The following is a 288,358-nucleotide window of genomic DNA, read 5'->3' on the forward strand; positions in this document are numbered from 1 at the left end:
ACGCACATGGGGAAGGATTACCTCTGTACAGTAGCGTGCACCGGTTACAGTACCGCCTTCCAGTATCTGGAGTTATGCACGTCCATCCAAGATAACGCCTCCCCAGACAAGAACACCTCGACCTCCATATCGATCCCTTTCAGTGATATTTGCGGGGTGATACCGTGTGCCAACCTCTCGCCAGATTAGCTGACGTCGAGAATCGCTGCTGAGACTGAATCTACTCTCATCAATAAAGAGTACCTAAGTAAAGATTTTGTGGTTGTAACTTTTAGAAATAGTGTTGGTCCGTAAGTTTTGCACACCAATTCAGGATAAATGGAATCGTTTGGAAATCTGAAATTAGCTTGCGATCTTACAAGGTCACATGCCAATTTTTAGTCTCTACGATCTGGGAATTTTTTTTTTTTTTTTTTGTTGAGGGTATTTATATATTTGTTTATTGTTATTATTTTTTTAACCATGTGCTCTATATGCCATATCATAGCGCTTCTGCTGCTGGTGCTTTTTCGCACGATGTAGCCATCAGCGTCATGAATTGAGTTGTGTTTGATATGGTAGTCGTTTTATAAAGCCTTGCTTAATGCTTGTGATCTGGTTGCCTAATGCTTCTGAACAAGCCAATTTCCTGATGGAAATTGGCCTGAATGTGTCGTGAAGTTGAGATACCTCCGGCTAGCAATTATAAGTAATTATCAGCCTGAAAAGACTGGAATGTTTAAATTTTTAAAAAATAAACTCGGCGTAAGATGCTGATAAACTTACAAAAAAAGTCAAACTTCTAATTTAAATAATGCTCTTTCACGTGTGTGATTCTGCATTCTAATTTCTTATATTTAAAAGGACGTTTTCCGTATTCCAGTCACGTGTCGCATGTTTCGTAACACAGACACACATCCAGAAGCCATGCCCATGTTTACTTGTGACTGGCCGCGGTGAATGTACGGGGTAGTCATTTCTGTGCATATATTTAGACTGCACTTCAAGTCGCCTGGAGTAACCCCATCCAGACCTTCGGGAAAGTTGTGAACCGCCCTTGGCACTTCCGGTAGTCTTATTTTTAAACAGTGTCACGTGTAAGAATACAACAGGAGGTCACTCGAAGAGGTCCATTAATTAAACAATAGTTTGCAAATGATCTAAATATAGCATGCATATCACGTGTCCCATTGGTTGCTGAATCGTTACTTCTTGAGTGCTTACAATTTTCCGCTATATAATTTTGAACGATTCTTGAAACCACATGATCAAGGTAGAATATATGTTTTCTAAGAAAACATACATTCTACTTCTTTTTTTCTTTTAAAGTTTTAATCGAATTGGAAACATACTCATGGAAACAAAATGAATTTGACATTAAAATTTGAGGTTATCAGTGTGAAGCATGGAAAAGAAAAATCTTCAATCATGGCAGAGAGGATATACGTTAACTCTCACAATTGTCGAAATCTGTGGTGTATCATTTTTTTGTTTCTTGCCCGTCCGCACGTAATAATACGACTCTCAATGGATGTAATTTTATATTTGGCTCTTTTCGAACGATTTGTCGAGCCTTCCCAAATTGTATTAAAATTGGACCAATGGAAATCTAGAAATTATTATTTTTTTAAATACACATTATATGACTATCCATATGCTGTACTATTGTAGCTGAAGCACTGTTTGTTGCTGTGTGCTGATTGCGGGGAATGAATGGGCAATATGGCGGATGCACAGAAACGAAATGGCCTTGGTCACAAATAAGTCTTGCTCGTTTCTTTCTTTTATTCATTTTTCTTTATATATATATATATATATATATATATATATATATATATATATATACTGAATTATTACTATTTCTTAACATTGAATAAATAAATTTTGTTTATACTTCGGGATAATCAAACGGTGTCAGAGGAGTTCAGAAAACACTTTGATCTTAGCCAAAAGCCGAGAAGCGATGAGTTAGAATACAAAAAACAGCACCGTATTTAGCAGTCGCGCTAGCTTGGCTTTGAGAAGGTTTTCGATAATCCCGCTTTTTTGTTGGTAACTCATGAGATAACTGACAGAGCCGACGCAAGGGACTAGAGGAGGAAGCCACTTGTCCCACTCATGATTACTTCCGGAATATTCTGATAGGCGTATATTGCCACGCTTTGCACCTGGCACGTTTCCTATTATTCTCGGCTTGTTTCTTCGTCTACTGTAGATGAGGGACTAACACGCTACTTAAATTGGATCACTGGTTGCTTTGCATGCTGCTGAAAGCATACTTCGCACAAGGTATCTAAGGAATTGACTGAGGCATAACTATTTTTTTTTATAGATTTCTCATCCATCTAGCTTTCTTCAAAGCTTCCGTGGTTTAGAAACTACCTTCCGGAATTTTTTTCTTAGTGCTGACAAAGTTGTTTTTAGGAAACTTCTTTTTTTTTTTTTTTCCGATTTCAAACTGACGTATAGAACAAAAGTGGTTTATAGGAAGCTTCTTCGTGGCTCCAAGTTGCACTGTCCAGATCTAAACATCTCAACCTCCGGAAAATTCCGAGTTTGTATAACGCTTAGCTAAGCAATTGTCTCTTTCCACGAACTCATTTTCCCCCCTCCAGTTAAATATAGAACAGAGCTCTCAACGACTGACATGCACCAGTAGTCGATCTGGTGGGGAGGAGGGGGAGAGAGATTCATTGAATCTATTGTCACCTGAGCCTTTCTATAGACCTACTCTACTCTATACATATAAATTTACAGCAGATTATTTAGTAATGGTCTTATTATTATTTTAATGTTTCTACACGAAGACATAGCCCCAGAAGACATCGTAGCAGTAAAGTGAGCTCAAACCATGGTCAGCTAGTGACTATTTTGTATTGATTCTCTGTAACTCTCAGCGTTCTCATCATTATCTAGGGTCCCCGTGCCCTGTAGGTGAGAAGTTTGTAAATAAATAAACCCAAATGCGTGTGAATTTTTAGGGAGTGAATCAAGGCCCGGCGGACCTTGATTCACTCCCTAAAAATAAAATATACAAATGCAGTATTATCATTAGAATAAAATTCTATGTTACAAATAGTAAACTGAAAAAAATATTCACTATGATGCAAAATTCAATATCAAAATTCATTTTTAATCGGTGTCTCGATGTGTGAATAACAGACTGTCGAATACGGACCGTCGAATAAAGGTGAGTTGCTCTCTTAACGCAGTTGAAGATCACCCCGTTTTGCTGACTCCGCCATGTTTGCAATGTTGTAATTTAATAATGTCCGCGATGGGCCGTCTAATGCAAACTGGCGCGAACTTAGTTGGCGCCATGATAGAAACCAGCCACTTACTGGCAAGCGCCAATAAGGCTCTTCCAGCTCTTCTGCAAGAGGTACTTGAGTCTCTGATCAAAATTGTGAATTTCATCAAATCTGGAGCCCTCAACACCCGTCTGTTTAAAGAATTCTGTAAAAACATGAATTCTGATCATGAGGTTCTTCTTTTCTACACTGTTGTACGCCGGTTGTCGAAAGGAAGTGTTGTCAATCGTGTCTTTGAGTTGAAAGATGAAATCAAGTTGTTCCTGGAAGTGCAAGGGAAATATGACCTTGTTGCTTACTTTAATGGTGAAGCTTGTAAGAAAAGAGTTGCTTACTTAGTAGACATTTTATACCAGCTAAATAAGCTGAACCTGAAACTTCAGGGAAAGGAAACACATTATCCAATTTCAAGACAATCTTCAGGCATTTGTATCCAAGCTGCAAAACTGGTTCATATAGTAAATCTTGGAAACATTGCCATGTTTGAAAATCTCTGCAGTGTGGTAGAGGAATCTGAAGGTGAGCTGGATGAGAATCTGAAGGAGGAGATTACTGGACACCTTGAATCCCTTGAAAAAGAATTTCAGCGGTACTTTCCTGAGCTTACAGAAGAAGCTGCATTGGTACGAAACCCATTCTCTGCTTCCCTGAATGTAGCCAGCATTCCCGATGAAGTACAGGATGAATTCTTAGATCTGCGGAACGATTCCTCGGCACGTAATTTGTTTTATGAAAAATTGCTGATTCCTTTCTGGTGTGCATGTATCCAACTGTCACCATGCTTCCCTTTCGAGTTTTACTTCTATTTGCCTCTACATAACTCTGCGAGAGTGGATTTTCACCACTTCTTCATATCAAAACAAAGGCAAGAAACAGACTGAACGTTGAGGATGACATGAGATTGGCCTTAACAAACATTCAGCCACGAATTTTAAAGCTGGTTGCCCAGATGCAAGTACTCTACAACCATCGCATTAAATATTAGATTAGAATTATATTCTGAAAAATCTATTTTTAATGTGGGTTCTTTACCATATTAAAAATGCCTTTTTATGCAAATATGGCGGGGGTCGCAGGTTACTTGGCTATTATAAAAGGGGGTCGCAACTCGAAAAAGGTTGGAAAACACTGCTCTATATATTAAAAAGTTTTTCTGGTAGTGATATTTATTTGAGCCAGTGGGAGAAGAGGGAGGAGAAATTACGTCACGTATTCGAGCTAACTCTCTAATGGGAGAAGAGGGCAGGGTAATTACGTCACTACAAATGCGGAGGTAAATAATTGCATAGGTCATTTCCTGATTAGATTTCGATCAGTGCATTATATTAGTATAATGTTGTTATTATTAAACAAATAACAACAAAACTATACAATACAGTATTTACAAAAACTAAACTATTTATAATCATACCTCTATTATATTGGGATGATGGGTCCCTTCATCAGCTGACATTAATATACAAAAAATGTTAAATAGAAGGAACACAAATGGGTTACTTGACAGAATCACACTTGTTGTTGACAATATAGAGCACGTACATGGTACGCATGCCAACTTTCGTCGCATTGCAAGAAAACTGCCTCCATAACGTTCACTAACCTCGTGCTTCACTGTCTAATACATGACCACGCCGGGCATCATTTGATGTTCCATTGTAACGCTTTTTGTATATTAATATCAGCTGATGAAGGGACCCATCGTCCTGATATAGTTTGTATATTTGTAAATAGCTTAGTATTTTGTAAATATTTTAAATATTTGTATAGTTTGTAAATATTTTAGTCCTGCTCTTTCGGATTCAACAATATTCCTCATGCATTATGGAACCCAAAGCAAAAGGCCTTTTCCTAAATGACCTAAGTAAACGCAGGTAAATAATTACATAGCGATATTTATTCGACCTTGAGAATGCTGCGTGGTGGGGTAGGTAGAGAAATGCGGGTCACGTGGTACAAGTGGGGGGAAAATCACTACACATGCACATCACTACAAATGCACAGGTAAATAATTACATAGGTCATTTCCTGATTAGATATCGATCAGTGCGTTTCGACAGGTGTCTTTTATGTATAAAAGATTTGACTTACTCCATCATACCTCTACATTTTATGTAGAAAAGCGTGCGCCGGGGTTGGCGAGCAGAGGTTGAAGCTCCCTAGTTATTGTTATTATTACAATGGCATTTTCTTTAATTACTAAAAGTGTTTTTGTTTTTTAACAACGGGAGTTTTATAATACCGACTGTAATCTAGTGACGTGCTGGAGGTCTGACTGAAACATGAAATATTCTCTGAAGTAATTTATTATTAAAATTAAATATAATTTCAGGTAAGAGAAGCATCTAGCTGTAGCAACATGTTTCCGTTCAAGAGAAGTGTTTTTCATTTTTCCATATACATACACAAAAGATCAGACGATTATATTTCATGCTGATGATGTCACGCAACTGTTTTATGATACAGCAAAGCAGTTCTTTGAAAGTACGCATATACGAAGTCAAGTAATAGACAATGGGCGCCTTTATTTTTTTACCTTTGGCAATTTTCACAGCAGAGATTTGATTAATGTCTTTGCTGCGGTTAGAAGGTCGTTTGAAAATAGCACATTGTTTTTTTTTAACTATTTTTTTATACAGAACAGAAGCCAGTGGAAGCTAAATGTGTATGTTGAGTTACAGTAATAAGAGTACAAACATTAGTATGTGATAAAGCTAAAATCATCATCCTTCAACCAGAACTAGTTCTTTAGAGAGCCGATCATTTTAACACTTAAAAAAAAAAATATATATATATATATATGTATATATATTTATTTATTTTTATTATTTTTTTTTTTAAAGGAGGTGACGTCTTGTCATTAGGAGATTTCTGGATATTTTGTGAAATTCGGTTTAAATTTGACTTTTGTCAAATTTCAATGGAATGGCATGTCATTTATTAATGTATGGAAATAAACTTAGGTGTGGATAGACCTTCATAGCTTCGGTGTTACTATTAATGCTCTGGCGTCTCCGTAGCCAGGTGGGAAGGAGCAGCAGTGCGTACCACACGCTTCTTGATTAGACCGGGGTTCGAGCCCGTCACCACCAAATATGGAGGATGCGGAAAGGTCAGGGAATGACCACCGCATATTCCAGAGCAATATGGCCTTAGTTGCTAATGCTCCTAAAAAAACCAAAACAACAACAACAACAACTATTAATGCTCTACTGTGGAAAGCTAATTAATATCAGGGCGGTATGATAGTCAATACCTGTGCAGCAAAGATCCTTAAGGGTAAAGCGCAGGTGACATGTACTTGTGTACACTGTCAAGAAGCAATAATCAGTGACTATTGACACTTTACGATAGAGATCGAATACTTCTCTTCTGTGATATAATAAAAAGTGTAAAGGCCATACGTAAAATCACAGAAGCCTTTAGCTCAAGACGGGAGGTATCTACACCAATTGGAATAGAGGGGACATATTTAACAATATTGGTTTAATGTTCAAAACTTTCGATTCATCGAACAAATAAGTAGTCCAGGCATCAGATTTTCAATAAGATAACGCCATGGAAACGGTAGTGTTTATCCAGCTTTCAGAGGTTACCATCCAGATTAAGATAATTTATAATCTGAAAGGTGTAATTTGGAAGCAACGTCATTCTAATTCCGCCCCATTGGGATTGGGGATTGTAGGATAACTATGCGTATATCGGTATGGACAAGCAGTGAATCTTCTAGTAATGTCAATTCACGGTATTACTGGACTCGTAGGCTTCATACTCGTATAACAGATAGATCAAGAATACGTACGTACATTTTCGACTCAGATGAATGATGGGCATTCCATCTTATCTTACATATTTTTAGGATGATCTTGGGAACGTTTTTATCAGAACAGTAGTATTTTTCTCACTTACTGGTGTGCAAGGTCTTCCAGAACCGGTGGCGTATCATCACGAGCTAGGATCTGGTGCAAAGTTTCTTTACCGTCAAGGTCATTTTTCTCTTTTCCTTTTGGCCACCCCTTCCCCCACCCTGCTCTGGGCCCTGTTGGGACTGCACTACAGGTTAATATGCCATTGTCCAAGATGTTAATTGTGTATATTTTGTATTGCATGATATAATCAGGTTCAACCTTATCAAGAATTTTCGTGACTGTTAGCACTGCTCTTTTCATACGTTCTCAGATTTCCAATACCACTTCAAAATCAACTTAACCTTGTTTTAAGGTCAAGAAAATTTGTGCCAACTTACGTTAAGCACCGTGTCATAAATAATAGCTACCTAACGATGCCCGATCATTTCATTACACAATAATAGTACACGTATAAAGCAGGTGACATAATAAGCATCGCACTTCTCAGAATTGGGCATTATGGGTTTCTTTTTTTTTTTTGGCTTATTAAGGTGTGTGTGTGTTTTGAGACAAACAATGTTTATAAAGGTTAATGGCACAGTAGTACGACTGACATAAAACAGTAGACAAGGGCCTAATTGAGAGGAAGTGAATAATATTGAGAACTCTAAGACAGAATTATACTTGCCATAATAACAATATAATAATAAAAAGAAAAGAAAAAAATGGCTGTGACCAAACATTATTGCCTGCATGAATAAAACTAATTCAGCAGTAGTAATATGTGGAACTAAATATCCATATTTGGTATGTCCGAAAAGGAAGTCTCCAGAAGTAAAAAATGGAAAGATGTTGAAATATGAGTGGCTGAAAAATGAGAAATAGATAGCTCCTTTTCTGAACCAGATCCTGTCTTTTTGCTTATTCATCTTTACTATAGCCCATCGGAAAATACAATACTACAGGAATACCTCTCCAACCGCGGTTGGCAAGTCGAAGGTTCCATAGAAAAAACAGTAAATATGCTAATAAAATATATGAAAAATAAAACACAGTAAACTTCATATTCAATTTATGCAACATAAAAACGAAGTCTATCAAGTACTTTTATCTTCTGTTCCAATGTCTTTACTTTCCTTGTTGTTTTTTGCACATACACTTTCAGCACTTATTTGATCACGCAGACGCTATAATAAAGGATAATAATTTGCAACAAACACGATTATCTTCAAACATTATGAAAATAAATTCAAAATACTTCCGGAAAAAATAAATATTAGTTAAAAACACGAAAATCTACAAAAAGGAGGACACGTTCCGCACAACACCCTCTGAACTCTCATTGACTCATTTGACAATGACTGGGTAAACTGTAAACAAATTCAGGATGTCTGCAATACCTACTAGACCTTCTCCCTTCTATGATCTACGGAGGCGAGAGCAATAAATTTCTTGTTCTTTTGTCTGAAGAGTGACTGGACTGATCACGCATGAGTTAAACAAAGTGTGGATTGAAAAATTCTGATATACAAATACAAAACCGCGTTATCCCAAATCCTCTGTTGGCGAAGGATTACTGTAATGTTCAACGCATGAGCGAATCTCCTTTTCAATGGTTAGCATCTTTCGATTTGTTCTGGACATCGATAGCGCTTAGACTTTGTGGGGCTTGTAGTATAGTGTTTCGTCTTGAGCCTCATTTCCAGTATTCTTTGGGTCAATAATATACGGGTAAAAATCTAGCAGGCCGAGTAGAAATTCCAGAATTCTCTCACTGTTTAATGCCATTAAGTCCATACCAAATCAGATTTCAACGCATTCTCCTGATTAGTCGGGCGCATGTGCAATTCGAAGGTATACAGTACACAGAATTCTACACGAACTGCACTATTATTGCCTAAAGCTAGCGATGGGCTTAATCGAGAGATCATAATCGATTATTTCGATTGCAGCATATCATTCGGTTATACTGATATTATTCGAATGAGTCATTCGATTGTGAAAAACCATTCGATTATGTCATTCGAATGATATAATAATCGAATGGTTATTTCGATTATTGAAATCTCTCGATAACTAATCATTCGATTATTCCCATCATTAAGATACCTAAAACAGTAAGATCCCCCCTCCCCACTTCATTAAGAGTCTAGGTTTTGTAAACCTTTTTTAAGTCATAGCAGGGTATTAGATCTAGATTCAGCAGACCATTTAATTGGTCCATGCCCTTCTAACCCCTTTCCGAAAGAGCGATTATGCAGCCACTCGCATGGACGGTTAGTGAGAAATTTGGAGGAGGACCGTCTTGCATGAACATCACTTATTTAAAGTTTTTCGAGGGGTGGACTGGCCCAGGCGGACGGACGGCAATCATTGCCAGAGACAACAGCAAATTTGGGTCCTAATAGTCATGACATAATGAGTACATGAGTGCAAAAATTCATGCATCTATCAATCTTCTGAAAACTTCTTGGATGTAATCAGATTTCCATACTTGATAGTGCCGTCCTTTTTCTAATGGTGTTAACGTGCTGTTCCACTTTCTCTTCCAACGTGTAATACGAATTTTTTTTTTTTTTTTTTTTGATTACGAGTAAACATGATGGTTTGAACAGTGCAACATTTAATGCTTTCTGCAGTAGTCAAACAATGACTCTTTTTATCTTTGACTTAGCCCGTGGACAGGAATGAGGCTAAGGAAAAAGAAAAAAAATTGACGCCGGGAGAAATATTTCAATAGCCTGTTGATGATATAATGATAAAATAAAAACTTTTTTTAAAATTGTTGCCATCAACGGTTGTTGCTTGCTTTATAATACAAAAGTTGCAATTAAGTTCCAGGAATTAGTCTATTCCACGCGTACGAAAGCACATCGAACCATGATGCCGCATATCATGGCAGCCAACCTACTTGACTTCCCTCTACAAGGTCATTTGCATTTTATAAGTCGTTCACACGCAGTCGTATAAGAGATGTTGTTGTTTACGGCGTTGTCATTATGCTAATGGCACAAAGAACAAACAATAAATTTTGCGTAAAGTTGGGTGGGAAAGAAGTGCCGGTGATATCTATAACTTAGTAAAACAAGTGTATGGTAACGATTTTTTACTCATTCGCCTGTTTTTTATTAGTTTATAAGATTTCAGGATGGTCATCAGCATCTGGAAGACGACAAACGCCATGGACGTTTATTAGCGTTTCGAACCCCAGAAATGGTCGGAAAAAAATCACACACTGCATCTGAATGACAGAACAGCTTCGCATTTAGCAGAGACAGAATCATTGCAATTTTTACGGAATATTTGAACAAATAGTTCCTCCATAATACCCCCCCCCCCGGGGTATTATGGAGGAACTATTATGTTTTATGCTGTCAGGGTTCGCGGCCACGGGATGTTCCGGAGAATCACTGGTACAACTGTTGGTATGATTGCAGTGGAGGATCCAGTAAGGAAAGATTGACCATCACCCAGTCTGAGTAAGCGAGAATTAATTCTGCGTATTATATGATTTTAATTCTGTTACTGTCAATGCATATATCGTTATATTGGCCCTCTCCCCCCTTAGAAAAAAACTGTATCCGACCCAGTATGATTGTTAAGGAGAGCAGAGGAGGGATTCAGAAATCTGTGGAGACAGAACAGGTTGCAGTTCGCTTGTGATATTTAATCTTTTGGAAAATTTCAGCGCAGTTTGCTTCCATCATATACAATAGGCCTATATTTTATTTATTCATTTGTAAAATCAATGCTAAACGGCATGCGATATTCCATCCTCTTGTGCGGCTTGCAACCTTGATGAGATTTAAGTTAATTAAAAAAAAAAGTAAAAATAGCGCAGGAAAAGAAAATTTTTTACTGTTTTATTCGTTTTAATTATATGCACGCCCAGATAATTAAAAAAATAATAATTGCTTCTCAGTACGTTAGGGCATAAGTAAGGTGTCTTATATATGTTCCTGGTGAACAAGGCAAAGTTCTTCAAAAGACAAAATTAAATGTATTATACAAAAGACATTCCAATACTGATCACTTCTCCATTTCCACTTTTGGAAGCCATTTGACAGTTACTGTGTGGATGAGTCAAATGAAAACAAGATTTTTTTTTTTTTTTTTTTAATTAAATAATTGATGATTTATTTTTCAAAAAGATCTCCCTTCTATACACCCAAAATTTTTTTTTCTTTGTTCATAAATGAGTTTTGGTTGTTATTAGGACTATTGTTTGGCAACTTCCTTCACTTCGTTATTTGTGTGGAATCAACTGTAACCAGCTCATTTTTCCGTCTTCCGAAAACATGCAAACAGCAATGTTATTTACATGTTTTGGTGAAAGAAGTGAAGCCAAAGTGAAAAGAGGATGGTCGATCGTTTCGTAGTGTAGTTTTTGAATGGTTTTCATAATTGGTTGGTTGGTTAGTTGCTGTTTTATGGCGCATTGGCAACTAAGGCCATAATGTGCCAAGTCAGAATGGTTATCATAGTTTGTTGATGTGTGTGTGGTCGGGCATTGTCGTGCAACAAAATGACACAATTTGACCATCGGCTTCATCAAACGTCACAATGCACTCACAGATTAACTTTGTGGATCTGTGTGTAATTTTGTGAGTTGACTGTTTCTCTGCTATACATGAAATGAATAACAACGGCTGACTCGAGCTGTTCATCGACTCAATGATTGCCACAGTGCTTTCGAAAGTCTTGAATAAAAATAATTCGTTATCACTTCTGACATGATAACTGATATTATGAAATGCCAAACTGTGAATGTGTTACAGTTGTTCATTCGCCTATTTTTTTTTTTTTTTTTTTTCTGGAGGGATGCCCTTCGCTCTAAGAACCTGAATGACATTGCGTTGCAATAGCTTGGCCGCCCCCATCCCTGTGAATGCTACGTTGTCTCTGCTGCTGCGCATCGCTCACTGCTTATACAGGAGAGCTGATGTGTGCAATTGTTCAGTTCAAACATTAATACGAATCATTAAATTTATACCCATGGAGGCACAAAATTTAAATTTGGACAATCGAAATCTCGTTTTCATTTGACTATTCGAATCACCCTCATAGTATAGTTAATGAAACAACACAAATCCTTATAAATTACTGTAGGCAATCCTTATAAATTACTGTATGACAAACACTTTCAGACTTGCAAAGTAGCCTTGAGTAATTTACTAGAAAAACTAGTCACTACAACTTCCAACTGATAACTCGGAACCTCCCTTTTGATAACTTCAGAAGGGAGGTTCTTTAGTGCTCACGGTCTTTATACAATAGCTCATCTTCTGACTTATTCATTGTAAAGTCGCTTTCTTATGCTTTATTATTATTCGTATAGATTCCACTTAAACTTAATTTTGAAATTCCCCCTTGTTTGTTGGGAATATATCTTTTAATCTTCTAACGTTGTAGAGCTTGTATCTATCTGAGCGTCACAGTTGGCCTTCCTTCCTTGTCATTTCTGATATTTGAATAGGAAACTAGTATGGTTATCCGGTGTATCCATATGGGATGTAAGAAGTCTCAAGTGACAGTCGGGGTTGGCATATAAAGTTGCCCTAAAGATTGTTGGGAGGATCCCAAGCACCTTGTTTAATTATTTTAACATCCACTGTTCTTTAAGTGCATATATATCTTAAGGTTGGTGGATTATTTAATGGAGGCAGACGACAAAATATGGTTGGTATAAAGTACTTTGGGATTTTGCCTCTCAAGGTGTATTCCTTTATCAGTTTGCCTTCCCTAATTCCAGGTCTTGTTTCGCGATCCAAATTGCAACCAACTTTCTTCCTTGCAATCAGGAAGAGTTTGGAGAAGATGGGATGAAAATTTCAACTAATCCCTGGTAGAGGTGGATACAGATTATTCTTCTTGGGAAGGGGGCGGTGTAATGATTAGGATATACTTGGCCAACAGTTTTATTGAAAATCAAGCTACAATTTCAACCCATTGTATTGTATGTGTTGCAATTCGAATAGTTATACAGCTTAATACTGTATAATGAAATATACAACATTTACTCCAATTTATTCAAACTGTTGGGGAGGATCTCCTCCATCGCTCTACGTTGAATTTACCATCGATCTCTAGGTATTTATAGAACTTCACCTTTGACGAGGCTATTTAAGTTTACATTAGACTGATACTTCTGCTTCTTGTTATAAATTATAAACCTTGTTGGTTGGCATTGAGGGTAAGACCAAAATACCGAAGATAAGAAGTTAGCTAGGCCAAGTACTGGGAAGTACGCTGACCCTGGGAGCCCTCCTTGGGGTTGGTGGAACATCATCCATATGGGAGATTAGATTCCACGTACTGCTAAGAACATTTCTATCTGGTTGTATTTATTGAAGTATGGTTAAACTTATTGCAACTTGTCCTGTAATATAAATAAGTACATGTACTTATTTTCACTGTACTTTCATGATACGAGTCTCCTTTTTCGCCCCTTTTTTTAAAATAAAGTACCGAAACATTTCTAGTTAATTACAAGTGATAACTAAATCTATTTAATCTCAAATCATCTTCCTGCTGCTATTCATAATCGCCTCCTGGAAAATTCAAACGGTTAACTTATACTGAACGCAGTAAAAACCCTGGGAAATGACACGGACTCAACAGACTCGAACTCTTAAATTGCCTGTTCTGACATACATCACGTTTAAAATATGCTAACCAACTTGTTTTGAGCTTCCACTATTGTCGGCACTGTTTAACTTACATTTGAAGGCTCATTAGATAAACAGGAAGGAAGGAAATTCCTAAGATTCAAGTAATAAATTAGGCACTTAAAGAGCCAAGGTTATTGGTTTATCAGCTTGGAATTCTTAAAAACGAATCACATGCGTCGTTGCTCAAAGAAGAGAATAAAAAAAACTTCAGCAACAATAGTTTAGAAATGCCGTTTAATCTAAAATTGATTTTTATATGCAAAAAAAAAAAAAAAAAAAATCAACAAAACTAATTCCTATAATTAGTTATAGAATGTTAATTCTTCAAATATTAATGCGTCGAAACGAATTGATTTTCAGCCTCTTTACTCTTCACGGAAAAAAAAAACAAAACAAAACATTATTTATTTAGAAAAGATAAAATAGGCAATGCATGAAGCTGCTGCATATGATTCTTTTTTAATGCTTCTCTGATCATGCTACAGCACGTGCTGTTTAGCGGCTGTTTTTGCTCGTTCTCGGGACTGCAGACGCAGAGGCGCGTTCCTTGTCACGAAATGTGATTGGTCACCAAACGATAAGTACGTCTACAGCTGAGCCAGCTAGCATAAAGCGCTAAGCCTAATCTTTTCCGGTTGTCTCCATGATGTAAAATTCAAACTGTAAATATTTACTACTGCCGATTTTGTAGTCGGCGTCGGAAAGTACTGGGGAAGTCGTTGCTAACGGTACAGCTTTTACGGCATATGAGAAGTGCATTCAGAAGCTAGCATCTAACGTTACACCGATACGGTAAGTGTAGCTTTAATCGTTTCGATACCGATAAAATTAAAATGGGTTATTTGCGATACGCGCCTGCTTCTTTACGATAAGATGAGATGGAAGAATATTGTTTTAAATACTGGAAAACAAACTTGTTTCTCAATTTTCTCACAATATGCCTTTCCTGAATATATATATATATATTTTTTTTTTATTTATTTTTTTTTTTTTTTGCGATGAAGAGAAAATTAATTTAAATATTCTTCTCTCGTACAAAGATACGCCATATGCTTAGTATCCATAATTTTTGAACGAGTGTTAAATCCATAAATTTAAATATGCATAAGAAACCCAACAAACTGTATTTAAATAATATGACGTAAATTTGTTTTATGAACTGAGAAGTTGTAATTTTTCTGTTTGGACTTCGAATAGGAATTTACGGTAACTAATATTAGAGAAGTTTTGAAAAAAATTATTTATTTATTATTTTTTTTTTTTTCGTGCCCATTCTTAAAAATTTAACTACATTGAATGAAAAATGTTTTGATTTTTTGTTCTTATTCTTGGATTTTTAAAAGTTGGCTGCACGCCATTTTCGGTCTTAACGTTTCTGATACAGGAGTTTTGTGAGGCAATGGTATTTACACTTTTCCGACCTTTACATTTCCAATTTTAAGTTTTTCTTTTTCTTTTTTTTTGGAAATAAACAAATCAATTAAAGAAAAGCAGTTAACATTTTGTGCGCTATCTTCCAGTTGTTCCTTGTGTTTTTAACAACAGTTGTATTTTCGGCCAAACTTTTGACAGCAGGGTCAAAAGTTTGATAATATATAATTACATCAAGATATTTATACCTTCAGTAAAAAAATCTTTTTATGTATTTTAGCATCATTATCAACATGTCAGTATTCATAATTTCTGTATGCTCGAATATGGCATATTTTTTTTTTTTTCTTGTTTATACTCTAGTTTTATTCCCCCATGACCTAGTGAAGGAACATGATGCTTATTTTGGTGAGTACATCCGTTCACTTCGATTTCCAATATTTTGTCCGTCTGTCTGTCATCATTTTCCCCCGTTTCCGGTTAGATCGATTTCACAGAAAAATATTATTAATCCACGTAATATTGTGGACAAACTCCTCGAACTTTCTCACTGAAATCATTGTTACCCTATCACGTGCTATTAATGTCATTCGTCCGGCGTGTTGCCAGTCTAATAGCAGCTGGTACCAATCACATTGATAGCGCGCGATATATCGTTGTATCACTACATCGTGTGAATCAACCACAAATTTCAAAGTTTATGTTCTTTGTAATTTTGCAACCTTATTCATTAAAGCAATCTAATTTAAATAGATAAGTTAGGTCGCTTTAGGTCTGTAAGTCTAAAAATGGATTGAAAACAGTGACGAATTTTGTGTATAAAGTAAATCCTACAGTATTTATTTGCTAGGATATTCTGTTTTCGATATTATTTAGTTGTCGTTTACTGCAGTGTCATAATGATTGATTTAAAGGTTCATTCAGCCGATTAAAGAACACCATTAGCTTAGGCAGTTCATAAAATTACCGAATGATCGCTTCGAGACCGTGTCATTGTCCTGACACGGTCTCGAAGCGAGTTTACAGTATATTAAAATATTTGCTGGAACATTTAAAGGAAAACTTGGGCAATCCTCGAGGAACACCCTTTTTTTTTTTTTTTTGGTAATTGTTGGCGCATAGGCTTCTGTGGCCATAATGCACCTCCCAAGGTTTTTGCAGTACTGTACTTTGATCCAAGCCCGAGGCGGGAATCGAACCCGCGACCTTTGGTTTACCAGGCAGGCACTTTACCCACCTGGCTAGCCCTGTCGGCGAACAGTGGTTGAAAAACACTGGTTTAGATAGACTTCTACGTTCATTAAGAGTCTATAAAATCATTTTCTTGTTGTAATATCTTTCTTTATTTTTAGAATTTGCCTCTATTTGAAATATACGCTGCAAATCATTCCACCACATTTTAATCTTTTGAGGTTGGAAATTGAAAACTCACACGAAACAGTAGTTTTCGCGCACATACCATGTAAGTTTGTTCATTTGTTGTTTTGATATCTTTACAACCAGTGTTGGTCACGCGTTAACCATGAACTTTTCATGCTTGGACGAACCGTTCTTAGAGTCCAAGCTGCATATAAGGAAGTTGGGAAGCATTTTCAACAACATTTGACGGAATCTTACAGAATAATTTCAAAGGCTGCAGACTTCTTGGAGACTGTATGAAAATATAGAAAAAGTATAGAAATAAAAATATTAATTCTCTACACATCTGAAGGTAGTCGTATTTAATTAAATAAATAAATTTTCTGTTTAAATTTAGGGACGGCTACGTAGGATCAGAGGAGTTTTCGAATTGACTTAATAACTGAATCCCAAAGCGGGGTCAGAAACATCGTCTTAAAAAATAAATAATGCCAGATATAGTCAATAAAATAATTTTTTTGCGTTCAAAATATGGAGTTGTTTTTTTTACAACAATGAAGGAATTTTTCTTAAGATTCTGAAAGTCAAGATTATACTAAAAGCCAATTTACAATTAATACGCGATTGTTAAAAGCCAAGAAATGATAACAAAAAATGTTACAATTAGGTATTACGTTACTTCTGCGTTAATAGCCTGTTTACAATAATCGCTAAATGATATACGTTAAACGCAAGGGACAGCAAAGAATTTTTAAAATATATGGGCTCTCAGTACTTCGCCGGCATTCTTGCCTTCGATGTCCTCCCTTTTTGACCTCTCATATCTGGCAACTCTCGGTGGACAGAGCTACTACTAAGATTGAGAAACGCTGCTACAGACAGTGCATTGCCAGGAAGTTTAAGCTTAGGGAAAGGTCTCATTCCAGCAGCCACTATTCATGCACATTTGACAAGCACTTTATGTATAAATATACGTTATTTATTATTACTGTATTACTATCAGTTTATTAATCCATTAGGATTTGATCCCCGAACAACCATAGGCTAGGAAGGTTGTTCGGGGATCAAATCCCCGAACAACCTCGGTTAACTACAAACCGAGGTGCGCTCTGTACATGCACCTGGGGTTACATGTGGACTCCACCTGCTGAAATATTTATTTATTTATTTATGAGTCTTATTTGCAACTGCTTATGTTACTCAGTACATCTTGAAATTTACAAATGAATGAGTTTTGATTTAAATACGAAACAAATCTTGGGTGTAATGCGTGCGGGATCAACTCGATTACGATGCTTTTATTTGTAAGTGTTCCACATTACACTATATTATCATTGCTCTTATATTATTTCTCCATGATTGGGGGTTCCACCTCGTGACGGGAATTGCTACCAAGTACACAGGGCGGTTGTTGTTATGTCTGGTGTTACTGTTGGTCGAGGAACTCTTTGACTACCAGATACCGTGTTGCGCCACCGTTCACACGGATAACAGCTGCTGTTCGTTTAGACACTGACTCCACTAGATGTGTGAAGACGTCCGTAGGTATCTGCGGCTATGTTGCCTGCAAGGCTTTCCACAATGTCGGAATAGATGACGGTTGCGTGTCCATTCGCCTCACTTCCCGTTTTTAAACCATTCCACAGGTGTTCAATTGGATTGAGGTCAGACGAATTTGGAGGCCAATCAAGATGGGTAATATCTTCGCTGTGTTCCTCGAACCACTCGTGCACAGTGCGAGCCCGATGACCTTATTGTCTTAGAAGATGCAGTTTCTGTCCGGGAAGAAATGCAACAAGGCAGTGTGCACATGGTCTCCCGAGAGCTGCCGGTAGACATATATAGTAGCTTATGTACTGCAGCACTAGAACGTTCACAGTGATGAATACAGAACTGTGTAAAAGGCCTGAAATGTGTGTAATGTTATGTTATGTTTTTGCAGTGTGTGCGCTGGTTAGTTTGCTACTAGGAAGGCGATCACCTGGAAAGCCTGCTAGTGCCTGTCTAAAGCACGAGGCAGTGGGCCAGAACTAGGTGTGAATTGTGGTTAACCTCGAAATATCCCGTACAGAATGCCCAAAGCGAGTTCGGGGTCATTCATTAAAAAAAAAAAAAAAAAAAAGTTCCGCACCCACTGGTGGAAAGACCAGCGAATGTGTGTGTGGGGGGGGGGAAAGAAGTTCTTATTTTATATATACATATGTCTTTACTCTTCTTTAAATTTTATTTTGAATATGTATAATAATAATAATTCTTTATTAAATATTCCTTATTTGTTCTGTTCCCTTATAACTATATAGACCTCTATTCCTTACACCCCCACGTACACATCTGACTTTGCTTCACAGGAGAATTCCAGATTCGAGGGAACTTCTCAATTATGTATAATTCCCTTCGGAAAGGCTGAGTGTTCAGGAATAACAAACTCACTAATTAATAAACAACAAAGTTTATTTACATATATATATACAACATAATATACAATTGAATAAAAAAAACAGGTAATATGCATACAAAGTTAAATCGAGGATACCTTGCAAATATTATTCTTATATTAACAATCAACATGCTACTTTCATCATTATACTCTGTGTTCTCACCTTCTGTTACAATACACTGAAGACCAATCTTAACTTTCCTAAAGTCTCTATTTGTTATTAGTCTTTCAGTTGGACCAACAATTCTTCATCAATACAAACACTATATTCAATTATCTATCCTCAAAACATAATCAAAGATTCTCATAGGATTCAATTATCTGTCCTTAAAACATTCAAAGATTCTCATATAGTCCTTGCCACCCTTCTAACATATTATAATCATTTGAACAACAATTTAATCTATTGCTCATCCTTTATTTTTCTTGCATTTTACAATAACTTTTTTTTACATAATAACTCTGTTAGTATATATATAATTTACTTCAGAGATAATTTATCTATTAATTTACTTCTAGTGCTACCCCTTTTTTTTTATTAATTAAACTCTATACTGTTTCGCTAGCAGTCCTTGTTAACTTACAGTACTTACTATTATCCTTTTTCTTTCCTTTCTGGGGAGGTTTGAACCTTCCATTTTAGGCTCTCAGGCTACCTTCTGGGGATCTCCTTCATCTGTTACACCTGAATTTGCTACAGATAATTTTTAGGAACTCTTTGCTGCACTGGGACTGGCGTTCTTTTTCCACCTTATTCGGGCTACCATCCATTCGCTGCTTTCTTCCTTCTCATCGAGCTACTAATTCCGCATTTTCGCTCCTTCTCTCGAGCTACTAATTCTGCGGATTTCGCTCCCTTTTTCTCCACCTTATTAAAACCTATCACAAGGAAAACTCATAGGGCATCTCACACTAACTCCTTCTCCACTCCACTTTATTAAAACTTATCACAAGGAAAACTCATAGGGCATCTCACACTAACTCCTTCTCCACTCCACTTTATTAAAACTTATCACAAGGAAAAACTCATAGGGTGCTACCCTCGGTTTTCCGCTCCACCTATTAAGAACTCTTTCAAGAAGAAAACTTCCCAGGGCGCTACCCTTCTCTTTTCCCACCACGACCAAACACTCCACTGTTAACTGACACATATTTCCTACCACAACAGAATCCTCAACTGTCCATGTTACTAACTCATTTTTCCAAAACGCCGACGAGAATCTAAACTTTGGTTCTCTGTTTTCTCACATTTTCTAACACGAAAAAAACTTCGACTGTGTCTCCCCTAACTCATTTCCATAAACACCCACATAACTCAACTCGGGGTTCTGACTTTTCTCACATTTTCTAACATGAAAAAATAAAACTTCAACTGTGTCTCCCCTAACTCATTTCCATCGACACCCACATGAATCTCAACTCTTGGTTCTGTGTCTTCTCTCTCCCTGTTCACTCGCTTTTTTTTCATCTCAACTACGTGCCGCCCCTTTCTGTCAGGTCCGCCCTTGTTCTGAGTCTTAACCAATCTTTCTCATTTTATCAACTTCCACTCTCTTCTTATTTGCCCGTTTTATTTTCTCAAGCTGATTCCTTATTGCTCGATCTAACTTCTTATTTTAATTTTTTTTTTTTTTTTTTTGATTTGGTAGTTGTTGGCGCATCGGCTTCTGTGGCCATATTGCACCTCCCAAGGTTTTTGCAGTACTTTGATCCAAGCCCGAGGCGAGAATCGAACCCGCGACCGTTGGGTTGCCGGGCAGGTACTTTACCCACTCGGCTAGCCCGGTCGGCTCTTATTTTAAGAAGTTTGTAAAATTTCTCAGGCTGTCTGTACCTTTGAAGTCAGCCGCTTATAGTTATACTTTAGCAGACTAATTTCCCACGATCTATAAAACTTGCCATCACTGCCAGCCAGACTTAAATCTAATTCCCAGCATTTGTTCCGTTGTTACTACCTGTCTCTTCTCCAGGTGTCACCGATTAAAGAAATGCCCTGACAGTACTATGGTCCACCGCGCCATTGTTTTCCAGAGTTAACACCTTTTACTAATAGCAGTTGCTACTCGTTTCTATTGTTTAGTTGCTGTGTGAGCTGGGAGTCGAGTGTACCTAGGTTGCTAATAGCTTTTCACTTACCGCTCCCCCTGTATAGACGTTGTCCAATTCAATCCCTTGCGAGTGACCTTAGTAATATTCTTGACTTGTAAGGTTCGCTCCCCCATATTGCCATATTATAAGTTTTACTTTAAATAAATCTCACTTTTCTATAAAATAATATATTTGTAAGATTTTACATCTTACAAATGCCAGCAATTCCTACCCAGGAAGCCCAAAGCTAGGCACCAGCAAAATCCCTCCTCTAGCAAAGACCAGCAAAAAATAAGCAAGCTGAAAGCCTTTTGTCAAAAGGGCTATCGTAAAAAAAAATAAATAAAATAATAAAAAAACTTGAGAGGTTAGCAGAAAAAAGAAAAATGTAAAGAAGAAATATAAATCCGGCCTCGAGAGCCAGCATAACGCGCAATGCAGAAGACAGATGCCATGTGAACTCTAGTCCCAAAAACAAACACGTCAGTATCAGCATGAAGACAGGAAAGTAGAAAATGAAGAAAGAGAATTAAAAGGATAGAGTTAGAATACGTTATACTGGCTATTCAGTGTGAACAGTTCTGATATTAAGATGCAGTGGAGGACCACATGCCGCAGAGGTGAGCCGCTTCCAGGCACAGAGGCAACAGAAAACACCAGTAGTGCACGTCGTCTAGAAAAGGCCTTGCCAGCAAAGGTTTGTAATTTGCGTCCTTTGGATTGTAGAAGTTCAGCTTCGTAGCAGAAAGGAGAGATTGCTGGAAGCAGCGAGGGGATGACGATCTTGGTAGTAGGGACAGTGATACAGGACATGTTCCCAGTCTTCAAGTTGTCCTCCACAGAGACAGAGCGAAGTGTCAGAAAGGTGGAAGAAGGCAAGCTTGGCCCTCATGGAGACATGTCCGGTGAGAATAAAAATGCGCGTGTGTACCCTGTACGCACGAAAAATGTTTTATGTGTAAACATCTTTGACGAAAATCAGAACGTTTTAAAATCGAACAGCTAGAACCAAAGTTATGAACGATGTAACATTTTATGCTCACGCCCGCTACTTACCCTACCGAATCAACGTTAGTGTAATTTAGAAATTGACGTAATTTGTGTCATTTCCGTTTCACATTTTTGCAACCGGCCGAACAGTGACTGTCGGACCGAAATTTAGTAGGTGCCGCCAAATATGTTTTCACATCAAAAATTAACGTTAGTGACTGCATTAGCGTCATTTATGAAGCGACGTAATTTGCATCACTTCCGCTTCACATTTTCGTGACCAATTGGTTTTACTTTAGTACGGAATTTAGTAAGTACCACCAAAGATGCTCTCACATCAAAAAGAGTGTAGAGACAAGGTGAAAACCATTTTTCATCTTGAGCGCTGAATGAGGTGAAAACCATTGAACGCTGAATTCACAAAAGAAACGCGAGAAATTAATTTAGAGATAACAACGCCTTAGATGTTACAGACCAACGATCCTGTCATTGTTGAAGTATTAAGTCCCAGCAGCGTTTTTTCCCAGTCTTAATATTATTTTGTAATTGAATAGTAATGCCAGAATAACTAACTCTGCTTCTACATCCGTTTCATGACGGATGTAAAAGCAGAGTTCCTTGTAAAAACTATTTATTAGGTCACCCGGAAACTTATTTCATCTACCCACATATATATATATATATATATATATATATATATATATATATATATATATCATATACCCCAGATTCCCCTGGAAAAAACCTTGCTATCTACGCCTGAGCCCGACTACTCAGCCACGGAGTGAAAAAGGCGCATAAGTTCCCGCGTCATCGATGGGATTCCAACACGGGCCTTTTCCACCCGGTGTGAGGGGAGAACTGTGCTATCCGCGCAGACAGATTTCCCTGTAAGCAAGGTAGAGGTCAAGAGGCAAGAGCTGTCGGTAGACCTCACCAGTAAAATGTTGGTCCATACGCACCAGGTTCTAGTTCTTGCAAAGCAAAATATTCCCCATGTTACGCAACCACCGCAACCTGCCTGCACGGACTCACCATGCACGGCGGGTTCATGGACTCGCGTTTCTTGCACCACACGTCTCCCGGCGTGTTGCACCAGGTATTATTTGGACTCATCCGACTAGCATACTCGTTTCCAGTCCTCATTTGTCTAACCATCTGTGGTGTTGTTGACACCACAGCATTTGCCGTCGACGATAATCAGCGAAGAGGAGAGGATATCTCTTGGGCAGTCTATTGTGGAACTCCATATATGTCAGAGTGTGCGGCGCATCGCCATTTGGGATATAGTTATAGCAGCCTCCGTAGCCGAGTGGTCAGGAGAGGGAGTGCAGTACCGCACGCTCTTTGAGTAGACCGGGGTTCAAGTCTCTGACTGCTAAATACGGTCGATATGCCAACCCGCACTGGACCAGTGGCAGATTATGGTCCATTTCCCTCAGCATGAATTGTTGAGGAGGCTTCCATCCTGCAGTGGGTTGATAATGGCTGCAGTTTACGTTTTACCTTTATTGCATTCCGCATACTTGTCGCACAGTTACCTGCCGTTGAGCCCGCACAAGGCGCTGCACCCTTCGCTCACCACGAACCCTTTGCTCATCCACCTTGCGTAATCCTTTACAGTTCTGTCGGCGGGGATGGTTTGACCTGTTCGGCACCATTTACATCTTACATACATCTTAACTATAGTGGGCCATGAACAAACGACAAGATGTGCGGTTTCCGATATAGAAGCACCCGATGCACGAGCTCCCAAAATCACACGCTTTTGAAACTCAGTGATATCTTTACTGCCTCCCATGACTGCTACTTTATCACTTTGACTTGCACAACGAGATGAAAATTACTACTTCTTTAGGGCCTGTTCGGCTGTTTATATTGCGAGCTATGCGGCATAGTCCGTTACGGATGGGGTGGTCATAATTCAGTGATCACTGAGGGTATATATAAATACTAATAAATAATTTAAAATTGAGCTTAATTCTTTATGAACAACCACGCAATGTCTTTCTCTCGAAACGTCTTTTTTCCCCCGAAACAAACTAAGGAAATCTGAGCTTTACTTCTTGCAATTTTGAGTTTGAATGAATGCCGCTACACTTTTCCTATTCCGTGAATATCCTTGTGCGTGGCCTTGCTAAAATTCAGCTGTGTCAATTTTCAGTCACTGTTGGCTTTTCAGCATTTTTACTTTGTGTGTTCCTTCTGTTTAGTTGCTGATTGAACCGATTATTGTATTCAAAGACACCAGATTTTAAAAAATAAAAAACGGAAAACATTTGTCAAACCGGCAGTTTGCGAACACGTCACTTTCACGTTAGTTGTTTTACAAACTCGATGAACTATGACAATATTTTCCAGTGTCTTTTCAAATACAGAGCACTTTTATATTTGAGGTAGAGGCCGCAGATCACAAAATATATTAATAACTATATATATATATTTAAATACAAGTACATAAACTCATACTTAACATATGTTGTATACTTTAGGTTGTTATAGGCATATCTAAATTTCCCATCACTGTTAATGGGAGTGTAGTCAAAAAACTTGTCTTATTGTCAAGGCCCTACAGATTGCCCGCGGACGCGGAAGTTCTATGCTTTCAATTGAGTTGTCGTTGTCCGTTACAAACTTCGCTGTTGGGAGCAGATGGTGAACCAGTAAACATTAATTTATTCCGATTATTTCATTAAATACTTTTAACCTGAGCCGCAATCCACATTATATGACTTTTAAAATGTGATGCAACTTCTAAATAAAATGGCACTGTTGGGCTGTTTGATGTCTCATTTCATCTTTGTCTAGAGTCTAGACAACTAAGCCGCCCTTAAAAAACGGGATATCTCATCGCCATAAATGATGGCCCGTCTTGTAATATTTTGTACTCTTATTTTATGAACCTATTTTTTTGGACAGCATGGTAGTGCTCTGCTAATGGATATGTTGATACCATTAAATATTTTCTTATTTTATAATTTATTTATTTATATAGATTAAATTTTTTTTTTTTTTATAAAGGACTTCACAGCTGTTCTGCAGTTGATCGTATATTGTGTATCTAAACTGGGGGGAAAATATATATATAAATAATAATAAACGAACCATTCACTAGCCTTATGCGCTCTGACCACTCAGTTACGTCAAGCCTTAGGCTTGACGTAATCGAGAGATCAGAGCGCGAGTGCAGTAGCACACGCTCTTTGAGTGGACCAGGGTTCAAGCCCGTGACTACTAAATACGATTAACATTTGTACTGATTGATTTATTGTAAACTGCACTGACTTGGTGGTCGTGCCGGAGTATAAACAAGAACGTTTAATTTCTTTTCTCAGAGGTAGGTTTTTGCCGCGTGCAGGATACACGATCGTTTAAAGACATGATTTACGGTCGAATGCTCTTTCTGACATCAACTTCTTTAGTCGTCCCCGTTTTTTTTTTTTTTTTTTTAATTTTCAGTTTTTCAAGTAAATGCAGTGAAAATTCTTTACTTGTAAAGTGTTCTTAAGCAGTATTTAATTCGGAAGCAAAAACAGTTTTAGTGCTTAACACCACATATCTTCCCTCTCCCTCTCCCTCTCTCTCTAACTCTTGTTTACATGATATTAGTCCGAAACAAAGGAAGTTGCGTATCGTTTCATTTACTATCAAATTAAAAACAATGAACAGAAATGGTTGCGGTTTCGAATAATTAAGAAGTATTAGGTGAGATGTTGAATTATTTTTGGCAAGTATACAGTGTGTTTGCATCAAAGAAGTTTGGAACGCACTAGGATATTGTTGTCGTGCCCTTATTGGAGGAATGCATGGGTAATATGGTGGTTGCACAGAAAGTAATAAGTTATCGGTTTTAAACACTTCGCATGATGAAATTTTTTTTTTTTTTTTAAGAGCTCGCTTTTTGTTATAATTTACTAAATATTATAAATAGTGATTTTTGTTATTTTTTATTATTATTTTTTTATATACAGTATATATACACCGATGAGCCGACACATTGTGACTAGCGAGTCGTTATGCAAATCGAAGCAACTGCAGGGGAACTACGGCGCGTGCGCGGGTCGGAACAAGGTATAAAAAACATCTGATACTTAGTTTGTTATTTTGGTTTTTAGGAGCATTAGCAACTAAGGCCATATTGCTCCGGGGATATGCGGTGGTCATTCCCTGACCTTACCGCATCCTCCGTATTTGGTGGTCACGGGCTCGAACCCCGGTCTAATCAAGAAGCGTGTGCTACGCACTGTTGCTCCTGCCCACCTGGCTCTTGCCCACCTGCCTGATACTTAGCTCCATTAATTAGTGTTACTCTTGTTCTTCAGGTGGGAAAGGCAGCGAACTTAAGCGAGTTTGACAAAGGCCAAATAGTAATGGCCAGTCGACTGGGTCAGACCATATCCGAAACGGCACGGCTGGTGGGATGCTCACGGTCAGCCGTGGTTAGTATCTACCGAAAGTGGTCCAAGGCTGAGTGTTGGACAACCACGGTTCATCGATGCTCGAAGTGAGCGAAGCCTCTCCCGGATAGTACATGGCGACTATGGCGCAATTTGCCGGTAATTGGAATGCTGGTGAAGGAAGTAATGTGTCACAACACACAGCACAGTACATCGAACCCTGCTGAAAATAGGGTGACTATGGCGCAATTTGCCGGTAATTGGAATGCTGGTGAAGGAAGTAATGTGTCACAACACACAGCACAGTACCTCGAACCCTGCTGAAAATAGGCTGCGTAGCCGCCTATTTTCAGCAGTGAAAATAGTGCCCATGATAACCACGATTCACTGGCGATAGCGCCTACAAATTGCTCATATCCAGTCTGGAAATTTGCTCATATCCAGCCAGTTCCTAAAAAGGGTGACAAATCTCTCCCATCCAATTATTTTTATTTTTTTATTTATTAAATCTGTTTATTGCTCTGCCGAAGAGCCACCCCCGGGACAGCAGGAAGCTAAGGGGGTGATATTTACATACAAAGGTTAAGACAGGGACATGTGTCCGGCGGTTACATGGGGCCCATTGCAATTACTTCTACTCGTTCTAAAGTAATGGAGAAATAAATTAACTGCGAATTCTTAAACTACCTAGAAATCTTCCGTCTGATCAACGATCGCCAGTATGAATTCCGTCATTGTCGATCCACTGGTGATATTCTGGCTTATGTTACCCATTTATGGACAAATTCAATAGAAAAGTTCGATGAAACACAAGCAGTTGCTCTTGACATTTCAAAGGCTTTCGATCGTGTTGACATAAAGGTCTTCTAAACAAGCTTCCATCTTATGGTTTGCCAACTGTTTTTTGTAATTGGTTATCCAGATTTCTCTCTGATTGCTCACTGAGAGTGATGGTAGATGGCTCTCTGTCTTTTAACTTCTCCACTAAAACTGGTGTTCCCCAAGGTTCAGTTCTTTCCCCCACTCTTTTTCACTTTTATATTAATGACTTTCTTCCATTCACTGCAAATCCTATCCATAGTTTTGCCAATGATAGCACATTGCATTCCACTTTCCATTTCGAGAAACCTTGCCCTGCTCAACCAGCTTCAACTTCTCGAATATCCGCTACTAATTCCCTAAATGCTGATCTCCAGGTAATTCTCCAGTGCGGCAAAGACAACTTAGTTGGACAGTAATCCTTCTAAAACTAAGTCTTGTCTTGTATCTCTCAAAAAGGATTCTTCTGCTCCTATGCTTATCTGTGGTGACAACCCGATTTATAGGCGAGTTGATATATCTCTTTTGGGGCAAGCACATTACAAGTATTGCTTCCTCTGCATCTAAAAAACTTGGTTTTCTCTTTCGCTCTCGGCGTTACTTTTCCAAACAGCTGTTCACTCTGTACAAATCGCAAATCTGCCCTACCATGGAATATTGTTCCCACATCTGGGGCGGTGCTCCCCAAACCTCTCTCAGGCTTCTAGATTCTATTCAGAAGAGGGCAGTTAGGTTAATTAATGACTCATCTGTGACAGAGTCTCTCCACTCGCTGTCTCATAGACGTACTGTTTCTGCTGCATGCCTTTTCCACAGATACTTCCATGGGCACTGTTCTTTTGAATTGGCTTCTATAATTTCTGCTCTCTCTTTCAAAACAGACCGAACACGTGCCGCCACTAGCCAACATCCATTTACTGTCCAACTTCAAACTCACAGAACCAACTTTTCATCTTCCTCGTTTATTCATTCAGCTGCTGTTTTCTGGAACAACCTTCCTTCATATGTATTTCCTGAAAATTAGTCTGCAGAAGTTCAAGTCTAATGTCAATAAATATCTTCTTTCGTCTTCTCAACCTCCACCCCAAGCACGGTACTAAGTACTATAGGTTCTAATACCTCTCGTGTTTGGGGTTTTCATAAAAAAAAAAAAAAAAAAAATCGCGTCTGAAGTGTAACGTATTTTTAATCCACGAGGAAATAAGTATAATACAAAATGTTGATTGAATACAGTATTATGATCAGAGGTACGTGTTGCATTTCAGCTTGTATTAATATTTCGGATGAAATTAGTGAAGTATTACAAAAATTTTGGTTTATATTGTATTGAGGTATGTGCATACAAGTGTATTTGTAAGTTATTGGCAGTGAAAATAATTACTTATATATATATATATATTAATTAATTAGTATTAGTTTTAGAATAGCTGAATGGTTCAAGGAAGCTGACTATTTCGCCATTTGTTAAAAGGAGGGGGAGAAAAAAGATTTCTCGATCACTCATACCTTCACCATCGCTAAAATCAAACAAGAAAAAATGTAATTAAATAAAGCAAAAGAAATATGGAACGCGTCTGAAATGTAACGTATTTTCAGTGGGAGATGGAGAAAGGGACAACCCCCCAAAGCCCAAGTAAATGAATAAATACTGTGTGATATTAAATTGTATGGTGTCGTATGGATTTTATATAAAGACTAATTAAAAATTTGAGTTTAATGTTCATTTACTGTCAGTCATATAGCAGCATCGTTACTCCCCCTAGAAATAAATTGTCTTCATTATGTCAATCCCCCCTTCGCCCCAGGTAAAACAGCTTGGCTGCCTCTGCGCACTTACATTACCTAATTTAGTTTTAAAATACAGTGAAATCCTGTTATAACTATTACCATTTTAATGACGTTTTCATTATAACGAAAATATTTCTTGGTCCTGACCGACTCTTAAGGTTGCCAATTCTTTCGTAGACTTGGGTCGGATATTTACGGGCTGGGGTTTGTCTTTTGGAATTTGAAAGTAATATTTTATATACAGACATAAATAAATTTAATAAAATTTTAAAACTTTATTTCATAAGGCTTCATAAATTTAACAAAGTTACAAAAAAAGTTTTTTTTTTTTTTTTTTTTAAATTATACTTTTTTTGATCCTGTGCAGTCTTTAAGGATCGGATATGTTCAGGTTGTTTAAGGAATTCAATAAATTCCTGGCATCCCATATTAAAATTTGGACAAGTACATAGCTCTGCCTTCACTAATTCGACCCGCATGCGGTTTCGATCTTCATGCCATACCGATTCCACAATCGAAAGTATTCTTTCCACAAATGCACTTGCTTATAGGAATACTCATGGCCTTCTCAACAATCATTTTAACTGCTACTACTTCCATTGATTTGAATATATTTACCTATAGTGCCTCATTCGTCATAGTGTCACTTTTTAAATTTGGCAAACTCTAATTTATACTGTGAATCTCATCGTACACAGTCTCCATTAACATTTAAATTTAAAAGTTCAGCTACTTTTAAAACAGATTCATAATTTAAATTTCATAAGAAAGGCACCTGGGGTGGATGGGATCTATCCAGTTATATTAAAGGAGGCGGCAAAGGAACTAATCAAACCCTTGGCCATAATTATGAGAGCATCCTTGGCCTCATGGGAGGGCCCCACGGACTGGAGATGTTCAAATGTATTCCCAATTCACAAAGGGGATCGAAGGGTGATCGAGTAATTACAGACCAGTTAGTTTAACTTCTGTTCCAGGTAAAATGATGGAGTCACTGGTTAAAGATGCATTGCAGGATCAACTAGACAAGACTGCAGCAATAATTTAGACACAGCATGGGTTTGTTAAGAGAAAGTTTTGTCTGACAAATTTGATTGTATATTATGATGTGGTTACAAAGGAACTGGATCCAAAAATAATTTTGATATCATATACTTTGATTTCAGGAAAGCTTTTGACACTGTTGCGCATGGAAGACTATTGTACAAATTGGAGCAGAATGGTATTAAGGGTAAGTTGCTACAATGGATAAAAGGGTGGTTCAGTGGGAGAAGAAAGAAGGTGGTAATCAATGGGTGCTGCTCTTCGTGGACTAATGTTATTGTCCACTAATGTTACTAATATTAGTGGAGTCCCACAGGGTTCGGTGTTGGGTCCACTGTTGTTTTGTATATTTATCAATGATATTGATGAAGTTATATCAGGCTTAGTATTAGTAATGGCTGCATGGTGCAAGAAAGCCTATGGCTTATACTGCACCAGCCAAAAAAAAAAAAAAAAAAAAACCAATAAAACAATGATAAAAAATAAATAAAAGAAAAGGAAATTAAACCTATCATCCTATGCTCTTCCCTCACACGAAGACCTTCGAATTTCCCCAAACTCTCAGCCTCTACTACCCATGTAGGCAACTTATTCCAGTAATTTATAACTCGCTGGCTAAAATAAAACTTCCTGCAGTCCAACCTAAACATTTTCCCCCGTAACTTGAATTTATGTCTCCTAGTTCTAGCATCATTTATATTCTTGAAATTTTCGTCTTCATTCATTTTACTGATGCCCCTCAGAGCCTTAAACACCTCAATGAAATCTCCTCTAAGGTGTCTAGTTTCCAAACTCTGCAACCCACATATTCGAAGTCTTTCTTTATAAGGACGCCCTTTTGCCGATCTCACCAGGCGAGTTACCCGTCTTTGCACCCTTTCAAGAAGCTCGATGTCTTTCTTTAGGTGCGGTCTCCATACTTGAACACAGTATTCCAAGTGTGGTGTAACAAAAGCCTTATATAATGGGATTATCACGTCCCTATCTCTACTTGCAAAAGTTCGATAGATCATCGATAGGACACCATGGGCCTTCCTTGCAACCTGTTTACAATGCTCAGAGAATTTCATGTCTGACCGTATCATAACACCCAAGTCCGTTTCCACCAGTACTGGGTTTAGTTGAACTTCAAGTGAATAAGTTATTTTGGGATTACTGTGTCCCAGATGTAATACCTTACACTTTATTGGATTAAAGCATAGCTGCCATTTTTCTGAACATTCCTGAATTCTATCTAGATCTCTCTGAAGAAGCTCAGCTTGACAGTGATCATTAACTACTCTACCAATTTTAACATCATCTGCAAATTTAGACATCACTCCCTGTATCCCTTCATCGATGTCGTTTATGAAAATTAAAAACAACAGTGGTCATAATACTGATCCTTGGGGAACTGCACTTCTTACATCAACCCAATCTGAGGAATAGCCATTTATCACAACCCTCTGCCTCCTGCCTTGAAGCCATCCTGCTATCCATCTAAGGATTTTCCCAGTGATTCCAACCTGTTCCAGCTTATAAAGCAACCTCTGATGTGGGACTGAGTCAAAAGCTTTGCTGAAATCTAAATAAACAATGTCGGAAATTATTCCCTAAATTCAGCTCGTGAGTGACCCTTTCAAAATAGTGAACAAGATTTGTTAAACATGATTTTCCCTTTACAAAACTATGCTAAGTATCCTTGAGAATGTCAATTCTATCCAAATGATCCTGAATTCCACGCTTGATCATTGCCTCCATGATTTTCCCTACCACTGAAGTCAGACTGACAGGTCGATAATTTCCCACTTCACTCTTAGAGCCACCCATGGGAGATACATTGGCACTTTTCCAATCCAACGGAATCTCCCCAGAGTCTAATGATGCTCGCATAATTAGCCTCAATGGTTCAATGCACTCACTTGCCGCCTCCCTTAAGATTATAGGGTATATTCCGTCAACTCCAGGAGCCTTACTGGCCTGTAGGCTCGAAAGTTTTTTCATTAAATAATCTTGCGAAATTTCAATATCATTAATTACATATTTTTCAACTTCGCTCCCACAATTTCCCTTTGCCACAAAAGGTTTTTAATTTGTAAATATCGATGCAAAATAACTGTTGAGTTCATCTGCGACGGCAGCTGGTGTATTTAATACTGTCCCCTTTCCCTTACGTAAAGGTCCGATCTGGTTTGTCCTGCTCTTCTTGGCATTTATATATGTGAAGAATTCCTTATCCCTCCCTCTTTGCTCCGTTTGCTAGTTCTTTCTCATAAACTGTCTTTGCCTGTCGAACCTTTTCCGTAGCCCTATTATAGATCATCTTGTAGCTGTTATAGGCTTAGGTACTTTTTATTGCTCTGTAACCTTTCCATGCCACCTTTTTCTGCTCAAGTAATGTGGCAACTTCACTATTCATCCAACTTGGAACCCTCCTCGTGGAGTATATTTTTAATGGTAAATACGCATTCAAGGCCTCTGTGATTAATGTTTTAAAAGCATACCACACTTCAATTGTATTCATTCTCTGCGCGATATCTACCCAGTTAATAGAGGCCATGTAGTACCTTAAGGCAGTGGTCTGAAACTGGCGGCCCGCGGGACGCATCCGGCCCCCGAAGCAATTTTTCATGGCCCGCAAATACATTTCACTTATGTATTAGTTGTAAATACGGTGCTTATATTCACTCTCATTTTGTTAAAAAAAAATTCCGGCCCGTCAGCTGTTTGCAGATTGTGCATTCGGCCCGCATGCAATTTGAGTTTGAGACCACTGCCTTAAGGCATCGTAATTTCCTTTTCTGAAATTAAAACCCATTTCTTTGCCTTTTACTACTGCTACCTCTCTCATCATCATCCACCGTAGAACTCCGTGATCACTTCCTGCTATTGGTTCCTCTGTGTCATCTGATTCGTGGGTGATGATGAGGTCTAGGATATTCTTTTCTCTAGTACTTTTCTTGACATGTTGATACAAATAACAGTCATCTAGTTGATTTAAAGATTTTGTTCCCCGTGTCGAGTTTCCTTCCCATTTTCTCCAATCAATTAGAGGCAAATTGAAATCACCCATAATAATACATTGACGCTTACTTGCCCATTCCATTTGCATGTAGAGGCTTTCGTCATAATCTTCACAATCACCTGGCCATAATCTTCACAATCACCAATTACTCCTACTTGCATTATACCTTTGTTTCCAACTATCTCACACCATACAGACTCTATACTAGCATGTGAAACGTGTGAATCCGGGAAAGCTATCGTCGCTCTCAGGCTGCTTCTGAGAGCGACGGGCTAAATACATTATACAAGCCGTACTGAAACTCATCATCCCCAATTAACCGGGTGGCACCACGTCTCCGTAAGCCCTATTATGTCCGCGTCACTTGTTTTAACCAGCAGTTAGTGTCGAAGTTTGCAGATGATAAAAAGGTTGGCAGCTTTGTTAATGACAGTTTATGGCAGTGTGCTTCTGCAACAGGATCTAGAAAAGTTGGGCAGATGGTACTGCATATGGGTAGAAGTAACCCCCGAGGAACATACCAGCTGTGTGGTACTACACTTAGGGTGGTTGAAAATGAAAAAGACCTGGAAGTAATTGTGCAGTCAGATATGAAGTTTTCTGAACAATGCAGACAGGCTGCAAGAGCAGGTCATGGGGTTTTGTAAATGATATACAGGAATTTTGCTAGCAGGGAAAAGGAGGTGATTGTCCCTCTGTATAAGGCAATGGTCAAGCCACACCATGAGTACTGCGTACAGGTCTGGAGGCCTCATTTTAGGAAGGATGTAGATTTGCTTGAGCGTGTACATAGAAGGGCAACAAGATTGGTGAGGGGAAGGAAGTAAGGGATCCTCTTACCAAGAGAGGCTTAAGTTCTGCAAATTGCAGCGGGTGAAGACTAGGCACCTGCGAGGTGATCTGATTGAGGTATATAAGGCCTTGAATGGGTTGTGCACGCTGAATTCTGATGGGATTCTTCCACTTGTTGAGATTACGAACCTAAGGAGGCATAAATTCAAATTGAGGAAAGACAGCTGTAGAATAGATGTGCGGAAATTTGCCTTTAGCCAGCGGGTGGTTAATTGCTGGAACAAACTTCCATCTGTAGTTGTGGAAGTTAATAGGTTAAATAAATTTAAGTAGGAACTGTACAAACATTTAGAGGGAATGGTTGTGTGAATTTTTTTTTTTTTTTTTTTTTGGCTCATTCACATTAGCTCATACACTTGCTTTCTTGCATCACATGCCAGTATTACTATTTCGCTTTTTTATATTTGAAGATGATAAAAAACATGGACTGGATTCGACTGAAACTTGTAGTTTCGACATATATAATGAAGTGTCCGTTTGTTGTTGATATGATACAAAAATATATTTTTGTTGTTGATATGGTTTGAATTTACGTATAAAATCTTTAGCTTTTGCACCAAAAAATTATCCTGAATTCTAATGTCTAGCTTTTCTTTTAGATTTACCATTACGTCATGCAATTCCACCGACGATATATAATCACTTTCTAAAATTAAAATAGATTCATAAAGTAAGTTTTTAGAAAATGAGGATCAAAATATATGTATAATTCATAGAAAGATGGAGTATTCACAACTTCTTCGATTTCGTCTTGTTGATCCTTAAATATATTCCAAAGGAATGGGTCACATTCTTCTTATTATCCTTGTTGCAGGAAATACAATTTAACAGTGGGCCAAGAGGCAATGAGTCTGTCCACTGCTTTGGTTTGGTTAAACTAAAGTTGGTACGTTTTTTACCATTTGGGCAAAGTTCATACTAAAAAACTCATAACATTCTTTGAGTTCTCTTTTGTGAACTCGGAGTAAATCTTATTGGCCAATGTTTCTAAATCTAACGATAACTTCTTACATCCATATTTTGCGGCTTTATGGATAACGTGGCAATTACAATTCGCTTTTATTAAAAAAAGGATTTTTATCCTTTAATTTCTGGAAAACAGAATTATGCTCACCATAATTTACGTTAGCATTGTCAGCACTAAATGCCGTTACGTTGTGAATGGACAAATCTAGAGCATTTAGGCACCCATAATCTTATTATAAATTAATGTTGAAGATTCATAATCGTCTGCATAAAAAATTCATATTTTGCTCTTAGTCCCTTCTTCATGTACGAAATAAGTTACCATTAACGGAAAAAGTTTTTCATTGCCTCTATTGGATGCATCTTTTGAAACAGAAAAGTAACGGCATTTGTTATCGTTCTTTAAATCATTTAAAACAATTTCGATCGACTTTGGGCCAAGTACGTAGTAGTAGTAGTAGTAGTAGTGGCATGTGATGCAAGAAAGCAAATGTATGAGCTTATGCAGCATCAGCCAAAAAAAAAAAAAAAAAAAAATCACACCATTCCCTCCAAATGCCTGTCCAGTTCCTCCTTAAATGTATTCAACCTATCAACTTCCACAACGACAGATGGAAGTTTGTTCCAGCAATTAACCACCCGCTGGCTAAAGGAAAATTTCCGCACATCTATTCTACATCTGTCTTTTCTTAATTTGAATTTATGCCCCTTTAGATTCGTAATCTGAACAAGTGGAAGGATCCCATCAGAATTCAGCGTGCTCAACCCATTCTGATGGGATCCTTCCACTTGTTCACGTTTTCAGTGTAACTGGATGCTTTTGTTTTACCGTAATGGATTAGTTTGAAAAGGCAACTGTCGTTATAAATCTTGTCATTTAACTTAATCCCACAATCAGTGCTAATGTAGCTGTGTTGGTGTTTCACAGCATGGTAAACTATAGCTAGCTCGGCAATAACATTTTTTAAATGTGTTTGAGAAGATTTTGGAGTCACAAAATTTACTATTGACATACTGTACTTTGATTTTGTGCACTCACAAGCTGCCTGTGATGTCTCCTTATTTCGTGCTTTTTCACAGATCTTTCTCCGTCGTGTTTTATTAAAAATGCTATGCCACACAACTTACATTTTGCAGTAACGTTGTTCTATTTTGTTAACCAACTTTTGTACTCCGATTGTTTGAGCCAGTGACCTTGAAAATTTGTAAAATAATGTTTGATTTCTACTTACTTTCTTCATTTAGAGTACTGTATACAGGTCTGGAGACCTCATTTCAAGAATGATGTAGAGCTGCTGGAACGAGTACAGAGAAGGGCAACAAGATTAGTGAATGGAACAAAGGGGTGCTCTTACGAAGAAAGGCTTAAGTTTTGCAAATTACAGTGTCTGGAGACTAGGCACCAGCGAGGTGATCTGATAGAGGTGTATAAAGCCTTGAATGGTTTAAGCATGCTCAATGCTGATGGGATTCTTCCTCTAGCTCAGAAAAATCACCTGAGAGGGCATAAATTCAAATTGAGGAAAGACAGATGTAGGATAGACGTGCGGAAATTTGCCTTTAGCCAGCGGGTGGTTGGTTGGTGGAACAGACTTCCATCCCTTGTGGTGGAGGTTGATAGCCTAAATAAGTTTAAGGCTCAGCTGGACAGGTATTTTGAACGAACAGAGGGGTGAAGTGGAAGTGGGTTTTTTTTTTTTTTTGGCTGATGCTGCATAAGCTTGCTTTCTTGCATCAAATGCCTCTACTAATGCTAATGCTAATTTTGTATAGAACCTTCCCGCATTTCGATTTCCATCCTTTCAACACTGTCACTTCTGGAATCTGACATCTATAGAGGATTAAAGATTTTACAGTTTAACAAACCAGTAAGAAAATTTACGCAAAATCAATAAAATATATTACTTTTATATTATAAATATAAATTGAACTTGCTGTACTAGTTAAGTGTAGGGCTTGTTCGTAGTACCTACTGAACACTGAGTTTAGGGGCACAATGTTTTAATCAAAGATCGTAAGTTAAGGGTTGTGTAGTTGAAGTCATTACCGTTGAGGTACCTTTGATACTAGTCAAAATGTCTATAGTAAATTCAAGTTAAAGATGAAGTGGAAGGTGGAAGTAAACACCAATAGGAAGTTCGTTCACCTTTGGTCCGCGCAAAAAAGTAGTTTGGAAGTATTCGTGGGAAGAAAGTTTTATTGTAGGCCGCAAATTTAACTTTTTTTATACTTGATACTTGGCCCTTTGTTGGGCCGGCCGGAGAACTTGAAACCTGAGCTGGATCATGGAGAAATTATAAGGAAAGCCGGAGTCTCAGGCCCAAAAGTACACAGTTTGGCAACCACACCGACTCTTTTATTGTTAGTGTTTTGTTGGAATGAAATAGCTTTGGAGAATAATTCAGTACAATAAATTATTTTTAAATGCAACCTATGACTCAATTTACTGGTTCGTGACGAAATCAAAAATTTTTCAAAAAATTATGAATGGCATTGAATAACTCAAATTTTAAATACGGTTAGGGAAACATTCGCTTGAAGGAAAATATGGAAGTCTAAAGAAATCTATATTACACCCTTGGCGTTTTCCACATTTCTGAATAAATCATATGCTTTTCCAGAGGCATGAAACTGGCACAGCGTTTCGGCAACGTCCTACAAAAAAACATAAATAAATAAATAAAATAATAATAAAAAAAAATAAATAAAATAAAATAAATAAATAAACTAAAAATAAAATATAATAATAAAAAGTAAATAAAAAAAATAGAATGACGTGTAATACGAATTTGGGTGCCTATAGTTATATTTTTAGGCGCGTTCTCACACACAACACATTATAAATAGTATTATTATACATATTATATATAATAAGCACCTATTGTCTTCACCATGTCCGTCCGCGACTCTCAATGGACGAATTTTCATTAAATTTTATATTTAGTTCTTTAGAAAGTTTTTGTCGAGTTAACCCACATTACATTCAGATAGGACAAATATAAATGCGGCAATTATTATTATTTTCCATGCAAATTGTAGGAAAAAAGAGATTAAATGTAGTTTTATTGCAATATTGTTAGCTTTAGGCAGTCCTTACGCGCTTCGTGTACACTGAATTATGATCACCCCTATGAAAACTGAATGCGACCCGTTGACCACGTGAGGTACGAGAGTGCGGAATTAGTCGACCTACATAGCATAGATAAGGTGTCAGTGGTTCAGTAGGTAGTAAAATTCCGAGCGTGATGGGTAAAAGGAAGGATTTATCGGACTTTGATAAAGGACAGATTGTGGGTGCTCGATGAGCTGGTGCCTCGATTTCCCAAATGGCTGAACTGGTGGGGTGGTCGAGAGCTGCCGTAGTTAAAGTGTACCAGGACTGGCGTCAAAATGATCAAACAACAATCAGACGGCAAAACTGCAAAGGTCAGCGAAAGGTTGATGTTAGAGGTGAGCGCTGCGTCCGACGACTCGTACAGGCACAGTGCTGTTGAAGAGTTGACTACCCAATACAACATGGGCCAACCCAGAACAATATCTGGCATGACCATGCGTCGCATGCATGGGCTATACCAGCAGACAACCCCTACAGCATCCTCTCCTAACCAAGGTTCATCGGCATAAAAGACTCGCCTGGTGCAAAAGGCATGCAAGTTGGATGTTAGAAGACTGGAAGATATGCTGGTCAGATGAGTCACGTTATTTACTCCACACCGTGGATGGTCGTGTAGCAGATTTGGCGTCAACAACAACATGAGGGCTCTTGATCCATCACGCATGGTATCAAAAGTGCAGGCCGGTGAGGGCGGTTTTATGGTGTGGGGCATGTTTCACTGGCAAGGACTTGGACCCCTGGTGCATGTAGAACAACGTATCAGTGGTCTCTGCTATCGTCAACTGCTTGCTGACTGTGCACACCCCACTATGTTGCACGTTTTCCCCAATGGTGATGGTGTCTTCCAAGGTGACAATGCACCGAGCCATCGGTGCATTGGTTGTGCAGAAATGGTTTGAGGAACACAGTTCTGACTTCCAGCATATCGATTGGCCTCAGAACTCCCCCGATATCAATCCTATAGAGCACTTTTGGGATACTACGGAAAGGCATATCAGGCATCTGGATATGCCAATCACCTCCATATCTGCATTGTTGACCGTATTACACATAGCTTCATTGGCCATACCTCCCTAATGCTTCTGACATCTTGTTGAATCAATGCCATGTCAGTTAGCACATTAATTCAGTGATTACTCAGTGTGTATCTCTGTGAATGAAATCCAATAAAAAGACTCCACCTGATATACCTAATTGCCATAAATATCTTCCCAAAGGGGAAAATGCGTAATTAATGGAAATATGAGAAATCATGAAAATGGCAATCATGAAAACCAAACATACATTTTATTGTATTTACATGTATAAACTGAAATGACAAGTTAATGTAATTTTTTATTAAATACTGTAAATCAGCAAAATTTGTCCTCAATATTTTGTTGTTCCTCTGTGAGCTGCATTTACAGCTTTGCAACGATCTGGCATAGAGTTAATCAAATTCTGGATATACGGTTGCCCAATTTCGTGGTACCACATCATTACAATGCTCTCCTGCAGCTGAATCTTACTTGTTGGCTTCTTCTGAGCAATTTTAGACTACATTATGTACCAGAAATTTTCAATAGGGTTCAAATATAGACTGTTGCCTGGCCAGTCCAACAATGTAATGCTAGTATTTCTGAGGTATGATTTATTCGAGAAAAAAGAGGGAAAACATTGGTGTGAGTATGTTTTAAGTCTTGTGAGACAAGAAGACAAACTCTTTATTAAATCTAAATAGCATAAAACTTACCAATTTTGCGATGTGGCAGGGTGCTGAGTCCTATTGAAAATTGCAGTTTTGGACATTTGTGTAGTGATCACTAATAATGGGTTTCAGGCACTTCTCCAAGATAGTAGTGTAGGTTTCTGCATTCACTGTTCCTTTCATAAACTTAATTCACCCCACCCCTTTGCTTGTTATGCATCCCCAGATCATCTGACCGGCGAGGAAGTTTACAGTCGGTCTTATGCAGTCAGAATGGTATGCCTCCGATTTTCGTCTTCTAACATATCACTTCCCATCCGAGCCATGCAGGTTGAATTTCGATACGTCAGAAAAGATGACGGTGTCCCATTGCTCTTTTGTCCATTAAACATGCGTGTTAGCCCAAGCAAGTTGCGTCTTCCTCATTTGTTGGGTTAACAATAGGCATGAAGATGACATTCAGAAAGCTGTCTTTGGATAGTTCGTGCACTTGTTTCAACACCAAAGGCCATCTCATAGTCCAGTTTTAGATCAGGAGCACTAGCATGGTGATTATGAAGGCAGAGCCATTTCAAATATCAATCTTGGGAAGGCGTAATTTTCTTACTGCCTTATCCAGGTCTTCTCTTCACATCACCGTTTTCACCTTTAATTTCAGCACCTGGGATATTGTTGACTGGTGGCAGCCTATTTTGTCAGCGATAGCACGCATAGAGAGCCCTTCCTGGGACAGAGCAATAGCTACACTTTTTTTTTTTTGGTGTAAACTGAACATATGGAGCCATGTTTACACTTCTGCAAATCGGGACACTAATGAGCGTGTATACCCTTCCAATGCCATATTTATAGAAACGGCTGATGCAATACCTTGCAGTTACTCTGAGCTAATGTGACACTAATGAGGGTGTATACCCTTCCAATGCCATATTTATAGAAACGGCTGATGCGATACCCTGCAGTTACTGTCTGATAAAATAGAAGCGTTATCTGATGCAATACATTTGCTTTGCGACAAACAAAATGACTGTAATCAAACAATATCTTATACGTTTAACTACAAATGTTACTTTTTTTTAGGCAGTGCAGTTTTTTTGTCTGTCACTGTAGCTCACCCACTGCTCTGGTTTACCGGCCTATTGTATTCCTGCCGGCTATACTTTCTTGCAGAATGGCATTCACATGAACTGAAAATCATGGTGAATAGCAGCCAGTCAGTGCGAAGCAGTGGGTGGAGCTACATCTGTGCATGATTTGCTGGTCGCAAATATCCGTGGGTAAGGGTCTCTTAGTAAAGTTAACCAATTTTATTAAGTGTTTTAAAAAAGTTGATCTTGGTAATTAATTGATAAGGAGATAACTTTTCATTTATTGATCATATAAAAAAACAAATGTCAGTTAAGTGAAGAAAAAAAAAACAAAACAAAAAGAAAATCGAATGCACCAGAAATTTAACACAGTGTACACACTAACTTGTTTTTTTACTCTATTCTATATAATATCGGTGTAGATACACCATAGACAACTCTTAAGAAACTACGAAGTAGTTGTTGTAGTAGGCATCATTTGCTCTGTTTCTCATATTGTGCTCTGCCTTCACGATGAGTTGCCACGATATTGCACTACCTTGAATAAGTAATGCTTCACTAATAGAGAAGACTATTGTTACTTATTCTCAGTGAGTACCACCACCCACACGGCACCGTTTCAAGGCTATTGACCTATCATCAGTGGATGGGCATATTGTGTGATTATCTTCACAACTGGGTCGTCATATCTGCAATACCAGGATACCTGCCCATCCACTGATGATAGGCCAGTAGCCTTGAAACAGTGCCGTCTGGGTGGTAGTACTCACTGAGAATAAGTAACAATAGTCTTCTTTATTAGTGAAGCGGTACTTATTTGAGGTAGTGAAATATCATGGCAACTCGTCGTGAAGGCAGAGAACAATATGAGAAACAGAGCAAATGATGCCTACTATAACAACTACTTCATAGTTACTTAAGAGTTGTCTATGGTGTATCTACACTGATATTATATCGATAATAAACTCTTAACGTATTATGCCTTATGCATTTAGTTATTTTTAAAAATTACTCTATTTCGTAAGAGTAAATTTGTAATATGCATATTAATACATCAGTTTCTGTTAATTGATGTATTATATCAATTTTTATTAAATCAACTTTTATTAAATTATTATTATTATTAGCTACGTGGTGCAAGGAAGCCTGAGGCTTATGCTGCACCAGCCAAAAAAAAGAAATTCCCGAGTTACCCTGAGAGAGAGAGAGAGAGAGAGAGAGAGAGAGAGAGAGAGAGAGAGGGAGAGAGAGAGAGAAGTAGAAGGGAATCACCAAGAAAGAGAAGAATGATGATATCCAGCCCAAGATCCTGGGTGTGCCTAGCCCATACTCACCAGATGCGAGCCTCTGGGATATATATTACATCAGCAAAATACATAAATTTTTTTAAATATACATTTATGAATACTCTTATAAATAAAATGTTTACAATGATACTTTGAAAAAAAAAATTTTCTTTTTCATGTACCTTTGTAGTACTTGTATTTCATTATTTTATTAATTTATTATTGATTTAAAAGGTCAATATTTAAATAAAATAAAGCAAAAATTACTACTTCTACATGCTGTATTATACAAGTACGTACAGCAAAGAGCAACGGAATTTATATGAGCAAATAATAAATAATGATTCTTCTGAAATACTTTTCAGTGATATTCACTAGAATGCAATTTCGGTACACCATGATGTGATGTGACTTTCGTTGTAACAGTGGTTTTGCCCGTACTAAACGCTGTAGTGCTGAGTGATGGTACTGTTCTTGCATCACAGCAGCTGGTATCACAAATATATAAATATCATGTCATAATTGACACATAATTTTAGTTTCATTTCTTCATTAATATATTTTGAAGTAATGTGATGAGGTTGTCTCACTAATTTGCGAAATTTTTGTACTTAAGGTGTAATTTAAGTAGTTTCATTTAGATAGTTAATGAAATTAAGGACGTCCAGAAAGACTCATGTAGACTTCGAACTCAAAGACTAATAATACTGAGGTATCAATGTTAAAATAAAAATCACTACTTTTCTGAACCAATTAAAACACTTGCAGAAACTCATTAGCATCTAATTTCAGCTTAACCCCAAAGTTACTGAAGTAATTTAACCCCAGGGACTCACATCTTGTGAGTATGGGTTTGGCACACCCAGGGTCCTCAGCTGAATATCATCATTCTTCTCTTTCTTGGTGATTTCCTTCTACCCACCCCTCTCTCTCACACACACACACAAAAATTTTTTTTGGCCGGTGCAGCATAAGCCTCATGCTTCCTTGCACCATATGGATAATAATAATAATAATAATATTTCCAGGGGCGGGCCATCCCGAGGGTAAAAGGGTGCACTGTATCTAGGCACCACTGTTTAAGGGGCACCTGAAACTTTCATACATATATGAAGAAAATTTTAAAGGGGGTGCCACATACCCTAGGATTGGGGCATTCCTAGGGTATATGTGGAAAAAGGGGGAAAAACCAAGAATGGGAGAGGGAGTTACAGTTATACAGGAGGAGACTGCATCAACCAAATTGGGGTATGGGAGAGGGGAGTTGAGGTGAGGACACATTATGGCCCTACCTTTAAGCAAAATTAAAAGAGGGTGCAATAGGGAGAGGGGAGACCACAATATAGTGTGAGAAGGATAAAGCCATAGGGGCCAGGGTGTCCTATATGGGAGCAAGTCACCAACCCAGCAATGGCTGGTCCCACAGTGGGGCTGAGACAGGCCAAATTCCCACACTAGTTCCCAGGAGGCCAGTGTCAGTAATTCCACATCATGTGGTAAGAAGACCAAATGTGGCATCAGCTGGTGGGTGCCACTTGCCAGTGACAAACTAGTGGTGGTGGGACTCTGCCCTTTTAATGCCTTTTGTCACAATCGTGAGCATTTGCCAAATGGAAATCCAATATTGGCCTTGAGGCCAGTGTTAGCAACAACAATCTCACATCATGCCATGACACAATGTCTGCAGTCAGTTCTGGTCTATTTTTATTTCACACTGGCATGAGCTAGTGTTGGCAGTTGTGCATCATGCCATGGTGCAATGTCAACAGTCTAATGAAATTGTGGTGATGGTGGCCCATCTGAGGGATCCTGGGACTATGCACTGGACATTAGTTTGCATAGGCTATTGCAGTTGATGGCTGTTATGGACTGCCACGATCGCTGCAAGCCAGAAGAAACTGTGCTTTGCTTTAGCATTAGCATTAGCATTAGTAGAGGCATTTGATGCAAGAAAGCAAGCTTATGCAGAATCAGCCAAAAATAAAAAAAAAAAAAAAAAAAAAAACCAATAAATAAAAAATAACCACTTCCACTTCACCCCTCTGTTCGTTTGAAATACCTGTCCAGCTGAGCCTTAAACTTATTTAGGCTATCAACTTCCACGACAAGGGATGGAAGTCTATTCCACCAACCAACCACCCGCTGGCTAAAGGCAAATTTCCTCACGTCTATCCTACATCTGTCTTTTCTCAATTTGAATTTATGCCCTCTCAGGTGATTATTCTAAGCAAGAGGAAGAATCCCATCAGCATTGAGCATGCTCAAACCATTCAAGGCTTTATACACCTCTGTCAGATCACCTCGCCGATGCCCAGTCTCCAGACACTGTAATTTGCAAAACTTAAGCCTTTCTTCGTAAGAGCACCCCTTTGTTCCATTCACTAATCTTGTTGCCCTTCTCTGTACTTCTTCCAGCATCTCTACATCCTTCTTGAAATGAGGCCTCCAGACCTGTATACATTATTCTAGGTGTGGCCTGACCATTGCCTTATACAAGGGAATAATCACCTCCTTATCCCTGCTGGAAAAATTCCTAAAATTCATCGACAATACACCATGAGCTACTCTTGCTGCCCGTCTGCACTGCTCAGAAAATTTCATATCTGCCTGCATAACCACCCCAAGGTCCTTTTCATTCTCTACCACTGTCAGTGTGTACCACAGAGTTGATACATTGCTCTGTGGTTGCTGTTTCCCATATGTAGTACTTTACATTTGTCAATGTTAAACTTCATTTGCCACCTCTCAGCCCATCTGCTCAACCTTTCCAGATCCTGTTGCAGTAGCATAGTGTCAGTAGTGTCCTTGTCAACCCTGCCAATCTTCGTATCGTCTGCAAACTTGGACATTAAGCTTGATATACCATCATCAATATCATTTATAAATACAGAAAACAATAATGGACCCAATACTGAACCCTGAGGGACTCCACTAATAACATTGTTTGTTTGTTTGTTTGTTATTTGGTTTTTAGGAGCATTAGCAACTAAGGCCATATTGCTCCGGGATATGCGGTGGTCATTCCCTGAATGACCTTTCCGCATCCTCTGTATTTGGTGGTGACGGGCTCGAACCCCGGTCTAATCAAGAAGCATGTGCTACGCACTGCTGCTCCTTCCCCTTGGCTACGGAGGCGCCCGCTAATAACATTAGACCACGATGAGCAGTGTCCATTGATTACCACTCTCTGTATTCTCCCCCTCAGCCACCCCTTTATCCATAGCAGTAATTTGCCTCCAATGCCACACTGCTCCAATTTGCGCAGCAGTCTTCCATGTGCAACAGTATCAAAAGCCTTTCTAAGATCCAAGTATATAATATCAAAGTTATTCCCTGCATCCAGTTCTTTTGTGACTGCATCATAGTTTCCAATCAAATTGGTCAGGCAAGACTTCCCCTTAACAAAACCATACTGTGTCTGAGCTATAACTGAAGTCTTGTCTAGACGATCCTACAGTGCTTCTTTAACGAGTGCCTCCATTAATTTTCCAGGAACAGAAGTTAAACTAACAGGTCTATAATTACTTGTGTCTTCCTTTGATCCTCCTTTGTGAATTGGGGTCACATTTGCACATCTCCAGTCTATGGGTACCTCTCCTGAGTCCAAGGAAGCTCTCATAATTATGGCTAAGGGTTTGCTTACTTCCTTTGTTGCCTCCTTTAATATAACTGGATAGATTCCATCCACCCCAGGTGCCTTTCTTGTATTTATCTTCAACAATTTCTCCTCCAAGATTACAAGATTCTCTAGCTTACTGGCAGAGTTGAATACACCTCTGGCATTCCCCTCGCTGAATAACTCCTCATGTGTGAATGTCGATGCAAAATATTCATTCAGTTTGTTAGCTACCTGAGCAGGATCATCAACAGTTGACCCGTCAATATCAAGTGGACCAATCTGATTCATCCCTTTCCTTCTAGAGTTTACATAAGTAAAGAACTCTTTGCTGTTTTTCTTTGCATCCCTTGCCAAAGATTTCTCGTAATCTGCCTTCGCCTGCCTAACCTCCTTTGTAACTTGGTTACAGATCAACTTGTATCTATCATAGGCTTCTGTGTCACGTGTTAATTTGTATGTATCCCATGCATTTTTTTTCTCTTCCATATGTCTCATTAGTTCATCTGACATCCAGTTAGGCCTAAACCTTGAACAATATTTCTTAGTTGGTATGTAAAGCCTAGTAGCTTCCAAGATAAGTTCTTCGAATGCTTCCCATTTTGAATTTGCTGTTGGTAACATCATCAGTTGGTCCCACTGTATAGAATTTAAATACTGTCTCAGTCCATCGTAGTCGCCTTTACGAAAGCAATAACCCTTCCCTTTACCACTAATGGTAGTTACCTCTTTGAGTAAATCCCACTTCAGCACACTGTGATCAATGCCACCTAGTGGTTCATTTACCTGCAGATTCTTAATGCATGAATAATCAGTACTGATAATCAAATCAAGAGTATTACTCCCTCTAGTTGCCTCCCAACATGCTGATGTAGAAAACAATCATCCAATAAATCCACGAAAGCCTTGCTAGTGTGTGAGTGACCAGCGCCAAATTCCAGTCAATATCTGGGAAATTAAAATACCCCATTATATGACTCTCTGATTTACTGGCCCACTCTATTTCCCCGTACAGTTCCCCTCGACGTGGGCACCTGTACGTGGTGAGGGGACCTCCCAGTGACGCTGCTGGTTTTCCAGATTAGCATCACTGGGATCTAACGCCCATACCTTGGTTTCAGGGTTACATCTTTGAAATCCGGCGTGTGCAGCCGTGCGCCGCGACCCGTGGAAGCGGAAAGGGGGATCCTGGTGGTTGAGGGGCCCAGCTTCAATACACCACTTTGGCCCCTGCTTCGACGAGACGGGTGGTCCCGGACCGGCCCGACTGGGATCAATCGGCGGGTGGTATTACACTGCTAGGGTCAACTGCGTTCCAATAAGTCTCCCTCCCTTTGGTCCTGGGACGGGATAAAGACCTATTGGAAACGTGGGTATGGTGTTCTAAGCGAACTCGGCGTCCCATTCGTGTACGCAGTACCTGCTAGTTCACGAGTGGGCGCCCCCTCGTAGGGCTCCGTGGTGGGTGAGGTACTTAGGCATCAGACACTTTTTCTTTACTCTTATGAGTAATTTAAATTCTATTTCTTCTGGGGCCCCAACAAGGCCCCTACCTAACCGAGACGAAACCACAGAAAATACTTGTGCAAAAAGAGCCAGAACTGAGGATACACCACCATCTGTCACACCGCTTTTCCTCATTCTCCATTCCACCGGAGAGCAGGCACTCGGGAAAATGTCACCCTTTTTCATCCAGAAAGGATTAGAAGGGTTGACAGGATCCCCAAAATCTGTCAAAAGGCTACGTTCTGGAGACATTTTAGTTGAGGCTGCAAGCCAAAAACATGCACAGCAACTACTGAAAGCCACATCTTTAGGGGGATTACCGATCATCGTTACTCCCCATAAAACCTTGAATTTCTCACGCGGTGTCATATCAGAGTGGGATCTTCTTCATGTTTCTGAAGAAGAGATCTGCTCTGAACTTAAAGAGCAAGGAGTGACGGCTGTCAAAAGAATATCGATGCGGAAGGATGGGAATCTCGTCCCTACCCGAGTTCTCATCGTAACGTTTAACACCCCACGGCCTCCAAGTTCCATAAAAGCAGGCTATTTAAACTGCCCAGTGAGGGTTTATATCCCCAACCCACTGAGGTGCTTTAAATGCCAAAAGTATGGCCACTCTCAAACAGCTTGTCGTGGCAACCCCGCCTGTGCTCGCTGTGGTGCTAAAGACCATGAGAGCAAGGAATGTTTAGCTTCTAAGCCAAGTTGTACAAACTGCCAAGGGGAACACCCTGCATACTCTCGAGCATGCCAGCGGTGGAAAGAGGAGAAGGAAATTCAGAAACTAAAAACAGAGCTAAACATCTCCTATCAGGAGGCCAGAAGACGCATCCAACCTATAAATAGCGCCAAGCCCTCATATGCCCAGAAAGCTTCTGGGAAAAGTACCATTGGTACTCAGACTGATATGAGTATTCCACCAAGGGAGTCTTTTACCCCCATTGCGCGCTATTTATTAAGTTCCGAAAAGCCCACCCAAAAATCACAGTCAGCCGCCACTGCTATATCCGTACCTCCTAGTGCTCCACCACTTCCAAAACAGAGTACTAAAGAAACCAAGAAGAAAGGGGAGCAGACATCTACAATTCAAGAGACAATGGATGTCGAAAATAAGGAGGTACAGGACGACCCTGTCCTGGAACTCTTTGCGAAAGACGAAGAAGAAATGGACACAGGCCAACGTCCAGTCTTTCCAAAGAGAGATAAACCCAGGACTGAGAAAATGAAGCCCTCAGCCCTTCGGAAGCCACCAGACGGACCCAGTAAATCAAAATAATGGGTACATTTAAATTTCTCCAATGGAATTGCCGTGGATTTCGTAGAAATAGAGATGACATCAAGGCCCTCCTGAGTAAGCATGAACCAACTTGCTTTTGCTTACAGGAGACATATTTAACGGCAAATGAAGACCCTTACTTACGGAACTGCTCAGTTATTCGCAGAGACAGAGCTGGGGATGGACCTGCCCACGGAGGAGTTTCTATCCTTGTGGGTAACCACACCCCCTTTCAAGCTGTGATTCTTACCACTAATCTAGAGGCTGTAGCAGTTCGTCTTACAGTAGGGTTCCTACTAACTGTTTGCTCCATTTATTTGCCACCTGGGAACGACACCGCCCAGGCAGACCTTGATGATCTCATTAAGCAACTGCCACCCCCTTTCCTATTATTAGGGGATTTTAATGGACATAATCCGCTGTGGGGTAGTTCTGACATCAACAGAAGGGGTCGGATTATCGAGCGATTGCTTGAAAACAATGATCTGGCCCTTCTAAATGTGGGATCTAACACCTTTTTCCACACGGCTACCCGTACATTTACTGCTATTGATCTTTCCATCTGCTCCTCTTCCCTCCTGCCTCTGAGTACTTGGGAGGTCGAAGATAACCTTTATGGTAGTGATCACTTCCCCGTGTTATCCACCATTTCAAATGGGAGACAATGTCACCAGTCGAGGATACCACGTTGGAAGATCGATCATGCCGACTGGAATGCCTTTCGTCATCTGGCAACGTTTAATACCACCATAGTCAGCCAGGAGCCAATTAATGAGGCAGTAAAAAACGTCACAGAAAGTATAGTCCAGGCAGCAGCAGTTGCAATTCCCAGGACATCGTCCCGTTTTCCACGTTTTCCAAAACCATGGTGGAATGGAGAATGCACAACGGCTAGGAAGGCTCAAAACAAAGCATGGGGATTTTTCCGCCGTTACCCCACCACAGATAATTTAATAGCCTTTAAACGTGCACGTGCCAAAGCACGGTACATTAGACGTCAGAGCCAAAAGGAATCTTGGATCAAATTTACATCTTCCCTTACAAGGGCCGCCAATCCCAAAGCCATCTGGGACAAAGTTCGGAAAATGAAGGGCAAATACAACTCACACCCTTCATCGATCCTGGAACATAATGGATGTACAATTGCAGATCTAACTGCAATTGCAAATACTCTAGGGGAGACATTTGCTAAAGTGTCTTCAGAAACAGCTTACCCCCCAGAGTTCCTCGCACACAAGCAGACAGCAGAAAAACATCACCTGAAGCTGTCCTCTAACAATCGCGAGGAATACAATCAGCCCTTTACACAGTGGGAGCTGAAAGCAGCACTCTTACTCTCCAAGGCGAGTGCTGTTGGGCCAGACGACATCCATTATGAGATGATTAAACATCTTTCATCGGAATCCATGGATCGTTTGCTCTGTCTCTATAATAGAATCTATATTGAAGAGACATTTCCGGACTCGTGGCATGTGGCAACTATCCTTCCCTTTCCGAAACCAGGAAAGGATCCAAAAACACCAAACAATTACCGTCCTATTGCTCTGACGAGCTGCTTGTGCAAGATCCTGGAAAGAATGGTCAATGCTCGTCTCTTGTGGTATTTAGAAGCTAATGACCTCCTTTCCAGGATACAGTGTGGCTTCCGAAGGAATCGGTCAACACTTGACCATTTAATCCGCTTGGAAACATCTATACGTGATGCTTTCCTAAAACGTGAGCACCAGGTGTCAGTTTTCTTTGATATGGAAAAAGCGTATGACACGGCTTGGAGATATGGAATTTTAAAAGATATATATAACTTTGGTCTTAGAGGACACATTGCCCTCTTTATCAAAAACTTCCTTACAGACCGGTCTTTCCAAGTTCGTGTGGGATCCACCCTCTCCCGACCATTCTGCCAAGAAGAGGGAGTTCCACAGGGATCAGTTTTAAGCGTTACGCTTTTTGCAATCAAAGTTAACTCTATAACCGAACAACTTCCTCCTACCGTAAACGGTGCCCTCTTTGTAGATGACTTTAGCATCTTTTTGCAGTCATGCAATATGAGGGTCATCGAAAGACAATTGCAGCATGCCATAGACCACGTCAACTCTTGGGCAGTGACTAATGGTTTTAGGTTCTCGCCACAGAAGACCGTTTGCGTACACTTTTGTCGCAAACGGAACCTTCACCCTGAACCAGAACTTAAACTCGGACAAGACATCATTCCAGTAGCACCTGAGACAAAATTCTTGGGGCTCATTTTCGACAAGAAGTTGACATTTTTACCTTACATTCGTCAACTTCGGACAAGGTGCACAAGAGGGCTGAATCTCCTACGCTCTATTTCCTCCAATAAATGGGGAGCAGACCGCTCCACTTTGCTCAGCCTCTATCGTGCACTTGTCCGATCTAAACTAGACTATGGGTCCCAAGTGTATACATCGGCTAGAAACAGCGTACTTAGATGGCTGGACCCAGTCCACCACCAAGCCATCCGAATTGCTACTGGAGCATTTAGAACATCCCCTGTCCAGAGTTTATATGTTGAAGCATCTGAACCACCACTGTCATTGCGACAAAAGCAATTGTCTTTAAAATATACTGTTAAATTAAAATCCCTGCCAGACAACCCTACGTGGACGTCCGTTTTCAAGCCACAATGGGAAAACTTATATAACACTCGTCAGACTGCCAATCGGCCTTTTGGTATCCGTGTCCAAGATCTGCTCAGAGAGCTCGACATCACGGTAGACAATGTTGCCCAGTCACCAAGGCAATCACTTCCACCCTGGCATGCTCGCATTCCATCATGCGACTTCTCCCTTAAAAATTGGGGAAAGTCCACAACTCCATCTTCTGTCTACCACCAACTCTACGCTGCCCACCGGACCGAATATTCCGACTTCTTGCCTATCTTCACTGATGGCTCGAAGTCGGAGTTGTCTGTTGGATGTGCTGCTATCTTTCCAGGTCTTTCTATATCTGGAAAGATTCCCCAACAATGCAGCATATATACAGCTGAGTTGTATGCTATAGAGTTAGCCTTGGACCACATTAAAACCCATAGGTACCAAAAGTGTATGGTGTACACTGATTCTCTAAGTACACTGCAGGCTTTATCGGGTATGAGGTATAATCCTCATCCATTTGTGACCCGGATTCAGCAGACGTTGCATTCCTTGTTTGAGTGTTCATTTGACATTCGTTTCTGCTGGATTCCAAGCCACATTGGGATAGTGGGAAATGAACTGGCAGATGCTGCGGCCAGGTCACCCGAACCCCAAAACAGTTATTGCCTGTTAGTCCCCTATACAGACTACAGGCAGTTAATACACAACAAATTACTGTCCCAATGGCAACAATCCTGGCATGAGCAAGTCACAAACAAGCTCTATCAGATAAAGCCTGTAATCGGACATTGGCAGTCTAGTCTGCGCAGGAATCGCAGAGAGGAAGTTGTATTAGCTCGGCTCCGCATAGGACACAGTCATCTTACACATGCTTTTTTGCTGAGGGCAGATGACTGTCCTATGTGTGAGAATTGTGACACCTATTTAAGTATACGCCACATTTTAACCGAGTGTCCACGTTTTAGACACGAACGTGATTTTTATTTTACCGCTTTTAGTCCTCTGGCTGAGCCTTATACACTCAGTCAGATTTTATCCGACAATGACAATGTGTCTGCTGTTTTTAACTTTTTAAAATCAGTAAACCTTTTTAATCGAATTTAAAATTCATTTGGCATTCCTTTGCTCATATGTTTTGTACTTTTACTCCTTTTATATCTTGACATGGTGGCCTAACTACTTAGGTCACTGAATATTTTCACTTTTTATGACCGGTATTTGGCGCATTATAGCCTCAGTTGCTGATGCGCCAATAAACCCCAAACCAAACCAAACCAAACCCCGTACAGTTTCTTATTATACTCATCAGAATCATTAGGCCTATAGCACACTCCTACTCTCAATTTTGATCTCCCAATGCTTATGTCACACCAAACTGACTCGACACTGCACTGTCCAGCAATGTCGACTGGCTTCACTTCCTTGGATTTTATGTATTTCTTAACTAATAGCATAACCCCTCCTCCCTTCCTACCCTGTCTATCCTTTCTGTAGACATTGTACTCCCCAAATTCCAGTTCTGCATTCCTTATATCTGTGTGACACCACGTCTCTGAAATCCCCACAATATCTGCCTTTGATGTTTTGAGCAATACCTCAAATTCATCAAATTTATTTACTAAACTCCTAGCATTGGTGTACACGCAAGTATACATGCACCTGTTCTTTTTCTTAGCTACCCCCTAACACAACCTATGTGTTTATTTGTACCCCAATGATTCCCAGCAGTCTCTGAAATATCCTGCATCTTATTTTCCAGGCTGCTTCTCATTCCAATAGAAGCAGTGCAAGAATCACTTTCACCTCTGCCAGTGGCTACTGTTAATCTATTAGTCCTTGTATCCCCCCAATCTAGCAGTTTTCCGACTTACCTAACACTGCCTCGATAGCATCAGCAAACATTCTTGCACCCTTTCTATTTAAGTATATCCCATCCCTGTAGAACCAGTCTTTCCTGTTAACAAGTACAGACCAGGCTGAAAAAAATTCTACTGCTTGAGCCTTGCACAATCCTTCCAGGGCCGAATTGATCGACAGGGCTCTCATCATATACTCCCTCCTATCGTGTCTGGGCAGAATTGCAGACACTTTCAAATTCAACCCTAATTCACGGCTTTTTTTCAACAGTGACCTGTACTTGTTAAGTAGTTTGGCACATCAGCACCAACACTGACTACGAATGTGGAAATCTGAGGACTGAGTGGTGTGGATCTGATCTCAACCCAATTGAGCATTTGGGATATGCTCAATTGGGTTGGAAAAGAATATTCAATGCTATGACCATCCACCCATCAACATGTAGTATTACTGAATACACTGTGCAGTGCCCGGGTAGCACTACCACAGGACACCCTGCAACATCTATGAATACCATGTGGTATTCATGGTATTCTTGGCATGAATACCATGTGGAATTCATGCTAAGACATGTATGGGCTGTGTTATGGACAAAAGGTGGCCTCACATGGTATTATGTAGGTGTTGTTAATGCCCAGTCGGCTCATGTATCATCTGCAATGAGTACTAATATTTTAGTATATCAAAAGTGTCACAAAGCATTTTTCAGAATATTTCTTTATGGAAATGGCGTTTCTATTGTTAAGTTTATTTCTGTAAAAATATTGGTGGTCTTCTGAATGAACTGGGCATTGAACACAATCCTAATGAATGGCATGTATTTACTAATACCTCAAAATTAATTTTAAAAACAGTTTTTTTGCTGCACAATGGAAATGCATTCCCATCAGTTCCTCTCTAGTTTATGCTGTTTGTTTGAAAGAAACATATGTCCAAGATTCTGATTGCATAGCTAAAGTCCACGATTTTGCTCGAACCATCTGTAATGTTCCTAAGGAAATTAAATTACTCACTTGATCTGTAGGAGATTTCACAAATACTGTTTTCCATGTTTGTGGGATAGTCATGCAACAGAAAAACATTACATTATCCAGCAGTGGGAAAAGAGGGAGAAATTTTTGTTGGGTAGAAGTAATATAAAATATATTCTGGTTGAATATTCGGTATACGCTGGTTGAACTGAAAAAGGTTCTTCTATATTTGCATATAAAGCTTGGATTAAGGAAGAATTTTTTTAAGGCTCTAGATGAAGAAGGAAGTGGATTCTGCTACTTACAGGAAGTGTTTCCCAATTACAGATACTAAACTGAAAGAGGCAATTTTCACTGGGCCTCAAATAAAGAAACTCCTCAAAGGTGATGTACAGTATTTGAAACAAAGGTACAGGAAACTGAACCAGCAGATTGGTGATTATTTAAAGCAGTTGTGCATGGATTTCTTGGAAGAAGGAAAGAATTATGAATCTCTGGTGTTAACTTTACTGCAATGTTATAAAAATATGCATTGCCTGATGCCTTTTGAACATTCACTTTCTTCACTCTCATCTCAGTTTTTTTCCTTTCAGTATTTGGGAGATGTAAGTGATTAGCAAGGGGAACATCAGGACATATCCACAATGGAAAAGTGGTACCATGTCACTGGGATGCTGCTGTGATGGGAGATTACTGCTGGTTTCTTGAGAGGGAAAGCAAAATGGACTATAAGAATAAAAAACTGTCTGAATGCGAAACATTTCTAAGGAAATACAATATGTGTATTGTTGTGTAGCTTTCAATTTTCAGTTGAGACATGACAGAGACATAATTTTGGGTATTGATATTTTTGAAATCAGCAGATCAATTTTCTTTGGAATCTGTAACTTTTGCTCTGGAGGTAAAAAAAAAAAATTATTTGTTGTCCATTGTTAGGTAGTTATTATTAATAATAAAGTGGAACAGGGACTGAAAATTATTAGGCGAATATTTTTGTGGCCCCTACAGAATGCTTGGTCTGAGAGAGTTTGCCTTGATGTCTTTGAGATTAGACAAGTGTTTATGATTATCATCCTTTCATGCCTTACGAAAAAGGTTTTAGTTCGAGTCTCATCTTGAGGGAGGTACTTTTTTAGTTTTTTTTTTTTTTTGAAACATGGCTGCTGTTAGTCTAGCTTGAGCAACAGTTGCTCAATTTATTCTCCTGAGAAAATAGGTTTTCATCCAGCAGACAGGCAAACTGACAGCAGAACACACTTTGTAGTAGATGCCTCATATCTGTAACCATTTTGGCATTTAACACACACACACACACTCTGTTTTGAAAAGTTTCTGTTGATTATGCCTGCAATTAGCAGTTAGTGGGAAATGGGACAAATGGAGAAATTTGAAGAAAGGTGTTAATGAGGCTGGTTGTCCTGAAACTGCAGAACAAATCTGTAAGCAAAAGGCAATTAGATGTGCAGATGGAGAAAATTCAAGATATAGTAGGGATGTACAACCTTGGTCAAATAGGTCATTCTGGGTCATCATTATGGATCTCCTGTATTAAAGTTACTTGATGATGTGATAAACTGCCTCCTTCTCTAACAGCAAGCAATAATCTAATAATGATGTGGTGGTGAAAATACTAAAGAAAATTACTTACAAAGCCATTCATTTGAAGGAAAAGTGTATAGAATGATTGACATAATTCCACCATGTGTCAAAAATGTATTGTGTATAGCGGCTGAGAATTTCCAGCTAAAGATCGAAACTGCAGTAAGTGGAGATGTACTTAGATTTAGGTTTTGTTTTATAATTGTTTAACATGAGCAGCTAGGCAAATTCTCAGACATTTCTGGAGCTGGAAAGCTCTGAGCTCAGGTATCATTATTAAGATGTATAAATATGGTATATTTGTGTAAGCAGAAATGTGATGCAGATAGGTGAAAGGAAATGGAAGAATCCAGGGAAAACAATAAAAACTGTTTAAGCTTGTGTGATGCATGTTCTGATAACGGTGAGGAGTGTTGCCTTTGCTGGAGAGTTTAGGAATGGGGAGTTCAAATGAGAGGGAGTTGAAATAGTATTAGAAATTGACACACAGGAGTCAATGTCTAATACTATTTCAATGCAATTCTCATTCTTCTCAGTACAGGATTCTAACTTTTAACCTGCTAAATCTGTTTTCTTTATATGCCTAGTTTGTTCTAGCAAACATTTGTGCCCATTTGTAAACTTATTTTGGCTGCATGTGTTTTGCTGCTTCATTTTTTATAGTTTTCTGAAGATTTTACTTCTTCAGCACTAAAAACAAATTACCGAAATCTGCTTAACTATGACACAGTTTTTAATAATAAGACATTTTTGTCATGCCACATGACACACAGGGGTCAGTGTTTAAGTATTACTGTGTGGCATTTGACATATTGAAATCATTTCCATCATTTCACCTGTATATATATTGTTCTCTCATTCATTGAAATGAAAATGAAAAAGTCTTTTTTTGTGTGGTTGTTAAAACCTCAATCTCAACTGGGGCTCTTTCTCTGTCTTGTCTTAACTGCAACTATTAGAATTAAGGTAGTAATTTATTAAATGTTTTCTATATTTAGTAACTAACTTTTTTTCTTTTTTTCCCCCTTATCTAGCTGGCACAAAAGAAATTTCTGAAGCCAATAATGTTAATTCTTAGGATTTATATCAAACTATTATGATTACAAAAATGGGTGATATGCTAATTGAAGACCAGACCCCTTTGTTTGTATTTGAAGCAAAGGGAATGCCACATACTTCTTTTCAGAAACTTCATGAATTCTTTGAAGAAGAAATACTTTGTGATATAGAAATAAGGACTGGACATAAATCCATAAAATGTCATAGGGTTGTTCTGGCATGCTGCAGTCCATATTTTCGTGCCATGTTCACTTCTCCATTAGCAGAAAGCAGACAGAAGATCATTACTATTGAAGATATTGATGAAACTGCAATGGAACTTCTGATAAAATTTGCATATACTGCTAAGGTAGAATTGAGTAATGGGAATGCTCAACCCCTTCTGTATGCTGCATCTGTTCTTCAGTTAGATTCCCTAGCTCAAGCCTGCTGTGAATTTATGCGGTCTCAGCTTCACCCTTCAAATTGTCTCGGAATTCGTCAATTTGCAGAACAGCATGGACATGTTGCATTAGTTCAACAAGCCGATCTCTTTACTCAGCTTCACTTTTTGCAAGTTGTGGAAACAGAAGATTTTTTAAATATTGGAACTAGTCATTTACAAGCTTTGATCTCATCTGCAGACCTTTGTGTAGATAGTGAAATTCAGGTATGTTTAATTTTGATGTAGAGGGTGTATGTGGGCCAAAATTCCTGAGACCATTCCTCTATTTATATTAGGCAATAAATTTTAAATACACAGTGTTAACTTTCCAAATTTGTAATCTAGAAAATGTTGACAGATTCATCTTATTGTTAGAACATACTAGAATACTATTCCAAATTTTTTTTTTTTTTCCAAATTATTGTTAATGTGTCATAAAATGCAATGGGAAAATTATGAAATAGACCAAAAAGATTTTTAGGGATAAAAGCCTCAAACTACAGAAAATTCACTAATCGAACAAGTTAGTGCATATCATTATGTTAAATCATAGTAATAAATAAATTAAACAAAATTCACTAATCGAACAAGTTAGTGCATATCATCATGTTAAATCATAGTAATAAATAAATTAAACAACTATGCAGTCCCAATGCTAACATACTCCTTCAGGGTCATAGATTAGACTAACACTGAGAAAGACAAGGACAATGATGACCAAGAGCCACCAACACCACCCGAAGTCAGCTGTGGAGAGAATGACAATTGCTCGGAAAGAAGGAGGGAGGGACCTGATGACCTCATCGAGCAACAGAAAACTGTGATTGCTAACCTGAAAGATTACTTCCAGAACCAGGGTATATCTGCCAGGGGCAAAAGTTGATGACGTTGTAGAGCAGATATCTTTTAAGGGCACAAAAGGTGATATTGTTGTACACGTTGTAACTAATGACATTGAGAAAGAGATCTGCAGATTTACTCAACAAATACAGGTCAATGTTGAAAAAAAGTTGTGAGTTAGGTTTGAATGTGAAAGTGTCTGCAATTCTGCCCAAACATGATAGGAGGGAGTATATGATGTGAGAGCCTTGTTGATCAATTCGGTCCTGGAGACATTGTGCAAGGCTCAAGGGGTAGAATTTTTTTCAGCCTAGTCTGTGCTTGTTGACAGGAGACACTGCTTCTACAGGGATGGGGTATAATTAAATAGAAAGGGTGCAAGAATATTTGCTGATGCTATCAAGGCAGTGTTAGGTGGGTCGGAAAACTGCTATCTTGAGAGAAATACACAGATTAAAGGTTAAGAGTGGCCACAGAGACAAAAGTGATTCTTGCACTGCTTCTATTAGAATGAGCAGCAGCCTGGAAAGCAAGGCAATGGAGATTTTCAGGACTGCTGGGAGTCATAGTGGAACAAATAAATATATGGACTGTGTTAGGGTAACTAAGAGTAGAAACAGGTACATGTATACTTGCATGTACACCAGTGCTAGGAGTATAGTTAATAAATTTGATGAGCTTGAAGTGCTAGTCAAGACATCAAAGGCAGATATTGTTGGGATATCAGACATGCCGTGTTCACACAGACATATCCAGTGTAGAATTAGAATTAAGGGAACGCAATGTGTACAGGAAGGGAGGAGGGGTTATACAGAGTTGATACGTTGCTCTGGGGTTGCTGTTTCCCATATGTAGTACTTTACAAGATGGTTGAGTGGGAGAAGACAGAGAGTGGTAATCAATGGACACTGCACTTCGTGGACTAATGTCATTAGTGGAGTCCCTCAGGGTTCAGTGTTGGGTCCACTGTTATTTTCTGTATTTATAAATGATATTGATGATGGTATATCAGGCTTAATGTCCAAGTTTGCAGACGATACGAAGGTTGGCAGGGTTGTTAATGACACTAATGACAGTACACTGCTGCAACAGGATCTAGAAAAGTTGAGCAGATGGGCTGAGAGGTGGCAAATGAAGTTAAACATTGACAAATGTAAAGTACTACATTTGGGAAGCAGTAATCCCAGAGTAACGTATCAACTCTGTGGTACCACACTGACAGTAGTAGAGAATGAAAAGTACCTAAGGGTAACTGTGCAGGGAAATATGAATTTTTCTGAGCAGTGCAGACGATCTGCAAGAGTAGCTCATGATGTCTTGTCAATGATATACAGGAATTTTTCTAGCAGGGATAAGGAAGTGATTATCCCCTTGTATAAGGCAATGGTCAGGCCACACCTTGAATACTGTATACAGGTCTGGAGGCCTCATTTTAAGAAGGCTGTAGAGCTGTTGGAACAAGCACAGAGAAGGGCAACAAGATTAGTGAATAGAACGAATGGTTGCTCTTACGAAGAAAGGCTTAAGTTTTGCAAATTTCAGTGTCTGGAGACTAGCCACCTGCGAGATTATCTGTTTGAGGTGTATAAAGCCTTGAATGGTTTGAGCATGCTCAGTGCTGATGGGATTCTTCCTCTTGCTCAGAATAATCACCTCAGAGGGCATAAATTCAAATTGAGGAAAGACGGTTTTAGGATAGATGTGTGGAAGTTTGCCTTTAGCCAGCAGGTGGTTGATTGCTGGAACAAACTTCCATCTGTCGTTGTAGAAGTTGAAAGCTTAAATAGATTCAAGACAGAACTTGACAAACATTTGGAGCAAGGGGATGGGTGAAATAAATGTGGTTTTTTTTTTTTTTTGGTTCATGCTGTATAAGCTTGCTTTCTTGCATCATGTGCCCCTGCTAATGCTAAAAATATCTCACTGACAGTAACTAGCTCCTGTGGGACCAGTGCATTCTGCCTTGAAGATTACCACTGTATTGCCTGTGTACAGGAGTGAGCTCCGGCATTGAGTTGGGCAGCTGAGAGTTTGATGGAACCCTCATTAATTTCTTCGAGGGCATCTATCTAACTCCTCAAACTCTCATAGATGCCCATCAGAACAAGTTGTTGCCTGATTTTTTTTACACTCTCTGCACATATAAAATATAAATTAAATACATATACTTCTTTGAATTAAACTTATAAAATAAAATATCACACTTAAAAAAAACAAATATAGTTTATATTTGTTTTTTTTTTTACATGTATTTATTTTATTTCACAGAAATACTTATGTTATATAGGTATATCTGTAAAATAATAATAATACATACTTCTTTTAACACTAAAAACAATAGAAATTAGATAATATAATTAAATATATTTTTCCACGGAATGAATTTTGCTTAATAATTTTTCATTATTTGCTATTTCTTATTAAAATTCTTCACAAGAATTTTAATAGCACTTAACTTGTAGTATTGCTTTCAGCATTTCTATGGTCAGTTGTTTTTTCTGATATTCACAACTTATTTACTATCGAACAACGGTGTTACACCATTGGTTCCCAGCAAACATAATGCAAATGAAATTACTCTTTCCAAATGCTTGCAGGATATGTCCCTTGTGTCAAAATGTTTTAATATTTTGACCCACCTCATATCTGTTGTCGTTTTTCTTCATTCCAATTCTTTTATTTTTGAATCATCAGCATATTTTTTTAAATATCATATCTCATCAAAAAGCCAACTTTCTTCTTCATCTGCATTGATTAACTTTGTTTTTTTGTGATTCATGATATAAAAATCATGATTCTTGATAAAAGTATGATATGATATGATCGTGATTCTTGATATAATATAAGTATGGAGGCCACGTATCCAATACAGAACAATTTGCAATGTGGGGCCAACGACTTAAATCCAGGGCTGTCCCACATAATCTGGGATGTCTGTTTACTTTTAAGTATATTGATATGAACTTAATGTGTAAAATTTTGGTTTTACATCAGTAGTTTGAATAGCATAGATTGTATTTTATAATTACTCTTTTATGCTAGATATATTTAAATCTTGGGTTAACTACTTCTTATTTTAGTAAATGCATGCTGTTTTGGCAGTTAACTGTTATTAGGGATCTCTATCTATTGGCTGTTAGAGCCAAATTTCATTGTTGAAATGTTTTATATGTGGATTTGAATGTTTTGCAAACAATAAGTTTATATTTCTAGGTCTTTGAATCTGTAATGAAATGGATAAGACACAGTGCAGAAAAAAGGAAGGAGTTTTTGCCTCAACTTTTTTCCTATGTTAAGCTTCCTCTCTTGTCACCTTCATATCTGCGCACATACATAGAAACTGATGAACTAGTCAGGCAAAATCTAGAATGTCGAGACTTAATAGATGAAGCTAGATATTTTCAACTGTGGCAAGCCAATCTCCTCCCGTCTCTCCATTTACCTGCTAATGAGAGGACAAGACCCAGGAAGAGTTATGCTGGTCAGTATGCTGTTTATTTAAAAAAAAAAAAAAAAAAAAAGCAATAAAAAATTCAAAATATACTTGCTGCATTTTTTTGTTTTGATATTTGTAACATTCAATCATTAACATAAGTATTAAAAATCTCTGTATGCTAATAATTTTGGTGTAACTCTTTAGACATATTTATTAAATGAACCTTCTACATATACTTAAGTGTTAATTAGTAAGACATTTGAGAGAGAAATCCTTCATAATTGTGTTTATCATAGATAGAAATTTTCCACAAAGCATATGAGAAATCATGAAAAAAATTATAAGAAGTTTAGAGATGATTCTGAAAAGTCCTGGAGTAGAAAACTTGCACCATGTATAAACAGGATTTGTACTTTTTTGGTCTCTTGGAAATTTATTGGGTGAAACTTCTGTCCATATTTATGCCTCTTTTTCATCTGTATAGTTTTATTAACCCCGGGGGCTCACATCTGGTGAGTATGGGCTTGGCAAACCCAGGGTCCTGAGCTGGATATCATCATTCTTCTCTTTCTTGGTGATTCCTTTGTACTTCTCTCTCCCTTTCTCTCTCCTCCTCTCTCTTCTTTCTTTCTCAGGGGGTAACTCGGGAATTTTTTTTTTGGCTGGTGCAGCATAAGCCTCAGGCTTCCTTGTACCATATGGCTGATGATAATAATAATAATAATAATAATAATAATAATGGCACTCTTGGAAGATAAAACTGATTTACTAACATTTCACTTTTCCTCTAACTTTTGCATTAACAATTGTGGCAGAATTCCCCCATCATACTAAATGTTTTTTACCATCTAGTGGGTGTGCAGAAAACCATAACAAAAGCCGCCATGTGTGGTACCTTTACTGTACTAATCAATTTAAAAAAAAAAAAAAAAAAAAGGCAAGAAATGCTTTAACCCATAATCAAGCTGGGTCAATTAGACCCAAAAAAGAATTAAGCAATTTTGTGCTCATCCACTGTGCAACTCAGATTCCCAATACCCCTCACCAAAAATATTTTCTTTGATTTTTTCATTTAAAATTTCATAAATCTCTGTTAATTATCACAAAAACAGGAAAAATGTTGGATCAAGTATGAAATGCTGCTAAGCAATTTTAGTTTATTCCCAAAATAAAGTGTTCTTGGGAGGTGTTCTTGCTGAGGCTTCAGAAAGATCTATCTCATTTGCTAGATTTTTGAAGCACATGTGGTTCACATACTAATCATAATGAATCAGTTACTGCTAGTGAGTTTTAGCTGTAGCTCAGCAAATGTATAGATGCACACTGATGTGTTTAGATCGGAATAGAAAAGAACTGCATTATAATAGTTTCTCTGCACATAAAGAAAAATAAAATTGCTCCCTCTTTGCAACAAAGCATTAGTAGAGGCATATGATGCAAGGAAGCAAGCATCAGCCAAAAAAAAAAAAAAAAACCTTCCCATTTCACCCATCCATTCACTCCAAATGCTTGTCTAGTTCTGCCTTGAACTTATTTAAGTTTTCGACCTCCACGAACAGATGGATGTTTGCCCTAACTATCAACCATCCGCTGCCTAAAGGCAAATTTCTGCACATCTATTCTACAATTGTCTTTCCTCAATTTGAATTTATGTCTCTTCAGGTGAGTAATCTGAGCAAGAGATAGAATCCCATCAGCATTGAGCTTGCTCAAACCATTCAAGGCCTCAATTATTTTATTATTATTATTATTATTAGCCATATGGTCCAAGGAAGCCTGAGGCTTATGCTGCACAAGCCAAAAAAAATTCCAAAGTTACCCTGAGCAGTGGCGGATTAAGGATAGTTGGGGCCCCTAGGCAAATTATATTTGGGTCCCCTAGGCAAATTATATTTGGGTCCCCCCCAAAAAAATAAAATATAAATAAAAGTTAGGTGATTAAATGAAATTTTGTACTTTTCAATTTTCGTATGCGCGTGCGCGTATAAATATTCGTATGCGCGTGCGCATATGGATTTTCGTATGCGCATGTTCATTATCGGATGCGCGTGCGCATATCAATTTGCGCGTGCGCATGTTCAATTTCGTATGCAAGCATCAGCCAAATTTTCGCATGCGCATCTTCATTTTCGTATGCGCGTTCGCATATGCTCGTTTTCGTATGCGCGTGCGCAAGTTCATTTTCGTATGCGCGTGCGCATAAAGATTTCGTATGCGCATATTGATTTTCGTATGCGGGTTCGCATATGGAAAATGAACATGTTCATTTTCGTTAGCACGTGTGCATAAAGATTTTCGTATGCGCAGATGAATTTTCTTGTGCGCGTGCGCATATCAATTTTTGTATGTGCATGCGCATGTTCGTTTTCGTATGCGCATAGCATATCTTGAATACATATTTTTCCCAGCAAAATCCCAGCAAATTTTGTGTCGAATTGTTTTGTGATTTATTTTTACTATCCGCATATTAATTATGCCCGCGCATATGCATTTTGGTATGCGCATGTACATGTTATTTTTTGTATGCGCATGTGCATGTTCATTTTTGTATGCCCGAGCGCATATGGATTTTTGTATGCCCGTGCGCATATGGATTTTCGTATGCGCATATCAACTTATGTATAAGGGCGATATTGATATGCGCATGCTCATTTTCGTATGCGCATAACAATTTACGTATGTGCATGCACATATTGATTTTCGTATGCGGGAAAATCATATAGGGAATGAAAGAGTGCATTGCAGGGTCATTTAGATAGAAATGGAATTCTGAAGGAAGCATGTTAAATAATGTTTAATCAATCTGATTAGTCATTTTGAGAGGTTTACCCATGAGGATGTAGGAAATAATTTTGACATTGTTTACTTAGATTTGAAGTCAAATCTAAGTCAAATGCTTTGCATTTGATTTAGTCCCACATCACAGGTTATTGTATAAGCTGAAACATGTTGAAATCATATGGAAAATCCTTAGGTGGGCAGGGGATTATGATTAACTTTATTCTTCGTAGGCAGAGGATTATGATTAACTTTATTCTTCGGAGTGGGCTAAGATGAGTAGTGGGATTTCCCAACCAAGTATTGGTACTGTGATCATTCTTTTTTGATTTTCTTAAATGACATCAATGAAGGGAGAGTGGGTATGATGTCAAAATTTGCAAATGATATCAAGAATATAGAGTAATTAATGATCAACACAAAGCACAGCTTCTCCAGAATGACTTGTATAGACTTCAGAGATGGTTAGTAAAGGGGCAGCTGCCTTTTAATGCAGTGGATTAGCAACTCAAAAATGCCTTGTGGGGTTGAACTAAAAGGCAAAAATGCAAAAAAAAAAGGCAAAAATGCCTTTTCTATGCCTTGTGGGGTTGAACTAAAAATGTAGAGGAAGAAAGATTTGGGAGTTATGATATGGTCATACATGAAATTCTCTGAGCAGTGTAGACAGGTGGCAAGGAGGGCTCATGGTAGCTTATCAATGATATGGAAGTGATAATACCTGTGTGAAAAAGCAATTGTAGGAGACCACACTTGGAATACTGTGTCCAGGTATGGAACTACACATAAACATATTAAACTCCTTGAAATTATCCAAAGATGGGCACCTTGGTGAGACTGGAAAAAGGGTGCCCACATGAGGAAAGACTTCAAATATGTTGGTGGCAGAGTTTCACCTCTCAGAACCCTAATACACCTCACTGAAATCTCCCCTAAGGAGATTTGAGTGAAGTGTATTATGGTTCTAGGTGAAAGTAAAATGAGAGTGAAATTTTCTGTTATAAATGGTTCCAAAACTAAGGGCCATGAATTCAAATTACAGGGAGAGAGGTTTAGGCTAAATAACTTAGTTATTTGGGTCTCAGTATGTGGTTTGCCTTTTTTACCTTTATGTGGTGTACAGTTCCCCATCCCAGAAACTTGGGTATTTTTTCCACCCAACATACATACAAACCAACCTAGAAAATAAAATAATAATAAATATTGAAAAATTCTAAGTATGTATTATGTTTCTTTGGTGATAGGTGTACTGTTTTGTGTGGGCGGAAGAGGAACTTTAGGTGATCCGTCAGCATCAATTGAATGTTTTAGTTGGTTCCATAACCGCTGGTTCAGAATTATTGATATGACTACTAGGAGGAGGCATGTTGGATGTACATCAGCAGGAGGTAGGCCTTAATTTAATAATGCTTCTGAATATTTTCTGTTCAGCTTGAAGTAGTGTGTAAATTGTTTTGGAAAAGATTTCAATATTTATATTGAAATCTATTTATATCGGGGTACCGCTAGGGGGATGCTTGTGTCCGGCTGTCTGTATGATATGCTCCGTAAACTTTTCTGGTTTTGTGTGTTTTTTATTTAAAGTATTAAGTTCCTATTAGTGCCATCACATAAGGATAGAGCCCTTGGATTGACAGGTGCAAGTACTGTATTATTTGAACGGACAACAGATAAGTATTAAATGAATTTCTGCATGTTCATTCCGCTACTCCATACAAGCGCTTTCAGCCATTATCTTGTTGTTCAACTTATACATGTGTCCAACAGACACTTGACCTTGACCAGGCATTAGTTTTGCCTAGCCGCTCTGTTCTTCCCTCCCTACTTAGACCCCTGCTCCCTGTGGATTTCACTGCAGGGCAACTAAGGCGACCGGCTGGTCACAGTGCCTATTGCTTGCTAAACCACAACTGTGGTGATATTAAATTATCTAGTAAAACTACAGTAACTGAATTCAATATGACAAATACTACCTCCTGTCAAAATTCTAACGTCTGCACCATCTGTGGGACCAGCTCTGACCCCATTGTCCAATGTATTGAGTGCAAACAATTAATATGCAATGACTGTACCCATTCTGACCTGAAAAAATTAAATAAAAGTCGGCGGAAATCATACTGTTGTGATAGATGTCGACTCAGAAATTCTCAGAAAAGCCCTATAACTGTTGCAACGCCAAACAGCACGGAACCTGAGTCACTTTCCTCCTCTTCCGCTAACAAAGTTGAAATGCCGTACTCTAGTACATTTGAGACAAATATCATGCCAATAACTAGAAATACTGACTCTGAATCGTACATGGATGAAGCCTCTAATCCTTCTTTGTTGTCTTTGGGGTCGCATCAAATCTCAGATGCATCAACTCAAACAAATATATCTGTGCTGTCAGAAGATCTCAGCGCTAACTCGTTCCCTACGGAAACTCTGAATCCAACCTTTGGTATTCTGCAATCAACTGAATTCCAGGAACTACTCTTTAACACTATGCAGAAAATCCTCATTCAAACTCATCTAATCAGCGCACCTCATACTGCAAACTCTGAAATTCTCCTGGATTATAATACACTTAATGAAGGAAACAGCGAGCTATACACGGAGATCTGTGGTATAAAAACAATATTAACTAATCAACAGGCTGAAATTTCTGACATTAACGCCCAAATTAAAAATCTCACATCAGTTATGTCTTGCCACTTAAGGGAAGCTAGGAAGAATTCTGAACCTACTCTCGACACCAATGGGCTCAAAGTGAATACGAATTCTTCATTAACTGACGATGCCCTCAGTATTGAGACCAGATCTTCACCTTCCACCGGCCTCAATACTTCTACTGCTGCAAATATTAATTTGCCCAAGCCTGCCAACATTCATGACTCAAGTCATTCAACTGAGCAATTTATTGCCAAACAGACTCTGTTAGATGATTCTTCTGATGTAAATAGAACCACTCCTCCCACCTACTCTCCTCTGCGGAACAATTCTGTATGTACTTCTATTTCACAAGCTCAGAGTCACCAAGCGGAATCCTCTTCAACATCAGTTAAGGCAACATATGCAAAAATAACTGCTGCCACATCTAATGAGGTCTGCAAACCTGTCTGTAGATCTGTCGCCACAGTGAGCAAACCTGTTTCTGATTGCCAGTCTCAAATATCACACCAAAGATCAAAACAGAACAAACCGTCAGAAAATATTAAAGCATCTATATCTCAAGGTACTTTCTCCAAGCTTCCAGCCATACCTCATCAAACACAGAATGTAACTACTGCAGAAAAATCTCAGTTACTCAAACACAAGTATAATATCACAATTATTCCCACAAAAGACCGAATTTTTCTTTCTAGACTTGGACCCTCCACTAAATCTGAAGATCTTATCAACCTAATTAAAGAAGAATATGGTTTCGGAGTAGATATCCGTTCTCTGAAGACACGATGTCCCGCCTACTCATCTTTTATAATAACATGCCTTCCATCACAAACAGAAAAAGTGCTGAATCTAAGATCCCTTTTATCAGGGGCTCTAGTAAAACGCTTCACGGACAGACCATCAAGGGAGTCCAAAATATCCTCTCCACCGGCATAGCAATCAGATACCCTGCTATCTACACATACTACGTTCTCCTCTCGTCATAGAATCCCCAGATCCCAACTGTTCAGTGTTTACCTTCAGAATTGCAGGAGTATAATTAGCAACCTAAACCACTTCAGAGCAATCCAAGGCTCACATATTTACGACATTTACCTGCTCACTGAAACCTGGCTCTCCATTGATATTGATGATTAGGAGATTATAGATGGACAATATACAATCCATAGAAAGGACAGAGGATCTCGTGGAGGCGGAGTAGCTATTATACATTCTAACCATATACTCTGTGAAACTACATCAAATTTCACAAATATTGAATCAGTATACTGCCTTCTTCATCTTGGCAAGCTAAAGGTTTTAATAGTATTGCTTTATTTTCCACCTCCCATAACTAATATAGACCTCCAGTACTTAGAAAGCTCGCTGGAATCAATCTTCCCACTAATTCAATCTGCCGACATAGCAATGGTTTTGGGTGACTTTAACTGTCAAATGGCCAATTTAGGATCTTCTTCTCCATCACTGCAGACTAGGGCTCTCTTTAATATGCTTCACAGCTATGGTCTGGAACAAATTTGCAACTTTCCAACCAGAGAAAATGCCTACCTCGACCTAATATTTTCCTCTACTCATATAGATGTTCACACCGACAACCCCATATTTCACTCGGATCATTCACCAATTACTTTTGACATCACAGTGACTTCTCATAACTTCAAATGCAGCTCCCGTACTCCTCGATTCAATTTCAGAAAGGCTGACTGGCCTCTGCTCAACCTAGCTCTAAGAAACGTAGACAAGCAGCTCGCTGACGCTATGGATGACATCGATGTGCTCACCAACAACCTGATTAACTGTGTCCATTCAGTTATATCTGACATTGTTCCTCAATCCCATCTTACCGCACGCTCTACCTACCCGCACTGGTATAACAGTGAACTAATACGTAAAATTAAATCCAAAGAATTCTACAGAAACAAGTATAAGCAAACATGTGACAGTCAATACTATGAAATATTCAGCCAACTCCGCAAAGAAGTGAAAACTCTCATATTAAACTCCTACAACATGTATACAGAGTCAGTTCAGGATAGTCTGCTTACTCACAGAGGTATCAAACCATTCTGGAATTTCATGAAGCATAAGAACATAACCAGTAGAAAGTTACAACTCCGTAACGCAGATGGAATTCTCTTATCTGACGAATTCAGTATTGCTCAAGAGTTTGCCAAACACTTTTCCAGAATTCAAACAAATGATACATTGAGATCTGCCTCATTTCCTGACTTCACACCTGTTAAAGATGATATCCTCATTAATCTCTTTATCACTGATGAAGATTTAAATTCGGCATTAAAAAGCACGAGAAATGACTATACTAGAGGCCCAGATGACATTCCAGGCTTATTTTGGAAAAGGACTGTCACTACATTGAAACCCCTCATACTGCGGATCTTCAACCTGTCTCTCAGGCTGGGGAAGTATCCTAAGCACTTTAAGCAGGTCAATATAGTTCCTATTTTCAAAAAAGGTGATAAAAATGACGTATGCGATTACAGACCCATAACCTTGCAAAACAGCCTGGCTAAACTCTTCGACACAGCAGTGCACAAACATCTCTTCGAATTCTTCAAGCCTTTTATCGATCAGAATCAACATGGTTTCTGCAGTGGCAAGTCAGTAGTCACAAATTTACTTCCTTTCTGGCAATACACCTCTGAAGCTCTTGATAACCACCTACAAGTTGATGCGGTCTACACAGATATATCCAAGGCATTTGATAAAGTCCCGCACGAACAACTTCTGGAAAAACTTAAGCTATATGGTATCCGTGACCCTTTGCTCTCATGGCTACGCAGCTATATTACGCATCGTTCCTTGAGCGTTATCATCGATCAAGTGAACTCAGACTGTTTTATACCACTAAGCGGAGTACCACAAGGCTCTCCCTTAGGTCCTCTTCTCTTCATTGTTTTCGTAAATGATCTTCCTTCTTTCATCTACACCTCCAATGTTCAAGTTGCTCTCTATGCAGATGATCTTAAGATCTACTCAGCAGTGAAGGAGACTACCGATTCTCAACAACTTCAATGTGCTCTCAATAAATTCTCTCTGTGGCTATCTCTGAATGGCTTGTCTGCTAACCCCTCGAAGTGCAAAGTTATCTCTTTCTCATCTTGCAGATCTCCACAACTAATGAATACGGAGTATAGTATTAACTCTGTGATCATCGAAAGGTGTGACCAAGTTAACGACTTAGGGATTCTCTTTTCCAGCAGTGCTAAATTCGATGCCCATGTCCTTAAAATCACCAGCAAAGCATTCAAAACACTGGGATTCATCAAACGGAACACATACAAGTTCAAAAACTACAGATATGCGGTTATCCTTTATAAAACTATTGTTCTGCCAATCCTTGAATTCAGTTCACCCATCTGGAATCCTCACACAAAGACTTTAACTAACAAAATTGAAGCAGTCCAAAAAAACTTTGTCCGTTACCTCACGTACCGCAATCCTCTATTCTATCACTCAGTGTATTATGAATCGCTGTGTGATTACTTTCATCTGAGGCCTCTGTGCACTAGAAGAGTTACTGCTGACATCGCCCTTCTAGCCAAAGTAATCACTGGAATTTACGAAGCATCTGATATCCTGAGTAAAATAAACTTCAATGCTCCTTGTAGACAAGTCAGGAACCATACACCGTTTCGCCTTGACTCTGCCAACACGGACTTTATGAAGTTCAGTCCACTGAACAGAATCAGCAAATCAGCAAACGACTCTCGCATTGACTTCTTTGACAACTCCCAATCACTGATGAACTCCATCCACAAGTTTGCCTCTTCACTTAAACTGCAAAGTGACTAGCTCACATCTAATTATTGTAGTTTATTATTATTTGTTATATTATTTTTCTGTTCTCTAACGGATTAATTATTACTTGTTTTACCGGTAACTTAACTTAATACAATCCTCTTTTGTACATATGCTTTTATTGTTTGAATCTATATCAATGTTTATCGTCCTGTAGGATTTCACATTATTGTTATTATGTTTATTGATCTGATCTCAGATACACTGTTAATGGTTACCTGTTGTGTATCTTGTTATTAATAAAATAAAATAAAAAAAATAAAAATAAAATATATACTGTATAATATAAATATATATAATATTTATATATATCATATAAATGTATATAATATTTATATATATATCATATAAATGTATATAATATTTATATACCAGAAACTATGTACTATTTGCCCAGAGGTTTAAGTTTCAGTTTGTATCATCATTTTTTTTTTGTTATAGAAGTTTGGCCATAAAAAATAATAAAAGGAAAATTTTCATTAGGCTTCATAAAGCTAATTCTTGCATATAATTATCAAGTGCTCTAGAGCAAGAATTTAAAATTAGTGATGTCTAGGGCCAATAAAAGACGCATTAGCACAAACTTTGATTTGAAGTTGAAACGTTCACTAGAGTCAGATGTTTACATCTGAAGCAAGCTTCTTGGTAGTGTCCAGTCACTACAGCATGCTTTTTTTTTCTTTTTTTTTTTTGATTTTTGTTTCTTTCAAGTTTTGCATGCTAACAGTGAAGATAATGCACAAATGTGTGTTAAAAAAATGTTATGAAAAGCACATGTGTAAAGCACACCAGAGGAACGTTTTATTTTAAAAATTTATTCAAAATATGTCTTCAGTATAAAAAAATAAATTTTTCACAGTTGTATTTATGATAGATTGAAATTAAAGGTAACTTTACAATGTGCACAATTTTAAATCTTTCATTAGTTTTTAAGCTGATACTGTATTTAGTAGGAAGCTAGTAATTGTTGAAGTTTTGTATGCTGGTTGTTCCTCATGGTTTTACCATTGATAATTTTCTCATTTATGTATTAATTGTTTGTTTTGAACTTAAATGATTTCATTATTTCATCTTGATTGCTAAAATGCTATTTGTTTTATAATGTGCAGGGTCTTCAATGGATTCTGTATCAAAAATGCAACTATAGATAACTTGTTGTGGTAATTAGTACAATTAATACATTAGTACACCACCAATTTTCTTACACCTGTTTTAATCTGGACAAAATTATGAGAGAGCAATTGAAATTTCTGTGGCCGTCACACCAATTTACTAGGTTACCACAGATGGCATTTTGTGTAGTATGTTTGCTCATTTGCATTGTTTACACTGCAGTTTTAAGCAGTGATTCATTGAATTTGTGTTATTATTAGCTTATTTTGCTTAAATTTAACTCTAGTCATGGCTTTTAAGAAAGATGCAAGTGTCAATCGTGGTGCCAAGTATAAACACCAAAAGCTGCAGACATTATCAGTCCACTGCAGGATGGAAGCTTCTCAACAATTCATGTTGAGGGGAAATGGACCATAATATGCCACTCTTGTCCAGTGTGGGTTGGCAGATTGACTGTATTTAGCAGTCAGGGGCTTGAACCCCAGTCTACTCAAAGAGTGTGTGCTACTACACTCTCACTCCACACCACTCGGCTACGGAGTGTAAACACTAGTCCATATCAATACAAGATAAAGCAGAATTGTTGAAAAAACTGGATACAGGTGTTTCTGTGCAGAGGTTGTGTGATATCTATGGTATTGGTTTGCCAACTGTTTATGATATAAAGAATCAAAGGGACAAAATGTTGAAATTCTATGCAGACAGTGATTCCAACAAGTGAATGAGCATTTGAAAAACTATGAAACTATCAAGTGATGATGGAATAGTTTCAACAACATTGGAATGATGGAGCAGATTTGTTGGGTAGCATGTTAATGGAACAGGCCTAAAAAACTAAATTAGAACACCAGTATGACTATAGTGAGGGATGGCTTCAAAAGTTTAAGAAGTATCCTGGAAGCCAAGAAGAATATGAGCCATAGCAGCAGACCTACATTTGAAAATCCTGTGGCTTCAACTTTGTGTATTCTAGATGTCTCCCCTGCAACATCATAAATCCATGATGAAACAGACTGTAATCTTGAAAGTCCTCAACTTCCAGATATTTGTGATTAGCTCTATAGTTTCAGTAAATTCTAAAAACTTGGCCATTTTGGGAACAGTAGTACTGCAGCATTCTTTGTAAGTAGTGTAATTAATAAATCTGTTTAATTTATATAGTACTAAAGTGTTTAATTGAATAACTCAATTCACATTTAATTCATTATTCTGTTTCATTGATACTAATGAAGATATATCATTTATACAAATCTACCTGTATTTAATTTACATTTAATAATTGTTTAATTTAAGTATCTAGCAGTTATGGTGCTTTCAAGTTGTCAGAGGTGTATAATTAATGGGTCAGAGGTGTACTGTTGAATTATTATTACATGACCTCTTTTGGTCCAGCAAAATGGATAATCTGGCAAGATTCATGAAGCAAGGCTACTGGAAAATTTGTGGTGTAATTGTATTAATTAAAATAAGTTATAATCAGTGGATATTAAGGTGTACTATTTTACTATACTAAATTTTATTGCTTACCTTAGTATACTAATACACCATGATGTGAGTGAGCCCCTTAGTGGCAGAGAGTATATCCAGCCAATAATTGATTTCTTGTGTTCATTGCAGCTTAACAGCATCTGTTGTTACTGAACACCTATATCACAATGACATTTTTAATACAGCTGTTCAGTTCATTAATCCTGGTGACTTTCATTCATTGTTTAGATACTGAGATTCAACTATCCCAAGGGGCTCACATCTGGTGAGTATGGGCTTGCCACACCCAGGGTCCTGAGCTGTATATCATCATTCTTCTTTTTCTTGATGATTCCTCTCTCTCTCTCTCTCTCTCAGGATAACTCGGGAATTTTTTTTGGCTAGTGCAGCATAAGCCTCAGGCTTCCTTGCAGAATGTGGCTAATAATAATAATAATAATAACTTTATACAGTGCCTCAGATTCTGTACTTGCAACTACATGTTGCCATTCTGTAACAAGATGGAACCCACCAGGGGTCCCATCTCTTTACAGAATGACAGCCAAGGAATTGGCCTAGTAAGGGGGGGGGGAGACAATTCCTTGGCCATCTTGCTCAGACATATATACCCACTCTGATTTATTCATGTGGGGATATAATATGGACATGGTGTATCACATTACGGTCACTGGAAATGATGACATGTAATAATGGATGCCACTATATGAACATAGTATGAAATTTTACTAAGGTAAACAGTGAAACTATTGAGACTACAAATTATTGCCAACCAAAACATCTATAATTGCGCTTTTGCTTGTCTATAGCCTCTATTAAAAACCCTGGTGGAACTCAATGGATGCCCTGTATATAATATGTGAAGTATGAATAAATTAAAGATGTTGGCAAAATTTGAACTGTGGAACTTTTCTAGCAAGGCTCTTTGGCCCATGATCACTTTGATATCTTCCAGATTGTCTTCCCCCACCCAAATAAAAAACATATATACAAATAATTGCCACCTTTGCTCTACAGTTTAATCCTGAATTCCATCATTATTTTTGTTTCCACATGAATGTTATACTAGATGTTCTTTCTATCATAGAAGTCAATTAAATGCAGCCTTTAGCAAGTGCTGATTTTGTAATTAGATCATTAAAAAATTCATATCTTAACTATAAGGAATTAAGATACTGGTGTCAAATTTTATATGCCATTTAATATAGTTCATCTTAGGATTGTGTACAAATTTTTATGGATTTTTTCCTGATGTGCCTTTCTTTTATATAAGCATTTCTGTGTAAGGAGAATTCTTAACAGATAACTGAATAATACACTGTGTAGTGGCACTAGCCAGTATTAAAGACATGATTTGAACTTATTGAACACACACAGCCAAAGTCACCAGATCTGGCCCCCAGTGACTTCCATTTCTTTCTGCTTCCAGTGGCTTCCAGTTGCCTTCCTGAAATTGAATAAAATGTTTAGAGGACAGAAATCTTTCTGGTGACTGGGATGAGATGTGTACTTATGATTAACTGGGACTAAAAAATAGAATTTTTTTTCAAAATGGAATTCGTGCTGTGGAACACTAATAGACTAATGCACTTTGTTTCATTTCTTGGTGGCTCCATTGAAAAATAAAAGTTTTTGCACTCCAAACACACAATTTTTTAATGATCTCTGTTACTGAAAGTCTGGTATGAGTAGTGGCATAGCTAGGGTGAGGCAGGTGGTGCACGTTCCCTGGCCATCAAATTTGGGGGATGCCTTTTTAATGGTTAAAAAATGCAAAAATTCCAAAAGAGCAGACATGGGATTTTGTCAAAGATATGCAGAAACTTTGCTAGCAGGAATGAAAAGGTGATTATTCCTCTGTACAAGGCCAGGGTTAGGCTGCATCTTCAGAATTGTATACAGGTCTGAAGTCCTCACTTTAGGAAGGATGTAGACCTGCTGGGAATGGGTTCAGAGAAGGGCAAACAGATTGGTGAAAGAAACAAAAGGATGCTCTTACCAAGAAAGGCATCAGTTTTTCAAATTGCATCATCTGGAGACTAGGCTAGGCACCTGAAGGGAGATCTGATTGAGGTGTTTAAGGCTTTGAATGGATTGAGTAAGCAAAATGTTGATGGTATTCTTCCTCTTGTTGAGACTTCACACATGAGGGGGTATAAATTCAAGTTGAGGAAGGATGGTTGCAGGATAGATGTACAGAAGTTTGCCTTCACCCAGCAGCTGGTTGATCGTTGGAACAATCTTCTATCTGTTGTTGTGGAAGTAAGTGGTTTTAATAAATTCAACGAAACAAAAGAACTAAACAAATTCTTGCATGGTATGGATGGGTGAAGTGTATTGTTTTTTTTTTTTTTTTTTTTAGTTGATGCTTTGTAGGCTTGCTTTTTTGCATAATTTTCTACTACTACTACTACTAGTACAGCCACTCCCTGACTAACGTTAAGGGTTGGGTTCTGCGGAATGCTACGTAAGTTGAATTTTACCTAAGTCAGAATTTTCCTAATTAAGCATTTTGGGAAATTTTGCACTCGCAACTATGTGCGCTGAATTTGATAGAAGCAAAACAGAAATGTTCGATGAACATGTAAATAGAATTATTAAATTTTTTTATCTCATGCGCAGGAAAAATTACAAAAGTGTGCAAAATTATAAAATTACAAAAAGAGAGAGGAGACAGGCATAACATCAGCAAGTTTTACCTTTTGAGCATCGCTGCCAGAATTAATTCTCCAGCTGATAAGCACACCACTGCGGAAGTTGAGGGCTGTGGAGATTTAGAAGGGGTTTTTCCCCAACACATCACAAAATTTCTCTGCAGCTGCAGAATTGGCACTGGTGACTTTACCGCATACTTTAATGTTTTGGAAACCAGGCCGATGCTTGAACCTATTAAACCACCCGTTGCTTTCCACTAACTTGGGTTGGGTTTGCCGTACTTATCGTCATCTTCATAAATACTTCTTGCTTTTGCTTGAATGGCCATTGGACTCAGGGGCAGCACTTGCTTCAGAATCTGATTTTCCATCCATGTTATTAATAGCTTTTCCATCTTCGATATAGCACCTGAGCGCTGTTTTGCAATCACTGTTGGGGAAGACTGGCCTCGGTGTGAAATACACGGATCCTTTAACATGTTCTTTTATACTTATACGCGCACTGTCCCTTAAAATAGTATTCACTGTTGAAGCAGCGAGACCTAATTCCATGCAATAGATGACAAACTTTTTGCCATGCTTCATACTTGTTAATTAATCATCTTCATTTCTAAATCAGGTTTGTTTCGTTTTGTTCCTAGACTGCCAGCACTTGCACTTTCCGTTGGTTGCTTTTCCTTCATCATTGTAATAAGTAAATAGGAATGAAGAGGAGATTCTGAAAATTTATTTGTTTTTTTATGATTGAAGATTTCAGTGAAGGGGGAACACATTTCACCATAATAATGTAAAAACCCACACAATTCCAGTTATCGGGATTATTACAAATGCAATAAGATGAAAAGGGAGCATTTTTTTTTTTTTTTTTTTTTTGGTTGATGCTGCATAAGCTTGCTTTCTTGCATCATATGCCTCTACTAATGCTAATGCTAAGGTCGAGTTTACTACTCGTTTATAATTAGCTGCACTAACAGAAAAGCCCAATAAACTGGAAAGTGCAAATTGTTTTTATTGTTTTATGGTAGTGACCTCCAGAAATGTTTTGCTGTGGTTGATATTGTTCTTCCCAGGAAAATATCCCAAAGGCATTCAAAATTGATTTTTATGATGGAACATATGATAATGATGAAAGTATAGTGCAATTTCCATTATAAAAATGATCTTTTAGAGAGATAAATAGCTTAGTTATATAGTGAAATTTTGAACTTCGAAGTTCTTGGAATGAAGTGCCAAAAAAAAAATAATAAAATAATGCGTTTCCACAATTTTTTTTAAGTTTGCACTGGCCAGCAAAAACTTACGTAAAGTCAAATTTGTGTAAGTCGGGGAGTTTCTGTACTTATAGTACAAATAATTTATTTTTATCCAAAATAACTATTATTGTGTTTTTTCCCCCTTCTTTTAGGTAAAGTATATGCAATAGGAGGTTGTGATGACAAAGAACATTTATCTAGTACAGAAATGTTTGATCCATTTAAAAACAAGTGGAGCCGCCTATCTTCTATGATGACACCTAGGTATTAGGAAAATTTTATTAATTCTGTAAGAGTTCATTGTGCAATTTTTACATCTTTATTATAAATGAAACTGGCACATATTATGTTTTTTGGAAAGTTGATATTGTTCTTCCCAGGAAAATATATCAGAATTCAGGCAAAAATGAGGAGTTATTAAAAAATTTTCATTCTCTGAAATTCATTTTTTCACACTTTTTACCATTTCCACCATGCACTGTGCTTCTTTGAAGTTCGTTTTTTATGCATTTTAACCATACCCATCATGCACTGTGATGGTGTTTTATTAGTCTTGTTTCCATTGTTTATCCAGTAATGCATTGTTTATTTATCATTATTATTATTGGCCATATGGTGCAAGGAAACTTGAGGCTTGTGCTGCACCAGCCAAAAAAAATTCACGAGTTACCCTGAGAGAGAAAGAGACATAGAAAGGAATCGCCAAGAAAGAGGAAAGCAAAGAATGATGATATCCAGATCGAGCCCCTGGGTGTGCCAAGCCCATACTCACCAGATGTGAGCCCCTGGGGTTAGATTATGTATATTTGTGTAAAACCTTACAGGACAGGTAGGTAAAAAAAATATATAAACAAAGACAGTAGTAATAGAGGCATGTGATGCAAAAAAGCAAGCATATGAGCTTATGCAGAATCAGCCAAAAAAAAAAAAAAAAAAAAAGAAAATTCACACAACCATTTGCTCTAAAAGTTTGTCCAGTTCTTCATTGAATTTATTTAAGCTGTCAACTTCCACAAAGACAGATGGAAGTTTGTTCCAGCAATTAATCACGTGCTGGCTAAAGGCAAATTTCCGCACATTTATTCTGCAACTGAATTTCCTCAATTTGAATTTATGCCTCCTTAGGTTCGTAATCTCAGCAAGTGGAAGAATCCCATCAGAATTCAGCGGGCTCCACCCATTCAAGACCTTATTCACCTCAATCAGATCACCTCGCAGGTGCCTAGTCTCCAGCCACTGCAATTTGCAGAACTTAAGACTCTCTTGGTAAGAGGATCCCTTCATTCCACTCACCAATCTTGTTGCCCTTCTCTGTACACACTCAAGCAAATCTACATCCTTCCTAAAATGAGGCCTCCAGACCTGTATGCAGTACTCAAGGCATGGCCTGACCATTGCCTTATACAGAGGGACAATCACATTCTTTTCCCTGCTAGCAAAATTCCTGTATATCATTTACAAAACCCCATGACCTGCTCTTGCAGCCTGTCTGCATTGTTCAGAAAACTTCATATCTGACTTCACAATTACTCCCAGGTCTTTTTCATTTTCTGTCACCCTAAGTGAAGTACCACACAGTTGGTACATTCCTCTGAAGTTACTTCTACCCATATGCAGTACTTTTCATTTATCAATGTTAAAAATTCTGTTGCCACTTCTCAGCCTATCTTCCCAAATTTTCTAGATCCTGTTGCAGTAGCACACTGCCATTACTGTCATTAACAACCCTGCCAACCTTTGTATCATCTGCAACCTTTGACCCTAAGCCTGATATACTTTCATTAGTACCATTGATAAATATACAAAATCACAGTGGACCCAACACCGAACCCCGTGGGACTCCACTAATAATATTAGTACACAAAGAACAGCATCCATTGATTACCACTCTGTCTTTTGCCACTCAACCACCCTTTTATCCATTGTAGCACCTTACCCTTAATACCATTCTTCTCCAATTTGTACAGTAGTCTTCCATGCTCAACAGTGTCAAAAGCTTTCCTGAAATCCAAGTATGTGATATCAAAATTATTTTTTGCATCCAGTTTCTTTGTAACCACTTCATAGTATCCAATCAAATTTGTCAGACAAGACATTCCCTTAACAAAACCCATGCTGTGTCTGAATTATTGCTGAAGTCTTGTCTAAATGAACCTGCAATGCATCTTTAACCAGTGACTCCATTATTTTACTCAGAACAGAAGTTAAATTAACTGGTCTGTAATTACTTGTGTCATCCTTAGATCCCCGCTTTGTGAATTGAGGATACATTTCACATCTGCAGTCCATGGGGACTTCCCCTGATTCCAAGAATGCTCTCATAATTATGGCTAAGGGTTTGCTTAGTTCCTTTGCCACCTCCTTTAATATCACTGGATAGATCCCATCTACCCCTGGTGCCTTTCATATGTTTAACTTATTGGGGGGATACAAGGACTAATAGATTAACAGTAGCCACTGGCAGAGGTGAAAGTGATTCTTGCACTGCTTCTATTGGAATGAGCCGCAGTCTGGAAAATAAGATGCAGGATATTTCAGAGACTGCTGGGAATCATTGGGGTACAAATAAACACATAGGTTGTGTTAGGGTAGCTAAGAAAAAGAACAGGTGCGTGTATACTTGTGTGTACACCAATGCTAGGAGTTTAGTAAATAAATTTGATGAATTTGAGGTATTGCTCAAAACATCAAAGGCAGATATTGTGGGGATTCCAGAGACGTGGTGTCACACAGATATAAGGAATGCAGAACTGGAATTTGGGGAATACAATGTCTACAGAAAGGATAGACAGGATAGTTTGCTGGTGAAATTACGTTACGAACATTTTTTACGACGCCAGAACTTCCAATATGACTCTGTTCTTGATAGATTCAATTAGTGATTCTAAAGAAAAAAGGACAGGTTATCCCACCCCCCTCACACACACACACACACACACACACACACACACACACACACACACACACACACACACACACACACACACACACACACACACACACACTTCAGGAGGATTGCAAGCTCCCGTGGGATGCAACTTCTACTCCAGACCGATAACACCCACCGTCTGTTTAGCGAGCGAGCAACAATACAAATACCATTACGGAAAAGTACTTTTACCAGTAAATTTCATCGAACTTTTGCATGCTTCTCGTACAGGCTTTCTTTACTTTAGCTGGATATTTAAGAATTTTTGGATATGATTTCCAGTTTAGTAGTAGAAGGAATATTGATACATAAGAGCAGGAAAAGAATAGATAAAAAAAAGAAAAGCTTGAAGTACTCCAGCATTAATCAAAATGTTTTAAGATACAGGGAGAGTTATTTATTATTATTTTGTTGTAATTACTTATTAATGTAATTAATGTCTACTGACTTTCATTGAATTTTGTCTGTTAATATTTACCAGTATTGCACTATCCAGTAATATATAGTTTTGGTTCTCAGTTTAGTTATAATTTAAAAATCATATTCCTTTGTGGAATGCAGATACTGAGAAACTTCTTCCTAAATTCCTCCTTAAACTCCTTAGCAAAATTATGCAGCACATAGCAGTCATATATGGATATTTACTGCTTTAACATGATGTTATACATGACTAACACTTTGAAACTTCCATAGACCTAGTAGAATCAAAATGATGTGGTGAGATGGAATCATATGTCACCTTTGCATCACCTCACTGTGGCCATTGTCACTGGAGCTTACCAAGCAAAGGTACCAATGAGTGATGTGCTCCTTTTGTCAGTATGTAATTGTCTCTTTGAGCAGTCCTCAAAAATCATCCATGTACAAATTTAACTGTCACTTAAGGTGTATGACGAGCTACTCAAATCAGCCCTCAAGTCAGAAGGTTGACTAGGGAAACCCTAAAAAAAAAAATAATAAAAATAAATAATAAATTAAATAGTTTGTACTTTGTGTGTGTGGTAGGGATGACAGATAAAAGTCATGTGATAATTTCATACAACACTGATATTTCACTTAATCATTTCACTGATATTTCACTTAATTAAATTTCCAGAAATGATTAAGAAAAATTTAAAAATGCTATTCTGAGAAATCACTGGACAAAATGCCAACATACTGGTGCCTAATCTATCCTTATTATAGTTGACCAGTAATCAAATATCAAGGAACTTTTCAGTAAAATCATGACACCAAACAGTTAATATGTATATTTTTAATGTTGTAATCTTGGAATACCTCAAGGCACCTTAAATTCTTGCTTTAATGCAGTTAGAAACAAAATAGGGCAATGTTTGGAAAAAGTTGAGTTAGGATTGAATTTGAAAGTGTATGCAATTCTGCCCAGACATTATAGGAGGAAGTACATGTTGAGAGATTTGTCAGTCAATTTGGCCCTGAAGAGAATGTGCAAGACCCTTGGGGTAGAATTTTTCTCACTATGTCTGTGCTTGTTAACAAGAGAGACTGTTTTTACAGAGACAGGATATACTTAAATAGCAGGAGTGCAAGAATATTCACTGATGTTATCAAGGCAATGTTAGGTGGGTTGGAAAACTGCTAGCTTAGGGGGGGGGGATACACAGGCTAATAGATTAACTAGACCCATAGGCAGTGAAAGTGATTCTTGCACTGCTTCTAATGGAACATGCAACAGCCTGGAAAGAAAGGTGTTGGGGGAATTTAAAGCCATGTTGTGAGTGGTCACAGAACAAATAAATACATAGGGCTGTATTATGGTAACTAGCTTCATGTAAATGTACATATACACTAATGCTAGCAGCATCGTAAATAAATTTAATGAATTTGAAGTACTGATCTGGTAGTGGCATTCTTCTCAAAACCATCTAGGCATGATAGTAAACTGTTATTACCAATGTGATATTGTGACATACATCATGGAGTGTGATTATAAAAGAGCTGTTCAGTAATATTATTATTATTATTATTATTATTATTATTATGGCGAAGGTAAAGAAAGCCTGCACGAGAACGACGAGAAACGTCGGATAACTTACGCGGAAAATTAGTTTGCCGATACGGCACTCTAGCGCTGCTCACTTGGTAAACAGACGGTAGGTGTTAACGGTCTGGAGCAAAGTCGAGAACGATATACTGATTGACAGGTAGGCGTGGCAAACGACGTGCTGATTGGTGCGTGAGCACAACACACGATAACATCGGTTTAGTATCACTGTAGCAGCACTAATGGTAACTTGTCCTAATCGTACATGCCCTAACATTTACTGTAACGGTGACAAAAGATCAGGTTACCTCCACTTGAATCCCATGGGAGCTTGAACCTCTCCCGAAATGGAGGGGGTAACCTAACCTTTTTTCTTTAGAATCATGAGTGGACTAGCACATAAATTGTTTATTAATAAAATATTAATTTTTTTATTAATGTACTTTTATTTTTAAAGACACTCATGCGGATACACACGTGACTACACAGTAGCTTGTCGTCTGTCGCGCCCACCACCAATCATTTCATTGTTTGCCACGCCTACCTGTCAATCAGTATATCGTTCTCGACTTTGCTCCAGTCCGATAACACCTACCGTCTGTTTACCGAGTGAGCAGAGCTAGAGTGCCGTATCGGCAAACTAATTTACCGCATAAGTTATCCGACGTTTGTCGTCGTTCTCGTGCAGGCTTTCTTTACCCAAGCCGTTTGTTCTACTAATATGCATAATACACTGCTCAACAAAATTAACAGAACAAAATGTTTTTGTTGTGAACAGTGTTGCCGAAGATGAATATTTGATATAATAGGCATCTTGGGATGCAAATTCTGAATATCCAGTAGAAATTGATCTACCACCTTACAGAGCCTCATGTTATGCAAATTATTCATGCCTATAAAAACATGGGTTGTGACCACATCACTTCATTCCCGTTTTTTGTTTAATTATTGGTGGAACCATATCACATCTATCCCACTGGGCAAGTGGGATAGCCACATCTCAAGTACTCAGGATGGCAAGTCATCATCATTTAGATGATTCTTTGAGATGGCGAGCTGTTGGATAACTCGAAGCCGCGCAGTCGCAGGCAGAGGTGGCACACTGGCTTAATGTGTCATGAGGTGTCGTCTTGGCACTATGGAAGCAGTTTAAGGAGACAGGAACTGTTACAAGAAGAGCTGGTCAAGGTCACCTGAGAGCTATGTAAACCAGAACAGACCACTGCCTGACTCTAACAGCAAGACAGAATCCTATGATATCATCTTATTAACTGTCTCTTGAGGTTTCTGCGATCGTAGGCAAAAACATTTCCAAACAGACTGTGTTACAAAAGTTCAATTAAAGTGGGCTCTATGCAGGGGTGCTGTAACTGCCCAAAGGTGCTATGAACAGATCCCGATGTGTGACTTTTTAGGGGTATGGTTGGCCCAGATTTTCTTTTCATGCATGACAAGACCACTGCACATAGAGCTCAAGTGGTGGAGGAATATCTTGAAACTGAAGATATCCAGTGACTGCTGTGGCCAGTGCAATCACATCTTAAATCCGATAAAATATGTGGGATGCCCTTGGGCATCGCATTGCACGCCATCAACTCCTCAGTCACATGGTGAGCTAAGGTCTGCACTGGTGGAAGAATGGGATTTGTTGCCACAGAATCTTATAGATACCCTTATATCGAGCATGGTTCATTGCTGTCAGGCTTGTTTATCCATTGGAGGGGATCACATGCCATACTGATGTCATGTGACCACATATTTTTGAGCATCTTGTATTGACTTCTGTAATGTGATCTTTCTGGTAATTCTTATACAACCTTATAAATGTCCCTTATACTTATCCGAAGTTTCTCGCAGTCTCCATTTGATCATTATTCTGTGGTACACCACCATACCAAATTTTGTCCCTTCATCGCAAGCTGCACAAGTTTTGCCATGTTTTCTATGTGTTCTTTTAATTTTGTTGAGCAGTATATTTCACAGCTGTCAGCTTGATAGCCTTTTTTAAGGAAGGGTTGAGGACATCAGAAGTGGCAGGAAATTATTTCTGAAATTCTGCATCCCAAAAACAATATTTTGCATGCATATCTGCTAGAACTTAATGTAGAAGTATTAAAAAATGGAATTTGCTCTTTTAGGAGAGGATTGGGTCTGTGTTGTCTGGGTGGACCAATATATGCTGTTGGTGGACTGGATGATGCAGCATTCTATTCCACGGTTGAGCGTTATGATATCACTTCTGATACTTGGAGCACTGTTGCTTCCATGAATGTAGCTCGTGGTGGAGTTGCAGTAGCAGTATTAAAGGTATAATTTTCCATTGTTTGATTAATTTTTCATTGATTGAATGAAAATAACTAAACAAAGTAAGATTTAAAATAAGATACTTTTTCATGCATAGTATTTTAATTAGTTTATTAGTATGCAAAAGACAACTGTTACATTTAGACCCCCAAACAATCTCAACAACTAAATAAAATTGCCTGTATTTCAGACTGTAGTATCAAAATCTGTCTTCAGATTTAGATTTTTGGGTTTGGGAAAATTCTGAAAATTGACTATTATGGGAGACCAAACTGTATCACACTGAGGAGTGCTACCTACATATTAATTAAACTAAATAAAGTAATTAAGTTGCTTCACGTGGAAAATTTTCTTATTTTGAATCTTACTTAGTAGTGCTCCATATAATATCCTTCTCAAGTTTAACTAAACCAAAGTTAGTTCGAGTAAAAAACCAAAAAAAACCAAAAAAAACCAAAGTTAGGTTGAGTAAAAAATAAGTGGAACATTTGACACTTCTCCACAAGCTGATAGTTGTAAATATTCATGTTAATATAGTGGAACACATGCAGAGACTCATTTACTGCAATCTACTATCTGTTTGATTAACCAAACAGATATATGATATATTAGTTCAGTCTACTGAGTAAGTACCATCATATCAATTTTGTGAATAGGTCACCTGAGGATGACTCAGCTCAATCAGCAGATAAACGTCATATTTTTATGTTAAACTTGGTAAGACATTGATGAGACTCTTAACATGATTATATAAAAGCTTATGGTAATGAAACCATTTCACAAACATGAGTATAAGGTACAAGCCCTACAAGTAAGGACATGTATCACTGACTGTTTACTATGGCAAAAATTTTATACACAGACAGATCAAAAGAAAGTTTATGCTAGAGGTTTTTTTTTTTTTTTTTTTTTTTGACACTCAAAATATCATTTACTAAAGGTTCGTTCCTGATAGTTGAACTGTTAATAAGATACGTAAACTGACATCTCCACTCCTACTCATCTCCACAGCTTCTGACCCACTGGATCTGCTCCATGCAGACATTTTATATCTTCCAGAATATGAAAGAAATAATGAAGCTTTGGTTCAGCTCAACTGAGGAGGTTTACAGTGCTGCGATGAGTGTGCTTAAAGAAGTCACACAGAAGATATAGCAGAACACACTATTGTCAATAGTGGCATGGATGTTGGCAAGAGTGTATAGTTGCAGAAGTAATTATTTTGAAGGAAATACTGCATAGACCTCTGTATCATTAATTATAATATATCTGAATTGGTAGTTCTATTTATTTTAATTGCTGTAGGTTAAAAAAAAAACCCTTAACCACCTCTGTTCTTATTAAATAGCCAGAATGCTATTTGTATATAAAATTCTGTTGCATTGAACTGAAAGTTTTAAACTTTTTTAGTTCTAAAAAATTTGGTGACTCTTGTATTATTCAGAAATGTGAAAATTTTAAATTTCCTTAAAGATATATAAAATATATTTTATATTATCAGTGCATGTATTAACATGTACTTAGGTATGTTAAAAAAATGGGTTTATGCGTGCACGCACGCGCGCGCGCGCGCACACACACATATATTTTTTTAATCTCAAAACAGAGCGTGACAAAATCTCTTTCTGTATTGATAATTCCAAAATTTTCAGGAATAAAAACCATCTGCTACGTTGGAATGAAAAACTGAAGCAGTTTAAATGATATTTCGCATTCCAATACCTTTCACTAAGTTTCAAATGACCTTTCAACTAATTGTTTATAATTTACATCCTTTTTAAATTCTCAGAATTATTTTTTAAGCTGATTTTAATGCTTCCTATGCACTTTGTAGGATGTCAGAAAAGCAATGTGGTTCATTAATTTCTTAATTTTTGTTCCCATAAAGATGCCTTATTGTAATTTTGCTTACTTATTTTTTGGATGTTCCTATTCATTGCTTTTGTGAACTTTTTTCTGAACTCCACTTTGATGTGTCAAGGTAGCAAATGCATATTTTTTTAGTTCACTCCACTATTTAATGACCAAGAACTAAAGACTCATTAGCATTAGTAGAGACATATGATGCAATAAAGCAACCTTTTACAGCATTAGCCAAAAAAAAAAACTACCCATTTCACCCATCCAGTTGCTCCAAAAGTTTATCTAGTTCTGCCTTCAATTTATTTAAGTTGTCAACTTCTACAATGACAGATGGAAGTTTGTTCTAGTAATCAACCACCCACTGGCTAAAGGCAAATTTCTGCACATCTATTCTACAACTGTCTTTCCTCAATTTGAATTTATGTCCCCTCAGGCAATTAATCTGGGCAGAAGGAAGAATCCCATCAGCATTGAGCTTGCTCAAACCATTCAAGGCCATATACACCTCAATCAGATCACCTCACAGGTGCCTAGTCTCCAGACACTGTAATTTGCACAACTTAAGCCTTTCTTTGTAAGAGCAACCCTCATTGCAGCAGTCAACCTTTAATATTATAATGTGAATCTCAAGCAAAACTATTCTACTTGCATAAAAAAAAATATATATATTTTTTTTATATTGTCCAACTGCAAGACAAAACTAGTACAACTTTCAAATCACAGGAACTATACCAGTTGTACTTAATGTACATTATATATTTTAAAAGGTACTCCAAATTTCTATATAAGACTGCTGTCAATTGAATATGTAACAGAAATTGAAGGGTATATTTCGATATGCTTGAACTTAATTTTGATGAGCAGCAAACAATTGCCATTGCTGGAATTCATGCTTATGACCAGATATTGGCCTGTTTGCAATTGCAATAACAAAAATTTTCATTCATAGGATTTTTTATTCATAAAAAAAATTATCTTACAGCTGTAAAATACAGTATTAGTAATATTAATATTTTTAAACAGATTTTATTACTGCAAGTACAGCTTGATGCCTGGTTAACCCAGATTTGTGAAATTTTGGATCTGTGTCTATATTTCCAGTTTATCTATAGACTCGACTCATCTATAGCAACATCTGTATTGTTGTAGATGAGTTTTATTGTATACAGAATATATACATGTAAAATTTCTCTTCATGTGCCAGGGCCAGGAGATTCACATAGGTTCTAATTATGAGGTTACCGATACCAAAAACCCTTAGCATCAAGGTTCTGAGCATCTAGTATCAGGAACAATAAGGCAAATAAAATAGGTTAAAATATAAAACAGTAACAGCAAATTAGGTGTGGCAATAAAGTTCCTGGACTGGTGTTGTTGCAGTCATGTTTGATGACTTTGAAAATAAACAGTGTATATTGTAGTTCAAACTTCCTCCAACAGATGGTGGTACAGAGATTGTACAGTAGGTTGACAAGCTGCAAGTAACAACCAGTTGCATTAGTAGCTAGTAGAATTAAAAAATGTACAGTGGATTTTTTTTCTTTTATTGCAAACTAAAGTTTTATGCTTATTGGCTTTGTTATTTTTTTAACACTTTTATCTATTTTTTTTAGTTAAAAATAAAGCAATTACTAAATGGTTGCAAAAAAAATTTTTTTTTTCTCAACTGCCTACACTAGCTTGTTGTTTGTTTGTTATTTGGTTTTTAGGAGCATTAGCAACTAAGGCCATATTGCTCCGGGATATGCGGTGGTCATTCCCTGACCTTTCCGCATCCTCCTTATTTGGTGGTGATGGGCTCGAATCCCGGTCTAATCAAGAAGCGTGTGCTATGCGCTGCTGCTCCTTCCCACCTGGCTACGGAGGCGCCTCCTACACTAGTTTTTTTTCCTTTTTTATTAGGATAAGTCTTACCATTAATTTTTCTCAAGGTGACTCAACTTATTTTATGGAACTAAAGTTTTGTTAGCTTTAATATTATAATACTATGAAAGTTAAAGATTGCCAGAAGTTTCCTATTTGACAGCAACTTTTAGATTTTATAATTCAGCTGCAAATTATTTTTAAACTTTTTTTTAGTGAAATATATACATTGAAGAAGAAAGTTGAAATAATATCTTTTCCAAAAACAACACACTAAGAATAGCATATACATCTTATGTGCAGTACACATAACATAATTTCTGTGCACTGCATTCATGTATTACAGTGAAGCTATTTTGCTGTAAATCTTAATAAGGATGGAGTGGATGCGAGAACAAAGATGAGTTTGAATTCTGTCTCATCTCAATGAGAGGAATTTCATGGGCATTTTTCATACCATGGTAAAGTTAGTCAGTTTGTCAAAAGTAAAACATTCAAACTACATGGAATAGCATTAGCATTAGCATTAGTAGAGGCATTTGATGCAAGAAAGCAAGCTTATGCAGCATCAGCCAAAAAAAAAAAAAAAAAAAAAAAAAAAGTAACATAAATAAATAAAAATAACCACTTCCACTTCACCCCTCTGTTCGTTCGAAATACCTGTCCAGCTGAGCCTTAAACTTATTTAGGCTATCAACTTCCACGACAAGGGATGGAAGTCTGTTCCACCCACCAACCACCCGCTGGCTAAAGGCAAATTTCCGCACATCTATCCTACATCTGTCTTTCCTCAATTTGAATTTATGCCCTCTCAGGTGATTTTTCTGAGCTAGAGGAAGAATCCCATCAGCATTGAGCATGCTCAAACCATTCAAGGCTTTGTACACCTCTATCAGATCACCCCGCTGGTGCCTAGTTTCCAGACACTGTAATTTGCAAAACTTAAGCCTTTCTTCGTAAGAGAACCCCTTTGTCCCATTCACCAATCTAGTTGCCCTTCTCTGTACTCGTTCCAGCAGCTCTACATCCTTCCTGAAATGAATACATGAAATGAAATTTTACAGACATTATATACTAACACTTGATCGTCTCAGCCTACTTCATATCAAAACATCATTTATAAGGGCAAATTATAAGTTACAAGTTATTCTCAATTTAAGTGAGAATAACTTTAAGTGATAATAAAATCAAAGCCACGCCTTTGATTTTATTAGTATTAGTAGTGGTGAATGATGCAAGGAAGCAAACCTATACAGTATCAGCCAGAAAAACAAAAAAACTACTCTCATCGCTTCTTTTGTCCATTCCCTCTAATAGCTTGTCTCATTCTTTAAATTTAGTCAAACTACCCACTTCTGCAATACCAGATGGAGGTTTGTTCCAACAGTCAGTCTGCTCTGAGCAGAAGCAAATTTTTGTACATCTATCCTCCAACAATCCTTTTTTTAATAATGGGGCTTCCAGACCTGTATGCAGTCACCAAGATGCAGCCTAACCACTGCCTTATACAATGGGATAATTGCCTCCTTGTCCCTGCACTCTCCATGAACAAAATCAAATGCTGGCAGATCACATTAATTTTGATATTTTAATATTCATTTTATGTAGCAGGAAAAAAAAATCACAACAGTGCCAATTACAAATTCACAATACCATTTATAAAACAATACTTTATAAATGGTATTGCAAAAAAGCTCTTCAGCTAATGATTTCATTTTTGTGTTATCATAGTTAAAGTTGATTTTTGTTGATTATAAGAGATGTTATTATTATTCTTCAGCATATGTGATAGCTGTTAATTCTTCATCATGTGTGGCAGCTCTATCAACGAATAAGATCTGTGCCATAATAGAGTGTCATGGTATCCTAATGCCTGGGATTTGCTGTGCCCTAATAATAATAATAATATACAGATACAAATAGAGAGCCAGGAAGGCACCCTTAAGATTTCCACAGCCTGGCTGCTGCTGCCGTCTAGCTCAGTATCTTAGCTGGACGTGACTATAGATAATTTATTACTAAATTAACAATGTTAATTTAGGGGAAGGGTGCTATAGTGACTAGTTTCTATAGCTAATGCATTACATGCAGATAGACTTGTTCTTATATGTGCAGTTCATTCTGCTATAATGCATGACACACATTCTGGAAAAAAACAGCATATGGTAGAAATATGCACTATAACATGTACATTTTCACATAATAGTTAGGAATAGGTTCCATAAATGCAATAAACTCTCAATACATATTACTATATGATTGATAAATAACATATTAAAACTGAAAAGTTATTCAATAAATATTTATTGAAATAAAACTATATAGTATCGATGTAAATACTGTACAACATAGTTAACCCATAAACTTGAGTTACGTATGTAGCGTAGAGGGCATTGTTTTAATTGTATCTCATATTGTGGCTGCCTTCACAATGAGATAGCTGCTATTGCATTACTTCAAATAAATAACGCTTCTCTAGTAGAGAAGACTACCCGTACCACCACCACCACCACCCAGACGATCGTTTTGAGGCTACTGGGCTTCATCATCAGTGGGTGGGCAGGTACCCAGGTAATACAACAAGCCATCACAGTTGTGAAGTTATATCCACAATATGAGAGATGACAAAAGGGTGTGGTAGTAAAGTATTTTGAAAACGAAATGCACTAGGCATAATCCTTATGGGTTTTGATAATTAACTATATAGTATCGGTGTAAATACACCATAGTTAACCCATAAACTTGAGCTACGTATGTAGCGTAAAGGGCATCGTTTTAATTGTATCTCATATTGTGGCTGCCTTCACAACGAGATAGTTGCTATTGCATTACTTCAAATAAATAACGCTTCTCTAGTAGAGAAGACTACTGTTATGAAATAAAACATACACAAGCATATTGTTTTGTTTTTAATGGCTGATTTTTTTTTCACTCATTGTTTATAGTATGGGCAGTAAGAATATATATATATATATTTAAGTGAGAATAATGATTAAAAAATAAAAAAAATAAATAAAAATGCCAGTAGCATTGCAAGACAGAAGAGCAAAAATTGTGAAATTATACATAACGATCAAACCAACAGGGAGGGAAGAGGATAAAATTATTGCAGCAGAAACTCTTGAAGATAATTTAGAAAGTCTAAATACAAAGATAATAAAATATAATTGGCTAATTTAATTGGCTATTCAATTAAATTTTGAATAGCCAATTAAATGAAATTTAACGGCGGGCGCCCCCACTGATGGGCACCAGATCCAAATTTATGTGAAAAATCACGAGCAGAGATGTGAACAGCTACAATAAAATAAAATAAAACAAAAACAGAAGTATACTGACCATTATGCCCCATCTCAACAGAGGACCACAAGGCCAGTCTATTTCTGTTTTTGTTTTATTTTATTTTATTATAGCTGTTCACATCTCTGCTCGTGATTTTTCACATAAATTTGGACCTGGTGCCCATCAGAGGGGGCGCCCGCCTTTAAATTTCATTTAATTGGCTATTCAAAATTTAATTGATTATATTTTATTATCATTGTATTTAGACTTTCTAAATTATCTTCGAGAGTTTCTGCTGAAATAATTTTATTCTCTTCCCTCCCTGTTGGTTTGATCGTTATGTATAATTTCATAATTTTTGCTCTTCTGTCTTGCCATGCTGCTGGCATTTTTATTTATTATTTTTTTTTTAATCGTTATTCTCACTTAAGTTTATATCTCAAGTGTCATGTAGAGGAAAATGCTTTTTGCTGCCTCTGATGTATGCTTTACCTCTTTTATGTAAGATTCAGTTTTCAATTATTTCAAGCATTATTCAAATATAAGTATACTTTATATATATATATATATAGGAACTGTAGTATGGCAGCATGTAGGTTTCATGCATGTAACCTTGAATTTTTGTGCACACATCACATGTGCATTGTAAGATGACATGCTATAGCAGGATGAGCTGTAATTTGTTATTTAAGAAATTTTTTTTTCTTAAATTGACTTTTTACATTTTATGTGATTAATAGAAGTGAAAATTTAAATAATTTAACAGTTAATTACTAATTAATTAAATGATAACGTATAACAGTAATTCTTTCCACATCACCAAATACATATATCTCACAATGTATTTACTCAACTTTTTTGTAACATACTTTACTTTCCTGGATTTTAATGAAAATTAGAATACAGCACTTATTTCACTGATATTCTGTAATTAACCATAAAATTTATAACAGAAAATAAGCTCTTTTATGGCACTCACTTTTGTTAGAGAAGAGGCCTGGGTTAAACATAGTAAAACAATATTGCCTCAACCTAAAACTAATAAAATAAGATAAAAACCCAAAGGTTTTTGAAAGAAAAATATATAATTAACAAAAGTTAAAAAGATATAATTTCCTGCTATCTCTGATGGCTAGAAGCCCTCCATATAGCTTTGGTGAGTTCGACCATCAATTCAGTCGTAATACTGGAACCTCCATACATCCTATTATGGAGGCCCTCCTTTTACAACACAATGAGAGGTGGTAACCTGGATTTCTGTTTGCCTGATTTTAATGAAATTTGGGATGGCTTTGACAAATCTTTCTAAAAGAGCCAAATATAAAATTTCATGAAAATCTGTATACTGGGAATGGAGTTGCTTTATGATGACTAACAAATGAATTTCATTAAGAAAATTAGCACTTTACACATTTATGAATATACCTAAAAATGGATTTGAAAAAAAAATTTGTTGCCACAGAATGATGGAAGTAACAATATATCACACCTTTGATACCAACATCAATTTTTTTATGCTTTACTTGCTGATGAATTTAATTTAAATATTTTTTACTTTGATTAGTATAATGAAAGATATTTCTTTTTTTTTGCCACTCCTTTCACACTGATTTTTTATTTTTAAAAGGGATATATGTATGCTTTAGGTGGAGATAATGGACCAGAATCTTTGAATTCATGTGAAAAATATGATCCTCATGTAAATAAATGGACATTCACTGCTCCCATGAATCAGTGTCGTGCTGGAGCTGGAGCTACAGCCCTTTATGGTTGTTTGTATGTTGTTGGTGAGTCTTTTCCTTTACTGCTTACTTTTTCATTATTTCATGTTAATCAGTGACTTTGGTGAGCTGTGAATATTTTAACAATGGGCTCTCAGTTTTGCCGAATTTTTGATGTGAAACATCCTTGGGGGATTCCTGCTGAGTAAATCTGATTGGTCACAAAAGTAACGTCATCCATGGCTTTGGCCAGAGCTTCCCATGTTCACATTACTAGTCTGCACCAAGCACTCACTAATAGTGTGATTAGTGCGCATGATGCATTTTTTGTGACCGGTATGATATCTGAAGTCAGCCTGGTCATCATGCCCTCCCCTTTATGATGATATCTGAATATGATAGTATCTCTAGTTCTAACTTTTTAGAATTTTTGAATAATATGATGTCGCAATCATACTTCCTGAAGTAAGTATGATTGCAACAATACAAGTATTTGTCATATGACTGCAACAATACAAGTATTTGTCATATGACTGCAACAATACAAATATTTGTCAGCAATTTATTTTTTCGTCTTGCATTTTTGTAACATTCCGTTGTTAGGTGCCCCTAACAGCTGCGTATGTCGTTTCAACTACAAGATCAATACTTCAATCAACATTGTTTTCTAGAGACATTTACATATGTTGAAATCGCAAGTATACATCTCTTACTTTATTTAATTTAAAACAAGTCATAAATCCATTGTATCTTGTCTTCCAGAAATTATGAAAATTTGTGAATGTTCAATAAAATATTTACAACACAAAAGCTCTTTTATTCCATATACAAATCAAAATACCTAAAAGAAACATGAAGGATTCATATAAAACCAGCTACTGTGCATGCTCTGCACACGCACGACTTTCTTTTTTTTACTCGTCTTTCTTTTTTTAACAACTAGGGAAATATGGGTACATTTTTTTTTTCATGATAAAATTTTAATATTGCAAATAAAAAAAATAACATGAAATATTTCTCATATCACAAATAACAAAAACAATCACAAAACAGTCTACAATATAAAAACAAATATTACATAAAAAACAAACTCTTCTAGAAAATGTACACAAAAATCACAGATTACATGAAAAAAATTATTGTACAAATATTAAAGAAAAATTTATTCTAAAAATTTCCATACAGAATTTACTTTATTAATATTTGTTGTCAATCTTCTGCTTTGCTCAATAGCTGAGCTATGATTACAGAGGAATGATTTGACGTAACAATCCGGATCAAATTGAAGCAATGGTTTTCCATTTAGATGTATGGTCATCATAATCTGCAATGTGCTTAATTGCCACAGTATTATTCATTATGCTGAAAGCTCGCTCAGCTTCAGTACTGCTAATCGCAATGGTTTCAAAAGATATTTCTGGCTTTCTTAATTGAAGAGGGAACTTCACTTGATTTTAAAGATAAACTGTCTTCGACAAAATCTCTAAAATCATTAATTTTTATTTCATATTTTATCAGAAAACTTAAATTTCTTATTTGTTTTTCACCATCTTGCCACAAAGACGAAATTTCTTTCATATTTCACGATTTTGGATAGCATATGTTTAAAATTACTTTAAATTCCTCATTGTCAATAGTGATAAAATTTTTCAATAGTAATTTGTCAATAGTATCATTATTTTCTTTATTTAAATTACTAAAACTTTAACTTTATTAAAATTACTCTGTTGCATTAATAACTTCTCCTTAACTTGTCACGAGGTAATTTTTTAAATGTTCTTACTCTCAATTTTGATTCCTTCAAATTCTTTCAACTTCAACATGCTCTCAGTTTTAGTTTCATAATTTCCTTCAGAATTTTTCAAATTAGCTAGAGCATTGACAGTTAGAATAATTAATTTATTTGCTTTTGCTATAGTGATGCTGTGACTTTGTAAAGCTTCTGAAAGGTAAGACAGCTCCCGCAGGATGCCGATCATTAGTGCTAAATTGTTAAGAAATTCCAGATTGAAAAGTTGGTTTAATAATCCAGAATATATAACTTTCTGATTCAAAATGTTTGCACAAAGCGGGATAATTCCTCCAACCCTCAATTGCCATCTGCAAGCTACAAGCTGGACATCATGGCACAAACACAGGACCAATCTTTATACTTTCCACATCAAGTTCTTTAGCAATAATCCTTAATTCACGCTGGTTTTTTGGAGATTGGTTATATAATGCATACAGTTTTTTTTTTTTTTTTTTAATTATTGCTTCTTTAATTATTTTCTTCACAGTGAAAAAGCCTTGACATGGTTTTCAAATCTGCCAACATTTCATCTTCGGAAAGTTTACTTAATATCTTAGTTGCCTCATTTCCCCTCCGATGTCGCTAATGTCACTAGTTCTTTGAATACTGTGCAAAATATTGGAATCGCTTAGATATTCAGCTACTGTAACCATGTATAGACAGGAGATATTTACTGAAATGCATGAATCACTCACTTCTCCAAAAAACATATGACTCCTTGTCCGAGTAACGGGGAACCACAACATAAGTTGACCAGAGGCTATTATCCATGTCGGGAATCTTCTTAATCCTCTGACTGGATATGGAAAGAATATTAACTAGCGCGAATTCTCGGAATGTGGCTGCATAGGTTTTACAGACACCACTAACGTTGTGGAATAGTAATCCCCTTAACCCTTAATTTGCGCTTTCTAATTGCCTAAAGGCCAGAAGTGAGAACAATGAATACAAAGTTGTCTCTCATAATCCATTTGTTCTACAGAAACTATTTTAAATGTAATTACCAAGGGGAATTCAAAAAAATTCGCCATAAAGAAGTTCGTTAAACAGAGGTCTGACTGTAATTAACTCAAAAATGAAACAATTTTAAAATACATAACTGGTTGATTGTGCCATTAAAATGCTGGGGATGGGGCTTCGCTCACCCCACCATAGTTCTGCTCTGGTACTCAATAATTAAATTCAGGATTTCATTCGTAAAATAGATGATCGTTTTAACAATGGGCTAGCAAATTTTCAAAAAAAAAAAATAAATAATGAGCTCTCGCAAGCTCATGTGAGTCCACTGTAGCTCACCACTGATTTTAATATAACTAAAATGCCATTTGAACATATTACTGACTAGTAGATGGTATAAGTTTTGAGCTGTAAAGCTCACAGAAGGTATATAACTATCATCCATATGGAGTAAATGCATCTACCCTCATCAGAGGACATAAATTGAGGAAGAATGGTTGCAGAATAGATGTGTGGGAGTTTAGACAGCAGGTGGTTGATTGCTGGAACAAACTTCCATATGTTGTTGTTGTTGTGGAAATGGATAGCTTGAATAAATTCAAGGAAGAACTAGACAAATTATTGGCAGGGATGGATGGGTGAAATGGGAGTGTTTCATTTTTACTCTCTCTTTTTTTTTTGGCTGATGCTGTATAAGCTTGCTTTCTTGCATCATTTGCCACTACAAATACTAAATTAACAATCTAAATAAATCATATTGAAAACCACCAAATGGAAATGGTGAGGTGGTTGAAGAACATAAATAAAAACCATAATACATGTATTATTTTTTTCAAGGTTAAACAAGGTATAAAATTAAATGTGGTGCAATCAACTAATTGTGTCTCAATTTAAACACTTTTATGCCATGTATAAAAATTGCCGCTAAATGCAACAAGTGATACTTAAGGGGTGCTATCTGCAACCAAGCAATTAAAAAAAATAAGTTAAAACTATGAAGCTGCAAAATGAAATTAATAAGCAAAAGCCAGTCCCCACCTGTGGAATCATCTTTTTTTTTTTTTTTTTTGGATCATTTTTTTGTGACATAATAAGAGGGAGTCTAATTTTCTCAGTAAGCTATTCTAGGTTTTTCAGCCTGTATGCCATAATACCAGTGAGAACACACACACAGATCAGCCAGATCACTTGGGAGAATCCTGGGGAATATTCTATGATCATTGCCACTTAAAGGTTCCGTAATTTGAAGATTCTTAATACATGATGAATCTCTACCTATAACCAGGTCAAGAATATTGCTTGTTATCTGTTGTTGCTTACCTAACAAATGATGGTGTAGAAAACAGTTATTCAAAAAAAAAAAAATCAAGAAATGTTTTTCTACTACATGGGCTGCCATCCCATGAGTTTAAATCGAATTCTGAAAATAAAGATAACAAAGGTAATGAAAGTAAACTATGGGAAACTTACCAGACAAACCAGTTTGCCACTACCACATTTTCTCCCTCCAGTCTCAGTAAGCAGATAGTGCATGCTAGCGGCAGAAGTCAAGAACGATATATATTGATTGACACATAGGTGTGACAAGAAATGTACTGATTGGTGCGAAAACACAACAGACAATAACATCATAGCGTTAAGTGATTGATTGACATTATGATATGTATATATATACATATATATATGTATATATATATAAAGAATCTTTGGTAAAACTTCAGAACATGGTGCACACTCTGGACTATTGATGAGAAGGAAGAAGACAGTGATTGACTGTGATATACTATAGATTGCAAAAACAGTTTTATGCATGAATCCATCCCGAATTGGGGATGTAAGCTAACATAACCTAACATTTTTTTCATCTAGTTCAAAATGAAAATCTATTAAAAAACAGTTTTATATATGATCCATCACAGATTGGTGACATAAACTAACCTAAACTTTTTAACTAGTTCAAAATGAAAATCTATTAAAAACACTATTAAAAATGCTATATTAAATACCATTTCTAGAGTGTGACTGTTCTGAAGTTTAACTGAATCTTTCTCTCTTTTCCTATTATTTCCTAACTTAACCTTTAAGGTTACATTAGGAAATATAGGGTGGTAAGGAGCAGAAATGCAGTAGTACGCTCTTGAGTAGACTGGGATTCAAGCCCCTGACTGCTAAATATGGTTGATCTGTCAACCCACACTGGACCAGCATGGCGGATTATGGTCCATTTCCCTCAACATGAATTGTTGAGGAGGCTTCCATCCTGCAGTGGATTGATAATGGCTGCAGTTTAGGAAATATAAGGAGAAATAAGGAAACTTTTTCCTATTATTTCCTAACCTAACGTTTAAGGTCAAGTTAGGAAATTTAATGAAAAATAAAGAAATCTTTTCATACATATCATAACATCAATCAGTCACTTAACGCTATGATGTTATTGTCTGTTGTGTTCATGCACCAATGAGTACATCGTCTGTCATGCCTACGTATCAATCAATATATTGTTCTTGACTTCTGTTCCTGACTGATAGCAAGCATCGCCTGTTTACCGAGAATGCACTGCAAAGCTGTGGTAATGGCAAACCAATTTGTCCAGTAAGTTTTCCATAGTTTGCTGTGGTTCTCATGTTGGCTTTCTTTACCTTAGACTTAAAGATTCCCCCATGACAAGACATTTTGATTTGCTAACCCACTCTGTATTGATATTGGTTGTCAGAGAATCTCCTCTTTTTTCATCTCCCAGCCTCAAAATATATTTATTTCATTCTGTCAAATTCATCTGCTACTCTATCATTTTCCTAATACTTAACTCAATTAGAATCTTTGACTTTTTTTTTTTGGTGACTTTAATACTCATAATCAAGCTGTCATTAATTTGTACAATATTATTTTGAGCAATATATTGCATCTGAACAATATATTTCTACAATATATTGTGGCTGACCGGGCTAGCTGAGTGGGTAAAGTACCTGCCCGGTAACCCAAAGGTCGCGGGTTCAATTCCCGCCTCGGGCTTGGATCAAAGTACTGCAAAAACCTTGGGAGGTGCAATATGGCCACAGAAGCCGATGCGCCAACAACTACCAAATCAAAAAAAAAAAAAAAAAAACAATATATTGTTCAGATGCTGAGGTATTTACTATTACTAATTATCTTGCACAACTGCTGTAATACTTGACAATTATAACCGCCTATCACTCTTGATCTTTCCCTCACCAGAAAATCTCAGTGATATTACAGCATTGATGTATGCATGCACGAAATGATTTTGCATTATTTCTGTTTCTCTTTTCTTTGGTTGAATACTGTTTTAACACTCCTGATTCCAGTACTTGCTCAGATGGTGTCATTTAAATTACTCTTGTAGGGATAAAATCTTTTACTCCCATTGCACTGTGAGGTCCTATCCTTTATCTGAATTATGGCCCATATGAGCCAAGGTTGTTCAGGATAAGAATAATACCTATCACAGTTAGTTTCTGTCAATTTCCAGTTTCATTTTACTGCCTAAAGCTCATAACAGTTCTAAATAAATTATTAATAAACCCAAACTTGAAAGAGTAGGAAACTTTCCACTCATTCAAAGTCAAGCCTTCTTTTCTCTTGCCAAGGCTGCAACTTCTATACATCCATGCCCTGTTATATCCTTATGGCTCTGTTTCATATTCATCTAAATATAAAGCTGACTTATTACCATCCTAATTTTTTTCTGATTCTTGCATTGATGATTAGAGATCAGAAAGATCACTCAACAATCTGATATCAAGAAATTTCAAGATTTTGAGAGCATGTCTCCATTTATTCTTAAATTTGTGCATCAAAGTTAACTTTGATGCACAAATTTAAGAAGTTAACAATAAAAAGTTAACAATAAAATGCCTAAATAAATAAAAACTTAGCGAATGCTAAGTTTTTATTTATTTAGGCATTTTATTGACTTAACTGTTATACTGAATTATTTTCTATAAGTAGCTCTATAGTTCTAGTCAAGCTCCGTGGTTTATTTTGAATTTTGAAAGCAATTTTGAAAGTCAGTACTTAGTGTCTGTTGATTTTGCATTCGTAACTTGCCATTTGCATTCATCATTGTTATACGATACAGAATAGGGTAGGGTAAATCCTGAACTTCATAGTGTAAGGTTTAACATAAAGATAGATAGCAAAATATGTAGCGCTGTATTAGAAATCTGTTAGATTTGTATAGTATTATTAATTAATCAGTAAAATTTATTAATTTTATTAAATTTCATTGTTAATTAAATTATACTTAAACGGAATCATGACCCAGACTAGAGCAGCAAAGCAACTGGCACAAAGTAGCAGGAATGCTGTGGCTTGGGGGAGAACTAAAGGGGGTGATTCTCCAATGAAACACAGTCTAAAAAAATGTGTGAAATGTGAAATGTTTGCAGACCTTTCTAGAGCAGGACATAATCTAGCCAAGGAGGAGGATGTATTTGTTTGTGCTACATGCAGAGACTGTGAAGAAATTAGGTGCCAACCCAGCATTCTGATGTGCGTCTATGAGAGTTTTTGAGGTGTGGGGTAGATGCTCTCGAAGAAATTAACACAGGCAACACAGCGGCAATCTCCAAGGAAGAATGTGCTGGGTCCCAGAGGAACTAGTTATTGTTGGTGACTCTATTGTCAGGGAGACGGGGAATATATTATGCAAAAAGGATAGGTGGAACAGGACCAGGGTATGTCTGCCAGAGGCGAAAGTTGATGACGTAGAGCAGATATCATCTTTTAAGAGCACAAAAGATGATATTGTTGTACACATTGGCACTAAAGTCTATAAGAGTAAGAGATCTGCAGATTTACTTAACAAGTACAGGTCAATGCTGAAAAAAAGTTGTGAGTTAGGGTTAATTTTGAAAGTGTCTGCAATTCTGCCCAGACATGATAGGCTGATGGGGTAGAATTTTATTCAGCATGGTCTGTGCTTGCTAACAGGGGAGAGTGTGCTTCTACAGGGATGGGATACACTTAATTGAAAGGGTGCAAGAATTTCAAGAGCTGGGAGTCATCATGGAACAAGTAAATACATGGGCTGTTAGTGTAACTAATAGTAGGAACAGATGCATGCATACTTGCATGTACACCAATGCTAAAAGTATAGTAAATAAATTTGATGAATTTGAAGTGGTCAAGACATCAAAGGCAGATATTGTTGGGATATCAGGGACAGGGTGTCACATAGATATAAGCAGTGCAGAATTGGAATCTGTCTACAATGTGTACAGAAAGGATAGACAGGGTAGGAAGGGAGGAGGGTTTATGCTGTTAGTTAAGAAACACACAAAATCTAAATAAGTGCATCCAGTTTACATGGGTGGACAGTGCAGTATTGTCTGTTTGGTGTGACATGAACACTGGGAAAGGGAAAATGAAAGTAGGAGTGTGTTATAGGCCTAATGACTCTGATGAGTACAGTGAAAAGTTGTGCAGAGAAATAGAGTGGGCCAGTAAATCTGAATGTCTTGTAAAGGGGGATTTTAACTTTCCAGATATTGACTGGAACTTGTGGGTTGGTCACTTGCAGCCTAGCAAGACTTTTATTGATTTATTGGAGGATTGTTTGTTAAAAAGCAACATGTTCAAAGGGCAACCAGAGGGAATAATACTCTTGATCTGATTATCAGCAGTAATTATTCAAGCATTAAGAATTTGTCGATAAAGGAACCACTAGGTGACAGTTTGTTTTCATAAATGTGACTACAGTGGTCTCAGACAGTTTTTAAATTCTATACGGTGGGATCAACTGATGATGTTACCAATGGCGAATTCTAAATCGGAAGCCTTCAGGGACTTAATTTTGCAGACTACTGAGGTTTTCATACCAACTAAAAATACTGTTCAAGGTTCAGGCCTAAATGGATGTCAGATGAATTAATGAGGCTCATGGCAGAGAAGAAAAATGCATGGGATGCACATAAATTATTTTTTTATTATTTATTTATTTTTTTTTTTGTTGTATGCATTATGGCCATAATGCACCTTCCAAAGTTTTTGCATTTTACTCTGATCCAAGTCCGAGGCGAGATTTGAACCCGCGACCTTTGGGTTGCCAGGCAAGCACTTTACCCACCTGTCTAGCCCTGTTGGCCATATAAATTATCAGGTGACAGAGAAGCCCATGGTAGATATAAGCTATTCTGTAATCAAGTCAGTGAAAGTGGATTACAAGAAATTTTTGGCAAAGGATGCAAAGAAAAACAGCAAAGAGTTTTCTACTTATGTAAACTCTAGAAGGAAGGGGATGAATCAGGTCCACTTAACATAGATGGTTTGACTATTGATGATCCTGCTCAAGTAGCTGATAAACTGAATGAGTGTTTTGCATCTACATTCACACATGAGGAGTTAATCAAGGAGGGGCATGCCAGAATTTAATCAAACTCTTAACAGGGAGCTAAGTGATTTTGTAATAACTGAGAAAAGTGGAGGAGAAATTGTTGAAGTTAAACATAAAAAAGGCACCTGGGACAGATGGAATCTTTCCAGTTATATTGAAGGAGGCAGCAAGGGAAGTAAGCAAACCCTTAACAATAATTATGAGAGCATCCTTAGATTCAAGGGCGGTCACTTCAGGTCACTGGACTGGAGATGTGCAAATGTATCGCCAATTCACAAAGCGGGGATGCAAAGGGTGAAACAAATAATTACAGGCCTGTTAGTTTAACTTCTGTTCTGGAGAAAATAGTGGAATCACTGGTTAAAGAGGTGATACAGAGTCACCTAGACAAGACTGCAGTAATAATTCAGACACACCATGGGTTTGTTAAGAGGAAGTCTTGTCTGACCAATTTGATTGGATACTATTCTGTGGTAGATGTAAAAAATGATTTTTTTTTTTAACTAGACGTAAAAAATAATTTTGATATAATATACTTAGGGGTAGAATTTTTCTCAGCCTGGTCTGTGCTTGTTAACAGGAGAAACTGCTTCTGCAAGGATGGGATACACTTAAATAGAAAGGGTGCAAGAATATTTGCTGATGCTATTGAGGCAAAGTTATGTGGGGCAGAAAACTGCTAGCTTGGGGGGATACACGGACTAAGAGCACTAGCATTAGTAGAGGCATTTGATGCAAGAAAGCAAGCTTATGCAGCATCAGCCAAAAAAAAAATAAAGTAAAATAAATAAATAAAAAATAACCACTTCCACTTCACCCCTCTGTTCGTTCGAAATACCTGTCCAGCTGAGCCTTAAACTTATTTAGGCTATCAACTTCCACAACAAGGGATGGAAGTCTGTTCCACCTACCAACCACCCGCTGGCTAAATGCAAATTTCCGCACATCTATCCTACGTCTGTCTTTCCTCAATTTGAATTTATGCCCTCTCAGGTGATTATTCTGAGCAAGAGGAAGAATCCCATCAGTATTGAGCATGCTCAAACCATTCAAGGCTTTGTACACCTCTATCAGATCACCTCGCTGGTGCCTAGTCTCCAGACACTGTAATTCGCAAAACTTAAGCCTTTCTTCGTAAGAGCACCCCTTTGTTCCATTCACTAATCTTGTTGCCCTTCTCTGTACTCGTTCTAGCAGCTCTACATCCTTCTTGAAATGAGGCCTCCAGTCCTGTATACAGTACAGCAGGCCCCCGTTATAACGCGGTTCGCTTTACGCTAATTCGCTATAACGCTGTTCTTATATTATAACCAGTATCTGACTATAACGCTGTCACAGATCGCTATAACGCTCTTTTACAGATTACATTTTTGACATATTTAACGAAATCGTTTCATTTGATGAAGTCGATAGCTTGAAAATGAATAGCAAAACAGCATTAAAACGTTTCCCACGCCGACTTGAGCAATTTTCCCACGCTCAGTGAAATTTTCTCTCACGCTAATTTAAGTACAGTCACTTGTTACGTAGTACCGAGATCAACATTTTAAAAAATGATCAAATATATTGCTTGTAATATTTGCGTTATATGCATTTATCCGAAGTCTAGTCATCACTCAGTACAGTATTAGACATCGTGCGTAACGGACAGTTTACTTGAACATTGTATCATAATTAATTCAACCAACGCAGTTATATTTTCGAAGAGCTAATAATGACCGACAGGAATGAAAATGCAACAACGTTTGGGCGCAGTACGAAGACTATAAATGTAAGAAAAAGACTGAATTTGAAAATTAAATTAGACGTTTTGAAGCGAATCGATTCCGGTCAACGACAAGCGGATGTGTGCCATAATTTAGGACTCGCAAATTTAACTGTTAGAACAATTATGAAAAAATAAAGAATTAATTTTAGCAGCGGGAAAGATAGCTGTTCCACTGCAAGCAACTAGGACTAGACCGGCTATTAGGATTGAAATGGAAAGAGTAATTTTTTTGAAGATAATATTCCAATGCAGAATTCAGTTAAATTAAATATTAAAAAAAGAGAGAGAGAGAGAGAGAAAGAGATTAGCCAATACGATGATCTGAAGAAAACTCGCCTAAAAAAAATGTGGAACCATTTAAAACTGGTAGAATAGATTTAAAATCCCGGGTGAAGCCGCTAGTGCAGATTAAGGAGCCGAAACTTTCAAAAAATAACTTGTTAAAATTATTGAAGAGGGGTATTATGTGTTATACTTCTCAACAAGTTTTTAACATAGATGAAGCAGGACTTTTGTGGAAACGAATGCCTAAAAGAAGTTTCATATTGAAAGAACTCACATCTGGTGAGTATGGGCTTGGCACACACCCAGGGTCCTGAGCTGGATATCATCATTCTTCCCTTTCTTGGTGATTCCCTTCTACTTTTGACTCTCTCTCTCTCTCTCTCTCTCTCTCAGGGCTACTTGGGAACTTTTTTTTTTTTCCTGGTGCAGCATAAGCCTCAGGCTTCCTTGCATCATATGGATAATAATAATAATAATAATAATAAGAAGAACAAAAAACATGCCAAGTTTCAAAGCGGCGAAGGATCGGTTGACTTTATTGTTGGGTGGTAACGCTGCGGGCCATTTAAAATTAATACCCCTTTTAATTTATTTGGAAGAGGGCCAAAGTTCAACTCAAAATCCACACATTTTTCATGATTAAATTCATCCATTAAATTAAATCAATTAAATTCATTATTTTAATTGGAATTTTGTTTACTTTTGAGACGCAAGTAGTTACCACATAATTATATGTATGTAATGCAGAATATTTTATATGGGCAAATATTTGAATATTAAATATTTTGACCGACATTTGTGCATCTTTTCATTACCGTTTATTATTGATTAGGAAATATCCTATGGCACCGACCGCAGCTCACAAATACATATGTTACCTTATGGGAAAGCGGCGCTCGCTTAGCGCGGATTCACTTAGCGCTCTGTTTTTCCGGAACGAATGATCAGCGTTAAGCGGGGGTCACCTGTACTCTAGGTGTGGCCTGACCATTGCCTTATACAAGGGAATAATCACCTCCTTATCCCTGCTAGAAAAATTACTATATATCATTGACAATACACCATGAGCTACTCTTGCAGCCCGTCTGCACTGCTCAGACAACTTCATATCTGCCTGCACAACCACCCCCAGGTCCCTTTCATTCTCTACCACTGTCAGTGTAGTACCACAGAGTTGATACGTTGCTCTGGGGTTGCTGTTTCCCATATGTAGTACTTTACATTTGTCAATGTTAAACTTCATTTGCCACCTCTCAGCCCATCTGCTCAAACTTTCCAGATCCTGTTGCAGCAGCAGCATAGTGTCAGTAGTGTCCTTGACAACCCTGCCAACCTTCGTATCGTATGCAAACTTGGACATTAAGCTGGATATACCATCATCAATATCATTTATAAATACAGAAAACAATAAAGGACCCAATACTGAACCCTGAGGGACTCCACTAATAACATTAGTCCATGATGAGCAGTGTCCATTAATTACCACTCTCTGTCTTCTCCCCCTCAACCACCCCTTTATCCATAGCAGCAATTTGCCTCCAATGCCACACTGCTCCAATTTGTTCAGCAGTCTTCCATGTGCAACAGTATCAAAAGCCTTTCTAAGATCCAAGTATATAATATCAAAGTTATTCCCTGCATCCAGTTCTTTTGTGACTGCATCATAGTATCCAATCAAATTGGTCAGGCAAGACTTCCCCTTAACAAAACCATGCTGTGTCCAAGCTATAACCGAAGTCTTGTTTAGATGATCCTGCAGTGCTTCTTTAACCAGTGCCTCCATTAATTTTCCAGGAACAGAAGTTAAACTCACAGGTCTATAATTACTTGTGTCAGCTTTTGATCCTCCCTTGTGAATTGGGGTCACATTTGCACATCTCCAATCCATGGGTACCTCCTCTGAGTCCAAGGAAGCTCTCATAATTATGCCTAAGGGTTTGCTTACTTCCTTTGCTGCCTCCTTTAATATAACTGGATAGATCCCATCCACCCCAGGTGCCTTTCTTGTGTTTATCTTCAACAATTTCTCCTCCACTTTACTCTCAGTTATTACAAGATTCTTTAGCTTACTACTAGAGTTGAATACACCTCAGGCATTCCCCTCACTGAATAACTCCTCATGTGTGAATGTCGATGCAAAATATTCATTTAGTTTGTTAGCTACCTGAGCAGGGTCATCAACAGTTGACCCATCAATATCAAGTGGACCAATCTGATTCATCCCCTTCCTTCTAGAGTTTACATAAGTAAAGAACTCTTTGCTGTTTTTCTTCGCATCCCTTGTAACTTGGCTACAGATCAACTTGTATCTATCATAGGCTTCTGTGTCACGTATTAATTTGTATGTATCCCATGCATTTTTCTTCTCTGCCATATGCCTCATTAGTTCATCTGACATCCATTTAGGCCTAAACCTTGAACAATATTTCTTAGTTGGTATGTAAAGCCTAGTAGCTTCCAAGATAAGTTCTTTGAATACTTCCCATTTTGAATTTGCTGTTGGTAACATCATCAGTTGATCCCACTGTATAGAATTTAAATACTGTCTCAGTCCATCGTAGTCGCCTTTACGAAAGCAATACCCCTTCCCTTTACCCCTAATGGTAGTTACCTCTTTGAGTAACTCCCACTTCAGAACACTGTGATCACTGCCACCTAGTGGTTCATTTATCTGCAGATTCTTAATGCATGAAGAATCACTAAAAAAAGGTAAAGTGCAGCCATTATCAACCCACTGCAGGATGGAAGCCTCCTCAACAATTCGTGCTGAGGGAAATGGACCATAATCTGCCACGCTGGTCCAGTGCGGGTTGGCAGATTGACCGTATTCAGCGGTCAGGGGCTTGAACCCCGGTCTACTCAGAGAGCGTGTGCTACTGCACTCCCGCTCCTGACCACTCGGCTACGGAGTCCGAAGAATCACTACTGATAATCAAATCAAGAGTATTACTCCCTCTAGTTGCCTTCCGAACATGCTGATGTAGAAAACAATCATCCAATAAATCCACAAAAGCCTTGCTAGTGTGTGAGTGACCAGCCCCCAAATTCCAGTCAATATCTGGGAAATTAAAATCTCCCATTATAAGACTCTCTGATTACTGGCCCACACTATTACTCTGTACAGTTTCTTTTTATACTCATCAGAGTCATTAGGCCTATAGCACACTCCTACTCTCAATTTTGATCTCCCAATGCTTATGTCACACCAAACTGACTGGACACTGTACTGTCCAGCGATGTCGACTGGCTTCACTTCCTTGGATTTTATGTGTGTCTTAACTAATAGCATAACCCCTCCTCCCTTCCTATCCTGTCTATCCTTTCTGTAGACATTGTACTCCCCAAATTCCAGTTCTGCATTCCTTATATCTGTGTGACACCACTTCTCTGAAATCCCAACAATATCTGCCTTTGATGTTTTGAGCAATACCCCAAATTCATCAAATTTATTTACTAAACTCCTAGCATTGGTGTACATGCAAGTATACATGTACCTGCTCTTCCTCTTAGCCATCCTAACACAACCCATGTGTTCACTTGTACCCCCATGATTCCCAGCAGTCTCTGAAATATCCTGCATCTTATTTTCCAGGCTGCTGCTCATTCCAATAGAAGGAGTGCAAGAATCACTTTCTCCTCTGCCAGTGGCTACTGTTAATCTATTAGTCCTTGTATCCCCCCAATCTAGCAGTTTTCCGACCCACCTAACACTGCCTCGATAGCATCAGCAAACATTCTTGCACCCTTTCTATTTAAGTGTATCCCATCCCTGTAGAAGCAGTCTCTCCTGTTAACAAGTACAGACCAGGCTGAAAAAAATTCTACCCCTTGAGCTCTGCACAATCTTTTGAGGGCCGAATTGATCGACAGGGCTCTCATCATATACTCCCTCCTATCGTGTCTGGGCAGAATTGCAGACACTTTCAAATTAGAATTAGTTAATAGATTAACAGTAGCCGCTGGCAGAGGTAAAAGTGATTCTTGTACTACTTCTATTAGAATAAGTAGCGACCTGGAGCGAGGGGTGCTGGGGGTTTCAGGGACTGATGGCAGTCATCGTGAAACAGATGGGTATATAGGATGTGTTAGGGTAACTAATAATAAGGATAGGTACATGTATACTTGCATGTATACCAATGCTTGAAGTATAGCAAATAAATTTGATGAATTTGAAGTGTTGGTCAAGACATCAAAGGCGGATATTGTTGGGATAGCAGAGACGTGGTGTCACACAGATATAAGGAATGCAGAACTGGAATTTGGGGAGTTCAATATGTACAGAAAGGATAGACAGGATAAAAAGGGAGGAGGTGTTATGCTGTTAATTAAGAAAAACAAAATCAAAAGAAGTGCATCCAGTTGATATAGATGAACAGTGCACTGATGAGTCAGTTTGGTGTGACATAAGCAATGCGAAAGCAAAAATAAGAGTAGGAGTCTGATATAGGCCTAATGACTCGAATGAGTACAATGAACAATTGTACAGAGAAATAGAGTGGGCTAGTAAATCAGAATGTCTTATAATGGGGTATTTTAACTTTCCAGATATTGACTGGAACTTGGTCACTCACACACTAGTAAGACTTTTGTGGATTTATTGATGATAGTTTTCTGCAGCAGCATGCTCAAGAGGCAACCAGAGAGGGTAATACGCTTGATCTGGTTATCAGCAGTGATCATTCGTTTATTAAGAATTTGCAGATAAAGGAACCACTAGGTGGCAGTGATCACAGTGTAATGATGTGGAATTTACTTAAAGATATAATTACCATCCGTAAAGGTAAATTTTGCTCCCGTAAAGGTGAGTACAGTGGTCTCACACAGTTTTTAAATTCTGTACAGTGGGATCAACTGATGATGTTACCAACAGTAAATTCTAAGTGGGAAGCATTCAAGGAATTAATCGTGGATGCTACTAAAAGTTTCATACCTATTAAGAAATATTGTTCAAGGTTTAGGCCTAAATGGTTATCAAAGGAACTAATGAGACTCGTGACAGAAGAAAAATGCATGGGATGCATATAAATTATCAAGCGACTTAGAAGCCTATGACAGATATAAGCTAGTCTGTAATCAAATCACAAAGGAGGTTAGGCAGGCGAAGGCAGATTATGAGAAATCTTTGGCAAAAGATGCTAAGAAAAACAGCAAGGATTTCTTTACATATATAAACTCTAAAAGGAAGGAGATGAATCTGATTGGTCCACTTGATATCGATGGTTCAACTGTTGATGATTCTGCTCAGATAGCAAACAAACTGAATGAGTATTTTGCATCTACATTCACACATGAGGAGTTATTAAGGTTTGAAAATGCCAGAAGGTTATCAAATTGTAGCAGGGTGCTTAATGATTTTGTAATAACTGAGAGCAAAGTGGAGGAGAAATTGTTGAAGTTAAACATAAGAAAGGCACCTGGGGTGGATGGGATCTATCCAGTTATATTAAAGGAGGCGGCAAAGCAACTAAGCAAACCCTTAGCCATAATTATGAGAGCATCCTTGGACTCAGGGGAGGTCCCCGTGGACTGGAAATGTGAAAATGTATCCCCAATTCACAAAGGGGGATCGAAGGGTGACACGAGTAATTACAGACCAGTTAGTTTAACTTCTGTTCCGGGTAAAATAATGAAGTCACTGGTTAAAGATGCATTGCAGGATCATCTAGACAAGACTGCAGCAATAATTCAGACATATCATGGGTTTGCTAAAGGAAAGTACTGTCTGACAAATTTGATAGGATATTATGATGTGGTTCGAGCCCGTCACCACCAAATACGGACGATGCGGAAAGGTCAGGGAATGACCACCGCATATCCCGGAGCAATATGGCTTTAGTTGGTAATGTTCCCAAAAAAAAAAAAAACCAACCAAACAAACAAACAATGATGTGGTTACAAAGGAACCGGATGCAAAAATAATTTTGATATCATATATTTGGATTTCAGGAAAGCTTTTGACACTGTTTTGCATGGGAGACTATTGTACAAATTGGAGCAGAATAGTGTTAAGGGTAAGTTGCTACAATGGATAAAAGGATGGTTGAGCGGGAGAAGACAGAGGGTGGTAATCAATGGGTGCTGCTCTTCGTGGACTAATGTTATTAGTGGGGTCCCACAGGGTTCAGTGTTGGGCCCAATGTTGTTTTGTATATTTATCAGTGATATTGTTGAAGGTATGTCCAAGTTTGCAGATGATACAAAGGTTTGCAGGGTTGTTAATGACAGTAATGGCAGTGTGCTACTTCAACAGGATCAAGATAATTTGGGCAGATGGGCTAAGAAGTGGCAACTGAAGTTTAACCTTGACAAATGCAAAGTACTGCATATGGGTAGAAGTAACCCCAGAGAAACGTACCAACTGTGTGGTACTACACTTAAGGTGGTAGAAAATGAAAACGACCTGGGAGTAACTGTGCAGTCAGATATGAAGTTTTCTGAGCAATGCAGACAGGATGCCAGAGCAGGTCATGGTGTTTTGTCAATGATATATAGGAATTTTGCTAGTAGGGAAAAGGAGGTGATTGTCCCGCTGTATAAGGCAATGGTCAGGCCACGCCCTGAGTACTGCGTACAGGTCTGGAGGCCTCATTTTAGGAAGGATGTAGATTTGCTTGAGCATGTACAGAGAAGGGCAACCACATTGGTGAGGAGAATGAAGGGATCCTCTTACCAAGAGAGGCTTAAGTTCTGCAAATTACAGTGGCTGGAGACTAGGCACCTGTACGGTGATCTGATTGAGGTGTATAAGGCCTTGAATGGGTTGAGCATGCTGAATTCTGATGGGATTCTTCCACTTGTTCAGATTACGAACCTAAGGGGGCATAAGTTCAAATTAAGAAAAGACAGATGTAGAATAGATGTGCAGAAATTTGTCTTTAGTCAGCGGGTGGTTAATTGCTGGAACAAACTTCCATCTGTTGTTGTGGAAGTTGATAGGTTAAATAAATTGAAGTAGGAACTGGACAGACATTTGGAGAGAATGGTGTGATTTTTTTTTTTTTCGCTGATGCTACATAAGCTCATACACTTGCTTTCTTTAATCACATGTCACTACTACTACTACTAATAGATGTGCGGAAGTTTGTCTTTAGCCAGTGGGTAGTTGATTGCTGGAACAGACTTCCATCTGCTGTTGTGGAAGTTGATAGCTTAAATAAATTTAAAGCTGAACTAGATAAACATTTGGAGTGACCCGATGGGTGAAATGGGTAGTTTTTTTTTTGGCTGATGCTGTATAAGCTTGCTTTCTTGCATCGTATGCCTGAACTAATGCTAATGCTAATTTACAAAGAGGGGAAAGTCAGCAACAGTTTCTTGTAGCAATCAAAATCAGTCGATCAAGATTCCCCCATGACAAGACATTTTAATTTGCTAACCTACTCCATATTGTCTGCTTTATATTGACATTCATTGTTAGAGACAGAAAAATATTAAGTATGCTAATGTTTGCATTAGCATGCATTAGTTACAAGTAAATAATCCTATGACTGTATTTTAATGTGTAAAAAAAAAAACCTGCAATATTTCACCTGTACATCCCCACTTACACTTTATCTAGTTCTTCCTTGAATTTATTCAAACTACTCACCTTTAAAACACCAGTGGGAATATATTTTTATTTTTTGTGTGATAGCCAAACAAAGATTTCTGGAATTTTCAGTGGAAAAATCAAAGAAAACACTTTCAGTGAAAGATATTGAGAGTTTCAGCTGTTGTTGACTGAATATATGTAGGCAACTGTTGAAGGTTGTGTGGGTTTTTGAAGAGTCTGCACAATTGCCCAATTGTCTCTGCGTTAAAATACTGTTGCCTTTCTAAATTTTACTTGTATTTTTATATCCAAATATATTGTTTATATAATTACTAAATATTTGTTATTTCTCATCTGGTGCATATGGGCATTCCCTTTACAGACCTACATTTTAACCATATGTTCTGAAATAGTCATGTAATTTAGTTTGTTGGAACCAATGGCAGCATTTTTTTAGTACATAATTCTAATAGTGGTCAGATGCAATAAATGAAGATGTTCACTATCACTGTGATGTTCTAACTACGCCATCACCTCGTTAATGTTTTCAAGCATTTTGTCAATTTCTGGTGCTTTTTTTCTTACACTAGTCATCAACATTACCTTTAGGGTCACTCCCTAAATCACTAGCCTTGTCTGTCGATTCTTTCCACTGTTCACAGAGGCTGAGACTTTTTTCCTCCTCAGGTAACATGCAATCGGAGCTTCCACATTCACCTCAATCCAAAGCAGCCAGGTCATTTGCTACAAGCTGCTTTGTTAGGTGCCTTTTTAATATCCATTTACTTGTTGGTGGGAAGTTTATAGTAGAGTGCTGTTTCATTGCAGTTGTACAACTGTTCATCTGTGAATCACATTATGCTTGTTATTTGGTTTTTAGGAGCATTAGCAACTAAGGCCATATTGCTCCGGGATATGTGGTGGTCATTCCCTGACCTTTCCGTATCCTCCGTATTTGGTGGTGACGGGCTCGAACCCCGGTCTAATCAAGAAGCGTGTGCTACACACTGCTGCTCCTTCCCACCTGGCTATGGAGGCGCCCACATTATGCAGAAATTCAAGAAGTGCTTCTGCTGCTGTTGTAGGTCAAATGCAGATTCGCCTACAAGACTATCCTAGGATATCCCATGAATGAGCCTTCCGTCTCCAAAGCACCCTTCAGAAGCTTTAAATGTGTTATCATTTCCAAAAAGTAGCTTATGAATTTTAAGTGCCCGCACTTTAGAGGCATTATATAAAATGGTCCACATCACTGTTTTAACAGAGTAGTTTTCTTTCTTTGGAGGCTTACTTCATCTTGTATAAAGTCTACAAATCAATGCAATTTTTTGTCCTCTTTGATCCAACCATGGATTGTTCTTTCTGGAATTTCACAGTCATGAAATATACTGCATTTTGTTTTGCCATTTTCAACTCTTTCAATAATCTTTAAGCTTTTCATCGACTGTATAATTTTTTCTTTTGGTGGCCATCACTTCAGTCATACTGATTTTGCTGTGTATTTATTTCTGATGCAGTAGAATTTACTGTATTTTGAGAAAACTAAGTCAAAACCAAATGTCCAGCCTATCATGGTGCCAAAGTGAACTCACGTAATTTCTCCATAAATCACTTGTCAGTTCATGTGTATTTGTCTAGTTTAGCCCTTAGCCATTTTTGCTATCCTAAGCGTAACTTCTAGTCAAGGAAAGGACATCATGTGCCATTATTTGCAAAAATTCACTTTGTAACTAACGTAACTAATGCATGCTGCTGTTGTTTGCAAAAATTTACTTTGTAACTAATGTAATGTGATTAACAAATGGTATCCATATTCCCCTCTAGAGGCAGCTGTTTGTAATTAGCATTATTCTGATATACTTTTTATTGCATCTTCAGCTGAGGGGAGAAACTGGATAGCTACAGTAATTAGTCTCCAATGTGGTAGGATGTACAATATATACAAGTGGATACAGTACAGGCAACCCCTGTATAACACGGTACTTCTACAACATGGTTTCGCTCTAACATGATTGATAAATTGTGGCAATCCACACACAACACAGTACTTACATAACACAGTTAGAGAATTTTGGTAAACCTCACAGAATAGGGTATTTTTGAGCTTTTGTGCTGGGGGAACCTTGCTATTATGTTGAGTGTAATTTTTCAACATTTCCACTCATTTTGAATCCACACTGTTGACTCACTAGTCAAAAAAAATATTGAGAAATCCTTGTATTTTATTTTGTTAGGAAATCCCCATGTCATGTTCTGTGCTCTTGAACTTGTGGTAAAATCTAGATTTCAGTTTTATTACTATTGGATAGCACACCAGGCCATCCAAGAGACTTAAGTCATCCAAACGTTGAAGTAATGTTCCTACCACCACAGTTGTACTAGGTTAATACAATTTCTTTCATTCAGCCATTAGATCAAGGCATTATATCCATCTTTAAAACTCATTACTTCAAAAAATCATTACAAATGGATTTTGGAAAAAACTGATTCCGAATCTATTGAAGTAATGGAGGCATGGAAACATTTCTCAATTGTGGACTGTATCAGAATCATAGCTTTATCGCTGAAAGAAGTAACACCATACGTTAATTGTGTTTGGGAAAAATGTATGGCCAGACTCAGTTCATTCAGGAAATATGGTTGAACCGGCAGAAAACGGAATCAGTGCAATATTAGAACTTGCTATGTCGGTAGGAGTGGAAGATTTTGATGATATGACTACTGAAGCCCTTGTGGGTAGCACAGTTAATAGAATCGCCCTCCTCCCTACACCAGGTGGAAAACATCTGAGTTTGAATCCCGTCGATGACAGAGGAATTTTTAGCATTAGCATTAGTAAAGCACATGATGCAAGAAAGCAAGTTTATATAACATCAGCCAAAAAAAAAAAAAAAAAAAAACAAATCTAATTTCACCCATCCACTCGCTCCAAATGTTTGTCTAGTTCTGCCTTGAATCTATTTAACCTATCAACTTCTACAATGACAGATGGAAGTTTGTTCCAGCAATCAACCACCTGCTGGCTAAAGGCAAACTTCTGCACATCTATCCTACAACTGTCTTTCCTCAATTTGAATTTATGCTCTCTCAGGTGATTATTCTGAGCAAGAGGAAGAATCCCATCAGCACTGAGCATGCTCAAACCATTCAAGGCTTTATACACCTCAATCAGAACACCTCGCAGGTGCCTACTCTCCAGACACTGTAATTTTCAAAACTTAAGCTTTTCTTCAAAGAGCAACCCCTTGTTCCATTCACTAATCTTGTTGCCCTTCTCTGTACTCGTTCCAGCAGCTCTACATCCTTCCTAAAATAAGGCCTCCAGACCTGTATACAGTACTCAAGGTGTGGCTTGACCATTGCCTTATACAAGGGGATAATCACCTCCTTATCACTGCTAGAAAAATTCCTGTATATCATTGACAAGACACCATGAGCTATTCTTGCAGACTCTCGGCACTGCTCAGAAAACTTCATATCTGCCTGCATTACCCCCAGGTCCTTTTCATTCTCTACCGCTGTCAGTGTAGTATCATACAGTTGATATGCTACTCTGGAGTTACTGCTTCCCATTTGCAGTACTTTACATTTGTCAGTGTTAAACTTCAGTTGCCACCTCTCAGTCCATCTGCTCAACTTTTCTAGATCCTGTTGCTGCAGCATACTGTCATTAGTGTCATTAACAGCCCTGCCAACCTTCATATTGTCTGCAAACTTGGACATTAAGCCTAATATACCACCATCATTATCATTAATAAATATAGAAAACAACAATGGACCCAACACTGAACCCTGAGGAATTTCACTAATAACATTAGTCCACAAAGAACAGTGTACATTGATTACCACTCTCTGTCTTCTCCCACTTAACCATCCCTTTATCCATAGCAGCAATTTGCCTCCAATGCCACAGTGCTCCAATTTGTGCAGCAGTCTTCCATGTCCAACAGTATCAAAAGCCTTTCTAAGATCCAAATATAATTATGATATCAAAGTTATTCCCTACATCCAGTTCCTTTGTGACCACATCATAGTATCCAATCAAACTGGTCAGTCAAGACTTCCCCTTAACAAAACCATGCTGTGTCCAAGCTATAACTGAAGTCTTGTCTTGATGATCCTGCAGTGCTTCTTTAACCTGTAAAAATAGAAAATCAACCTCAGGACACAAGCAATTTATACACAATATACATAGAGTAACATGGCCTTAGTCACCTATGCTCCTAAAAAAATAAAAAAATAAAAAATGATTACTGGAGACTCTGAAGAATTATTGGTAGAAAAAGAGGCTAGTGAAGCGGATTTGGTGGAAATGGCATTGACGGTAAAACTGCTCTATCGTCCTGATTTCAGAGGAAGATAGAGCAGAAGAAAATTCTAAACTTCCAAATTTTACACTAAAAAGCATACGGGAAAGCATAAAGTTAACCAAGCAATTAGAATCTTATTTTTTTAATGCAGAAAATTTTGGATAAAAGGAGCTCAAAGTTCAAAGGGAGCTTCAAAAATGCTTAGTTCCTTATGATGTAATTCACAAAGATTTATCAAGCAAAAGCAAACAAACCCAGATTACTGATTTTTTTAAGGAGGAAGAAGATACATGAAATCTAAAATGATGTACTTTTGTTAGTTTTGTTAACAAAACAGTGCATTTTTGTTAGCTTTTGGAACATAACCCCCACTGTAATTTTGCATTCGGATTAATTAGATCATATTACAGATGTACTGAAAACCACTGCCAGTGAAGCTTGTCCTTCAACCCATATAGAGTCAATGATGCATTCTCTTTCCATTTTTAGATGACATGGAGGGGGAATATTTCTAATATCTAACATATCAGTCACTGTGTATATGACAGCAGCAGAGGCAGAGGATCCCTAACTTTTTCCATATAAATACTCATGTTGGGTAAATGAGTTTCTAGTGCCCCCCTCTCCTCTTTGAGGAGAGAGGGGCACTGGATTATGTAAAACTTAGTTTATGTAGTTTAGCACTACACTATGTAAAACTTAGTTTATGTAAATGACATGTTTTCTAATCTTGTGGCTTATATTATAGTACATTGTACAGGTCGACCATCACTAATCTGGCCACCAGTAATCTGGTTCCACTGCTAATTTGGACATAATTTCTGCGAACGTAATTTCAAATGTCCCGGTTGACTCACCGACCTGCCGCTACTGTTTTGGTGGCGTTGGTTGCAGCATCAGCTGTTGGCGCAAACTCATAAACACTGGCAAGCCATTCCCACTTGTTTTTCTGTTTTTTATTATAACCTGCTCACATTTACCCTCAGCCATGGTTCCAATGCATAAAGGAAGTGCCTCTCATGGTGTAAAGCACAAACATCATACATTGTCCATAACAGATAAAGTTGAACTTCTGAAAAAACTCAACAGCAGTGTGTCTGTGAGAAGTTTAACTCTGCTTAATTGTAAATTACAGCAATTTCTCTCTGTTTCTCTTATCTCAGTAATTTTATTTTAGCCATTCCTTTTTAGATTTTTTCCAACACATACAAACTTGCGGAAAAACACAACACAACACAATATGATGGATAATACAGCACGCTAACAAACATGTTTTCACAAAATCTCTAACAATACTGACAAACTTATTGCGATGTTTGAGATTTTATTTTATTGTAATTAGTTTTATTGCAGTGCTCGCAGCGCATGCAGTAAACTAATCACAAACAACCTTCATATGTATGCCATAATAGCATCACACACACACATATGTGGCCATCACAGCTTCTCAAGAAAACCCCCAGGGGCTCACATCTGGTGAGTATGGGCTTGGTGCACCCAGGGTCCTGAGCTGGATATCATCATTCTTCTTTTTCTTGGTGATTCCCTTCTACTTCTCTCTCTCTCTCTCAAGAGAGATTGATATTGATATTTGATATTTGATATTTTTAAGTAATAAATATCAAATATCAATCTCTCTCTCTCTCTCTTGGGGTAATTCGGAAAATTTTTTTTTTTGGCTGGTTCAGCATAAGCCTCAGGCTTCCTGGCACCACATGCCTAATGATGATAATAAAGTAACCAACATATGTGGCCACGTTGGCCACATACAGGGTTATTCAAAATGAAGTCCAGGGTTTCAGAATTTTTTTTTGGGAAAGCGCATGTGCCATAATCATTTGTAGCCAACTCGAAAGAACACATAATATCTCAAGTTTCGTTCTCACGCTCGTGATGTTCGGTATGCTTCACGGCTAACCACCAGATGGCATTGGATGCATACCACCGTGCAGTCATTCATTTGCCTGTGATGCCAGTTCTGTAGATTGAATCCTGCCGCCTCGGTCTCCCGACCTAACGCCATGCGATTTCTTCCTGTGGGGTTTCGTAAAGGATAACGTTTTTGTGCCTCCCTTACCTGCGACTATACCAGAACTGAAAGATCGGATCACCAAAACCATTGACAGCATCACTCCTGACTTACTAAGCCATGTGTGGGAAGAATTCCTTTTCCGAGTTGATGTCTGCCGGATCACTAAAGGCTCTCATATTGAACATTTATGAGGTATGTAAAAAAACTTCATTACTATACTTGCATTCTGGAAATATTTCTTTCTTCCTATGTCTGCTCGTGTGTGTACAGGAATTGTTTGAAACCCCGGACTTCATTTTGAATAACCCTGTATATGCAACATAAAAAAATACTTTTTTTTTTTTTTATATACAGTATATATTTTCAGCGAAAAAAACGACAACACTGACATTACAATATTTATTTTAGAATTACTAATCAAATTATTTCCTAAATAATTTTTGGCCCCTGGGGAATTTTTTCCTTAAACTAGCTTGGCAGTCAACATGTTAAAGGTAGAAGGTGGCGTTTAGCTGTTAGGTAAAATGTATGTGCTAAAATAACCACCGGTGAACCGGCAAACTCACTAATCTGGCATCCCACGGGTCCCAACGCTGCTGGATTAGTGATGGTAGACTTGTATTACCAGAATTTTATTTTACATTGTTAAATTTGTTATTTAGGAGGATTTCAGAACAATAAGCCTCTCAATTCAGTAGAGAAGTATGATCCAGAAGCTAACAGCTGGAGCTTTGTTGCTTCTATGAAAACATGTCGGGGTGGAGTAGGAGTATCTTCACTAGGAGGAAGACTATATGCAGTAGGGGGCCACAATGGAACCAACTATCTTAGTTCTGTAGAAGTTTACGATCCACTATTAGATAGGTAAGATTTCATTTTCCTGTTTCTTTTTTTTCCCTAGGGTTTAATTATTTAACTTTGTTTAGTGTTTAATTCAGTTAAAAACTAAACCATCTTTTCACATATAATTCATAGGCAAAGTTTGTACACCTTTCCACTTGTATAAAGCTAATGTTCAATGTAATCTTTAAATGGCATACAAATCAGGACTTTATTTAAGTAACTAGAAATAAAAGCTCTCACAAAGGGAGGTGAAAATAGCATACTGTCTATGTGGTGAAAAGTAGCATACTTTCTTTACTGTCTTAACAACACTAAAGACAGTATGCTACTCCAACTGGATCTAGATAAGTTGGGCAAATGGGCTGAAAAGTGGCAACTGAAGTTTAACATTGACAAATGCAAAGTACTGCATATGGGTAGCAATAACCGAAGAGAAACGTACCAACTGTGTGGTACTACACTCAGGAAAGTGAAAAAGACCTGGGGGTAATTGTGCAGTCAAATATGAAGTTTACTGAGCAGTGCAGAGGGGCTGCCAGGGCAGGTCACAGAGTCTTGTCAATGATATATAGGAATTTTGCTAGCAGGGACAGGGAGGTGATTATCCCATTATACAAAGCAATGGTCAGGCCACACCTAGAGTACTGTGTACAGGTCTGGAGGTCTCATTTTAGGAAGGATGTAGAGTTGCTAGAACGAGTACAAAGAAGGGTAACAATATTGGTGAGGGGGACAAAGGGTGCTCTTACCAAGAAAGGCTTAAGTTCTGCAAATTGTAGTGCCTGGAGAGTAGGCACCTGCAGGTGATCTGATTGAGGTGTATAAGGCCTTGAATGGGTTGAGCAAGCTGCTGAATGCTGATGGGATTCTTCCTCTTGCTCAGATTAAGAACCTGAGGGGGCACAGATTCAAACTGACGAAAGACAGTTGTAGAATAGATGTGTGGAAATTTGCTTTTAGCCCGCGAGTGCAGTAGCATACGTTCTTTGAGTGGACCGGAGTTCAAGCCCATGACTGCTAAATACAATTAACATTTGTATCGATTGATTTATTGTAAACTCCACTGACCTGGTGGTCGTGCCTGAGTATAAACAAACTATCCTATATGGGCTAATTTCACAGCCTTTAAGCATGCACAAGCCAAAACATGCTACATTCACCATCAGAGTCAAAAGGAATTGTGGATCTGTTTACACCATCATATGTAAATGGGATTATAGAGGGCTAGAGATGCTGACTGTGCCTCTGCGGCCCCCCTCTACAACCTGGAATATGAACTGAATCAAGTAAAGCTATTTCTGTCAAACAGTAGTTATGCTCTGTATTTGGTCTAAAAAACCATTGCAAAACTTGTTGATAGTCTTCTATCTTAGCTTATTTTTAGCTTATTTTTGGTATTTAGCTAAGCATTTAGAAAGTCAGTAATGTAACAATAGAGTACATGCTTCTGTGGCGTGGCATAGCATGTCATACTCTGAAATCTTAGTTCATGTGGTATTGTTAAGTTAAATTTAGATTAGAATCATGCCTAAAATAAGAACAGCAAAGAAAAAGCTCAAAGTAGCAGGAATGCTTTGTCTTAGGAGAGAGCCATTGATGGCAGTTCTTTTGTAAATCAGAGCTACACACAGTGTGCCACACCATGGAAGCATGTACTATACTGTTACATTACTGACTTTCTAAATGTTACTGCTTTCTACTGTTACATTACTGACTTTCTAAATGTTACTGCTTTCTACTGTTACATTACTTACTTTGTTACTACTTTCTACTGTTACATTACTGACTTTCTTTCAAGAATATCTGTAGTGGGACATGATGTGGCCAAAGGCGAAATCATGTACCACTATGTACACTGTCCTACTATTAATATCTGGACACCTCTCCATGGATGGGGAAACAGGTCCTATGCATGCAACACATGACTGAACCTGCTATAAATATGCACACTGGGCTTTGAACAGACAATTGCAAAAGTGGGCATGCAAGATGACACGTTCAACAGAATTAACAGATTTCCAACGTGGAATGATAGTAGGATGCCACATAAGCAAGTGTTCTGTACGAGACATCGCAGTCACTCTGGGGGATCCCTAGGTCAACGGTTAGTGACGTCATATGCAAACGAAAGAGGAATGGGACTGACTCTGCCAAAAAATGGCCTGGTTAAACCCTGAAAACTAACAGAGGAACTGGGCACCAAATCATAATTTGCCATTCTCTCAAGTTGCACAAACTCTCTGTGAGAGTATTGGGACTAATGTCAGCACTAGTACAATACAAAGAACAGTCCACGATATGGGTTATGATGGTTGTGCAACTGTTTACTAGCCATTGGTCACCTCAACAAATGCTAAACGCAGATTAACATTGTGTAAGGAGTGTGAATCCTGGACTGTAGAGCAGTGGAACGCAGTCCTATGGACAGACGAGTTGAGGTTTGCACTCTACCAATCTGATGGCCATTCCTGGGTGTGGCAAATGCCAGGGGAACAGTTCCTTCCTGATTGTATCCTCACAACAATGAAGTTTGGTGGAGGCAGTGTCATGGTATCGGGCTGCTTTTCATGGTTTGGCTTGGGTCCATTAGTCACTATCAACAAAACCATGAATACTGTGCAATACCAGGCCAGTCTGGACAATTATGCACTTCCAAAATTATGGCAATACTTTGGGGAAGGCCCATACCTGTATCAGCAAGACAAAGTGCCATGCCATACTGCTCGATTCATAACAGAGTGGTTTGAGGACATGGGTGTAGAAAATTTGGATTGGCCAGCCCAGAGTCCTGATCTGAATCTTATTGAGCCTCTTTGGGTTGTATTGGATCATTGGGTACATGCATGTTGAGATTGCCCAAAGAACAAGGCTGAACTGGTGGCTGTGTTAAAGGCCTAGTGGAGATACATATCACCTGACATTTATAAAAAGCTGGTTGAGAGTATGCCACGAAGATTGAAGGCCGTCAAAAAAGCAAAAGGTTTCAGCACAAAAGATTAAATGACACAATAAAAGTTTTTTTTGTTTAAAGGGAGGTGTCCAGATATTAATGGTAGAGCAGTGTATATGCTTTATGTATGCTTTCATTGCAGAGAGTGTATCTGAAGATTAAACACTAATTCAGAATTCTGATGGGCTTATATGAGAGCTTGAGGAACAGAGTTGATGCATTCAAATAAATTAAAAAGAGGGACCCATCAAGCACTGAGCTGCCCATCCTAACACTTGAGTCCATGCTTAAGTACCAGAAAACAAATGGCATCCTCAACAGTAGATATCTCTGATCCCACAGGAAGTAGTTGGTGACTATTGTCAGAGAAATGGGAAATATATTTTATAAAAAGGATAGTGGAATAGGACTAGGGTATGTCTGCCAGGGAAAAAATTGATGTTGGAAAGCAGATATCATCTTTTAAGGGCACAAAAGGTGCACTGTTGTACAAGTTGGTACTAATGATATAAGGAATAGGAAATTTGCAGATTTACTTAACAAGTGTAGGGCAATGTTGAGAAAAAGTCATAAGTTAAGATTAAATTTGAAAGTGTTTGCAGTTCTGCTCAGACACAATATGAGGGAGTACATGATGAGAGCCTTGCCAATTAATATGGTCCTGGAGAGACTATTCATGGGGATTAACTGTAAGGCTTGTGGGGGAGAATTTTTCACAGCATGGTCTGTGCTTGTTAACAGGGATGGAGTAAGCTTAAATAGAAAGGGATGGGATATACATACACTTAAATGGAAGTGGGTACAAGAATATTTGCTAATGCTATCAAGGCAGTGTTACTTAGGTTGGAAAACTGCTAGTGTGGATACATAAACTGTTAGATCAACAGCAGTTGCAGGTGAGTGATTCTTGAACTGCTTATATTGAGACGTGCAGCAGCCTGGAAAGCAATGTATTAGAGAGTACAAAGCTTGTGGGGGTCCTCACAGGACAAGCAAATACATGGGTTGTGTTACAGTTTTTAATATTAAAAACAGGTTCTTGTATACTTGCATGTACCTTACTGAGAAAGACTTCACTTCTGTAAATTGCATTATGTGGAAACCAGGAACCTGCAAGGAGATCTGATTGATGTGTTTAACTTTTTGAATGGATTGAGTAAGCTCAATGTCAATGGGATCCTCTTACCCTTGCTCAGACAACACACATAAGGGACATAAATTTAAAATGAGGCATAATTGTTGTAAGACAATAATAATAATAAATCTAATTGACATAGCGGTACCCAACACTGGCAACTTGCAGAAACCCATGGGGAAAAAATCAGGAAGTACATGAACCTAAGACAGAAGATCAAAGAGATGTGGCATATGTAACAAGTAATGACCATTCCAATCATCATGTCAACCACAGGTATGTTGCCAAAGACCCTACATAACAGCCTAGCAGCAATAGGTCCCCCAGCGAACACCTACAAGGAACTCCAGAAAGTCGCAATCCTGAACACCTGTAGGACAGTCAGAGTTCCTCGACCAACAGTAACACCAGACATAACAACAACCACCCTGTGTACTTGGTAGCAATACCCGTCATGATGTGGAACCCCCAATCAGGGAGAAATAATATAAGAGCAATAATAATAAGTATACTGCACTGAACCTAAGCGAGGAATCCCCCTCCTGCCCAGACGGCACAAGAAATGAAGTTAGAAAGATGGGCAAAGAACACACTCCATGGCAGACACTACAATGACCTCCATCAAGATCACATCGATAACATTGCTCCCAATGCATGGCTCACAAGCGGGACGCTCTTTCCTGAAACTGAAGGATTCATGCTGGCCATCCAAGACCAGGTAACAACACCAGAAACTATAGAAAATACATCACAAAGGAGCCCAGAATGTCAGATGACACATGTCGACGATGCCACCTGGCCTCAGAAATGATCCAACACATCACTGTGGGGCGCAAGGTGGTCACCCAGACTGAGTACACTCATAGACATGACCAGGTAGCCAGGATAATATATCAGAAGCTAGCGAGGAAATACCAGTTGACCAAAGAAAGTGTACCATACTACAAGTATGAACCCCAGGCAGTACTAGAGACCCGACCCACAAGCTGTACTGGGACTGCACTATACTAATGGATAAGACCATCCCGCACAACAGACTGGACATAACCCTTGTGGATACGGCACCTCCGTAGCCAGGTGGGAAGGAGCAGCAGTGCCTACCACATGCTTCTTGATTAGACCGGGGTTCGAGCCCGTCACCACCAAATACGGAGAATACGGAAAGGTCAAGAGAATGACCACCGTATATTCCCGGAGCAATATGGCCTTAGTTGCTAATGCTCCTAAAAACCAAATAACAAACAATAACAAACAAACCCTTGTGGACAAGATGGAAAAGGCTTCCTACCTGATTGACATAGCGGTGCCCAACACTAGCAATGTCCAGAAAACCCATGAGGATTGGTTGGTTGGTTGTTTGGTTTTTAGGAGCATTAGCAACTAAGGCCATATTGCTCCGGGAATATGAGGTGGTTATTCCCTGACCTTTCCGCATTCGGTGGTGACGGGCTCGAACCCCGGTCTAATCAAGAAGCGTGTGCTACGCACTGTTGCTCTTTCCCACCTGGCTACGGAGGCGCCAACCCATGAGGAAAAAATTAGAAAGTACACAAACCTGAAACACGAGGTCAAGGAATTGTGGCATATGCAAGGAGTATCAACCATCCCGATCATCGTGTCAACCACCGGTATGGTGCCAAAGACTCTACATAGCAGTCTAGCAGCAATAAGTATCCCAGAGAACACCTAAAAGGAACTCCAGAAAGTTGTAATCCTGAACACCTGTAGGATAGTCCAGAGATTTCCTTGACCAAAAGTAACACCAGACATTACAACCACCCTGTGTACTCGGTAGAAGTATCCGTCACGGAGTGGAATCCCCCAATCAGGGGGAAATAATATAAGAGCAACAATAATAATAAGATAGAGGTGCAGAAATTTGATTTCAGCAGCAGAGCAGTTGACTGTTGGAACAAACTTCCATTTGGTGTTGTGGGAGTAGACAGAATAAATTTAAAGAAGAATTAGACAAATTTTTAGCAGGGATAGATACAGGTGTTGTGGGAAGGTTTTTTTTTTTTAGTTGATTCTTTATAAGCTTGCTCCCTTGCTCATTTGCCACTACTAATACTAACCTTCATAACCCTCTTTATCACTGCAGCATTGGTAAGTCAGTTGCCAGAAAACCCCTGCATCTGCTTAATATAGTGTTTGTTGACCAACAGCATTGTGGGCAGAGTTTGTTGAATTTCTTCTGTGCACCTGCTCAATATGTTGTATTGCAATAAAAGAGCTTGGTGATAATATCAATTTGGGCAACCTGGATTATAATTCTATAAGAAAAAACACTTTTTTAATCTTCAGGAAATTAGAACTCTTCGAGCTTTTAAAGCTTTTCACATAAAAGCTTTCAAGTTTTCACATCAAATACTATTAACAGGAACAGTGAGAAAGTAACAATCTCTCACTGATTATCTGTCTCAGTTCACAAATTCCCAGGAGCCCTTCATCTTTTTCATCACTTTCCTAGTTTCTTCTTTCCTCTCCCACCCCAAATCCAAGTCCAAATGCCAGCACAACCAACAACAGCCTATTCAACCAAGCTCTATCATTAATAAATAACAGAACATTGCAAATGAAATACAGGTTAAATCTCATTATAACAAACCCTCAGGACTATACAAATTACTTTGTTATACTGAAATTTCGTTATACTGGATAAGGAAAAGAAAACAAATTATAAATTAACTTTATTTTAAAATAGTCATACAAATGCAAATAATCATTATAAAATTTTATTTTTTGATCAAGAAGTCTGATATTTTTGATTGTCTGATATTTTTAGTAGCACCATTAAAAATGAAATTTTCAATACCTTTTAACTGCTGAAAAATATTTTCTGGGATATCAGTAATAGAGGACAAATAGCCTTGAACTTTTTTCACACCATTTCAAGTTTCTGCAAGTGAAATTTCTTCATAAAGTAGCTCAGCAACATTTTTATTATAATTTTTGCTCTCAAACCTCATGAAGGCATTACACAAAGGTGCCTGTACATTTTCAATAATTTCCTGGTCTGTCAACTTGCTCATAGTCAAATTGTCGTCTGCTTCTGTGTAATCTTCATAATTAACCGTGTTCAGAACTCCTGTGGCAGCATCTATATGATTCTAGAGATGGTCCAGTCATCTCTATTACAGTTATCTATATTTTAAGATCACTATTTGCAAGAATATTTTTCTTCTTCTTCCAACATTTCAATATGGTACTCTTTTTATGGACAACCATGCTGAAAAGATCGCATCACATGCTTCTTTAACATCTATTTTTTCATTATCTTCTGAAGCTAATTTTAACAATAGCCTTTCAATTGTTGTCTGTTTACTTCTGTAATGCATTTTTAACTGCATGTATGATTCCTAAGTCCAAAGGTTGGAAGACTTCTGTAAAATTTGAAGGTAAAAATTCATCTTTAACATGTCAAATTATGTGCTAAGCAAATTATCAATTAAGAGCAGGATTTTTCTTTTTTGTCTTTTCATTTGGGCATCCAAGTTTTTTAGCCATTTGTTAAATATTGCTTGTGTCATCCGAGCATGTTTGTTTGAATGATAATCTCAGGTAAGCGACTGAACATTCTTAAAACATCATGGATTTGCTTATCCTCCAATGAACAATGGTTTCAGTTTTTTGTGTTCCAGAAGCATTGTAGTAAAAAAAAAAATAATGGTTAAAAGTTGTTTTGATTTCTTCCTTTTTCTGCATAAATCTCCCTTAACAGTGAGTGTACGATGTGGAAGTTACTGATATGACATCTCCTTCTCATCACCATTAAAAATATCATTGATATTGTATTCTGCGATTATCCTTTTTTAAAAAGTTTTTTAGCCATTCATTAAATATTGCTTGTATCATCCAAGCATGTTTGTTTGCATGATAATCTTGGGTAAGTGACTGAACATTTTTAAAACATCATGGATTTGCTTATCATCCAATGATCAATGGTTTCAGTTTTTTGTGTTCCAGATGCGTTGTAGTATTAGCATTAGTAGAGGCATTTGATGCAAGAAAGCAAGCTTATGCAGCATCAGCCAAAAAAAATAAATAAATAAAAAATAATAATAATAAATAAATAAATAAATAAAAAATAACCGCTTCCACTTCACCCCTCTGTTCGTTCGAAATACCTTTCCAGCTGAGCCTTAAACTTATTTAGGCTATCAACTTCCACGACAAGCGATGGAAGTCTATTCCACCAACCAACCACCCACTGGCTAAAGGCAAATTTTCTCACGTCGATCCTACATCTGTCTTTTCTCAATTTGAATTTATGCCCTCTCAAGTGATTATTCTGAACAAGAGGAAGAATCCCATCAGCATTGATCATGCTCAAACCATTCAAGACTTTATACACCTCTACCAGATCACCTCGCTGGTGCCTAGTCCCCAGACACTGTAATTTGCAAAACTTAAGCCTTTCTTTGTAAGAGCACGCCTTTGTTCCATTCACTAATCTTGTTGCCCTTCTCTGTACTCGTTCCAGCATCTCTACATCCTTCTTGAAATGAGGCCTCCAGACTTGTATACAGTACTCTAGGTGTGGCCTGACCATTGCCTTATACAAGGGAATAATCACCTCCTTATCCCTACTAGAAATATTCCTATATATCATCAACAATACACCATGAGCTACTCTTGCAGCCCATCTGCACTGCTCAGAAAACTTCATATCTGTCTGCACAACCACCCCCAGGTCCCTTTCATTCTCTACCACTGTCAGTGTAGTACCACAGAGTTGATACGTTGCTCTGGGGTTGCTGTTTCCCATATGTAGCATTAGTAGAGGCATTTTACTTTACTTTTGTCAATGTTAAACTTCATTTGCCACCTCTCAGCCCATCTGCTCAACCTTTCCAGATCCTGTTGCAGTAGCATAGTGTCAGTAGTGTCCTTGACAACCCTGCCAACCTTCGTATCGTCTGCAAACTTCGACATTAAGCTTGATATATCATCATCAATATCATTTATAAATACAGAAAACAATAATGGACCCAGTACTGAACCCTGAGGGACTCCACTAATAACATTAGTCCACGATGAGCAGTGTCCATTGATTACCACTCTCTGTCTTCTCCCCCTCAACCACCCCTTTATCCATAGCAGCAATTTTCCTCCAATGCCACACTGCTCCAATTTGTGCAACAGTATCAAAATCCTTTCTAAGATCCAAGTATATAATATCAAAGTTATTCCCTGCATCCAGTTCTTTTGTGACTGCATCATAATATCCAATCAAATTGGTCAGGCAAGACTTCCCCTTAACAAAACCATGCTGTGTCTGAGCTATAACTGAAGTCTTGTCTAGATGATCCTGCAGTGCTTCTTTAACCAGTGCCTCCATTAATTTTTCAGGAACAGAAGTTAAACTAACAGGTCTATAATTACTTGTGTCGCCCTTTGATCCTCCTTTGTGAATTGGGGTCACATTTGCACATCTCCAGTCCATGGGTACTTCCCCTGAGTCCAAGGAAGCTCTCATAATTATGGCTAAATGTTTGCTTACTTCCTTTGCTGCCTCCTTTAATATAACTGGATAGATCCTATCCACTCCAGGTGCCTTTCTTGTATTTATCTTCAACAATTTCTTCTCCACTTTACTCTCAGTTATTACAAGATTCTCTAGCTTACTGCCAGAGTTGAATACACCTCTGGCATTTCCCTCGCTGAATAACTCCTTATGTGTGAATGTTGATGCAAAATATTCATTCAGTTTGTTAGCTACCTGAGCAGGATCATCAACAGTTGACCCATCGATATCAAGTGGACCAATCTGATTCATCCCCTTCCTTCTAGAGTTTACATAAGTAAAGAACTCTTTGCTGTTTTTCTTTGCATCCCTTGCCAAAGATTTCTCGTAATCTGCCTTCGCCTGCCTAACCTCCTTTGTGACTTGGTTACAGATCAACTTGTATCTATCATAGGCTTCTGTGTCACGTGTTAATTTGTATGTATCCCATGCATTTTTCTTCTCTGCCATATGTCTCATTAGTTCATCTGACATCCACTTAGTCCTAAACCTTGAACAATATTTCTTAGTTGGTATGTAAGGATTAGTAGCTTCCAAGATAAGTTCTTTGAATGCTTACCATTTTGAATTTGCTGTTGGTAACATCATCAGTTGGTCCCACTGTATAGAATTTAAATACAGTCTCAGTCCATCGTAGTTGCCTTTACAAAAGCAATAACCCTTCCCTTTACCCCTAATGGTAGTTACCTCTTTGAGTAAATCCCACTTCATCACACTGTGATCACTGCCACCTAGTGGTTCATTTACCTGCTGATTATTAATGCATGAAGAATCACTACTGATAATCAAATCAAGAGTATTACTCCCTCTAGTTGCCTCCCGAACGTGCTGATGTAGAAAACAATCATCCAATAAATCCACAAAAGCCTTGCTATTGTGTGAGTGACCAGCCCCCAAATTCCAGTCAATATCTGGGAAATTAAAATCCCCCATTATAAGACTCTCTGATTTACTGTCCCACTCTATTCCCCCGTACAGTTTCTTATTATACTCATCAGAGTCATTAGGCCTATAACACACTCCTACTCTGAATTTAGATCTCCCAGTGCTTATGTCACACCAAACTGACTCGACACTGCACTGTCCGGCAATGTCGACTGGCTTCACTTCCTTGGATTTTATGTATTTCTTAACTAATAGCATAACCCCTCCTCCCTTCCTATCCTGTCTATCCTTTCTGTAGACATTGTACTCCCCAAATTCCAGTTCTGCATTCCTTATATCTGTGTGACACCACGTCTCTGAAATCCCCACAATATCTGCCTTTGATGTTTTGAGCAATATCTCAAATTCATCAAATTTATTTACTAAACTCCTAGCATTGGTGTACACACAAGTATACATGCACCTGTTCTTTTTCTTAGCTACCCTAACACAACCTATGTGTTTATTTGTACCCCAATGATTCCCAGCAGTCTCTGAAATATCCTGCATCCTATTTTCCAGGCTGCGGCTCATTCCAATAGAAGCAGTGCAAGAATCACTTTCACCTCTGCCAGTGGCTACTGTTAATCTATTAGTCCTTGTATCCCCCAAATCTAGCAGTTTTCCGACCCACCTAACAGTGCCTCGATAGCATCAGCAAACATTCTTGCACCCTTTCTATTTAAGTGTATCCCATCCCTGTAGAAGCAGTCTCTCCTGTTAACAAGTACAGACCAGGCTGAAAAAAATTCTACCCCTTGAGCCTTGCACAATCTTTCCAGGGCCGAATTGATCGACAGGGCTCTCATCATATACTCCCTCCTATCGTGTCTGGGCAGAATTGCAGACACTTTCAAATTCAATCCTAATTCACGGCTTTTTTTCAACAGTGACCTCTACTTGTTAAGTAATTCCGCTGGTCTCCTACTCTTAATATCGTTAGTGCCAACGTGTACAACTATATCACCTTTTGTGCCCTTAAAACAAGTAAAACAAGATGGTTAAAAGTTGTTTTAATTTTTTCCTTCTTCTACATAGATCTCCCTTAACAGTGAGTGTACGATGTGGAAGTAACTAATATGGCATCTCCGTCTCATTAGCATTAAAAATATCATTGATATTGTATTCTGCGATTATCCTTTTAATATCACTATCACGCCCTTTGTTAACTTGGTTCTGTGGTATGTCATTATCTTCTCCACAGATTGTCCTGGAAGTTATTCCATATTGTTCTCAAAACCTGTTGAGCCACCCAAAACCTGCTTGAAAATTATCGTGTCCTAAAAGTTTCCCAAAATCTAATGTTTTTCATAGTTATTGGACCACTAATTGGGATATTTCTTGAACGAACATTTTGTAACCATGGAAAAACGCTTTATCGATGTCACATGTAGTGTTTCAAATCCTCTTTCTTTGAGATCACAAAGCTGTTTCTGTAATCTTATCTTCAATCTTTTTATGATCTTTTAAAATTGTAGACCAAATTCTTTTGCAACTTCATTCTTCACTTTCCCAGCATATATTTTTTTCTGAAATTGACAGTTTTTCTTTTAATGTGAATTGTCATCGTTTTTCATTCTTTTTGTACATTTTAATGGTCACTAAAATAAAAAGTTAATTAAATCACTTTGTAATCTGCAATTATTCTAACCACACATAATTCGGTATACAGTACACTTGACAACAGAAGACTGAACAACTCTACATACAGAGTAACTAAGAATAATGCAAAAAAATGGTAACAATACTTGAAATTTTCTTTACTACAATCCATGTCTTATTGTTTACATGTGCATTTCAAATGGATTATGGTGCTGAAATTTTAGGAGACACTGAAACATCGTTCGGCAATGCCATTAAGCTTGAAACCAGCTGAATTTAGCCCAAGTAGGTACTCTGTACCAATCTACTGCTAAGATAAATGTAATCAATGTTTGTTTTTGCATAGGTATGGAATTCATTTTATTTTTATTGGTGATAAATATTTGTTATTCTGAGATTTTGATTTCGTTATAAATAGATCTGGTTAATATATTTTTAAGTAAGTTCTTTCAAACACAAAAAGTGTTTATTATTCTGAAAATTTTGGACTAAGATGCATTTAGGGCTAAAGCCTCAAGCTGCATTTAGCCCTAAATGCATCTTAGTCTGAATACATCATACACCATCAGGCATCCCTCATATTGTGGAGTTATACTTCATAACTGTTTTGCCATCATTTGGGTACCTACCCACCCACCGAAGAAGGGCCAAATAGCCCTGAAACGGTGCCGTCTGGGTGGTGGTACCTATCTGAGAATAAGTAACATTAGTCTTCTCCTTAGGTGAAGCGTTACTTATTCGAAGTAGTGCAATATCATGGAAACTCATTGTGATGTTATTCACAATATGAGATATAACTTAAAATGATGCCGCCTTATAAATATTCTGTTTATTCAGAAATGCTGTGTATTAATGATACTATTGCACTTAATATATACATAGTCTGAAAATTTTGTTATTATGGAGTTTGTTACACTGAAATTTAACCTGTATTTGGTTACAATAGCAGTGCAAAGAAGAAACCATATGTATGGAAAATAGCCTCTGACCCTTTCAGGAGTGACTATAGTGTAAACCATTGCTCACTTCTATGTGACCTTAAACTAAATTTTATAATTTATATTCCTCTGATTTAAGACTATAAGGTAAGAGTTGTAATGTGTCTTTTACTATTAATATAGTTTGGAACTTTGTTTAGTCTTATTAAAAATTACACTGGTCAACACGCAAAATGTTACAAAAACACCTAATCTTGACTAATTTTATGCTGCTAACCTGAAAATCACATTAAAATTTTGTTGATTGGCTCTTGTTTTCAAATTACAGTTGGGTTCTCATATTAGTGAGTTATTCTACATTATCAACTATGGCTGTCGGCAAAACGCATGGCAACACAGCAGTTTCAGTATCACCATGCTCTTATCACGTGATAGCAAATTGCTTTGCTCTGCATCACGTGATAAGTTGTCGTTTCAAATGCATCTTCAACACTGTTGCAGTAATCCTTGAATATGGCTAGGTCCTGGGTGATTTGTTCTCAGTTAACATTTGTTCTCTGTGGGATTCCTATTTTTTGTGCAGTATTTGCCATGTTAGATTAATATGCCCCATAATTGTTTGAATTGTATTAGTATTAGCAGTGGCCACATGGTGCAAGGAAGCCTATGGCTTATGCTGCACCAGCCAAAAAAAAAGAAAAAGAAGAAGAAGAATAATAAAATAAAATAACAAAAAATAATAATAAAAAAAAAATTAATAAGAGAAAAGGAAATAGACAACCTGTGCATTTCCCTATTCCCATGGGTCACCTTTGAATTTCCCCACACTGTCAGCTTCTACCACCCATGTAGGTAACTTATTCCAGTAATTTATAACTCGCTGGCTAAAATAAAACTTCCTGCAATCCAGTTGGTACACAATAGTCTTAGATGCTGATGCACCATAAAACTTCTAATAACCAACCTGCAATCCAGTCTAAGCAACTGCCCCTATAACTTGAAATTATAGCTCCTAGTTCTAGAATCATTTATAACCGTGAAAATTTTGCCCTCATTCATTTTGCTTATGCCTCTCAGAGCCTTAAACACCTCAATCAAGTCTCCTTTAAGGTGTCTAGTTTCCAAGCTCTGCAACCCACATATTCAAAGTCGTTCTTTATATGGACACCCTTTTGCTGATCTCACCAGATGTGTTACTGGCCTTTGCACCCTTTCAAGGAGCCCAATATTTTTCTTTAGGTGCGGTCTCCGTATTTGAACACAGTATTCCAAGTGTGGTCAAAACAATAGCCATAGACAGGGTGTTTCAAAAGTGATGGTCAATAATCTAAAGGCGAACTGTACAGACTACAACATGCAAAAAAAGTCTAGTAAACATCGTTTTTGAGATATTGCACATTTTTAGTTGGGATCCTCCACTGACGTGATTGTTTAGGTTAGGTTATGCTCATTCTCTCTCTCTCTCTGATTCCCCTCTCTCAATGCTCTGAGACATAGCAGGTGTACCAGTACTTCTCAACATGGAAAGAGGTTACAGCAATGAAGAGTATGCAGACATGTACTTCATGTATGGTAAAGCCAATGGCAGTGCACTCAAGACTGCACGTTTGTACCAAGAAGCATTTCCCCGCTGAAGGCAGCCCAACAGGTGCACATTCATCAGGGTACATGTGCACCTGTTGGGCTGCTCCCGGTGCGCACTGGGACTTTTTGCTTATTTTAGTTTGTACTTTTCACCTTTAAATTGACCATCATTTTTGAAACACCATGTATAATGGGATTATGATGTCCTTATCTCTACTAGCAATTGTTTGATTTATCAAACAATTCCTAGTCCATGTTCTTTATAAGGCATTGAATTGTTTGATAAATCAAACAATTCAATGCCTTATAAAGAACATGGATGCTTCGCACATGGAGTACAAGCAGGTAGGCCCAGAAGGATAACACCTGATGTTGAGGAAAGGGTGTTAGAAAGAACATCCTGTAACATGTAACATCTGTAAAATGCTGTGGTGTCGAAACCAAAAATTAAAAATGTATTATTTTATGTTTAATAAAACCACCCTTAGAAAAAGATTCACAGCTTTTTGCTAAACTAGTGCTCCCATAGTCAGTGGTGGATCTTAACAGAAAATATGTTCACTGAGACTTTTTGCTTATTTTAGTTTGTACTTTTCACCTTTAAATTATTGACCATTATTTTTGAAACACCCTGTGTAATGGGATTATGATGTCCTTATCTCTACTAGCAATTGTTTGATAAATCATCAATTGCACACCATGGGCCTTCCTTGCAATCAATCTACAATGCTCGGAGAACTTCGTGTCTGACCGTATCATAATACCCAAGTCCCTTTCCTCTGCTAACAGCTTAAGGTCGACTCCATCAAGTGTATAAGTTATTTTGGGGTTACTGTTCTCCAGATGCAATACCTTACACTTTGCTGGATTAAAGCATAGCTTCCATTTTTCTGACCATCCCTGAAGTCTATCTAGGTCAGTCTGAAGAAGCTCTGCTTGGCAGTGATCATTAACCACTCTACCAATCTTTACATCATCTCCAAATTTAGACATCATGCCCTCTATCCCTTCATCGATGTCATTTATGAAAATCAAAAACAGTGGTCCTAATAATGATCCTTGGAGAATCCCACTTCTTACATCAACCCAATCAGAGGAATAACCATTTATCACAACCCTCTGCCTCCTGCCCTGAAGCCATCCAGCTATCCATCTAAGGATTTTCCCTGTGATTCCAACCTATTCCAGCTTATAAAGTAACCGCTCATGTGGGACTGAGTCACATCCTTTGCTGAAATCTAAATAAACAATGTCGAAATTATTCCCTAAATGCAGCTCTTGAGTGACCCTGTCAAAATAGCTAACCAGATTAGTTAAACATGGTTTTCCCTTTCCAAAACCATGCTGAATATCCTTCAGAATTCCATTTCTATCAAAATCCTAAATTCCAGTCTTGATCATTGTCTCCATGATTTTTCCTACTGCTGAAGTTAGACTGACCGATAATTTCCCACTTCACTCGTAGAACTGCTCTTATGTATTGGAGATATTGGCACTTTTCCAATCCAACAGAATCACTCCCAAGTGCAGTGATGCTCTCATAATTAGCCTCAATGGTTCAATGCATTCACAATGCATTAGGCCAGATGACTTCTGTTACGTATGTGGAGAAGTCATGTTAGCTTCAAGAAAGTGTCCTCTAACTCGAGCCATAAAAAAGGCCTACTTCTTGTACTTTGAGTGTAAAGTAGGCAACCAGGGCAAGAACTGGACTCCACACATATGCTGCACTACCTGTTCATTAAAACTCAACACGTGGGTGAATCTAAAGGGACGTTTTATGCCTTTCTCAGTGCCCATGATATGGAGGGAGCCAACAAATCATGTCACAGACTATTACTTCTATATGGCACCTCCTATTAAAAAAGGGATGACAATGAAGAAAAAGTGGACAGTGACGTACCCAAATATACCATCTGCAATTCGCCCTGTGCCTTACGGCAAAGTACTACCTATTCCTGAACCACCCAACCATTTTTCTCTACGTTCTAATGAAGATGAAGACACTGATGAACATCAGCTTGATATACACAAAGTACAGCAGCCATCTACGTCAAGGTATCCACCATTTTATCTAAACCTTTATCATTCTGAACCATATAAGATCACAGAAAGTAAGCTTAATGACCTCATTGGGATCTCAAACTATCGAAGAATAGGGCAGAACTTTTGGCCTTGGAATGGAATCTTCCAAACAATGGAATCTTCTAAATCATTCTGTGAAAGTGACAACATTTCATACAAGAAATAGAGACTATGATAAATTCTATCAAGCAGAAGAAACTCACTGTAAGGGTGTTGATGGTCTAATAGCATCAACATGATGGTCTAATAGCATATAACCCCAGGGCTCACATCTGGTGAGTATGGGCTTGGAAAACCCAGGGTCCTCCTGAGCACCATATGGCTGATAATAATAATAATAATAATAATATGTGGTGATTTAAAGGTAATCGCCATTTTATTAGGACTACAAAAGGGTTACACTAAGTATTGTTGCTGTCTCTGTGAGTGGGATAGTTGTGTCAAGGACATGCACTACGAGAAGAGGAGTTGGCCTTAATGAAAATCATTAACACTTACCTCCATCACTGCACATCAAACTGGGGCTCATGAAAGATTTCATGAAGGCTTTGGAAGCGAACAGCCCTGCATTCACATACTTCCAAGAGAAATTCCCAAGAATTAGTACAGGGAAGATTAAGGCAGGCATTTTTGTTGGTCCACAAATAAGACAACTTTTCAAAGACGAACAGTTTGAATGTGCTTTTAGTGATAGTGAGAAATCATTGTGGAAAGCCTTTCGAAATGTTTCAACTGGTTTTCTAGGAAATGTTAAAGCCAGAAACTACAGGCAGTTTGTGGAAGATCTCATTATTTCTTATGAAAAACTGGGGCGCAACATGTCATTGAAGATGCATTTCGTGCACTCACACCTGGATTTCTTCCCGCCAAACTGTGGTGCCGTCAGCGACAAACATGGTGAGTGTTTCCATTAAGACATCACATTGATGGAAAAGATACAGAAACAAATGGAGTGCTGCCATGTTAGCCGATTATTGTTGGATAGTGAAAAAAGGAGTGTACCCAAAACTGAATACAAGCGAAAGGTGAAAAGGTCCAGTGTTTGATACAGGTATGTTTGTAGCTACACCTTACTGCCATATAAATAAAAAATACCTTGTATAAATATAAAAAAAACTACTTTTTTCGAAAACAGGAGCCAATCTGCAAAAGTTTGTGTTGGTTGCTTGAAGCCCTCTGAGAGCAAGTTACTGGCCACCATAGCTAATGAAACCTGAATAAAAACTTCCATGATTTTGAGCCAGACTCGCGCAGCTCCTTCTAATCTCACCATTAACCAGAGGAAGGCGCTTAAGGAGCAAAGACAGGACGACAGCATTTTTGTTTACTCGCAGACAACTGTGATTCTCAACAAAGCTTTGGAACTGTTGAATGATAGGACAATGCATAAGGTTACCTGTCGGAATCCCTTGGTAGGATTGGAATGGTATTTCAACAAAATACTGCAGGGTTGGTTGGATGCCGAGATCTCCAGAGATGCGTAGTGGACACTTCATGGGGCGCCAGCTGCCTAGGTTTTATGGCCTACCAAAAATTCATAAGGCAGATTCCACTTAGGCAAATCGTATTGTTTGTGGGCAATCCTATGCATGCATTATCCAGATATCTGGCCAAATTAATATCTCCCATTTAGGACATTTGAACTTTATCATCAAAAACAGTGGAGACTTTGTGCAGTTTATATGTGCTCAAGGTGCCTCCGTAGCCAGGTGGGAAGGAGCAGCAGTGCGTAGCACATGCTTCTTGATTAGACTGGGGTTCGAGCCCGTCACCACCAAATACAGAGGATGCGGAAAGGTCGGGGAATGACCACCGCATATCCCGGAGCAATATGGCCTTAGTTGCTAATGCTCCTAAAAACCAAATAACTAACTATATGTGCTCAAGTCATTGAAGAGGGTGAGGCATGGTGTCATTCGTTGTGGTGTCTCTGTTAACATGCATCCCCGTCGAGCATGGGGTGAAATGCATGTGCATGGCATTGGAGAGGGATGACACCTTAAGGGACAGGACTCCCTTGAGCATAGATGATATTTCTAGCGGGGTAGAACTGTCTCTCCAGTACCACCATGTTATTTCAAAACACTATGTATAAGCAGGTTTAAGGTGCAGCGATGGGATCCTCAATTAGTGCTGTTATAGCAAACCTAGTCATGGAGGAGCTAAGATTTTTGACGGGTTTGTTTCCCCCATGCGTGCATGGAAACGATACGTCGACGATACATTTGCCATTGTACAAACAGGGAGAGAGCATGAGGTTCTCAGTTTTCTTAATAGCTTCTCCCCTTTTATTCAGTTTACCTTGGAGGTGGAAATGGATGACACCTTCGTTTTCCTTGATGAGTTGGTGTATAGAGATGGCCTCAGAATAAAAATGAGTGTATACAGAAAACCCACATGCTGGGGGCAATATACGCATTATAACACGGCAGCCAACAATCACAAGAATAGTGTTATTAGGGCCTTGTTAGATAGGGCTGGGTCCCACTGTTGTAGTGCCTCCGAGGATAGAAAGGAGGAGATTAAATGTGTCACAGCAGCAGGTCTCAGGAAATGCGGATACCCACAGAAGACCTTGGATAAATATGTTTGGGAAGCAGAACACGGACGAAGAGAGCTGTTTGCACCCATTGCCACCGCATACATCCCCTACTATCTGGGCTTTACTGAGCGAATCGCTTGAGTATTACGTGCCTGTCAGACACTGTGTGCAACTACCAGGGCAAAGATTGCACACAGTCGTGTCAAAGGTAAAAGATTCCATTCCCATACCCATGGAATGTACAAGCGGGGTCATATATAAGATTAAATGCCCAGATTATGAGGAGTGCTATGTTGGTGAGATAAAACGCCATTTCAAAGACTGTATAGGGGTGCATATTAAAGCAATAAAGGCTGCAGATTATGGGAAATCTGCTGTGGCTGAACGTTTTTGGTAGGAGAACTACCAGATTTCACCTGGCGATGCCATTATAGTTGACCGTTTGCACAGATTTTAGAACCGCAAATGGCTTGAGAGTTTGCAGATTTGCCCAGTCTGCTGACGAGGCTAGTGGGAGCCAGACGTGTTCAAAGCCGCTAAGTGGATTTTTCTTATTTATTGATTTGAAATTATTGTTTTTCTAAAACTTTTGATTTAAATTTAATAGTATAGCATTATTTTGTCATTTTCTGATTAGTCTGGTGTATTTATTCTTTACTCGGCCTTGTAATTGCATAAAAGTATCGGTAAGGGTATCAAATCCACACGTTACAAGTTGCAGCTCCGCTGAACAAGAAGTTTTTATAGCCATATTTAGCCGCTTTATTGACCATTTTTTACATCAAATTATTTTCTATAAGTAGCTTATAGAGCTAGTCAGGATCGTTAGTTTATTCTGAATTGAGACAGCGAGATTTGAAAGTTAATTAATACTTAAGTGTCCCTAGAATTACCGTTCGTAACTTGCCGCCTTTGTTATACGATACGTTATATACTGAACTAGATAGCGTTAGTATAGTATAGTATAAAATTGTCAATTAATCAGTAAAATCTATTAAACTTGTTAAACTACGTTGTAAATTAAATTGTACTTTTGACTAAATACATATAACGACTTAGATTACAAACGTAACATAATTAATTAATACATACCTTGATATGGAAGTTATATAAAGGGAACTTGTAGATAATTAATACTTCACACTGAAAAATATATATACCGTTAAAACTGTGTTGGGATACAAATTTAGGGTTATAATTTTATACTGAAATTGAAATTTTATTGAAATTAAATCGAAATCATGACTCAGACCAGAGCAGCAAAGCAAAAGGCTCAAGCTAATATAAGTGCTGTGGCTCAGAGGAGAACTGAGGGGGGGGGGGGGGCAGTTGCCTTCTGAATCACAGCCTTTTAAAATGCACTGCTTGCATGTTGTTTGTGGAGCAATCAGATACGGGACATGATATTGCCATGGAAGATGTCTTTGTGTGTGCGCGTACGATGCAAGGAGTGTAACGAAATCAAGCAACAACTCAGCATTGTTATGGGCCTATATGCCAGAGCTTGCACTTGGTCATCACGCAACACAGCGGCAACCCCCAAGGCAGAATGCACTGGTCCCACAGGAACTAGTAGTTGTTGGTGACTCTATTGTCAGGGAAACGGGGAACATGCTTTGTAAAAAGAATAGGTGGAACAGGACCAGGGTATGTCTGCCAGGGGCAAAGGTTGATGATGTTGCAGAGCGGATATCATCTTTTAAGGGCACAAAAGGTGATATAGTTGTACACGTTGGCACTAATGATATCAAGAGTAGGAGACTTGCAGAATTACTTAACAAGTACAGGTAACTTGAAAAAAACCCATGAATTAGGGCCAAATTTGAAAGTGTCTGCAATTCTGCCCAGACACGATAGGAGGGAGTATATGATGAGAGCCTTGTCGATCAATTCAGCCCTGGAAAGATTGTGCAAGGCTCAAGGGGTAGAAATTTTTTTAGCTTGGACTGTACTTGTTAACAGGAGAGACTGCTTCTACAGGGATGGGATACACTTAAATAGAAAGGGTGCAAGAATATTTGCTGATGCTATCGAGGCAGTGTTAGGTGGGTCGGAAAACTGCTACCTTGGGGGGGGATACAAAGACTAATAGATTAACAGTAGCCACTGGCAGAAGTGAAAGTGATTCTTGCACTGCTTCCATTGGAATGAGCAGAAGCCTGAAAAATAAGATACAGGATATTTCAGAGACTGCTGGGAGTCATTGTGGTACAAGTAAACACATGGGTTGTGTTGGGGTAGCTAAGAATAGAAACAGGTGCATGTATACTTGGGTGTACACCAATGCTAGGAGTTTGGTAAATAAATTTGATGAATTTGAGGTATTGCTCAAAGCATCAAAGGCAGATATTGTTGGGATATCAGAGACGTGGTGTCACACAGATATAAGCAGGGCTTTTTTTGTGACGGTACGCAACGGTACGGCGTACCGGCACCTTTTTTTAGAGCGTGCCAGCACGGGTCACACGCCAAGCACGCAGTGGGTGTCATCCATGCCAGCTGCTTCCATCTATTAAGGAGATCATGTGACAATGGGCAAAGTCAGCAACCGTCAACCACGGCCGTATCGCTAGCAGTCTGGAAGAGGTACCCGTTTCTAAATCTCGACCAAAACTTCATTATGAAATTATTTTTACTTATTTTTTTACTTGGTACTTACTGTATTTTTATATTTTACTTATTATTTTTTATTTATTAAATAAGACTCACCTTTGACTTATTTTTAATATACTTGTATAATAAATTTATGCGTAATAAAATGTGTGTTAATAAAATTAATGGTCGAGATTCAGTATCGGATATAGCGATGCGGCCGTGATTGACAGGTGCTGACTCCGCCCAGTGTCACGTGATCCTTAACAGACGGAAGCAGCTGGCATGGCTGACACCCACTGCGTGCCAGCCGTGTCACCCGTGCCAGCCGTGTCACCCGTGCCAGCATGGAATTTTTCTTGATAGCAAAGAATGAGTACCGGCACCTATTTTTTTTACAAAAAAAGCACTGGATATAAGGAATGCAGAACTGCGATTTGGAGAGTACAACGTCTACAAAAAGGATAGACAGGATAGGAAGGGAGGAGGGGTTATGTTATTAGTTAAGAAACACATAAAATCCAGGGAAGTGAAGTCAGTCGACATCGCTGGACAGTGCAGTGTCAAGTTAGTTTGGTGTGACATAAACATTGGGAGATCAAAATTGAGAGTAGGAGTGTGCTATAGGCCTAATGACTCTGATGAGTATAATAAGAAACTGTACAGGGAAATAGAGTGGGCGAGTACATCAGAGAGTCTTATAATGGGGGATTTTAATTTCCCAGATATTGTCTGGAATTTGTGGGCTGGTCACTCACACACTAGCAAGGCTTTTGTGGATTTATTGGATGATTGTTTTCTATATCAGCATGTTCGGGAGGCAACTAGAGGGAGTAATACTCTTGATTTGATTATCAGTAGTGATTCTTCATGCATTAAGAATCTGCAGATAAAGGAACCACTAGGTGGCAGTGATCACAGTGGATTTACTCAAAGAGGTTACTACCATTAGGGGTATTGCTTTCGTAAAGGCGAAAACGATGGTCTGAGGCAGTATTTAAATTCTGTACAGTGGGACCAACTGATAATGTTACCACCAGCAAATTCAAAATGGGAAGCATTCAAAGAACTTATCTTGGAAGCTACTAGGCTTTACGTACCAACTAAGAAATATTGTTCAAGGTTTAGGCCTAAATGGATGTCAGATGAACTAATGAGACATATGGCAGAGAAGAAAAATGCATGGGATACATACAAATTAACATGTGACACAGAAGCCTATGATTGATACAAGTTGATCTGTAACCAAGTTACAAAGGAGATTAGGCAGGCAAAGGCAGTTTACGAGAAATCTTTGGCAAGGGATGCAAAGAAAAACAGCAAAGAGTTCTTTACTTATGTAAACTCTGGAAGGAAGGGGATGCATCAGATTGGTCCACTTGACATCGATGGGTCAACTGTTGATGATCCTGCTCAGGTAGCTAACAAACTGAATGAATAGTGACAAATGGGCCTGGAGTACTGGGGTCCATAGTTTCAAATACATATATATATACACAGTTATGCCCAGTTAATTTATTAAAGTACAAATAAAATAAAATATAAGTACAAATTCAGTAGCTTTCGGAACACGTGTCCGAAGTTGATAAAGGGACACGTGTTCCGAAAGCTACTGAATTTGTACTTATATTTTATTTTATTTGTACTTTAATAAATTAACTGGGCATAACTGTGTATATATATATATATGTATTTGAAACTGAATGAATATTTTGCAACGACATTCACACATAAGGAGTTATTTAGCGAGGGGAATGTCAGAGGTGTATTCAACTCTGGCAGCAAGCTAGAGAATCTTGTAATAACTGAGAGTAAAGTGGAGGAGAAATTGTTAAAGATAAACACAAGAAAGGCACCTGGGGTGGATGGGATCTATCTAGTTATATTAAAGGAGGCAGCAAAGGAAGTAAACAAACCCTTAGCCATAATTATGAAAGCTTCCTTGGACTCAGGAGAGGTACCCATAGACTGGAGATGTGCTAATGTGACCCCAATTCACAGAGGATCAAAGGCTGACACAAGTAATTATAGACCTGTGAGTTTAACTTCTGTTCCAGGAAAATTAATGGAGGCACTGGTTAAAGAAGCATTGCAGGATCATCTAGACAAGACTTCAGTTATAGCTCAGACACAGCATGGTTTTGTTAAGGGGAAGTCTTGCCTGACCAATTTGATTGAATACTATGATGCAGTCACAAAAGAACTCTATGCAAGGAATAACTTGGATATCATATACTTGGATCTTAGAAAGGCTTTTGATACTGTTGCACATGGAAGACTGCTGAACAAATTGGAGCAATGTGGCACTGGAGGCAAATTGCTGCAATGGATAAAGGGGTGGTTGAGGGGGGAGAAGACAGAGAGTGGTAATCAATGAACACTGCTCATCGTGGACTAATGTTATTAGTGGAGTCCCTCAGGGTTCAGTGTTGGGTCCATTATTGTTTTCTGTATTTATAAATGATATTGATGATGGTATATCAAGCTTAATGTCCAAGTTTGCAGACGATACAAAGGTTGGCAGGGTTGTCAAGGACACTACTGACACTATTCTGCTGAAACAGGATCTGGAAAGGTTGAGCAGATGGGCCGAGAGGTGGCAAATGAAGTTTAACATTGACAAATGTAAAGTACTACATATGGGAAACAGCAACCCCAGAGTAACGTATCAACTCTGTGGTACTATACTGACAGTGGTAGAGAATGAAAAGGACCTGGGGGTAATTGTGCAGGCAGATATGAAGTTCTCTGAGCAGTGCACACGGGCTACAAGAGTAGCTCATGGTGTATTGTCAATGATATACAGGAATTTTTCTAGCAGGGATAAGGAGGTGATTATTCTCTTGTATAAGGCAATGGTCAGGCCGCACCTAGAGTACTGTATACAGGTCTGGAGGCCTCATTTCAAGAAGGATGTAGAGCTGCTGTAACGAGTACAGAGAAGGGCAACAAGATTAGTGAATGGAACAAAGGCGTGCTCTTACGAAGAAAGGCTTAAGTTTTGCAAATTACAGTGTCTGGAGACTAGGCACCAGCAAGGTGATCTAATAGAGGTGTATAATGTCTTGAATGGTTTGAGCATGCTCAGTGCTGATGGGATTCTTCCTCTTGCTCAGAATAATCACCTGAGAGGGCATAAATTCAAATCGAGGAAAGACAGATGTAGGATAAATGTGCGGGAATTTGCCTTTAGCCAGCGGGTAGTTGGTTGATGGAACAGACTTCCATCCTTTGTTGTGGAAGTTGATAGCCTAAATAAATTTAAGGCTCAGCTGGACAGGTATTTTGAACGAACAGAGGGGTGAAGCGTAAGTGGTTTTTTTTTTTTTTTTTTTGGCTGATGCTGCATAAGCTTGCTTTCTTGCATCATATGCCTCTACTAATGCTAATGCTCTTCTGAGTATAATACCATTAATAGAGGCAGGGGAATCTGTATTCAACCCCTCTTCGAAACCGTAATTCTGAGATGGGGTGAACGGTTGTGCCTGGCACGCTCCCGAGCCATTTCCAGTTTCAATGCATGTGAGGAGGATACTGCCCGTGCTCCTACAGTAACAAATGCTGCAAGCCGTGATCCTGTAGTTATTTAGGGATATACCATGACAAATTAAGTGTTACTGTTGATAAAGGAGGCGGTTGCTTCTGAAAGGTATGGTTGTTTTTATCCCATTTATTCTGTATAGTGTAATAGCTGTTCTTTATATTTTATTTTTATTTTTATCTTATTGCTTTTATTGTAATATCAGTGTTTTATTTAATTTTATCATTTTAATTTGATCTGGTCTTATACTATATTATTTCTATTTTAATAAAGTTTCAGTTATACGGTTGGTGTAATATTGCAATTATTATGAATTTGTTGTTCAGTGTTTTCAATTCTTCCTATCTATCCTATCCATAAAAAAATGTTTAAAAATCATCAAAAATACATATCAGTGGTTTTTTTTGGTTTTTTATGAGCAGAACTTTGTCAGCATAATGTTATGAGCAAGAGTCAAACTGATACAAATGTGGGGATATTATGTACAGGTAGTTCTCAACGTTACGAGTAAATTCGTTCCTAGCACGCACTCGCAAAGCGGGAATTCATTTCCCATAGACATAAGGTTAAAAATAGGGGTTACGTTATCAACAATGAAATTAGTTAGCTAATTAGTTTGATTAGTTAGCTAATTAAATGATTGATTTATCGAAAGAAATAAAAATGTAGCCTGTAAAATCAAACAAATTATAATAATAGAGAAATTATTTATGACTTACAAATGTTAAAGAATGTTTATTGTTCATCATCATTGACTAAATGCACACTCATTGATCACTCATTATTGGCTCGGCTCTCGTTAGTTTGTTGTATAAGGTGTCGTCTTCTTCAGAAATGTTTCAAGAGGCGTTTGTTTCCAAGATAATCTTCTCTTTTAATTATAAATTTCACGATTGCATGCATAAGCATTTTTTAACACAAATTGCAACTAACACGATTCGTGTGGAGTAACAAGTTTACGAAGCTTAAAAAAAAAGAATGAAAAGAAGATTCTGAAAATTTATTTATGTTTTTTTATAAGATTGAAGATTTCAGTAAAGGGGAAACACATTTTACCATAATAACGTGAAAAAACCCACACAATTCCAGCTATCAGTATTTTTTCAAATGCAAGAAGATCGAGTTTACTAATCGTTTATAATTGCTTGCAATAACAGAAAAGTCCAATAAACCTTTCCGGAAAGTGCAAGTTGTTTTTATTGTTTTATGGTCGTGTCTTCCAGAAATTTGCTTTAGAAAAATATCACAAAGGCGTTTAAAATTGATTCTTATAATGGAACGTATGATAACGATGAAAGTGTAGTGCATTTTAATGATTTGAATTGGTAACTAATACAATTTATATGGCCTTTTATATGGCCTTAAGGTCACGCTCATGACCTTAAAAATGACATTTTAGAGAGATAAATAGCTTAGTTATACAGTGAAAATTTCAACTTCCGAGATCTTGAAACGAATTACCAAACAACAGTGTGTTATTGGGTTCACATTACAATATTTGAACAATACAGTGGTTCCAGAGATGCCATCGTATTTGAACAATACAATGGTGTCTCTGGAACTGATTAATATCGTAAAGCGGGGTACACTGTATTGTATAGCTACGCACGTGATTTGGAATGCGGTATTTATGAATGTTTAACATTCATTTTTTGCAGTTAATGTTCATGGTTTCGATTTTGTTGATACTTGATACTTGGGTAAAAAAATTCATAAACCCGGAAACTTGTAAAGCGAGAACTGCCTGTAACTTTATTCCAACTTAAGTATGCAAAAATGACTATTCTAGTGATAATGAATCCAGTGACATGAGTGCTGTAAGTGGCATACATAGGAAAATATATTGGCACATGGCCACTCATAAATAGTCATCCATTCATTTTTTATTTGAAAACAAATTTCTTTATTTATGATCTGTTAGCCACACTTAGCTATGAAACCCATAATGTAATGGTGCACAAAATTATGCAGCAGCAAAGTTCTCATTAGAAAATTTTGTTCGTTTGTTCGTATTGTTACTAGTCTAATATCTATAAAAACTGTTTATTAATCTCAGTCGTCTTATGGATATGAAATACAGTAAGTGGCACTAATCTACCACTTGTAAAGGTTAAACTGTTTTACCAAAAATGTTACAAAATTAACTGAGCATGCCTCAATAGAAATGCTTTAGAAACTCTGGCATGTTTTCAGAAGTCACTTTTTCTCATTGTGATTTATTAGACTGGTATACCTGGACTGATTAGGAAATGAAAACAACTGGAACTGCTTCAGTTGAAAAACAGTCATTTCTAATTTATTTCAACTAATTAAGTTTAGCTTATTAATGTCAGTTTCTTTTTTCTTCTTCTACGGCATGCAAAAATTGTTATTTTTTGTTTCAGCTTATTTTTCAAATGCAGGCAGGAAGAGGTTCACCTGCCTATTTGTTATGACTTTTCTTGTGAGTGAATTTGGACTATGGTAGTTTAGGTTTATGAAGATCATTAATAAATTTATTTGGAAAATAATACGAGATATCACATAAAATGTACACACGTATTTAGATTCTTGACATAAAGCCTCTTTATGAATTTCAATAGGTGGGAGTCAGCTGCCAGTATTGATGCTTGTCGAGCAGGAGCAGGAGTGACTTGGTGTTCTTCCTCTAGAGATTTTCATTTTAATTTGATTAAAACAATCAAAGCAAACTGTGAGCTGAAAAGGGCATGAAAGAACTATGTGAAAGACATTATTATTCTCAAGAATAATATAAGTATTAGTATTTCATTAAGTCTATAAGAACATATTTTGCCATAAATAGATTATTGTTCCTGTGGAATAAGTAGTTTTAAATGATTCATATTTTAATGAAAACATGATTACTTTCAGCTGAAGGTATATACAAGTTACTTTTTAAATGAAATTTATGTATATAAATATAGTATGTCTATTTACATTTGGATAAATGAGCATGTAAGTGTAAAAATATAATTTTTATTTTACTATGGATGCAGAAATTTTCCCCACTTTTAAAAGTTTTCAGAATATGACTATAATAAAAAAATATGTTAAAATAATTTCTTACTGCATTAAAACTTTTGGATTAAAAATGCCCATATTTATTTTGTTTAATTTTTTTTTAATTTCAATCATCTTTATACTTGAATGTCTATAATTAATAATTATTTTTTTACCTTGTGGTTTCAAAGGGATAGCTGCAATACTATCTATAGTGATTACTAATTACTTCTGTTGCGTGAGTCAACAGAAGTAATTAGTACTCTTCTGTTGTGGAAGATGTAAAAGAAAATAAGAAACTGTAATGAAACAAAGTATTAAAAAGGAAAGTACCTAATATATTTAATTAGGAAATTAAATAGGATAGTGGAAGTATTTAACTGTCAATAAGGAGGGTATTCAAGCTTATTTTTATTTTTTAAATTTACACCCAAACAAAATCTGATGAATGAAGTGCAATGTACTACATTTGTAAACGAGACAAAAATCTAAGCTGCTTCAGCTTACCCTGTATAGAAATTTAAAGTTTAGAAGAGTAATAAAATACAAAAATAAAGGTTACAGCCAGTCCCATGTTGAGGTATTCTTCATGCTGAGTGCAAAATACATTTTGATGTCCCTTTCCTTTTCATTGATTTTGAAAAAACCTACCAATCAAACACATTCAGAACTTTGGTGAATTAAATACATACCTAAATAAGCAAATACATATTACAATTATAATTATTTATATAAAGTATATTATTATTATTAGCCAAATGGTGCAAAGAAGCTTGAGGCTTATGCTGCACCAGCCAAAAAAGAGAGAGAGATTGACAGAATTAGAAAGAAATCACTAAGAAAAGAAGAATGATGATATCCAGCTCAGGGTGTGCCAAGCCCATACTCACCAGATGTGAAACAACAGATATTTAGTAATTACATAAACAATATATTTGGATATAAAAATGCAAGTCAAATTTATAAAGGCAACAGTATTTTAACCCAGAGGCAATTGGGCAAACTCTTCAAGAACTCACACAACCTTCAACAGTGGCCTACATCTATTCAATCAACACAGCTGAAACTCTGAATATCTTTCACTGAAAGTGTTTTCTTTGATTTTTCCACTGAAAATTCCAGAAATCTTAGTTTGGCTATCACACAAAAAAAAAAAAAAAAATGTAGTACCAAGTTAAGCGTAGTCTCGATAATTATGTGCACATGCTGAAAACACATGAATTTAATATTAGTGTTCACCTCTCATTTCCAATTATTGAAGTGTGCTCTTTACACTTTATACCAGGGGTGGGCAACAGCCGGCCCGCGGGCCACATCCGGCCCGCGACGATGTTGTATCCGGCCCCCTCGGTAAATGCATAAATATAGAAAATCCATACTTGACTACACTCGCCGTAAACGTTCGGCTTAATTTGGTTCAATCGGGAATCGCGGCCAGTACAACAGTAACCAAGTGATTCTACGCAGCGTCAAAGAGTTATTTCCTAATTATTATTGTAGCATCGATCGAACGAAGTTCCTTTGGGTTTGACTTCTTATTGAAAAAAATAATATTGGTGCGAGATATTTTATGTTCTATGCCTTTTCTAATTATTACAATTTTTAATTTAATATAATTTATAGCCCATAAAATGAGCCAATTAAAAAAAAAAGAAAAATTGATGCCGAATGCCGCATTTTCAATGATAATTGGACATTCAGATATTTTTTTTAAAAATACATTAATAATTTGGTAATTCAAGTAATATAACATTTTTTAGGTTCTGATTTTTTTTATTAAATCGTTCAATCTATTCCGGCCCGCACCATGATGCGAAAATTTCATTCGGCCCACATCATGATACGAAAATTTCATTCGGCCCGCTGACGAAAAAAGTTGCCCACCCCTGCTTTATACCAACACACCAGTTGTTGTGCTCTCAGGCTTCACATCATGAAAGAATCTGGGCTATGTCCAGCTGTTGAAGTGTGCAGGTTTTTTCAATTGACATTTCTTTGCTATCAATCACAAATAATGGAGATACATATCTAAAACACTGCAGAGATGTTTTATTTTCAAAACATATTTTAAAATATTAGTTTTTAATATAAAAAAATGGATTTTTCACAGTTGTGTCCATAAAAGATTGAAATAAAGGTGGGAAAAAATTAACAATTTTGAATTATTTATTGCAGTTTTTAAGGTTATAAATGAAGTAACATTTTAGCCATTTACAATTTGAAGTGTGAGGGAAATAAAATCACTGGTATGCCTGGATTATAGACTGACAATGATTTTTTTAATATTAATTTTTAATTTAGAAAGAGCATGTACTCCAGTTGTAGTAGTTAAGTTAAAAGAATTCATAAATAAATTGCAATATTTTGAAAAGTAAGAAGTTCATCTTTCAAAGTTGCATTAATTGATTTCAAAGGACATTAAGTTAAATAACATATAACAAAGGAAAATTAAGTTAAATAACATAATATTCCAGCAAATGTTATTTGCTAAAATAACTAATTTTCTTTCTTCTTCTGTTTTTTTTTTTTTTTTTTTGTCAGTTTTGAGACTACAGCTTTCTTTTAATCGGTCCAGTTGACATCTATTAATGATTTCTTATTAATAAAATTATGTAATAGGTAATTATAATAGTGCACAAATTATTAATAAAACTGGTTTTATAATTTAAAAATTGAAGAATAAAAAATATTACAATAATATATACCGTATTTCCCCATGTATAAGACGCATTTTAATTTTGGGGCCCGAAATTTGAAAAAAAATGTATTACATAAAGTTATTGAACTCAAGTTTTATTCATCATAAAATTCATACAACTCCTCATAACTTGAATTCAGCACTGTACGAAAATCTTTTCTGAGCAGAACGTGGCAAAACGTAACCTAATATACCGGTAACAAGTGCGAAACGGTGGGTAATGCGAGTAAAAAAATCTACAACCACAGTATAAGATGCACCCAGTTTTTTTATGCCAAATTTTTCGAAAAAAGATGCGTCTTATACATGGGGAAATACGGTATATAATATATTAAAATATTACAATAAATTTTGACATCTACAATATCCCTGTTTTATTTCTAAAATTTTTACATAAATACGGTTCTATTTTCACCCATAATATGATCCTCTGAATTTTGTAGACAGAGATTTTTACCATAGTGTACTATTTATTTAATTGAACTAAGTGAATTTTTTTGATTGTTTGTTTCAGAAACCGCATTATCTGCTTTGAAGTTTTTCAAGAATAATTTGAACTTTTCAAAATTCAGAAATAATTCCTTAAACATATCATTAATGATCTAAAACTCATCCTCTTAAATGTATTTTCTTATAACATAGACTTCATGACCCTGAATCCTAGGACTCAAATTAAAAAAAAAAAAAAAAAATTAATAGTATAAAATAAATCCCTAGTTGAATCCATTAACATTAATCTTCTTTGCATGACTGCCTGTTATGATCCTATTCCATGGATAACGGTAGGATTTATTATTATTATTAGTGTAAGGAAGCCTGCTGCACCAGCCAAAAAAAAAAATTTCTGAATTATCCAGAGAGAGAGAGAGAGAGAGAGAGAGAGAGAGAGAGAGAGAGAGAGAGATCACCAAGAAAGAGAAGAATGATGATATCCAGCTCAGGACCCTGAATGTCCCAAGCCCATACTCACCAAATGTGAGCCCCTGGGGTTCAGTACATGATAGATTTAGAATGCTTTTACCAACCTCCATGGGCCAAGGGCAGAAAACAGTGGATGGTATACTCTGCTAACCACTAGGCTAAGCGGCCAATCAAAATGTAAACAACACATCCCAAGATTACATTGTAAAAACATTTTCACAACTGCATTGATCAGTTTTGCTGGGTACAGTATCTTCATATATGCAAGTCAGGTTTCCGTAGTCTGGTCCTGGCTGCATTTGCACAACAAATAAAATAAAATAAAGAAAAAGAGAGAAAAAAAAAAAAAAAAGAGTTCCTGGATAAGAATCAGGAATCAGTAATTTATTTATTTTTATTTTAATTATTTATTTTATTATTATTTTTTTTTTGGCTGTCAAATTTTTGAGGTGGGGATCGAGTTAGGCAGTGCAGTTACTAATACTGTATTTAATCCAGACGGTCTTATTGGGCCAGAAAAGTGAGTCAAAGGAATTACTTTTACTAAATGATCTCTGTCTACAAAATTCAAAGAGGACCATATTATGGGTGAAAACAGAACATATTTATGTAAAAAAAATTGGGAAATAAAATAGGGATATTGTGGATATAAAAATTTATTGAAATATTTTTATACAAAATACAGTAAGTTGCAAAATTAATATACAGTATATATATACAAAAAGATAGAAAAAGTTTCAAAAAATTATACGTTAGAAACATAGTAGTGGGAAATGTATTTAATAAACCTAAAGTGGATGGAAAGTCCCCAAAGTTTTCATGTTATAAATATTTTTTTATATTATATTTAGCACTTACAACAGGTATATATTAATTTTAATAGTGAGATATGAGGAGCAGCATCATCCCCCTCCCCCAAATATGCCTTTGTATAAAAGTCAGAACTGTGATTCACTTAATAATGGTATCATAGGACATAAAGAAAAGTTCATTTCATACTTTGCCAGGCATTCTATACGATGCCTGGATTCTACACTTTGCCAATGACATACACTGAATCAGTGTATATGTTACTGGCAAAGTGTAGGTAACACGTACACTGAATCAATATATATAATGAAGATTTGTACATCATAGAGTGAGTCAAAGTCTGGGCCACTCAAAATAAATATCACAAGAAACGATGACAGGAAGTGCTCCTTGGAAAATATAGTATGCTGAATTCAGGGATGATTTGAATTCAAGGAATATGGAATCCAGAGTGCTTGGAACAGCAGGAAAGATTAGCAGATGCTTGATTTCATAGAGTTGTAAATTGTTTCTTAGTTGGAATTTTTATTTATATCAAAAACTGTTTAATTTATATTTAAATAAGTAAAATTTATACTTTGGACAGATGAGGCCAGAAGAGGTCACAACTTCACTGTTTATGACTGTGTAATAATTTATGTAACTATTATGTTAGTATGAACTAGAGCTGTAATGCTCAATACATTCTACGTTGATATCAATATTTGTAAAAATAATAAGAGAAGTTTACCTCAACATAGTACGTAGAATACTTCCGTATGATACTCTCCAGAAATTAAAATGAAAAAATCGAAAAACTTACATTAGAGTATCAAATAATTTTAAAAAATAAGGATAAATTTAACAAAATAAAACTCAATTTAACACAATTAAAAATCAATTTAATGCAATTAAAAATAAGAAAATTAATTAAAAGAACTTAAAGAAAAAAATTGCAAAATGATTTTTCTTCCTGAAGCTGACAACGCTTTTCGACTATATGTCTTGATCACAAGAATGAAAATTACCAAATAGGGGTGAGTATGAAACTTAAATAGGGATTATTTGTCTTTGTGCATGCATGTAAAAGCCCACGAATTGGAGATGAGATATGGCTGACTAACATTAACAGAATTTTTGTGTAATTTAATTTCTACGGTTTCTGCAATTAATAGTCATGTATAATTACGTTGGACACTAAGTATTTTGGCCTTGTTAAATAAAAAAAAATGTTTTTTGTTAATGGCGTGAAAAGCTAATTCTGACGCTGTTGAATGTGAAGCACGAACTGAGGCCGCATGTTGATTAACACGAATATTCAAAGGAAAATGCATCGAACCTTGGTAAGACGAGTCGCAATCACCGCAAGAAATGTTTTATACCAGATCATTAATTTGTGTTGTGAGCGATTGTTCAGTATAGTGTGTAATTTCTATTGGCCGGGCCACAATTTTAAATTCAGTATTTTTAAAGAATCTGTTAAGCTGTTTGTGCCACTGGTCAACATATGGGACAGAAACAAAGTATTTTTTGATATTACTATTGTTCGTTGGTGTAGTATTTTGTATCCTATCTTTGGCTTGTATCCTAATTCAGTTTATAGTAGCAAGGAGATAACCCCTGTTTAAGAATCTGCTGGTTAATATTTATATTTCTGAGCCCAAAGCAGATTCCGTCGTCGAATATTTGTAGGCATTTAGAAACTGATTAAAGATAACTGATCTTTTGTAGGTGAACGGGTGATAGCTGTTATAATGTAGAAGCAAACCGGTGTTTGTAGGTTTTCGGTAGATGTTAAATTGGATTTTATTCGAGTCCCGAGTAAGCGTCAAATTTAGAAAATTTAAGGACTTTATATCCGTATCCTCCCTTTCCAATGTAAATTTGAGTCTAGAATGAATATTATTAAACAAATGTAAAATGTCTTGGATAATACTACTATCAGTAATAACTAGAACATCGTCTAAATACCTCCCATAGTATGTGATACGGGGTCGAAAAGGTGTCAAATGTTTATGCTCAATCGTTGAGATATAGATCTCCGATATTAAGCCACTCGGGTTCAATCCCATTGGCAAACCAAAAATTTGTTTGTACACTTTGTCTCGAAAGGTGATATAGTTGGCCTCAACTAACAGTTTAATTAAGTGAAAATTTTCCTTAAAAGGAAGCTTCATATAATTAATCGGTATCGAGTTATTATTTAACATATCCCAAATAATATCTAATGTGTATTCAACGTTTACATTCGTATATAATGAGGTAACATCTAGTGAGAATAAACTGTCATCAAGTCTACAGTCCTTAAGGTTATCCTAGTTCTTAATACCAAATTGTATCGCCTGTCTAAAGAGTTTTGTGATGCTATATACATGTGTGGCCAAGGATGAAAATGCAGAGTTTCTGTAGAAAACGATAGGCTGAATAGGAAATCCAGTCTTGTGTAATTTTACCTGATTGAAAAGTGCAGGAATATTGTATGTTCTGGCCTTCAATTCCTTTAAATGAGCCATGGTATTGAAGTCATTTTATCGATACGTGGTTAATGTTTTATTGTATTGATTGACTAAATTGGTAAATAGTGTCGGGTCTATTTCAAGATAAGTGGAGGTATCTGAAACAACCGATTCTAACTTATTAATATAATCCGGTTTATCGAGTATTACCACTGTATCTCCTTTATATGCCCTCTGTATAATAATGTTTTTATTTTCCCGAAGTTCATGTAAAGCTGAACTGTCATGTGTATTCAATTTAGGAAGTCATGCTTCTTTTATGTTATTCACCTCTTGGTTAACTTGTTGAATAAATAAATCTTTTTGTGGAACATTACGAAGTCCAAATTCAATATCAATTACGCACTGTTTTTTAGGTAGTTTTCGAGGTGGTAAATTATAATTTAATCCTTTGGATAAAAGTGAAATCTGCTCCTGCAGTAGCATATACGAGGAAAGATTTGTAACCTGTTCATATGTCGGTTCGTTGAATGCTGGGCAAGGGGGTGTTTGCGAACTAGCTGATGTGGTAGTATGTTGTGTGAATGTATGGGGGGGTGTCGTCACCCAACTTGTATGCACTTGTTTTCAAGCCCATGACAATGTGTTAGAATTTGTATGACTGTGTCTTGACCCCTCCCGATAATGTTTGTAATTTGTTAACGTGTCTGTTTTTTATATCTGAGGCCTGTGCTTCCCATTGCAAATCTATGGAGGTCTTCAATACAGACCAATCATTAAGATGTAGATAATTTTTTAATTTATCACAAAGCTTCCTAACCTGGGAAAGGTATTTTTGTTTATTAGAATATCGAGATTTTAAGTTTAACGATATTACGCGATGTGGCAAGTGCTAGTTGTTTTATGCCCAAAATTTTTTGATTTAAATTGACCCTAGCAAACTTCAGAACGATGTTGTTTTGAAAGCAATATTTTAGAAACGAAATATGGTAACTTTGGGCCAAGTATCTTAGTGTTAATTTAACAAAATTTTGCACCAAGCTGTTCAAAAAATCCCTCATAATTATGTGTATCGATAGGTTATACCTGGAGAGAAAGTAACTATTATGCTGAGTGAAAGATGACATGGGAATTAACAATTAAAACTGAATTAAATTATTTTAAACACTTTACTCCATAGTTCAAAGCAACTATTTGAATAGTGAATTTTAATTTATTAAAGTGAATTTAATTGTTATATCAAATTTTAAATTTATTTTGCATGCACAGCTGAAAATTGTAGTAACGTTTTCTTCTTATTTTTTAATTTTTGCTTTTTAGACTTAATGATGGAAACCCAAACTAGATTCAGAATGTCATTTGTAAATAAGCAATTACTTTAGCATATTCGGGGTTAAGAATGCAGGCAGGAACATTGTTCAGTTATATTATATATACACGTTAACTGCCTTCTGCATGTAACGAGCATTCCATTTTGTAAAATATTCCATTCTGAGCTTTGAGTATGAGGTGTGATCAAAAGGTACAAGGACAAGGCTGGCGCTGATATGTAAGGTACCTTTGTGCAAACAGCTTTTCGACGCCCCTTCAATGATCTAACTGTAAATTTAAGCATTTAGACGCAGAAGCACAATAATAGTCACTGTTTATGAAGGACAAAAAGGAAAGATGTTGATACTACATATATATAACAACCTTTCACTACACAAATGCTTTAATAACAAAAATAATGAATAGTTACAAGAAAAATAATATCATTTTTTATATTATGATTATAAAGATATTTCTAACATGTTTTTAATACAGTATTGTAACTTTTCTGGCCTTTAAACTAGCAAACTTTTTAATTATGTTAATTAAATCTAATTCTTCTAATACTTCACTTTCTATAGAAATTGTTGATAAATTAGATAATCTCTCTTGAGACATTGAGGATCTTAAATAATTTATTTTCTTCAAATTTGAAAAACTTCAGTCGGCAGTAACAACTGTTATCGGTAATGACAAATATATTCTTAAAGAAATAACTAAATGATTATTATAAATAAAATTCAAAACATCCTTGGGTGTCATGTTTTTATTTAGGAAACATTGCAAAGATTTTATTTCTTCGAGTAGAGATACATCATCTATATCGCTACTCTTATTTGAGTTATCTGTCAGTTTTAGTTGTAAATCTTTACATGTTAGGATTTCACTTTCATCCCAATCCGATAGTGTACTTAATTTTGATATTACTTTAAATGTGTCATTATATTCTTCTAAAAGTTTAAATCGCTCATGCAATGACATTAAAGCAGAATCTATTAATACTAAAAAAAAAAAAAAAGAATGTTTTAAAATTTAATTTTGGATCTATGATGCACTCATCTGTTGATTCGTAATCAAAACATCTTTTCTTTCCTCTTTGTCTTGTATTGACAGGAAATGTTGGTTCGATATCTATGTCTTCTGCAATTTGAATTGCACAGCTTATGATGGATTCAAATGATTCATCTGTTCTAAATTTGTTTAAATCATCTTTAATTTTTTTTTTAATTTTCGAGATCTTCACTCAAGTTAAAATCAGGACTCTGTAGCATTTTGCTAATGACATTAATTTTACTCAAAATATCATATCACACAGTAACGGAACAAATAAATTTAAATGATGTTAATTTTGATATCAATGTGTTAGCCTGAAATATTGTGTCCAAATCAATTGTTGAATCATTTGCAAGATATATTTCTTTGGTCTGTAATTTTAAAGGTCTAATCACTTTATTATTATTATTATTATTATTATTATTAGCCATATGGTGCATGAAAGCCTGAGGCTTATGCTGCACCAGCCAAAAAAAAAAAAAAAAAAAGATTTACCCTAGGACCCAGAGAGAGAGAGAGAGAGAGAGAAGTAGAAGGAAATCACCCAGAAAGAGAAGAATGATGATATCCAGCTCGGGACCCTGGGTGTGCCAAGCCCATACTCACCAGATGTGAGCCCCTGGGATAATTCAATTCGACTTTCCCATCTCATATTAGATAATGGTTTTAGTTGTTAGTTTTTTTACATATTTAAGTAAAGTACTCCATCGCTTCATGGATACAGAAAAGAAATTCTTGAACTTCACTGAAGAAATTAAGTTTCAAACGAAATTTTTGCAGTGTCATTTATGACTAAATTGAGACTATGGGCTGAGCAAGGAACATAAAAAGCTCTAGAGTTAGTTTCCAGTATTTTTTTGCTGTAGCCTGTTGTATTTACCCCTCATATTAGTGGCATTATCGTATCCCTGTCCGCGAAGATTTTGAATGTCCAATTTTAGTCTATAAATATGACTTAAAATAAATTTATACAATCCTTGTCCAGTTATATTATCTACAGGACAAAAGCCTAAAAAATGTTCTCTGATTTCATTTGTGCTTGCTTCTTTATAATTGCTATTTGTTCGATGCAATTTACATCAGGGGTTGTGTCCAAAATAATGGAATAATATTTTGCATCTTTGACCATTTATATTATATTTTGGCTAATAGCATCAGAAAGTAGTTCAACAATTTCATTTTGAATTTGATGTCCCAAATAATGAGCAATGTTTTTTGAAGTTGAGCTTTGAATACGGCATAAATGTTCTACCATAACTGCATCAAAATTTGAAAAAGTTTCTGTTAACTTCAATTATTATTATTTTCATATAACTGTTCAGATGATCTGTGGAAAGCTATAGATTTTCAGGATAAAATTGTATTGTATACGTTCAATTACCGAATACCAGTACTTTTTTCCTGTCTCATACAACTTCTGTTCTCGAGAATCAATTGTAATATTTTTTGCTAAATTCGTTCGAAGTTGAGCAAAACTACTACTATTTTTGATATGAGATTCACTTTTTTCATGTTTACTTAAAATATGTGACAAATGTTGCATCTTTGCATCCAAATTCATTATTAAGTTGCGATTTGCCATCTCCGAAAAGTTTGCAATACAAGCAAAATACTGAATCTCTAGAAACTGAGTATACTAGCCAATCTCAATACTTTTTCTCAATTTGGAAGTAACCTACTATAATAAGAAGTGGAAAATTTCCTTTCTAAATTATCTCTTGGAAAATCCCATTTGATTATTTGAGAAGGAGGATGTTCGACTAAATAGTCTGTTTCATTGTTAAAAATTTTGGCCACGTACCTGGATCTTCTAATTGGGAGAAATTTTTAGAAACGTCATCAATTTCTGTTTGTTTAATCGATTCTGGAAGAGTAGTAGTAGATGTTGATGGTACATTCTGTTGTATTTACGTTTCTGTTCTAATTGTTTTTTCTGGTTCTGTTTGATTAATCAATTCTGAAAGAATAACAGTGGACTTTGATGGCACACTCCGTTGTTCTTGCGCTTCTGTTCCACTTCCTTCTTCAGACGATTGAAAAATTTCAGAACATGGTGGTGATTTTTTAGTCTTCTTTCTTTTTTTCTGAGGTTTTTAAGAACTTGCTTAAAGAACCAGACAATTGGTTGCACAATTCCTCTTGTGCAGCCTTCCATTTTTTATTTTGAACTCCAGATAATTTTGTTGATTTTTTTTTTCTCAGACATCTAGAGTAAATAGGAATTAGTTTATTATTTAATGAGCAGGAAATTGGAATTTGTTTTTTTTTTTTTCGTACGAGAGAATTCATAGCTACTCAAGATAAAAACTAAGGGATTATAGTCATTCAAAGTAAATTTAATTTTTAAATTTTGAAAATTGATCTGAATTTCTAAAAAATATGTTACTCATTTGACAATTTTCATTATATTAAAAGCACTAATTCATTTTCAAAATTTAAAAATTATGTGAATTGAATTTCAATTCTTATAACTAATGAGAGAAACGGAAAAAATTATTAAATTTTACTTTTCATGAGGAAAATGAATAGAAATTCATATAAACTATAAATATTAAAAAACAATAACGCTTGATAAAGAAAATTGCTTTATGTTTTTACTCCACCAACTAGAAATGTCAAGTAAGGACCCAAGACGATTCCGGACCTATATATATATATATATAGAAAATAGATCTTTAACAAATTTGTGTTCTCAGAAAATAAACAATTAGTACTGATAACAAGCCACAATTCTTTTTCTACGAATCTCTATGCCCAATAATTAGTAAATATTCTATAAAATTGCATAAATAATGTAAATTAACATAATTGTTTAATTTAATGTATTATTAAAAAATAATTTTATTATTATTATTTTATAACATTTTTCCTACATCCTCGTATAAAGTACTCATTTTTGGTACGCATTTTAGTGTGTAAACTGTAAAAGATCACTTTTTGATAACAGTGCCTAAAAAAGTATTTACCGCACTGGTGTGTGTGTGTGAAATAAATCAATATGGTTGCTACAAACGTCAAATTATATGAAATATCAACAAACAATTTAACTGATTAGTTTGAATTGATTTAAGTTTTTTTATTATTTTTGGCTAATACAAAAAAAGTTTAGTATAAAATTTATTATAATTTGTAAGAATTACAGAATCTAATAATTCGTTTGACATGTTTGCATTTTTATGATACCAGCATACAGTTACCAAAAAATACTCACCATCAATTGCCAACTCTTATTAGTCGTGCCAATTATGCATGTAATTATAATTTATTATCAATTATTGCGATCGTAGAAAAAATTTTGTATGTAATATGTGTGTAAAGGGCTGTTTTTGATCTCGTGCTACTGTTTTCGTGTTTGGCTAACGCCTCGCACATATACCTTCACACTCAATAAAAAATGCGTCCTTTACATATTTATTATATAAATAACTATTTCAGATATTTCATACATTTATATTTTTTATAATTTTATTATTTATTATTTAAAACCCAATTTGGCGCTCCTTTTTAACTGGCACCTTTGTGCGGTGCACACCCGCTTGTGCCGGCCATGTATAGGGACCCAACTAATGTTTGGAAAATGATTAAGCTTATCGGCTATTTGAATGGATCTCCTCTAAAGTAGTGTCCTCACTGCATACACCAATAATGCTAATGCTAATTCCAACACTTCTGCAACTTGTGGAAGCATTCTTCATATGTTTCTTTTGAATTGCTAATAATTCCTGTGTTACTTTCTGAATAATTTCCTCAGGCATTGCAAATTTGTGATCTTTCAAGGGGACCTGAAGCTTTTGGGGGGGGGGAAGCAGGAGATTAAATCCAGTGAGTATGATGGATGGGGGACTACAGTGATCGACTACTTCACAAATTTCTCGAATAGAAAGTGCCATATGCAGAGGCATTGTCATGATACAAACACCAATTACCTGAAGCCCAATTTTCCAGCCATTTTCTCTAAACAGAGAAACTGTTTCTCTGAATCTCTAAACATGGTGTGAGATAGTTGGAAACAAAGGTATAATGCGAGTAGGAGTAATCTACAGACCAGGTGATTGTGAAGATTATGACAAAAGCCTCTACATGCAAATGGAATGGGCAAGTAAGCGTCAATGCCTTATTATGAGTGATTTCAATTTACCTCTAATTGATTGGAGTAAATGGGAAGGAAACTCGACATGGGGAACAAAATTTTTAAATCAACTAGATGACTGTTATTTGTATCAACATGTCAGGGAAAGTACTAGAGAAAAGAATATCCTAGACCTCATCATCACACATGAATCAGATGACATAACAGGGCTGACAGTAGAGGAACCAGTAGCAGGAAGTGATCACGGAGTTCTACGGTGGGTGATGACGAGAGAGGTAGCAGGAGTAAAAGGCAAAGGAATGGGTTTTAATTTCAGAAAAGGAAATTACGATGCCTTAAGGTACTACATGGCCTCTATTAACTGGGTAGATATCGCGCAGAGAATGAATACAATTGAACTGTGGTACGCTTTTAAAACATTAATCACAGATGCCTTGAATGCGTATATACCATTAAAAAAATACTCCACGAGAAGGGTTCCAAGTTGGATGAATAGTGAAGTTGCTGCATTACTTGAGCAGAAAAAGGTGGCATGGAAATTTCCAAGGAAAAACACCTTTGGAATAAGAAAGTGAAAAAAGGTGGAAAAGAACATTACTGAGTTCAGGAGCACACATTTTGAGAACAAGTGGAGAAAAACCATCAGGACATGGAGCTTTCTTAGCATCGAGATTCATCAAAATCCTTCTGATATCCTTTTGCCGGAAGACCACAGGAGGCATTGAATGTAGCGTGTTTGGAAAGGTGGGAGGTGTTTTACCAGGATCATTAATACATGAGTTGGAAGAAAAATGGGATGCTAGCAGGTCAGCTTTATCCTTGGCTGAAGTGACAACAGAACCATCTGGTTTGGACAGAGGTGGGAGCAGAGATGGGCAAAAGTTGCAGCCAAATAGCTTTGTCAAGAGACTAGAATGCTCGGCTACCATTAGGGCAAGAAGCAAGTTTTCTACTCTTAGCCGTTCAAACTCTAGTTTGGATTGATTAATGACTGCTTTACAATTGTTGCGAGCTTTGGTGTAGGCAGAAAATGAAACTGAAGAATTAGAAACCAGCCAATTATGATATGCAAAATTCTTCTCTTGAACAGCCTTAGCACATTTATTGGAAAACCAAGGTTTAGATAAAGGACGAGATTTTAAAGTGGAGTGTGGGATAAAGGATTTCATTCCCGCAAGAATAATTTCACTGACATGATCTGAGCAAACGTTGACATCAGAAGTTTTGAAACAGTAATCTGACCAAGGAAAAGAAGAAAAGAAATCTCGCAGGTTGTCCCATTTTGTATTCTTGTAATGCCAAAAAACACGAGGTTGGGAATACCCATGAGATAAAGGCTCCATTGGAGAAGAGACAATCACCAAGTTGTGATCTGAAGTGCCTAAAGGACCTCTCATTTCGACCGTGTACTTAGAATAGTTGTTTTTGAGAAAAAGATCAAGCGTGTTGACTGTATGGTTAGGATTGTCCAGTATTCTTGGAGGTAAATGAACAATCTGTGCAAGGTCATTAGTAATTGCAAAAGCCTCAGCGTCTTGACCAGCCGGGTTGGTGTGACTAGAAAATGGAAGCCAGCTGGAGTTGTGAACATTAAAATCACCAAGGAAAATTACCTCACTTTTAGGAAAGTTGGACTGGAGAAAGTCAAGTTTCAACGAGAGGAAGTCAAAGAGCTCCAAGTGATTAGTGGAGTTGGGAGAATGGTAGAGACAACAGATGAATTTGACACAATGAGGTAGAGAGAAAAAATTTTAATCCAGAGAAGATCAAAGAGAGGAGATTCCAAATTGCCAAGTCTCTGGCAGGGAATATCAGAACGGACATATGCACAAGTACCACCTTTGAGGCAAAAGGAATCATACAGTGAATAATTTCAGCATCTGAGATGAGCAGTAGTTGAATCAACCGATAACTGAGATTCTGTCAGAAAAAGTACATGGGGTTTGGCAGACTGCAAGTGGAAATGGACATTGTTGAGATTAGAATGGAGACCACGTATTATTTGTGAAATGAATTAGGAAGTGTTTGGGAGGTTTGGATCTTTTCACAGATAAGCTTGCTCTATTAATTTGACACTTCATGGTGTATTCAGTAGTAAGAAAAAGTGGGTGGGAGATGCTATATGAAGTAATGAAATTTTTGGATATGGCATACACATGGTAAGAATATACCCAGATCCTTGACATAACATGGCCTCGACAATGCTCCCTGCATACAGACTACTGAGACTCCCTCCAGTCACTATCTGGCAGAGTAGAGGTAGCAAAATTATACACTAGCTGATCCGGAAGCCTCCTAGAGAGTTACCAATAGGTTCGGTCTGGTGTACTAACTAGCAGCCAGCCTGCGAACACCGTTTTAGAGCTGTACCCTCGAAATGTAAGGAATATTGGATCTCACCATGCTGTTCATCATAACCTCAAAAGTCGTCAATCATACTGCATGATGGAAGAGATGGGGAAGGGTTGACCGGAACTTAGCTCTAGAGACTAAACATGGGTTCCACCACTTCAAGCCTCCAATAAGCAAAGTGGTGGTATTGTACCGGTTGATGAGAGTCATCTACCACCTAGTATTGCCTGGTAACATAGAGGGGTGGCATTCCTCCATGTGGTGTGGGTGCCACACCTCGACCCCTGCTTATATTGGTTCACACCTGGTGGTCACCCACCATGTACTTGTGCATGGAGGTTATAACCAGGATTACCAACAGTCCCACCATCGTGAAGGTGCAAGCAGAGGATTTTGCTGTCGCAGACTGGCCAGCTTTGCCGAAATTGGGTTCACTTGACTGGTGTGTCACCCGAATATCAGTATTTTTGCATCATGTTATGATAATGTTAAACTTAGTTCAGCATAGTAAACACAGTACACATAGTAAACTTAGTTCAGCGTAGTAAACACAGTATATTACGAAACTCAAAGCTAGTATGTCTGTTTATAAAACTGCAATAATGCACAACCTAATTTGATCCTACTTTATGGTACTCATAATAAAATAGAACTGTAGTAAACCCTGGTGATTTCAATTACCCCTTCTTTTTCAAGGCATTATGGGCTTTACTACTTTTTAAATAAAGCTGCATTTATTTATTTTTTTTTTTTTAGAATATGTTTTTTTACGTTTTCGAAGTGATTATGCATTAACAAAATCACCTCTCAACTGAAAAAGTACATTATTATTATTTTGGAATGGTATGAAATTGAATGATAGAAAGCTATCTTTTCATTTCCATCTTTCAAGGTATCCATATGCAGTACCTTGCATTTGTCAATGTTAAACATCAATTTCCACTTCTCAGCCCATCTGCCTAATTTTTATGCAGATCTTGTTGTAGTAGCATACCCTGAGTACTGTTATTAACCACCCTGCCACTCTTAGTATCATTTGCAAACTCAGACATTAAGCCTACTTTGCCATCATTAATAAATATAGAAAACAACAATGGACCCACTGAATCTTGACTAACTCCACTAATATCAGTAGTCCAAAAAGAGCAGTTCTCTTTGATGAACACTGTCTTCTCCCATTCAACCATCTCTTTATACATAGCAGTAATTTTCTCCTGATGCCACACTGCTCTAATTTGTACAGTGGTCTTTTATGTGGAACAGCATCATAATATCCAGTTCTCTGGCTACATCATAACCTGTTGTTGCCCGATTATGGTGACTGCCAAAACAATTTATTCCATGACAAATATCAGCCTGGCCTGGGCCGAGAATCATTTTCCATAGTTTTTTTCTATCCTGGTAACTATTTGTCATTGACACAAAACAGTGTTGTTAACATATATCTTTTCTGTATGCCAGTGTGAATTTTTACTAGACGTATTTCCTCCACTATAAGAAACTAAATAACACTTCACTGTGCTAGCTTGGATGCATCCATCAGTGTAAATGCCATATTGTCTCTGCTTCTGTTGCACATCACTCCCTGTGCATACAGACAGTCAACGCATTCTATTGTTCAGTAGAAGTATTAGTATTAGCCATATAGGGCAAGGAAATCACAGACTTTTTCAGCAATGGCTGAAACAAACAAAAAAAAAAAGTAAATAAGAAAATACAAATTATGAACTTCCCTCCTCATGTAGGTACCTATCCAGTTGACTTTTGAATTTCTTCAAACAATTAGTCTCAACTATCTGCAGAGGAAACTTGTTCTAGTAATCAAAGATTTTCTGGCTAAAGGAAAACTTCCTACAATCAAGTCTGAATTGTAGAGAGTGGGAATGAAATTAGCTCGGTGTGGACAAAGTTTTTACGGCTCCAGCTAATAGAGAAGTTTTTTCTTAAATTTTTACTATTTTATTGACTAAATTGGCATATTAATTTATTTTCTAGAAGTAGCTGTATATTCCTAGTTACGATACTTAATTTATTTCAAACTTAAATAGAGATTTTGTGGGTTATTACTTAGTATCGGTAAAACTTGTACTGTTCGAAACTTGCCACCACTGTGTAGTATCGATATGGAATAGCATTACGTATATCTCGAACTTGATAGCATAAGGCATAACATAAAACCAGATAGAGTAATACAGAGCACTGTAGTAGAATCTGTTAGCTTAGTATAGTATTGGCAATTAATCAATTAAATTTATAAATCCTTTTAATTTTTATTGTTAATTAAATTGTATTGAAACGGAAATCATGCCCCAGACTAGAGCAGCAAAGCAACTTGTGCAAAGTAGCAAATGTGCTGTAGTTTGCAGGAGAACCATAGGGTAGGATTCTCCAAAGAATCACAGTCTAAAAAAATGTGCAAAATGCGATGTTTGCAGATCTCTCTCGAACAGGACATGATCTAGCCATGGAAGATGTTGTTATGTGCTAGGGGCAGAGAATGTGAAGAAATCAGGCGCCAACTCAGCATTCTGATGGGCGTCTATGAGAGCTTGAAGAGTCAGGTGGATGCCCTTGAAGGAATTAAAATGGGGGCCCATCAAGTTCTCAGCTGCCCAACTCAATGCTAGAGCACACTGCCAGTGCAAAAAGGATAGGTGGAATAGGACCAGGGTATGCTTGCCAGGGGCAAAATTTGATGACGTAGAACAGATATCTTTTAAGGTCACAAAATGTTATATCGTTGGCACTAATAACATTAAGTGTAGGAGATCTGCGGATTTACTAAGCAAGTACAGGTCAATGCTGAAAAAGTCGCGAGTTAGGGTTAAATTTGAAAGTGTCTGCAATTCTGCCCAGACATGATAGGAGGGAGTATATGATGAGAGCCGCCTTGTCAATCAGTTCGGCCATGGAGAGAGTGTGCAGAGCTCATGGGGTAGAATTTTTCTCGGTGTGGTCTGTGCTTGTTAACAGGAGAGATTGCTTCTACAGGGATGGTATACACTTAAATAGAAGGGGTGCAAGAATATTTGCTGATGGTTGTGGGGCAATGTTAGGTAGTTTGGAAAACTGATAGCTTAGGGGGTTTCACAGACTAATGATTAACAGTAGCCACAGACAGAGCTGGAAATGATTCTTGCACTGCTTCTATTGGAATGATCAGCAGCATGGAAAGCCAGTTGCTGGGGAGTTTCAGGAACTGATGGCAGTCATCGCGAAACAAGTAAATACAGGGGCTGTGTTAGAGTAATTAACAGTAAAAACAGGTGCATGTATACCTGCATGTACACCAGTGCTAGGAGTATAGTAAATAAATTTGACAAATTTGAAGTGCTGGTTAAGACATCCAAGGCAGATACTGTTGGGATATCAGAGAGGTGGTGCCACTTAGATATAAGGAATGCAGAATAGGAATTTGGGGAGTACAATGTGTTGAAAGGATAAGGGAAGAGGGGCTATTCTGTTAGTTAAGAAACACAAAATCTAAGGAAGTGCATCCAGTTGACATAGATGGACAGTGCAATGTTGAGCCAGTTTGGTGTGACATAAGCACTTGGAAAACAATAATGAGGGTAGGAGTTTGTTATAGGCCTAATGACTCTGATGAGTACAATAAACAATTATACAGAGAAATAGAGTGGGCCAGTAAATCAGAGTGTCTTATAATGTGGAATTTTAACTTCCCAGATTATTCTTGCTAGTGTGCAAGTGACCAACCCACAACTGGAAGTTGTGGGTTGGTCACTTGCACACTAGCAAGGCTTTTGTGGATTTTTTGGATGATTGTTTTCTACAGCAGCATGTTAGAGAGGCAACAAGAGGGAGTAACACTCTTGATCTGATTATCAGCAGTGATTATTCATGCATTAAAAATTTACAGATAAAGGAACCACTAGGTGGCAGTGATCACAGTGTACTGATGTGGGATTTACTTAAAGATGTAACTATCATCAGGGGTAAAGGGAAGGGCTTTTGCTTTCGTAAAGGCGACTACTACTACTCTCAGATTTTTTAGGTTGGGATCAACCGATGATGTTACCAATAGAAAATTCTAAATGGGAAGCATTCAAGGAAGTAATTTTGAAAGCTACTAGGCTTTTTGTTCCAATTATGAAATAGTGCTCCAGGTGAACTAATGAGACTCATGGCAGAGAAGAAAAATGCATGGGATGCACATAAATTGTCAGGTGACACAGAAGCCTTTTGTAGATACAAGCTGGTCTGTAATCAAGTCACAATGGAGGTTAGGCAAACGAAGGCAGATTGTGAAAAATCATTGGTAAAGGATGCAAAGAAAAACAGAAAGGTATTCTTTACTTATATAAACTCTAAAACGAAGGGGATGAATCAGATTGGTCCACTTGATATCAATGGTTTGACTGTAGATGCTCATTCTCAGATAGCTGCTGAACTAAATGAGTATTTTGCCTCTACATTCACACATGAGGAGTTATTCAAGGAGGAGAGGGCCAGATGTTTATCAAACTCTAACAGGGAGTTAAATGATTTTGTAATAACTGAAAGCAAGTGGAGGAGAAATTGTTGAAGTTAAACATAAGAAAGGCACCTGGGGTAGATGGGATCTATCCAGTTATATTAAAGGAGGTGGCAAAGGAAGTAAGCAAATCCTTAGCCATAATTATTAGAGCATCCTTGGACTCGTGGGGAAGTCCCCACAGACTGGAGATGGAGGTGTGCAAATGTATCTCCAATTCAGAAAGGGGGATCAAAGGGTGACATGAGTAATTTCGGACCTTTTAGTTTGACTTCTGTTCCAGGGAAAATAATGGAGTCAATGGTTAAAGAAGCATTGCAGGATCATCTAGACAAGACAGCAGTAATAATTCAGACACAGCATGGGTTTGTCAAGGGGAAGTCTTGTCTGACCAATTTGATTGGATACTATGATGTGGTCATAAAGGAACTGGATGCAAAAAATAATTTTGATATCATATACTTGGATTTCAGGAAAGCTTTTGATATTGTTCCACATGGAAGACTACTGTACAAATTGGAGTGGTATAGCATTAAGGACAAGTTGCTGCAATGGATAAAGGGATGTTTGAGTGGGAGACGGCATAAAGTGGTAATAAATGGACATGCTCTACGTGGACTAATGTTATTAGTGGAGTCCCCCAGGGTTTGGTGCTGGGCCCATTGTTGTTTTGTGTATTTATCAATGATATCGATGAAGGTATATCAGGCTTAATGTCATGTTTGCAGATGATACAAAAGTTGGCAGGATTTTTAATGACAGTAAAGACAGTATGCTACTGCAACAGGATCTAGAGAAGTTAGGCAGATGGGCTGAGAAGTGGCAACTGAAGTTTAACACTGACAAATGCAAAGTAGCGCATATGGGTAGCAGTAACTCAAGAGAATTGTACCAAACCATGTGGTACTACATTCAGGGAGGTGGAGAATGAAAAAGACCTGATGATAATTGTGAAGTCATATTTGAAGTTCTCTGAGCAGTGCAGACGGGCTACTAGAGCAAGTCATGGAGTTTTGCGAATGATATATAGGAATTTTTCCAGCAGAGACAAGGAGGTGATTATCCCTTTGTATAAGGCAATGGTCAGGCCACACCTTGAGTACTGCATACAGGTCTTATGGCCTCATTTTAGGAAGGATGTAGAGTTGCTAGAATTGAGTACAGAGCAGGGCAACAAGATTGGTGAGAGCAACAAGGGTGCTCTTACAAAGAAAGGCTTAAGTGCTGCAAGTTGCAGTTTCTGGAGACTAGGCACCCACGAGGCAATCTGATTGAGGTGTATAAAGCCTTGAATGGATTTAGCAGGCTCAATGCTGATGGGATTCTTCCTCTTGCTCAGATTACAAACCTGAGGGGGGCATAGATTCACACTGAGGAAAGACAGTTGTAGAATAGGAAGGATGTGCAGAAGTTTGCCTTTAGCCAGCAGGTAGTTAACTGCTGGAACAAACTTCCATCTGTTGTTGTGGAAGTTGATAGCTTAAATAAATTCAAGGCAGAACTAGGCATCCATTTGGAATGAATGGATTAGTGAAATGGGAAGGGTTTTTTTTTTTTTTTTTTTGGCTGATGCTGTATAAGCTTGCTTTCTTGTATCATGTGCCTCTACTAATGCTAAATCTCTTCCCCTGTTGAGGTCTCCTTACTTGCAATACAATATTCCAAATGTGATCTTATAATTTCCTCACACAATGTGATTATGACCTATTTCTACAGGATATTGTTTGATAATCATTAATAGGACAGCATGGTCTCTCCTGGCTGCTCAGAAAACTTCGTATTTGCTCGTATCATAAGTACCAGATCCCTTTCTTCCTCTACTGCTTGTAATTCAAACATTAATACCAGTCCTTCTGTCCATGGTGTTGTAATTTAAATTTAGATTAAGAAAATCTGGTTTTTATTTAACTTTACCTTACACACACACACACACACACAGTAAATCTCCCAGTTTATGACACCATTCATTGCTCAGAAGTGCTTTGTAAATTGGAAGTTATTTTCCTGTTATATCATTGTTTCACAGATATAATGGAAGTGTGCATGACAAAAGCAGGAATGGCTCATTGATAGACCCTGTGGAACTCCAGCATCCCCAGCTTTTTAAATCTAAATATACAGTCAACGGAGTTATATGAAATTTTGTGAAGAACAATGCAACACAATGAATATTTTATTAACAGGTCCTGCATATAGTATACTCACCCTCTATTTCCAATAATCAAAAAAAAATAAATAAAAATAATAATTGCTTTATTTAATACAAGTATTAAACAGAGCCTGGGCCATCCTGTTGGCACACCATAGCCTTATTTGCTTTTGCATCAATAAAATCCCCAAACCATCCTGGCCCAACCATAGCCTAAAGCCCTTGGTTCACGGGAAAACAACAATTTCCAGTAATCATTTCAATAATAAACGAATAAAAACACGAAATTGTTTTCAACTTTGAAGTTTAACTGTAGGTGGAACTGTGCGCTAGACAGTTCCACATTTTGTTCCCAGTGGTTGAGTCAATGCCTGGTCGGTGGGTTGCCAATATGCATTTTTTAGAGGTGACAAAATGAGTCAAAGGAACTGCGGAGTGAGCAGTGCCTATTTGATCGTTGCCCATGAAGAGTGTGTCGCCACAATATCAGTATCTTTTTGTTATTCGCAGGATTAACCCGAATTCTCATTAAGTAAATTATAGCAGTGTTAAGTCAGTACTGAACATTCAAATAAAATTTCAAGATTACCCAAGTCTGTTAATGGTAATTGTCCAGTTAATGTTTTGTAGCATTTTTAACTTGCTGCTTATTATTATTACTATCTATGTCTTATATGACCAAGGCAATTTAATGTAACTTTAAGAAGCAGCACCCCCCATACAATCAGAGTCACAATCTGCCACTGGCCAAAAGTCTTTTTTTACATTATCATTCATGTATTGTTTATTTGAAGTATACATGTCCCTATATATATTTATACACACATACACAATAAATGTAGTAAAAACAAAATGTATTGAGTATTATGTTATGTAATGATAAAAAAAAACAAACTGTTCAACTGTCAATAAGCTTTAATTTCAAAATGTGGCAATGATCTGACTCCATTGTTTCCAGATTTTTAAATTTGGGTGTTTGTACTTTATTTATTTATTAATTATTGCTTATTTATTTTGAATTTATGAAATTTCGTGGTTGTATATGACACTGTTGATATACTCTTAATTTTATATTGACAAGAAAATACTATAGTAGCAATACTAAATTACAAAAGAAAAAAAAAAAAAAAAGTGCTGCACTGTATTGTATTGAACAGTATACATGAAATACATAAATATTAAAATTTTACAAAAAAAACTATATTGGATAGTGTACTGTACTGTATTGTATATATGTACAGCAGTCATATTTAAATACTGAAAGTATTTCACTCTCATTATTTTATTTTTGAAAGGATGCACCTTGCTGAAGTTGAGTTAAAGTTTTAAGATAAGCTTTGCATTTATAAATGAAATAATCAAATTTATGGTGTCAAATTTTTGTTTAAGACTGAATGTTCATAAATTGGCCACATTATTAAAGGTGATTATATATATATATATATATATATACCTAAACTTGTAATAACAGAGTCCACTAAAAGTGCCAAAACCGTACTTTTATTTTGGTACATATATTTAACAAGAATAAGAAATAATTACAAAAATAAATGAAATAATAAAATAAAATAGTACAAATAAAAACAATAGCAAAAACTTTATCTAATAATAATAAGAATAACATGTATTTTCTTTTATTTTATTTATTTATAATATAAACTAAGAAAAAAGAAACAACATAATTGAAATGAAAATATGGTATGTATTTAATTAAATAAATAAATTATTTAATTTTAATTGAATTCTTGTGTATATTTGCTATATACTAGTAAATTAATAAGAGGAGTAAACCTCAATATAGTACGTGGAACACTTCCGTATGATACCCTCCAGAAATTAAAACGAAAAAATCGACAACTTACCGGTACATTAAAGTAAAATATAAATAATTAAATAATCAATTTAACACAATTCAAAATCAATTCAAAACAATTAAAATTCAAATTAACGCAATTAAAAGAATCTAACGAAAATATTCAAAACGATTTTCCTTCCTGAAGCTGACAATGCTTTTCGACCGACTGTCGTGATCACAGGAATGAAAATTACCGAATCAGGCTAAACCTGCAACTTAAATAGTGATTATATGTCTTCGCGCATGCGCGTAAAGGTCCACGCATCGGAGATCAAATATGGCCGCCGAACATTAACAGAATTCTCGTGTAATTTAATTTCAACGGTTTCTGCAATTAATAGTCGCGTATAATTACGTTGAACGTTAAGTATTTTGGCCTCGTTAAATAAAAAAGTATGTTTTTCGTTAATGGCATGAAAGGCTAATTCTGACGCTGCTGAACGAGAAGCACGAACTGAGGCTTCGTGTTGATTTACACGAATATTAAGAGAAAACCGCGTCGAACCCTGGTAAGACGAGTCGCAATCACCGCAAGAAATGTTGTATACTAGATCATTAATTTGTGTTGCGAACGCGGAAAGAACCGAGCGATTGTTCAGTATAGTGTGTAACTTCCGTATAGGCCTAGCTATAATTTTAAATTCGGTATCTTTAAAGAATCTGTTAAGCTGTTTGTGCCACTGTTCAACATATGGGACAGAAATAAAGTATTTTTTGATATTACTATTGTTGATTGGTGTAGTATTTTTTATCCTATCCTTAGCTTGTACCCTAATTCGATTTATTGTGTTAATGGGATAACCCCTGTTCAAGAATCTGCTAGTTAATATTTGTATTTCTGAGTCCAAAGCAGAATCCGTCGTTGAATATTTATAGGCATTTAGAAATTGATTAAAGATAATCGATCTTTTGTAGGTGAACGGGTGGTAGCTATTATAATGTAGAAGCATACCGGTGTTTGTGGGTTTTCGATAGATGCTAAATTGTATTTTGTTCGAGTCCCGGGTAAGCGTGAAATTTAGAAAGTTTAATGACTTAGTATCCGTATCTTCCCTTTCCAATGTAAATTTGAGTCTAGAATGAATATTATTAAACGAATGTAAAATGTCTTGGATAGTACTACTATCAGTAATAACTAGAACATCGTCTAAATACCTCCCATAGTATGTGATACGGGGACGAAAAGGTGTCAAATGTATCTGCTCAATCGTTGAGAGATTGAGCAGATACATTCACTGCAGATCACTTAATTAAACTATTAGTTGAGGCTAACTACATCACCTTTCGAAACAAGGTGTATAAACAAATTTTTGGATTACCAATGGGTTTGAGCCTGAGTGGCTTAATGTCAGAGATCCATCTCTCAACGATTGAGCAGATACATTTGACACCTTTTCGTCCCCGTATCACATACTATGGGAGGTATTTAGACGATGTTCTAGTTATTACTGATAGTAGTACTATCCAAGACATTTTACATTCGTTTAATAATATTCATTCTAGACTCAAATTTACATTGGAAAGGGAAGATACGGATACTAAGTCATTAAACTTTCTAAATTTCACGCTTACCCGGGACTCGAACAAAATACAATTTAGCATCTATCGAAAACCCACAAACACCGGTATGCTTCTACATTATAATAGCTACCACCCGTTCACCTACAAAAGATCGATTATCTTTAATCAATTTCTAAATGCCTATAAATATTCAACGACGGATTCTGCTTTGGACTCAGAAATACAAATATTAACTAGCAGATTCTTGAACAGGGGTTATCCCATTAACACAATAAATCGAATTAGGGTACAAGCTAAGGATAGGATAAAAAATACTACACCAATCAACAATAGTAATATCAAAAAATACTTTATTTCTGTCCCATATGTTGAACAGTGGCACAAACAGCTTAACAGATTCTTTAAAGATACCGAATTTAAAATTATAGCTAGGCCTATACGGAAGTTACACACTATACTGAACAATCGCTCGGTTCTTTCCGCGTTCGCAACACAAATTAATGATCTAGTATACAACATTTCTTGTGGTGATTGCGACTCGTCTTACCAGGGTTCGACGCGGTTTTCTCTTAATATTCGTGTAAATCAACACGAAGCCTCAGTTCGTGCTTCTCGTTCAGCAGCGTCAGAATTAGCCTTTCATGCCATTAACGAAAAACATACTTTTTTATTTAACGAGGCCAAAATACTTAACGTTCAACGTAATTATACGCGACTATTAATTGCAGAAACCGTTGAAATTAAATTACACGAGAATTCTGTTAATGTTCGGCGGCCATATTTGATCTCCGATGCGTGGACCTTTACGCGCATGCGCGAAGACATATAATCACTATTTAAGTTGCAGGTTTAGCCTGATTCGGTAATTTTCATTCCTGTGATCACGACAGTCGGTCGAAAAGCATTGTCAGCTTCAGGAAGGAAAATCGTTTTGAATATTTTCGTTAGATTCTTTTAATTGCGTTAATTTGAATTTTAATTGTTTTGAATTGATTTTGAATTGTGTTAAATTGATTATTTAATTATTTATATTTTACTTTAATGTACCGGTAAGTTGTCGATTTTTTCGTTTTAATTTCTGGAGGGTATCATACGGAAGTGTTCCACGTACTATATTGAGGTTTACTCCTCTTATTAATTTACTAATATTATTATCAACGTAGAACATATTGAGTATTACAGCTCTGATTCATACTATCTAATTTGCTATATACAGAAGAATTAAATTAATTTAATTTAAAGAAAGAATCTAATATTGCTTGCATAGTTTTTGTCTTATTGCATTCTTAACTACAGCACGGACATTATCAAATACAATAGTCATTTCTTTATCAACATTACTGCAGATTAACATTCTCCATTTCAAGAATGGACAGAACAGAAAACAACCAGTCTTTTACCTTTTCTATGTCAACTGATCCAGACTCTCTGCAGCTGTTTTTGGAAACTAAGTTATTTCTGTTCTTAAATCTTAGGAGCCAGTCACTGCTGCATTTGAAGTCTAATTTCAGGTTGTTGAACCAGATAGTCTTTTCTTGCAAAACTGGACAAAATACTGGAAAATTAGACATGCATTTGTTGGTATCATTCAAAGTTTTGTTTCAAGCTCCTCATTTTTTGCAACATGAAATTGTTTCCTTTTATTTTTTTTTTTATTGGTGTTCGTGTCATAGATACTAGTTTTTTTTTTTTGTTTTTTTTTTCGGTTTTTCAGCATTGTAGACAGAGTGATACCACATTCTTTTGCAATGTCTTGTTTACTTCATTCCATCCTATCAACCTCTTGTATAATTTATAGGCTTAATTCTCTCTGTTTATGCTTTGTTCCATAATTGCTAGATAAGGTTTAATATAAACAAACTTTAAATTAGTTTAAAGACACATGCTCCAAAAAAGATATCAGTTCAGATCCTTTTAAAATTGGCACCCAAAATAGATTACAACAAAAGACTCTTTGAACACAGTGCAACAAATGCAACTGACCTACGATTGATGTTTTTCAGAGTGTATTTATGTTGTAGCTACCATTAACTGGCTTTGTTAAGTAAAAGTAAATTATCAAGTCAGTGCTATCTTTTGGGAAATGCAGAATGAGCTAGTCACACACATGCTTGTGGTGAGGCAATAATAGGAGTTGTACTGAGATAGGTATTAACTACACAAAATGACATTATTTCTCATGGGATAAAAAGTGACTATGTAATACATATTAACCAAATTTTGTAATTAGATGAGATTAGATGCCAAGAGCCTTATCAATCAATTTGGCCCTGGAGAGAATGTACAAGGCTGATGAGGTAGAATATTTCTCAGTGTGGTCCGTGCTTGTTAACAAGAGAGACTGTTTCTACAGGAATGGGATACACTTAAATAGAAAGACTAAGAATATTTGATGATGCTATCGAGGCAGTGTCAAGTGGGTCAGAAAAATGCTAGGCTTAGGGAATACACAAACTAACATATTTAACAATAGCTGCAGGCAGAGGTGGAAGTGATTCTTGCACTGTTTCTATTGGAATGAGCAGCAGGCCTTGAAAGCAAGGTGCTGGGGATCTCAAGAACTGCTGGGAGTCACCATGAAAGAAGTAAATACATGGGATGTGTTAGGGTAAGTAATGTGCATGCATACTTGCATGTACAAAAATGCTAGGAGTATAGTAAATAAATTTGAAGAATTTAAAGTGCTGGTCAAGACATCAAATGCAGACATTTTTTGGATTTCAGAGACATGGTGTCACTCAGATATAAGGAATGCAGAATTTTAATGTGGGGAGTACAATGTATGCAGAAAGGACAGACTGGATGGGAGGGGTTATGCTCTTAGTTAAGAAGCACATAAAATCTAAGGCAGTGCATCCAGTTGACATTGGTGACCAGTGCAATGTTGTGTCAGTTTGGTTTGTACAAGCACTTCTTCTTCTGGTGTTATAACCCAGGATGGGTCTTAGCCTTCTCAACAATGTTCCACCAGTAAGCCCTCCCAGAAGTCAAACTTCTCCAATTTCTTATTCCCATGATTTTTAAGTCCTCTTCTATGTCATCTGTCCATCGTTTCCATAGTCTTTCTCTTGCCCTCCTACCGGTACATCGACATTACCAAACTACGTACTCATCACAATATTTCCAACTCACAGGAGAGCAACAGTTAGAAAATTTAAAATGGAATATCTTATCACAGCAGAATTTCTTAATGAAAATGAGGCTGCAACCAAAGTAAGTTTCTGAGTGGCTCATTTGTAATGGTAGGTTTCCATGAAATGGTATGTTTCCATTTCATATCCTCTTAGTTGTTCTGCTATCATCCATTCTCATAACATGTCCCAACCAGGCAAGTCTCTGGCTCTTCACAAATCTGACGATGTCTACACCCTGAAGAAGACTGTCAAGTTCATAGTTCATTTTGATCCTCTAGGATCCATCAACGTCTTGTACTGGCCCAAAGACTTTTCGGAAAATTCTACACTTGAACACTTTCAACAACTGCTCATATTTACTTGTTAATGTCCAAGCTTCACAACCGAATGTTACAACTGGTCTAATGAGACTTTTGTATATTCTTAATTTTAAATGTCTGTTCAATACTCTAGACTTCATTAGTTTTTCATGTGCGTAGAAGCATCTGTTTCCACTCAGGATACAGGACTTAATTTCATTAGTAATAGAGTTGCACTGGTTTAGCATTAGCATTTTAGCATTAGTAGAGGCATTTGATGCAAGAAAGCAAGCTTATGCAGCATCAGCCATAAACAAAAAAAAAAAAAAAACCACTTCCACTTCACCCCCCTGTTCGTTCAAAATACCTGTCCAGCTGAGCCTTAAACTTATTTAGGCTATCAACCTCTACCACAAGGGATGGAAGTCTGTTCCACCAACCAACCACCCGCTGGCTAAAGGCAAATTTCCTCACGTCTATCCTACATCTGTCTTTCCTCAATTTGAATTTATGCCCTCTCAGGTGATTTTTCTGAGCTAGAGGAAGAATCCCATCAGCATTGAGCATGCTTAAACCATTCAAGGCTTTATACACCTCTATCAGATCACCTCGCTGGTGCCTAGTCTCCAGACACTGTAATTTGCAAAACTTAAGCCTTTCTTCGTAAGAGCACCCCTTTGTTCCATTCACTAATCTTGTTGCCCTTCTCTGTACTCGTTCCAGCAGCTCTACATCCTTCTTGAAATGAGGCCTCCAGACCTGTATACAGTACTCTAGGTGTGGCCTGACCATCGCCTTATACAATGGAATAATCACCTCCTTATCCCTGCTGGAAAAATTCCTGTATATCACTGACAATACTCCATGAGCTACTCTTGCAACCCGTCTGCACTGCTCAGAGAACTTCATATCTGCCTGCACAACCACCCCCAAGTCCCTTTCATTCTCTACCACTGTCAGTGTTGTACCACAGAGTTGATACGTTGCTCTGGGGTTGCTGTTTCCCATGTGTAGTACTTTACATTTGTCAATGTTAAACTTCATTTGCCACCTCTCAGCCCATCTGCTCAACCTTTCCAGATCCTGTTGCAGCAGCATAGTGTCAGTAGTGTCCTTGACAACCCTGCCAACCTTTGTATCGTCTGCAAACTTGGACATTAAGCCCGATATACCATCATCAATATCATTTATAAATACAGAAAACAATAATGGACCCAACACTGAGCCCTGAGGGACTCCACTAATAACATCAGTCCACGATGAGCAGTGTCCATTGATTACCACTCTCTGTCTTCTCCCCCTCAACCACCCCTTTATCCATAGCAGCAATTTGCCTCCAATGTCACACTGCTCCAATTTGTGTAGCAGTCTTCCATGTGCAACAGTATCAAAAGCCTTTCTAAGATCCAAGTATATAATATCAAAGTTATTCCCTGCATCCAGTTCTTTTGTGACTGCATCATAGTATCCAATCAAGTTGGTCAGGCAAGACTTCCCCTTAACAAAACCATGCTGTGTCTGAGCTATAACTGAAGTCTTGTCTAAATGATCCTGCAGTGCTTCTTTAACCAGTGCCTCCATTAATTTTCCTGGAACAGAAGTTAAGCTCACAGGTCTATAATTACTTGTGTCAGCCTTTGATCCTCCTTTGTGAATTGGGGTCACATTTGCACATTTCCAGTCTATGGGTACCTCCCCTGAGTCCAAGGAAGCTCTCATAATTATGGCTAAGGGTTTGCTTACTTCCTTTGCTGCCTCCTTTAATATAACTGGATAGATCCCATCCACCCCGGGTGCCTTTCTTGTGTTTATCTTCAACAGTTTCTCCTCCACTTTACTCCCAGTTATTTCAAGATTCTGTAGCTTACTGCTAGAGTTGAATACACCTCTGGCATTCCCCTCGCTGAATACCTCCTCATGTGTGAATGTCGATGCAAAATATTCATTTAGTTTGTTTGCTACCTGAGCAGGATCATCAACACTTGACCCATCAATATCAAGTGGACCAATCTGATTCATCCCCTTCCTTCTAGAGTTTACATAAGTAAAGAACTCTTTGCTGTTTTTCTTTGCATCCCTTGCCAAGGATTTCTTGTAATCTGCCTTCGCCTGCCTAACCTCCTTTGTAACGTGGTTGCATATCAACTTGTATCTATCATAGGCTTCTGTGTCATGTGTTAATTTGTATGTATCCCATGCATTTTTCTTCTCTGCCATATGCCTCATTAGTTCATCTGACATCCATTTTGGCCTAAACCTTGAACAATATTTCTTAGTTGGTATGTAAAGCCTAGTAGCTTCCAAGATAAGTTCTTTGAATGCTTCCCATTTTGAATTTGCTGTTTATAACATCATCAGTTGGTCCCACTGTATAGAATTTAAATACTGTCTCAGTCCATCGTAGTCGCCTTTACGGAAGCAATAACCCTTCCCTTTACCCCTAATGGTAGTTACCTCTTTGAGTAAATCCCACTTCAGCACACTGTGATCACTGCCACCTAGTGGTTCATTTATCTGCAGATTCTTAATGCATGAAGAATCACTGCTGATAATCAAATCAAGAGTATTACTCCCTCTAGTTGCCTCCCGAACATGCTGATGTATAAAACAATCATCCAATAAATCCACAAAAGCCCCGCTAGTGTGTGAGTAACCAGCCCCCAAAATCCAGTCAATATCTGGGAAATTAAAATCTCCCATTATAGGACACTCTGATTTACTGGCCCACTCTATTTCCCTGTACAGTTCCTTATTATACTCATCAGAGTCATTAGGCCTATAGCACACTCCTACTCTCAATTTTGATCTCCCAATGTTTATGTCACACCAAACTGACTCCACACTGCACTGTCCAGCGATGTCGACTGGCTTCACTTCCTTGGTTTTTATGTGTTTCTTAACTAATAGCATAACACCTCCCCCCTTCCTATCCTGTCTATCCTTTCTGTAGACGTTGTACTCCCCAAATTGCAGTTCCGCATCCCTTATATCTGTGTGACACCACGTCTCTGATATCCCAACAATATCTGCCTTCGATGTTTTGAGCAATACCTCAAATTCATCAAATTTATTTACTAAACTCCTAGCATTGGTGTACACGCAAGTATACCTGCACCTGTTTCTATTCTTAGCTACCCTAACACAACCCATGTGTTTACTTGTACCGCAATGGCTCCCAGCAGTCTCTGAAATACCATGCATCTTGTTTTTCAGACTTCTGCTCATTTGAATAGAAGCAGTGCAAGAATCTCTTTCACCTCTGCCAGTGGCTACTGTCAATCTATTGGTCTTTGTCTCCCCCCAAGCTAGCAGTTTTCCGACCCACCTAACACTGCCTCGATAGCATCAGCAAATATTCTTGCACCCTTTCTATTTAAGTGTATCCCATCCCTGTAGAAGCAATCTCTCCTGTTAACAAGTACAGTCCAGGCTGAAAAAAATTCTACCCCTTGAGCCTTGCACAATCTTTCCAGGGCCGAATTGATCGACAAGGCTCTCATCATATACTCCCTCCTATCGTGTCTGGGCAGAATTGCAGACACTTTCAAATTCAACCCTAATTCTCGGCTTTTGTTCAACAGTGACCTGTACTTGTTAAGTAATTCTGCCGGTCTCCTATTCTTAATATTATTAGTGCCAACGTGTACAACTATATCACCTTTTGTGCCCTTAAAAGATGATATTCGCTCTACAACGTCATCAACCTTTGCCCCTGGCAGACATACCCTGGTCCTGTTCCACCTATCTTTTTTACAAAGCATGTTCCCCGTTTCCCTGACAATAGAGTCACCAACAACTACTAGTTCCTTCGGGACCAGCGCATTCTGCCTTGGGGGTTGTCTCTGTGTCACGCGATGCTCAAGTGCAAGCTCTGGCGTTGATGTGGGCAGCTGAGAGCTTGATGGGCCCCTCAGTTTAGTTTCTTCAAGGGCATCCACCCTGTCCTTCAAGCTCTCATATAGGCCCATAAGAACGCCGAGTTGTTGCCTGATATCGATACACTCCTTGCATCGCGCACACACAAAGACATCCCCCTTGGCAGTATCATGTCCCGTACCCGATTGCTCTGCAAACATCAAGCAAACAGTGCATTTTATAAGGCTGGGAGTCGGAGGGCAACTGCCCCCCTCAGTTCTGCTCTGAGCCACAGCAGACTTTTCGGAAAATTCTACACTTGAACACTTTCAACAACTGCTCATATTTACTTGTTAATGTCCAAGCTTCACAACCGAATGTTACAACTGGTCTAATGAGACTTTTGTATATTCTTAATTTTAAATGTCTGTTCAATACTCTAGACTTCATTAGTTTTTCATGTGCGTAGAAGCATCTGTTTCCACTCAGGATACAGGACTTAATTTCATTAGTAATAGAGTTGCACTGGTTTATCTGCAAACCTAGATAGGTGAACCTTGATATAAGAACTGGGAAAACAAAATTGAGAGTAGGAATGTGTTATAGACCTAATGACTCTGATGAATACAATGAACAGGTGTACAGAGAAATTGAATGGGCCAGTAAATCAGAATGTCTTATAATGGGGGATTTTAACTTACCAGATATTGACTGGAACTTGTGAGTTGATCACTTACAGAGTAACAAGACTTTTGTGAATTTATTGTATATCTGTTTTCTACAACAGCATGTGAGAGAGGCAACAAGAGGGAGTAATATTCTTAATGTGATTATCAGCAGTGAATATTCATGAATTAAGGATCTGCAGATAACCACCATCAAGAGTAAAAGGAGTGGTATTTGCTTTCGTAAAGATGACTACCGTGGTCTCAAACAGTGGGACCAATGGAGGAAGTTACCATCAGCAAATTCTAATTGGGAAGTGTTAAAGGAATTAATCATAGAAGCTACTGGGCTTTTCATACCAACTAAGAAATACCCTTTAAGGTATAGGCTTAAACAGATGTCAGATGAACTGATGAAACTCATAACAGAGAATAAAAGTGCATGGGATACATATAAATTATTAGGTGACACAGGCCTATGGTTAATATAAGTAGTTTGTAATAAAGTCACAAAGGAGGTCAGGCAAGCGATGGCAGATTACGAGAAATCTTTGGTAAAAAATGAAAAAAACACAAAGACTTCTTTACCTACATAAACACAAGAAGGAAGGGGATGAATCAAATTGGTCCACTCAATATTGATGGTTTGGCTGAATGAGTATTTTGCATTTATATTCCCACATAAAGAATTCTTTAGGAAAGGAAATGCCAGAAGTTTATCAAACTCTAACAATGAGCTAAATAATTTTGTAATAACTGAGAGGAAAGTGGAATCGAAATTGTTGTAGTTAAATAAAGGCACTTGCGGTGGATGGGATTTATCCAATTATATTAAGGGAGGCAGCAAAGAAAGTAAGAAAACCTTTAGCCATAATTATGAGAGCATTTTTGGATTCGGAGAGGTCCCTGTGTGAATATACACCTAATTCACAAAATGGGATCAAAGAATGACATGAGTAATTACACACTTGTTAGCTTAACTTCTGTTCCAGAGAAAATAATGGAGTCAATAGCTAAAGAAGTAAAGCAAGACCATCTAGACCAAGGCCCGGCAAACTACGGCCCTCTGCCTGTGTTTGTATGGCCCGCAAGCTAAGGATGCTAAGGACTTTTTTTAAATGGTTGAAAAAAAAAATCAAAAGAAGAATAATATTCTGTGACGTGAAAATATTTTGAAATTCAAATTTCAGTGTCCACGAATAAAGTTTTATTGGAACACAGCCACACTCATTCATTTACGTATTGTCTATGGCTGCTTTCGTGTTACAACAGCAAAGTTGAGTAGTTGCAACAGAGACCGTATGTGGCGCTCTCATTGCTTCGCACTGCTGGTCGGCATACTACAAATTGCAGTAACAGTGATAACTTTACTGACTTTCAAGTGTCATGCCACACCGTGACATTTTATTTTTATTTTATTACCAGTGCACACCAATCATGTCAAAACAAGAACAGAAGAGAAAAGTGAACCTTGAATTTCATACTTTTAATGATTTGTGGAGTTCGATTTATTTTGTTATTGAATTAAATACCAAAGCATTGTGTTTATTATGCAATGACACTATAGTGGTGCTAAAAAAATATAATATATATCGACATTACCAAACTAAGTACTCATCACAATATTCTCAACTCACAAGAGAGCAACGGTTAGAAAATTTAAAATGGAATATCTTATCACAGCAGAATTCCTTGATGAAAATGAGGCTGCAACCAAAGTAAGTTTCTGAGTGGCTCATTTGTTAGCCAAGCAAGGAGAGCTACTTACTAATGGTGAGTTAATTAAATCATGTTTAATTGCAGCAGCCGAAGAAATGTGTCCAGAGAAAATAGACTTGTTTAAGGCTATTAGCCTTTCGGTGAGAACAGCTGCTCAAAGAGTTGAGGACATTGGCAACATCAATAGTAAATTAAAAAACAAGGCAAATGATTTTGAATGGTTTTCCTTGGCTCTTGATGAGTTGAGATGTTTCTGATACTACTCAGTTGTTGTTTATTCGAACTGAAGAATAAACTGAAGAAGAGGCTAATTCTAACTGAAGAATTAGCCTCTATGAATATTCTGCATGGAAAAACTACAAGCAAGAATATTTTCAAAGAAGTTGAGAAAACACTAATTCAGTAACCTGAAGTGGAATCTGCTAAGATGTGTTACAACTGATGGTGGTAAAAATATGTGTGGAGCAGGAAAACACTTAGTTGGACAAATTTACAAAGCTTGTGAAAAAGCAAGACATTTAAAGCCTATGGTTATTCATTGTATTATTCATCAGAAGGTACTTTGCAAAAAATATTGGAATCAAGCATGTGTCATTGTCAGTGTAGTGTCAACAGTAAACTTCATTCACTCTCGTGGACTTAACCATCGTCAGTTCTGTGAATTTTTGTCAGAAATAGAAGCTGCATATCCTGACTTGACCTATCATACAGCAGTTCAATGGCTTAGCAGTGGTAAAGTTTTATTGCAATTTTTGAGCTTAAGGCTGAGATTGAAATTTTTCTAAACAAGAAGAACCCACTTCGACCACTATCATCAAACACTGAATGGCTTTGGAAATTAGCTTTTGCTGCAGATTTGATACATTATCAAGTCTGCAATGAATTCAACCTAAAATTACAAGGCAAAACAGCACTTATATGCAAAACTTATACTGCGTTACAGTCATTTTGACAACTAACCTTTTTTTGAATCACAAGTAATGTTAATCTGCTTTATGCACTTTTGTGCTATCAAAAGTTAAAACAAGAAGCGAGATCTCCATTCCCATACAAATTTGCAGAGGACATATTTTCCGAGCTCAGACTTATATTTTCATATTTTCCGAGTAGCGTTTTTCGGATCTCGATGCAAGTGCAAAAGCAATTATCATATTTCAAAATCCATTTAACTGTGCAATTGAGGAGCTTCCACCTAACCTTCAAGTGGAAGTGATTGATCTGCAATGTAATGACATGCTAAAAGGCAAATATCAAGAGAAGAATCTAATAGAATTCTATAAATGCCTTCCAAGCGATGAATATGCTCAATTGAAATCATATGCTTGTGGATTGATATCAGTATTTGGCACTACCTATCTGTGTGAAAAGACATTTTCAAAGATGAAATGCGTACAATCTCATTATAGGTCAGCATTAGCAGATGAACATTTGCAATCAATTTTGATGATAGGGACCACTATCTTTGAACCCCAATTAAGCGAAATATTTTCCCAAAAAAAAAAAAAAAAGAATTCCATTCTTCTCATTAGTAGACCTGTATTCGAAAAAGTTTAACCTCAATTATATTTTGAATTTAGTATTAGTAATGGCCGTTTCGTCAATAAAAAATTAGCGAAAAATTGTTTTTGTCTTATTATATAAGTACAGTACCTACATAATATCCTCGATTTTTGCTTCTTAGCCTGCAAAGCCTAAAATATTTACTATCTGGCCCTTTACAGAAAACGTTTGCCGACCCCTGATCTATACAGCAGTGGTTATACTTCAGTTACAGCATAGTTGGCATAATCACAGCACTTGCCACATTGGGTGGAAAAGACCTTTTTCACAACATGGCTGAGTTAGTCTTTGGCATGTGGGGCGCCTCCGTAGCCAGGTGGGAAGGAGCAGCAGTGCGTAGCACACGCTTCTTGATTAGACCGGGGTTCGAGCCCGTCACCACCAAATACGGAGGATGCGGAAAGGTCAAGGGAATGACCACCGCATATTCCTGGAGCAATATGGCCTCAGTTGCTAATGCTCCTAAAAACCAAATAACAAACAACAACAAACATTGGCATGTGGAACAGTTTTTTTCCCCCCAGAAACTCAGGTTTTTCATCCAGTAAACAGTACAGCACACATGCAATTTATACAGTGCAATATAGCCTAATTTGCCTAACACCCTATAACAACCAACTAACCAGCATGTTAGTATATCCCCAGGGGCTCACATCTGATGAGTATGGGCTAGGCACACCCAGGGTTCTGAGCCAGATATCATCACTCTTCTCTTTCTTGGTGATTTCCTTTTCTCTCTCTCTTTCTCAGGATAACTCGGGAATTTTTTTTGGCTGGTGCAGTATAAGCCTTAGGCTTCCTTGCACCATAGGCGCCTCCTGAACTAGGTGGGAAGGAGCAGCAGTGCGTAGCACACGCTTCTTGATTAGACCGGAGTTCGAGCCCGTCACCACCAAATACGGAGGTGGTCAGGGAATGACCACCGCATATTCCCGGAGCAATATGGCCTTAGTTGCTAATGCTCCTAAAACCAAATAACAACAACAACAACAAGTCCTTGCACCATATAGCTAATAATAATATTAATAATACAGGGTGTCTCAAAAATACACGGCATAACTTCAGGAATGAGTTCCTCATATGTAGGCAATAAAAATATTTTATATCAACATAGTTCCGAAAATGCTTGGTTTCCGAGTTTTGAAGGTCTGTTTCTGACACTTAACTGTTCACATCACCTTATAGTAATTCTTCAAAATGTCCACCTTCTGCCTGAATATAGGCCTCACATCAACGTCTCATGGACTCGCGAAGACGTTGGCATCATCGTAACCGTTGCAGATGGTAAGGATACAGTTGGTGTTCTCGCAACACCCTCCAAATAGTCGAACGTTGAACAGCCAGTTGCATTGTTATTCTGCGTATGCTGATTCCAGGAGTGGCATGCACAACATCCAAAATCTCCTCCTCTACTTCAGGAGTCGTAGATCTTGGTCGTCCTCTGTCGGCAGCACGAGGTGTAAAGGTCCCATGTTCACAAAGGCGGCGATGGATACTTTCAAACGTTTTCCTGTCTGGATATCTTCGTTCTGGAAACCTTTCGTGGTACAAACGACGAGCCTCCAGATATAAAATATTTTTATTGTCTACATATGAGGAACTCATTCTTGAAGTTATGCCGTGTATTTTTGAGACACCCTGTATATGCGTAAATCATCTATCGCAACTGTAGTTGCACCTGCTAGAGCAATATGTCCCTGAAAACAGTAGTTCAGAAAATTCCTACAAATGTGCCGGATTTATAGGTGAATTTTTTTGCACTTTATTTTAGAACTAAGGAGGTTTGAACTACAGTATATGCAACTATATAAAATATGTAAATCGAAGAGGTCAAATGGTGTATGTGTTTGTGTTGTGTGCAGAAATGTACTGTAAATCCCACTGCAAGTGATTTCATTTCGGCTGTAGTCAGGTTACCGGTATTATAGCATTTTTCTGCAGATGAATTCCATTGGAGTATGATCGTTTGTGCACATTTGGAAGGTGCTTGAGCAGAGAGGAGATTGCTGCACTCATAGAGTTTTAAGAGATTAGTGACTTCAAATATTAATGAATGGAAGAACGCCAGGAAACATCTGTGAACAGACACAATTGCAGCCGAAAATGTAAGGTGTTGGGCATCGTCTGGAGTGGATTATCACGTGTAATCTTCACCAAACTAAGGCGCAATTAACCTTTCTATTTAATATGGGAACATCACAAGATATTTGTGCAGTGCTGTGCAAATGGGTGGGGTGTGCATTGGATGCGCTGCACCAGGACCCCTGATATAGGGGGTTCTAATAGAGGGAGCCATCAAAGTCTCAACATAGATAATAAACGAGGATCCTTAACCCCTTTTGCATCCGGGCCCCCAAGTACCTTTGCACGGCCCTATATCTATGGGTGAACATGCATGTGAAGATTTCTGCAAAGAATGCACTATGGCAGTAGGAGATTTAAGCATTAGCATTAGCAGAGGCATATGATGCAAGAAAGAAAGCTTCATCAGCAAAAAAAAAAAAAAAATCCCATATCACACATCCATCCTCGCTAAAAGTTTGTCCAGTTCTTCCATGAATTTATTTAAGCTGTCAACTTCCACAACGACAGATGGAAGTTTGTTCCAGCAATTAGCTACCCGCTAGCTAAAAGCAAATTTACACACATCTATTCTACAACTGTCATTCCTCAATTTAAATTTATGTCCCCTCAAGTTCAAACTATTATATTTAGACCATCCGAATAATTAAATTCATCTGCCGTGCTGTATGTCTTATGTCTGTTTGTTGCGTGTGTTCTATGGTCGATTTGTCTGTTTTGCTGGACAAAGAACCCTAGTTTCTGGTGGGGAAATATTTGCTATCTATGTCTGAGACCGACTAACTCAGCCACGGAGAGAAAAGAGCCTATTAAAGTTCCTCGCCTCATCGACGGAATTTGAACCCGGGCCTTTTCCACCCAGTGTGGGAAGGCCAATGACGATACCACCGTGCTACACGCGCAGTCCCCTTCAGGTTCGTAATCTGAGGAGGAAGAATCCCATCAGCACTGAGCCTGCTCAATCCATTCAAGGTCTTATACACTTCAATAAGATCACCTCGCAGGTGCCTAATATCCAGACTCTGCAATTTGCAGAACTTAAACCTTTCTTGCTAAGAGCACCCCTTCGTTATCCTCACCAATCTTGTTGCCCTTCTCTGTACTCGTTCTAGAAACACTACTTCATTCCTAAAATGAGACCTCCAGACCTGTACGCAGTACTAAAAGCGTGGCCTGACCATCGCCTTATACAAAGGGATAATAAGCACCTCCTTATTACTATTAGCAAAATTCCTGTATATCATTGACAAGACCCCATGACCTGCTCTGCCAGCCTGTCTCTACTGTTCAGAAAACTTCATATCTGACTGCACAATTATCCTCATGGTCTCTCTACCACCCTGAGTGTAGTACCACACAGTTGGTACGTTTATCTGGGATTACTTCTACCCATATGCAGTACTTTACATTTCTCAATCTTAAACTTTAGTTGCCACTTCTCAGCCCATCTCCCCAACCTTTCTAGATCCTGTTTCAGTAGCACACTGCCATTACTGTCATTAAAAACCCTGCCAACCTTTGTATCAACTGCAAACTTGGACATTAAGCCTGATATACCATGATCAATATCACTGATAAATATACAAAACAACGTGTCCAACATCGAACCCTGGGGGGACTCACTAATAACATTAGTCCACGAAGAGCAGTGTCCATTGATTGCCACTCTTTGTCTTCTCCCACTCAACCATCCCTTAACCATAGCAGCAACTTGCCCCTAATGCCAAACTACTCCAATTTGTACAGTAGTCTTCCATGTGAAATAGTATCAAAAGCTTTCCTAAAATCCAAGTATCAAAAGATATGATATCAAAATTATTTTTTGCATCCAGTTCCTTTGTGATCACATTATAGTATCCAATCAGATTTGTCAGACAAGACTTCTCCTTAACATGTATAGTTCAGACACATGCTGTGTCTGAACTATACTTGCAGTCTTGTCTAGATGATCCTGCAGTGCTTCTTTAAGCAGTAACTCCATTATTTCCCCCCCCCCCCCGGAACAGAAGTTAAACTAACAGGTCTGTAATTATCGTGTTACCTTCGATCTCCCTTTGTGAATTGGGGATACATTTGCACATCTCCAGTCCATGGAGACCTCCCCTGAGTCCAAAGATTGTCTCATAATTATGGCTAAGGGTCTGCTTACTTCCTTTGCCGCCTCCTTTAATATAACTAGATAGATTCCACCACTCCAGGTGTCTTTCTTATGGTTAACTTCAACAATTTATCCTCCAATTTGTTCTCAGTTATTACAAAATCATTAAGTACCCTGTTAGAGTTTAATAACCTTCTGACCTCCACTTCCCTACAGACTTCATCATGTGTGAATGTACAAAATACTCAATCAGTTTGTCAGTTATCTGGGGAGGATCATCAACAATCGATTCGTCGATATCAAGTGACCAACCTAATTTTCAGAGAAACCACTGATATCAGAAAATACAGCTGCGTTCGAGCTAGGACTCGAAGGATGGACGCAAGAGGTTTGCAAGCAAGTTATGTAGTCCACTGAATACCAATTTACGCTTTTCAGCACCGACGGAAGAGCGCCTATATGGATGAAGCCAAATGAAACGTATCATCTACCGACACTTCAGGGTTTCTGGGGGGGGGAGGTGAAATGGTCTGAAGCATATTTTGGTGGCATACCCTTGGTACCTTAATCCCACTGGACGGCACCATGAATGCCAGAGCATATTTCAACATCGTTATGAATCACTACAGCTCTGTGGATAGAAGTATTTTCAAGATGACAGTGCAATCATCCACACCACTAAATTTGCAAAAGAGTGGATTTAGGAACACGCAGATTGGGCAATGGCAAGCTGAATTCAGGGATCTCAATCTCATTTCAGCATCTGTGAGATGAACTGGAAGGTAGTGTTCGTCAGCACAATCCTGTGCTCACGTTACTCCAGGGACTGAGGACAGCTTTGTGATGTGGCTGGTCCAATGTTCCTCCTGTCGCTTTACAATTACTTTGTTCATTTCATGGCAGCACATCGTGTCAAGTAGCAATGATGCAATCTAACCGCGGTCCAAATACAATCAGCCACTGGTCTAATAAAGTGGCCAGGCAGTGTATGTCGGAGCTACATTATATTTCTTTCATTTTTTTTATTATTATTTTTTGTTTTGTTTGGATTTGTTTTATGGAATCTTTAAATTTAAATATTTTATATTTGTTTCTTTTTTGAATGCGTTCGCCATCTAGATCTATATATTTTCGTTGTAACCGAATAGGTTTTATAGGTTGAATAATATTTTGCTGTTAGCAACTAGTTTATAATATTTTTACAAATGCTTCGACTAAATCGGGGCGGATGAAACCACTAGTAGAAAGGATTCATTTCGAATTTCACTGATATTACGAGAGCTCTTCAAAAAGGTAATAAGACAAGGGTACATAATGAAGTGCAATATACAGTAATCTCTGCATTAAAATATTCCTTTCCAAAACAGACACCTAGGAATGCAATGCACTTTTAATACCATCGCTTTACCCATGATTATCATCATTACTTTTAAAACTCATTAACAGTAATGATAATCAGGAAGAAGTACATTACCGAATTATTCAAAACAGCTTTTAAGTTCTGAACACAGGCTCGAGTCAACGCTACATTTGATCAGTCTCTAAAAATCTGGGATCCGACATTCGTTTCATTCCTTCGTAGCCTGCAATATTGCATGTGCACTACCTATTGAAATTGATAAAAAGTCGAAAAGTTCACCAACAGTTGTACAAATGTGCAATAATTTTCACAAACAGCAGAAAATTTGCATTCAGTAATTTTCATTCATCCACTTTGTTTTTTCTAGGAAAATTGTTTTTCCTAGCCGCCATATTAAATCGTAATACAAATCGTGTACATACCGAACATGATTTTAGGCTTTTATTGTATATTTATTTCTTTTGTTTAGCTAGATGTCAAGGTTCACTAAGCACATTGTAAATGTTTCTGCCATTGACAGCTAACATATCTTCTATATGACAGAAGACATTGTTAGTGCATAAAGAAACGAGAACATGAAGCATGAATACGCCCTTTGTTATCTTTCCTTTCTGAATTCGACTGCCAAGCACATGTGGTTGAGAAAGATGTAAGACAAGTCTCTCTTCTGGCTTCCAGCAGCTACTTTGTTTTTTAAAGGTCCTCACATCGTATGACACCTTAATTGTGTCTGGTTGCCATAAAAATGCACTACAATACTATTGTGCCAGCTTCGGGTTACGTGCACGATTAGTTATGTTTTCTTCGCCTTGTTGTAGTTGAACTCTGGTCGATCTCTGAGCATCTCATGCAATTAGACACCAAAGGAATGTGGCCGCTGTTGCCATGGAATAATTTTAAAAGTCACCTTATTAATTTACCTTTATTCGTTAACAGTTATTTTCTTTAATAATAATAATAATTATTATTATTTTAAAATATAATTACGCTTATTTATGGTAATGCCAAATATCTCTTTCTACTGTGGAAAAATTATGTAGACAAATCGCATAGAAACGTGGAATAAATGATATATTGATATTTCCATGAACTACATACAGATTTTCAGTTCAGCAAAAATAGATGACGACCTACTTCAAATCCATCTGTTATAACGGAATGTATTACTGGTACTGATTTTTGTATTTTTTGCATTTATGAGTAGAGACCTGTATTAACTGCAAGGACGAAATGTAACGGAGATAAAAATTCGACTTAAAAAAGGGACAATGTTTAAAAGTCTTTGTAACTTGCTATTGTTTAATACAACCGCAAGTTCCATCTTTCTACCTTAACGCAGATCGACTGAAATATATTAATAATAATGATAATGAATAAAAAATAAATAAATAAAGCAAAAGATAAAATAATAAAAGAAAAGCAAAATAATATACCAGTAAATGCAGGAATATAATAGTAAGTGCAAAGCTGGATGAGTTATAGAAAGTACGAAAGTTGAGGAAGAATTAAAGGCAACCAAGTAATAACTCCAGGGGCTCACATCTGGTGAACATGGGCTTGGCACACCCAGGGTCCTGAGCTGGATATCATCATTCTTCTCTTCCTTGATGATTTCCTTCTACTTCTCTCTCTCTCTCTCTCTCTCTCTCTCTCTCTCTCTCTCTCTCTCTCTCTCTCTCTTAGGGTAAATTAGATTTTTTTTTTTTTTTTTTTGGCTGGTGCAGCAAAAGCCTCAGGCTTCCTTGCACCATATGGCTAATGATGATAATAATAATAAAATAATAATATCAGGAAACTAGTATTGATTATATTTCTTCAATGTACATGTATATATTTACCGACGCTTTACTAAATTAATACCACTATTTTGTTAATTGAACAACGGAATTAATAATCTACGTCTTGGCCTAGCCGAGAAAATAAAATAAAATACATAAATAAATAAATAAACACAAAAGTTATATGATCACTATAAAACTGAGCACTTATATGAACACTATAAAACTGATACTAGCATAAAGTTAAGGCAACATATAGTGATTTAATAAATTTGTGTTAAAAACATATTTTGTGCGATGGCATGATGCAGTCATTTTGAAAAATGCATTCAACAACTTGATGGAAGTGATCTCTTGCAGTAAAACTAACAAATGCTTAAAAACTGGATATGTGCATTGATATAGATTCTTTGTGCCTATCACAAAATGAACTCATCCCAACCTTCTTCTTGAAATGCTTCTCTAGACATTCAAGCTATAAGGAACTAGGGGCCGGCGGTAGGCATAAGAGACAGGTGCATAGCACCCGATCTCGCACTCGTAACGAAAGCATGGAGTTTCAAAGTGTAAGTTTTTGGCTTGAATATAAAACTTACCATACAACCTTACCAGTATGCATTTTCACATCGGCTATAATTGAACCCGAACTCGATTTTTCTATATGAAAACACGTGTCTATAATATTAAATACTAAAATAATTTAATTTAATTTTATTTCATGGTTTGAAAATCTAATAATTATATCATCGTTGAATCTAATAAAAGATATCATCCTCGTTCCTGTCATCATATTAGATCTCCTATTATTTTTATTTATTTATATTAACTGGCGACCCACACACTTCTTTTGCACCTGGCCTCGCATAGTAATTTTTTTTATTTTTATTTTTTTTAAATCTAGCCAGCAACCGTAGAGGAACTTTAGTGTTTCTTGAAAATGATAAAGGAGAGCAAGTTTATCTTGCTCTCCTTTAACTCGATTAATATGAGAAAACAACGGTCTCATTGATTGCTAGCCAATTGACATGTTCTTGGCCTATTTCAACCGAGGGTTATTGCGTATGGAATCGGCCGCGTCCGCTCACAGTTTAGAGGCGACAATGCTGGTCACTGCACAAGGTTACTGCACACAACAGTTAGCGTAACTTATGTATTCATTGAAGCAGCTACGTGCTACTAATAAACACGTGTAACAAATATAAATAAATAAATAAATATAATGTAATCGAAGCTGTTTTGAATTTGACTATAAAACATTGTATTAGCGATCCCGAATGCCATTGTAAAAATTAATCATTACGTGATCGATGTACATATCTGAATGTACACACATTCAGGTATGTACATCGATCAGTCAAACGGATAAAAGCGACTAGTGAATGAATGAAATCAGTGGTTTTCAACCGGGGTGCCGCGGCATCTTAGTGTGCCGCAACAACATTCCAGGGGTGCCACGTATTTGGGTTTACGTTACTAAACTTATTATTATTTTTTTAATTTTATATGTTTATTTCATTATAAAAAGGTGTTTTTTTTAATTTTGTGGTGATCTATAATTTATGTTTACTTAGTACCTCTATATAAAGAATAAAATTATTATATACTATATACATATAATTTGTATTATGAAATGTAATTTTTATAATTATATTATTGTAATAACTATATATATATATATATATATATATATGCAGAGAGAGAGAATCGGATCTAACAGGTAGAAAATTGAGTAGGGGTGCCGGAAAATAAAATAAATTACTTAGGGGTGCCGTTATTAAAAAAAGGTTGAAAACCGTTGAATTAAATGAACTGCACCAGACGTCGGGATAAAATGTAGAGATTACGGTATTAATTAAATTACTGTATTTTAATTCCTTATAATAAGAGAAACAGGAATTTTTACTTATTTATTCTTTTTGTTTTCAATAATGCTGATCATATAACTAAACCTGAGGAGCCAGGAACACTACGCATGCCTACTATGCTGCTAGGTAATCCGCCCCTTCTTCCTTTTAATTTCTAGACAACCGGGCCAGAAGAGCTTACATATCCTTGAATGGGTTGAGCACGCTGAATTCTGATGGGATCCTTCCACTTGTTCAGATTACGAACCTAAGGGAGCATAAATTAAATTAAGAAAAGACAGATGTAGAATAGATGAGAGGAAATTTGCCTTTAGCCAGCGAGTGGTTAATTGCTGGAACAAACTTCCATCTGTTGTTGTGGAAGTTGATAGGTTGAATAAATTTAATGAGGAACTGGACAGGCATTTGGAGGGAATGGTGTGATTTTTTTTTTTTTTTTTAGCTGATGCTGCATAAGCTCATACACTTTTTAGTTTTGAGAGAAAAATAATTTAAAAAAGGTATCTTTATAATATTTTTTGTGAGAATTTCCGTTGAGGAAGGCGAGAGGAACCCCAACCTTACTTCTTACCCTGTAAAATAAATTCAGTTTCCCTTAATTACTGAGAAGAGAAGAATGTAGAACAGCACCCGCTGCAAAGACAATCCGACAAGTTATCTACTAAAAGTCCCAGGATGTCACCCACAGAGATGGAAGGCGCAGCTGAGAACAACCACGCAACGTCACAGTACATGTAGAAAGCAACGCAAATGCTGCTCAGCTTGTGCAAGAGAAGCTGTAGATACGAAAAATGGTACATTTAGAAATCAGTGTTTGGAACGGAAATTGCTATTTGAATCATCTGAACGCACGTGCAACATAAAGAAGTAAAGTATTGATATAAATGGAAAATATTATCAGTTAAAAACTTTAACTGATAATTTCTATTACTAAATTAAAAATAACAGTTTAGGATTCCTCATCCGTTCTCTTCCACTAATCATTCCTCTCTATCCACCCCACACAAATTGCGATTTCTTTCAATGCTAAAGGTGCCGATTATATGGAATATTTTGAGTTTAGCTGAGTACACTAAATTGTTGCCGAACATGCCGTTTACCACAGAAAAACTTTATAGCTTCATAACCAGTCACATTATTCAGGAATAATATTACAAGAAATAAAAATATACTGTATATATTTTTTTTTTTTTTTTTTGCAGTACAGAGAACGTCATTCAAATGACGTAACTGTTCCAGATCTAACACACTATACCACTCCTTTGGATCATCATTGGATTTCACACACACACACGTTATCAAGCATAATCAAGTACTTAGAATTAAAGCCAATCTAGGTTGATAAATATGCAGTTGATAGGGTGTCAAGTAGGCCTACATTTCAATCACTTAAAAGAGGGAGTTTACTATAAATCAATCAGTTATGACTGATTTATAGAACACTTCCTTCTGCAATGCAGATGTCAAACTTTTTGTACTTAGTTAATATTTATGCATTGAATATAAATTATTAATATCCCTGTATACGTATAATACAGTATAAGCAGAATATCAGTAATCAGCACTTAAACTGGTTAAGTGACACTATTTCTTTGTCAGGCTCTACTTGGGGTGAACATCTCATTTCTAAACATCAAGACACAAATGCCCTTCGGAAAATTCTACGCTCTGTAATCATCTACCAGACATTATATTCCTTAAGTGTTTGTTCATATAATATGATCTGAGCAATCCTACTCTCACAGCATCAAGTATCACTTTGAACAGCGAGTAAGCACATTATCAAGGTCAACTCTGCCAGAAGGTACGTGTGTCGTGATGAAACCTTACTAATTATATGTGCACTAATGTACGCTATTTAAAGAATATCATTTAGGATCGTAATACACGAGCACGTGAGTCACGATCCTTGTGGAAACAGTGATATGGTTTAACATTTCAGAAAATTAAGAAAAATATTTAATTTTTAATCGGACTTACCGATATTGACTTTATGACCACTAAGTGGCTTAATGGAAAATTCCTATATACACGCATTCCAGTCGGAGATCAATGTTCAGCGTACCACGAAATGCATGGAGACGCGACACGTGTAGGAAGACAAATTTCCTTTAATTTTAGTAGCATTAATTCATCATTCGAATAACCTCAAACCGCTGACGTGTTATAATGTAGTACAGTATACACAGTATCATTACAATGAGTATTTTTAGCTTTAGCGGACTGGTCTTGTCTGCTCACCAATATTGTGCCTTAACTCACCAATAATTTATTACAGAACTATTTTTTTTAAATTATTATGTGTAAATTATTGTATATTTTAGATTATCCATTCCCACACGCCAAATTTTACTGTCGATAATTATGCGTTTTAGACTCCAGTTTCAAGTAACCCCAGAGGCTCACATCTGGTGAGTATGGGCTTGGCACGCCCAGGGTCCTGAGCTGGATATCATCATTCTTCTTTTTCTTGGTGATTCCCTTTCTCTCTCTCTCTCTCTCTCTCTCTCGGGGTAATTTAGAAAACTTTTTTTTTGGCTGGTGCAGCATAAGCCTCAGGCTTCCTTGCATCATATGGATAATAATAATAATAATAACTAGATGCTGTCTCTAATCTGAAAACAGGACAACTTTCTTCTTTTAAAAACACACATTTATATTTATTTGTTGTATTTTTTCTTAAGTTGGTTGATTCTATCAAAATATTCTCATTATATTACCTGTCCGTCTTCTCACGAAAGTACTTTATTTTTGCTTCTACCAACGAAGGCCCAAAATATATCTTCGATGTTGTAGTTTACATAATTAAAACGACATGTTTTCTGACTTATGAATAAACTTTGGGAAGCAGCCATTTTCAAATGCATTTCCCACAGACAGCAAATCCATATGCGTATCTCTCCTTTTTATTTGGTTTTTAATGTAAGAACTCTCTGTTCGAAGATAGCATAAGAGGATTTCCATTATGGACACTAATCGTGGTTTTACTGTAAAAATCACCGTTCACATTTCAAATAATTAAGACATTTCAGTGCGCTGGCCATTACAGTTTGATATTTTGTTACACTAACGATAGTCTCTAGTTCTTGGGAATAAGAAGAACTTTATTTCCTAAGCGCTAGCTTAATGTCATTATCCGTGACCTTTTCCTGCAGCATCCCAGTTGCCAGGTAGCAAGGATAAGATTAATAATTGAAATAGCACCTACGGAACGTGTTTTGGCGCACCGACCACGCCATGCCTGTATAATAAGTACCCTTACGCGCATCACTTCAAATTGCAGTTGCGAAATACAATTTTTATTTTTTTTTCGCTTCCTGACCTTTAGCTGATTCTTTTCTCGGAAGTTTCCCATCACGACTCTTCCGTGCAGCCGGAAAAATCATTTCATGTGGTTAATGTTCGTAAATCTCTTTGTACGTATACGAGGATACAAAACACGTTCAGTGTTCCCTTCACGTTGTTCTTCTGTTTCTTCTAGCAACTTCGATACTTTCCACATAGTCCGAAAGCGAAAAATTAATATCCAACAGTGGCAATTTTTATTTATTTATTATTTTTTTTAAAATTAAAATGTGAATTTTTTTATTCAGCTTTATTTTCAGCTTAACTATAGGATCAGTCACAAACATTTTCCCGCAATAACAATTTTTATATGACTAGAGTGCTAATGCAAAACACGAATTTATAAATATATTAATGTTTTACTTTTGCAATACTTATAAATTACAATAGACCAAGTCCTTTTTTTTTCTCCCACTTAATGTGACATCAAACCATTTAAGCAAAATCTTCAGCATAATAAGACCTTTTTTTGAAGCAATCATCTAGCACGCTTTAAGTTACGGGAATTAGTGCTTTGGTCAGTTATCAAGAGGGGACACTTCTTTAGAGTGCGCCCTCTTTCATCACCATTTGGCAATCTTCTCAGAGGAAATATATCTCTTATTTGTTGATAGGACGCCAAATAGCACTGCAAAGATATTTATGATTGAAATTTAGTAGAGAAAAGTGCCTTATCGAGGAATAAAAGTTAAGGAAAAATTCGTCGGGAACCACTCACAAACTTTACTTCCCCTTTGTAATTAACATGCAGCGAAAATACTCTGTCACAATATTTATTTTTAATGATAAAATACCTGTTATGCAACAATCGTAAGACCTTTCCCAAATTATAAAACATGTTAACATCTTACGACTCCACTTTCCTCTACGTTACGAAAGGTTCCTGAATGTTTATTCTTGGCTTTTGATACAACATCAGAATTCATCTTGAAGCCTTGCGTACTTCAGATATTCCACCGAGCGTGATCCTCTCTCTCTCTCTCTCTCTCTCTCTCTCTCTCTCTCTCTCTCTCTCACTCTCTCACAGGCGCCTCCGTAGCCAGGTGGGAAGGAGCAGCAGCGCGTAGCACACGCTTCTTGATTAAACCGGGGTTCGAGCCCGTCACCACCAAATACGTAGGGTGCGGAAAGGTCAGGGAATAACCACCGTATTTCTCGGAGCAATATGGCCTTAGTTACTAATGCTCCTAAAAACCAAATAACAAACAACTCTCTCTCACACACACATTCATGAGAATCCAAACAGTATCGAAATTGATCGGGGTGATAGAATGTCCTAGCGTAAATAGTGATATCTCAAACATTTTACTATAACTTCCCTTTTTACTATAGAATATTTACTACCATTCCCCTTTCATGAATATGAATAAAATAAAATAAAATAAAATTTATTTAAATTCAATTAAATCTTTGTTGTCTGAAGAGATAATTAATCTTCATGCAATTTTATCCATGACGGCAAATAGTTGCTAGGGGTTTACAACAGCAACAGCAGTCCAATACATGGCGGAAGAATGTGTGGTGAAGCTCAGCTTCACACCAAGGCAATTCACACAGACAACGGAACAATTAATTTTAGTAATTATAAAATTTAGTTATGGAAGTTTATAAAATTTAGTAATTATAAAATTTAGTTATTTAGTTTAGTATCATTTAGTTATGGAAATACATTTAGGCGAAGAATAAAAGCAAAGAAAAAAAAACAAGTAATTTAGACTTAAATTCAGCAGTGTAGATATGGATATTGCCATCATTCGCTGAATCAAACTCAACTTTCGGCGGCCAGACTCCGATTACTAGCCCCTCCCTCCGACCACTCGCCTTCCTGCATTGCTCGAGTGTGCTGTACAATAGCTACAATCTCTCACTCCCCCCGTCTTTTTCTTTCACACACACACACACACACACAATTTTTTGCTTAGTAATTATACCACCACACTGAAAACTTTTTCAACATTAACAATTTGCTTCATTCCATAGATGGAGACGAAGGTAGGAAATGCAACCACAACAAAAATGAAAATAAAATCTAAAAACTATATAACGACTGGATTAACAAAAGTAGAAATAAAATGCAATGCTAAAAGTGATAAAAATAAACTGGCTAGTTACAAAAGTGGAGTAATCTAAATAAGGTAATTTCAGAAGGGGCGAGTTTATCTCTTTATATTTAGAAATCTCAAGATTCTTAAAACTGACCAACAATAGAATATAGTCGGTGGTGTCCATGATAAAGGTAAGCAAAACCTGTTCCTCACGAGGAAACGAGTAATCAAAAACAACTAATTCTTGAGATTTGATTTCTCTAAATCTGTTTATATCTCTTGAAGCAGAAACAGGAAATGAAGGACTTTTGTTCCATTATAATTAACCTTTTCTGAACATAAAATTTTTATTAGCGTTTTACCCTATTTTAATTATAGTTTTATAGGAGATAGAGCTCATGAAGCAAGGGCATAACATTTGGAGTTCCCTAATATTGGAAATCTAAAATTCTGAAAGTAGATTTTAGGTTAAGTTACTTGTGTGTTAAGCGCCAAAGTAACTAAGGCTATGAATAATTAGTATATTGTATCTGTAATTGCGTGTATTCGGTCTGCTGGAAGAAGAAGAAACAGTTTTCCACGTTGTGCAAGAACAAAAAAAAAAAAAAAAAAAAGCCAATAAAAATTCGTAGCCTCATTGATCAGATGTAACTCAGGATTTTCTAGCTGGTGTGAAAGGACGGTGATTATATACACTGTATTACCGTGAGGGCTTCTGAGAGTAAAATAAAGTGGTGCAAACATTTTTTAAGAATTAGAACATTCGAAGTACATATTTAAAAAAAAAAACATTTATGCCTTTTTGTCAATAAAATGACAGTAGACATTAAAACTTCGCTGTTTTATCGCAATTTCGACCTGTTAACCCGATTTTCAATTGACAGTGTTACCTAGTTCTAAATATATGGTTCAGTCTGTTGCTGTAGTAAATTCGAACTTATAGTTGTAAATTCGGTCATTTTGTTAAATAGAAATACGGAATTTCACTGAATTATGAAAAAAGGTTTCGGATGTTTCATCAAAGTCTTAAGGTCTTTATACATATTAAGCAAGTGGTTTTCTTTTCCAGTTACGCCTATTTTGTTTATCAAAAATAGATCTAAATGGTGTTTTTTGTTGTTTTTTTTCAGTTAGGCATATTTTTGTATGTAATTCTTGAAGAATTACGTATGAAGTATTTCACTTCTATAACGCAACGTTGCAAATGTCAAAGAGGGAGTTCACAGAAATTTCACCTCATTTCTTAATTTATGTCAACGATATTTATGAATTACTATTAAAAATTATCTGTTGCATCACATTGATGACACTGTATCAGAAGGCACCAAAAAATTAACAAAACAACTGTCGCTTCATAAAGAACTTGAACAATTGATAAAACATTACGCTTTATCCACTTGTCTTTTCATATTCATTTGCGTTCTCTGCGTGCTATGAATATCAAAATATCTTACGTTTTATATTCGTTCACGCTATGATGGAACTCACGTTCCATCTTAGCGTGAACAAGCCATCAAAATTTAATCTAGTAGTAATTTAAAATTTAATTAAGAATAATCTGATGTTTCTCTTCATTCTATATTATTGAAGTACAGAATATTGGCTTATGATTTTGTTTTTAAACAAAAAATAATTCAAATAGGAAGTTTTTATATTTGAATTATTTCGTTAATTATTCATGTGATTTTTAATTACTTATTGACATTTGTAAAATAATAAGAGGAGTCTACCTCAATATAGTACGTAGAACACTGTATGATACTCTCCAGAAATTAAAACGAAAAATTTACATTAAGAGTAAAAAATAATTAAAAACCAATTTAACACAATTAAAAAGCAATTTAACGCAATTAAAAATATTAAAAAGAATCTAACGAAAATATTCAAAACGATTTTCGTTAGATTTTTTTAAATATTTTTAATTGTATTAAATTGGTTTTTAATTATTTTTTACTCTAATGTAAGTTTTTCGATTTTTTCGTTTTAATTTCTGGAGAGTATCATACAGAAGTGTTCTACGTACTATATTGAGGTAAACTCCTCTTATTATTTTACAAATATTAATATCAACCTAGAACGTATTGAGCATTATAGCTCTTGATTCATACTATCTAATTACTTATTGACATAAATTTTTAAAGCAACACATGAGCTCCTTTGCTTTACGTTTTGAACATGTGATTTCAGATATTGCGGGCATGTTTTTTTAGAGTCAGAATGGTGGAATATTTTGGCAAAAATTATGTTACCTTAAAGGTCATGTTATCTGATTCTTTTATTTTATTTCGAAATTTCAGCAATTTTATTTAAATAATTTATTATTTGGCTAACTCAAAAATTTGATTTGCTGAAGCACAATAATAAGCATTGGCATACCTTATTATTGGGATTTGGAAGGAGTTTATTGATCTCTAACTTGGATTAATAGCTAGATTTTTAGTAAGCTGGATAAAAATGAAAATCATAAGCAAAAGATAATGAGTGAGAAAAGACCAGTCGAATTTCAATGTGAATATGGCTCCGCATTTTGTGACAAAGTACAGACGACGAGTTTGATTAATAGTGAAATTTTCCATACCAGATATGTGCGTTGTCAGTGTAGGTGCCTTCAACGCGAATAAGAATATAAGCTACCGAGCTGAGCTGTTTGGATGTTGGTAAGGTTTTTATAAAAAAGTTTCAACTGCTGCATTAGAAAAGCTGTTGTTTTTATAGGGACTTTTGGCACAAGAGCTGCAATGCCATACTATGCTTATCAGTTATTTTTTTTAATTACAATTTCAAGATAGGTGCACTTATTAGAAATGAGACAACAACAACACATATCTTCTTAATAAAGATGAACAGTTCCTTTGAACTTGCTTCAATTCTCAAAATGTGTTTCATTATTACAAGTTTCTGTAGATTTCTAGAGAGAATAAAATATCTTACTCTCCTGATGCTGGAAGCTCAGAAAGATAGTTGCATCTTAATTTTATAAGCTCATTGTATGTTCTTGCCGTATATTTTACCAGTGGGAGTAAAAGGCCTTTTTTGTGATGGTTTTGTAGTCTTGAACGGGGATCTTCATTTCAATCACTTTTGAGTTTATTGGTAATTTTGCTTCATGATCTGCGCATTCGTTTCATAGTATTCGAATGTCTTGTAATCAGATTAATTTGGATCTGATTTGTTTCAGCAGGGGATGGTTAGGTCACGTTTCATTCTGCATCGAGTTAATAACATTTAAAGAGTCAGAACAGATGATATGTTGTGTGCTGGTTTTGAGGTTTAAACCTTTACGGTCCTCACTTTGTTTTTGTGGTTCTCCTGAGGATTGGGAGCATGTCCTCTTCCACTGCAACCTTTATCAGGACCTTCGTCTCTGCCTTGCTTGTATTGGTGCAACTGCTTCTCCCAGAACTGACACTTCTTGCCTGAGCTCCATTGAAAACTTCCAGCTCTTCCACAGTATTACTCGTGTCAAGTCTTTGATCGCCGACATCTTCTGGATTCTTCTGTGAGGACTATCTTGCCTTACTAACGACGACATCATTGCTAACACTGTCCGGGGATTCGCCACTGCTTTAATTTCCCCAAACTACACTCTTTTTTCCCCTCCTTCTTTCCTTCTCCCTACAACCTCACCCTCCCCTTTACTGGCCTTTAGTCTTTTGCTAAGGGCGGGATTTTTCTGGTGCCTAGGTATTAAACGCTGACATCCACTGGTCTTGCACAAATCCCGTATCTCCATCAATAGATACGGGATTTGTATTTCTTTCATTTTTTTAATGATCCTAAACTCATTTTGGGCATTCAGTACGAGTTAGTAGAGGTCCGCCATGGTACATGCTTAGTCGTGGCCCAACTCCTCCTGGAACAGACGGGAACTGGGCAAACTTTTCAGGTGATCAACTACTTAGTGGAAAAATGGCCAGCAACAACTAAACAACATCCTGCACAGACATCAAACATAACATACAAACATTCTGGAAGTTTTATAGAGTTCTATATCATCACGGTATGCCACAGCGGAGTTGAACTGGCATTCCGAAGTCACTCTACATAAGATACCATGTAGAGTGGTAAGATACCTTACTACATAAGATATTGCGGTACGTGTACTCCAGATGACATACTGAAAGTAATTAGTAAGGCGATGCTACCATGAGCAGTTTCCTGAGTTCACAAAATTTTGAGTAGGCTGGAGGATTTCCTTTGCAGTTCAGCCATATCTCAAGAAGGCATTCAGTTTGCTGTTTGAGAATTTCCATATTTTTGACATTTATAGACTCTTAGTGAATTCAAAATGCAAGGGGGCACACCACGGTTGGGATAGCTACGTTTTTGCAGAGATGGGTAGAGTTGGCTAAATATTAAGGATAATGCATTTTTAAAAATCAGAATACGTTTAGCTTGAGTAACTTGTTGATTATTTAACTTTTCCACAAGTTAAGCTTCTGAGGCATTCATGAAGTCCCATTCAGTAATGACTCCTTCAGCGCTCTCTACGGTAGAATATGGAATCTTGAATGCCACCAAGGGCAACAGTTTCAGGAATGCTACAGCTTGTTTCTGATTGGTAGTTTCAACCAGATCCTCAGAACGAAACTTTCTCACCATCTTCGGAGAACCAGCAGCATTTTCAGGATATCGATGGGTTACAGGTGGAGCGAATACTGCGTTCAAGTATGGAGACCGCACCTAAAGAAAGACATTGTTCTTGAAAGGGTTCAAAGACGGGTAACTCGCCTGGTAAGATAAGCAAAATGGCCTCCATATGAGGGTAGACTTCGAATATGTGGGTTGCAGAGTTTGGAAACTAGACACCTTAGAGGAGATTTGATTGAGGTGTTTAAGGCTCTGAGAGGCATCAGTAAAATGAATGAGGCCGAAAATTTTAAGATTATAAATGATGCTAGAACTAGGGGACATAAATTCAAGTTACGGGGAAATGTTTAGATTGGACTGCAAGGAAGTTTTATTTTAGCCAGGGAGTTATAAATTACTGGAATAAGTTACCTACATGGGTGGTAGAGGCTGACAGTCTGGGAAAATTTAAAGGTCAACTGGATAATTACCTAAGAGAGGAGGGAAATGCATAGGTTGTCCATGTCCTTTTCTCTTATTAATTATTATTATTATTATTTTTAATTTCTTCTTTTTATTATTAATTTGTTTTTTATTCATATTATTTTATTTTATGTATTTTTTGTTATTTTATTTTATTATTATTTTTATTTTATTTTTTTTTTGGCTGGTGCAGCATAAGCCATAGGCTTCCTTGCACCATGTGGCCATTACTAATTTATTTAGTGCATGACAGGATAAGGAGAGGAACACCAACTTTTTGTTTCTTTACTGTAAGGATGCGCACAATGAATGGGCTAAAAATTAGTTTTAAACCATTCGCTTCGATGAAATAGAAATATCGTGGAAACAGCAATCAGGTACCGTATTACTAACAAAAGGTAATAATGCTTACTGAAAGGCATTTACCTTTAATTTGTAGGGCGGTATCCTATGCGCAGTTCGCGCTAAAGAAAAAGGTTTTCCTAATACAGATTTCGATTGGTTTTTAGTCTAGTATAGAAAAAGAAAAAAAGTCGTGCTATTATTAATTTTCCTAGAATTTTTCCAGGCTTGACACTCCCCACGTTCTTTTATTAAATTCGATTCTAATGTACATATTTGTGAATCGATTTGTTTTCGAGAATGTATGCCTTTTCCACTGCGCTCCTATTCTGTCTGGTTTTGTGTATTGATCTGTCATTAGTTACCTATAATTCTCAGTGGGGGAAAAAGATAAACATTTTACATTATGCTTTCGAGTTGCAAAATGGAATCTTATTTAAATCTTTTGACTTGTCTCAGACGAGGTTATATTAGCAGAACTGAAGAGTTATTTCCCTCGAGGTTCGATGTGCAGCCAGACATTGCGCACCAGAGACGTCTCGCTCGGGTGTTGTTGACCGATGATCTCCGGGCGATTGTCACTATGGCGTCTGGCGTCTACCACAAAACTTATTTCGGTTTGCATATGTTTTTTCTGGGTGTGGATAATAAGGAAGTGTCCCCCCCCCATTTCATAATGGCAAATAGCCTGCTTTAGGGGACCGGTCGCTAACCTTTCTGTAGAATGAGATTTTAATCTTGTTGCCACTCACATAAAGCCAGCTGGAAGGGTCAGAACCAGTCCTGATTTGGCCATGACAATTGGATTTAAATGTTCTTGCAACCTAGTTTGGAACACAAGTATAACCGGCCTTAGCACACTAGTTCTCAGCGGTTTCGTGGGTTCTCTTTCTTCTTTAGTATAGTTTATAACTTAAAATCGCCTGTATCCCTATAACGAAATATCCATTTGAAATGTTTTTTCTAACTATTGATGTGCGAACTATTATACGAATTACTGTCGTTGAATCAAATTTACTGAAAACCATGAAATATGATTCAGCACGGTAAAACATATGAAGGAAGCATTCAAGTGGACTACACAAAAGGTGTGCGCGGAATTGACATATACTATTTTTTTTTTTTTTTTTTTTTGGCTGATGCTGCATAAGCTGCATACACTTGCTTTCTTCCATCATATGCCACTATTACTACTACTACTACTACTACTACTACTAAGGTCCAATTCAGAAATGGATCCCAAAATGTTTGTTAAATGGTTGTAATGTAGCTATAAAAAAGTAGGCCCCTCCAAAACAGCAATGCATCGGGCCCTACAGTACTACGGCATGGTCTTGTGTGGAATTGGGAACCAGCTAGAGTATGTCAACACAGCAATGGGTGTAATGAATTTGTGCAGATTACCTGATAAAGAAATACCTACAGGTTCTTGTTTGAGAATCCAAAAGGATGAAGTGGTCTTTTTTCTTTCTTTTTTAATAATCTCAATGTGTTTAGAGAAGCTTAGACCTTCATTCTAGAGATAAATTATAGTATATTCTTAAATTTTAAAATTCTCAACGAAATTTGAACTGTCTGAAAATTTTGAATTTAGTATATATTTAGAATTTAATTTAAATAATATGAAATAATATAATACATTAAAATAATATTTTAATATAAGAAACGAGGTCTTGGGAAACATGACGATTAAGATTTCTTGTGACAACCTACGAACTCGAAAATTAAAATTTTAATAAAATTATTGACTGCACAACTGAAGTTATTGAATATCGTGAGCAGGCAATATCTCGAAATTATTGCCTGCTCACGTGACTTTCTTCAGCGTTCGTGGCTCGAAGCACTTCATATTTCTATTTGCGGGGTTCCATTATGAATCGCAACGAAGGAACCCACATTTGTCCTATTATAAAATAATAGGAATAAATTTTACACTACGGGACGACCACACGGTCAGAGAAGTTCACAAGATAGAGAACACAAGAAACAATACCATATTTAGCAGTCGCGGGCTTCAACCCCGGTCAATCAAGGCACGTGTATGTAAGTATCCCCGCGCTTGGCCACGGCAGCCTTATGGAGTCAGCCGTCTTGCAATGCATGTGTACCTTTCATGGACCATTCTGCGTCGCCAGTGTTTCTTTTCCTTGTTTTTTTATTTATTTATTTTTTTTTTTTTAAACTGTCACACCGGTCATTCCTGGCCTATGACAACCACATATTACATGAACTCAAAGCTATTTATACTACTGTATGCGCCGCGCATTCCTTTTAAGTTATCAAACTCCGCCCCGAAAAGTTACATATTTTATTTTATTTTAGCATTTTTACTCATCGATTTTATTAGTTTTATTCTCCAGCGTTACTATAATTTCGCTATTAGTTTTATTCTTACTTTATTTTATTTACTTTTATTCTAGTTAGGTTTTTTTTCCTTGTTTATGCAAATATGTATTTTATTAAATTTTGATTTTAATTTTTGAGTTTGTCGGTTGCCAAAAGAAACCTTCCACATTTTAATATCATTTAATATTTTAATACAATTATATTTTAAATATACTTTAAAATATACTAAATAAAATTATTTAATCTGAATATTTTAATCTATAGTCTAAATTCTAAATTTAGATATCTAAGTAGCGAGAAGCTCTGTTCCTATGGGTTGCCTTGATATATAGTATGAAAATCAGCTGTTCAGTTCTCCTCTCCTCATATATTTGTTTAAAAAATCTTTTATATTACGGTTTCCCCACTCGTGTTCGTTTCGTTGCTATAACCCCTCTCCTCCATTTTTTTATAATTTTTAAATTTAGAAAAATGCTTCTTTTTGATATACTATCTAGGTAGATCTCAAAATTTGCCTGTAGCTGAGCTTAGCGCTTGCTTGTCCCAAGTGTGATGATTTGTTTATTTATTTAATCACTGGAATAGTTCTTTCAGAATTATTCCTGTAATCTATACTGTTTGCGTGACTTACGCTGCACATAAGGATAAAAATGTAAAATTATTCTTGTGATGACTTCCATCCTCGCTTTTTCTTTACTGCCTTCTCTTGATCTGTCTTTAAGGCAAAACAGAAACAAAATACGGTATTAAAAATTCATAAATTTCAAAAGCGAAATATCTAACGACACGTAATCAGTGCACCGTACTACTTCAAACGAACGGATGATGCTGAATCCAATCGAAATCAGAGGTTACTTAGGGAGCTCATAAAGAATAAAACTGTATAATTAAAAGTAGGGCCGGTCCAAGGCATGTCGACCTACACACGGGCGTCGAGCATGATAGGGGCGCGCTAGACCTAGACGCCCTCGGCTGCTGCTGCGGACATCTAGTTCTAGCACGCACGAAGTATTATATGAAGTATTAGATATAGTTAAAATAATAAGAATGTCTGCTTCTGCAAAAACCAGAAAAGCACAATTTCTGTAAAGTTTTGTATTTTATTAATTTTACTATACTGTGACTTTATTATCGTTAGTATATATATATTGTAATATTTATATGATGTCCATTTTAAAGTAATTTAATAAATAATTTAAGTATATGCATTTGTAATAAAAATGTAATTTTCATGTTCTTCCTTACACAAAAACATTTTGTTGGAGGTTAGGGCGCCGATTTTATTGAGCAATTATCACGGAGTCCTGATTATAAGGATAAGTCTGTTGCAGTCAGATATGAAGTTTTCTGAGCAATGCAGACAGGCTGCCAGAGCAGGTCATGGGGAATTGTCAATGATATACAGGAATTTCGCTAGCAGGAAAAGGAGGTATCCCTTTGTATAAGGCAATGGTCAGACCACGCCTTGAGTACTGCGTACAGGTCTGGAGGCCTCATTTTAAGAAGGATGTAGAGTTTCTTGAGCGTGTACAGAGAAGGGCAACAAGATTGGTGAGGGGAACGAAGGGGTCCTCTTACCAGAAAAGGCTTAAGTTCTGCAAATTGCAGCGGCTGGAGACTAGGCACCGGCGAGGTGATCTGACTGAGGTGCATAAGGCCTTGAATGGGTTGAGCACACTGAATTCTGATGGGATTCTTCCACTTGCTCAGATTACGAACCTGAGGGGGCATAAATTCAAATTGAGAAAAGAGAGTTGTAGAATAGATGTGCGGAAATTTGCCTTTAGCCAGCGGGTGGTTAATTGTTGGAATAAACTTCCATCTGTCGTTGTAGAAGTTGATAGCTTAAATAAAATCAAGGTGGAACTGGACAAATTTTTAGAGGGAATGGTTGTGTGAAATTATTTATTTATTTATTTTATTTTTATTTTTTTGCTGATTCTACATAAGCTCATACGCTTGCTTTCTTGCATTACATGCCTCTATTATTACTACTACTACTACTACTGTTCTATAACCGGATAGTATGGCCACTAATGGATCATGTCCTAATGAGAGGAGGGAGTTAGAGTTAATTACTGAATTAATAATCTAAATAATTTTACACAAGAATATGACAACGGCCTTTATTTTTCATAAATAATAAAATAAGGATGTTTGATACACCAAAGACAGAAATGTGTATAGCTTACATTAATGTTAAAGTACAAACAGCAGCAGCATCACTAATATTCTGTTGTTTCTGTTGAATTCGGTATGTTTGGCCTCTATATCGATTATCTCGAAGGAAATCTGTTTATTGTGTAGAGCCGCGCCTACCTTTGCTCTTTTGAAGGTTAAAAGGACAAATATCCTTATATGTTCCATCGACTTTCATGGAATGGAATTCGAGGAGATATATTTTTGTATCTTCATCGATTAAACTATTCTGGTAAAGCAGCTCCACATGAGCGCACAGGTCTGAATAGAACTGGGTATGCACTACAGGTGACTAATGAAGCGAACGAAAGGTCATTCCTCTCAGCCGCATAAGTCAAAGCCATTATATTTTCAGTTTGCCAATTTATAATATTACAAGAGAGAATGAATTCCCTAAAAGTAAAGAAAAATCAAAAGTATTCTGCGACTACGGTAAACTAACTGCGTCGAATGGTGATTCTATAACTGGGGAACAGTTCTGTAAGAAAAGTATCCAATTTCAAAGTTTCGGTGATAAAAATCGGCAACGTCTGAGTTATGTTTTTCGTGTTATTTACACAACATTAAATGCCTGTCCGATTTCACTGCATATAGTGAATATAGTATATTTAGTGAATTAATCACTATTCCAATGGAGGAAGTGGGGTTTCTTCAGGATAACTGACGGATTAATGTTATTTTACCATTTAATTTTAAATTTCATTTATTAGTTATAAAATTCCTTTGTTTTTAATCCAATGAATTCTTAACGCTGTCAATTAAAAATTCTAAATTAGAAAAATATTCGTAATTTCTGACTATTTTCTAGTCTTGAGACAAGACTGTTTATCATTCTGAACAGGTACATTAAATCAGAATAATGAAAAACAATAATACTGCACACCACAATATAGTCGTGTAGTCTCCATAAAAAAAATAATTTGTTAAGTGGTTTAACATTTGTGTTTCAGATTCCGAAGCGAATTTTGCACGACTTTTTTTTCCTCCACTGCAATCTGGACTATCACGTTGTCATGGTTTCCTCCTCCATCTTTAATCGTCTTCGTCTCTATACACTGCGAAATCTTCCTAAATCTGTCTCTTGTAAATGTCATCACCATGGCAACGTTGCACGTGAACGCTTTCTTGCAACCTTGGCTAAGAGGCACCGTATCGTCTCACACACACACACACACACACACACACACACACACACACACACACACACACACACACACACACACAACTTATACTGTTTCTAGCCTCCATCTTTATTTTCATAGGTGTCCAGAATCCCATTGTGCCACTGAATTCATCTGCATGCGGACTGTAGGACAAGCCGCAACCATAAAACAGTCCTCTGGCAGGGCACAGACGAGTATTATATTTATTAGTTGGACAGTAGTGAGCTGACACCGTTTCATGCTTTAAAAATAAAATAATTTAAGGCAAAAAAAAATTGCAAATTATAAATTTTCTTTACTTAAAAGCACAAAACATAAAATACACCGAAGGACGATATCTGAGTATGTACTATGCATTATAAAAGGCACAAATAATACGAATTGTTTGTGATTTAATGAATTTAAACCTAATTTAAGGATAAATTACTGGTACCAACCAAAGGCGGCGATACCTGTACAATTGTGGCATCCCGCCTCCCACCCGGCCAAAACAAATATATAATTCGGCTAAGAGATCTTTCCTAGAAAAATCCTATACACTATACTTTTAACCTGATCCCAGTACAAGGCCATTTGCTTTAAAGCACTCATACCTGTTTACTACAGAAATTAATGTCTGGAGTGGCTGCGAAGGCCATTTGCCTAGGGAACGTCACTCCTTTGAATACATAGTCATTTCTACTAACGTTCATTCTCTTAATAACTGTTATTAAAATAAATAAAAAGAACACCTAATTTATCCTCTTAGTTAACTCGGCATATCATTGGGCAAAAACTATGGTCACACCAAAAAATATCGTAGGCATACTTAAATCTCAGCAAGTAATCATTGTTTAATAAGGAAAAGCTGGCTGATAATAATGACATATCATATCATCAGTTTACTAATAAAACTTGTGCCAATTATATTTATTCTGTTCAATCTAAGAATTTCTATAATTATTATTTTTTAAATAATCGACTTGAATAACTTTCGTATTTTTGATAAATTTTGAATAAAAGAAGATATTTTATGAGTAATGTTTAATTGCAATAATAAAAATGAATTCAGTGAGAGTACTGGTAACCCCCCCCCCATGTCCCAGTTAATATTTCCACATACTTATAACGATCAAATATATTTTATGCATCCACTATATTACGATCATAGAAGTGCCACGGTTGAATTATGGCCCAGGGTACGTAGACTGCTGCCCAGAGCCTGTTTTAAGGGGCTTGGAAATTTATTTATTTCTTTATTTTTACTATATTGGAATCCTGCGTGTTTCTGGTGCCTCTGACTGTCTTAACCTGATGCTGACAGAAGTTGAAAGTTCCTAGCTCCCTCTGATGGTATTTTGCTGTAACACCATACTATTATTCGGTACGAATGCAAAGCTGAACCTTGTATCAAAACTCAATAACTTTGCTAATAGACATCGCACAAAAAAATCATCTTTCTTTTTGGAAAGCTGTGGGGCAAGGCAAAAAACCAAAATGTGTTTTTCAAGGTTAGGATAAAACAAAGGTAGGTCTGAAAAGTGTAAAAAATGTGTTATTTGATTCATGTAATTAAAACTATATTTAAATTACAATATTTTGCATATTTCATTTCTTATATTTTCTCAAATTTCAAGTGGGGGTTGGATAGCCCTCCCCACAAAGTTTATTCAAATTCAGTTTCCTCTGATTACTGTTGAATCCAAAATAATCATTTCGTTATGAAATAGTAATTTTATTAGCAAAATTCTAATATATAAAGAAATAAGTTTTGTCTATGGTCTGTTCTTTATCTACTCGACCGCCATAAAAGTCGGTACTGCAACCAAACTTAGTATGGGCTTCTGTTTCAGTCAATGCCAGGTAGAGGGTTGTTTCGATTAAAATTATTGACTCCAGGTTGCTCTCCTCACTGCGAGGACTACTGTGCTGGGAAGCCGTCCAGAAATTCTTTTGAACTGGTTTTCATTAAAAATATGTTTAAAAACGATAAAGATATTTTAACAAGAAGCTTATCTTAACTCTGTATTACTTTAAATATTATGCGAAGTAATCAACAAGTATTATTGGCACATATTTCAAATCAATATGCCTCTACGCTAACAACCTATTACAGTACAATACGGTATATTGAATTTTTTATGGCAAAAGTCAGGTACTGCCTAGTATTCTCATACTTATAACAACAGAAAATTATTAAATCAAAAATTAGATAATATTAATTTAAAAAAATAAACGAATACCTGAAATATTTAAATAATGCAGGCAAGGCAACCTTAAGTAGGAATACATTTTCGGCATAAACTTTTAATGGCAACAAAAAGCCTTTGCAAAACGAGAATCGTCCAGTAGCAAAGAAATACGAAGACGCCCTCTATCGATGCTTAATTTTATTTAAAATATTAAATTTCCTTTAAGAGTTGTCTATGGTGTTTTTACATCTATATTATATAGATAATTATAACTCTTAAAAATATTATGCCCTGTTGCATTTAGTCTTACTTAAAATATTAAAAACAACTAACGATCTGACAAAAAATAAAAGAGAGTAGCATTTTTTGATGTTTGGTAAAATGGTAATAGTTATTACTATTTTAACCGGAAATTGTTTACTGTGTTTGAATCTTTGAATTAGCGTTATAGTGAGATAAGAAGCCACAGAATTATTTAATTTTCCTATCAAATTATTTATATATTTTTCCTGTTAGATCCAGAGTTCTAACTTCTAGGAGCCTACACTGAGATGCTTTATTGCGATTCGTATCAACGGCATATTATCATTTGAATTCTTTAATTTATTTTATATTTTTTTAATGTGATCGGATGATCAAGAAAGTTTGGATATTTGTTCCAGAGATTCCTTATTTTACAGAATTATTTTCAGTTGTGTTAATTTTTTTTTTTATTATTTTTTTTTTATGTAGGAGGGCAAATAAATTTGGTTTAAGTTTTATCTCAAGTTGCCTATAGCTTCATGAAGAGTCATAGCATTTAATAGTTTTATGAAGTAAATACAGTAAAGAAATTGTGTTGGGTATTTCCGTTCGTTTTTATCCTTTTCAAGGATACTTTCAAGGTTTTTATCCTTTTCAAGGATACTATATATATATATATGTATATATATATATATATTTTTTTTTTTGTTAGTTGCTGGCGCATCAGCTTCTGTGGCCATAATGCACCTTACAAAGTTTTTGTATTTTACTGTGATCCAAGCTCGAGGCGGGATTCGAACCCGCGACCTGTGGGTTGCCAGGTAGGCACTTTACCCACCTGGCTAGCCCGGTCGGCTATACATAATATAGTAAGTTATGTCAAGAAATTATATAGGTCAAAGGGCTCCAGTATTTGGCATTTCAATTATATCAAAATTTAAGAAAACCGATTCCTTTGTTTTATTGCAAGTCAAAATTATGTACAATACTAGCACCAGATTTTAATTAAAATATCAGGGCTTTCATTCATCTATTTAATAAGGGTGTTTACTTCCAGTAACTGATATAGTATAATTTTCACGAACAGATAGTTCTACCAATTGGTAGAACTAACTCCAGCAGTTTTTCGGGATATTTTTACTGTAAGCGAGACTTGATATTTCAGTTCCTGGGCGCCCTCGTCGAAATACAGAAAGTACAGTTTACAAGAATAAATTTGATTCTTGTTCGCTGATATCAACTTCGGCGTCCTCTGTATCATCTCTAGTGTTTCAATTTAAATTGCGACTGAATTATCAGATTTGCAATAATCTCTCTCTCTCTCTCACTGAGAAGGCAACGTTGTTGAAACAGCTCCACAGACGGTTATATACTACTACATTTCGAATAAATGCTAATAATAATTACGCAAAATATAATAGGATCAACTATAGACAAATTGTGGGAGGTGGAAAACAATGATGATGATTTATATATTTAGTTATTGTTTTATGTTCTTATTTTTATTTCGTTTTGTTCCCTATTATGTGTTTGTCCACTTTATTCTTATTTCCCCCACTTTACGCATCTGACTTTACTTCCTAGGAGAATTCCAGATTCGTGGGAACTTCTCAACTGTGTATAATTCCCTTTGGAAAGGCTGAGTGTTCAGGAATGACAAACAACACACACACATTAATATATAACATAACATAGTTTATTTACACTTATATATACAACATAATATGCAATTGAATAAAAAAAACATGTAATATGCATACAAAGTTAAATATAGGATACCTTGCAAATATTATTCTTATATTAACAATCAATATGCTATTTTGATCATTATACTCTGTGTTCTCGCCATTCTGTTACAATACACTGAAGACCAATCTTAACTTTCCTAAAGTCTCTATTTGTTATTAGTCTTTCAGTTGGACCAACAATTCTTCATTAATACAAACACTATATTCAATTACCTATCCTTAAAACATTCAAAGATTCTCACTATAAACTTTATTATCCTTCTAACATATTATAATCATTTGAACAACAATTTAATCTATTACTTATCTTTCGTTTCTCTTGCATTTTACACTAACCTTTTTGAATTAATTAACTCTTTTAGCATATATATAACTTACTTAAGGGAAAATTTATCTATCAATTTACTTCTAGTGCTATTTCTGTTTTTCATTAATTAATCACTATACTGTTTCACTAACAGTCCTTGTTAACTTACAGTACTTACTATTATCTTTTTTCTTTCCTTTGCTTTCCAGGGTGGTTTCAAACTTCCATTTTTGGCTCACTGTGGATCTCCTTCATCTGCTTTCACCTGAATTTTCTACAGATACTTTTTTTTAGGAACTCTTGGGCTGCATAGGACTGGCGTTCTTTCTCCACCTTATTCGGGCTACCATCCATTCGCTGCTTCCTACCTTCTCGTTGAGCTACTAATTTTTTGGCTTCGTTCCGTCTAATCGGCTAGCACTTTGCCTTCACCACCTGTTAGCTTCGATACAGGATCTGCTTCCTCCTGTCTGGGACATCAGAACTCGATGCCTTCATCAAAAGGGACTTCCTCCTTTCCTAAGCACTTACGCCTTCGCTGATTTTTATCACTCCATCCTTTTACTTTTCTCTTTATTTTTGTTTTTCCACCTTGTTAAAAACACCTTCTCAAAAAGGAAACCTCACAGACTCACCCACTTCCACTCCGGTTCTCTCTTTTTGTTCATCTCAATTTCTGTACTGCCTACATATGTCAAATACGTCCTAGTTTTTAGTTTAACCAATCTTACTCATTTTATCAACTTCCACTCTCTTCTTATTTGCCCGTTTTATTTTCTCAAGCTGATTCCTTATTGCCCGATCTAACTTCTTATTTTTAAGGAATTTGTAAACTTTCTCAGGCTGTCAGTACCTTTGAAGTCAGCCGCTTGTAGTTATACTGTAGCAGACTAATTTCCCACGATCTAAAAACTTGCCATCACCGACAGCCAGACAGACTTAAATCTAATTCCCAGCATTTGTTCCGTTTTCACTACCCACCGATTAAAGAAAATGTCCCGACAGCACATGGTCCACCGCGCTATTGTTTACCAGAGTTGACACCTTTTACTAATAACCGTTGCTACTTGTTTCTATTGTTCTGGTTTGGCTGTGTGAGCTGAGAGTCGAAGTGTTCCTAGGTTGCTAATAGCTTTTCACTTACCGCTCCCCTTGTATAGACGTTGTCTAATTTAATCCTTTGGCTGTAAGGTTCGCTCCCCCATATTGCCATATTATAAGTTTTACTTTAAATAAATCTCACTTCTCCACAAAATATTATACTGTATTTGTAAGATTTTACATCTTACAAAATGAAAGATTTGAATTTATATTTTAGAATAATGGAACTGTTCTGTTCTTTTTTTTTTTTTTTACTATTACGAACGTGCTTGAAAACATTTTGAGAATCCAATTAACTAGCTATAATAAGTTTTATCAATATACAGACCAATACATGATTAATTCATAAAAGTCCTACGGCGATTTATTTTGTTAAAGAATAATTTTTTTATCAATCAGTTGGTTTCGAGCTCAAAAAAATTATTATCATTGTTTTAAGTTTGGGTATTTTAAGTAAGGTTGTTCCTTACTACCTTACTTAAAATATATGTATATGTACATATACATATGTTCCAATTCTAAGTTTGTGAAAAAGACGAAAGTCTCTTTATGTCATTTTTAGTCCTCTAATACATAGCCAACTTGTAATTTATCGACTGGTTGCCACGTATTGGAAAACTTTCAAATAAAAAGTGCTTCCCAAGTGAGGAGTATATTAATTCCTTTTGTCAGAGCTGAGGTAAGCATCAAGGAAACTAGAATCATGAATCGTCGATATATGTATATTATGTTTGTAAATTGCGTGATCGGTTTGCCTGTATGGAGAGATGAAACCCGGGTTTTATGTAGGGAAGCAACCTTACTAAGAGTAGTCCACATGGCTGTTTGAGATAGGCTAACTGATTACCGGAGTGAATTTCTTTTCTCCCCGGTAAATACCGAACCTCACACTTTCCAAATGATCGCATACCAACTGTTTTTCTCTTTCGCGAGAGTGGATTGGAGGTGACCTGTTTCTCTTGGTTAGTGCAAAAACTTATAACGGGCATCTCAAGCTGAACCCCAGAATTTGAGGTATGCAATAGGTAGGAAGTGACATCACACACTTTGATATGAAAGTCCGCCTTTTTATAGCCCCTGGCTTAAAATTCCTGGCTTCCCCCCGATGGCGGCGCTGGCGTATTTTCATTCTGCACGCGTGGACAGCAGTTCCAAATTTTCCGACTCAGGATAATCAGTTTGTTTTCATTTCGGTAAAATATCCATTTTTAATCTTAAAAGCATTCATAAAATCAAAATAAACTACCTTTACAGCAATAAAACATTCGTACGGTATTTGCAGGACGATAAAACGCACTAAAGTTTTTGAATGCAAATTTTAGGAAAAAATATTTTATTGCATTTATTTGAAATGCAGATTCACGAAATGTTTACTAAACAAAATGACAATGTAGATGGAACAATTTGCCTATCATAGAACAACAGAGTCTAGTCCTCAGTACTGTCAAATTCTTAATTTCTAATATTATTCTGTGTCATCAAGGGCATTGATGACACAGATGACACAGATGTGTCATCAAGGGCATTGTCGATTCCACATTCCTTGAATTCCATGAAATTCTCTTGTTTCATCAACACTCACGACTCTTTGACATCTGTGTCATTCGTACATCTGTGAAATTCTTGGTCTTTTTATTCATTCTGTTGTTGTCAAATCGTGATTTGGCGCCTCTAGCCATCTGGCCTATTCCTCAAGAATGAATGCATTAAAGGATTTGTTAATTCGATTCTCCAATGGATGCAACTGATTAATTCCTCATGGAAATTACACCAAACTCAATGTTTAAATAGAGGAACTGCCTTTTTTTTTTTTTTTTTTTTTTATGCCTCCTTTATGTGTGATCTAAATCAGTCACACATTAAAAGAGCAGGAAGCCAACTAGGCGTCCTGACCATACTTTTTTCTAGCAAGAGATAAAAAAGGGTCTCTGTGCACACTGAGAGTATACTTTCCGGTCATAAGACGCAGAAGAATTTTAGGCAACACTTTTCAGGAAAAAAGTGCTTCTTCTGGTCCAGAAAATACAGTAATTAAAAATTAGAAAAAGAGGATATCATTCTTTAATTGACGCCACGTGTAATTTATCTTAACTAAGGGTTCAGGGAAACTGCTAATTTGGGGAGAAGGATGGGAAAGTTTCTGGTAATGCTCAGATTAAGGGTATCAGCCAAAGTTACACTTGTATCCCCTGAGAGAACTTGTGAAATACTTTATAATTCTACATACACGGAAAGACACAATTAGACAATTTCCAGCAGTTACATGCTGCAGAGTAAATAACAATAACTTGAGTAAATAACAATAAAGGATGTATTAGGGCAGTAAAATAAAAAATAAAATAAAATAAATAATAAAAAATAAATAAAAATAATAAAAATAAATAATAATGAAATAACTTAACTGTATAATAATGCTAAGCATGCATGTTTTAAATAAAATGATTTTTTTTGCGTTCGCAATCCTATTACTTAATACTGATGTTGTAGGAACAAGTGAAACATGATGCCATATGGAGATAGTGGATTACAGATTTCATTACGGTGAGTGTAGTGAATTCAAAAGAGATAGGGCGGACCGAATGAGCGGAAGAGTTAGGCTCTTTATAAAATGCTGCCTGAAAGTTGCAATCCGGTTCTCTGATAAAGTCCAGGCAGACGTTGAATCCGCATGGTGTGAGGTGACTAGTGGTAAAGGAAAGATGTTTGTGAGGTTGTATTATAGGCTAAACGATTACGAAACGTACCATGAAAATCTCTTTAAGTAACTGTATTAGACAAGCAATCCAGCATCGTTATGGACAGCGTGAATAGTGTAAAGCTGCTAGAACAGCTCATGTGGTTCTGTTAATGATATACAGGAACTCTGCTAGCAATAGTTGAAGCACAACTAGAATGCTGCATTCGATTTTAGAGACCTCATTTTAGGAAGGACATAGATTTGTTGGAGAAGGTACAGAGAAGAGCAACAAGATTAATTGGGGACAAAAGGATATTCTTTGCCAAGAAAGACTGGGTTACTGCAAATTGCAGTTTCTGGAAAGTAGTCATCTGGGCGGGGCTCTAATTGCCGTTTAAGGCTTTAAAAGGGTTGAGTAAACTTAAAACTAATGGCACCTTTACTTTTCCACTAACGACGCATACACGGAGACAAATTTAAATAGAAAAAGGATGGTGGAAGAACCGATACCCTGAAATTCTCATTCAGCCAGAGAGTAATTGATTTTTTAGAATAAATATCTGCCGAGTGATGTGGAAGTAGCTAGTTCAAACACATTTAAAGAGGGTTAAGATAAATTATTTGAGGGAATGGGCAATTAAATGGTTGAAAGGGTTTTTTTTTTACTGATGCCAGCTTTTCTTCATTGCATCATTTTGCCAATATTAATACTCGAATTCAGTTAAATTTTTGACTCAATGGTCACATTACTATGCTGAATGATAGTTTATTTCACAATGATTCGATGTAATTTTTCTGTAATTACTCGATTGAGTTGAATTAACCAAAAGATTCGTTTTACCGATCATTATGCTATTTTTACTCCGTCGAATTAATGGGTTCAAAGCAATTTTCAAGATCCGAATAAAACTGTTGTGACTGTTCCACACACACAGCAAAATTATTAAAAAAATAAAAAAAATCATGCAAATGTGCTGCTCCAGGTCGAGAATATTCAAGAGAGTCCGAATTGAATTCGTAAGTGATCAACAAATAGTATGCTTCCAGTCAGGGATTAGTGTGGGCGTCTCTTGAATATTCTTGATCTGCATGATTATTTCTTCGGAAAAGTGCTTGATGTATGTGGGTGGGCTGAGTTGTGCTCAACATTTCATATGCGAAGAGGTAATAAGTATCTGCAATAAGCCTAAGCATTCACCCGTATATGAGCGTTGCGAACTGTATTGATAAACACTTGCTGTATTATGTAATAATAACATTACTGTTTTGTTGGATTTGAAAAAAAAACAAAAAAAAACAACCTTGTCTGAGATCGAATAACTGTGCTACAGAGCTGTACTTGTATTTCTTCACTACTGCCACCGACAGAAGTGTGAGAGAGCGCATCGACGCTGATCAGTGAGTTAATTGCGACAGAAAATTATCAAATAAATGTCAACTTGGAGATAAAAATGAACATGATTCGCTTTTTCTGTTTGAAAGTGTGGTCTGCGCGGGTAGCACAGTGGTATCGTCCCCAACCTCCCCACACCGGGTGAAAAGGCCCGGGTTCCAATCCCGTCTACCACGCTAGGAACTTTAATGGTCTTTTTTTTCCACTCCGTGGCTGAGTTAGTCGGTCTCAGGCATAGATAGCAAGGTTTTCTTCCCCGGCAACTCGGGTTTGCCCGTTTTTCTCAGCAAAACAGGCAAATCGACCACAGAACACACGTAATTTACGGACATAATACACAATGCACGGCAGATGAATTTAATTATTTGGGTGGCCTAAAAATAATATAGTTTGGTTTGGTAGTTTTAATAAATGGTAATGAGTATGTAAATAGAATAATAGAATAAATTTTCCAAAAAAATTAACATTTATACATGAAAAAAGATCCCTTCAAATCTCTTTAAATCTTTTGTCCTCTTACTTTTATAGGTACTTAAGCATTGAAGTACTCTCCATTGTTGGAAAATTTGAAGATAAATTGCTGTCTTTTGTCTTTTACGAAAAACTTGATGAAATGCGTTTAGTATATCAAGAACAAGATTTTCAGTTTCTTCGAACTTTTCCATGAAATTTCTTCATGGGCAAGTGATGCAAACATCTCACTGTCTCTTATGAGACAGTGAGAAAATTACAATCGAAGGATCTTTAATCGGGTAGGAGATTTTGTCGCAGAGTAGAAGTTGGTTGTTTACAGATTTCTTCAGTAACTTTAGAAATCGTCGAAATGAGATACTGCCACGGTAAGTAGGCAGGATTTACATATAAGCTAAACAAGCTACAGCTTAGGGCCTCGCATTAATGGGGCCTCTTCCATCTTAAAAAAAATCCTTTTTTTAATATTGTGACAGGTGAATGTTGTTGTTGTTTATTTGGTTTTTAGGAGCATTAGCAACTAAGGCCATATTGCTCCGGGATATGCGGTGGTCATTCCCTGACCTTTCCGCATCCTCCGTATTTGGTGGTGACGGGCTCGAACCCCGGTCTAATCAAGAAGCGTGTGCTACGCACTGCTGCTCCTTCCCACCTGGCTACGGAGGCGCCTCTCACAGGTGAACAGTAAGAGAAAAGGGCCTCATACATGTTATACATATTAGGACCAAAAAAAGTTTAAATTCGGCCCCGACGGTAAGGCTCTTTATTGTACATAAGTCGCTTTAAAATTTATAACATAACATACATTATAGTGCATTTTAAGACTTCGTTTGTATGGGAAAATTTATGTGTATAGAAAAAATTAGAACAGTAAAATGTTCCACGAAATGTCTATCACTGAAACTTCTAAAAAGTGCACATTCATCCCTACCAAAGGTCAGGAGGCATCCTCTATTTGCAAAAAAGTACATCAAGCGTGTAAATATACGAAAGCAGAACGAGTCATGGAACAGAGTTAATAGATTTTCAGAGATATATGATAGCTACATGTCGCATTGGGAATATGTTGGTGAGTTAGAGCTCAGTAATTAAACATCCCCAAGTTGGCTGTTTGCAAAAAAAACGGGAAGACTGAAGATAATTTTGCGGGGAAGAAAACTGGATTGAACCAAATTCCTTACCAACAGGAGCCGGCATACCCTTCGAAAACTAGAAAACTAATAGAATCACACACTACCGACACGCTGACAGTTTAATTAGGATATTCGCAATCTTAATGATTGAAGATCTCAGCTGAAGGGATCCTTTTATCGGTAGAGATTATCTTCTCTCTAGACATTAAGAGTATGTAGTTGTAATAGTTGTAGTAGGGTTTTAGGAGCATTAGCGACTAAGGCCACATTGCTCCGTGTATATTGTCTGTAAATTGCGTGTGTTCTGAGGTCGATTTTCTGTTTGCTGGACAAAAACCATGGGAAGACTGAAGACCGACTAACTCACCCACGTAGTGAAAAGGGACCCATAAAAATTTCTCACGTCATTGACGGGTCTCGAACTCAGGTCTTTTCCACCTGGTGTGGGGAGGACGGCAATCCTATATATATTACATTATTTATTAAACAGAATATCAAGGGAATTATACAACTGATGAAATTTAATAAGAATATATTAGAATAATTATATAATAAGAATATATTAGAATAAAAATAATTATATTAGAGTATTGAAATTATATTCTTAGTATATTTAAACCTAGACAAACTAGCAAATGGCAAACAGAAACAGATAGCCTCATCAATTACTGATAGAACGTATTGAGAGGAGCTAGCCCTAGTTAACGTTCCATTCAATGTATCCATTAATCAATAATTTGCTACATCATCATTTTATTTTTATTATTTTATTATAATTTATGTGTTTATTTATAGGGTACAACAGTGAAGTCCGACATAGGTTACCTTAATACTTGGCACTATGGCCTTATAGGTATATTTTTTCACCCCTAATACTTATATTCCAAAACTCTTATTAAATTTCATTAGTTGTATAATTCCCTTGGTATTCAGTTTAATAAATAATGTAATACATGTTTTACGGACTGATGTAATGTTCAATCATTATTTTGATGGCATTAATCTGTTCTGATACTCTTTTTCTATTTCGCAAATTCCATATTTTTCTACATAATTTCACATATGTTTATATATATTCTGCGAGTAACCAGTTAAATATTTTTAAAAATCTAGATTCTTGAATTCAGTAATCACTTGCTTTAATAATTTCCAGATCAATTTTTCTCTCAGATTTTATTTTCCTATTTCAATTCTAGTTATTCTATCTTTTCTGCCTTCTGCTTTTCTTTTACTTCTATCATCCTAAATATTCACAACGAAGGGTAACTTATTTATGACAGTCGTCACGACTTCAGACGGTCTTTGATCCCTATTGCCCGCTGATGGAAAAAGCTGAGACGCCATTAGGGAATATCATCTCGAAGAACCAGAGAAACAGTTACTTAAGAAATGCTGTCATTGTGTGACAAAGCAGTTTGGCTATTTTCGAAATAATCAGAACATTAAATTATGATAGCATGATGAAGTAATGAAAATGCATGTATTTCTCTTTGTCAACAAAAATACAGTTTTATAAATAGATTGACCGCAGTGTACACGAAAAAGAAATTGGCTCTTTGAAATGAAGGCATATATACTCTCCTCCAACATGTTTCGAGATACTCAGTGAAATAGACATTTTTGATAGGGTCTCCATGGGCTTTCATGACACCAGTAAAATAAAAGAGATCTGAATCTTGTCTCGTTCCTCATGTGAGGCTGCACGGTCATCTTTTCCCCAAGAAATTCATGTTTTCATTCATTAAAACAAGCTGACAGGGTCATAGGAGCATAGAATACATTCAGTACAGTTTACAGTACAATGAACTGGATGCCACATAATCTTGTTGTGGATGCCACATAATCTTGTTGTGGATGCCACATAATCTTTGGCGCAAAGGCAATCACATACATTTTATGAGTGTTTCACACACATTATATGTACGCGAAAAGCAATAATGTTCCAATTTTCATTATACCCTATGTAATTCTTTTCTCTTTTTATTCAATAATGAATGAATGAGGTATTATTATGTCTAACGTTTTTAAATTTATTTAAACTAAACATGATGGTTGTTATTGTTGTTATAGGGTTTTAGAAGCATCAGCGACCAAGGCCGTATTGCTCCATGTTTATTGTCTGTAAACTACGTGTGCTCTGAGGTCGATTCTCTGTTTTGCTAGAATAAAAACCGAGCAGAAACACTTGTTTGTAGGTCACAAAAGGGATATGTGTGCGTGTGTGCACGCGGGCTAGAAAACTTGTTTTTAATTAGTCGTATTTAGTTATTTATCGACGTACTGCATTTCCTTTCCCTCTTTAGATAATAGATGTGTTGTTATCGAATGATAGCATTCTTAGTGAGAGATTTTTAGACGTTGCATCACTTAACATGCTACCTTCGCCTGAGACCGACGAACTCGGCCACGTTGCACGTTGTAAAAGAGACCCATGGGACTCGAATCAGATCTTTTCCACCCGGTTTGGGGAGCACCGTGATCCTACCAGCTGTGCTACCCACGAGGACTGCTGAACATGATAATTATAATAATTATTATTATTATTAGCCATATGGTGCAAGGAAGCCTGAGGCTTATGCTGCACCTGCCAAAAAAAATAATAATAATAAATCCCGAGTTACACTGAGAGAGAGAGAGAGAGAGAGAGAGAGAGAGAGGAATCACCAAGAAAGAGAAGAATGATGATATCCAGCTCAGGACCCTGGGTTTTCCAAGCCCATGCTCACCATATGTGAGCCCCTTACGCTTAATATATAACCTTGTCTGTAATACAGTATAAGAAAACATGTTTTATTAAACTATATTGCAGCATTAAACAACATGTTTTATTAAACTGTATTACAATTGTATACTAAATAACCAATTAAATACTGAACCGTAGGTTAAAAAAAAAATTAAAGCAACCCCACCCCAGTTAATTGTTGTCGATATGATATGATCCACCAGGGATTGGAGATCCTTTTGAGTCAATGATTCTAAATAAATTAGATGAACACAGAAAGATTTAATCCAAATTAAAAAATATACATATTCCCGTGTTCATTTACGTAGGGAAGTGGTTTCCTTCAATTTATTCAAAACTATCAATTAGTATAATTGAAGACATTATTTAGGGGGATCTATCTAAAATAAATAAAAATGAATTTAGATTCGTAATGTATTATTTATTTCGCATTTTCACAATACAGTTAACCCTTGGTTTTTAATTTTCGTTTTCATTTTACATAAAATGAAAACGAAATTTCATTTTACATAAAATGAAAACAAAATAATCAAATACACTGAGTGATCACTGAATTATGACCACCCCTATGAAAACTGAATGCGACCCGTTGACCACGTGAGGTATGAAAGTGCGCATTTAGTCGCATAGATAAGGTGTCAGTGGTTCAATAGGTAGTAAAGTTACGAGCGTGATGGATAAAAGGAAGAATTTATCGGACTTTGATAAAGGATAGATTGTGGGTGCTCGACGAGCTAGTGCCTCGATTTCCCAAACGGCTGAACTGGTGGGGTGTTCGAGAACCACCGTAGTTAAAGTATCCCAGGGCTGGAGTCAAAATGGTCAAACAACAATCCGACGGCAAAAATGCAAAGGTCAGCGAAAGGTTGATGTTAGAAATTAGCGCCGGGTCTGACGACTCGTACAGGCGAACAGGCGCAGCACTGTTGAAGAGTTGATTATCCAATGCAACATGGGCCAACTCAGAACGATATCTGGCATGACCATGTGTCGCACGCATGGGCTATACCAGCAGACAACCCCTACGGCATCCTCTCCTAACCAAGGTTCATCGGCGTAAAAGACTCCCCTGGTGCAAAGAGCATGCAAGTTGGACGTTAGAAGACTGGAAGAATATGCGCTGGTCGGATGAGTCACGTTATTTACTCCACACCGTGGATGGTCGTGTACGGATTTGGCGTCAACAACATGAGGGCTCTTGATCCATCACGCATGGTATCAAAAGTGCAGGCCGGTGGAGGCGGTTTTATGGTGTGGGGCATGTTTCACTGGCAGGGACTTGGACCCCTGGTGCATGTGGAACAACGTATCAGTGGTCTCCGCTATCGTCAACTGCTTCCTGACTGTGTACAACCCGCTATGTTACACTTTTTCCCGAATGGCGATGGTGTCTTCCAAGATGACAATGCGCCGAGCCATCGGGCACTTGTTGTGCAGGAATGGTTTGAGGAACACAGTTCTGACTTCCAGCATATCGATTGGCTTCCGAACTCCCCAGATATCAATCGCATAGAGCAATTGTGGGACACTATGAAAAGGCATATCAGGCGTCTGGATACACCAATCACCTCCATACCAGCGTTGCTGACCGCATTACACACAGCTTGGTTGGCCCTACCTTACAAACGCTTCCAACATCTTTTTGAATCAATGCCACGTCGGATAGCTGCTGTACTGAGGGCAAAAGGAAGTACAGCCTACGAAGTATTAGGTAGGTGGTCATAATTCAGTGATCACTCAGTGTATACAAGGGGTATCATAACATGTGGGACTATCTTCAGGGATAGATTTAGGGTCTAAAAACAATAAAAAAAAAGTTCATTTAAACATAGTTCTGATTTTGCCTTGTTTCCGAGTTATAGCCATTTTTGTTCCAGCAATTCTTTCCACAAAATGAGTTAGCATAGCTGGCTCCATTCAACTGTTTTAAAACAGTGCTCGATATCTCATAGAGGGGCCTTGCTGATAGTTGTGTAGACAAGAATCTGTAGTGTTGTTTGGGTGATTTCAGTTAGTTCTCCTGACAAGGGCGCAACATTAGCAGCTTACTATTTTAACATTTTGATACATGTACTGTGCATTTGCTTTAAAAATGGTGCTTATTCATATCGCCAGATGGCAGACATGCGTTTCATGTATGGGCTTGCTAGATGCAATGCCGCTCAGGCAAGACGTCTGTATGCAGAAAACTTCCCTAATCTTCGGGTGTCAAATAAGACCATTCAGCGAATACACGAACGCCTTGCGGAAAGTGGTTCATTTAGAACACGAGTTTCAGATGGTGGTAGACCCGTCAGCATTGTGAACAGCAAACCGACATACATCTGGAACTTTTGAGCTGGTTAGGAGGTCTCTGATGAAGCGTTTGCAGACTTGTATTCAGGCACTAGTGGTCATTTTGAGCACTTCCTGTAAACTTTAGCTGATAGTTGCTGGAACACAAAAATGGCAGTAATTCGGAAAAAAAGGCGAAATCAGACCAGTGAACTTTTTTTTTTTATTGGTTTTGGGTCCTAAATCCATCCCTGAAGTGAGTCCCACATGCTATGATATTACCTGTGTGTATATACAGGGTGTTTCAGTTAAACGTTTCAGAACTTCTAAGAGGGGGTAGGGTACATCCTGACAACTCGAAATCATATAGCAATGTGGGGTCGGAAATGCTTTCCTGAAGCGGTGTTGTACACAGGAGCACCATAAAGAAAAGAGACCGTAAGTGAGAAATCGTTTTAATAATACATGAAAAGAAGCAAAAGGTACATGGATTAAAGTAAGTGTTCGAAGTTTCTTCCACGGGCTACAATGCACGCCTCACATCTCCGACGCATGGACATCCGAACATTCTGGAATACTCCAGGCAGCGTGTCCAGACACAGCAACCGGAGGATTATGCACCTCGTATTGCTTTCGCACAGTGGTACCTTGAAAAATGTGCTACAAATCCCCTTTTTCCTGCTGAAGTGTTGTTTTCCGATTAGGCATCCTTCACAAGGGAAGGAATTTTCAACACGCATAACGACCATATCTGGGCGGTCGAGAACCCGCATGCAATACGACGTCGTGCAGCACAGATTCGATTTTCGGTCAATGTATGGGCCGGTATTATGGGAGATCACCTCATCGGACCTTACCTGTTACCGTGTCGTCTAACCGGACCTATCTACTTGATCTTTCTGCAGCAAGTATTGCCACAACTTTTGAGAGATGAACAGATTTCTGCATCGACGCAACAGACAATGTGGTTCCAACACGATGGAGCCCCTGCCCATTATAGCGGAGATGTTCGTAACTACCTGGATGTCACATTTGGTCAACAGTGGATCGGACGTGGTGGTCCCGTGCGTTGGCCTGCTCGGTCACCCGACCTATCATGTCTTGATTTTTATTTCTGGGGTCATATGAAATCGCTAGTTTATGACACCCCTGTTGACAATGCTGAGGAGCTGGTTGCAAGAATCGCAGTAGCTGCCGAAGAAATTCGAAATTCGCCTGGAGTATTCCAGAATGTTCGGATGTCCATGCGTCGGAGATGTGAGGCGTGCATTGTAGCCCGTGGAAGAAACTTCGAACACTTACTTTAATCCATGTACCTTTTGCTTCTTTTCATGTATTATTAAAACGATTTCTCACTTACGGTCTCTTTTCTTTATGTGCTTATGTGTACAACACCGCTTCAGGAAAGTATTTCCGACTCCACATTGCTATATGATTTCGAGTTGTCAGGATGTACCCTACCCCTCTTAGAAGTTCTGAAACGTTTAACTGAAACACCCTGTATATATATATATATATTCTTTTGTAATATGATAGTTCATGCCGTATTTTATTTATAATTATAGTAGTTTTATTTAATTTAATTTCTTACTAGCTTTTTCTGTTGTCCCAGTAGCTGTTTTAGCAATGCATGGGTACAAACAGAGTACATATTATTATTCTTTTGTCTTATCTTTGTGGTTTGTTATTCTTTTGTATTAATTTTGTTAATTACAGGTGTTTTTTACACATAGGTATTTTAGTAAAGAAAAGAACAGTTATTATTATTATTATTATTATTATTATTATTATCCATATGATGCAAGGAAGCCTGAGGCTTATGCTGCACCAGGAAAAAAAAAAGTTCCCGAGTAGCCCTGAGAGAGAGAGAGAGAGAGTCAAAAGTAGAAGGGAATCACCAAGAAAGGGAAGAATGATGATATCCAGCTCAGGATCCTGGGTGTGCCAAGCCCATACTCACCAGATGTGAGCCCCCGGGGTTGTAGGAGCTTATGCAGCATCAGCCAAAAAAAAAAAAAAAAAAAAAATCACACCATTCCCTCCAAATGCCTGTCCAGTTCCTCCTTAAATTTATTTAACCTATCAACTTCCACAACGACAGATGGAAGTTTGTTCCAGCAATTAACCACCCGCTGGCTAAAGGCAAATTTCCGCACATCTATTCTACATCTGTCCTTTCTTAATTTGAACTTATGTCCCCGTAGGTTGGTAATCTGAACAAGTGGAAGGATCCCATCAGAATTCAGCGTGCTCAACCCATTCAAGGCCTTATACACCTCAATCAGATCACCTCGCAGGTGCCTAGTCTCCAGCCGCTGCAATTTGCAAAACTTAAGCCTCTCTTGGTAAGAGAATCCCTTCATTCCCCTCACCAATCGTGTTGCTCTTCTCTGTACACGCTCAAGCAAATCTACATCCTTCCTAAAATGAGGCCTCCAGACCTGTACGCAGTACTCAAGGCGTGGCCTGAGTATGTATTTATGTTATGTATTTACTAAAATACCTATGTGTAAAAAACACCTGTAATTAACAAAATTAATACAAAAGAATAACAAACCACAAAGATAAGACAAAAGAATAACATATATATATATATATATATATATAATATATATATATATGGGAAAAGCATACCAAAGGAACCTCGTGAGGTACAGAAATGATGAAGGAAACAAAACGGTACAGTGGAACTTTGTTAAAAAATGGCAACATAGCACTGGCTGCCATGATACAAATGCATCACTGCCAAAGATGGAACAAAGGGAAGAGGTGGTCCTCAGTAGGAGATATGGCCACCCCTAATGCCGATGCAGGCTTTGCACCGCCTGCCCATACTTAGAACAATGTTGTTGATAAGTTCTTGCGGTAACATCGTCCATTCCTCTATGAGTGCCATCTTCAGCTGGTGAGCATTTTCTGGTGGGTGTGGACGTTCCGCTAGGTGTCTTCCCAAAGCGTCCGATATGTGTTCGATGGTATTTAGATCGGTGGAACGGGCAAGCCAATCCATACGAACAATGTCCTCACTTTCCAAAAGCATATCAACAGCTGCAGTGAGATGGGGTGTGGCGTTATCATCCATAAACATGAACTCGGGGCCAATGGCATCTCGGAACAGACGCAAATGGGGAAGGAATACTTCAGTACAGTAGCGTGCACCGGTTACAGAACCGCCTTCCAGTATCTGGAGTTGTGTACGTCCATCCAAGATAACGCCTCCCCAGACGAGAACACCTCGACCACCATATCGATCCCTTTCAGTGATGTTTGCAGGGTGATACTGTGTGCCAACCTCTCGCCAGATTAGGTGACGTCCAGAATCGCTGCTGAGACTGAATCTACTCTCATCAGTAAAGTGTACCTTACTCCATTGTGCTGGTGTCCAGTCTTGTGTTTGATGCTCCACTGTAAACGGTGTCTCATATGGGTAGGTGTTAAAGGGACACAGCGTACTGGCCGCAGTAAATCGCGATATCCTGCGTCCTGCGCAGCTGGTTTGCAATGGATCCCGCTGTCTGGTGTCGGTCCCTCTTGGCCTTTAGGAGTATATAGAGGTCATCATTGGGCGTTGTTTTTCGTGGATGACTACCACTGGTCCTTCGAACAGCTGTACCTGTCATTCTGAAGGCCGACCACGCACGTGAGACGATATGGGCGATACTGAACTCTGCAGCCACACTCTTCGCACTTCGACCTTCCCAATTATTAGACCCCGAGTAAAGTCATCCAGATGTTGTCTACTGGCCATTTCGTTGTCTGTAGCACTGTATGAAACCAATCGAACGTCTGTAACAATCGTGCTCACCATTCGGTAATTTGCACATAACTGCTGAACTGCTGCTTTTATCTGTTTATGTGAGCCCTCTCATGATGATTCAAATTTTTGCATGTGTACCAGCTTTCTACTGAACGGCCACAGTTATGCAAATCGCCACAGGCTGTTTCGTTTGATTTTGTGGTTGTAACGTTTAGAAATAGTGTTCGCCTTTAAGTTTTGCACATCAGTGTATAAACATATATAAAAATATTTAAAATTTTCTTTTTATATCTTTTTCTTTATTGATCGTAATTTTTATTTTAAAATTTTTTACTATTTTACATTTTGAAATTGTATCGTAAATAATTTTTTCCTTGGGCTTGATTGAGAGATATTTTTATTTAGATTAAGAGCGCACTCTTGTGATAAAGCGCTGTACGATCATTGTATTTTTTGAGCGTTTGGCAAAGTTAGTGAAATTATTGAGTGTGGAAGGAATGCGTTTCGTGTTAGTAATTTATTTATTTTATGAAAGCGAATATGGCTTTCTTTCGCAATTCAGAGAAATTACTCTCGGATTACAGAAACAAAAGATGAAGTACTAAAGTTAATGCGTACTGTGCTAAAACCTAGGGAGCGAATTACGATATGATTGTGTGAACATGAATATTCATTATCCGACTTGCGATAATGTCTGCTTCAGTAAATGTTCGTCGAAAGCATTGAAGGTGTTATTAGGTAAGTCGATTAGCACAATGGTTTGTTACAGTAAGGTTTGCAAAATGAATTTTTATTCTTAATAAGCGGCATTTAAGCTAATTTATTATAGACTGACAATCTTTTTTAGAAATGTTTGGTTATAGAGTGCAGCCAAAAATTTGTACGGGGTGGATGGCTTATTTTTTTAAATGTGTGTGTGTTATTTATGCTATATTTGTTTATTATTGAGCATGCAAATAATCAACTACTGTTTCAGCTTACAAAACTTTAGTTTCCCTTTGTTTTTTGCGTATCTTAAAGACGGTAGTAATAAAACCAGTAGTAGGACGTTTGTAATAATTTAAAATTAAAATATATGAATTTCTTGGGGGGGGAGGAGTGCAAATGCATCCATGCACCTCTCGCTGGTTATTTCACATTTTGAGCGATTTCTTATCTCAGATTAAAAAGGCTGCATTTATGTATTTTGTTACTTTTAAAAGTAATCTGAATAGGAATATTTGGATGACTGATATGAAGTTATATCATAGTTGTCAGCAGTATCATTTTGACCCGAAGGCTTCAGGAGTTTAGGAACTTTTCTTGGGCGTTCGGGTCAACGAAAGAAGAAAAAGAAAAAAAAAAAAATGTAGAAAACCTTAATTGATTGTCTTTAATAATATTTTTAACGTAAATTTAATATGCCTACATTAGTTTCTTTAATAATGTAGTTTCGAACAGAACCTGTGAAATACCATCATTAACGAGCAGGGGAGAAAGAAGCGCACGTAGTGCTCTCACCAGTCAGTTCTAATTTTTTTTCGATATATTTCATTATTGTGTACTGATTTTTTTAACAAACATTTTTGTTGTTATGCGTATTTTACTGAGATTTATTTATTTATTTTTTTGTTTTACATTCAGTAAGTAAAGTAACAGGCTTTTTTTTTTTTTTTGCTCATTCTACCTTCCCTCTCTCTTCGGAATTATTTTTCTTATAGTCAGCTTCAATGAAATGTTGGCTTCTCAGAAGTCATATTTAAATATAATATATATAATTTAAAAAAATATTTAATACAAATTTTCCTCTTTGAATTGTTTACTTGAAAAATAGTTTAATTTAGTGCAAATTCCTTTCATTGTTAACTTTGTCATAAACATATAATTCGGTACAATTGCATCATCTAGAATTGTCGATATAAACACTCGTTTGTAGGTCACGAAAGGGATGTGTGTGTGTGTGTGTGTGTGTGCGTGCGCGCGCGCGCCAGAAAACATGTTTTTAATTAGTCGTATTCAGTTATTTATCGACGTACTGCATTTCCTTTCCTTCTTTAGATAATAGATGTGTTGTTATCGAATGATAGCATTCTTAGCGAGAGATTTTTAGCCGTTGCATCACTTAATGTGGTGGTACAACTCTCAAGGCTAGGGAAAAACTAAATAAGAACTTTGTCTTTTATTTTATTACAGGCCAGCTATTTTTAGTTAATGGCCAAGAACGATGATAAATCACCCTTGCGTTTACTTTTTACTTGTTATACCGGTCTTGCATTAATTTCCAGTTGTCATTCGGCATGCATAAGTTGAATAAATATTTTAATGCGTATCATATGCTTTTCCATTACTTGCAGTGACAACTATTCGATAGATATTTTAAAATATAATATTGGATAACTTATGAATTAAATGTCTAATAGAAATCAGATAGTTAAGGAATCTCGATATTAATGACAGCATTCTCACTAGAGTGACATAAAGATAGACGCTTGTGCCATTGTTCTCTGACATCTGCGATGAAAAGCGTGCAGTCGCATAAATCCCAAGCAAACATTGCGGGTTCTAGATTCCATGTGTGTGCTTTTGTGACGAACGAGCATGTTGCGTGTGGGTCAGCAGTTAGTGATGTATACGTATCCTTTTAACTCATTGGTGTTCGGTCAGTTGAAGTCTAATCACCGCTGATGGCAGTGAACGGAAATGCTGTCATGAAAGGGACACGGAGTTGTTCGTCAGTAAATGGCGGCTGTTAAACCCTTGTCTATTGGGCAAACTGACCTTCGGAAGAATTCCCTCTTCCAAGAACTGTACGATGGTCTAAAGTACTGCAAACGAATAGTGAATATTTCTACTCCGGGAATATATAAAATATTTGAATATTATAAGAAACTTCCCCCCCCTCCCCTCCCGCTTAAAAATTTCCCTCGGTTAGGCAATGCGGATTCTACGTTCCCTTCACAGCATGGCTATACTTGCACAGCAAACGACTTTTATTGATGTGTGTCAGTGTGATGGATCACTTGGATGCTTAATGCAGATAAGTACGCTTAGAACTGACGTAAAAAAAAAAAAAAAATAGTCGAAGATTGTAGTAGAAACTGATGTAAACTGTCTCCGGGTGAAAATATCCTTTCTATATATTTTATGCAACCTTAATTATAATTGCGAATATTATTATTTTTTTAGTTTTCTGCCTTTTTCACGTTTTAAATGATTATGCCACTAGCGAAATGCCTCTACAGGTCTTTAAAAATGTAAACACTGACCATGTAATTATCTTAATTATAATTACTAATTCATGAATTTAATTAGCATATGAAGGCTTACCATTTACTTACCAGTGCACATTGCTTTCTGCACCATGTACAGAGATGTTGCAAGATGTTTATGTTAATGATTGACAGTACAAAAACTTTGGAACTGTTTTTCACTTCGCTTTCCATTTTAGAAGTATTGCACTATATTAAACGTATCTGTCACTCATATGTTTTGTTATTAGGTTAAAAGAATAATAATAAAACTAGAAAACCAAAGCAAACGTTGGTGGTAGCAGTTGCGATACAGGCTGTCAAAATTTAATTTCTTTGCCTGTCTTGGAAAATTGGACCACTGGTTGAATAAACGCACGAAACAGGAATTCTGAAGCAGGATTTGAAGCCTTCATAGTAAGAAGCCATTTGTACACTGCTTGAAGGGCATGGATTAGTTCACATCTTTCGGCCCCAAATGCAGTAGATCGCAGACAGAAGAGTAAATACGGTTTCCTCTCATTTAAACATTTACACTTTTTTCTTTTCAGACGAATCGTTTCACTATGGGTAGAAAAACGAGGTGATTTTTGGAAGTTCACTATTCAGTGGTAAAAGTGTAGTGTGTCTAACGGCCCCATGTGTTCCCCTCCCCATCTCCGCGTTGTGTACTCTTTGTGTAACACAGAACTCCGTGAAGGCCACAGGTTTTTCAAAAAGTGTAACGTGTAAGGTTGTGTCGTGTAATGTAATGTTGTTCCTCTGACCTTTTAGCCGTTGGGCCCCTAGTGAGACCCTCCGTTGCCTACACTTTGCCCCGAGGAGGCAGGTCAGGCAGTAGAGGAATCGCTTATTTACTCTGGCAGGCCCTGCCACCTAGTTTCCGAAGATTTCAGTGGCAAGGGCCTATTAAAAAAAAAAAAAAAATTTAGTGCTGGAAGTTAAGTTAAAGCCGAATTAGAGTTTCAGTTAAAATATAGAGTTAAATTTAAACATAAGTTAAGTTTAGGTAAGGGGCTTACGCGGTAGGTTTGATAGGTTGAAGTAGGGGGACAGGTAGAAATATGGTGTCGATCGAGAAGGGATCCCAGAATGTCATTGGGGGCGAGCCCCACCACAGGAAAGAAGGGAGGCGTGGACATGTGTTTTTGTAAAGGGCGGCTCCTTGAACGTCAGTTCATCTCCGCCTTGTATCTCTGTGTAGAACAGTATCACTACAAATGGGCCAGGTATGTGTGATAAAGGTTTGTGTGTAATCCATGTATGTTCTGTTTTGGCCACTTGGCTACCCAGAAGCATCAGTCACCTGGACAGATGACTCTGGGTACTCGTCCACAACACAGGAGGGTGGGCCAGTTCCAATAGTGCTCGTGATGTCTCAATTCGAGACTCTGACCCACCTGATGTTGCCAAAAGGTGGGCCAGATTCCTCAGGGGGCTCACTCCAGAGGAAAAAAAAAAAGAGAGATTCTCTCACTCCCCCTCCCTCTTTTTTAACACTCCACGTATTAAAAACGTATTAAAAAAAAAAGTAGAGATTTACTCATCTACAGCAATCATACAGCAAAATCTTTTGTTCTATAAACTGGTGAGGACGCAGCCAGACAGTTCATCCTGAACATCAAATTGAATGTCAAGTTGGGTTCGGGCCAGAGGCATGAATAATTGCTGTCATCTGAGACTGTAGGAGTCTTCTCATAAAAGCTTCTTTTGCAAAAGACTGCAGCGCTCGGTAATTATCAGCATCCTGCACCGACCAGTGGAAAGATTAGGCACTGCTTCCCTAAGCCTGGCCCTAGAATCCGTATAGTTTGGGCATGAATACAGTACATGTTGCCAGTCTTCAACCTTTCCATACTGACATAGATCTGTTGTTGACAACCTAAATTTATATAATTTCATGTTCATCGAACATAAAACGTGACCAGTGAGCAAATAAGAAGTAAACATATCCATACTGAACCAGACATTCATCTTCTTGTTTATCAAGGTGTAGGCCTCGGGGAAGAATTTTCTCGTAACACAGCCAACTGATGAAGTGTCCTATCTAGATTGCCAAAGGGTTATTAGTTAATTCCAAATTCTTTTACGTTCATGTTTGACATCCGAGTCTAAATTAATTGTGATTCCAGAGACTTCTGAGGGAATTTTACATTTTAGTCTGTAGGTCAATACTCTGTAGATCACGTGTAAGTCGAGAGGCAGAAAACACGCCAGGACCTGAGGTGCGGCCGTTGAGACTGTGCGGCAGGCTTTCAGAACACTTAGTAACATATTCTCTGAAGTGTCATCAATTTAGCTTGGAACTTTACAATTTTGATTTTATGGAACCATGCACCTGCAGCATAGGCCACCACAGGGACAAACACAGCAGTATAGTAGAGCCTTCAAGGATTGTCTGGAGAGGTTCCACTCATTTCGAGAAAATCTTAACTACAGCGGAAAAGCGTTTAAATTTTGCACCAAGGTTTGACAAATGCGCCCCAAAATTCATTTATGGTCAATAACTCCCAGCAGTTTAGTTTCCGTGACTATAGGGATTTGAGCATTGCCAATTTTACACGTAGGTGGACGCGGGGTGTCAAGTTTACCCCCAGGAACCATGATCTTGGTCTTGAAAGGACTTATCTTCAACTTATTTTCGTGAGTCCAAATCTGTAGATCTTCTAGGACTATTCTAGCTGATGCTTCCGAGGCAGATCTTGAGTTACCACTAAGAAGTACTGTTAGATCATCGGCGTAAGCCATTATCTTGTTATTTTCAAATGTTCTCTTTATCCAGTCCTGTAACACCACGTTCCAGAATAACGGTCCTAAGATGGATCCCTGAGGACACCCTCTAGAAATTTGACGTAGAATCTGGTTATGCTTGGATTTGACTGTGACGAGTCGGTATGTAAAGTAGCCTGTGACAGGAAGAGATAACTGTTGAGGGCATTCTGCAGAACGTAGACGTTCGCGGGCTCTATCCCACCAAAGGGAATCAAAGGCACCCTCGAAGTTTATGAATATAGCCAGTGTGTATTTGAACGGAGAATTTTCAACATGGCAAATAAAATCTACAAGGGCATCCTCACAAAATCGGCCTGGAGAAAAATCATATTGGTTGGATGCAAGATCTTTTTCAAGGAAAAGAGAGTTCAACCTTAGGGCAACTAGGCGTTCCAACAATTTCCCCAAATTGGTCAGTGCAATTGGCCGATAAGATCTAGGCTCGTCTGGTGGGATTATTGGGCTTTTAATCAATCTCAGAAGAGCAGTTTTCCAGAGCTCCGGAAAGTGTCCTTCCTCCACGCATTTGTTGAATAACTGTGATAGAATTTAAGGTTTAAGTTTTGCAATCTCCACAATAAATATATTCTCCATCATAACCATACCCGGACATTTTCTTATATTGATCTGCCTTATAACTGTTTTTAACTCCGCAGCAGTAAATGGTCCTGAATAAGAATTTGATATGTACAAGGAGTTTGCAGAGGGAATACCTCTATGAATTTCAGTATCACAACCCAGTCATCAATCGGAAACAAGTTGTCAAGTATAACACTTAGACCAGTTTTTAGTCTCGACACTATTATGCACAATAGTTCCAAAGACTTCTTTAGACTTCTTCTTAAAACTCTGTACCCTCCTTAACTAGCCACTTATCTAAAACTGCATTCCAAAAGAGAGGTCCCAATACCGAACCTTGAGGACAACCTCTCGAGACACCGGCACTATATGACAGATTACGTGCACGCACAGTAATAAATCTGTCCTGAAAATATGAGCTTATAGTGTTAAATATGTAACTATTACACTGTGCAAGCAGAGGAGATCGAAGTGCACTTTCCTACCACCACATGCTAAACAGACAAAAAATCGAGCTTGGAATCTATTTAGAAAATTTCCTACAACTGCTAATTTTATTAACTTTAAAAAACTCAAGGCCGATTTCCGCCAAAAAAGAAGAAAAGCAAAGAAAGATGCCTGGATAGGTTTTGCTTCTACCATAAACACGGATACGGACAGCAGATTCGTCTGGAAGAAAATTCAAGCACTTAACGGTAAATTTGTGCCGTCCCCAGCCTCAATCCTGAAATGGAAAGGGCAAGAATTGTCTGATCCAAAAGAAATAGCAAACGCATTAGCTGAGTCTTTTGCCAGTATATCAGCAGTGTCCACATACAGTCAAACCTTCCAAAAAATTAAGGCATCTGCAGAACAACATAAAATAAATTTTTATACTAAGGCATCTCAACCGTACAATCAGCCATTCACGTTAAAGGAACTTTTTGAGTCTCTAAACAAAACATCAAGTACTGCTGCCGGCCCGGACGGAGTATGCTGCATAATGTTAAAAAAGTTAAATAATAAAGTAATAAGTTCCCTATTGAGATTCTACAATCGAATTTATTTAGAAAATACTTATCCACACTCATGGCGTCACTCAATTGTACTGGCCTTTCCGAAGCCAGGTAAGGATCATACTATACCGAATAATTACAGGCGGATATCGCTGACTAGCTGTTTAGGCAAAGTCTTAGAAAAAATGGTGCACAGGCGGTTAACATGGCTTCTGGAAACAAACAATCTGCTAAACCGAAATCAGTATGGTTTTCGGAAAAACCGCTCAACCTTAGATGTGATGATTAAAGCAGAAACAAATATACGCAATGCTTTCATCAAGAGACAACATCTGGTTATGGTCAATCTCGATATTGAGAAAGCGTTTGATACCACTTGGCGATATGGTATCCTTCAGGATCTTCGTTCATTCGGTCTGAGCGGGCAGTTACCACAATTTATACAAAATTTCCTACACTACAGAACTTTTCAGGTCAGATATAGGAACGCTATATCCAAATCATTTGAACAAGAGGAGGGTGTACGGCAGGGTTCCATCCTGAGTGCAATACTGTTCACAATAAGAATTACAAATATAATACAAGACATACCAAAAACAGTTGAATTGTGGGCGCAACGGAATGGCTATTCATTAGCAGAAAATAAATCGACTGCAATTCATTTCTGTAAAATACGAAAATTACATCCAGATCCTCTTACCAACAATTTTCGTTTATTGGGTTTATATCTAGACAGTAAACTTAATTTTTCCAATCACGTAGCCTACCTTAGAACGGCCTGTCAAAAGAAATTAAACATCTTAAGAGCTGTGTCATCTAACTCCTGGGGTGCTGATAGACACTCCCTCACACATCTTTATAAAAGTTTTATCCGGTCCCGCTTAGATTACGGGTCACCTGTCTATGACTCTGCAAGAAACAATTCCTTGCTACGTCTAAATACTGTTCAACATAGTGCCCTAAGGATAGCCACAGATGCCTTCAGGACGTCTCCAGTCCATAGCCGCCATGACACCTTAGACGAAAATGAACCGCCATTACACCTTAGACGAAAATCCTTACTATGTAGCTATGCTGCAAAAATAAAAAGTATTCCATCTCATCCTTGCTGGGAATACCTGTTTAACCCTCAGTATGAAATGCTATATCGTAATAAACCTAATGAAAACCACCCTGCGGGTATTAGATTGCAAGAACTGATGCTCAATTGGAATATTAACTTCCAGCATATCCTTGAAGACGTAGATCCTCCTGAACATCCCTGGTCTCATTACTCGCATCTCTGTGATAATTTCTTTCTGAGATGGAGAAAAGGCTCCCTACCAAACAACAACTTCCAGCAGCTGCATAAAGCCCACGCCTTAGAAAACGCAGAGAAATTTCACATATATACAGACGGCTCTGAAACAGATGAAGCTGTAGGTGCTGCAGCAATCTCTTCTGCTTTTTCAATAGCTGTGTCTCTTCCTACAGAATGCAGTATCTATACCGCAGAACTGTATGCAATAAAACTAGCTCTAGATAATATAACCAAACAGCAAATCAAAAAAGCTCTTATATACACCGACTCCTTAAGTGCCGTCACTGCCATTCAATCTACTACTTCTTCCCAACATCCCATTCTGAAACAGATACGGTCTCAATTATACCAATATCAAACATCCAAACAGTTGGTTACCTTCTGCTGGATCCCTGGGTATGTCGGCATCCCAGGTAATGAAAGTGCAGATCGTGCTGCTAAACATCCTACAAATAGATCACTCTATCATCTGAAAGTCCCACACATTGATTATAAATCCACTATTAAAACAGCATGTAGGCTTCAATGGACTAATCTGTGGCAAACACAAGTGAATAATAAACTGTTTCAGATTAAAAAAGAACCTCAGTTGTGGACTTCTTAGTTTCAGGAAAAGCAGACGTGAAGAAGTGATCTTGGCAAGACTCCGTATTGGACACTCATATACAACTCATTTGTTCTTGCTTATGGGAGAAAACCCACCTCAATGTTCATTCTGTCAGACTCAGCTAACAATCAAACATATTCTAATAGAATGCCCTAATTATTCAAGTAACCGGAAATCCACTTTTTATTCTGCATCCAATCTGCTGGAACCTTTAAATTTACTACACATACTGGGAAATAATGCAAACTTTGAAGCACTGTTTAGATACTTGAAGAGCATAAATGTATATAATGGCCTCTGACAACAATTATATTAATAACTCAGTCATAAGTTAATAATGAAAAGGCACAATATGGCCCAGGAGGCCCTTGTGCCAAAAAACCCAAAACAACAACAACAACAACTTTCCCACCATACCGAATAAAATGCTCATTCAAAGTCTATATAAAGACCATTAGAACATATTTATCAGAAGAATCCTTGATGTTTAAAAGAGATGTCATGGTGTCCTCTGTAGAGTGCCCCTTCTTAAAGCCATGCTGATCAGCAGAACACGGATTCTTATCCTCTAACATCGCAGAAATTCTGGGAGCAAGTAACCTTTCATAAACCTTACCCATGTTTGCCAAGAGAGAAATTGGTCTTTATGCTCTCGGGTCAGTCCTAGGCTTATGCAATATCTTTAGCAGTGCCGGCTTCCACGGTCTTGGAAAAGTAACCTCAATGAAACATTTATTAAATAAATTAACATAATTTTAGGAAAATAATTATAAAACTTAATGATTACTTGATTTTCAATTAAGTCCAAACCCGGACATTTCAATTTAGCTACAGCTGCACCCAACTCTTCCAAACTGAACAATTCAGCATCAGCGTCACCTGCTCCTGTAAACTCAGAGTTAATCCGGCGTGTCTCCGCTTGTTCAGGTGAATCATCATGAGGAAGATCCCGAGGAAATCTTCTAACAATTGTTTCCACAGTAGAAAACCAATCCGATGTCTCATCATTATTGTTCAATACAGTGTTGTATATTTTTCTACAAAGCAATTTGTTACGAGAAATTTTATACACGAGACCCCAGGGATCTGTGTTACCAATCTCATTAACCAAATTTTGCCAACAAGTTCTCTTGCTGTCAGCAATAGTCTTATGAAAAGCCTTTCTTCTCTCTTTATAGGCATTTTTACATGATTTCACATCAAAACTAGAGAGATTTCTATTTCTTTGGTATACTTTCCTAGCCTGGCATACCTGAGATCTCAGAGCAGACAAAGCAGAACAGACAATTTTTTAGTCCTTTTTCTCTTGGTGGAGTGCACATAAGCCTGGAAAATGTGATATTGTACATAGTTTACATATTCATAAGCTATAGCATTTAAACTCTCTCCAGGTATCTCACTATTATCACTATCGAAAACGGTAGTCAAATAATTTTTAAAATCGTTCCAGTTAACACGGTCCATACAAAATCTAGACAGATCACTCGTAGCGAAGCCCTTTTCTCCTCCTTCGAAACATAGATCAAATGAAATTGCAAGGTGATCACTATTTACTAAGCCAGAATTGACTTTCCAATTCAAAATAGAATCGCACATACGAAGAGATGTCACAGTAACGTCAATATTTGATTCTCCATTTACAGTTGAAAAGTGAACGGCCTATTTGGAAGGTTTTGAACAATTAGATTATGAGATAATAAAGAGGTCTTCAAATTGGTTCCCGCTCACATCAGTATATCCACTGTGCCAAAAATGTGATTTTGCGTTAAAGTCAACAGTCTCAATGAGATTATGGGATGCATATCTTAAGCAAATATTTTCCAAATTATGAAGCGCTATCTGAATATCTTCAGATGGAGGGCAATACAGTGATATCAGGCAGAAAGAAGAAACTTGTGAAGACACAAGAATGCTGGTCATACACGCCGAGCACAAACCCGTGATTAACGATACAAGGTTTGATTAAAATCACAATAGCGGATTTTGGAGGAACATCCACAGCTGCTACTATTCTAGTAGAAGAAGGAAACCCCATAATCTTATGGGCTGTCCCTTCCACTTGTAAGGAATAAAATGGCTCCTGGATACAAACAATGGCTATACAATGCTCCAAGGCAGTCACGCTTATTTCATCAGCAACTGCCCGACAGCGCTGACCATTTATTTGCAAAATTTTTAAATCTCTGTCCTTGCAAAGCTCCAGAGGTAAAATCAGAGAAGGAGCTATTATCCTTGATTGATACGCATGTTTGCTAATTCCACTGCTCTCATGTACTCAGGACACTTAATGTCCCTTACGGAGTGATTACAATCTCTGTTTCTTCTCTTACAATTAGTACATTGTGGAGGGTCCTCCTTGTGAGGGCACTCAGCGAAAACATGACCTCCATTAGCACAGTGACCACAAGAAACAGTTTTGTGTGAACGTGACTGCGCACCATGTCCAAAACCCAGACATCTAAAACACTTAATCACCACCAGGGGTGAGGAGAGAGAAGCCCCTTCCCCCTGCCTTGGGAATTTAAAGGGAACCGGGTTTGAGTACCCGGTTCAGATCGCCAAATGGCTTGTCCGCAGCGATATGTCTTCGTCGGTGTTCGTGATAGAACAGTTTAATGTCATATTGATTTAATGTAAGGATTAAGCAGTTGTATAGTGAAACATGAGAGCTAAGCACACCTTTTAATGAATTTGACTGTGCTTTCTCATCTTGGAGTAACCTGTTATGATCTTAGCTATTTTCCTTTGAAAATGCGGGCCCTGGGGAGAGAGTAAGTATGACGTTCGCTAAAAAGGGGCAAATGGGAAAATAAAATTGAAAACCAAAATTCATCACGTGATCGAAGCGGTCAGTGAAGACAATGCATTTATTAAAACTCAATGAACTATAAATTAATTCCACCCACTATTGTGCACCACTTGCTGATATTTGCAAAATATAATTTCAAAAGTTGGATACTCAAAATTCAAAGTGTATGTTTATTTTCGCTACGAATTTACAATTGTTTTGTAAATTCGGTTTTCTTTTTGTAAATTCGTTAAATTTGTTTTGTAACAGAAAGTTTTAATTTCTTTTTTATTTACGCAAATAATACAGTAGACTCAGAATAACGGCACCTTCGGGGATTCAAGGTGCGGTTATTTCGATTTTTCCGTTACTTAGAAAGTTTTATTTAATGCAGAAATAACAAGGCTAAATAAGAAATAGAGAGATTAAGAATGCAATTTTATTAACTGCACATAAAAAAACATAAACATGTTGTCGATTCAATGTTATGTATTCTGCCATTAATACACTCCTACTTACTCCTCGTTCTATTTTCTTTATTGTATCAAGTTTAGTCTGAGGGGGTAGCACAGTGGTATCGTCACCCTCCTCCCCACTCCAAGGTTGAGATGGAGGCTGGGAAGGGAGACAGGGAACGTAGGGGAGTAAAGTCACAGGGCCAGGGCGCCCTATGTGGCGGGCTGGAGGAGATCACATTGTGAACATAGTACTTCTTTGTTAGTAATCCCACACTGTCCAGGCCAGCTGAAATGGACTCATTTCCGGTGTCAGCAAATCTCACGTCATTCCTCAGAAGAGGGGACTTGATCAGTAGGGAAAGGGGGTTTTCTGGTTGGTCTCCCCCTGCAGTCTAATTTGGTGGGGGGGGGGACCTGTTAGAACAACGCACACTGTGCACTCAGCTCAGTTGCGCACTTTTCATACTTACATTTATACATTACCCCTCTTTTTACGTATTTAGGGGCAGACTGAATTATTAACAGCGCACAACACTCTCACATATTTATCATCTTCCTTTAATTATCATACAGACAGCAGGACACAGGTGTCCCCTAAATATAACAACTACCAGAACACCACTTTTTTATACTAAACACAAACTTTCATTCAGTCACTGCATAGTTTACACAGGTGACCTGACAATTACTCACATTTGTATAACTTAACATTCAAGAATAATTAGTTAATTGATAGAACTTCTTAATGTACCGTTATTTTGAAATTCAACTTGATAAAATTAATAGCAAAAGCTTAAATTGACGGTACTCACCTCAAATAACAGCTTAGTTGTTGTGTGGTGTTCTTGGCGAAAGTTGTGGAAATTCAGTTAATCTGTGTAAAGATAAAATTGTTAAAATATAAATAGGGTAGACTACTAAAACTGTAATTAAAAATTTTTGCCCAAAGGAGAAAGATGTGCACTGCTCGCTCCATCCCCTGGTAGTCCTATATAAAATTTGCTAAAACTGTGAAAAATGAATAAATAAATATTTATTTATTAATTTTTAATAAATTAATAAATAGTTTTAATAAATAAAATTTATTTATTAATTTTTCACAGTTTTAACAAATTTTATATAGGACAACCAGGGGATGGAGCGAGCAATGCATGTCTTACTCCTTTGGGCAAAAATTTTTAATTACAGTTTTAATAGTCTCTATCCTATTTTATTTATATTTTAACAATTTTATCTTTAAACAGCTTAATTGAATTTCCACAACTTTCGCCTAAAACACCATACAACTAAGCGGTTATTTGAGGTGAGTACTGTCAATTTAAGCTTTGCTATTAATTTTATCAAATTGACCTTCAAGAATAGCTAATTCATTTTATTTTTTTATATATACATTCGTTTTTTTTTTTTATGTATACATTCATATTCAGGGTACAACAGTTAACACTTATAGGCCATTCTCAGTCATTCCTCATTTTCACACACTTATCCCGCTCATTACATCCCTGAATAGGACAGCACACGATTTTTTTTGCATTTCCTACCTAACACAAGCCACACATATTGACATATACATACATACCTACGTTCACTCTCGTATATACATACATTTGCTCATACATTTGCATACATACACGGAGTATAGCAGTTACTCTGCACCTAAAAACATATACACATATCACGTTTAGACCTAGTTGTGCATTTATATTTGTAATTTGTATGCTGAGGATAATAATAGACAGATAACATATGTATTTACGGTTGGACATATAAAATTAATCATGGATACATATAACATATGCTTATATCTGGAAAGTGTTATAAGAGAATGTTTGACGGAGCCGAGTAGTCATGACGGCGAGTGCAGTAGCACACGCTCTTTGAGTGGACCGGGATTCAATCCCATGACTGCTAAATACGATTAACATTTGTATTGATTGTTTTATTGTAAATTACACTGATCTGCTGGTCGTGCCAGAGTATAAATAAGAACATTTTTTTTTTTTTTTTTTTTTTTTATAAATCATACTGATGCAAGCTCTCAATCACATCCAACAACACGGACGCGATTGAAAGCTGCAAACGAGACAAACATTTAAGCAGAAGCCCTCCATTACGTCCCACAACACGGACGAGACAGAGAGCTACTATCACTCAATGATCTTACATACCCAGGAATCAAACACCCAGTCAAGAACTTTTCAGCACATCCGTGAACCCAGAAGTGATACAGAGCTCGAAAGTTTTGTCATATACCCAATTGTCATTTATACAAGCATTCGCACAGTGCATACACTCACCAGGAACCATTCATTCCACGAAATATACACAATTATATGTTTATAATACACATTTATAAACACTAATAAACATTGTTTTTTTTTTTTATCAAATGTCAATATCCAACTTACACATTTGCACTGGGTGGGGAGCACATTCTAACAGGCCAGTCTTACTTGGGTTAGTCTCTATCAGTACATATCACAATCAGGTAAGTATACTGGTTTAAGTACGGGGTGTCGTTGTCAGGGTTGTAATTTGCATGATTGCTTCTCCTGGTATAAAAAACTTTATAAGCTAACTCAGTGAAGGCCATGTAATGCGTTTCACTAGAGATGAGTAGTTGCTCATCTCTGCTGTTGATAGGTCCAATCTGGGAGGTAAGTCTACATCTGTGGGGATGATAATTGCGACAATCATAAAGGACATGGGCCCAATTCTCATCAGCTCCACGTATACATTTGGGATCCTGGGTAAGACCCATTGGCAGAACTTTGCGTCCAGGGAACCATGCCCTGTTAGCAAAAATGTGGCATAGAGTCCTGGGGAAAACCAGGGGGGTGATTTGAGGGGAAACTAGGGTTACGCGAGGCAGAATCCTCCTAATGATTTCCCCTTTAGGTGTCTGTTCCCACCTGTGCCATTGCTGATAGAGTGTGGTTGATAATCTTTTTTTTTTTTTTGCTTGATATCAGTCTCAAGCTATAGGGTAATCCCTAAGATGTTATTTGGGATTACATAAAATCAACCATTTAAAAGTCATCTCCAAATGCTACCATATCACAGTGCACATTTTAATCACCTTCAGTTCTAGCGCATATTGCTTGCTTGTTTCTATAAAGGAATGCTGCATATGTACCGCTGATATCGTTCTATAAAAGTATCATCACATTATGTCCATCATCGTATGTATGTAGTTTTTTTATTTTTATAAGTATAGTGTTTGCTTTCTAATGAGTTATAACATTATAAATAATATGACTCGTAGAAATGGGAAATAGCGAACAGGCTGGTTTCTGCATCGATAACATACACTGCTGTTCAAAGAAAGTGCATCACCTAGGAATTTCACATTTCTAACCCTTTTTCGCGATGGTATGTTACATTAATGACTAGCATCACAAATAGAAATATAAACAAAAGATATTTATTAATAGTTAAGGCAAAGCTAATTAATATTTGACAGGTGCTCTCAAAATATTCCAAAATGAGCATTTGCAACCTTTATATAACAGTTTTGGTAAACACGACAGTTATGGCTGAAATGTTATCAGAAGCCCTCAGTTTGCTTCAGTTTATCATTTTAAATGGAAAACAAAATGAAAAGTTCACCAGGTGCAAACTGATATTTAGTTGAATCGCCTCTGCCCTGATGACAGCAGCACACCGTCGAGGCATTGACAAGATCAATTTCTGAAGATAATCAACTGATAGTTCGTGGTTCCAAACACGAATTATGAAGTTCACGAAGGGTCTTTGGTTTCTTTCTGGCAACTGCAGATTCCACACGATGCTAACAGTTCTCTATAGGATTCAGGTCCGGGCTGTTTCCTAGCCAGCTAAGAGTTGTAATGGACCGTTCTTCCAACCATTTTTTCACCTGTAACAAATGTAAACACATTACTGTCGAACCTCTAATGCAGAAATGAAGCTAAAGTAACTACAGAAGTGCCTACTTACACTTTTCGCCCGATGACAAGGAGCAGAGTCGTCCTGAAAGATGCAGTTACTTGGCAGGTTGAAATGGGCTCTAATGGTTGACAGCAATTTGCCTTCCAATATAGCCAAGTATCCATTGGCATTTGCGGGACTTTTTTTAAACCGCAGGTGACCTACTCCGCGATACGAAATGCAGTCCCATATCATTTGGCTGGTAGGGAATTTCATTGTAGACACCATACAGTCTGGATGGTATTCTTCACCACGTCTACGGCGAATCGTTTGTCTCCCATCAGGGCCAAGCAGGTTGAATTTCTTCTCATTCGAGAAAATAACTGGCTTCCAGTGCTCGGGGGTCCATTTGACATGGGTCCCTCAACGAAAAAAAAGTTACATCAACTGGGTTTGCTACCAACAGATCGCTGTTTCTGCGGCAGTCCAGAGAATTGGAAACATCTTCTTTTCGAATGCAGGTTGTACGATGACTTAAGAAGGACCCTGCTGCAGGCTGTGCCAGGTATCTCAGAACAGCAACCAGAGCCTCTACTCCAAACATCTGACAATCTAAAGGCATTCCAATCCTATGCATCCGAAGTCTTTAAGCGCAGGAAGCAGAGCTACGTAGTTGTTACTGCACCTAACAATACCTCTTCAGTGACTTAAAGAGTTCTATATTCGCATGCCACCATCTTCATTTTTTTTCTTTTCTTTCTTTTCCACGTGCTGTCTGGAGTTCCCACTCTAGTGCAGCCAGTTTATTTATTCATTCATTTTCATTTCATTTCATTCAATTATTTATTTATTTCCCTCAGCATGAATTGTTGAGGAGGCTTCCACCCTGCAGTGGGTTGATAATGGCTGCAGTTTTTTTTTTTTTATTTTATTTATTTTTCTCTTTATTTTCTAAATCAAACTATTCTTTTCTTTATTCTTATTAAATTATTATTTTTCTTATTTATTTAATTTGTTCTTCACGCGCTCTGCCTTGAGATCCCACTCTAGCGCAGCCAATTTATTTACTTATTTTATATCTATTTTTATTATTTTTTATTTTTTTCACGCGCTCTGCTTCGAGTTCCCACTCTAGTGCAGCCAATTTATTTATTTATTTTATTTTATTATTTTTATTTCTATTTTTATTTTTTATTTTTATTCCTTTTTTTATTATTATATATATATATATCTTTTTTATTTAATTTTTTTTTCACGCGCTCTGCCTTGAGTTTCCACTCTAGTGCAGCCAATTTAATTAAATTGCTTTTTTCTTCTTCTTATTTCTTTATTTTTTATTATTATTTTTTTATCATTGTTATTTAATATATATATTTTTTATTAATTTATTTATTATTATTATTTTACTCTTTTTTTTTCCCTAAATGCACCACGGGTGGTTTTTTTATTTATTATTATTATTTTTTGGGCTCTTCTGTCTTTATCTCCTCCCTCTGGAATGGGCCTCCAGAGGAATCTGTTCCACCTTCTGGAAACACTAGGTGGGTCAGAGTCTCTCTTCAGACAGTACGTGTTTTTCTGGGACTGGCCCACCTTCCCGTGGTGTGGACGAGTACCCAGAATCATCTGTCCAGGCGACTGATGCTTCTGAGTAGCCAAGTGGCCAGAACATAACAACAGAACACACACATAATACACACAAACGTACGTCACACACATATCTGGCCCATTTGTAGTGATACTGTTCTTCACAGAGACACGAGGCGGAGTTGAACAAACGTTCTAGGTGCCGCCCTTACATATACACATGTCCACATGTCCATTTGACATGCGCCTTACCAAATTAATTGGACCTTTTTCATTTTTTCTGTGAGGAGGGCCTTAGGACGATGGGCTACAAGGCCATTTTTGAAGAGGCGTCTTCTGACTGTTACTGCACTTGCTACCACTCCTGTAGTTCTTCCCATTCTCTTTTCAGCTCAGACGAAGCAGCTTTTCGGTTTTTAAGGCATAAGCACTTCAAAACGCGATCCTGTTTTGGCGTGGAGACTTCGTTTGCATCCGGTTCCTTTTTTCCTATCAGCAGAGCCAGTATTCTTGAGTTTGGAAAGAAATCTACTCACTGTCGACTGATTGCAAGACACTCTATAAGCAGTATGACGGGTAGTACATCCTTCCTCACGTAAAGCAACAATAGCACTCTTTCTTCGTGGCGTTAACTGCACGTAACTCGCCATCCTGACAAGCAAGGAATGACTGCAACTCTTGTAGAGCGTGCTTATATAGCTGAAAGTAACAGCTGATGTTAGTTTCAGCTTTGATTGACACCTACGCGTGTCAATCTTATCTGATGCAATCTGTAAGAAATATTGCCATATACTTACGTTATTCGGACGACAATTACAATTTTAAGGGGTTATGCACTTTCATTGGTGTTTGCGGGCGCATGTACGCACACCCTGGCGTAGCACAGTGGTTATAATCGTCGTCTTCCCAAACCATGCGGAAAAAGACTGAGTTCGAATCCCGTCAATAACGTGAGGAATTTTTGAGCTTTTTTTCACTCGGATTCAGGCGAGGGTTTCATGTTTTTTTTTTTTATATTCCGAAAAATTTGGTTTTTCGTCCACCAAATAAAGCAAATCGATCGTGGTGTGCACGCAATTACAGATACAGTCCTACGCAGCATAGTCTTAGTTGCTTTGATGCTTAATGATGTACGCGCTCTCCACATATTGATAAAGCAGTGTCCTGTCGTGGTGTCATGTTTTAGAACTTGAAGTAATTATCGAGTCATCCATTCGTTGAGAGAAATTCTGGTTCTATTCTCGTCGACGACTGGAGAAATTTCTAAAGTCCTCTCCATTCCAGGCTATAGTTAGTCTCAGGCGGAGGGTGTAGAGTTCCCTCCGGATTTTTCAGTCCACATAACGTGTAAATTGGCCATGTGGCCACATTTCTACAACATAATATACCTACGATTATGATGCATTCTTGGTGCACTTAATACCAATATAAGCATCGAATCCAGATTTTAGTCTTGCTTATTTTGCTGATTCTTCAGATTATTACGAGTACAATGGCAACCTCGGCTTACTATTTGTATGGGTGGATTCTGCGTGGTAGCAAATAAAATTCCGAAAATTGAAGAATTTATTTCATTTTCCTGTTAACACCAAAATTCATTTACTGAATGAATTTGAGAAAATGTTACTTAAAGACAAACTTTCTTCATAATATTGAAGTCTTGTATATCAGAAAAGGAGGGTTATTAGAATGCCTTTTGATCACCATCATCATAAAACACTCCCAAGAAATATTTCAGGAAGGCTATATTATTGGTTTCTTGGCACACAAGCATGGTTAGGAGACATAGAGGGGTTGGCGTTGTGTAGGTGAAGACGATCGATAACAGTATTCTGGGAGAAGAGTTGTCTTCTCTTGATACATAGACACGGTCCTCAGACTAGCGAAAGTGGAGCGATGGTTTGCAAGGGGGCAGTGAAGGACAAAGATCGATAAAGCCAGTAGGTCTCTCGCTCAGGCTGTTGCTGTATGTCTACCTCACTGACTTCACTGATGGAAAATAACATATTTTATAACATATTTTGTTTGGCTTGCATTTCTTCTTATTCCACACTAACCGTTTTTTCATCAAGATTTAATGGCTACTGTGGATTAAGAAAAAAATCGACTTGACGTAATAGTATTTTAACTGTCGATGGAATCGTGAGATTTTTGTAATGAGCCCATTTCATGGATTTAAAATGCGAGAGGATAACTGGAAAAGAACACGTAGTTATTTCATCCACTGATTCGTTTATTATGTTAAGACAGACGTCCCCAAAATGTGGTGTGCATTTGGTATTTTTGGAGGCTGGGGGCGCGTGTTGTTTTTTTAAGCACTTTTTTTTAACGAGATACAGAAACATCATCCCGCAAATCTATGTATGAAGCCTGTTTTATTTCATTCATTGAAATAAAATGTATTGAAGTATACTGTATTAATTTATAAAAGTATGTATATATTCATAACTAAGTTTGTCAGACTGCGTTGTACTTGTTCTGGAAGGAAGGGTGTGAAATTCATGAAATATTTTGAGGGAGGCACAAGATATAAAAGCTTGGGAAACTCTATTTTAAAGTGTTCCTTGAAGTTAGATTTGATATCCGGCGGCAACAAGTTTCACAGAATTTATCAGAATGCTAAAACTAATAACAAAATAAGTTTTCTAATTCATTGGCATTAATTAAATTTCTCAGCTTCCGGAACAAGTATATCCGTTTTCTGATTGTTCAGAAATGCAGTGGCTCATAACTAAACATAACACTTTTGTTTCTGAAACGAATGCAAACATGCCAAAGGATACTCATATTTTGATTAATTAACGGAAAATAAATTTAAATATTAAAAATTTAGCATGTTTGATAAATATTCATTGTTCAATTCCCAAGGCTGCCTGTCAGTGGAAATATTTACAACTCCTGTCCAGTTGTAATTAGGCAAATTTCTGCTTTCGAAATTATTAAAAAAATCTTCACAGTGTAATAATTTCATTTTTAGAGATCAATCAAGTAATCCAACCACAACCGTATGCCTATTGTCCAAAAAATCCACTGATCTAGCATTAAGAATTACTTAATTTATGTTCCAGGAACACCAACAGTACAGAGGCTGGCTGCTACTACACAACATCATCGTTCATAGAGCTTTCAAAAGCCTTTGACTCCGTTAAACATGACATGCTTCTCTCTAAACTTGAAAAACTAGGTTAAAGAGGGAACATCAACCAACATGTCTGATTGTTCTTTCGTCGTTAAAATTAAACAAACCTCAAATATTGGCAAGAATTGCATTGGTGCCCCATAGGATTTTCTCCTGGAATCAGTTCTTTTTATTCTGTTCATAAATGTAGTTCTGAACATTCTTCTAGAAATTTGCCTAGTTGCATACGCAGATGATTTAAAAACACACTTCTGACATTTGTTTACATATTTCAGGAATTGAGGATGAAGTTTTATAGCCCTAAAAACCACCAGTATTGCAGCACTGAAGTAAAAATTGTTTTGAATGCATGCTCTCAATTCGACGTTTGTCTTAATACGTTCAAGAAAATATTTGTACAATAATTCACAGGTATATGGTTGTAAACGGAAATCACTTTGAATAATGAATAAATTAAGTGTGTGTTCTTTTATCTTACATGGGTCCAGACTTCGGATACAACACCCTGTACAAGGGGCCAGTTGGACAGAAAAGCCTTAAGTTTCGAGCAGCTAACATATCAAATCCTCCAAGTCACTCAACGAATTTAAGAGATTCTTGAAAGAATGACCACAACCTCTTTGACCTCAATGACCTCTTTGTTTCTTATGTCCAGTATTAAAAACAGGTCAATTTCGCAATGTTAAATATCAGATGAATCTTGCTTTAAATATACTGGAATTTGTAAAACTTTTTATTTTGAATGTGTGTGTAAAATTTTGTAATTTTCATAATTCCGCGAAAATCCTTTAAAAATCTTTTGGTTTATATGTTCTCCCTTCTTTGTTATTTTACTTTTCTGCTGTTCTAACATTTAAACCAATAAATAAACTTGTTATTTCTTCAATGACTATGAAAGATATGCTTTCCTCCCAAGCCAACACAGGCCTGAAATATCTTCTCATAGTGAGAAACAACTCTTATCGACGTTTCCGGATAAGATTTTTTTTAAACTTCATCGGAATACCTGGGCGATCGTGCAGGCCACACCATATTTGCTAGCTTCGCTCTATAGATGGTTCACCATGCGAATTGTGTGGTAAGCCTTTATTATTAATTAATGCTTGAAAATAAGGTTCTAGGATCTCATTTGAGTACTCGGCTCCTTGAACTCTTCCCTCACCCTTGCGAAAACATGGTCTCTCTCAGTAATTCTCAATGGTATTTTTTTTTTTAATGAAAACCCGAGAGGTATTAGAACCTATAGTACTTAGTACCGTGCATGGGTTGGAGGCTGAGAAGACGAAAGAAGATATTTGTTCAAATTAGACTTGAACTTCTATAGACTGTAATTTTCAGGAAATACATATGAAGGAAGGTTGTTCCAGAAATCGGCAGTGAATGAATAAACGAGGAAGATGAAATGTTGGTTCTGTGAGTTTGAAGTTGGACAGTAAATGGATGTTGGCTGGTGGCGGCACGTGTTCGGACTGTTTTGAAAGAGAGAGCGGGAATTATAGAAGTCAATTCAGAAGAACAGTGCCCGTGGAAGTATCTATAGAAAAGGCACGCAGCAGAAACAGTACGTCTATGAGACAGAGAGCGGAGAGACTCTGTTAGAGAGGAGTCATTAATTAACCTAACTGCCCTCTTCTGAATGGAATCTAGAAGTCTGAGAGAGGTTTTGGGGGCATCGCCCCAGATGTGGCAACAATATTCCATGGGTGGATTTGCGATTTCTGCAGAGTGAACAGCTGTTTAGTAAAAAAAGTAACGCCGAAAGCGAAAGAGAAAACCAAGTTTTTTAGATGCAGAGGAAGCAGGCGCCTCCGTAGCCAGGTGGGAAGGAGCAGCAGTGCGTAGCACACGCTTCTTGATTAGACCGGGGTTCGAGCCCGTCACCACCAAATACGGAGGATGCGGAAAGGTCATGGAATGACCACCGCATATTCCCTGAGCAATATGGCCTTAGTTGCTAATGCTCCTAAAGACCAAATAACAACAACAGAGGAAGCAATATTTGTAATGTGCTTGTGCCAAGAGAGATTAGAAGTCAGGGTAATCCCCAAAAGAGATATATCATCTTGCCTAGAAATCGGAGTGTCATCAAAGATAAGCATAGGAGCAAAATAATCCTTTTTTGCGAGATATAAGACAGGACTGAGTTTTAGAAGGATTGATATCAACTAAGTTGTCTTTGCCACACTGGAGAATTACCCGGAGATCGGCATTTAAGGAATTGGTAGCGGATATTCGAGAAGTTGAAGCTGATTGAGCAGGGCAAGGTTTCTCAAAATGGAAAATGGAATGCAATGTGCTATCATCGGCAAAACTATGGATAGGATTTCCAGTCGATGGAAGAAGGTCATTAATATACAAGAGGAAAAGAGTGGGGGAAAGAACTGAACCTTGGGGGACACCAGCATTAGTGGAGAAGTTAGAAGACAGAGAGCCATCTGCCATCACCCTCAGTGAGCGATCAGAGAGAAAACTGGATAACCAATTACAAAAAACAGTTGGCAAACCAAAAGATGAAAGCTTGTTTAGAAGATCTTTATGCCAAACACGATCGAAAGCCTTTGAGACGTCAAGAGCAACTGCTTGTGTTTCACGAAACCTTTCCATTGAATTTGTCCATAAATGGGTAACATAAGCCAGAATATCTCCAGTGGATCGACACTGACGGAATCCATACTGGTGATCGTTGATCAGACGGAACGTTTCTAGATAGTTTAAGAGTTGGCGGTTAATTGATATCTCCATTACTTTAGAAAGAGTAGAAGTAATTGCAATGGGACGATAATTGGATGGGAGGGATTTGTCACCCTTTTTAGGAACTGGCTGGATATGAGCAAATTTCCAAACAGAAGGAAAAACACCTTTGGAATAAGAAAGTGAAAAAAGGCTGCAAAGAACAGGAGTAAGTTCAGGAGCGCAGGTTTTGAGGACAAGCGGAGAAACACTATCAGGACCTGGAGCTTTCTTAGCATGAAGATTCGTCAAAATTCTTTTGACGAAAACTACAGGAGGCATGGAATAGAGCGTGTTGGGAATGGTGGGAAGTGTTTTACCAAGATCATTAATAGATGAGTTGGAAGAAAAATGGGATGCTAGCAGTTTAGCTTTATCCTTAGCTGAAGTGACAATAGAACCGACTGGTTTTGACAGAGGTCGGAGCAGAGATGGTCAAAAGTTGCAAAAGCTTTGGAAAGAGGCCCGAATGCTCGCCTACCATTAGGGCAAGAAATAAGTTTTCTATTCTTAGCCAGTTCAAAATCTAGTTTGGACTGATTAATAACTGTTTTACAGTTGTTGCGAGCTTTGATGTAGGCAGAAAATGAAACCGAAGAATTGGAAACAAGCCAATTACGATATGCAACATTCTTCTCTTTAACAGCCTTAGCACATTTATTGGAAAACCTAGGTTTAGATAAATGACGAGATTTTAAAGTGGAGTGTGGGATAAAGGATTCCATTCCCGCAAGAATAATTTCACTGATACGATCTGAGCAAACGTTGACATCAGAAGTTTTGAAACAGTAATCCGACCAAGGAAAAGAAATAAAGAAATCTCGCAGGTCATCCCATTTTGCATTGTTGTACTGACAAACAACACGAAGTTGGGACTAGCCATGAGATAAAGGCTCCATTGGAGAAGAGACAATCACCAAGTTGTGATCTGAGGTGCCTAAAGGACCACTGACTTTGACCATGTACTTAGAAGGGTTGATGATGAGAAAAAGATCAAGCGTGTTGGCTGAATGGTTAGGATTGTCCGGTATTCTGGTAGTAAATGAACAATCTGTGCGAGCTCATTAGTAATTGCAAAAGCCTCAGCATCTCGACCAGCTGGGTCTGTGTGGCTAGAAAACAGAAGCTAGCAGGAGTTGTGAACATTAAAATCACCAAGGAAATTTACCTCACTGTTTGGGAAAGTTGGACTGGAGAAAGACAAGTTGTAAAGAGATAAGTCAAAGAGTTACAAGTGATTAGTGGAGTTGAGAGAACGGTAGAGACAACAGATGAATTTGACAGAATGAGGTAGAGAAATTTTAAGCCAGAGAAGATCGAAAAGAGGATATTCCAATTACCAAGTCGCTGACAGGGAATATCGGAACGGACATATGCACAAGTATCACCTTTGAGGCGAAAGGAATTATACGGCGAATAATTTGGGCAACTGAGATGAGCAGTGGTTGAATCAACCGATAACCGAGATTCTGTCAGAAAAAGTACATGGGATTTGGCAGATAGTCAGTGGAAATGGACATCATTTAGATTAGAACTGAGACCACGTATATTTGTGAAATGCTGTGGGAAGTGTTTGGGAGGTTTAGGTCTTTGCGGAGATAAGTTTGCTCTACTAGTTTGACACTTCATGGTGTATTCAATAGTAAGAAAAAGTGTTTGTGGGGAGACATGCTTTATGAAGTAATAAAATTTTTGGATATTGCCTACACATGGTAAGAATTTACCCAGATCCTTGACGTAACGTGTCCTCGACAATGCCTCCCGCATACATACTACTCGGACTCCCTCTAGTCACTATCTGGCAGAGTAGCAAAAGCAAGATTATACACTAGCTGATCCGGAAGCCTCCTGGAGAGTTACCAATAGGTTCGGTCCGGTGTACTAACTGGGGGCCGGCCTGCGAACACCGTTTTAGAGCTCGGCCCTCGAAATGTAAGGAAGTTTGGATCTCGCCATCGTGTTCATCCTAACCTCAAAAGTCATCAGTCATACTGCATGATGGATGAGATGGGGAAGGGTTGACCGGAACTTAGCTCTGGAGACTAAACATGGGTTCCACCCTTTCAAGCCTCCAATAAGCAAAGTGGTGGTATTGCACCGGTTGATGAGAGTCATCTATCACCTGGTATTGCTTGGTAACACAGAGGGGCGCCATTCCTCCGTGTGGTGTGGGCGCCACACCTCAACCCCTGCTTATGTTGGTTCACAACATGGGTGGTCAACCACATCGTGAAGGTACAAGCAGAGGATTTGGCTATCACAGACCATCCGGACTTCGCCGAAATTGGGTCCACTTGATTTGATCGTCACCCTAATATCAGTTCCATCAGCGTTTTAGATTCCCAGGTAGCAAGCACAGCTTGTCTGGCATATCTGAGAGAATGTCTGCGATAAACTCAAGAACCATTACCTGTATTACCTGTTCACATTGTTAAATAAGGGTCGTCATGTATATATACCGCCCTTTTCATAATGTGGCATCAGTTAATTACTGAAATCTGCCTTACATAAAGATCCATTTCATTAATTCATTTGCAGAAGTGTATGGAGCTTTACGGTTTTTGTTTTATATCCGTCATACTATGACGAACTGATTCTAAAGCTATGTGTACAAGTGTTTCTGTACGCCAAGAATGGAACGGGCATATAACCTGTCAAAGAAATGCTAATTGGATTGTTAGGAGTATTAAGATTCCCAATTTGCATGCTTTATTTTTCTTTGTTGAAGACAGCAAGTGTCTTCAAATTACGGGAGATGAAGTCAGATTGTCATAAAAATGATCATCAAAAGTTACACTTGAATGAATTGTTGAGTAGGGGAAGGTCAGGTTGTGGTAGTTTTTCATTGCCCTTTCACAAGAAACACATAGCATAGATCACGGTTCTGGCCTTGACAAACATTAAATAGCAGTACATTGCATAGTGTTTGAAAGGTCAAGTTGCACTTATTTGGCTTGGAATGCACTCTGAAATAGTTTTATGAAAAGGAGCGGAATATTAGCGCTCTCTAAATAACTGTTTGGATCATGTTAATCAATAATTTATATTTTAACTAAGATTTGTGCAGAACGTTTTAAATCGGTCCAAATGAAAGGCAGTTTATTTTTGTTGCACCCTGTTAGAGCTTTATTTATGTCCAGTAATCAATTACTGCGTTCGATGAGACGTCTTACATTTATCACTGTTTATATCCGTATAGTTCATATTTGTGTGTAAGGCGCCTCCGTAGCCAGGTGGGAAGGAGCAGCAGTGCGTAGCACACGCTTCTTGATTAGACCGAGGTTCGAGCCCGTCACCACCAAATACGGAGGATGCGGAAAGGTCAGGGAATGACCACTGCATATTCCCGGGGAGCAATATGGCCTTAGTTGCTAATGCTCCTAAAAACCAAATAACAGTAATATTTGTGTGTAAAAGTGTATGTTCACGGCTGATTTGCATTTTGAGTGGGCTGAAAAAAAAAAAAAAAAAAAAAAAAAAAATGGAATAATTGACAGAGGAGGCCATCCTTACTCCTTCCGATGGAGACTGGCTTCACTACAGCCTAGATCGAGGAAGACTTTAGAAATTCCTCCAGTCATCGACAGGAATTGAATCCAGACCTGTCCAAACGAGTGGCAGATAGCGAAGTATCGTGCCGATTAACTTTGCGCATAGGATGTCCAAAGTCGCTTATACACTTAAAAATATCACTTCCCTTAAAATATTATTTATGAAGAGATTGCCTGAGGGAGGCCACACTGCGTTGATATGTCAATTTTCGTGTTGTTTTAGGGAACATTTTCTCTATTTATTCTTGGGCAATGTTATTTAAGTATATTAATTTAATTCAGACAGATCATGCCCTGATTCATCATAGACGTTCATTTTTTTTCCCTTTTTTGACTTTACGTTGCCATGGCAGAGTTGAACTAACGTTCTATGAGCCGCCCTGTCTTGAAACACTTTACGTTGCCATGTGGATTTATTGCAACTTCTGTCATCTTTGGTATCACGGTTTTCCTGTTATTGTTTAGGTCCTGGTGGCCATTTGTGATAATTGCGAGACAAGTGATTCTGATCAATAGGAAAATAATTCTGGAAAATAATTCAACATGTTCGTTACCCATCTTGTTTTGAAAACATTTCTAAATAGTCGAGCTGTAAAAGACTGATGGTTCGAACCCCATATCTTGTGACGATTGTTGTGATTATGTTAATGATGGCTAATTGTTATGAATCTTGTAACGTGTCAGTATAAAATTTTCTGAATAAGTTTTGTTAATCATATTTGTGACTTAGTTTAGATCATTTCTAGTAATCTTGCTGTATCACGAGTTTACTTGAATTATCATGGGAGTACCTGAATATGGCACAGTAGAGTATCGTGATGAGTTAAACCTACATATAAGTGATAATTACAAATCTTTGTTCAAGAATTTTCACAAGCATTTGTACATTTGGCTTTTGTTTTTACCGCTTTCAATGAAAATCGAGTGCAAAAGCTATACAGGGATTAAAATTGAATAAATAAATCTCCTTGCGCACCATGTAGAAAGGCTCGATTTCGAATCCCTTCAAGCAGAGGAATTTTTATGCTTTTTCACATCATGGCCAAGTTAGTTGGTCTCTGGCGAGGAATGCATAGTTTGCTTCTCTGGCAGCTTGGGTTCTGCTTCAGCAAAACAGCCAGAGCAACCGTAGAATACATAGTTTACAGTCATTATATATGGACGCCGCTTAATTGCTTTGATGTAAAAAAACAAACATCAGTCACCTAAACTTCCTACGTAACATACGATAATCCCATGGTAAAATAATTTATCACGGGATTATCAGATCTTATTCTATATAGAAATGAATTTGGGATACCCTCTATACAAACTGTACTAAAATGAAGTTGTTACTTAAATGTTATACAAATACCATGCACACTGTTTTCGAATATCTTTAAGAATTCTGGTGCGATTCTTACAGAAATATTTGTATTTTGCAGAATCATTTTGAGTCGAGAGATTAAGCACTGCTGTATCAATAGATTTGCCAACAGATTCCTGTGCTTTATTTTCTTGTGGTTGTAATTATGCTAACCTACAAGAATTGTCATTTTATTTAGCAGAATCATCGATTACTTATCCTATCATACATCTAGAAAATTAATAAGACAAAGTGATTTGCAGCCTTTTTACCAGAAAGGAAAAACTTGAAGGTTTGAAAGATGCTGAAGAATTGTACAATGAATAAAAAAGTCAGTTTCGTAAGTGAACGCTGTATCAAAGATTGAAAGAATTAATGATGCGAGACTAGTAGTCAGAGTGCTTTTCACTGACACTTATGAAATGTTGGTTTGTAGAAGTAACATGCACTACGGAATCATGAATTCTATTACAGATTGCATAACTGCCAACTGTCCGCAATTACAACAGAGTCCGTCCCTTTATACTCGATTTGATCCTGCTCCGTCTAATCGTCATAATACAATTGGTGACAAGGAGGTCCTTCGTCTTTTTTCCAAACTCAGTTTTTATCCGTTTTTTCTTTTTACAGCATATAATAAAACAATGTTAAAATTTGATTTTTTTTTTTTTAATTTACGAATTTCGTTAACAAATGGGTCGTAATATGTGCCATGCTAACCTATGTTGTAAAATAGAAAGGCGCGATAATCGCGTTGTTTTCTTTTGTGCAGTCGTTTCATAGTAAAGTATTTGTGGTGTGAAGCTAATTAATATTGTGCTTCAGTAAGATGCTAAAGAAATACGACGCAAATTTCGGAAGACATATACTCAAGATATTTTATGGATTGTAAAATCTGAAAAAGTAACACATTTGCCCTGTGTGTCGTATGACGATGTGATTTTTCATTTTCAAGCGGCGAGAAACGCGATGTAACCAGATATTTGCAAACAAATAAGCGTAAAATAAACGACAGCATGCACGCATAAAAAGAGCTGCAAAAATAGATGTTGCTTTTCATGCTGACGACGATGGCATTCGTGCGTAATGTTTATTTTGCACCTTTTGTTATACGAGGGAGGATCAACAAGTTCATACCCTTACCTGGAAATAACAGCCCTAGAAGGGTGAAACTTCACAGGAACTTTAATCCTTTTCTATGTACTCTTCATGTATAGTAACACATTTCTCCCATCTATGGATCTGTTTAATGCCTTGATCAAAGAAATTCGCACTTTTTACCTGAGATCACGATTCCACTTCATTGATGACTTCCTGAGACGAATCAAAGCGGCGTCCACGCAATGGTTTCTTCATTTCTCGAAACAAGAAGTCTGGCGGTGCTAGGTCAGGAGAATAGGGTGGGTGCTGCAGTAGTTCGAAGTCGCACGGGGCAACAAAGTTGGTGGTGGCAACGGCCGTGTGAGCTGGTGCATTGTCTGATAGAAGATGGACACCTTTGGTTAACATTCCACGCCTTTTCACCTTCAAAGCATCGCGTAACTTTTTCAAAAGATTTCTGTAGTATTCTCAGGTAAGTGTGGAACCACGAGGTAGGTAATCTGTCAGGGTAACCCCTTTTCTGTCCCAAAACACGGACAACATCACCTTCTTCGCAGATAGAGTGGTCTTTGTCTTTTTTGAGAGGTGGGAAGGTGTGCTTCCACTGCTTTGACATGTCTTTAGCTTCCGAATCGTGCTAGTACAGCCAGCATTCGTCATTTGTCACCAACCGATCAAAAAAAGTTCTCAACATCCCCATTACACAAATCAAAAACAGTTGACGAGAACATTGCATTCGGCACTGCTTCTGCAAAGGCGTCAGCAGTCTTGGAACCCATCGTGCAGAGACCTTATACATGTGCAGATGGGCATGTAAAATGCTGTGCAGACCCAGAACTAATTCCCACTGCATTTGCGATGAAATGAATTATCACACGTCTGTCACTCAGCACCAGCTGCTCAACCTTTGCAACTGCCTGTGGATGTTGATGGCCTTCCTTCTCTTGGCTCGTCAAAGACACTTGTACGACCGCATTGTAACTCCTGTTTCCATTTTTTTTACTGTATCATAGGATGGACAATTCTGCCCGTACACAGCTTTCATTTCTTTTTCAAATTTCTGAGCTTTCTTGCTCTACAAATGCAGGAACTTGATCACTGCTCGATAAATAAATAAATAAATAATTTTTCTGTTTATACTCCGGCACGACAACCAAGTCAGTAGAGTTTACAATAAATCGTCAATACAAATCTTTATCGTATTTAGTAGTCACGGGCTTGAACCCCGGTCCACTCAAGGAACGCGTGCTATGCACTGTCGCTCCTGACCACTGGGCTACGTCAGGCCTAACTCCACTTCGTTAACAATAGCATCCTTCCTCAGATTCTACAGGGATGGGATACACTTAAATAGAAAGGGTGCAAGAATATTTGCTGATGCTATTGAGGCAGTGTTAGGTGGGTCGGAAAACTGCTAGCTTGGGGGGAGACAAAGACCAATAGATTGACAGTAGCCACTGGCAGAGGTGAAAGAGATTCTTGCACTGCTTCTATTAGAATGAGCAGAAGCCTGAAAAACAAGATGCATGATATTTCAGAGACTGCTGGGAGCCATTGCGGTACAAGTAAACACATGGGTTGTGTTAGGGTAGCTAAGAATAGAAACAGGTGCAGGTATACTTGCGTGTACACCAATGCTAGGAGTTTAGTAAACAAATTTGATGAATTTGAGGTATTGCTCAAAACATCAAAGGCAGATATTGTTGGGATTTCAGAGACGTGGTGTCACACAGATATAAGGGATGCAGAACTGGAATTTGGGGAGTACAACGTCTACAGAAAGGATAGACAGGATAGGAAGGGGGGGATGGGTTATGCTATTAGTTAAGAAACACATAAAAACCAAGGAAGTGAAGCCAGTCGACATCGCTGGACAGTGCAGTGTTGAGTCAGTTTGGTGTGACATAAGCATTGGGAGATCAAAATTGAGAGCAGGAGTGTGCTATAGGCCTAATGACTCTGATGAGTATAATAAGAAACTGTAGAGGGAAATAGTGGGCCAGTAAATCAGTCTCTCTTATAATGGGCGATTTTAATTTCCCAGATATTGACTGGAATTTGAGGGCTGGTCACTCACACACTAGCAGGGCTTTTGTGGATTTATTGGATGATTGTTTTCTACGTCAGCATGTTCGGGAGGCAACTAGAGGGAGTAATACTCTTGATTTGATTATCAGCAGTGATTCTTCATGCATTAATAATCTGCAGATAAATGAACCACTAGGTGGCAGTGATCACAGTGTGCTGAAGTGGGATTTACTCAAAGAGGTAACTACCATTAGGGGTAAAGGGAAGGGTTATTGCTTCCGTAAAGGCGACTACGATGGACTGAGACAGTATTTAAATTCTATACAGTGGGACCAACTGATGATGTTACCAACAGCAAATTCAAAATGGGAAGCATTCAAAGAACTTATCTTGGAAACTACTAGGCTTTATATACCAACTAAGAAATATTGTTCAAGGTTTAGGCCAAAATGGATGTCAGATGAACTAATGAGGCATATGGCAGAGACGAAAAATGCATGGGATACTTACAAATTAACACATGACACAGAAGCCTATGATAGATACAAGTTGATATGCAACCAAGTTACAAAGGAGGTTAGGCAGGCGAAGGCAGATTACGAGAAATCCTTGGCAAGGGATGCAAAGAAAAACAGCAAAGAATTCTTTACTTATGTAAACTCTAGAAGGAAGGGGATGAATCAGATTGGTCCACTTGATATTGATGGGTCAACTGTTGATGATCCTGCTCAGGTAGCTAACAAACTAAATGAATATTTTGCATCGACATTCACACATGTGGAGTTATTCAGCAAGGGGAATGCCAGAGGTGTATTCAACTCTAGCAGTAAGCTACAGAATCTTGAAATAACTGGGAGTAAAGTGGAGGAGAAATTGTTGAAGATAAACACAAGAAAGGCACCCGGGGTGGATGGGATCTATCCAGTTATATTAAAGGAGGCAGCAAAGGAAGTAAGCAAACTCTTAGCCATAATTATGAGACCTTCCTTGGACTCAGGGGAGGTACCCATAGACTGGAAATGTGCAAATGTGACCCCAATTCACAAAGGAGGATCAAAGGCTGACACAAGTAATTATAGACCTGTGAGTTTAACTTCTGTTCCAGGAAAATTAATGGAGGCACTGGTTAAAGAAGCACTGCAGGATCATTTAGACAAGACTTCAGTTATAGCTCGGACACAGCATGGTTTTGTTAAGGGGAAGTCTTACCTGACCAATTTGATTGGATACTATGATGCAGTCACAAAAGAACTGGATGCAGGGAATAGCTTTGATATTATATACTTGGATCTTAGAAAGGCTTTTGATACTGTTGCACATGGAAGACTGCTACACAAATTGGAGCAGTGTGACATTGGAGGCAAATTGCTGCTATGGATAAAAAGGGGTGGTTGAGGGGGAGAAGACAGAGTGGTAATCAATGGACACTGCTCATCGTGGACTAATGTTATTAGTGGAGTCCCTCAGGGCTCAGTTTTGGGTCCATTATTGTTTTCTGTATTTATAAATGATATTGATGATGGTATATCAAGCTTAATGTCCAAGTTTGCAGACGATACAAAGGTTGGCAGGGTTGTCAAGGACACTACTGACACTATGCTGCTGCAACAGGATCTGGAAAGGTTGAGCAGATGGGCTGAGAGGTGGCAAATGAAGTTTAACATTGACAAATGTAAAGTACTACACATGGGAAACAGCCACCCCAGAGCAACGTATCAACTCTGTGGTACTACACTGACAGTGGTAGAGAATGAAAGGGACTTTGGCGGTGGTTGTGCAGGCAGACATGAAGTTGTCTGAGCAGTGCAGACATACAGGAATATGATACAGGAATATCAATGATATACAGGAATTTTTCTAGCAGGGATAAGGAGGTGATTATTCCCTTGTATAAGGCAATGGTCAGGCCACACCTAGAGTACTGTATACAGGTCTGGAGGCCTCATTTCAAGAAGGATGTAGAGCTGCTGGAACGAGTACAGAGAAGGGCAACAAGATTAGTGAATGGAACAAAGGGGTGCTCTTACGAAGAAAGGCTTAAGTTTTGCAAATTACAGAGAGACTAGGCACCAGCGAGGTGATCTGATAGAGGTGTAGAAAGCCTTGAATGGGTTGAGCATGCTCAATGCTGATGGGATTCTTCCTCTAGCTCAGAATAATCACCTGAGAGGGCATAAATTCAAATTGAGGAAAGACAGATGTAGGATAGACGTGCGGAAATTTGCCTTTAGCCAGCGGGTGGTTGGTTGGTGGAACAGACTTCGATCCCTTGTCGTGGAGGTTGATAGCCTAAATAAGTTTAAGGCTCAGCTGGACAGGCATTTTGAACGAAGAGAGGGTTGAAGTGGAAGTGGGTTTTTTTTTTTTTTTTTTTTTTTTTGGCTGATGCTGCATAAGCTTGCTTTCTTGCATCAAATGCCTCTGCTAATGCTAATTCCGGGCTCCACCTCTGGTGTACGACATGTACGGGAATGAAATTTCACATGTTAATTATTGTATATGTAGACATCTTATATTAAAAACGGCGTTTCCTAGTGATGTTTTATGTAGGTCATGGTACGAACTTTTTGATAACCCCTCGCATAATCTTCCTCTAAAGTATTCATGCAGGCACGAAAATCGGTTTTCAATAGCGAAATAGCAAAAAAAAAAAAAAAAAAAAAACGATTGTGAAGAACAAAAACAACAGGTATTGTTAGCGAAATTGCACGGATAGGGGAAGAAGCGGTAGTGATGATTTTGAGAAATGAGCCACCTTCAATTGCTACTACAGATGGCAGTAATCAAAGTGATTCCAAGCTATATCCCATTGTGGTGACCTTTTATAATGAAAAAATCGTTAAGTCGAAAGCAGCTACTTTCATTGCTAGCATTGTAAAGCCACTCTACGGGGTACATCATTGGTAGTGCTGAGTATGAGAGAATATTTAGCCAAGTTGGAAAACAAAACCTGGGTTCAGATATTTTCTTTTTGGGGAAGCTTCGGAAATGCTCCTGACATCCAAGTCTAGACAGCAGCGCCATTGTTATAAATAAAACTTTAACGAAACATTTCCAACGAGAGAAAGTCTGCAGCAGTATCTTTTTGAAGCAAACAAAATCAGTTGATGTCTAATAAAACATCAAAACAGAAATCCACAGACAGCAAAATGTTAGGTAAGGTAATATTTAAAAGTATACCGTACTAGTAAACAATCCCGTGGCTGTTTTTTAATTTGCAGGTGAAATTTAATTTCTTAGTACAGTTTGGGCTTCAAAAAAATTCCTGTTTTTTTTTTTTTTTTTTTTAACCAGAAAAATCTCCTATATCCTCCTTTTTTGGGGAGGAAGTACTGGCTTTTTTGCAAAAAAAAAAAAAAAAAAACCCGAAACTGTTTTTGCCCTAAAAAACCTGTTTTCTTCATTTTACAAATTCCTGCTTTCTAGTTAAAAGTTGGTAGCTATGTAGATCAGTAATATGGATGGAACACAAAAAACAGTGTATGTATTTATTTAAAAATATGCTGACCAGCACTATGAATAAAAATGGCGCAAATGTTGAAAGGTGTAATCACTTTAATTAATAGGGCATCATTGATACATTCTTAATTACTTTAGGAAGTTTCAAGAAAAAGGAGACAATGGCAGTGTGTGTGTATGTGGGGGTGGGGATTTATTCCATAATGACTTATAATCCGTAAAGTCTTAGTATATTGATTTACTGAAAGAGATCTATAATAAAGGGGTGTAGAGGCAGTCTGAACATGCCAAATACAGTACTTTTAAATAAATATTGCCTGCCTTTCCTTTTGCAATGTTTAATTTTCATTCCGCCCCTCCCATCCTCTTCCGCCGCATTTGCCCAATCGCAGTAAACGTGTATGCTATACTCGTTTACTGCAATTGAATTTTTTTTTTTTTATCTATTCCAATAAGAGTGAATGTCGCTTTAATGTAGAAACATTATCCATCACCCACACATCCTGTCGTGTCTGTTCTCCAGCAAAGCTCCGTCACTTATTTAACATTTATTGAAACTTCAGACAGAGTAATATGACGAGGCGCTTCAGATTAGGGTTTCATAAGAAATTCATAGTCGTAGAACACGAACTGCTGCACAAAGAAAAGAGGTATGACGTAAAAAGTCTTAAGATTTTATCACATTAGAACCGAACCATATGTCTGTTTCCGCTCCGCTCCGTTCCGTTCCGTTCCGTTAGAGATTTACATTGAAAGTGGTAAAAAAAAAAAAAAGCAAATGCTATAAAACTATGAAGGGATTGTAATTATTTAGCACTTATGTAGCATCTTAAAGAACAGGCATGAAAAAATGTCCTTCGTGGCAGTATAATAGTTCTCCTGTCACTCGTTTGAAAAAAAAAAAAAAAAAAAACTGGCTTCGAATTCCTCGTATTTAATCAATCAAACGGAGAATGGCGTTTACCGCGAGTTATTCGGAATTTTTCAGTCTGCACGACAAAATCGGCCCTTGTATGCATTTAATACATTATACTGCAGAACTTGCATTAACTGCTGTTCTATGCTGTAGTCTGAGTAGCCGATCACCGAAAATGCCTAACGACAAGACACGTAAAAAGGCCGCAGTGATTTAAAGCTATTTTAAACTATAAAATAACCCTGTATCGCAAGCTGGTGCATCTTCTTTCTTAAAGACTTATTCATAACAGATTTCTCCTAGTTTATACCATGTTATGCCATCAGTACCTTTTGACAATACTGATATGAAAGATAACTTGAAAATCAGAGAGGCTTGTCAGTATGCTTAATGATTTCAATCCATCAGGATTGGTAGAGAAGAGAAAGGGTAAACGGCTGTTATTTATTTGTGAGGAGGGTCTCGCGCACGTGTTCTGATGTAAAGCAATGGAAAATTCCACGCATCTTAGAGAACTAATAAACAAGTCCAAGGATTTCTGGTCCTTGTCACCCCTTCATTCTTTTCGTAATTACTTCTGCTCCGTGTCTTCACAGAATCTTTGTCAGTGGAAAGCATTTAGAACGGGGAACTGCTAATAAAGCCTGAAGATAAATCGTTTGGTCGTTATTTACATCCTTTCTAAGAAACAGGCATAGAAAGAAATGCAGCACTTAAGATCACATTTGTTTACCTTTTAAATAGACGCGTGTGCGCGCGAAACTGTTTTCCCAGAAATAACCCCAAAACATGTTTCTTGAAATGATTAATGCGTTGGCACACAGAATATTACAGCCTCTAGTAGATAGATGTTTTTTTTTTTTTTGTAAATTCCTTTATTTTCCTGAAATTCCTGAAAAGTAATTTGTTTTTCAAGGCATTATGTATGCCTTATTTAATGAATTGAATGTCGAATTTAATGTCGGTTTTTGAGAAGCTGCTGAGTTCTACCTGCATAGGTATTCAATAAATGTTGCATTCCCACCCCTCCATTTTATCTTTCCCTTGGTATTATTGTACAAGGATGACATAGCTAACGCTTCTACCTTTATTGGTTGACGTCAAGAAGTGATCGATTGTCGCACGCTTTTATGTGACTAGCCATTCAGGCTGATAGATCGATTTCGTCCGCTTGTTCGTAGGGTGACCTTCAGAATCAGACAAATCGAGTGGGGGGGGATGTGACAGTGGTAGTGAGATTGAGGCAGTATCTTACGTGTTAAAGCAATACTAGGATTACCAGTCTTGTCAGTTTCTTCAGAATTGGCCTCGGCAGATAGCTAATGTTTTGCTAATGCAATATATATATGAATAGTTTTCCTTATTTCTCAGTATTTATAATTTTAAATGTTTACTTTCCGTGGAATCTTTTGATAGTAATCCTTGTTTTGCTTTTGTTACTGGGCTATGTAAATTATAACCCTCGGGGTGGGAAAAGCGAATTAGATTGACTATTTGGAGCATTCATCTTCTAATTCACTGGATGCAGGATATAAACCCTTTATTTACGAGGCGTTTTATTTTGCTGTCAGTCTCTTTACGTCACTGAGAAATATTTTTTTCTTTTCAATTTTTACAATTTAGTGTTAAATCATGTACATAACAGAACTATTAATCCCACTCAAAGCTATAGCTAGTCTATTTTATATCCTGTGCAAAGATCGAATATTTCGCTCCTCCCACTCTGAGTTCATAAAAACAGCAGTCGTACTGCCCTTGTTTCTATGGTATACCAGTATACAGAATTAACTTTCATATTACAATTGTATTTGAAGTCCAAATAAAACGTTTATTTTACTTATTCATTTATTCCATTTGAGACCGTCTTACCCCTGGACAGCAATGTGCTAGCGGGGTTTACATCAGTTCAAGGTCTTGTCTTATAATAATGAGATTATAAAACTCAAAAGATAAACATACAGCGTATAACAATAATAAAAATAGATTTGATGTGAAGTTACAAAAATTTTGCGAATTTTTTGAAAATAAATAAAATAAACATAAATAAATAAAAACCAGAGTAAATTTAGATAACTAATATGCAAAAATAAAAATAAATAAATAAATAAACTGCAAGGACACAGTGAAATTAGCAACAAACTGTTATCTGCAGTTTCACTCGAAACCCATCACAGGAAGTGACTGGAAAATCCCAGGAAGCTTTCGTTACTTAGGCCAGTTACTTGTGGTCTTTCTGCGTTAGAATTGAATTATAGCGGTTTCAGCCAAGATTTGCATTCTGTGGTTATTTTCAAAACATAATTTACTTAGGTCGATTTATAGGGTGTTACAATTAGCAATGTGGCGTAACATGTATGTGATATATATGGTAGATTTTTAAGTGGGGTTTTGTAAATGGTTTTGGAATTGTGATATTCTATTCCTGATGCATTATGTGATGTTGTCAATGTCAGGGGCATCCAGAGTGCTTGTAAACAGCTGACTAAGGGTTATGAATGAATCATAACCCTTAGTCATAAGTTAGTTAAGCCTATCATGACTTATGATATTATACAATCTAACAGCCAGGAACAAGGAGGTGATTATCCCAATGTATAATCCCATTGCTAGGGCGAATCTTGAGTACTGCATACAGGTCTGGATGCCTCATTTTAAAAAGGATATTTTAAAAAGGAAATGTCCTTTGCACTTGTTACAAGTGCAAAGGGTGCTCTTACCACGAACAACTTCATTTCTGCAAATTGTAGCGTATGGAAACTAGGCACCTGTGAGGAGACGTGATTGAAGTGTCTAAGATTAATTGGATTGAGTAAACTGGATACTGATGCCATCCTTACTCTTTCTCGGATGACACACATAAGGGGGCATAAATTGAAAAAGGATGGCTGTAGGATAATGTGCAAAAATTTGCCATCAGCGAGAGTGATAGTTGGAACAAACTACTATCTGGCGTGGTTGAAGTGGGAATTTAAATAAATTTAAGGGAGAATTAGATAAATTATTAGAGGGGATGGACAGGTAATGTGGAAATATATATATATATTGACTGATGCTGTTATAAGCTTGCTTTCTTGCATTATTTGGTACTTCTGATACTGATTTTTGTGGTAAAAATTCTAAATTATAAGTATTTATAATTTAGAATTAATGATCACTCGGTTTGGATTGATAATCTCTAAAATTGATAGAAGTATAATCGTCTATAAAAAAAGGAATAGTCTCACAATACGTAGTTGCAGATAAATTCAAAATTCAAGTTCAGTATGGTTTTGCAATTGGTTTTCAAAGGAAATGATTGTATAAGTTAATTGTAACTTGGTTATATTATTATTCTGGTTTTATTATTTGCTTGAGTTATTTCCATAGAAATAAGCATAATAATAAGTATGAAATAAGCATAAATAATAAGCATGTGAAGCACCAGTGTGCAACTAGTGCTTCATCGTGCAAAGTTATGATTTCTGTGTGGATTTCTATTGGTTCCTTGCTTTTAGTCAATACATGATTTCTCGCACTTCTGTCATTTCTATGATTAGTACATCCCTGCACATCACATCTGAAAGGAAGTCAGTAAGATTAGTTTCATCTAATTTGCCATATTTGTTCTTAGTTACATCAAGTGTCATCTAATTTGTCATGTTTGTTCTTAGTTACATCAGGTGTCATCTAATTTGTCATTTAGTTTTTAATTTACTTCATTGGAGACTTCGCCTGCCGAATTACCAGAGAAGTCAGGTGCGAGGGGCCTGACGTAGCCAAGTGGTCAGGAACGAGAGTGCAGAGCACGCGTTCTTTGAGTGGACCGGGGTTCAAGCCCGTGACTACTAAATGCGATAAATATTTGTATTTACGATTTATTGTAAGCTCTACTGACTTGGTTGTCGTGCCGGAGTATAAACAGAAATTTAAAAGCACATGCATACACTTTGAGTGGACCCTGGTTGAAAGCCGCATGACTGCTAAATAAAGTTAATGGTTGTATTAATTTTCAAAATAACAGAATAGTTTAGAGCCTCAGGTTACGTAGGGAGTTAACTGACGTACAAGTTAGTGCAATTGCATCATTTCTGTACGTAGCCAACTACTTAAGTAGTTATAAATTGGCACCATTAAGTATGTCTCATATTGTGAATACCTTCACAACGAGTTGCCATGATATTGCACTACCTCGAGTAAGTAACGCTTCACCATAGGAGAAGACTGTTGTTACTTATTCTCAGCGGATACCATCACCCATGGTGAAGCGTTACTTATTCGAGGTAGTGCAATATCATGGCAACTCGTTGTGAAGGTATTCACAATATGAGATATACTTAATGGTGCCAATTTATAACTACTTAAGTAGTTGGCTACGTACAGAAATGATTGAATTGCACTAACTTTTCAGAATAATTAATATAAACTCTTCTAACCTAGTTAGTGGTCGTTGGGGGATCATCAGAAATTGAAATATTTCGCTAAATGTCTCCAGGTTCTGCAACAGTTTCTAGATCATGTAGTGAAGCTTTACACATAGGAAATGATTGACTGCTTTGAAACTGTGCTGTGCCGAGCAATTATTTTAGCAATATATGATCAAAAGTGAGAGTTATATATACCAAGTTTGTTCAGTTATAAAATATTTGTCTTAAAAATTATTTTTGAAAGCTTTAAAAAGTCACCTTTAGCATTTAGACGTGCATCTAGTTGTTTATTTGTATATACGTTCTTCAATTTTTTAAAAAATATTCTTTTAGTGGCGCTGGGCGCGGGTGTATCAAGAACTGAAATTAGCGAAATACCAAACGGCGTGTACACTATTGGACTCTTATTGCTGTTGACTGTAATGGGAAAGTCCATGGCACCTTTAAATAAAAATACAATTAAAGGCATAAATATTTATAATACTAAATTTATTTAATCTCGATGTCTTTTGATGACCTTTGTTTTTTTTTATCCTCCGATTTGGAAACAGAAACTGAAATTTGGAATCATATTTTTAATTATTTTAGCTTATTGCCACTACTAATCTCTTGGAAACTACATTCGTTATCTTGTTGTTATCCGCCTAAGAAGATTAATTGCCTTCTGTTTCAAATTATAAAGAAGAGACGGCAGATTTGTTTACATTGCATTGTTCTAGGAGACAAGACACTTATCTTGTGGAATTGTTAACATTTCCACACTCCTAATGATATCAAAAAGCACGTTTCTGCGTTCTGTAGTTCTGGTACAGTAATGTGATGCGTAACGTTTTGTTAGCCTAATGTCACGTTCGAACGTCATGACCTGTGCTTAATCCACACCCTGCTGAGTTCATTACAGAGGCGTTGTAAACAGGGAAAGAGGAAGGAGGAGTTGGAACGAAGTAGAGCTCGGATAACCGGAATAATTTTGTAACAAATTTCCCGTTGCTTAGCAACCTTAATACCGTTTTCTTATTTCTCGGCTCCTGCTTGCAGTATCTGCAACTAAGATAAACAGCATGTTATAAAACAAGTTCCTCTACTTTGTGACATGTGGGTTCGCAGACTTTACTCCTCTTGAGCTTGCTTCCGTTAGCTCAGCGACAGACATTAGATATTTACGAAATTGAATTTCCTTGTGCAGATCTCTACATTAGGTTTTATATTATTTGAACGGCGTTGATTTCGCTAGCCAGGTCATTTGTGTTTTACAAGGTTGCACTTTGTTGATGCGGCACAACAAAGGAAACAACTGAAAATCGAAAGCAAGCGTGAAACTGGTAAATGTTAAAATATCAGACTGCCGTTTTAAAATAAATGATACAATCTCAGACAAACGTTTATTAGAAAAACTACCGAGATTAAGGAGGGCAACGCTCCAGAGGAAGGTGGCATTTACTCAGTTGTAATTAAAAAACTACATATGAATGTAGCAAACCGTTGGAAACATCCCTGGACTCTGGGAGCATCTCCTTGGATGGAGAAGTGGTAATTATCTCCTCAGTCTACAAAGGCGGTGCAAAAGAGAAGGTAGGTAACCAGTCAGTTTGATTTTTTTTTTTGTGGTAGGGGGAACCATGGAGTCTGTTGTTAAAGATGTAGTTCAGGACCATCTGGATAAGAATGAAATCTTTAATAGATTACAGTTAAAATTCTGTAAGGGGAGGTCATTTAACTGACCAGTCTGTTAAATTACTATGGTGTAGTCTTTAAGCAGTTGAATGCAGGTAGCATAACGAAGATGGGAGGCTGCTATATAAACTTGAAGTGGGAGTTTCTTGTAAGATCCTATGCTGGATTACCTTGCTTAAAGGGATTTTTATTAATGGTCAGTCTTTTGGGTGGTTTAAGTAGGGTCCCTCAGAGATAGGTGTTGGGTTTCCTCCTATGTCTAATTTTCACAAATGATATTGACGAAGGTATCCAAGGTCAGCTGTGAAGTTTGCTTGATGGTTTGAAGGGGTTAACAATCTGAGCCAGGCTTTTTGTTGCTTCAAAAAGGCTTGGAACGGTTGTACCATTTGGACCATATATTGCAAAAAATGGCAAATAAAGTTTTTAATGCTTCTATATGTAAGATTATACATTTAGGGAACAAGAATCTTGAAGTTACGTATAAGCTAGGGCAGGAGTCGGCAACCTTTTTTGAGTGAAGAACCATTTTTGCTCCAATTTCAAAAAAAAAAAAAAAAAAAAAAAAAGAAAAGAAGAATCCGAAGAGCCGTACCTCAGCTCAAGCTGGGGGGAGTTTTTAATAATTGGAGTACAGTGGGAAGGTGTTTTATTAAAAAATATTTTTTTTTTTGAAATATTTATTAATAATGAAAAAACGTAACAAACATCCAACTAGGTACAAATTAATTTGACTTTTGCTAATGAACTTGCGAATAATTTTCAGGCGAGTATGTCGTAATTTTCATCTTTAAACATGCTGAGAGACTCGCATTGTTCAGACGGTTTCTTGATTTATTTTTAATATAGTTCATGTTCAAGAATATTTTGTCCGCAGAAATTACGTCGAACCAAAAACTGAGAGAAGTCTCAACGCAAATGTTTTCAAATTTATATACGTGTCCGGTAAGCTATTCCACGCACCGAACACAATTTGACCTTGCATTTTCAGCTCATCTATCGCCGTCCATATGTGTAGAATTGCAAGGGCACCCTTTTTGCCTCTCCAAATTCTCAATTTCAGTTTTAAGACATCTTAGTCTTGCACTGCACATGTCCTCTAACTCCATTTTAAATTGTGCTTCATGTGGGCTAAAAGTTAAAGAGCCGCAGTTACATGTTCAATGAACCGCAGATTGCCAACCCCTGAACTAGGGGAAGAGAAGCTAAAAGTGGTTCAGAACGAAAAAGACTTGTATTATGCTTTGATCTGACATCAAAATTTCCATGCAATGTGAAAATTTTTTATTTATTTATTTAATTAGGTAGTCTCAGCTAACTTTTGGAAATCCCACCAAACTTTAGCACAGTTTAGAGTTTCAAACACAGATATTATGATAAAATTTATACTGTCATGCAAAATGCAAAGTGAGTCCTGGATAATCCAGGATTCACTTACAATTCACTTAACTTACAATTTCTGATATCTTACAAAATGCAGACAGCGGTGAGTAAGCTGTTCCAGGGCAAGGTTCCACCAGTTATAGAACGGTTACTTCTCATCCTACGCTTGTTCAATTATCGTTCCTTCTGTTTTCTTTTTCGTTCCATTTATAGATTTCATCCGTCTTGTTGCTCATTTTGTAATAAAACTCTTCCTAGTTTAAAAAATCTGTCAACAATTCCTTAAACGTCACGAAATCCTCCTTTGTTTTAACCATTTGAACCTCAGAATTTCTACTCATATTGTTATTCATACTTGGAGCACTACATTTCAACTCAATCGTTAAGTCCACATGCGCTTCACAATCGTATGAAACATGCTCCCATGTTTTCACTTCCCCACAAACACATCTTATTCTCTGAACTGCTCCAAATTTATTCAACCTTTCAAAGAAAAATGCGTGACCCGTCATGAGAAACAAACTGTGCAAGTCTGTCTGAAACCGTTTACAATTTGTATTCTTCCTTACATCTGGTAAATATTTTCTTGTTATTTCTCCTTTATTCGAAGTCTCCTATCGACTTTGCCAAATCTCTAGCAAATTGTTCCACACTCTTCTTTCCTCCCGTTCTACACCGATGAGCCAAAACATTATGACCACCTACTTAATATGATATTGGTCCTCCGCGTGCAGCTAAAACAGCTCGTACCCGGCAAGGCATGGATGCTACAAGATTTCTAAATGTCTTATGGTATCTGGTACCATCACGTAACCAGCAGATCCTTTAACTTCTGTAAGGTCCGTGATTGAGACGCCGCAGATCGGAGTTGCTGTTCCAACACAAACCACACATGTTCGATGGAATGGATGTCTTGAGTAATTTGGAGGCCAGGGCTATACCTGCAAGTCTTCCCCGCGTTCTGAGAACCAGTCTCGAACAATCCGGGAGGTGTGGCATGGCGCATTATCCTGCTGAAAGACGGCACTGCCAGAGGGGAAGACCGTTGCCATGAAAGGGTGTACCTGGTCAGCAATTATGTTTAGGTATGTATATTCAGTCGATGGTGGCCCATAGGCTTCCGCCCATCTCCACCTGTGTGCTCTGTAATTGATGTAAAACTTCTACAAGGGGCCTGAAAAGTGTAAAATGCAAGAATGTTAGTGAAGTGTAATATGTTATTATTGTTAGTCAGGCCTTTTTGCCACCAGGGAGCAGTCACCATATGGGCAAATGCTTCCTGGTGCCCGATCCTATCACGACTCCGGGCCCAAATCTACTATTCTGTCTGTGCACTATACCGCATCCACCAGAAGAAGTGCAAGCCTGGTGGGTGCCAGCCTTCCCGCTCCCAGGTGGCCCAATCTAGAAGCCAACAAAAAAAAAAAATAAATAAATAAATAAATAAATAAAATAAAAAATAAAATAATAATAATAATAAAATAAATAAATAAAAATAATAATTTAATCCCACACTCAGGTGAGAAAACAAAACAAAAAAAAAAAAAAACTGAACCCGAGTGCCAGCTAAAAATAAATAAATAATAAATAATAAAAATATAATAATAAAAATAATAATTTAAGTAAGTACTAAAAAAAAAAGTATGGTAAGTAAGATTTACTAAGCAAACATGACCAGCATAGACATCTGTTCACGCTTTGTGAAGACAGACTTTGCAAATTCCTGTAAGGCATTAAACTTTTCTCTGCTTTGAAGGTAGAGGTACCCATTGTCCAAACCCAATTCATGGATTACCTGTTTTAGTTACATCCTATATTATTCATAAATTAAACAGTCGTATAATAGATAAGACCAAGACTCTTCACACGAACAGAGGCAATTTGGATCTGCCGCTAACCCAAAATAACATAATTTTAAATTTTCATCTCTGGATAAAACCATACATTAATCTTTTTATCCAAGGCAACGATACCCTTGGTATGAAGAATCTGGTAACCACTCCTGTATCAATTACTTCCAATCTTCTCTGCTAGATTTCCGTCAACTGATTTATAAGTTTCTTTTTAGCCTTACCATGTTCAATTGTAACATCACTTTTGAATCCCATAAAATCTAAAAAAAATACCCTTAAATAATAACAAAAAGCTCTTTAAGCCACATACAAATCAAGAGGCTGGAAGCCCGACAGAACTTGGATCGCATTAGTGGATACTGCTCTACAAAACCTAAATAATGAAAGTATCATTTGTCCCTGTATGGACAAAAGCTTCTGTTTGAATTTTACATGCAAGATTTTTGTGTACCAAACATTAGCGCCGTATACCACTATGGGTAGAAAGACAGCATTGTAATAAAGTACCAAGGCCCTCTTTCTTTAACCCCAATCAGTTCTTGCAATTCGAACAATGACAGAGGAAAATATTTTTTAATCTTTCCGCTTAAATATTGTAAGTGCGACTTAAAAGTCAACCGATTATCAATAACTAAACCCAAATGTTACCCAAACCAGGCAATAAGGCAATTGGTCTATATGTGCTTGGCTTGTTTCTAGGTTTCTCTGTCGACTGTTTTAATAGGGTATCCTTCAATGGTGCAGGAAACACGCCATCCTTCTAATACGCATTATACATACCTAAAAGATGGTTTGGCCATTTTTCCAACATTCTTTTTATCACTTCACCCTCGATTAAATCCATACCAGGGCTGGCGCATTATAGCCTTAGTTGCTGATGCGCCAATAAAACTAAACCAACAACAAAACCAACAAACCATACCAGGGCATATTCTTAATCTTATTCTTTCAGTTGACTGCTCTAATTCTTCCGTTGTGAAGGGCTTCTCTTTCCCTATTATGATACACTTTACTTCCCTTTCTTATTTCGAGTTGCAACTGTATATATTTTACCCTTCCTTCTTCTATTGTAATTATGTGATCCAATATCCTATTAATAGAACTTCTCCCCATGTTTGTTCATTACCCCGCCCAATTGAGAAAACAGTATTACCCGCAGGAGATTTAAATTTCCCCGTCGATAACTTATAGACTAATCCCCAAGCTTCTTCGTTAACTGATGTCTTTACTAGATCTCTCCATGTCTGATATTTTCTTTTAGCTACCTGATGTCAGGGGCGTATTCAGGGGTGAGCAGAGGGGGTATATGCCTTCCCTTAACCAAAAATTTGGAATTAAAGAAAAAGAACGCAGGAGGCGTTCTAAAAAAAAAAAAAAAACTCAAAAGCCTGGTTGCCATGTGCTCCCCCCCCTTACGATGATACCTGGATACACCACTACCTGATATACAGAACTTATTTTTAATGCCCTATATTCTTTTTTAAGGATTCCCATTTCCTCATTCTCACCTGCTAAACGTTACTTCTTTTGATATTTTCTCCTTGTATTATGCACACTCTTAAGTTCGTTAACTCCTTTTAACTAGCGTCCGTTTTTATTCTGAGTTATATTCATTGTCACTGATGATGCATCATATAGAAACCCAGAAAGATATGCAATATTTTTTTTTTTTTTTTTTTGAATTGCACTGGGCATTGCGATGTATAAATATTTTGTGTAATGTGATAATCCACAATAAACTAATTCCATAAACACATGCTTTGTATTCTCATTATACATTTTTAGTTAATTTTCGTTTTTTTTATAATTTTCATTGTTTGAGTATGAATTTAACTATAACAGATTATATTATAAAAGAATTTTTTTTTTAGTATGCTTATCCGCGACGCACAAGGTCTTTTTTTTTCCAGTGTAACAGATTTTACCCCTTACTCTTTTCAAAATGAGATAAAGCCATTTGCTTTGTGTGTGATGTTTCAGAATTCGTGTTTTGTAAATAGTTTTAGCATTTTGGTTAAGACAACAAATCTTTCTCTGTTATTCCGTAGTGTTCACCCTAAAATGTCACCTTAGCATGCGAATAGTAGACTGAACCAGACTACTCCTTCCTCCTAAAAAACTAAGCTATATCGTTCTGTCTTGGAGGGCATTAGGAGTTTTAATATGGATCCTGCGTGATTAAAAATAATAGTCCAGAAAATAATTAAGCCTGCAAAGACAGCTTCATGAGCACAAGCATGCCTCGTTATTTTATACCCTGTGTGAATTTTCCCTTAATGTAACCCTAATCCTGTTAGTATAAAAGAATTGTGTTAAGACAAAATTGATTAGCTTTTTAACTACGAAGGCTGTTCAAAAACTAATAGCAACTCCACTGTTACAAAACAAGTAACTTCATTTATAAGTATTAGGCCGCCGTAGCCTAGTGGTTAGGCGCGCGAGTGCATAAGTACACGTGCCTTGACTGACCGGGGTTCAAGCCCGTGACTGCTGAATACGGTGCTGTTTCTTGTATTCTGTCTATCTTGTGAACTCCTCTGACCGTTTGGTCGTCCCCGAGTATAAACAGAAAATTTATTTATTTTATTTACTTGACGATTGCATTCCCTCAGATTAATTCTTGAGTACAACTCGAATTCAAACATGAGGAAAGCATCTGATATTATTGGCTGCCTGGTTTTGTTGAGGAGTGGCCAGGGAACGATCTACTGCTTGCAGTATATCTTGTGCTGTCAAAAGCTTTGGCCTCTAGGTGTCCTCTTTGTTAAATCGAAGTGAAAACAATGCATGGCTTTCTTTTGATGAAAACAGCAGAGAAGAATTATTGTAGACAGTAGCGGATTAAGGTCGATTGAGGGGCCCGGGCGCAGAAGAAAATATTGGGCCCCTTAAACAAAAGAGAGAGACAGGGAAAATAAAAATGCATGTTAACCGTTTTTTTTAAATAAATAAAAAATATTATGTACTATTAATGTTTTATTTCCAATAAAATTTGAATATAATATATGTATAATATAATTAATAATAGCATAATAATAATGACAAAGTTTTGAACTAATAGTTGAACATATTAGTTCAACTATTAGTTGAACTAATATGTTAAACTAATTTGTTGGGGTTTTGCGTGGGCCCTTCAGAAGTCGGGGCTCAGGGCGCGCGCCTGGTGCGCCCGCCGTTAAATCCGCCTCTGATTGTAGAGCTGAGAACGATTGAGAATTTTCAGTCGGTGCCACTTCATTTCATTCAGAAAAGTTGCTGACAGCAGTTTTGTAGTGTAGATCTATCGTCGTGGTACAGTTTCCAGCGATATAGAATGTGCATCCAGATTTCCTCAGCACTACACAAGCAGAGGTTGGTGTCAGCCAAGCCAAATTGAAATAGTTTGGAGTTGATGGAGCCGTGCCCAGTAAGTATATATGATGTTGTTAAGTCGGGAGAAAACCATTGGCAGACGTTCTTGTTGAGAGGGAAGGTAACTTTTGGAACAAAAGAGCGGGTGACTTGACCAGTAGTACTGGAATCCCATTGTGATTGCCACATATTGATAAGTTCATTCCAGATTCTCGTTTTCTCATCTTTGATGTTAGCAGTTAGGTTGCATGAAGTGCTGAGAATCTCGCCATGAACTCTATGCTTTAGACGATAGCATAGTCCTTTGAAGATGACGTGCAGGTCTAGTGGTAAGACTCAAGCAAGGACCTGCAGAGCAGCAGAGGACACTGTCCTGCAGGCCCCGAGCATAATCCGTTGAATGAAGATGAGCTTGAAACGGAGTTGAACATTAACGGCTCTATGGAACCAGATTCCCGAAGCATATGTTGTTATTGGTACGAATACTGCTGTATAATATAGTAAGAGAGTCTTCCTATTTAGTCCCCAGTCTTATTTCGAAATGCGGATAATTGCTGCAGTGAACTTAATCTTCGAGGCTAGGTGATTAATGAGAGGAGAAGGGTAACCTGTCATCTAAAATTACGCCAAGATGTTTTAATTCAGCTACAAAAGGGATTTGCTTACCGTCTGTCTTTGTATTAGGAGGTCTTCTGTAATCTAACTTAAAAACCACCAGTTTTGTTTTTGTGGCAGATATTCGCAGTTTATTTATACTAGACCACATGATTAGCTCCGACAGAGTTATATTAACTGATTGTTCTAGTTGAAGACGCGATCGACTTGGAATTAGAAGAACCAAATCATCGGCGTAGGCAAAGGCAGAGATATTGTCAGGTTTTTGCATGAGCCAGCTGTCTAAAACTATGTTCCAGAATAGGGGTAGTAGCAGTGGCATTTGATGCAAGAAAGCAAGTGTATGAGCTTATGCAGCATCAGCCAAAAAAAAAAAAAAAAAATATCACACCGTTCCCTCCAAATGCCTGTCCAGTTCCTCCTTAAATTTATTCAACCTATCAACTTCCACAACGACAGATGGAAGTTTGTTCCAACAATTAACCACCTACTGGCTAAAGGCAAATTTCCGCACATCTAATCTACATCTGTCTTTTCTTAATTTGAATTTATGCCCCCTTAGGTTCGTAATCTGAACAAGTGGAAGGATCCCATCAGAATTCAGCGTGCTCAACCCATTCAAGGCCTTATATACCTCAATCAGATCACCGCGCAGGTGCCTAGTCTCCAGCCACTGCAATTTGCAGAACTTAAGCCTCTCTTGGTAAGAGGATCCCTTCATTCCCCTCACTAATCTTGTTGCCCTTCTCTGTACACGCTCAAGTAAATCTACATCCTTCCTAAAATGAGGCCTCCAGATCTGTACGCAGTACTCAAGGCGTGGCCTGACCATTGCCTTATACAGAGGGATAATCACCTCCTTCTCCCTGCTAGCAAAATTTCTATATATCATTGACAAAACCCCATGACCTGCCCTGGCTTCCTGTCTACATTGCTCAGAAAACTTCATATCTGACTGCACAATTACTCCCAGGTCTTTTTTCATTTTCTACCACCTTAAGTGTAGTACCACACAGTTGGTACGTTTCTCTGGGGTTACTTCTACCCATATGCAGTACTTTGCATTTGTCAAGGTTTAACTTCAGTTGCCACTTCTTAGCCCATCTGCCCAAATTATCTAGATCCTGTTGCTGTAGCACACTGCCATTACTGTCATTAACAACCCTGCCAACCTTTGTATCATCTGCAAACTTCGACATTAAGCCTGATATACCTTCATCAATATCATTGATAAATATACAAAACAACAGTGGACCCAACACCGAACCCTGTGGGACTCTACTAATAACATTAGTCTAAGAAGAGCAGCACCCATTGATTACCACCCGCTGTCTTCTCCCACATAACCATCCTTTTATCCATTGTAGCAACTTACCCTTAATACCATTGTGCTCCAATTTGTACAATAGTCTTCCATGCGCAACAGTGTCAAAAGCTTTCCTGAAATCCAAATATATGATATCAAAATTATTTTTTGCATCCAGTTCCTTTGTAACCACATCATAATATCCTATCAAATTTGTCAGACAAGACTTTCCCTTAACAAACCCATGCTGTGTCTGAATTATTGCTGCAGTCTTGTCTAGATGATCCTGCAATGCATCTTTAACCAGTGACTCCATTATTTTACCCGGAACAGAAGTTAAACTAACTGGTCTGTAATTACTCGTGTCACCCTTCGATCCTCCTTTGTGAATTGGGGATACATTTGCACAAAAACAGATCCCTGGGGGCATCCTCTTGAGATGGTCTTTGAGAGAGACTGCTGTTTCGAGATTACTTGGATGAGTCCATTTTGGAGCTAGCTTCTAATAACTTGGAACAGTTGCTGAGATCACTTGGCTTTGGTAAGACATTTGAGAGCGCTCTCCCACCACAGGGAATCGAAACTCCCCTGAAGTCAATGAATATGGCCAGTTCATATTTAACCCTGGAAGCTATGTGGTTAACTAAAGAAACCAAGGCGTTTTCACAGGATTTTCCCTTCTTGAAGCCAAATTGGGATGGAGATATTAAGTTTTGACCTTCAATTAAATCTGCTACTCTGGGTGCTAACAATCTTTCAAATAGTTTTCCAAAAAGAGATGGGTCTGTATGCTTTACGATCAGATTTATTTTTGTCAGGCTTGTGAATAATTTTGATCAAAGCTACCTTCCAGAGATTAGGAAAAATCCCCTCAGTAAGACATTTGTTGTACATAGAAGTATTTCTGGAAAGATGTCAGCAAATTTGAGAATTACAGAATTTTCCACAAGATCTAAACCTGGGCATTTATGGATATTTATTTTGCTTAGGGCCAGCTTTAGCTCGGGAAGAGTGAAGAGATCAGTTTCATATGAGGAGTGGTAGGTTGAGTTACTGTTCCTAATAGATACTTGTTCTGGAGTTTCTGTGGTGAGATCGTCTAGGGGAAGCAAGCGATCCAGGATGGCATTAACCGAGTCATTCCAGTTAGTGGTTTCTGTATCGTTGTTCACTGCAGTGTTGTACACTTCATGAGAGTGAAACTTTTTTTGCTAATTTTATATAATAAATTCCAGGGATCAGAATTTCCTGTGAAGTGAACTAAGTATTTGCCAGGAAGCAAGTTTTTGTTTTGCAATTGTATTTGCATATTCTTTCTGCTGGCCTTTCTAGATATTTTTTAGTCTGGTGACTTCTGGTTCAGGCCAGGACCTTCTCCGTTGAAAGTCTCTGCGTGCTTTGTGTACTTTTCTGTGCAGAGTGGAAAGTTCAGCTATCAACCATGGAACTGTAGTATGCTTGCTAATTTCCTTCTTAGCGGAGCATTCTGTAGCACGAAGTAAGGCAGCCTGTACATAGAATGCGTATTCTGAGGCATTAAGCTGGTTCAAAGAGCGGCGATTGTCAAAGTTAAAATCCTGGTGTATTGAAAACATAAATAAAGGCCGTTTTATGGTTTTGATAGAAAATCTAAGATCTTTTGGAGGAGGTGGAGGAGGCAGACCTGTAGTATTTGGAAGGAGAGATACCTTAAAAGTGATTGCTCGGTGGTCACTGTTTGTGTAGTCAGTATGTATGGTCCAGTCAGAGATCCTCGAGGAAATGGCAGGCGTTGAAATGGTTAAATCAATGTTTATTCTCCATGGACGTTTGAGAAGGTATACGGTTGGTTGGATAAGTTGTGAAGATTTAAGTTGTAGGTGAATAAAAATTCCTCGAAAATCCTACCTCTATTGTCCAAGACCCTGCTGAACCATAAGAAAGATTTTGAGTTAGAATCGGTTGTAATTATTAAATATGTGGGATTTAAAGCAGCAAACACCTGTTATAGATATCTTTGTGATAAGTTAATATCTGCTGATGGTGAACAATATAGTGACGGCAAGTAGAATGAGAAAGTTGATGTAGAGACTAAAATACAGGTAGAATTTTGATTACACAAGCTAGAGATAACAGTGATATCTAGCTTGTTGTTGAATATGATGATGGCAGATTTAGGATCTATTTCGGAGGACTGAATGATTCTTGAAGTCATGGGATATCCCATAACTTTGGAAGATTCTCCATAAAAGTGATTACAGACATAAGGTTCGTGAATGCATATAATATCAAATAAATTTTCCGTTGCTATGAGCTTGATCTCATCAGCAACGCATCTAGTTATGCGTTGATCTGCATGATTGTAAGTTGGAAACGACAGTCTGGTTCGCTGCCTAGCAACGCAGAGAAATGCACACTGCCCATCTCTGGTCTTGAGATCGCTTGTACTGCTGGTTGTTCGTTATGATTACCAAACGATGACATTACCAAGAGACCAGCGGGCCAGATGGCTGTGTTTAGATACCTTTCTATATTGGGACCTTTGATCTTAATCCGGAAAGAAGCATAGGATGAATGCCTGGTGTGGACCTTGATGGGGTATCGGGTATGTCGAGCTGCCTCAGAAGGGTTTCATTTTGTTCCACCGTTGTTTCCGGGCATAGTCGACTTATAAAAATGCTGGAGGGCCTTGGCCTCCTTTCTCTATGCTGCACGGTTTTAAAACATAGTGTGTCAGGGTTAGAGCCAATAACTGCATCACGATTCTGATCTGCTTCGGTGAAGGTCTCTTTTCTAAGGCTGGTCTTGCCTTGCCTGGGAGGAACTCTACTGTTGATAGGTGCTGATTTCATCCACCATGCTCTTGGTTCAACTGTCTTCTTGGAACTACTTTCAAACTACATGTGGTGACCATCAGATGTATTTGTTGCATTACTGTTCTTTGTTGGTTGGAAGTAATGCTGTTGTATGTTCACTGCAGCTGTATTTTGCTGCACATAGCGGAGGGGGAAACTTACGTCACCTGCCAGCGAAACACCTTTCCCATTCACGCTTACGAAAATTGCTGCTGTTGTGTAGCGGTCCTATCTTCTTTTATACCTAACTTACACTACGTGATTGTTGCTTACGAACGCATGTACCATGCAGTGTTGCCACTGCTTTTTAAACAACCTCCCAGCTGATTTCTTATAATCTAGAGTCATCCTTTATGGTTAGGCTTTATTTGGAGCCTCATCAGGAAGTGAGCAGCGAGATCTACTCCTTATCTCGCCGAAGTTTTTCACTATGTATTTGTAGACAACTCAGCCGATACCATGCTTAAGTTATGCTAGGTTATGGCATTTTATTTACTGTGCTGCTCAGTTAACTGGCTAAAAAGTTTTAAGAACGTCAAATTTAAAACTCGTTTTTGAGGTTTTCTGTACTTCCTCCTCTTTATTAACTTATAGTAATTTTTAGTTGAAGATCTTCACGTGAGAAAAATCGATTTTTTAATATTTCTTCAAAGGGCTTTGATTTAAATTTACTGTTGTTTTTATAGATAAGGTATTATTACACAGACGCTAATTTTTGACTCGAGTAAGAAAATTAAAATAAGTAAAGAATGTAGTTTGTTGAACTGTTTTTTTCCTTTAAAACAGTTTTTTCTTTTCTTCGGGCTCATTCCTAAAATAGGTTGGTTGTATCGATTTTAATCCTTCCTGTGGACGTTTTGGAACAGTCTCTTCTCATTGGATGAAACACTGAGTGGAAACATTCCATATCGATTTTGTCTGGAATAACCGACAGATAAATTGATGTAGTGGTTTAACTTCACGTGTCTGTTCACTCTTCCTGCTTTAAACAATAATGTGCTTCACTGGACCTTCTCATCCGAAAAAACAGAAGTAATATTTCTGGGATTTTCGTATTTTACATGTTAATGTTCAAATTCGTCAGAATCCTTTGCTTCTTTCATATTCTTCACTTGGCTGTTTCATAAAGTATGGGAGGCAATGGTTGCTTAAAAATAAAAAGTGCTGGGGGGGGGGCAAGAGAGAATTTATGCAGAAAAATTATAGGAATTAATTATATCCCATAAAAACAAAAATGACATCATAATTATACAGGCATTTGTAGAAATGCTTACTAACTACACATACTGGCCAAAAAATACGAACATTTTTATTAAGACAATCACAGACAGAAGAAATGTAAATTGATACAAAGAAAACTGTGACGCGGGGTGACGACTTCGTTCCGCGTTGAGTATAAATGCTGCGCAGGATGTTCGATTGCAGTAATTTGAAGCCAGAATGGGGAAAACACATGGTCTATCAGACTTTAAAAAAAAGATCTTATCATGAGTGCATGTTTAGCGGGAACCACGATTCAAGAAACGAAAGACATAACTGGTTTCTCAAAAGCATCCATCCCAAAGGTTTTTAATAACTGGAAGCAAGTGGTTCTTTCACATCTTAAAGGCATAAATGTGGTAGAAAAACAATACTTCAAGAGCGAAGCCGTTGTACTCTAAGGCGGACTGTGCGAGAAAAAAAACAAAAAAACATCCAGTGTGCATAAAATAACATTCGAATTCAACCAAGCCCAGAACTGCCCTATTTCAACCCCTACCATGCGCAGGGAATTGAAGAAATTGTGTACTGGCACTCTCTTGCCTATTCAGAAGTCACTTGTTTCAGAGAGTAACAAAAACATCTGCTTGCAGTGATGCCGAAAATCGCGATTGGACAGTGGAACAATGAAAGAAAGTCATGTGCTCAGACGAATCACGGTGCATTTTGTTTTGTACTGATGGTAGGCAGAGAATATGGTGAGAATCTCACGAAGCGATGGTCGCTGCTTGCCTTGTTAAGACAACCTAAGCATCTGGAGGTGGTATTATGGTATGGAGAATGTTTTGTTGGCGCAGACTGGTTCCGTCGATGCCGGTGAAACGTCGAATGCCATCCACGGAGTACCTGAATTTTATATCGAATCTGCTGGACCCTGCAATGTTATATTATTAATATGTATGCAGGTAAAGGAAAAGTTACATCCACCTCTAGACAACAAACATTTGATAGGAAGGTAAACACAACTGTAACAGATTAAAAGAATATATACATTGAGTAATATAAAATGTACAGAGATCCCGTCAAATTAAGGCTAAGACAAAATATGTTCAAGATAAATGCGCTAAATACATTAAGCTCCAAGAAGGGTGTGTGAGGGTACCGACAAGTTGTAGAAGGCTGTCTGGAACGGCAAGGAGCGCAGGTCATCATCAAACACAGAATTCCACTGTGAGCGAAGGAGAATTGAAAGGTCTAAAGTTGCAAGATTGCATAAGTATCAGCAAAAACTTTTGATCTGTATGCCTTGTCCACGCAAATCGCCTCGGGATTAATTTTTAAGTCGTTCAGGAGTCCAGTCGTGTTTGCTGGGAACATAAGACTGAGCGAGTTGATTTGGTTGATGGCAGATCGGATCACATGTTATTCTTCTGTTATCCTTGGGCAGGATGATGAGGCTATCGATGTTGGGAGCATCTAGTCTACCCGAAATAAGCTTGTAGAGGATAATTATATTGCGGGTGGTGATGATTTGTTTCCAAGGGATAATTTCATGCAGCAAATGCAGTAAGTCCTAGAAATAGTAAGGGAGGGTGTCCTGAAGTCTCTTGAGGGATCGTAGAAGCAATACTCAAGCCCGAAGAACTGCTGTTAGGTAGGTTGGAGGGGACAGAGGACCAGATTTCCGGTGCGTAGAGAGCCTCCGGTACAACACAAGTTTGGATAAATCTAGTTGTTATCTTGTTATAGCCGTAACCAACCAGTTCTTGTCGAGCAGACCAAAGGGCTACGAAGGGTTTGTTTCTTGCTTCCTTGAAGTGTTCCAGAAAAGACAAGTTCGAGTTCCAGACCAAATCGAGGTCCCTGTTGGAGTTGACAAGTTTGATTTGATGTCCATTTATGGAGACGTGCTGTGGGTTTATTCTTCTCCTCTTTGTAAACACCTTCCGCGCTGATTTTTCGGCATTTAGCTCGAGCCCAATGTATTGAAGAAATGCGTTTATCTCAGATATTGTTGCAACTTTTGGGATCAAGTGTCCTGGCTGATCCAAATGAATGAAGACCTTGAGATCGTTTGCGTACGATATCATGTTTTGGAAATTTGCCAGCAGAGGTTCCAAAGCAGCTGCAATGCTACAGACAAAACTCCGCCCTATTGAACCCCTCTGAAGACAGTAAAGGGTCGTGAGAGACCATTATGCTCTACAAGGAGCGGTCTTTCCTGAAAAATTTTATTGAGCACAATGAGGAGGTTATGGGATATCCTGAAGTAGTTCTTCAGGATGTTGAATAAAGATTTGATGGAAATCCTGTCATATGCAGATTTAACGTCAAGAAAAATTGTCGAGCTGTGTTCGAGAATTCAAAGCTTCCTGTATGTGAAAGAGTTTGCAAGAGATTAGTAGTAGTATCCTAGGGACCGCGATGTTGAAGTTGGCAAGGTCTGTGATGAAAATAGTGTTCAATAAGTTGAGTTAGGATTGCCTTTTAAAAAACTTTAAGGAGCGAAAACCCCATTGATATCGGACGAAAATCTTTCGCAGTTTTTGGCCACGAATTCTTTGGAATGGGTTTGATGCAGTAGTGTGTCCAAATCTGGGGCACCCATGAAGTCCGCAAAATTTCATTAATGATGTGTAAAAGAACATCCACAATGAAGACACAGGGTATTTTAATGATAAACAATGGAAAGCCATCAGGCCTGACGGTAGATTTGTTTGGTAACTCGGTTATTACTTTCATCAGATTCTCCTTCGTGGTGTTAAGTGTACATAGGGAAATCAAATTGCGTAATGGGATAGAAATGGGAGAATTCGATTCTTTCTTTACTAACTCTCACCAAAAGTATTGTCTGCCCACTCAATAAAAAGGTTTCTCATCCATCTGAATAATTTTGTAATGCTTTGCAAATGGCCGCTTTGAGCATACTAACCTGTTAGCTATGTACCTGTTGTTGGCGTGTCGTTTTTATTTCAGAAAAAAATTCACGTTTCTTTTTAAAGTTAATAAAATTGTTTGTGGTTTCAGTACTCTTCCATTTCCTGAAGGTACATTGCTTATCCAGAAAAGTGGGCTTTAGATCTCTTGAGAACCATGGTTTTTTATAATTAAAGCTTCTGATGATATTTGAAGCTCCTTGAATTGCCATTACCGTCAGGAGGGAAGCAAGACCATCAGTGACTTCTTTCGATAGGGTGGAAAGTGCTTCGAAGTTGTTGAGGTGAGAAAACTCATTATGTCATTTGTTTGATGAAATTAACTGAGAAAATGGTTTTGGTTAGGACTTCATCATCCTTAGGATGCATCAACGGGAACGTAAAAGCAAAAGTTAGTGGTTTGTGATCTGAATT

General features: G+C 37.4%; 2 protein-coding genes across 2 annotated transcripts; both read left to right on the forward strand.

Moving 5' to 3' along the window:
- The first annotated feature begins 3,256 nt into the window (after positions 1 to 3,256).
- Positions 3,257 to 56,612, forward strand: LOC150082049 (zinc finger BED domain-containing protein 5-like). Its single transcript, XM_090380411.1, has 2 exons — positions 3,257 to 4,007; positions 56,569 to 56,612. The coding sequence occupies exons 1-2, from the start codon at positions 3,257 to 3,259 to the stop codon at positions 56,610 to 56,612; spliced, it is 795 nt and encodes a 264-aa protein (XP_090236537.1).
- Positions 14,320 to 147,016, forward strand: LOC150082050 (kelch-like protein 8). The gene is made up of 9 exons (XM_090380413.1): positions 14,320 to 14,598; positions 56,569 to 57,242; positions 61,071 to 61,338; positions 65,316 to 65,459; positions 77,197 to 77,308; positions 84,117 to 84,285; positions 92,918 to 93,077; positions 118,704 to 118,905; positions 146,887 to 147,016. The coding sequence occupies exons 2-9, from the start codon at positions 56,631 to 56,633 to the stop codon at positions 147,014 to 147,016; spliced, it is 1,797 nt and encodes a 598-aa protein (XP_090236539.1). The 5' UTR covers positions 14,320 to 14,598; positions 56,569 to 56,630.
- The last annotated feature ends 141,342 nt before the right edge of the window (positions 147,017 to 288,358 follow it).

This window comes from Mastigoproctus giganteus, chromosome 8 (genome assembly GCF_048544385.1).
Source record: "Mastigoproctus giganteus isolate SK-2022 chromosome 8, ASM4854438v1, whole genome shotgun sequence".
In the NCBI taxonomy this organism is placed as follows: domain Eukaryota; kingdom Metazoa; phylum Arthropoda; class Arachnida; order Uropygi; family Thelyphonidae; genus Mastigoproctus; species Mastigoproctus giganteus.

Excerpts from the sequence above, each read along its gene's own strand:
- LOC150082049 (XM_090380411.1), top strand. The coding sequence starts at position 3,257 with ATGGGCCGTCTAATGCAAACTGGCGCGAACTTAGTTGGCGCCATGATA. Across the intron at positions 4,008-56,568 it reads GCGGAACGATTCCTCGGCAC|CTGGCACAAAAGAAATTTCT; the intron begins GTAATTTGTTTT and ends CCCCTTATCTAG.
- LOC150082050 (XM_090380413.1), top strand. The coding sequence starts at position 56,631 with ATGATTACAAAAATGGGTGATATGCTAATTGAAGACCAGACCCCTTTG. Across the intron at positions 65,460-77,196 it reads TGGATGTACATCAGCAGGAG|GTAAAGTATATGCAATAGGA; the intron begins GTAGGCCTTAAT and ends CCCTTCTTTTAG. Across the intron at positions 77,309-84,116 it reads TCTTCTATGATGACACCTAG|GAGAGGATTGGGTCTGTGTT; the intron begins GTATTAGGAAAA and ends TTGCTCTTTTAG.